This window comes from Malaya genurostris, chromosome 1, assembly GCF_030247185.1.
Source record: "Malaya genurostris strain Urasoe2022 chromosome 1, Malgen_1.1, whole genome shotgun sequence".
Taxonomy (NCBI): Eukaryota; Metazoa; Arthropoda; class Insecta; order Diptera; family Culicidae; genus Malaya; species Malaya genurostris.
Window position 1 is genome coordinate 83,050,548 of NC_080570.1, and position 266,214 is coordinate 83,316,761.

Below are 266,214 nucleotides of genomic sequence, written 5' to 3' on the forward strand. Positions count from 1 at the left end.
TCTTTAAAACGATCCACCCACTTACTCACAAACTGTTTCGAGTTTTTCATGTATTTCGCCGCGGCAGCTTGGGTCATTTAGGGAGCTTTCGGGTGCGAGCACAAAAAACTGCTTCGAAGCGCGTAGCGTACGCGGTACTCATTTTGGAAATCGAATTGTAAACAATAGTCAGCTGATTTATTCTCACATTCCATCAAAGACACTACTGCCCTATCAGTTAAAAAAAAATATCACACCATTCCACTTCACCGATCGTAATCGTGACCACGCTCTTATGTAACAGACTGTACAATTAGTGGCACTCTCTTCATTTTATCAGAGAACTGTTTCATTCTGAAGGTTATACTAGTTAATGAACAAAGAATCTCTTCTTTCCAGAAACGTAGCGAAACATTTTGAATAGAATATGGTTGATATGAGAAAGGCATCATTACACCACTTGGTGGTTTAAAATAAGTTTTTTTTCAATAGAAATAGCATTTCATCACAGCGGTAACTTGAAATACTGGTGTCAGCAAACGTTTATTTGTGCTGTTATATCAGCAGAATGAGAATGTGCGGTGATTCGCCTGTTCTAAACTCATTGAAAGATGAAAAAATACCGAATGAAGATTGATGTGTAGTAATATAGTTATTAAAAGCATAAAGTAATGTTTACACTTATGGTGTGATAACAAATGATTATATTGATAATAATAACAAAAATATTACTCCCATTTAACTTGAATTTCATATAGGTACAGCAGTACAAGGAGCACAGGTTTTCGTTTAATTGACTCAAAATCGAAATAGTGCATGAGATATGAATCAACCCGATTTAATTCAAAGTCTTTGTGAAAGCAAAATTTAATTTTTATATTGGAATATATTTTTTATATGTTGGTAAAAATGTCTAAGCGTCATATATTTTACGATTCGGATAAGTACGAAAATTTCAATTTCATTTTGAGAAAATCAACCTTTAGTTTCGGAACCAGAAGTTGGAGCTATCTCAGTCGGTGTTGAACAGTCGTTCGCACCGCACGCGTATAGCTCTTGGCTCCTGGAATTTTTTTTTTCTGGCTACCTAGAGTTTCATTGATTCAAGGCTTCAGTCTTTTTCAAGGCTACCTGAATCACTAACTAAGTGACTAAGTGATACAAAGAGTGATATTAGAGTGACTAAGTGATACAAAGAGTGATATTAGAGTGACTAAGAAATTAATCAGCCTTTTTTAAGGCTAGCTAGGAGTCTAATCGAAGACTAATTTAGCCTAGTTAATTTAATTTAAAATTTCATTAATTTCAAAAATGCCTGCGTCCAACCGGAAAGGCAACAAGCCTAAGGCTAAAAATAATTCAATACGGAATAAATCACAATCCGTTATTCAACATTTTTCTAATAACATTCACGATCTTATAGAATCTGAATGTAAAAATAAAAGACAACGGACGGATTTCCCTTCCGTTGATCCTATGCCGTCTAACAATATTTACGAGATTCTTCCTGAATCCGATTGTAGCGACATAGAAGAAAATTCTTCAAAAATTCCCAAAATGGACGCTTGTCGTTCTGGGAAGAAACATCAATCTATGCCACCAGTGACGGTGATGATTTCCGACTTCAAAGCATTCCGTACTGAGCTTTCTACTTTTCTCCCGGAAGTAAAAGTCTCATTTCAAATCGGACGAAGAGGAGAATGTCGAGTCTTGGTGGATGGATTGGAAGATTACGAAAGTCTTATTCGATATTTGTCCGAAAAACTTCATAAATTTTATTCATATGATATAAAATCAGACAGACCCTTCAAGGCTGTCTTGAAAGGATTATCAAATGATCAAAGTATTGATGAAATTAAAAATGAACTAAAAGAATTGCTTGGTTTTGCCCCTTCCCAAGTAATACTTATGAAAAAAAGAGCGAATGGTACTTCTAAACCACGCTCTGGAATTTCCCATGAACTTTACCTAATACACTTCAATCGAAGTGATGTAAACAATTTGAAAACTTTAGAAAAAGTACGTTTCATTTCCCACATTAAAATTCATTGGGAACATTATAAACGGCATAATCGTATTGCAAACTTAACGCAATGTCGTCGTTGCCAAGGCTTCGGTCATGGAACCAAAAATTGTCATATGGATATACGGTGTTTGAATTGTGGTAAATCGCATTCGAAAGACGCTTGTCCAATGAATGAAACCACTGATAAATTTTCATGTTCAAATTGCAATGGAAATCATAAATCCAATTATTTGAAATGTCCTGTCAGGGAAAAAATTTTAAACGCTCGTTCGCTTAGACAACAAGTCAAATCAACGACCTTAAATTTACAGAACATACCTGAAAATTCTTCTAAGGCACCTGCCAATTCGTCTTCTAACGAAAACAATTTATTGACAGGTAGATCGACCTCGTCATCATCTTCTTCTAATGTCAGTTATGCTGGTATATTAGGTAGAAATCTATCTCCTATTTCTTCTAATGTAAATAATCAAAACACAGGACCGCCTTGCAGTTCTTCTTCTAACGAAAACAATTTATTAATAGGTAGACCGGCCAAATCATCTTCTTCTAATGGCAGTCTACCTACAAATATTCCTTCAATGCCATTCGCTTCTTTAAATGAAGTCGATTTAGGCGATATAACTGAAAATAAAATGATCTACCTACAAGATCAACTTTTTCAAATGATCATCCAAATGAATTCGACTTCATCACTTTTTGAAGCATTTCAAATCGGATGGAAATTTGCAAATAATATTATAATGAATTTAAAATTTAACAGTGATGTTAAATAATTATTTGAATATTTTAAATTGGAATGCTCGATCTTTGAAATCGAGTGAAGATGAATTTTATAATTTTCTCAAAGTTCACAAAATTCATATTGCCATTGTGACAGAAACTTTTCTTAAACCAAATGTAAAATTGAAAAGTAATCCACATTATGTGGTTCATCGATTTGACAGGTTTACTGGAATTGGTGGTGGAGTTGCCATTTTTGTCCAACGGCAAATTAAACATCGAATTTTACCTTCTTTCAATACTAAAGTTATTGAAAGCTTGGGAATCGAAGTTGAAACCATTCATGGAATTTATTTCATCGCTGGAGCATATTTGCCATTCCAATGCACCGGCGAACAATTAAATTTCTTTAAAGGCGATTTGCAAAAACTTACAAGATATCGATCGAAATTTTTCGTAATAGGGGACTTAAATGCTAAGCATGTCCAGTGGAATTGTAGGCAAAATAACAGTAATGGTAAAATACTTCATAATCAACTCTCAGCTGGTTACTTTACAGTTCTTCATCCCAGTAATCCTACTTGTTTCTCTTCCGTGAAAAACCCGTCTACAATTGATCTGGTTCTAACAGATCAAAGTCACATTTGTAGTGAACCGATTACTCATGCTGATTTTGACTCAGATCATCTTCCTGTAACATTCAGACTTTCCAACGAAGCTATAATTAATCCAATTAGTTCTATTTTCAACTATCATAGAGCAAATTGGTTGGATTACAGATCTCACATTGAAAATCATGTGGATCATGAAACTATTTTAGAAAATTCTGCGGATATCGACACAGCAATTGATAATTTGAATCATTATATTATCGAAGCTAGAAATCTTTCAGTTCCCAAAGCTCAAACTAAATTAAATTCTCCTATCATCGATGACAATCTTCAACTGCTCATTCGGTTGAAGAATGTTCGTCGACGACAATATCAACGTTCTCGTGATCCTGCTATGAAAAACATAGTTAAGGATTTACAAAAAGAAATTAAACATAGATTTACTCTTTTGCGAAATGAAAATTTCGCTAAAGAAGTTGAACAAATTAAACCATATTCTAAACCTTTCTGGAAACTTTCTAAGGTTCTTAAGAAACCTCAGAAACCTATTCCTGCTCTCAAGGAAGGAAATCAAATACTTCTTACAAATGGCGAAAAAGCTCAAAAACTTGCTCAGCAGTTCGAGAGTGTCCACAATTTTAATTTGAACGTTGTGAGTCCTATTGAAAATGAAGTCTCACTGAAATATGATCATATTTCAACCCAAGTGTTATCACAAGATGACATTATTGAGACGAATTTTGATGAAATTAAATCAATTATTAGAAAACTTAAAAACATGAAGGCTCCTGGTAATGATGAAATTTTTAATATTCTTATTAAAAATCTTCCCGATGTTGCCTTGAGACTCCTGGTTAAAATTTTCAACAAGTGTTTTTCATTAGCTTACTTCCCAAAAAGATGGAAAAACGCTAAAGTAATTCCTATCCTAAAACCTGATAAAAACCCAGCAGAAACATCAAGTTATCGCCCAATTAGCTTACTTTCTTCTATCAGTAAACTTTTTGAAAAAATTATCTTGTTAAGAATGATGACTCATATAAATGAGAATTCAATTTTTTTACCAGAGCAGTTTGGATTTCGTCATGAACATTCAACTACTCATCAACTTGTCAGAGTAACGAACATGATAAAAGCAAATAAATCTTCTGGGTTATCCACTGGAGTTGCTCTTCTAGACATAGAAAAAGCATTCGACAGTGTTTGGCACAAAGGTTTAATAGCAAAAATGTCTGATTTCCAGTTTCCTATTTATTTGATCAAAATGATTCAAAATTATTTAACTGATCGTACTCTTCAGGTTAGCTATCAGAATTGTAAATCTGAATTGCTACCCGTACGAGCCGGTGTTCCGCAGGGTTCGAGTGTAGCTCCAATCTTGTATAATATTTTCACTTCTGATCTTCCAAATCTACCCGTTGGTTGTCAGAAATCGCTATTCTGTGACGACACAAGTCTGTTAGCCACAGGTAGAAATCTAAGAGTGATCTGCAGTCGCCTACAAAGAAGTTTAAATATTTTCAGTGATTATCTGTCAAAATGGAAAATTAAACCAAATGCAGCAAAAACGCAATTAATTATCTTTCCTCACAAGCCAAGAGCTTCTTTTCTTAAACCAAACAATAATCACATTCTCAAATTGAATGGCTTGGAATTGACATGGTCTGATCAAGCTAAATACTTAGGTTTAACGTATGACAAAAAACTCACTTTCAAGGATCACATTGAAGGAATCCAGGCAAAGTGTAATAAATATATTAAATGTTTATATCCTCTTATAAACAGAAATTCTAAGCTCTGTCTAAAAAACAAATTGTTAATTTATAAACAAATTTTCAGACCAGCCATGCTTTATGCGGTACCAATTTGGTCAAGCTGTTGTTCCACCAGGAAGAAAACGCTTCAAAGGATTCAGAATAAAATTCTGAAAATGATTCTGAAGCGTCCTCCCTGGTTTAGTACAAATGAGTTACACAGACTCACAAATATAGAACCATTAGATGTAATTTCACATAATATTATAAGCAAATTCCGACAAAAATCGATGCAATCTTCAATTGAATCGATTCGCTCTCTGTATTAGTTAGTAAGTTAGTATATAAGTTCCTTTTCCCCATTACACAATACAAGTAGGTTTAGAATTTTCCCTACACAAAAATCTCAGAATTGCGGAAGCAAATGATGTCTTCATGGTAATAACCAAATCATATATATATATAACAGGGCTGAAAAGTCACCACTTGTGGCTGAACACCCAATTTAAATCTTAATAATTTAATTTTAACTCATATTCCAATAAATAGTTATTTTAAAAAAAAAAAAAAAAAAAAAAAAAAGTTGGAGCTAAAGAAATTCAGATTCTTTGTATGGAACTATGCGAACTTATATTTAAATCTACAGTGATTGAAAAACTTCTTTATCAGAATAGCAAAAATGGCAAATGTGAACACCTTTGTATTCATTTATTTATTTTTTTTATTTTTGTATTCTATGAATAGCAATTCAAAACAGAAACTATAGTTGCAAGCAGTTTGTTTTGATCTAATTATAGATGGAATCAAACTGCTTACAACTATAGTTTCTGCGAGAATTGAACTCTATACATTTTATTTCTATTAGTGACCTTACAAAAGTATTTTGAATAATCATAATTGATGATTTCAATGAGAGTGATGATGATGATTATAATATTCATAATAATAATAATAATAATAATAATAATAATAATAATAATAATAATAATAATAATAATAATAATAATAATAATAATAATAATAATAATAATAATTATAATAATAATAAAACTATAGTTTCTTCGAGAACAGAGTTCTATACATTTTATTTTTTATAACTGACCACACAAAACTATTTTCAATAATCATAACTGATAATTTGAATAAAAATGATAATAATTATAGTAACCCGAACCCGGATGAAATTAAACAGCAACCTACGAGGCCATAGGAACTTTTATTTGAGCCTAAGTTTGTGGAAATCGATCAAATCATATCTGAGAAAACTGAGTGAGTCTCTTTTTAGAGTTTTCGACCACCGTCTCCGGTACTTCTGGAACCGAAAACCGGGAACCAGTATAGCCGAAGTCGTTTAGTAAGTTACTAATATAGCTTACAAATTGAATCAGTTTTGAACCAAATCTAGAACAATTTAACCCTTTTTTGCATCGTCGCTCTAAATGACGGTATGCAATTTTAAACACACTTTACCCTATGGAAACGTGATGAAAAGCAATAACAACCTATGGGACTATGAGAATTTTTATTTTATGAGTGATATTATTAGACACATACACATAGACATTGCTCAGCTCGATTAACTGTGCTCAATGATGTAGAGCACGTAGCCCTCCGGGCCAATTTTCGCTAGTCAATTTTTTAAGTGATTGCTGGACTTTTGAAAGACCTATTATTTTCTTCTTAGATTGTGAAAATCGAATAAAAATTTTCAGAAAAAATTGAGCGCACATTTTTTTATGAACTCTCACATATTTCCTTGTAATTCCGGAACCGGAAGTCGGATCCAAATAAAACTCAGGAAAAATTGTGAAATTGTGAAAATCGGCTCAGTAATCTCTGAGGAACGTGTATGACTATTTTTTCCTTTCTTTTGTGCATATCACCCTGTAATTCCGTAACCGAATGTCGAATAAAATTAATAGTCGGGATAAAATTTAATAGCAGTCTATGGGACCGTAAGACTTTCAATTTGAATTTGAGTTTGTGAAAATCGGTTCAGCCATCTCTGAGAAAATTGAGTGACATTATTTATCACGTACATACATACATACATACACACACACACACAAACATTTTGTGATCTAAGACTTAGTCGAATGGTATATGACACTCGGCCCTTCGGGCATCGGTAGTAAAGTCGGTTTTCACAGCGATTGCATAGCCTGTCTAAAGCTTGCTTTAGATAAAATTGGAACAAAGACAATTGCCTGTATTTCAGTTATTTATAATTGAATTCAAGATCTTTTTTATACAAATGTAGCGTTTTCTTCATACTTTAAAGAAAAAAATACGGATAAAATTATTCGTCACGGTTTCGAAGGAATTCTCGAATTTTTCCCGTAACACTGCTCATTAGGCGGCGCACATCTTCTTCGTCCATCGTTTTACCTATCTTATTCCACCAGGTCGTCATTTGGTTGATGTCTTTGACAACCTTTCCCTTTGCCTTGAGTATAATCTTCATGATTGCCCAGTATTTCTCAATAGGGCGGAACTGGGGGCAGTTGGGTGGGTTAAGGTTGTTCGGAACAAACTTCTCCGCATACCATTCTTGAACGACTTTGCGGTAATGACAGCTTGCCATTACGGGATGGTCGTGGGATCGAATGAACGGCAAAATTCATTTTTGGAGGCACTCTTTTTGGTATAATTCCGATGTCTTATTTGTAACGAAAACTTTCGTTTTTTGCCACAGCTGCAAATGCCCTGCCAAATCATAAATCATCATTCTTGCAAATTGGTCGGCAAAAACCAAATTTAAATTATGCTGGAACATCCCCCCGAGCCGTTGCCAAGTAAAATTTTTGACCTGGAATTTGCCCGAAGTCAGCCTTGACATAGGTTTCATCGTCCATCAGAAGACACCCGTCGAACTTGGTCAGCACCTGGTCATATAGTTTCCGAGCACGAATTTTGACCACACTATTCTGTTTTATAGTCCGATTTGGCGGTTTGCTAGCTAGATACGACTTAATTCCTTCCCACAGTCGAGTTCCCCTCACGGTACTATGGGCAGCATCGAATTTTCTGGCCAAATCACGGTCGGACAGATTAGGATTCCTCTTAATCGTCTTCAAAATCTTTCCACGCAGTTTCCGGTCGACAGTTCCATTCCGACGATTGGCTTGAGGCTTCCGAATCGTCGTCAGTGTTTCCTTATACCATTTGATAATGCGTCATACGGTATTTATGGGCAATTTCAGCTGTTTAGCTAGCCTAGATGCAGACCACAATGGATTTCCCAAATAATTGTGCACAATTTTTTCTCTTCTTTCGGCTTCCATGTTGATTGTTTACAAAGTACAGTCGATTTGCGGAATGTCAAAAATCGTACGTGAAGCAGACAAAATTCCCGACAGGTGGGCGCCAAGAACTTCCAAATCCGCCCACCAGGAGCGCCACAATATGAGCAAAAGTTTGTTCCTATTCTAAATAAAGCAATGACAAAAACGTATGACTTTCGGAAATCGGACTAGGATAAAATTGAGCAAATTATTATGGAGATATGAGTCCTTTTCTTTCAATTTGAGTTTATGAAAAATGGTTTTACCGTGTCTAAGAATACGTAAAGAATTTTCAAGTTTTTCACCACTATTTACAGTTCTTTCGGAACCTGTGTAGATGAATTCGGTTGTAATTGAACAGTCACTTATGGTCACTTAAATTGTATACAACATCGTCAATCTAGTAGATGGTGCTACAAGATGTCACTGCCTCTCAATGCATGAGCCGTGAGAGAATTTTTCTAGATTTCTTCGTTCCACCTCATACTTTGAGTATTCTACGATCGGAGCAGTTTGGATTTTACCAAGAAAGAATCGCAAGTTGACAATTACCGCAGAAGATCGAATCGATGATTCGACATGGTGAATCTCTGGTTCCAATATTTCATAACCCTTGTGTGGAGCATTTTCATAGACACAGCTTATACAAAGGTTATATGCACAAAGTTAGAATAAGTGGCAACCTATAACATTGATTCTTCGTAATTATCCACTGCCCGTATAGAATCGGATCGCGAAACGAAAATGAGCGACCGTTTATTGCTTTGGAGCGAATCCCCACAGCAGCGAGCTAAACCGTGATGCTCAGAAAGGTCATTGAGAGATATTCGCTTTCGCACTGGTATGCATTTTATGTTAAATGAACCATGCCTGTTTTTTTGCTGCTGAGATGATATCCGTCTCTCTTTGATGGCACTGATTGAATCGTGTAAAGAGTTGCTAGAGAGCGTTCTTTGATACGATAAAAGCAATCCATGGTAGTAGCCACATATGAGAAATGCGTCACAATTTAAAAATGTTGATTACAATTTCCAGTAAATCTTGCACTGAAAAGCAATTACCTGTATATCTGAAATGAGTATATTTGGTCATAGACTATCATGATCTGCAAACTAGAGATTTTTTTTTGTCCATTAAAAATTCGCAACTTATCAAGTCACTTATGAAAAAATACCTTTAAAATTGACATTTTTATACTAAGCACCTTGCATCTCCGGAATTTGAATCTGAATGAAACATGGTATCTAAAGACTCTCATTTGAATCTGACATGGTGGAAACCGGTTGACCCGTTTTCGAAAAAATTGAGTAACATTATTACCATTTATTACACCATTTAAAAATGTATCTGGACTAAAATTGCTTTATTTTGAAAGCGACTTATTGACATTATTTTCATATATTTGATGCATATCATCTTTTAATTCCGGAACCGAAAGTCAGATTCAATTGACAATCAGGAACTTTGTATGGGACCATAAGGCTTTTCATTCGTATCTACACACTTAGAAAAAGTTGTATTTTAATAGATGCACATAAAAGGAACGTCGCAATTCATTTACATTCACAATTCAAAGCATGTAAGTCATATCATTACCTTCACAGTTAATTTAGTTGAAGTTTACATCGATACAGACGCAAAATAATTTTTACAATTTTTTTTACCGGCATGCTTGAATTTACGTCAAGCGTAAATTTCATTTTTACTAAGAGTGTAGGTTTGTGAATATCGGTTTATCAATCTCCGAGAAAATTGAGTGACATAAATTGTCACACACGCATACACACACAGACATCTGCTGATTTAAACGAACTGATTCGAATGATATATGACACTTGCAAAAGCATGTGATGTGATTGCAAAAGCTTTCTTTATGAGAATGGCCAAAAAAAATTACTGAAAACTCAAACGAGCCCAAGGTTGTAGAAATATGCGAGCTACCAACGAGAAAATTCTTCTTCTACACTACTATCTCCGGAACCGGGCCGGGTTTTCCAGCAATACTATAATCATCCTATAGAGAAAAGGAAAAGATACCATCTTTATATGGATAAATAAAGGAAAATGGTGAATAATATAAAATTACATGCTATAACTACCATGCGAGTTTTGATCTGCATGTCGACCACCAGAATTCGATAGATTATTGGTAATACAAAAAGAATTTAGTAAAGTCAAATATTTACAATAAAATCATCCACAACCGGAATGTGGAATTATTGGATATGGAACAAACATGCATCGTGCATATATCGTTTGCACAGTCGGTAAAGAAGCACCAATGACTCGAAGCTCGAATACATGACGGCGCAAATTGCAATTAGCATATAGATTGTTTTTAGATGTTTTATCGTTATCGTCCTTATTTTGTTTTCGCTTTTTTTGAACATATTTTATTAAAAAAAAACCTCCTATCGACTGTTTTATAGGCTGAGCAACCAGCTGGTAGACAAGACGCAAATAAGAAACTGAAAACCCCAAAGCAAAGTGATTTTATTCTTTTTCTGGTTTGTGTCGCTCATTGAGATTCTGGTAGCGCAATATCGTGACATTCAGCGTATGAAAAAAACGGTAATTGACATCAGTTCCTGTGGCGACAGGTTAGGGTGGTCTAATTTTTTTTCCCAGCGTTGTATACTTTTTCAATGCATTTTATTTTATTCGTTTGAATCAAAAGAAAATTCAATCAAAATCTAAAAATACCCTTCTTAATCCACCTAGCGGTGTGATAATGCCTTTCTCTTCTTACTCAAAGAGTCTCATTAAATTTTTTCTTCAGATTATTTCTTACATCAATTTAAGGTCTAAATCTCTTTCATTCGAGTCTAATTTGAGTAATGCGTAATGAAAATTGTGATTCAACCCTTACGTCGCTTGTTCGGTAACAAACGCGGAACAAAAAGTGGAAGCTATAAAACATTCGAAATTGATCATTGAACCCTTGCTGAGAAAATAGAATGCAGATAGAAAAAGACGGTTGGGTAATGTCACCGAAATAACTGCATGGCGTGAATACAAATACTTGCATTTTCCACCTCTTCGAAAATCGACAATCGCACGTACTAGTTGTTTGATTGTGTGAATTTTGCAAATTTTCAATGTTGCTCGTGCAGAATTGTAACGGTGCAAATATAAAACTGAACACACGAGAGTAAAATATTATGTAGGGGACAAGACCAATTACGATGACATTAATAATGAAAAGTTCAAATTCATTCAAATTTGAAAAATTCACAACAAATCGTTTGTACCCATCTAGGATTTTAAAATCAAACCTAAGGCAGAAAAACGGTGGCAAAGGGGAGAGTGGAAATAGACTTGCGATGCGACGTGTAGTAATTCCTGACGGAGGGGTTGCCATAGAGATATGACTGCAATTGACCGCATAGCGCCCGGGCACAGCTCAACATGTTCGGTTCTTCTGTTCAGTTAGGCTATGTCGATTCCCCCGGATAGGAGTTAGCTACGGGTTCGAATTCCATCTCTGCGGTAAATTTTACGCGATTTTCATTTAATAAAATACTCGCATGTAATTTTTTAAATCTGTTTTCCTGTTTTCCAAGGATTTTTAGTTGCTGTTATAGTGACAACAACAAATCTGGCTAGATTCAGCCAATGTTTTTTGAAACAATCAATATCTATTTTTTTTTCTTTTGATAGACAACCCTTGTCCTGCACGATCCTGTGATTGATTCAAAAGTAGAGTAATTTTTGTGAAGGAACTTCCTTTTACGTTATCTCGTTTGAAGCTTTTCTAAATCGGCGGTCCTAACAGCTCGCAAAGTAGTGTTGTGTTTTTATCGAACGCAAAGCAATCAAATGCTGGCTTTATTTGCATTCGTTTGGTGCGAAGTTTGAACTACGAACGGTGCACTAAAATGTTTATTCTCACTTCCGATTATAGTTGTTTTGTAAACATTTATAGGCCTTGAAAGGGTTGATTTGTAGAATTTCACTTTCCGTTGTGTTTTGCTCCAAGGACCAGCAGCTGATGTAATTGCACTTGTTTGAAACTAAACTCACACTGCGAACAGTGCACAATACAAATCCATCCCGCAGTACAAGCAGAACTGGTAAATTAGATACAAAAAGAGATATTCGCGATCAAAAACTAGTAAAGTAGGTCGTAGTCACGACAAACCGTTGTAAAGTAAAACGACAAAACAAAATTGCATAGATTTTTTTAGGTTTCGTTTACTCGAAACTTATGAAAATATTAAAAAACGCATTTTATGAGATTCATGATAACTGATCGTGTTCGGCATAAAATTGTAGTCTATAGCTATGCATAGCTCAATTTTCACTGTTCCTCTTGTCTATGGAAGTGGTTCTCAAATACTCCCTGCAACTACGGCAGCCACGCATTCTGATTATCACAAACTGGATATTGTGAGTGAACATTTTAGAAGCCAGTTCTAATTCCATGTAAAAAGATCATGTTTGAACATTATTCAGTTCTTTTGTAAAATTCAGTTGTAATCAGCTAGGTGCAGCATTGTTATCATGCCCAAGGTTTTGGATTATACAATGTTTTGATTCTACCTCTGATGTCAATAATACCACCTTTGATAAATAAAACGCCATTATAAGGAAACGTTATTATGAGAAGATTTGTAGTGAAATTTATATAATATGAGCGTTTAAAAATTTATATATATATGTATGCTACATTATAACATTAAATTGAGTTGTCTACTTGATCTCACACAACTCGCACATGTAATCACTTTGAAATACGAATTTAGAGGCTCTGAATACCGAACGTTTTACAGTGAAGTCTTCTACAACACAGGGAACGTGAATTAGGAATCCGGCAAAAAGGTACCCCAGATCATTTGTTTTTTTTCGACTAATTGGGACAATGAACGATTATCTCGCTTCTGACCACAGATAGAACCGTAATGTCTTCAGTAATTTTTTTGTTCTTGGGTTTACGATCATTTGATGCAGAATTTGATGCAGAATTAGTCCAGTGATGCATTATGCAGATTTAGTTAGACGGTCTCTTTGGAAAAGTGTATTAAAGTTCCAAAATCTATTTGATGATTGATAAAATACTTCTAATAGTATCTAGCATTAGTGAGTATATGAAGTTCTAAGCATTTATAACTAGGAATGAGAATTGTTTTGAGGAGTGTCTTCGACACAGTTTGTGGACTACTTAGGAATATACAAATTAAACACATATTTTCATGGTGGCTCCTCTAAGCCACTAAAGTATTATTAAGAAATAGCTCTAGGTTCTGAACTCTGAGACATTCAATGTTCGATGTTCGAACTTCGTAACCAATGAATTTTTCCATACTGTTGGATATAAAGTTATGGGTATTTTCAGAACGAGTTTGGCGAGTAGATTATTTTCGCCATCCAGTTCCCCGATTTCTGCATGCACTGAAAATAATGGTCTAAAAACTTTGGAATGAACTTCACGACGTCGTATGATTACAAATATCGAAACTTTTTTTACCTTTCTCATATAGAAAGGTTATGCAATCACTTGAAAAACCGACTAGTGAAAATTGGCCCGGAGGGCCAAGTGTCATATACCATTCGACTCAGTTCATCGAGCTGAGCAATGTCTGTGTGTATGTGTGTCAAATAATCTCACTAGGTTTTCTCGGAGATGGCTGAACCGATTTCCACAAACATAGATTCAAATGAAAGGTCTTCCGGTCCCATACGGAATTCCTGAATTTCATCCGGATCCGACTTTTGGTTCCGGAATTATAGGGTAAAGTGTGTTCAATATTGTACACCGTCACATAAAATATTTTCGGATGCAACAAACATTTAAATCGTAATTTAGAGTGCGTGCTAGTAGAGTTTGTGTGTCATGTTAGTGTGTGGCTGTACGAATCGACTTTGATCCCATTTCGTTTTCTTAAGGATGACTTACGCAATCAAAGCACTGTTTTATTCTGTATGTTATGCACAAACAATCTCTCGGTTTGTTTCAAAAATCGAAGAGAAAAATTTTGAATAGAATACCACAATATTATATGTACATAAGAAAGGCATCATTACACCACTAGGTGGATTAAAACAGGTTTTTTAAAACTGAACGCAAAAATTGTTACATGATCGGATATTTAACGTATCTAGAAGGAAATAGATGATGTCATATATATTTCTCAAATCAAATTCTGAAATAAACTCCTTCTACGGCATCTACGATCAGCGAGATGGGAATGCCAAAGCCACTATTCAGATTGACCTGCTTCAGACAAACGTGGTACCGATGATCGCCAATTTATCTAATGCCTTCGAGGCGTGTGGTTTGACACCAATATTCTCGTGGTTAAAAAGAAGGAGCATTATTTGTGTGAAAATTGAAAAAATGTTGAAAAAAATCGTTTCTGGTTGCGGTCAACTACCACTCGGCAGGATGTCAAAGCATTTTTTTTAAAAGGCAACATAGGATTGAAGGAATAATTCCTCCATTGAAGCTTAACTTTGTATTTTAGCGTTGCCGTTTGAAATTTGCTAAATTTCAATGGATTCACTAAATTGTTGATTTTAATATTTTCATTTTTTGAGTTTCAAAAAACCTTTGCCTTAAAACAGCAACATTATAACATAACGTGATATTAATTGAGAATTTGATGGGTCGATATCATATTAGGATTTCAATCTGATGTTGCTATCATAATCAAATTTCAATTTGTACTCATTTTGATGTTAAACTTTACTCGGGAAGTCAGAGCTTCTTTTCGTTTTCGCTTGAGAAAACTGAAACTAACCCTAGCTAATTTCATAAAGCAAACAATTTTCACTAACCTGTGTTGCGTTCGCACTAAGCAACGGAAATTTCAGCAAATCTGATATAAAACCAGGTTCAAACAAACGGCTTGACAGCAGTTAGGATGGAAATTGGGTTAGGTTTGGCATCAAACGAAAACGAAATTAGATTCTATCAAGCCTTGCCCAAAACCAGAAGTTTTCCTTATTTGCAATGTTTTTAATGTTGCTATGATTATTTCCGTTGGTTTATAGATCCACAATAAATAGAATATATGTTTTTCAAAACCAAATCGAACGAGAAAAATTTGAGACCAAATTTTTTTTTCATAAATACGTTTATTTACTAGGCAATATACATAAGTTTTTCCACAATACATAGTAATTTAAACCTAATACATTTCGAATATCATATTAGTATGTTGGTATTCATTAGTTAATCTAAACACTGTTGTTATCAAGCTAGTTGCTATTAAAACTTACATTTATTTTGTATATGATCTTATAACTATTTCAGGTTTGTTTGTATCAGTTCATCACTTTTATTCAATATCATATAGTTGGCTATTGGTTGAACTCATGGAAGAGAAAACAGTTGAACATAAAATAAAATTTAAATTGGAACTCCAATGGACTTAATGAAATGATAAAGGAGTTTCAAGTAAGAAAGGTCACGACAAACAATAATGTCGCGAACTGGGACATTGGATAGTCTACCTTGAGTACGCAAGGAATTTATTAGTTGAGATCTGACATCATGATACTCTACGCATGTCCAAACTACATGATCAATATCGCGATAACCTTCGCCACCAGCGCTCCCATCCAGTCCCCTGAACCATGCCGTTGTCGATATTTTAGGAATAATCGAGTGCATCCACCGACCCAGATCATCTTTATCCCAAGAAGCAAGTATTCTTTGGTGGGACGCGCTATAGAATTCGTTGAAAGCAATCGGTTTGTCATAAATTTCACCCTCAATAGAACTTTGGCTAAACTATCGGCTCTTTCATTGCCTGGAATGGAGCAATGAGCCGGGACCCAAACTATTGTGATTTGATAATTATTATTCAATATGACGTTCAGGCAATGTTTTATTTTGCTCAAGAAAAACGGTTCATTTTTGCCAGCAGCATTTGAGCGAATGGCTTCAATTGCACTCTGACTATCTGTAAAGAGATCCTGTTATTGTTATTGTTATTGTTATTGTTGTTATTGCCGTATACAGTAAAGCGAAGTAAAATTTCGCATAATTATTTGGGTATAAAATTATGGTTCTAAATGCATCTTAGAGAGTTTCGATGTCGATTATTTCATTTCGGATTTCTATATTTCAGTAAAAGAAACTATCAAAAGGCTGTACGGGATTAATTTCTGGCATCCCAGAAGGACCATACTACTACGATACTATCGGGTGATCGGTATACGGTGCAGTTGAGGCCGTGTATTACGAGAAGAACGGCCGAAATACAAGTAAAGATAGGATACAGTTATTCTCCTACATGGCAAAGCTCGGCCTCGTTTCGCAAAAGTCGTCAAAGAAATATTTGGTAACGCTCATGTGAGACATGTTGTCGCACCAGCCAGATTCTTTTGACATTGCTCCCTCTGATTACTGGTTGTTCTGGCGGATGCAGCACGATCTGCCAGGTCATCGGTTTACTTCTTTCACAGAAATTGAAAATTGGTTTCAAACTTGGATCACCTCAAAAGACGAGATATTTGAAAATTACATGTGTGTAGTAGTAGCTAGCGATGAACGATACTTCAATTAATGTTTAATTTTTTTATTTTAAAATAAATGCATTTTGACCCCATAATAAACGGGCAGAATTAATTTGTACTCCCAAAATATAGAGAGATAATTCCAGCGCTTTGCGCTTTAACAGCAATTTGCGTTTCCAGTATTAGGCAGTTGAAGTCATCAGAGCCTGATGGGAGCGCTGTGTTTGAGTATATTCTCACGCAGTTAACCAAGAGTCTAGACTAGCGTTGTCACTAACATATTCAATTACGACGGGCGCTACTCTCACGCAATGCAAAACTAAAAATATTGATGTGAAACACTTCTTCATACTGGTACGTGTGTTTCGAAATATGCACCTGGGGCAATATCCTCGATGGCTTACCAGACGGAAATTGGAATGCACCCTGCGTTCATCGAATTTTTATTTATTGGATGCTGATGGATGCTAACATACACCAAGCGATCATCTTAATCATGTTAGACTATTAAAAAAAGTTTTTTTGACTGTAGAACTGTGAGAGCTCTCATTTCATGTCGTTCGTTCTTGAAATCGTCAAAATCTGGCAAAAGTGGATTTATTAGTGTTGAAAGTACTTGATTCATTGATAAAAATTGATTCTATTTTAGTCCCTTTCCCAAACTTTTCATACCTTAAAGTTTTTGAAAAATGAAGTCTTCTTATATGGCTTTGAAAACACTTGATAGATTTTTAGATCAATATTAGATTCGAATATAACATTATGACAGTTTATTTCGATATAATATGGTAAAGACTAGTATATTTATTTTTTTCCTATTTGCATCTTTCAATTGATGAATTGTTATAGTTCCTTGGAAAACTCTTATGGCCGGCGTAATTTTCATTTCGCAGACCCGAAGTGTTGAATTTCTCCATTATTCAATACTGTCGATGGTATTTTTCCCGAACGCGAAGCACCAGTTAAAAAATGCTGTCATTATTGTATCATTTACTAAAACTAGCAAATATGCAACAAAAAATTCAGTTGATATTTATGTTTTGTGTTTCGATCACAATTTAAACGTTTACCTACCAAATGAGATATTGAATACAATCTTACAGCCTTTTCTTTTCGTTTATTGAAACAATATAAGCAAACAATCAAACAGGGAAACAATTATTAATAAATCAATACTGAAGTAGTTTCGTAATGCTATTGAACTGTGAAATTTTAACAATATTCCCATGCAAGAATGGTAGAGCAAAACACTACGTCAAAATCATTGTCTCTCGTTCAAGTTGAACGGCGAATAAAATAAAATACACGCAATCTCCACTTGATGATGAGTGCAGCAACCTTCTCGACGGTATCAACAATCCGCCCACACGGAACCGCAAAACAACCTAATTTTAAGTACATTCCACCCAATTTGGGGGTTCTGTTCAATAACCTGATTTTGGGTAAAGAGGCTTTAGGTAGTTTCCGTAAGGCACGAGAAAAGAAAACTTAAAGATGAGTTATTTTTACTCTACAGTTGAGTCGAATTGGCTTAATTTCAGGTTGATACGGTTTACTTAATTTTAGCTTATTGAACGAAACTCTCGCTGCTAGGTGGTTTTGCTCTTTGTATTTTGACAACAATTGAAAGAGCGAATGGGAGAAAAGATTCAAAAGAACTCAAAAATAAGTAAAAAGAAGTAAAATAATAGTTAGTGTTTATTTTCCGTGCAGAGTACGAATCGGTTCAATACCAATTCAGTTTGGTTGAAGTAGCTCTACTTAAATACACACATTAAAGAGCGTTTTTTGATGGAAATTATTGCGGGAAATGCGACATATTCGCATTAAATTTATCTGAACGTATCGATTTTCGTCGCATTTTTTGCGTGCCAGTTCAACAAATGGTTTCAAACAGTGAGATATATAGAAGAGCTGAAGTAATTAAGGGGCTGTCCATAAAAGACGTCACGCCGCAAGGGGGAGAGGGGTGTTTCATAAAACGTGACCTTTTGTGACAGGGGGGAGGGGGGGAGGTTTTTGGAATGTGACGTCCAATATTTTCAATGAGCGCATTTTTGAAATACTTAATTATATTACTGCTCTGCCCTATTTCCTGAAAAAATCTCCACAATAAACGTTTACATTCTATAGGAAAATGTGTATTTGTTGATGTAAAAGCTTCTTCTTGTAAATTCGGAAATGAGTAATGCAGGAAATCATTTCTGTTGTGATCAGCAAATGTGAACGGAGGAGTGAGTAAATTAGCGAAATTAATAAATTTTTCCTAATATGAGTAAAAAAGAAAAAGATGCCTTCAAACGGTTTATTTTAAGTTATGCACTGACAATTTTTTCAGTAATTTGTAATTACAGCATTGATAATAGTATATCATAAGAATTTCTCTTATTTGATTCTGATGCAGTTTATTTAATTGTACTCCATTTGAAAAAGAGCCGGAGATCAACGATTTCAGACGTAGATCATGTCATGTCTTATCTTGATCATATGTGATTTTCCTCCACCAACATCAAAGCTTATCGAATCATCCAATGATTGAACTTACATAAATCAAGAATCATTTTAGCTCAAAATCACTACCCATTGTGTGACGGAAGATCAGTACCGATATTGATCGATGTGATTTAAAATTCACTGATCAACTGATCATGAAAAGATTCTCCGGCAGTGATCTCGTTTTGATGAGGTTTTGGTCTATATTTTCTCAGCCCTGTATGCTACACTAAGGAAATATGATTCTTTACCTAAAACAATAATATATCTGTGTACTCCTAGGAGGAATAAAACAGATGATTTAAATGTTTCATCAATTCCAACCAAATACTTTTGTTAATTTATATAATTGATATTAATAAAATAATTCCGATGATTTTGTAGTTTTAGGGATATTTTTTAATCTAATTACATTATGTAATAAATCGATTTTTCCCTCATATTTGTATGGTTTGTCATACATATTGAGAATGTATTGAATTCGTGACACGTGACATAGACGGGGTGGGGGGTCTTTGCTTCTGTGACAATTTGTGACAAAGGGGGGATGGGGAGTCAAAAATCGTCAAAAAAAGCGTGACGTCTTTTATGGACAGCCCCTAATAACACGCCAACCCTATTCATAGTCACAAACAAAAAAGATTTTAAATTCTGAATTGATACTCCCTAGCGTTTGAGTTTAGAGAATCGAACTCAGGTGAGTTGCATAGAATTAGTCGACACGTACACCCGACTTTCTTGCTGCATCTAGGGGTAGATGGAGTAAAACGCACCCCCAAGGAAATGTAGCTATATCTTTAGTATAGAGAATAACACGGAAGAGTTTCATGCATGACTATCTTCTTATTTAAAGAAAGCTTTATACTTTTCGTTGACGAAATATTTTCTAAATGGAAGATTGTTCACTATTATTCATTGAATTGATAACTTATGGATAATTTTTGTAAGCGAATCCTTGAGCATTTTGCCTCACACAATTCGGGTCGTTTTGCCCCCAACAATATGAGACGATAAATTTGACGATTTTTCTATAAAATTGCAAATACATCGTCTGTATTAGAACTAATTTTAGAAACCCGAATGATTGGCAAAAAAATTCACTGGTTACGTTTACCCCATCTTCCCCTATAGTGGCTGTTTGCTGATAAATCGCCGTTTGGAACTGAAACTTATGAACCAAATTCAGTTTGTTATTCAAAGCGTGTACACAGTCGGGGTGCATTATTTATATCCACATCAACTGAATCTTCAAATTAGCCACTAATATTTCTTTCAAAGACTTTGAAAATAATCTTGTATGGATTGATACAGAATCGTTTGCATGCAAAGCAGTGGATATTGTATATAAATTTATTCTTCGTATCCAAGGAAGGGGAGAATGCAAACAATAAGCTTAACCGATGGACTAAAAGTTATAACGAATGTTTCATCCAGAAAACTATGTGATACAAACTGCTGCATTGAGGATTGGATTTGAAGTAAAACATTTAAATAAATATCGATTATAACGTAATAAGATCTAGAATAACAACTTATTATAGTCGTTATAGTTTAGTTATAGTTACTATAACTTATTATAGTCGTTATAGTTATAGTCGGTGGAATGTGTGAGAAGTGGAAATATTGAGCAAATAGAATGCAGAAAACAAGCCTTGATCATAAATTTTAGACACAAACACAATTGCATAATTGCTGCTACTGGGTTAGCTGGTATTGCCTAAAAGTATAGAAAAACCTAAACCTAGGTCAAGTTTGTAATTCATCACTTTTTATCTCTGACCATTATTTTCATTCTGCACCATATCGTGACTTTTAGGTTTAATTCCGCGTACATACTTAGGAAGGGTACAAAAATATTTAGTTAATGTCAATGAAATCATTGATCATTTGAAGATAATTATATACATAAATTCGGAAAATTTCTTTGAACTGTCCGTTTAAAGTAGATTTGAACTTCGATTTAAGTTCTCTACATTAGGCTATTTGCAACGCTGTGATGGATATCTTTTCTAAAATGACACGCTGTCATATAATTTAAAACTGTCAAAAATAAAACTTGAGCTTGGTGATCTCAACGCGAAGATTTAAAACCTGTTCTACATTTTTCAGTGAATGTTTTTGTGTTGTGTCAACTCACTGCACAGTGGTCCGAAACGGGAAATTAGCGTGACAAAAATATTTTCACTATTAAATATGAGTTTTTTTGTAGTCGGTGTCTTCACAAAAGTTGTTTTTCATCAAATGGCGCTTCTGTTGATGAAAAATGTTGCTAGGGTGGTCCTCATTTAGATTGGAATCTGAAATCTAACTTTCTCAATTGAACTCAAAAATGATTTTATTGCACAATAAAGCTGTAGAAAATTTTATTTTGAGCAACTTTGCTGAAAAAACCACCTCTCTAGCTTTTCATTTAATCGAGTTACATCATTTTTTCCGAATAAGTATAGGGTGGCTACTGAAAATTCACTTTTTTTGTCTAACTTTTTTGTGAAACTTCTACGGAAAAGTTGTCTTCAGAAGAGTAATCATTGCGCACAATTTTGTTCAACCAAGCTTTTTCATATGAGCTACAAGTAAAAAGTTATGATTATTTTTTCATCCATAACTTGTCAACCTTCAAATATCAATATTCATTACATGCCAGAACGTTTCCTTTCCACTGTGATTTTGTGTTCTCGAAAGTAAAAGTGAAATGATTACTACTACGACAGTATAGTATATGTAAAGTAACAATGTGAGTAAAAATCTCAGAAATGACCACCGCCGTTTTTCACAAGGAAAAAACAGGAAGCATTAAGTGTTTTATTTCATAGTTCTAACATTCAACATTATTTCGTCAATATTCATAATGGTCGTAATAGTTTTTGTTAAATGTTCCTTTTTATTGTAATACATCCTGAAACTTGAATACATTTTCGAATTACATCAAACTGGGAAAATAGACTTTTCACAGAATTAAACAAACATTTCTCAAAGGAATATTTCATCTTTTCATCATTTGCCAAAGAAATTTAATTTAAAGCATTTCCTTTATGCGAATTTTGTTGCGTCCAAGTAGTCAGATGTTGCAAATATCATAATCAGTAAAAAAATTGAGCAGGCATAAGGTTTATAAAAAACTCCGAATTTTTATCCGATTATCACCAAGTTTTTAGGGAATAAAACAGAAACAAAGTTAGTTTTTGCATTCATTTAATTTATTTTGTCATTATATCCGAACTCGCGATCCTTGGCCTTTACCCCACCCACAAGGTTCTTCATGAATGGACCGTTTTTTGCCTGTTAACTTATGCTTTATTCTACATTCTTCTGTATTTAGTTATCTTAGTGATAATCAATATTATTACATATTTTACCCAGTAATCAAAAATTGAAACGAGCTAGTTAATTTAGCAAGCATAGATTCTCCTTCAACAGAAAAGCTTAACAAAAAGAAATTACTATACTATATTATATTACAATTACTATCCAGGGTTGATCTACAAAATTTCCAACCAGGGAAGATCCTCGAACAAATTAGAAATCGAACCTAATATCTCGACCAGTATCAGACAAAAATTCACCAGGCCCTTCCCGCCAGACCAGTGCATTGTAATCTCCATCAGCTCCGATGGAATAACGAGACTGCGAATGAGCAGAGCCAAGTCCAATTTTATCAACTGTAGATCTCAGCTAGAACTCAAGAAAACCATAGTTGGTCTCAAACAGTTACATCTCTCAATCCAGCCATATTTCAAACTTTTGTAGACAACTCGTTTATTTTATCTATATCAATTCTAAAATAATTATAATAAAAAAAACCCTTTGTGTCCCACTTAGTTGTGTTATGATACCTGCACTAACGAGTCTAAGACGAAACGTAAAGAAAAGTAACAATATCTGCCAACTAGATGAATGTGCACCTCGTTTCGCTATCGCTTGTGGAAAAATATTCATGAAATCGAAAATTTTCACTAATTGCACTGTAATATCAGAACCGCAAGTTGGATCTGGATCCACTTCTTGAGAACTTTTTAAATAATTTCTAGACCTTTCATTTGCTTCTTAGTTTGTGAAAATCGGTTAAGAAATTCCCGAGAAAATTGAGTGTGCATTGTAATTCCGTAATTGTAATTCCGGAACCAGAAGTCGGATCCAAAGTTTGTAAAAATCGGTTCAGCCATCTCTGAAAAACGTGTGTGGCCATTTTTTTTCCTAATTTTGGTGCATATCACCCTGTAATTCCGAAACTGGAAGTCGGATCGAGGCAAAATTTAATAGTTATAGATTGCTATAAATATATATTAATAGTTATAGATTGCTTTCATTTGAATATTCCATTATCATCCTACAGATAATAACTTTTAACATCTACAAAAAATAGTAATAAGTCAAAATACAATCTTCTTCATTTTACATACTTTTATGGAAATCAAATTATAATAATTAATTTGAAATCTGTCCATAAGACAGATTTTAAATGAGAAATATATAATTGTTTAAATTCAGTAAGAGTTCTAGCACGTTTAATCTGTCTGGACAGCGAATTGAAAAAATATAGCGAATTCTGTTCTAATAGAAAGTTTGGTGTTCTTTCTGGTATTATTTCTACATAAATCACTTCCTCTCTAAACTCGATCACACAAATATCGAGACATTTATTATTTTAAAAATAAACACCATTGATAAATTTTTTGTTTGGCAGAAAGCCAATGTAATGCACTCAGTAGAAACGTAGAGGAAGTGTATCTATTTAATTTAAGTATCAATCGCTTGACTTTATTTTGCAATCGCTGTTATTCATGATTTGTATACTATTAGCAAGAAACAGAATGGATGGACAGAAGTCAATGTGTGGTAATATGATTGATTTATACCGATCAATTTTACTACTGATGGTTAAGTAATTTTACAAACGACGCAATACTCCGTACTTTTTGTCAATTTTCCTGATGACGTTATTAATGTGAAATTTGAATGTTAGTTTTTAATCAATTATGACTCCAAAATATTTCATCTCTCTAACGCGAATTTCAACGTTAGCACCATGCCTAGAACTAACAGAAGAAAAACCATGTATTTCGTCTTTGCTACATTCACTTTTAATTGTTTGAATTTTAACCAACGTACTAGAGAATGTAGGTCATTGTTTAAGTGTGCAACAGCTTCATTCAAATCCTTAGACGTAATAAACAGAACCGTGTCATCAGCAAATAAATTGATATCACAAAACGTAAAATAAATATTCGATTCTTTCTTTCCATTTTGCTAATACCAGATTCAATGCGGTTTCGCAAGAGTATTCCGATTGTTCCGGCATTAGCAAATTATTACCATTCACAAAGTTCATCAATTGGTCCTTTACAACATGTTCCAATATTTTCTCCAGCGTGTGTAACATGTTGATGGAACGGTACTCTTCGCTTTACGCTGGCAGAAATCCCAAAAATAAATTAATTTTTTCCTGCACTGTATTAAATTTTTTGAATTCTCAGATAGGTGAAGGGTTACAGTTTAAAGTATAAAAATTTTTGAATAAGCAATAATCTTTCCATATCCTCTCAAAGATAGAGTATTGTAAATGTTCTTTTCATCCTTGCATACAAAATAAATGGCGCAATGATGATGTTTTGCGATTAGAGTTCTATATAGGTTGGAAAAGGCTGCCACTGTTCAATAGTATTTGATTTTATAGCTTTTTTTGCTCTACTTTTCAAAAACCACTATGCGATACTGCACATCTTTGCACCTTTCATTTGTTTGCGAGCTCGACAATAAAAATCACAAAGACAAGGGCTATACTGCGAATAAAATTTAAATGAACGGCTATATGATAAATAAAATCAGAATATTTGTAACATACATAACATAAAAGACCTATATTAAGGTCGTTATATAAATCTATATTATTATTATTATATCAGGCGTTGAAATAAATTAGTAGCGTTTTTTCTGCTAAGTTCCATGGTTTTTATTGAGAGTATCACTGCAGTACCGTTTTTCGAAGTATAGTTCATCGTTATGTACCACTTTCTGTCGTCTTTCTGGTAAGACAAAGCTCAAAGAACTTTCGAAACATGGAGTCTTGCATTGTCATGAAGCAAAAATACTATGCCATGAAGATCTTCATGTTGCGTCTGCTTTTCATGAAATGCTCTGTCCAAACGCAGCAAGTGTAATATGTATATGGAACCAACGATGGTGTCACCTAATTTGAGTAGCTCATAATAAATAGCGCCCAGTTGATCACACCACTTGCACATTTTCTGTTGTCCGGAACTTTCCATATAAAAAATTTCCAAATTTGAACCACGAAAACCACTTCATGCATGTTTGCTCAGCGTCATTTTTTTTTTCATTTTTCATTTTACATACTTTAATAAGATACCTTTGCATAATAAAAATTCACTATTATTAGTAAAGCGGTAGTATTCAACCAAATTTCATTTTGTACTTGTGTTTGTGTTCTTTCATAAAGTCGAAAAACTTAAAGTATGCAAAATGCAGAGCATTTTCCAAAAACTAATATTTTTGTGAAAAAAAATCAAACACTTTTTTGATTGTTACTCTCCCATCTTTACTCAAAGTGCAATAAACTCCATCAGTTGTAAGTTACAACATATCAGAAAATAAGAATATTAAGATAAGCCCTTCTGGAGAAAATTGATTGAGAAAAAGATATGAGGAAATTTTTTTTTCTTAAATATACATTCTTCACACGGCTTTAGTCATTATTTGAAACATTAGTGAGAGCTCCTAATCAATCGCGAAATGAATAAAAATTCTCAAGTTCATTTATTTAAAAAAAAAGTCGTCATTTTCCGGTCCGTAGCGAACGGTTCATCATGTCACTTTTAGGTTGATCGAATATTTTTTCACACATTATCAAGATGGAAATATATTCAGAGACCTCAAATTATTAATAAAAAATCATCCGGCTGACGTTTATCGACGTATTTATGGTTTTTGCCAACTTTTGTAAGGTGACATCATCACTGTGCGTTCCTGCAACTTTGGGAATTGGAACCACTAATGATTATTTCCAAACTTTCGGTACCCAGTTTGTATCGATTCATTTATCAAGTTTAGAAGATCATACCCGATAACATGAAAGCAATCTTGTATCACCTTTGCGTTGGCATTTTCGAAACGAATTCGAATTCATTTGTCGTACACACTCTAGTACGTCCTTCGTGTAGTGGCGTGGCCAAATCCAGCTAGAAAATCATCAGACCGCTGTGAGCTTTAAGCACTTTTGAGTTAGGCTCTTGGTAACCATATTCTGTTTCTCTTCACGGATTGGGGGTTTCCCAATCTTAAACTTACGCAGTCCAGCTCTAATTTTGGCATTATGCACGAAAGTCTTGCTCACATGCATATTTTTAACCTCATCTAGAAATGAGACGTTTAATTTATTAATTAATTAATTGTTAACGCCCCAACCAAGCGTTATTGATCAATAGTCAGACGTGCTTCGAACCGTTTCATGAACTAGTGTGACTAGTACCATAGTCTACAGGGTTACTGTTCCAAAGTCCTGTAATAGACGGTATGCATAAGATAATGCGTTATATTTTTTAAACACATGTAGTTGTATAATGCACAGTAGCGTCTCTTGAGCAGAAGTAGATGTAATCGTAAATGAATCCGTTATCGCCATTCGGATCAACCTATGAAAATGATTCAGTTTTATTATCACCACAAAAGGCATGTGCTAGAATTGGTCTAACAATAGTTATATAGATCCAATGAATGTACCTGGATTTGATTCCCCATGAATTTCTAAGATCTCGTCTGCATTAGCCGCAAGCTTGCATTACCCTAAAGTCAATGTTGGCAGATCGATTCAGTTTTCAATCAAGATTAACCATGAACTATTTACCTTGATCCTCAACAACACCATTGAAAAACCGACTAGTAAAAATTGGCCAAGTATCATATACCATTTGACTCAGTTCATCGAGCTGAACAATGTCTGTGTGTGTGTATGTGTCAAATAATCTCACTAGGTTTTCTCGGAGATGGCTGAACCGATTTCCACAAACATAGATTCAAATGAAAGGTCTCACGGTCCTATACAGAATTCCTGAAACTCATCCGGATCCGACTTCCGGCAAGTTTTGAAGGCTGCACACTAATTGTATATGTCAAACGATATTCGTTGTATCTTCCAACCTGACAATATTGCAGCTGGTCGTAATTTTTTTTAGTTAATTTTTCATCTGTTTCAATATAATAAGATCCAGGTTTGAAAAATAATAAAATAAGATTCGAGTCGGGTTTCACGTACAAATTTCCGAAACCCGTCCATGTTTATTTCATACCTGCTAAAAATAAAAAAAAAAGGAAACGCGCATGGAATACTATTTTCGATTGTAGTGTGCCATCTAGTGGCTAGTAGTCATTACAGTGTGAGCAATTTTTGGTACGTCATATAGCAGCAGGTTGTAGAGGCTAATTTTGGTTGAATCAATTCGACGTATGTTTCCATCATCTTCTCAAGGTTACATGTCACAATATCAATATTGTCAGCAAAGCCAAAAGGTTATACGGACTTTCAAAAGATCGTGCCACTTATGCCGATCCTCGCTCTTCAAATCACTCCTCCTAAAGCAATAATGAACAAGATACAAGAGAGTCCATCACCTTACCGTAGCCCGCTTCAAAATTCGAAGGGACTCGAGAGCGTCCCAGATACTATGACTTAGCACATCACTCTATCCATCGTTGCTTTAACCAATCGCGTCAGTTTATCCGAAAAACCGTATTTGTGCATGATCTGCCATAGCTGTTCTCGATCGATTGTGTCGTATGCCGCTTTGAAGTCAATGAATAGGTGATGCGTTGGTACATTGTATTCACGACACTTCTGGAGTACTTGTCTTATCTCGAATATGTGATCCGTAGTGGCGCGGGATCCAGTAAATCCCGCTTGGTACGCCCCAACGAATTCCTTAGCTATTGATGATAGACGACGGCAAAGGGTTTAGGAAAGTATCTTGTAGGCGGCGTTGAGCAATGTGATTGTGCGGTAATTGCAACAATTTAGCTATTCACCCTTTTTGTAGATGAGACATACCACTCCTTCCATACATTCCTGCAGTAGAATCTTCTCCTCCCAAATCTTCGAAATCATCCAGTGCAGCGCTCTAGCCAGTACCTCTCCTCCATGTTTGAGCAGCTCGCCTAGCAACTGGTCATTGCCCGCGGTTTTGTTGTTCCTCAGTTTGAGGATCCCCTCACTTATCTCCGACAGATCAGGTGCTGGGAATCTGTCGTCGGCTGAGCGTGCACCCAGATTGATTCCTGTGTCGTTGTATGTATCTTGTGCTTCGCCATTCAGATGCTCGTCATAGTACTGCTTTCATCTGTTGATCACCTCAAGTTTGTTCGTGAGAAGGTTACCACTGGTATCTCTGCACATTTCGGTCTGTGGCGTGTACCCTCTAGCGGTACAGCTGTTCCATCGCTTCGCGATCTTGGTCTTCCTGGTGGCGCTATTTCTTTCGGCAAACCGAACTCTGTCTGTTCTGCGGCTGTCTGTATCGTTCCTTGTTCGCTCTCGTTCGGTGTGGCAGCATCCTCGCCCTTGCTGCACGGTGGACCTTATATTCTTCAAGTAGTCTTCAAGAGTCGTCGTGCTAAGCTGCTGTTCCGTTGGTAGCACTAGCTTTAGTTGTTGCGCGTATTCCTCTGCAGTACGAATGCTGCGTAGCTGCTCGGTATTGAGTCCCGGCGTTCCTACGCGACGAGTGTTGTGCAACAAGGTAGTGGTCAGAACCAATGTGCACTGTGGTGAGTGTGGATATTGATTACGTCGAAGAAGAATCGCCCGTTGATGAGAACGTGGTCGAATTGATTTTCCGTATGTTGATCAGGTGATCTCCAGGTGACTTTGTGGATATCTTTGCGAGGGAAGAAGGTGTTTTGAACTACCATTCCTCGGGAGGTAATACATCGTTGGGCGTTGTCGTTTGTTGTCACGTGCAGGCTCTCCACCCCGATCACGGGCCTGTACAATGCCTCCCGGCCTACCTGTGCATTCATGGCACCGATGACAAGTTTTACATCCCGTCGTAGGTGGCTGTCGTATACTCGTTAGAGCTGCGCATAAAATGCTTCATTCTCGTCATTGGGTCTCTTTTCATGTGAGCAGTTCACGTTGATGATGCTATAATTGAAGAAATGGCCCCTTATCTTCACACCCAATCACATGCTGGCGCATCTTGCCCAACAGTACAAATCCCGTTCCTAGAACGCTGGTTGAGCCATAGCTTTGCTAGAAGGTAGCCGCTCGATGTCCACCATTGTACACCTTCTGGCCCATCCAACAAAGTTCCTGCAGTGCTACGACATCGAAGCCGCGGATTTGAAGCTCATCATGCAGCATTCGGTCGTATCTGGGAAGCCAAGCGATTTTCAGTTCCATGTGCCAAGCTTCATATCGTAGTCCTTTGTTCGTCGTATGGGTCTTTGCCGATTATTCCGAGTCGTATTTATATCCTGATTGTACGTAACATGTGTTTTCAGGGCGGCTTGTTAGAAACCTCCTACTGTCTCACCGGAGGGCCATCGTGTCAGCACTGTTTAGAGTCCCAGCCGACACCGCGTGGAGGTAGGGATAGGAGTTACTGAACAAGAGTCTCAGAGCCTGAATTACGCATTGTCCAGTCGCTTACCAACCCAATTGAATTTTTGCATATTAAAATATTATAGTACGTATATATCACAGCACATGTAAAAACCTGTTCTAATCCACATAATGATGCCATTCTCATATCAATTACTGTGGTATTCTTCAAAATAATTTACTTCGATTTTTGAAAGAGTAACCGACTTCGGATCCAGATGAAATTCAGAAGTTTTGTTAGGGATCATAGGTCCATTCATTTGAACTTTAGTTTATAAGTTTGGACACGCCATCACTGAGAAAAGTAAGTGGGTAGTAATTTTTTTTAATTTTTCACAAATCACCCTATAATTCCAGAACCAGAAGTCGGATCCAGATGAAACTCACCTGTTTCGTAAAGGAACATTAGACCACTCATTTGAATCTAAGTTTGGGGAATTCGGTCGCGCTATTTCTGTTAGTACACATACTTTCATTTTTTGCACATTTTAATCCATAAATCCAGAGTGCATCAGGGTATCTTACAAGTGAATAACTGGATGATGGAGTAGATGGCCAACCAATGGTCACGTGGGAGAAGCTTTGTGTTTCTCCCTGAAAGTCTGAAATGAGTACGACGCACCCCTCTAACAAAATAAAATCATCAGGCGGGTTTAAGCTAATATAGCGAAATGGCCGGATGCTCTTGCTGGGAGGCGCCGGGTCCTCAAAACCCATTTTGGCCTTTTTAACATCAGTTATATGAAAGCTATCCGATAATCAAATATGGATCTAAGTATACCCATATACATTGGTAATGCCTAGAACTGATGGTGGCTTCACACATATATACAAACATACATACATTTTAATCCAAAAATCCGGAACTGGCAGTCAGACCCAAACAAAATTCAGGAATATAGTATGAGACCCAAAGAGCTTTCAGTGGTTGTTAAAATTGATTTGGCCATTTCCGAAAAAAAATTGTGAACTTATTTCTATTTTTTTATGCACATTTTACCCAAAAAATCAGGAACCAGAAATCTGATCCAAATAATATTCAGGGATTTTTCAAGGAACCACAAGACCTTTCATTTGAATTTAAGTTTGTGATAATCGGTCCTGCCATCCCCGAGAAAAGTTAGTGAACAAAAATTGAGTCAAATAGTATATGATACTCGGTCTTCCGGGCCTCGGTTACTACGCTTTCTTCACACTTCCGAATATCAGTTAGTGGATCGATTTTGGGAATTGAGTAAGTATTCATCTTATTCACTACTAGAATTTGAAACGATGCACCTACACTAAAGTACGGATTAGTTACATCAAACATTCTCACAAACAATTAAATAGTACGAAATAAGTTTAATAACTAAGTTAATTATCATCGGTGTATTTTTGCGAGTTATAGCTTCGACTTTTTCGGCACAATTCTTCTGTTCGGCGTTCGCTTCATTCCAAAAGTGTGAGGTCTTCCACGTTGCTCTCCCGCTGGAGATTGCAGACACAGTCGATCCCCGACACTTTTCTCGATCCGATTTCGATTATATCGGTTCCCGGATTCCGTTTCAGAACTACCTACAACAGTGGAACACACTTTGTTTACTCAGAAATGGCCTAACCGACTTGAATACCTTTTCGCTCTGTAGGTTATACTAGTTTATGGGCAAACTTTTTAGTTTTGTAAGAATTAAAAAAAAATTATTTTGAAGAATACAACACATTTACGTATAAGAATATGATATATATGAGAAAGGCATCATTACACAACTAGGTGGATTAAAAAAGGTTTTTCTTAGAACTGAAGCAAAGATCCGATTATATCACAATCAAGGCTGGCAATGTACTTCATCATAAGTGAGCTCAGATCACTTGCTAATCGATTTCAGTAGCATCACTGAGCGAGTTAAGTAGCTAGGACTCCTTTAGTGTAGATAAAACATCGTAGTGCCAAGCAATCCCCACTTAGAAAAAAAAAGTTCAACGGTGGTCCTTCATTGGTCCAATACGTTGATTCATTGGTCCAATGAAAGTCCAATCAATCGTTCGACGGGATTTCAACACGGAACTTTCGTTTGCCGACTTTGAAACAGACCGTTGAACCGAATGCCATTTTTTCGTTCAACAAACCCGGCAAACAGAGGTCCATTGTTGTGCCATTTTTAATATGAGGAATTGGAGCCCCGTTGGACTAGTTTTTCTGCAGAATTTCTAAAGTTTTTTCCACTTATTTGTTTAAACTAACAATACATACCTGCACAATACTTCTACTTCACGTAGAATAACAACAAATTTTCTTTCTATGTAAAGGTAACACTTAATTTTCACACTATTTTTGCAAGAGAAAAAACAACAACAAACCGTTCCAGCAAATTGAACGAATATTTCGTGCAATATGTCGTTCAACAAGCGCTCAAAGACCAACAAAATTGAACGGCCTGCTTAGAGAGTCATCAGATGAGCGCTGAATGCAAGTCAAATATTAGAACCTACTAAGAGACAATTTGTGAGCTGTAATTTGATGGGTTTGTGAATCAACACATTGCGTCAAATTCATACAATAATGTCTCGTTTTTATTCCCATCCACCAGAGCTGCCATGGACAGTCGATGTTCGAAGTAATCTAAATTGAGCTTTTAAAACATGTTCTCGTATGCTGCACACCGTGCTCAGTTCAGCAACTGGCTGCTATTTGACTCTGTAGGGTGAACATAATCACAAGTGCAACTCAGTACAGTGATACCAAACTCAATATTCACATTTGAAAACTGAGAACCACCAATATTTTTTCAAAACTGTTTACAAGTTTGTGGTTATAGATAAACTATACAAACTATCGCATTATAGCTATACATATGTATCACTTTTTTGAAACCGACGCAGATTTTCATGAAATGTCACTGTTGTATAGGAACAACATTTCAGTTCTAAGAGACTTAAAAACAAAACTATCCCTCGTAAAAATATTTATTTATTTAGTTTCTCTCGGTGAACATTTCACAAATCATACGTTTGGTGTAATAAACGAATAGGAAAAAAGTTTGAAATACTGACTTCTGAAACATAACACGAACACTTCCCGACGGCAAAAATTCTTTCAAAAGATAAAGACGTCATGGAAAGTGGATGAAGTATGAATGAAGTAGACATGGTAACGTCGGAAAGGCCTCATAAAAATTCACACCGATAGTGCCATAATGGCGATCCACAAGTTAAATTAAATCAAATAACTGCATCAATGATAACTGATCCGTGGGTAAATGTGTATGCAATCGATATCGTAAACAATAGAATATTTAAAATTCAAATTTTTTTAATTTTTATTTTAGATTCACTGTTTTGCTGGTTTTCGAATATGTTTCGCTGGTTATTTATTTTACAACAACCTATATAAAATTTACGGCAAATTAATCTCAGTTCATATATATATATATATATATATATATATATATATATATATATATATATATATATATATATATATATATATATATATATATATATATATATATATATATATATATATATATATATATATATATATATATATATATATATATATATATATATATATATATATATATATATGTATATATATATATATATATATATATATATTCGTGTGTATTGAGTATTTCACACGCAATTAGCTACCAAATTTATAGTTTTAATAGTTTTAATAGTTGTACGTGAAGTACATAACAGATTGGTGATTCCGAAAAGACTATATGAAAATTTCCTAATGCTGAAGCTTTCTCTACTGATCTACTTTTTAGAAGTTATGTATTTTGCTGTATTTCTTAAAAAACAACTACTGAAATTTGAAATTGAGAACTATTCAATTTTTACAATATAATTTTTGAATGCCAAGTTAAAGAATATTGTTTCTCCCCGGTTTCCTTATCATGAACCTACAATATAATTGACGTTAATATCAACTTTTCGACAAACAGCATTTAGCCCTTAGAAATAAGTAGTACATGACGATCCTTTTTCTTATACTATACTTTCCGGGTATATTTCGATTCAATACAGATGGACATCAGGAACACTGGAATCACTTATGCTGTTGCATATTCGAAATACAAAGCGATGTTCAAGCTACTCTGATTAGTTTCAACCACCCAGGTGACACGATTGTCATCTGCATACAATTGGCTTGAAGCCGAAATTTTTGGTTCTTTGGTTCTAGTTCGCTGTCAAATGCTGTATTTAAGCAGTGTTCACATCATTTTTCATACGGTTACACCAACATCAGGAAACGAAGGTTGAAAATAGATGCGCTCACTTCAAGTTTTTGCAATGCTATAACAGTGGTATTGCAAAATTGTCGAACTATTTTTTCTGTGGTATTGCCTCTTAGTGCCGAAGAGAATATACTTCATTAAATTCCATCACAATTCTTTGATTAAAAGACGAGTAATACCCAAAATAACACACTAAATGGACAGACTACTATTCATATGCAATAAAAATTGATAATCTTCTCGAAGCAAGAAAGAAATTGATAATTTAGTTGCTTTTGAAATATTTAAGTCCTAAAAATTATTTCCTAATATTCATACCATTCTTTCTATATTTACTTAAACTTAATAAAAATACAAACGAAGCACAACAGGTACTTTATTGGAATGGCTGATACGTTGAGACATAATTTACTTCTATTTATACGATATAAGTGCAACTAAACACCTTTCTTACAACATATACTAGACAATAACATAATATAACCGAACCGAAAATGTAACGATTTTAGTATAAATCCGAGTTTCAATAACTATATCCTGTGCGCATCACATGGTATGAACGTTGCTTAACATATAAAACAAAATACGTTGGTTTCAGGAACTAGCTTCCATAGCAGAAAGGTGGTTTCAACTAGAGATGGGTCAAACAGATCATTTCAAAGAACCGGCCAGTGATGCAAAGTTCTATTAACAGAACTAGTTCTTTAGCGCCGTTCGTTCGTTCTTTTCATAGTTGGTTTAATTGTTCGAAGACTAAACGAGAACATAGTGTTGTTAGGTTAGGCGAGCAAAAAAAAGGCGGGTGGGTAATGTCAGAGACATAACTGGATGTCGTGAATACGAAAAAACTGGCACATTCTCCCTTTTCCGAATATCAGTTAGTTGATGGATTGTATGAATTGTCACCTTTTTTCACTAATAGAGTTTGAAGCGATGCACCTACATTAAAGTACAGATTAGTTACATTAAACAGCTACTATTCTACAACTACATATTTCAAACTTGAAACAATTCCTTTTTAATTTGCTAATATAGGAGGCTAGGTACGACAAATTTGTAGAATACTGGACTTTTTGGCTGCCTTTCTACCGATTTTCATTGTCATCGTGCTGACGGTGTCTCGTGCGTTCAGAATAGCTGCTTTAACTTAAATGACGCTATTTCGCACATCACATTTCATTTTATACCTGCTACTGGCAGCAGTATACGGACTGCCCCTTTGTCAAAATTCGTTTTTCTATTCGCAGAACGGGAAACAGTGAGACGACATAGAAGAGAGAGTTAGTAGAGCGGCAACCAGTAATACTGATTTGGTTGTCTAGCTGTTAACAACATCTTGTGGAATTTTTACGCAGAAACACGCACACAGGAGGAACAGTTAAGGGCAAGGCAAAGTCCCGCTCAAGTCGTGTTGGTCTGCAGTTTTCAAAATCCATCAAATTTTGGCAAAATCCATCGTTTGCTCTGGAAGAGGAACTACGTCGAGCGTATCGGTGTCGGTGCACCGGTCTATCTGGCGGCATTGATGGAGTACTTGGCTGCCGAAGTGTTGGAATTGGCCAGTAACGCTGCCCGTGACAAGAAAACGAAAATCATCCCTCGCCATCTGCAGCTGGCCATCCATAACGACGAGGAGTTAAAAACCCCGTCCTTTTCAGGACGACCACATCACTGCGATAAAGAAATATTTAAGATTGCTTTAAGTTTAGCCAGTATATTTGTATAAAGTATACTAGTATAAAGATGTTTCTAAATTAAAATATTCTTTTCCGTATTGCGAGACAGCGTTACTGTCGTAATTGAATGTGTTAGATATCACGATCAAAAAGCACCCCATACTAAAGAATTCGCGACAAAAATACATATTGATCTGTATACGTGGCAACTCTGTTTCGCACGGCATATTTGTATACTAGTATAAAGATGTATTCGACATCATTACTTCCACTTTCGCATTGCCGTTCGTAATTGAATGTGTTAGTGACAGTGCAAATTATTTAACTTCTCGTGTGTGTCTTGTATCGGCAACAGTTACTCGGAAAATGGTAGGAAAGCGACAAAATTCAACTAGTTCTTTATAATTATCTTTAGCACAAAAAAATGCTTTTTGAATGGGCCTTGCTTGCTGGACTTTTTGGCTGCCTTTCTACCGGTTTTCGGTGCCATCGTGCTGACGGTGTCTCGTGCGTTCAGAGTAGCTGCTTTAACTTAAATGACGCTAATTCTCACATCACATTTCATTTTATACCTGCTACTGGCAGCGGTGTATGGACAGCCACTTTGTTAGAAATCCATTCCTGTACGCAGAACGGGAAACAGTGAAACGATATAAAAGAGAGAGTTAGCAGAGTGGCAGCTAGTAATACTGAATTGGCTGTCTAGCTGTTAACAGCATCTTGTGGAATTCTGACGCAGAAACACGCATACAGGAGGAACAGTTAAGGGCAAGGCAAAGCTCAAACCGTGCTGGTCTGCAGTTCCCAGTTGGCGGCACAATCCATCGTTTGCCTCGGAAGGGGAACTACGCCGAGCGTGTCGGTGCTGGTGCATCGGTCTATCTGGCGACAGTGATGGAGTACTTGGCTGCGTGTTGTTGTGTTGTGTTGGAATTAGCCGGTAACGCTGCCCGTGACAACAAGAAAACGAAAATCATCCCTCGCCATCTGCAGCTGGCCATCCGTAACGACGAGCAGTTGAACAAAAACCCCGTCCTTTTTAGGACCACCTCGTCACTGTGATAAAGAAATATTTATGATTGCTTCAAGTTTAAGCAGTTCTGATACGCCTGGAAAGTAGAATGCGGAATTCAAGTGGAAACCTTTGTTCTAACAATTTGTTCATTTTTGTTTTCGGCCGCATACTAAAGTATTCACGACAAAAATACATTTTGATCTGTATACGTGGCAACTCTGTTTCGCACGGCATATTTGCATACTAGTATAAAGATGTGTTCAACATCATCTCTTCCACTTTCGCATTGCCGTTCGTAATTGAATGCGTTAGTAACGGTGCAAATTATTTTAAGTTCCATCTTGATGAATCTTTTGGTAGGAAATATTGAGGTCTGAGATGGTTCTTGTGTGTGTCTTGTTTCGGCAACAGTTGCTCAAAAAATGGAAGGAAAGCGACAAAATTCAACTAGTTCTTTAGGATGATCTTTAGCACTGAAAAGTGCTTTGAATGGGCCTTGCTGGACTTTTTGGCTGCCTTTCTACCGGTTTTCGGTGTCATCGTGCTGACGGTGTCTCGTGCGTTCAGAGTAGCTGCTTTAACTTAAATGACGCTATTTCTCACATCACATTTCATTTTATACCTGCTACTGACAGCGGTGTACGGACAACCCCTTTGCCAAAATTCCTTTTCTTGTTCGCAGAACGGGAAACAGTGAGACGACAGGTCCTCGATATTGCTCTCGTGTGTCTTGTTTGGAAACAGTTGCTCAGCAAATGGTAGGAAAAATGAACCACTCATTATTTATATGGATGCTTTTGTATAGATCAGACATCTCGCGTTCTGATTGGCTAGTGCTGTCATGGGTTAAATCAAACAGGTTTTTCAATGGTGTAATATTGAATAACTTCACTGTTGTTGCAATACACGTTCAAGTTGAAAATTTTCGATTCTATTGGTAGTTAAATTATATAAATCCTTCTACAGATCACTGAGCTATGAGCTTTCAAAATACGAGAAAGGCAAACGCGCCTTATGAATTATCCTCTTTGATACTCGTTTATACCAAACATTTCAGAAAAGTTTAATTGTGAACTATTTGAGATTATGTCACACAACTGAAAATTTTATCATGGAATTGTGATTATATTTCCGATGGCATGTCGCAAGAATTATGTTGATTCATTAGATAAAACAGGAGATATTCATGATCAAAAACTTATCACTCTCTCAGAGGGTAAATTTTGAAAAGGCGCCCCATAGTAAAGTAAGTCGTATTCACGACAAAAGGTCCCACGAATTAGAACTGAGCTTTTGTGATGCAGCTTTCTTATTACAAAGGTCGAAAAAGGTTAGGTGAGCATAAAAAAAGTCCCAAGACTTTGAACTGAGGAACTATCGTTCTCGAAAAAAGAACTACTGCTCATTCATTCTTTCAAAAGAACTAGTTCTTTTTAACCGTTTGCGAACGAATTGCCCATCTCTAGTTTCAACGAACAATACACCCAAACCTCCGTTTACGAACACTTTTTATACGTTACCTCTTTTTACGTAACTCTTTTTACGAACCAAATCCCAAATAACATAATCTTTTTTTACGAAGCAAAGCAAAGCCTTGTATTACATTCCTGTAGTGGAATTTGACCTTCTGTTTCAACAGACTTCGCAGCCGATTCAGTGTGTACAGAACCATTGCATGGCTGGTGCTACGATTCTACTGACACTACGATCCAAATCCCAAATAACGTAAACTTTTTTTACGAACCTACTTCGTAAAAAGAGGTTTTGGCATACATCGAAAGGGAGTTCCGACTCCATGGAAAATACTACAATATGGGTATTTTTGGAACGGGTTTAAAGAGTAGATTCCGGAAAATGATGTTTGAGGTATTTTGGAAATCCAAGATGGCGACTTCCGGTTGATTGATATTCCTCGCAAACCCTTACAATACGGGTATTTTCGGAACGAAATTGATGAGTAGATATCGGAAAATGATGTTTGAGGTGGTTCTGAAATCCAAGATGGCGGCTTCCGGTTGATTGATATTTCTGGAAAACCCTTACAATATGGGTATTTTCGGAACGGGGTTGATGAGTAGATGTCGGAAAACGATGTTTGAGGTGGTTCTAAAATACAAGATGGCGACTTCCAGTTTATCGATATTCCTTGAAAACCTTAACAATATGGGTATTTTTGGAAAGTATTTAATGAACAGATGCCACAAAACTCTGTTTGTTCCTCCGGTTTATCGACATGCCTTATAAACCCTTAAAACAAAGAAATTTCCGAAACATATTGAATACCAATAAACGATGTTTGAGCTCGTTTCAAAATTCAATGAGGTGACTTCCGGTATAGTGTTTTAAAGGAATACCAAGTTCAAAGAAAATGGCACTGTTTTGAAATTTAAAACCACGTAAAATATAATTTTCCGACATCTACTTTTCAATCTCTTCCCGAAAGTACCCATATTGTAAGGGGTTTCAAGGAATATCAACAAACCGGAAGTTGCCATCTTGAATTCAAGAACCACCTCAAACATCGTTTTCTGACATCTACTCATAAATCCCGTTCCGAAAATACCCATATTGTAAGGGGTTTCAAGGAATACCAACAAACTGGAAGTCGCCATCTCGGATTTAGGAACCACCTTAAACATTGTTTTCTGACATCTACTCATCAATCCCGTTCCGAAAATACCAATATCGTATGGGTTTTCAAGGAATATCAACAAACCGGAAGTCGCCATCTTGAATTTCAAAACTACCTCAAACATCGTTTTTCGACATCTACTCATCAATTCCGTTCCGAAGATATCCATATTGTTAGGGGTTTTAGGCAATCTCAATAAACCGGAAGCCGCCATCTTGGATTTTGAAACGAGCCCAAACATCATTTTCTTGCACTTACTCTTCACATCCGTTCCGAAAATAATCATATGATGCGCGGTTTTCATATTAATTACACAAAACTTTTTTTACGAAGTAAATTCCAAATAACGTAAACTTTTTTTACGAACCAAATCCCAAATAACGTAAACTTATTTTACAAACTATCTCTTTTTAACGAATCCCCGTTTAGTTCATAAATAGAGGTTTTATTCTGACTTTCAATAGAAAAACTAACGGTGGGTAACGTCAGAAACAATAGTTCAGGCTCGACGTGGATGACAATGATTTGTATTTAGTATTACCACATGCTTATGGAACTTGGAGATGCAGATTATTTGCAGCCTTGCAGTTAAAAACAAACGGGTGATACCTAAATTGGGGAAAAATCTAATGTGAATTTTATGAATGTCGGCTAGACGGAAACCACCATCTTGATTTTTTAAATAACTTGTAACATAAACTTTCAAATCTTTTTTGACTACCCAGAAAGTCACCATTTTAGACTTGAAAATAGCTCAAAATATTACTTTAAACCTTGTTAAGTTATATATATATATATATATATATATATATATATATATATATATATATATATATATATATATATATATATATATATATATATATATATATATATATATATGCGTGAAGGTTCGAACGATGCAGACGGAGGAGATACGATTAACGACCGAAACCGTCGGTCATACGAGAAAAATAAAACGAATGACATCATGATGGCATGCTGTGATTGGTTCGTGAAAACATTGGATTCAAACCAATTCTTCAATAGTATGATATTGACATACTGAAACGACGTTGTCATACATGTTTGAGTTGTATGTTGCCGAATCAATTGGTAGTTGAATTATATCAATTCATCACAAACGATCGAGTTATTATCGTTCAACATTATGACAAAAATAGGTTACGTGGCTATTTTTGAAACATTTTTCCAAAGTACACCCGGCTCTGTACAGTGAAGAGTCAGGCATTTTTAATGCCAAAAGTTGAATTTTAGGCTTGGGCCTAATTTTCTCCATTTCTACCTTTTTCATATACAAAGGCTATGCAATCGCTGTGAAAATCGACTTTACAACAGAGACCAGGAGGGCCGAGTGTCATATACAATTCGACTCAGTTCGTCGAGATAACAAAATGTCAGTGTGTACATGTATGTGTGTAGGTGACGAATAATATACTGCTATTAAATTTGATCCCGATCCGACTTCCGGTTTTGGAGTTACAGATCCGATTATTATTCAATTTCATGAGTATTTTTTCACAAGCCATGGCGACACGAGGTGCAATTTTTTATAAAACTTACTGCTAAACTAAGGATATATAAACCTACTTTTGTGACTACAAGTCCCCAATTTCCGCTTCCGAAAGCATCGGTAATAGTGAATAAAAGCTCAAAACTGGAACTCACTTCGATTTCTCAGTAACGGTTAAACTGATTTTTACAAATCATGATGCAAATTGAAGCTCTCATTGTCTTAAAAGCTGATTTTAACCATATCCGACTTCCGGTTCCGAAACTATACGAAACCTACGATGCAAAACTGGTACGCGTCGGTACGTGTGGTACGGGAGAAAGAAACACCACGGACTTTGATCCGTTCGCAGCGTGCTTTGTTCAATTTCGCATATGTATGATTGCCACATTTAAATCTTTATTTTACAGGTGAAAATATGTTGATCTGTAAATCTTTTATTCAATTTGTACCTACTTGTTAATATTATCACAAAATCATGATAACGTTGCTTTGATATAAAAGTACACTTATTGCCTTTCTTATATATGGAAACACATGAAAAATTGACTAAAGAAAATTGGCCCAGAGGGCTAAGTGTTCTATACCATTCGACACAGTTCACCAAGCTGAGCAATGGCTGTGTGTGTATGTATGTGTGTGAGTATGTGTTAAATAATGTCACTCATAAAAAAATATCATAGTCCCATAGGTTGGTATTGAATTTCATCATAGCTTTCATAGGGTAAAGTGTGATTGAGATTGAACACCGTCATTTAGACCGACGCACAGTGGTTCGAATCAATAAAAACGTGGACATAAATCAGTAGCTGCCAAACCGTTCTTTTAATGCATATAGTTGCTTTTAAGAAATTATTTACAAATATATACCGCGTAATTTGATTCTATCCCTAATTGTTCATGGCCTACTTTGACAAAACATATACCCATAACTTTTTTTTCTGAAGAGATAGTAATTTTTTTTCTTCTACAAAGTTTTAGAACTATTGAAAAAAATTTACTTTGTCAAATATACTAAAAGTCTAGGTCGCACCGTTTCGGATATACGAAGCGTTTTTATGACAACCCCCTTAAAATCAGTTTTTTATTCATAACTTGTTTCGAGTTATTTTTGTATGCATACTTTGTTTGGAATAATTGAAGAAAATAAAAAATCCCATATTTTTGTTGAAGGTAGTGCATATGTTTGTTGTTTCCTGGCAAAGTTATACAACATTTTACCTTTTTTTACCTATGATAAAACCTTACACCGAAGCGAAATATGCAACTTTATGCAGCTGATTTTTACAAAATTTATAGGAAAATATATGCCCAAAAATAAAAAAAAAAATCTAAGTGGAACTCGATGGAACTTTTTTTTCGGCCTTTTCAAAGTTTGTTTAGATATTGAATTATGACAACCCCCTTAAAACTAGTTTTCTAATCATAACTTGTGTCAAGTTATTTTTTTACATACTTTGTTTGGAATAATTGCAGAAAATATAAAATCCCATAATTTTGTAGAAGGTAATGCATAAGTTTATTCTTTTCTGGAACAGTTACACATCATTCTACCTATTTTTACCTAGGAAACCTTGTGCCGAAGCCAAATATGCAACTTATTGCAGCAAACTTTTACAATACTTATAGGAAAATATATTCCTAATCCAATTTATTATCCAATGAGAATAGCCTGAGTACTATTCGTGTGACTCGTTTTCACTATGGCCATGCTGAAACTATGAATGGTTAAGAAACGGAGGGCGTCACGCGTCTGCTATTTCTGTAACTCACTTTTACAGTGAGCGTAGAGATGGGCAATTCGATTCTCAGTTATTCCAGTGAATCGAATATTTAAAGTGAGCTGATAGCTCACAGCTCTTTTTAAAAGAACCGCAGCTCACCAGATCACCGCACTGGTAAGCAGGGATGCCAGGTTCACAGATTAATCTGTGTTTCACAGATTTTCAACCTTTTGCAAAGATTTAAAAAATGGCACAGATTTTCACAGATTTCTGAAAATGGTTACAGATTTACACAGATTCTGAAATCGATCACAGATTTTTGAAATTGTTTTATAACAAAGTTTCTTAAACATCGTTGCGATGACTAATGCTCGCAAATGTGCACGCTTCAATAACAAATTTTATACTTGAAGGCTGCAGCTACGCTGAAATGAGAGTTTCCTTCACAATTTCCTACTTTTTCTACAATATTAGCAAATTCGAAGGAAAATTTGCTAAGGGCGCTGCAACAGATTGAATGAGCCCTTATTTCATTATTTTCGCACATATCACCCTGTAATTCCGGAATCGGAAGTCGGGTTCGAATAAAATTCCGAAACTTTGTATGAGTCACAAGACCTTTCATTTAAATCTATGTTTATGAAAATCAGTTCATCGATTTCCGAGAAAAGTGTTTGTAAAAAATGTTTCATACATACACATACACACACATATATAAACACATACAGGCATTTTGCGTACTTGACGAACTGGTTCGATTGGTACATAATACTCGGCCTTCCGGGCCTTGGTTTTCACAGTGATTACATAATCTTCTATATGAGAAAGGTGAAAACGCACGTTTCGTGTCTTAGACGAATTTTTGTATCTTTTCGATAGGATACACTGGGACTGGTTGGACGTGTTTTGCTCTCGGAATATCTGTACTCTTTCTGGTTAGATGGTTAGAAGCTACTGATAATTGCTCAAGTTCAAAGATCAAATGGCAGTGACTTCTGGTTCCGGAGATATGATGGTATAAATGACGCAACCGACAAAATGCAGTATATTTACCTGGAGCTGTTAGCGGAATATATTCAATAATTGCACTATTTATTAACCATTTAATTCCTCTATTTTACTGTCACATTATTACACTTTCACAAAGTCACTATACTTTAATGAAGCATAACAAACGTAACAATACAGATACGCGTATTTCGGAATGTTATTTACATCCTTCTTCAGTGTATCGGTTTTATAAGTTTGTTTTTTACCGTTTAATTTTCTCAGAGATGGCTGAAATGATTTTAACAAGCTGAGGCTCGTTTGAAAGCTACTGTTAGCCCATTGATCAGGTTCAAAGATCAAATTGCTGTGACTTCTGGTTCCGAAGATATGATGGTATAAGTGACGTAACCGGTAATACAAGTTGTTTTTTTATCGCGCATTTCTCTTTGAGATGGGATTACCTCTAACTTCGCAAAGCGGTCCTTAAAAGTTCCCATGCAAAATTTCAGCTAAATCGTATATGGCTAAGGCTCAAGCTTTGAAAATTTTCGATTTTTAAAAATCACCATAAGGGGAAGTATATGAGATATCCGAAATCGAAATATTTTTTTTATATCAAAAGTCTTTGAATTGCATGAAGCCTCGAAATCTATTTGCATTTGATGTGCTTCACATATTTTTTAAACTCGGCCAACTTACCTTGATTCTGGGGTTTATTAACCGATGTTTTTTCCACATCTTATTGTTAATACCTTTTATGCGATATTCACCTACCAAGATACCATTTTTGTAGAAACGGAAAATTAAAATTATAGAATGATAGTACTCAAGGGAGAGCAAGGATGTGAATATATAGAACGGAAAGGTGAGACGTGACAGAGGGTCATTTAAGAAAGCAGAAATCTTCTAGTAACTTAACTTTTACCTTCTACCAGAGGAGTCGGGCTTAGGTATCTGAACAATGCGAATCGCCCGAGTCTCTGGTATGTCGGAAAATAGTGATAAAGGTCTTTTACCATTTACTATCCGAACCGGTAAAAGAAAAGTTACAATAAGTTGTCACTTTCTACTTGCGAAGGCATTCTCACACACAATAAGTTCTTCACTGCATGGATGTTTTTTCTTAATCTCTATACACAGCTAGTTGAACATCGGAATGGACGGTTTGTTCGAACTATTGCTCATGTGCCCAGAGTCACAGCGTAATGGCTGTTTAGTCTAGGTTGTAAGCGACGTTCGGTAGCGCTCCACTCACCGCTACCCGATGGAAACCCATCATGTTAACTTTGCACATTGCAAAGTCCATTTCCGGTTTTGCTCTCAATGTTTTTATCCGGTTTTCGCATTCAAAAATACTTAAACGGGTTATCCAAACTAAGTTGCACTTATCCGACTTTTGTATTCAGTCGTTCATATAATAGTGAACCCACTTCGTTTTCAAATGGATGGCCTAACCTATCAGAAAACTGTTTACTTCTCTATGTTATACTAGTTAATACACAAACAATCCCTTGGTTTCTTTCAAAAATCGAAGAGAAACATTTTGAATAGAATACCACAGTATTATATATGAGAAAGGCATCATTACATCACTAGGTGGAATAAAACAGGTTTTTTTTTATGGAATGGAACATGTACAAATGTTTTTATGTAATTTATATCATAAAATTTATACTCACAAAAACAGGAAACAATCCCTTGTTTTGAGAAGGTTGAATGATAATTACTGGAATAGTTATATGATAATAAAAATTAACCAATTGTAATATTTTTAACTCATGTTAAATGTCTTAAAAAATAAGCGTATATATGAAAAAACCTTGCTGAATCCACCTAGTGGTTCGATAATGCACTTCTCTTGCCATTTAAATAGTCTTATTAAAATATATGTATGATTCTATCCTCGGCCATTAGTATTGTGAGCTTATCTAATAACCTAATAGAAGCTTTCAAATGACTCTAAGTCATTCGAAAATGATTCTTTCATTTCCGATAAACTTTGTTGCCTTGAAAAACAGTGGGATTTGTCGGTTACGTCACATATAACATTACATCTCTCGAATCGGATATTCACCATAACCCTTCCAAATTTGATTGACATTGGTAGCTTTCAAAAAAAGTTTTTCGAAATTCGTTGAGTCATCGGCGAGAGAATTCAGCCGAACCTTGCGGCTAGTCGTTTACATTACGTATATCTTCTTCATGGTTTTCGAACTTCATCCACAATTCAATAGAAGCTTTCAAACGAGCCTAGGCTTGTTAAAATCGGTTCTGCCACCTTTGAGAAAATTGAGGGCGAGCAAAAAGCAACGCTTTTATCGCTTATGTCACTTATACCATTACACAATGGTTCAAAAGCCCAATTTCACCCTCATAATTGATAACTCATTAAAACTTGATTTTTGAGGTACAGTATTTTCAGCAAAGTTGCTTAGAATGATAAACGCCATCTTTTGTAAAATTTTATTTTTTGTGATTAATCCCCCTAAAAGTGAGATAAAAATATCAGTTTAGCTCTAGGCCAACATAGGGACTTAGTTACTTCGACAAAGTTGTGCAGAAAGTTATTTTAAACAAATTTGCAGAAGGTACTACTTCCATAACTGAGTGCAATCCATGATATATTGTATTTTCTGAAAAAGGTGTCCTTTGTAAGAAAACATATATATTTTCAATTTATATGCGTTTGTCATGTTCTACAAAACCTTTCATCATTAAAAACTACACAACTTTCTCAAACATACTATGATTTTGTAGAACATGAAAAACTCATATAAATTCACGTTTTCATAAAAATGGCAGATTTTCAAAATGTTTTTTACAGATATGCACAGATCATGATCGAAAATATGCAACACAGATAGTACACAAATTTTTCAAGTTGAAACACAGATTTTAAAATGACAACTCTTTAGAGTAGCTTTTAAATGAGCCTAGGCTTGTTAGAAAATTGATCTGTAAAAAAAGTATTTTGCCGGTTACGTCTCTTATACGATTATATTTCCGGAAACGAAAGTGACAGCCATTTGATCTTCAACCTTGATAAATAGTATTTAGTTTTCAAACGAGTCAAACCTCGTTTAAATCGGTTCAGCCATCTCTAAGAAAATTGAGCGGTGAAAAACAACGCGTTTTGTCGGCTACGTCACTCACTCATCATATCTTCGAAACCAGAAGTTACAGCCATTAGATCTTTGAACTTGATCAATGGCTCAATAGCAGCTTTAAAACGAGCATGAGCTTGTTAAAATCTATTGAGCCATCTCTGAGTAAATTTATTGGTAAAAATATATTCGAAAAGTGCAAACACATACACGCACATATACATACATTCGTCCGAGGAACCATTCGAAAATCGGTTTTCCAGCAAATGTAATACCTTTCTATACAGAAAGGCAAAACTAGTAAGGCCGTTTATTTTTAAATGCCGATTACGTATATGCACACTGTTGACTTGTATTGTGTGCCTATGTTTCAATTATTTTCATTTTTGGATTACTCCGGCTTCTTGCAATATCAGTAAATTTTTCCTTCTTCGTGGAGGATAAATCTTCGATCACTGACTGACTAGTACAACTAATAAAGACGAGCAACGAGAAATGTATCTTGAATGCAAATATATTTTGTTTTTAATTCCTGTGCAGATCTAATTCACGCGGAGTCTCGGTTTCGACAAATACCAATTTTTCGGAAAACATATTTTAATTGGTATACACAGTTTACAAACTATCTTTCTGTAATTCAAAGCAACTAGGTATACTACCTGAGCGGGCTCTTAATATGATAAAAGCTAAAACAATATTGCTATAACAAGTTTTGCAGTGATAGCCAAGTACAAAATGGGGTCGATGCAATTGAGTTTCATTAATAAATAATTTTTCATTGGAACATAAATTCGAATTACAAACATCGATTTATCCCTTTAAGCCAATATATTGAACGGAAATAGCAAATTGCGTTATTACTAATGATTCAATTTGATGAATAAAAGGAATTCTAATGTTTTATAGCGTTTTCATTTTCAACGGTGGTACATTGGAGTGATCACATTTAGTGCTACACTACACCAGCGGACGCTAAAAACAAAAAAAACGGCATTTTTGAACGCAAACCCTAATAAAGAAGTAAACACAGAAACAAACATATTCCTACAATAAGTTCGCATCTGCAATGAAATTTACATTGATTGTTAATGGAAACCAGGTCAACGAAAAAATAAATATTTAAAGTAAAAAGAGCAGAAGTATGCACAAGGAGGGCTGAAAATGATTTGCTGCACCATCTGGTTCTATCTGTGAATAACTCTACTCCAATTAAGGCTCAGATGTTTCTACTTTCGTTTTGGAGTCATATAGAAAATAAATACATAGAACAGGCTAAAATAAGTGAAGAACAGATTGTTTTGTTTGAAGCATATTAAATTTGAAATACCAGAAATCGGTCTTAGATGGTACATGTTGGACTACAAGAATTCTGCAGGTGATGTGGTTTCTAGTGCACGATAATTCCATTCATTTGGAAATCCTTAGAGAAACAGATGTTGTTCACTAAGTACGTGAAGGCTCTACAAGAACTTTTCAAATTCAATTATGACAGACACCAACATACCAATTCAAAAATATGTCTTCGGCTCTCGATGGGTTGAACACATCAAAATCCATCATTAAACTATTAATTATAAATTTATTTATAGATTTTTTTTTACTACCACATTGCACAATAGGTTAAATGTTTTTTTTGCAGAAAAAATACAGTTGACCACAAAGCATTTCTATTATGTAAAATGATTCGAAAAATTGATACCACGTAATAAGAAAGACCGAACGAAACGCTATCATGTTCATTTTACCACATTTTTTTCTCGTTGTACAAGATTGTATTCAAGTATAATTATGTATCAGAAAACCCGAAATGGAGTGTTTCTGAAGTGAAAAACTCTACAAAATTGATTGTGTATAGTTTTTATGATCGCATAATTTTTTTTATAATATTCTATTGAACTTTGATCTACAATCCAAAAGCGGTCTAGTACGACCTATTAATATTGGTCAATCTAACGTGGAAATCTGTTTCGACACACCTAGTGGTGCAATGAGAACTTTCTCATTAAATTCATATTCTCATATATAATATCGTGGTATTATCTGGAATATTGTTTTTTAGAATTTGGAAAGAAAAAATTGGAGCCTTTATACTACTACAAATCCTGAAGCAAGTACTTCGAAATTTTTCGTTCTTTCTGATATTTTCGGGGTTCTGAAAATGACTGTTTGAGGCTTTGGGGGTCTGAAAAGAGATATTCATTACATCAATTCAAAGATAATATCCTAATGTAGTCCATATTATTTATTTAATGTTTTTCACTGTTCACTGTATATCACTCAAATAAAAAAGGATCAGAAGGTGAAAATCGGAGTAAAAATTTCTCCACGATATAATTGATAGAAAAGTGTTAATTGATACAATATTGCTGCGATTTTCTTCATTTTCTTCAGTATTGAATTACGGACTCTTTTGCCTTTCTCTATCGAAAGGTAATAGAATTGCTGGAGAAACTTTTAATCAGAGCTCCCGAGACCCCTGGTGTTATATACCATTCAGCACAGCTCGACGAGATCGGAAAATGACTGGGTGTATGTGTGTGTGTGCCCTTTTTTAAAGATGTTTCTCTCCGTACAATTATCATGGAGATCACTGAGCCGATTTAAATGAACTTAGGCTCTGTTGGCTACTATTGGGTTATGAATTAAGTTCGAAGATCAAGGCTATCACTTTATTTTCCTGAGATACATTGGTATGAATGACGCAACTATGAGAAAGACATCATTACACCACTAGGTGGATTAAAACAGATTTTTTTATAAGCGATGGCGAAACGGAGGGTAAATTTAAATAAAATTTAGTGAATTCATCTAGTTTGCAGACCTTGTTAGTTGGTGGATATACAAATCTACTTTGGCACTTCTAGTGCCAGACTTCCGCTTCCGGACGCACCGGTAATAGTGAAAAAAGCCCCAAATACGGAACTCACTTCGATTTCTTAGCAACGGTTAAAACGATTTTCACAAACAACGATTCAAAATAAAGCTGTCAGTGTCTTCAAAAATACTTTGCAATTTCATCCAGATCTGACCTCCGGTTCTGAAATTATAGGGCGATGAGTATCAAAACACTCAAACTGTCATACATAATAATGCAAAATCGTATGTGTTTTATCCTACGTGTTATATGCAAGGATGGCTTTTATCATATCAAAGAACGTTCGCTGGCAACTCTTCACCGATTGAATCAGTGCCATCAAAGAGAGTTGGAAATCATCGCAACAACAAAAAACCCGGCATGGCTCATTTAACATAGAATCGACACCAGTGCGAGAGCGAATTTCTCTCGATGACATTTCTGAGAATCAAAGGTTAGCACGCTGCTGTGGGGATCGTCTCTGAAGCAACAAACGGTTGCTTATTCTCGTTTCGCGATCCGATTCAATACAGGCAGTTGATAATTGCGATAGAATCATTTTACTATTGCCGCTTATTCTAACTATGTGCATATAATCTTTGTATAAGTTGTGTCTATGAAAATGTCTGTGAATGCTCCACACAAGGGTTTTGAAATATTGCAACCTAGTATGAGAATCATCAAGCCGAATCATCGATTCGATTTTCTGCGATAATTGTCAACTTGCGATTCTCTCTTGGTAAATTCCACACAGCGGCGATCATTATCAGACTGCAATTTTTTTTATGGGCCGAGAAATACTCAGAGTATGAAGTGGAGCGAAGGAATGTAGAAAAATTCTCTCGCGGTTCATGCATTGAGAGACTCGAGTTCTTGTAGCATCTTCTACCGGATTATAAATGTTGTATACAATATAGATAGCAATATAGCAGCTTCTGTGAAATTTTCGGCAATCACCAACACTGGTTATATGTTAACCGTCTACAAAAAGCTAACTGTAATTATTAATTTCACGCGTTAGAATAACCTAAATTGTAAATATTTTTTGTTTAATATATGTGCTTCATTAAAAGGATAAATCCACTGAAGGCTCAAAAACGAGCTTTTTGATATGGGGGAGAGTGGAGGTTAAAAAAAGATACTTTTTTGTTCACCAGCGCAATGAAATGGCAAATACCTTATGATAATAAGAGAACCGGAATTTTCATTTTAAAATCGCGCTTGTCCAATCGGTAAACTTTTATTCTCTCAACGTTGGAAACACGTTTATACACATTCTGTCAAATTTTGACGCATATCGTACGATTAGTTTTTGAAAGAAGTTGAAAAATTTTCGTGCGGCGATTTTTATGATGGATGGAAATTTAGAACAACGTGCGTGCATCAAATTTTGTGTTGGAAATAGATTTAAGTGTTCCGAAACGTTGAAAATGTTAGAAAAGGCCTTTGGTGAATCGTGTCTAGGAAAAACACAGGCATACGAAAGATATAAACGCTTCAAAGGTGGTCGTACAAGCTTGGATCACGATGAGATCCCTGGCCGCCCAACAACATCTGTTACTGAAGAAAACATTGAATCGGCGAAGCAAATCGTGTTGTAACGTTCTGTAACGGTTAGAGAGATTGCTGTGTTGTTGGGCATCTCTCATGGATCAGCCGAACACATTTTAACTGATATTTTGGGTTTGTAACGCGTCGCTTCTCGGCTGGTGCCAAAAAAGCCGAATTTCATTCAAAAACAGCGTCGTGTTGATGTGGCCAAAGAGATTGATTTCCAACGCAGATAGTGACCCCACATTCATCGAATGCATCATAACTGGTGATGAGGTGTGGATCTATGAATATGAAGTCGAAACCGCACAACAATCGACCGAATGGCGCTTCGAAGTCGAGCCGTTGTTCTAAATTTTCATCCATTATAAAAATCGCCTCACGAAAATTTGTCAACTTCTTTGTATAGACGCCAAACAAAAACTAATCGTACGATATGCGTCAAAATTTGACAAAATGTGTATACACGTGTTGCCAACGTTGAGAGAATAAAAGTTTACCGATTGGACAAGTGCGGGAATTTTAAAATGAAAATTCCGGTTCTTTTTTGATCATAAGGTACAATCCTTTGCATGTTACAATCTTTTGCATGTTTGAGTTTTACAAAAACTTTGAATGGTTTTCAAAAAGTAGCGATACTCGTGAAATTATATGTGCCAAATTTGATAGCAATCCGTTCAGTAGTTTCGGAGTTATAGCGTTAGAAACATTACACCCCCTTTTTCAACGGCACTTGCTGCATTCACCCCCCATATAAGCATATCTAAATCTTAAAAAACTATCGATTTCTCGTTCACCCCGTTCATTAATTAATTAATTAATTAATTTATTAATTTTATATTAACACGACAGACGTAACTATAAAGTCTGTCATTAGAAAATAAGCTTTATATTTATTTCTAATAGAATCACGTTTCTTTTTGGTTTCATAACAGCTTTTCGACCCAAACGAAGTTATCATCGAGTATTCCGAGTATTATGGAAAAATCGAGTATTCGAGTACTAAGGAAAATTCATTGTGCGCATAATTGTGTACCACTGCTCACTAATACCTTATCTTGCGCACTATTAGGAACAAAACATGATTATTTTGTGTCTTTCATGCTCGTAAACAACATAATAATTGAAATCGTTAATTTGAGGTTATTGAAAAACAAGGTTTTATGTTTCCGTGACGTGTTTATGATCGTGATAAAAGTAATATTTTATTTATGAAATTTCGTAAAGCTTGGGTGCGCACTAATCGCCACCTCTCCCCTAATCTGTATGATTTTGAGTCATAGGAAGTTGGAATATTTGAATGAATTTTAGCGTCACCAAATGAAAGAATTTTATTAACTCCAATGACCGACGTTTTAAATCATCATGTTTCAGAGATATATCGTAATATGTCTTCTATCAGAAACTTTCGAGCGCTGTAGGAGCGTTTGGCGAATGAATTCCTAACTAACGTTTTCTTCATAAAGTAGACCTTGACATCCCGAACAACTTTCCTCAAAAAAAACACTTTCAAAATTTCAGGTTCTGAGCTAGATCATATTTTTGCACATTAGCTCCATATAGTACAGCGATTTGGCATTAATATTTGAAAAACTTGGAAAACTAGTTTGAAAATCCTATTCTCCATAAAATCAGATTTCCATGACTTATCTAGGTTTAATCAATTTTATCTGAAGCAAATGAATTGCTTAATGTTCGCTCCGAAATTAATCTTCATCGAATGATCCCGATGTTAAGTCTACACAAGTACTAAAAACTGTCTGTGGGCAGAAGTGAGATACTTGTTCATTGTCCCAATTAGTCGAAATAAGTAAGATATTTTTTTGGAATCGATCTGGGATTGCTTATTGTCAGATTCCTAATTCACCGCTCCAGCAAGCCCTTACTGTAAAAGCCTTCACTCTAAACCGCTCGCTCGTCTGAGCCTCGAAATTCGTATTTCAAAGTGAGTAGAGTGAGATCAAATAAATAACTCTATTTGATATTATGATTTTCACATGCTACAGCTTCTGGATACGAGAGTGACAAAGAGCACATTTTCATACCTATCAAATAGCCGCACTGCCATTCACGATGGCTACGGGACGGATGCGAGAAACGAGTGTACAACGGCTAAAACTACCTGTATACAGCTTTGTGAATTAACACTGCTTGTCATATGATCGAAAATTCTCCATCTACTTACAGCTTAACGTCACAGTTCGTAGCATTCACAGAGAGTTAGGAATCCAAATCACCTAGGTTCGAAACCCAAGTTTCTCTCTGTGGAGTTGTTATTGCTTTTGATGCTTTTTTATTCGATAAACTTAGGCTTATTTGAAAGCTAACAATGTTGAGCAAATTAGAAAGTATTAAGGTGAACATTTCCGGTTCAAGAGAAGTAATAATATATGTGACATAACTGATGAATCGCAGTGTTTTTAATGCACCAAATTTCTCGAAGATTAGAAAATCTATTTCGAAAGACTTAGACTAGTTTGAAAGCTACTATTATGTTATTTGCTAAGCTCTCAATAGTAACGGCCGAGGATATAATCTTATAAATGTTGTAATAAGACAACATAAATAGCGAAAGAAAGGCACTACTAGGTGGATTAAGAAGGGTTTAAAAAAAATCTATTTTTAAACTACTCTTTCATGGAAATGACCACGTTATTTAGTAGGTAAGAAAATTATGTCATATACACTCACATTTACCCACATAAATAAAATCAGTGGTCTCGACTAACTGACCCGAATTGCTCGATCCAGTGCACTTGAGTTTCTCTGTAATGTTGGGTTTCTCTGTAATCGTATATCCTTTTCATTAGAGAAAAATTTAATATATATATATATATATATATATATATATATATATATATATATATATATATATATATATATATATATATATATATATATATATATATATATATATATATATATATATATATATATATATATATATATATATATATATATATATATATATATATATATATATATATATATTGTATGATGCAACTTAGAAATTACTGATGGTATAGGTATTATGGATATCAATGAGATCTATTTTGAAAACGTGATTATACCATCGTAGCTAAAATTGTGCACAAACAGTTCCTTTTGTAAACCATTCTGGTCTGCGACTGCTACAATTCTAAGAAAGTATCATTTCGGGTTTTCACAATATTTGTATATTTTATCATCAATCTGTCTTTTTATACCTACGGATGTAAGTAGTTCTTCAAATGAAAATAGTGTTTTTAAAATAGTAGTGGAATGTGCTTGTTTTTTTGTTAAAACAATATTACAACAATATATTAATTGCATGTAAACATTGCTGTTCAGATGCCAACAAACAGTATGTTCTACTTCAATTTCATATAAAACTCATACTAAGGAATATATATTTTATGTGATAGAACTCTACGTATATTCTTGAAACCTCTGTGAGACAAAGACAACCCTATAAGAAAACTTTTACTCTCTGAACAAAAACGATCATGGAATGAGTTCATGACACAATTGAGAAACAAAAAGGAAGAGCATAAAAACGGAAAACTTTCCTGAGCATTTGGAACGGCACCTTCTACAAACCTGACGATAGAACTATAGAATACCAAAGCAAAGGCGGAGTGGCTAACGCGGTTTTTCGCGCTGCTGCCCATCATTTCTTATGCTTCTGCCGTGCCGTGCATGTGCCTGCAAGAATAGAGAGAGTGTTGTGAAACGTAATCATCTATCAAGTTTTGGATTCGTGATACTGAGAGTCTGCGCTATACGAAAACCAATCGCGTAGAATCACTTTTTGCCAACCTTATTCTATGTGTGCACATACAAACAGCAGTCAAGTTATTTCCTACTTTTCGTTATTTTTGTTTTTTTTTATATATACGACAAATGGTAGTAAATGTGCTGTCTATACTATTATTTATTTCATACTTTATGGAATGCACTGTCGTGGAGATCTAATACATTTTATTTATCGAATCCCTTCAAAAGGAACAAAAACTTCATTCGTACTTCCAACTTATCTTGTTGTGTTGCATTTTTTTTCGTACACTAACGTTCATAATACCATTTCGAATGAACCTTGACAGGGAACACCAGCTATGACTATGCCCTTTTTAAGAGCTTTTAGTACCGTTTACGATCAATTGTTGCTAATAATCGTACCCTTCAAGCTTATCTCCAATCTCTATTCTTAATTTGCTCATCATTAGTTGAATCTGGCAAGGTACATAGAAATGCACAATTTTTCATTTTAAATTAAGTAATGCATTTGGATTATTATGGTAAACAATTATTTCATTGAAAAATTATTATCATTGAAAATTGTTTGTTTTATTATCATTGAAAAATTATTATCATTGAAAAATTGTTTTTTTAACAATTATTATCATTTAAATATTTTTTTTTTCTTTGGTGCATGTATTTATTTTCTTAGTCTACATTATGCTTTAAATATTTGGATTATTATGGTAAACAATTATTTCATTGAAAAATTATTATCATTGAAAATTGTTTGTTTTATTATCATTGAAAAATTATTATCATTGAAAAATTGCTTTTTTTAACAATTATTATCATTGAAAATTTTTTTTCTTTGGTGTATGTATTTATTTTCTTAGTCTACATTATGCTCAACCTTCCAACAGTTAACTTATTTGCTACATTCATCGAGAGTGAGACAGTTTACGAGTAGCCAAACATTTAATTATCAAAACGGTTCGAAACATTTTAACATGGACAGCAACTGAAGTGTAGGGCAGAGTCGGCTGCCTTGGGTCATTAGTGTTTGATCGAAAAGTATTGAAGGAATTTATTAGATTTTGTTTATTGTAAGTAAAGTAAGTTTCAAACGAAATAAAAAATAACCTCGATGAATATTTTTGGTTTCAAGATGTTGTATTATTGAATGGAAATAATGTAAGTTTTTTTCTCCAGTTTCGGAGAGAATAATGATATTGCATATCAGAGATTATCATTTTATAGATACAATTCGAGTGTTGCAAAAATTTTTTTTTGAATAAAGATCAGAAAATGCACAATCGGGTGCCTTGGACCACATAGCAGTAGCGAGATATGAAGCATTCTTTATCGTAGGCCCCAAAATGTAAACCTTTTTATCATTTTACCTTTTTATTACCATTACAAATAGGCCAAGAATTCGGTCAAACTTTGGAAAATGAACTGAACAAATATCTGTGTGGGTATGCATGTGTGTCTGTATGCGTGTGCAAAATTAAGAGGCGTGAATCTCAGAGAAGTTAGTTCCGGGTAGGCGGTTCAATGCATAAGGCACTGGTCTTACAAACCATTTGTCGTATGTTCGAGCCCCGACCTGGAAGGATTCGTAATGTCAATAGAATCGTAGCACCAGCCATGCAATGGTTCTGTACACACTGAATCGGCTGCGAAGTCTGTTGAAACAGAAGGTCAAATTCCACTACAGGAATGTAATACCAAGGCTTTGCTTGATTCTCAGAGAAGGCCGATTTTGACCAAACTGGTTGCAAATGAAAGGTCTACGACATACGCTTACGTTTTTGGATGTGATGATTACTTTTTGAGTTATACAAACTTTTATTTCAAAACTTCAAGTTGTTTGATACTAGGTATCGCAATTGACCTTGAAAATAAAAATTGCAGCTTGTAAGAATCCATCAACTATTCAAGAAGATGTCGATTTTTTCACCATATCCCAATAGTTGGGATTTTGAACAAAGCACGAGTTGAATACTTCGGCATGAACTTTGGCTCTATTTGTTTTTAGTATAGTTCCTTTATGGGAACATGCTTGTTCGACTGTGATGTGTTGATCCTTATATTGGAAATTCTGCATTATCTTCGAAATCACAGGGATAACCCATACATTTTTATTACTAAAAATATTGTAACTGTCTTCAACTACAACCACTGAAAAACGAAATATTTATGTCACTAAAAAAATTGTCCTGATTATTTTTCTAAATATTTCGTCCTATGTATGGTATAGGTGACCAGTCTCTCTCTATTCACAAACAAGAAATGTTGAGTGAAAAATAGGCCAATGCTGTCGACTCTCTCTTATCCTAACGGTGGAAAATAAAGGCGATTTTTAAACTTTGTAAAGTAGTGTAGTGTTCTCTACTGTATATAACAAACGTCACTCAAGACACAGATATTTCAAAAATCATCCTTGTTCTCCCCTTTGCTTGTGTCTACCGGATCAGATTCAAGAATCATTTTCTCTGAACTGTCCGGCACAAGGGCGGTGGAAGCCCTATTGGAAGTATACTGAGCTCCACACCTGGAAAATGTTTGGGTGTTGGATTCCACACCTAGGAATATAATTTTTTTATTGCTTTTCTTCAACAACCAGCCAACTCCCCCCCAACAACTTACCCCTAACACATTTTCACTCCACAACCTGGATAAAATCTGTTCCACCGCCCCTCATCCGGCATCCTGATGGCATGTCCAGCCCTTTACAGTTATCCATCTTTTGCTGTACGTACGATAAATGGTTCTCCGAGCAGCGGTTGCAATTCGTGGTTCATACCATAAAACAGATCATGTTGCGCAACTGTGTAGCAACCCACGTCACTTCGGCTGCCTATGACGTGACTACAACGAACGAAGTTTTCGGTATCAATTTTATTTCAAAGAAGTATTCCCTGAAGTCAGACAAGCTGAAAATACCGAATCAAACAATGATACTGAAAAGTCTTCATCAACAATAAATATGAGACAGGGTAAGCACTCACTGATTCAAGGAAATTGTTTATTTTCAACTCTAGGTCCTTACGCCGTTTCAACGTTAAGTCTTCCATCTGCACTCCGCCTTAGGTTGCTGTCAGAGTGCAAGCGTCACGCGAAGCGTCTGAGCTTGTTACATGCAATCAAAGCAAACATGTCACGGTGAACATGTAGCGATAACGCTTCAAAAATCGTGTTCACTCTGACTTTCTTTATTGACAGCATTGCAGAATCAAAGCTCAAATATTCAGTTGCTAATCATGTCGCGGTAGCGCTCGCCATTGACCGTGACGGCGGCTCCTGCCTCATTTTCGAAGAAAAATGGCCCAATGATGCCGCCAGACCAAAATCCGCACCAAACCGTCACTCTCTGAGCATGCATCGGCTTCTCCATGATAACGTGCAGGTTTTCCGTTTCCCAGATACGACAATTTTGCTTATAAACATACCCGCCGAGATGAAAATGTGCCTCATCTGAGAAGATGATTTTTTGGCAAAAATAGGCGTCTTCTTCAAGCTGTAAAACTGCACTATTTTCACGCGTTCCTCAAGCGAATACACAACCTTTTTCGTTCAGCGGAAGGATAAAACAAAGTATCTGTCAAATCAGAAGTGACATTAAAGTTACCAATGTCGAAATAACCGCCTAGTTAAAAAAAAGTTAGATGGCGGACTGTATATATATATATGTATATATATATATAAAAGATACAAAAATTCGTCCAAGACATAAAATCTGCCTCTTTGCTTAGCTTATATATAACTTAGCTTAGATATACCTGATAATACAATCCCATCGAAAAAAATAGATCCGTATTTTTTTATTTCCTCATTTCCATTTTCTTGTTGGGTGGATCAAAAAATCGATTATTTTTGATTTTCTTCAATAAATACAGTTTTTTAAAAGTCATAATTTTAGAACCACTCAGCCGATTCCACTAAATTTTGGTTGTCAGTAAACGTCTATTGTTTTTAGGAAACATATGCGAATACTGCAAAGTTGAAGTTTTGTGTTTGACATAGTCAATTGTATAACTAACGGTTAACGGTTTTCATGGTTTGCGACCAATAGACACTGTGTCATTTCATTTTTTTGGATATGTTATGTGAAAATGTTCAAGCATTGGTCTACCTACCATGACAACCGTTATAGGGGTATAGAAATGACGTTCTAAAACACAAAACTCCCACTATGTAATATTCACATATTTTTCCCAAAAACGACATTTATTGACATTTATTTATTAGCGGAGTCAGTCAACTTGTTCAAAAGTCATAAATTAAAAAACTTCTTTTTTGAAGAAAATTGAAAAAACATGGAAGCTACGAAAACTTGAAATTTTCAAAAATAATTAATTAAAAAACAAAAAATCATACATCGCAATTTTTTGGATATGTTATATAGAACTGTTTCAGATTACAGAGAAAGTAGAAACCATGAAAATTGTTAAAATGTTATACAATGGACTTTTTCAAGTACAAAACTTCAACTTTACAACATGCGCATATTTTTTCTAAAAACTCTAAAAATTTATTGACAACATATCCAGAACTTAGCGGAATCGATCGAGTGGTTCAAAAGCTATAAATTTATCAATAACATTTGTTTCAAGGGGGGAGGAAGGTTGAAGGGATAAACAGGTTTCGGAAAATCCATTTTTTACGTTTTCTTGTAATTTAACATGGACTTGGGCATGGACTCGCATCGGACTGGATCGTGCGTATGATGGTTTTGAGTGTGCCTAAATTTCCCAGTTGACTTTTCGAGAAAAAAAATTTAAACGCGTTTTTCAGAAAACCAATTGTTCGAAGCCCCTGAACACGATCCTGTCAAATCTATTGATTCTTTTCAAACTTAAAACGTACTTACTTCTACTTCTTTTCTAATGCTCTGTTACCGTCTTAGTTTTCTATATATATATATATATATATATATATATATATATATATATATATATATATATATATATATATATATATATATATATATATATATATATATATATATATATATATATATATATATATATATATATATATATATATATATATATATATATATATATATATATATATATATATATATATATATATATATATATATATATATATATATATATATATATATATATATATATATATATATATATATATATATATATATATATATATATATATATATATATATATATATATATATATATATATATATATATATATATATATATATATATATATATATATATATATATATATATATATATACGGAAATTTAACTAAATATTCTTTAAAAAAAAAGTTTAAATTAATTTGATTATGCTGTTTCTCCGTAAAAAATACAAAAAAGTGTTTATATTATTATAACTCAAAAACAAAAAAAAACTGTTTTAATCCACCTAGTGGTGTAATGATGCCTTTCTCATATCAATCATACTATCATATATAATACTGTGGTATTCTTCAAAATAATTTTCTTCGATTCTTAAAAAAAATAATCGAAATCGGTTTGTTTGACCGTCGACTGATAAAAACTATTAATTTGAGAAGATTTGAGGTCGACTTAGAAAACCTATTTACGATTTTTCGCCCTTTTCAGTGATGGTATACAATTTTTAACACACTTTACCTTATATTTCTGGATCCATAAGTCGCCTTTCATTTGAATCTAAGTTTGTGAAAATCGGTTCAGCCATCTCCGAGAAAAGTTTGTGCAAAAAACCGTTACATACACACATACGCACACACACACACACACACACACACATACACACACAGACATTTTGCGTACTCGACGAACTGAGTCGAATGGTATATGAAACTCGGCCCTCCGGGCCTCGGTTAAAAAGTGGGATTATACATTGATTGCCTAACCTTTCTAAATGAGAAAGGCAAAACATCATCGATTTTTTAATAATTTATTTAAAACTGTTTCCGCTTCCAGACAAAATATAAAATGAGATCATGCCCATTGGTCGCAAACCATGAAAACTGTTAAAAAGTTATACAATTTACTTTTTCAAACACCAAACTTCAACTTTACATTATTCGCATAAATTTTTTAAAAAATCAGCTGAATTGGCTGTGTGTATGTGTATATATTTGAATATATATATATATATATATATATATATATATATATATATATATATATATATATATATATATATATATATATATATATATTCAGCGCTAGATAGATTAATGACTACTTTGATTTGTTCCAAATAAAAATTCATCTGAAGACGTGAAACCTCTAAACCACAAACAAGAAAAACAAAACAGCACTAAAGGCTGCGATGACAGTAAACACTGCGTTATACATAACATAAATGTTGTTTTCGAGCAAAATTATGTCGAAGCGGTACAGACATACCAAATTTCCAAAAGCTTTTTTCGAGTATTCATACTCATTGTCATCAACATGTTGCCATACGCACAATGGTACGCACGACCATGATCTTCCAGAATAGTCAGACTAGTCCTACTCGATAGTGTGCACACAAAACACCCTGGTACACAGTAGGATCAGTTGTCCTCTCTGTGTTATCTTACTCTAAGCTATAAATTAAAATCGCTGGTGAGAACAGTGAATATAGTATTGAATGCACAAACACGTGCTCATTGTAACAGGACATACACTCATACATACAATATATCACGCTCAAGTTCACACCCAACCAACGTTCCTCGCAATTCGCCCTCGCCAGAGAGAGGCACATGCATGCATTTCTATATCATTTATACTTCTTTTTCACCCTTTCGGTTTCTCTAGCCGCTTTAATGCTTCGATGAACCTTTAGTATCCGAGGTGTTTTTTTCTGACGGGCATAAGTAAATTTCAAAACAGCGGGATAACCCGATGGCCTTCTGACCGCCAAACACGTGATAGTTATACGTGAAATGATTGTATATTTACCAATGTAAAACTCAACATACACGATATGCGATTTGGGTCGTTTTCCGCGTGCACTGGTCGTAGAGATTTAGACTTTAATTTGCTTGTTGCGCTCATATAAAATTAGTTTCAAGGCGATTAGGGATCATCGTAAAATGATTTAGGTTAGTATAGTAGTCGGAAATAGCAAGCAATATAGTTAACGTGAGCATATGAATGTCAGATATTGATTGAACTATCAATATTAATCGTAATGACTTTGAACTGTGTGCAATTAATGAATTATTAAGGCACTCTATGCAACGGTCGAAAAATGGTATGTTTTCTTTATCTTACTGTACAGTCACAGATTTTTTTTTGGGTATCTGTAGAGAATATGAATCTCCGGTAGCTAGCTGTAAAATCTGTTTTATTCCACTTAGAGGTATAATGGTGCTTTTCCCATTACCTTTCCACGAGATATCGAGTTTCATATTGGCCATTTTGAATAACTGTTTCCAGGACCGGAACCGCTCATCATATAGCCAAAAACAATTGAAAATTTCTTGATTATTATCATCATATATTGTTTATTTAGAGCCCGCTTTAACCTAATTATGGCCATAAACCGGGTGAAAATTTCGTATTTTTTTGTGCGGTCAACTATATGACGGTTAGACATTTTTAATCCGGGTAAAATTCAACCACATTCAATAGGGATAATAAAATATTTATTTGAATCGAAGTTCGATCGGTTTGGTCATGATTAGGTTGTTCGGTTATAAGCTAATACGGCCTGCATACTACAAGAATTTATTGCCTAGTTTTAAGAAAGTTGTTCCATTTACAATACCCACCAACAAAATATTTACTAAAAAATATTCCATTCTGAATATTGATTATAGAGATAAAGTCTTTGTTCAAATTCCAGTTGTTTGGCGTACCTCTCATGCTTCATTTCGATCAAACAAATTATTCGAAAACAAACGAACCGAGTTAAATCCAACACTTTTGTTTCTTTCGTATATGTAATTACATATGAAAGCTAAACAAGGTATTATCTTTGAATCAGCTGCATAAAACACGTTTTGTGATTGGATTTCTAATCAATTTAGGTCACAGCATGTATGTAAATAACATTTAGGGGTTTTGTTGGTTTGTGCAAGAAGCACATATTTTATTTCTATTCCTTCGTGTTTCGGCCTTCAAAGCAGAGATGGCAGTTCAATATATGTCAACACTGTGAATGTTTCATATACATCGCGAAGCATGCAACTCCGATGCATATATCTTTTTAAACTTGAATCCATTGAAATTCTTTCTTTTTTTCTTTCGGGCACACATCTCGTAAAGTGGCTATGATTCGGCACTACCTCAGAACCGTGTTCAACCATACATACCGGTTACAGGTTACCGTGATTCTGATTGCTTCAAAACGGTTGAAAACTCGTGCTCATGTGTGCACGGTGCCGATGGACTCGCTCGTGTTTTTAAAACCGAGCTTCGGTGTTGTTTTTCGTTTTCTTTACCGTGTATACGAAATTGAACACCCCACACAGAGTGCTGAAATTCTGGACATTCATCACCCTGTACTTCTGGAACTAGAAGACAGATCAGGATTGAATTCAGTAGTTCCATGAAATCATAAAACCATTCATTTGAACCTAAGTTTGTAAAAAATGACTATAGCATTTTTTAGAAAAGTGAGTAAGTAAAATTTTTACACTAATCACCCCGTTCAGCCATCTCCGAGAAATAATGCACATATTTCCATTATTTTGCACACTGTACCCACTACGGAACCGGAGGTCAGATTAAAAAAAAAATCAGAAATTTTGTATGGGTCCAGAAGACTTTCCATTTGTACCTAAGTTTATGAGCCGGTCAATATCCGGAAAATTCAGGAACTTTGTATGAGATCACAAGACATTTAAATCTAAATTTGTGAAAATCGGTCCAGCCATCTTCAAGAAAATTGGGTGCACAAAAACATTACCCCGACACACAGACATTTTGCGTACTTAACGAACTGAGTCGAATGATATATGACACTGCACAGTGGCCCGAAACGGGAAATTAGCGAAACAAAAATATTTTCTCTATTGAATATTATGTTATTGTATTTGGTGTCTTTAAAAAAGTTGTTTATTATCAAATGGCGCATCGATTGATATAAAAAGTCATTGATTTAAATCTGGAATCTAACTAAATCTAATATCATCATCACTGCCATCAATTATTGTCTCATGCAATTTTGTTGATGCCGATAATTTGACAGAGACCTGTTCTACATTGTATACAACATCGTCAATCTGGTAGATGGTACTACAAGAACTCGCAGCCTCTCAATGCATGAACCGTAGGAGAATTACTTATACTCTAAGTATTTCACAATTCTCGCAGAAGAGCGAATAGAAGATTCGACTCGATGATCTCATATTAGGTTTCCATCTTTCAAAATCCGTGTGCGGAACGTTCATAGACATACACACTCAAAACCATTTCTTGAGTTCGGCATAATAAAATGCCGAAACTGATCAGCAACACGTAAATTTACTGATTGCTCAGTAATCAATACGCATGTTTCTGAACTTCGTTAAATGCATTCACTGATATTTCGGTAAAATGCTTCACTTTGCCGAAATTTGGCAGAATTGCTTGCTGAATTTGTCAGTAAACAACAGATATGCCGACATCAGCAGAGACGTTTGCCGAGATTTCGGAATATGCGCTAGCTGTTGCCGAGATTCAGCACGACAGCTGTCATTTATTGCCGCGTTACATTTTCCCTTCGCATTGTGCGATTATTTTCTGATGAAATTCCCGAGTGAAAAAATGGACAATCTTCGAAGAAGCGTGGAACCACTTGCAAGTAAAAATATTGAATAAATATAGTGACATGTTTCGCTTTATAAAAAGCTACTTTATCAGAGCACTCGCGATTATAAGGGAAAAACACCCAACACGGGGCTCAAAGCGTCCTCGAGACAAAACTTTGGGGAATATGCGAAAAATAACCCAATGCATGGAATAACTCAATAGATCAAAGTAAGTTTATTTTTTGAACAATACCGTGTATGCATAATTAAATATTGAACATTTTTGTAAGCCAAAAATCAATATATATTTTTATTTTCATATTTCCAGCTCGACTCAAGGTGGCCGCATCCGGAAACGCCGCTTTTTTATGCTACATGTTTTCAGGTAGAGGCTTATAGCACTACTGACGACAAATTTGTAAGCCTCCTTTAAGTGTTAATAAAATGAATTTTTGATCCTGAATGGCGTGTTTATAATGTTGAGAAATTACAAACAAAATTAATTGACTAGATTTTTAATTACTGATGATTCGGTAATTTATTTTTTCATTTTATTGGATTGCCGAATATTCAGTGAACGTTTCACTGAGCAAACAGTAAATCTTATGCTGACGATTTCGGCAATATATGCCGTTTGTCAAATTTGAGGGTGCCGAGACGCTCAGTAATTTTATTTTTGCCGAGATGATTGCTGATTACTCGGCTGTGCGAATCTCGGCATTTTTTTGCCGAGACTCAGCTAAGAAATTTAAGTGTGTATTATTAGACACAACTTCTACAAAGGTATATGCACATAGTCAGAAAAAGCGGTAACCTATATTTTTAAAAGAAAAAACTATCAAAAAAATTCTGTTCAATAGGGTTTTCCTTATTTTTTAATCATTTATATCTTTAAACAAAACTTATCAGAAATCTTCTCGGAAAACAAACCATTGTTGCCTTTCTCTAAAGAAAAGTATTACCCATACTGTTATATGCCAATCGAATCAGCTCGTCGATATAGAATGTGCCTGTGTGTATGTATGTCCGTGCACCTTTTAACGATATTTTTACAGCACAATTTTCTCAGAGATGGCTGAAACGATTTTAACAAGTTGCTGTTCTTCGATTAAAAGCTGCTGTTGGGCCATTGATCAAGTTAGAAAATCAAATGACTGTGATTTCTGGTTTCGGAGATATGATGGTATAGAGACGAAACCAACAAAACGCGTTGTTTTTTTACCGCGCAAATTCCTCAGGGATGGCTGAAGTTCGAAGATTAAAGGGTTATGACTTCTTGTTTCGGTGATATGATGGTATAAACGTAAGCGACAACCATTTTTGAGTCAGGGAATCAGAAAAGCCGAAATCAATTTGTTTGGTCGTCTAATACGAATGACTAATTGACTACCGATTTAGATAGTTTTGAGAATAGTTTAAAAATTATTTTAAGTATTTTACTTCGCCGCTTTAAGTGACGGTATAAATATTTTAACAATTATCAACCTGTAATTCAGCAACCGGATGTCGGATCCGGATGAAATTTTAGAATTCAATATGGAACCACAAGACCTTTCATTTGAGTTCAGTTTGTGAAAATCGGTCATTCCATCGCTGAGATAAGCGAGTGAGATCCATTTTGGAATATATGTCTACTATTTCCGATGCTTGCAGAATCGAAAACCGGGAACTAGGATAGCCGGAATCGGTTTGCTTTATTTGTCTACTGATAAATGCTACCGATTGGAATAGTCTCAAGGACACTTTAGAATATCTTTTTACGTTTTTCGTTTCGCCAGTCTAAGTGAGAGTATAAAATTTTTAACACACTTTACCCTATAATTCCGGGACCGGAAGTTGGATCAGATTGTAATTCAGGAACTTCATATAAGACAATTACCTTTCATTTGAATCTAAGTTTGTGAGAATCGATTATATCGTCTCTGAGAAAAGTTATTTATTCTCATTTTATTGCTCATATCATCCTGTATTTCCGGAACCGGAAGTCTAATTAAAATAAAATTCAGGAACTTTATGTTGAGCTATGATACTTTTCATTTGAATCTAAGTTTGTGAAAATCGGTTTAGCCATCTTCAAGACAAGTAATAATAATAATAATAATAATAATAATAATAATAATAATAATAATAATAATAATAATAATAATAATAATAATAATATATTTTTACCCTTTTTTATTTTGTAAAATGAAGAACACGTCCGAATTTTCTACGCACATTCACTGTTCAACTTCGGATATGAGTTAATTATTCGATTCTTCCATAAAGCATGATGAGGTTCAAATCAATCAACTTCTTAAAATTAATGAAATCAATCATAAGAATGTAAGAGGTAATGCAATAAGCTGGTTCTCTCGTGGGATATGCGGCGTTGCGAGTGTTGAAATTATGCTTAGTTTTGGTTATTGCTTCTGTTGTTATCGCAATGGAATTTGGTCATTGCTGGGGGTTTTGTTGTAATTGTTTGTACTGTATCCCGAAGATGGGAATCGCACCCGGGTTTATTTCATTAGGCAATATACATAAGTTTTTCTACGCCGTAGTCTCCACAGTAGGGTAAGATGTTCGGTTGCCGACGCCCCACCGTAACTTTTGAGAGAAAGCAGACAGCGTGATTTCGACAAATGTCACGTGTGTGTATTAGCAGCACGTTCTATTTGTGCCGAGTACCAAAGCAAACAGACTCTTTTACTTCTTGCTGCACTCAAAACAAATTTTAATTTCGTGAAAATTAACACAAAAGTTTTTTATGACTTCTTTTATAGTATCATAAATTGAAAAGCATCTATCGAAAAGGTGAGTGGATTGAATATTTATGAGGTGAAATCAATCTATTTCGTGATTTGATACCGGGTGCTATCAAAGTTTTCGCAACCAAAGTTTTTTTTCGACATTTTCCAAATGTCTACCGATTTCGGTTACTGGTACCCCATTTTTTTCGACAAATCGCGAAACATTGTCAATGACATGCAGAGGTGCCTAGTCTGCAAATTTGTCTGTAAATTATCAAATTTTATAGTTAACATGTAAAGCAAATGTCCGTGTGTGTGTCTGTATGTGTGTTGTCAACAAAGAGGTCGAGATCTCAGAGATGGCTGGACCGATTTTTATCAAACTAGTCGCAAATAAAAGGTCTCCCCGTCACCCTGAACGCTAATGAATAATTTTGAGATCGGATGGTTACTTTTTGAGTTAAACAAAGTTTTATTTCAATTTTTTGACAATATCTGTCACAACTGACCTTGAAAACTGAATATGTCAAAATTCATCCATTTTAACGGAGATATCGATATTTTTGTGTAAACGACTTTTCGCCTTATTCCAGTAGTAACAGAGCTTTGAGCGATGTATTACAAAGCAATGCTTGGGACCAACGTGAAATACGATTTTTTATACTGTTACATACATTTGTTTCTAAGTACCTAAAAGACTGTGTACAGCATGATATTTTGCCTCGGACCGATTTTAGCACGGTTCGTTTTTGGCAACATAATCGTTCGAATATGCCATATGTCAACAAGATGATGGCAGAATTTTCGAGTTGAAAGCAATTCCGTAATTATATTGATTTAAACTACTTACAGCAATAAATGCTGGAAGAACATAACTCCCACATACCATTCGACTCAGTTCGTCGAGATCAGCAAATGCGTGCGTGACACATAATTTCACTCAATTTTCTTGGAGATGGCTAAACCGTTTTCTACAAACTCAGATTCATAAGAAAAGTGGTATACTCCGAAACAAGGCTCCTGAATTACGTTTGGATCCGACTGATTACGGCTACACCGATTTTAGAATTCCGGTTCCAGTATCTCGAAATATGATCAATCGATTGTTTCATTGTCACTTGTTAGAATAACTTTGGATCAGGATTTGTCTGTAATCGTTTGTATTTTTGTTCAACCGTCACTAGCTCTTTCTCTCATCACTGTTGGAAACTAATCAGATTCGCTCGCTGATACTAACCCTTTCGCTTCCCCTCTCATTTTCTTCCACTATCTTTTCGATCACTAATTAGATCTACATGGCGATTCTAACCCCGTTGTTCGCCCACGCTTACTTTCCACCCCTCCACCTACCTTCATCATCCATTTACCTATATAATATAAACAAAAATAATATAAACAAAATTTTCTCAAAAAGGCCAAATAGAGCTACAAAAACGAAAATTCAAATTAAATGACTTATGGTCACATTTGGCGTATTAATTTATGGCCATACGAATCATTTTGGGTTATGCTAGTTCCTGAGTACCGGCTCTGGAAGTACCATAAATAATGTCGAAAAACTCTAAAGTGGAACTTACTTCGACATCTCATGGAATGTTCAATCGATTGTCACACGTTAAGATTGAAATTCGATACGATTTGCAGTTTCGACATTACAGGGTAATGGGTGATTAAAATCTCAATTTGCAGTTTCAAACGACGATAATTACAATAATGTCATGAGAACTACAACACCGAAGAATATCCATGCAAAAAACACATGCGGATTGATAAAAACGAGATATCATCTCACTGCTAGGAGGATTAATCACGTTTTTCATTGAATATTTGCAGTCTTTACTTATATTTTTTTCCATTTTCAGTGAAATTTCTTAGGGGGCCGGTAACCGAACACCTTTTTGGAAATAGTCAAAATTTATCACTTTACTAAATTGATAATAAAGTTTTGATGTGGAACACATCTTTATTTTCTATATAGGGGTGCAAATCCGAAACTCGAGGAAAAACACACTTAGAAATGTGGTCAGGTTTTAAACACGTACAGCTCAGTCTATTTTGTATCAATTATTAATATTATTTCATCATTTGATTGGAGATAGATCCAAGTTTAGATTTGAATGTATGAAATCACGTATTTTTAATTATATATGATTGAAATTTTGATTAGTAGCGAGCAGTGTCCAGCAAGGATGGCTTTTATCGTATCAAAGAACGTTCAATCTTCACTCTTCACACGATTCAATCAGTGCCATCAAAGAGAAATGGAAAACATCGCAACAACAAACACCCGGCATGGCTCATTTAACATAGAATAGACACCAGTGCGAGAGTGAATTTCTCTCGATGACATTTCTGAGAATCAAAGGTTAGCACGCCGCTGTGGAGATCCTCTCTGAAGCAACAAACGGTCGCTTATTCTCGTTTCGCGATCCGATTCTATACAGGCAGTTGATAATTGCGATAGAATCATTTCACTATTGCCGCTTATTCTAACTATGTGCATATAACCTTTGTATAAGTTGTGTCTATGAAAATGTATGTGAATGCTCCACACAAGGGTTTTGAAATATTGCAACCTAGTATGAGAAACATCAAGATGAACCATCGATTCGATTTTCTGCGATAATTGTCAACTTGCGATTCTCTCTTGGCAAATTCCACACAGCAACGATCATTATCAGACTGTATATTTTTTCATGGGCCGTGAAATACTCAGAGTATGAAGTGGAGCGAAGAAATGTAGAAAAAATCTCTCGCGGTTCATGTATTGAGAGACTCGAGTTCTTATAGCATCTTCTACCGGATTGAAAATGTTGTATACAATATAGATAGCAATATAGCAGCTTCTGTCAAATTTTCGGCAATCACCAACACTGGTGTCCAGTCTGCTAAAAATCTCCGGCATACCGAATTTTCCTGCCATAGACGACGGTTTTGAAGGAGTAAGCGATATATCAATAGGAAAGCATCGCTCTGATTGGTCAATCATTGAAAAAGAGAATCTGTTGAAAGCACCCGAATCTATAAATATAAGCGAAATTATAGCTAACGTTTCAGTCCTTCGCGTAGCATGCTAGCGGTAGGTTGTTGCTATACAGAAAGACAAAAAGTGCCATAAAACGATTTGAAGCTTTAATTGGTATGCTCTGATCTGCTGTCATGCAAGCTCGGATGAAATTCCATGTTATGTCGTGAGCAGTGCGGTAAAATTTCATTTTCAATCGAATGATATCAGATGAAAGTGAAATTTATGGCCACTGACCGTCAGCATATCGATACAAATTCATACGACTTTTACTGCCATTTTCATGTGAAGCTCCCAGAATTCATCGTCAGTTGAATCGTACCTAGTCATTTGAAGTTTTGCTTGCGCAATTTCAAGTGCCAAGTAGTCTAGCTGCTTCATTGTCTTCGCTCTTGGTAGTAAGTAAGTTCGAATGAATAGAGTTATACATGGACCAAAGTATTATAAATGAAAACTAAGGGAGGAAACCATTAATTTATGTGTATTCTTTAATTGATATTTAAGCTACCTGGTTTGTCTTTTATCTATTATCTTGATCCAATTCGAAAGTTTACATGAACCTCATTTGAAGGCCGCTCTCACACTATTGATTGAGATGTTTTGTTACTTCAAGAGATCAACTGACGGTGGTTAAACTGAGTTTTGTTTTGAAGAGGATCGATTGAAGAACTGAATGCTGCCGGTTCGGTACGTCACCGAACGTTGTGCGTGTCAAAGTGTGAAGTTTTATGCAGTAGAGACCGACAGTGTGTTTCACATTCGGTTTCAATTCAATTGAATGAAGCTTTACTGCACTGGTCGTGAGCCTCAGAAATTGACAACTACCTCAGTGTAAATTTTGAGTGCTTAAGATTAATTTCTAATTTATATAAGATGAACTCGATTGATAATGAGACAAAATTTATCGCTACAACCGAAATCGCAGAATGGTAGAGAAAATTAACGCTATATAAATAACTGCTTGCATACAAAACTTGAACAAAAGCTTGGCGAAGAGAAGCTTAAATATCGAAATCCGTATCGCAAGTATGTACAAAGATATAATTGCATACATTTGGGATATTTGTGTAATTTCGTCGGATATTAAACAAATACAAATCAAGACAAACAATGTTCGATGTTGGTTACTAATAAAGATCAATCTAGGCAGACTCTTTTGCAATTGCGGATTCAAAAGTGTGACGATTGATTGAACTGTTTGATTGTGGATCATTAGAAATATTGATTGCCTTGTTCCACATCAATGGCTCGAACAACCCCATGGGGCTGATCCTAGTAGTTTTTTCAATCGATTAAATCAACTTAGTTTCTTACTCAGTTGTTAGCTAGGGACGTTACATTTTCATTGATATATATATATATATATATATATATATATATATATATATATATATATATATATATATATATATATATATATATATATATATATATATATATATATATATATATATATATATATATATATATATGTCCGCATAATGTGCACTTAGTCAGAAGTTATAAGCTAAGGGTGCCGGTAACCGAACGCAATCCCCTACTTTAAACCTAATACATTCCGAATTTCTTATAAGTATGTCGGAATTCATAAGTTAATCTAAACACTGTTCTTATCGAACGATTTGCTATTATAAATTCCGTTAAACAAAAAAACATTTATTTTGTACATGATCTTATAACTATATCAGGTTTGTTTGTATCACTTTTATTCAATATAAGAAAGCTGGCTGTTGGTTGAACTCGTGGAAGAGGAGTCTAACATAAAATAAAAATTAAATTTGACTTGAATGGTCTTGATGAAATGACAAAGAAGATTCATGTGAGGAAGGTCACTACAAGCAAGAATGTCGCGAACTGGGAAATTGGATAGTCTACACCATACTTCCAATATTTTTACTCTATATATTAAAGCTATACCTATCTGATAACAAGAGGAGAGATTAAATAATTTTAATATTTCATTGAAATGTTCTAACTTCTAATTGGTCGGTTTTGAAAACTTCCATTACATGCCGTGAAAATTGGAAGTTCTTATAAGGTAATCAAGTAGAGCTTGAACGGTCAAAATGGACTTACTTAGAATATTATCGCTCCAAGAGTTATTAAGCGGGAGTCCGTAGTCGAAGACCGTAGTCGAAGACTAATTCTCAAGGAACACATGGAATACATCATCTAAAACCTGTTTTAATCCACCTAGTGGTGTAATGATGCCTTTCTCATATCAATCAAACTATCATATATAATACTGTGGTATTCTTCAAAATATTTTTCTTCGATTCTTAAAAAAATAATCGAAATAGATTTGTTTGAGCGTCAACTGATAAAAAATGTCAATTGGAAAAGATTTGAGGTCGATTTAGAAAACTTTTTACGGTTTGTCGCTCTTTCAGTGATGGTATAAAATTTTTAACACACTTTACCCTATATCTCCGGATTCGGAAGTCGGATCCTGATGAAATTCAAGAATTACGTATGGGACCACAGGACCTTTCATTTAAACATAAGTTTGTGAAAATCGGTTCAGCCATCTATGAGAAAAGTTAGAACACATATTTTCATTTTTTTGCACATTTTACCCCATAAAGTTAGTGCAATAAACGTTACATACACACACACACACACATACACACACAGACATTTTGCGTACTCGACGAACTGAGTCGAATGGTATATGAAACTCGGCCCTCCGGGCCTCGGTTCAAAAGTCGGTTTTCACAGTGATTGCATAACCTTTTTTATATGAGAAAGGCAAAAAAGCGAAAAAAAAATTTCTTCGATTCTTAAAAGAATAACCGAAATCGGTTTGTTCGACCGTCTACTGATAAAAACCATCAAATTGGAAAAGATTTGAGGTCAATTTAGAAATTTTTTTAAGGTTTTTCCCCATTTTCAGTGATGGTATACAATTTTTAACACACTTTACCCTATATTTCCGGATCCGTAAGTCGGATCCGCATGAAATTCAGGAATAACGCATGAGATCACAGGACCTTTCATTTGAACCTAAGTTTGTGAAAGTCGGTCGCGCCATCTATGAGAAAAGTTAACACACCTATTTTCTTTTTTTTGGACATTTTACCCCATAATTCCGGAACCGGAAGTCGGATCCAAATAATATTCAGGAATTTTGTATGGGGCCACAAGACCTTTCATTTGAATCTAAGTTTGTGAAAATCGGCTCAGCCATCTCCGAGAAAAGTTAGTGCAAAAAAACGTTACATACACAAATACGAACATACACACACACAGACATTTTGCGTACTCGACGAACTGAGTCGAATGGTATATGACACTCGGCCCTCCGGGCCTCGGTTCAAAAGTCGGTTTTTACAGTGATTGCATAACCTTTCTATATGAGAAAGGCAAAAAGCTTCTAAAATGCTTCAATTCGTATTTCGCGTAACGGAACACTTCACTGATATATACTTTTTCTAAGCGCTGTATTGCACTTTGATCCGATCTACTCTCGAGTACGCTGCGATGTTGTTTGAGCACCGAACTATCAAAACGGCTTCCAGCGTACTGAATCTATCCAACGCAACTTCGTTCGCTTTGCACTTCGTCGTCTTCCTTGGAACGACCCTCATAACCTTCTCAGCTACCAGAACAGTTGTAAGCTAATTAATCTTGACCTGCTATCCGTTCGTCGTGTTGTCTCAAAAGCAGTCTTTGTTTTCAGTTTTATATTATCACGAATTGATTGTCCAGATCTGTTACAAAAATTGAATTTTGACGTCCATCACCGCAGTCTTCTATACCAGTCATTTCTGAGCTTACTTCGTGCTAGAAGAAATTATTTATATAACGAACCTTTCCTGAGCATGTGTCACCTGTTCAATCGCTGTTCTGATGTTTTCGATTTCCACTTGTCGCGTACTACTGCAAAAAAAAACGTTTACTGAATACTCTCTCTAGCTAGTTCGAATTCCATCTAGAATCTTAGATACAGACAGTTCTAGTTTTTATTATATTTTTTTGCCTTTCTCATATAGAAAGGTTATGCAATCACTGTGAAAACCGACTTTTAAACCGAAGCCCGGAGGGCCGAGTGTCATATACCATTCGACTCAGTTCGTCGTGTACGCAAAATGTCTGTGTGTGTATGTGAATGTGTGTGTGTATGTGCGTATGTGTGTATGTAAAGTTTTTTTGCACTAACTTTTCTCGGAGATGGCTGAACCGATTTTCACAAACTTAGATTCAAATGAAAGGTCTTGTGGTCCCATACAAAATTCCTGAATATTATTTGGATCCGACTTCCGGTTCCTGAATTATAGGGTAAAATGTGCAAAAAATTGTCAAAATAAGTGCACTAACTTTTCTCAGAGATGGCTGAACCGATTTCCACAAACTTAGATTCTAATGAAAGGTCTTGTAGCCCCATAAAAAATCCTGAATATTATTTGGATCCGACTTCCGATTCCGGAGTTATGGGATAATATGTGCTAAAAAGTGAAAATATGTTTTATAACTTTTCTCATAGATGGCGCGACCGATTTTCACAAACTTAAGTTCAAATGGAAGGTCCTGTGGTCCCATACTTAATTCCTGAATTTCATCCGAATCCGACTTCCGGATCCGGAAATATAGGGTAAAGTGTGTTAAAACATTTTTACCATCACTGAAAAGGACGAAAAACCGTAAAAAGTTTTCTAAATCGACCTCAAATCTTCTCTAATCGATAGTTTTTATCAGTAGACGGTCAAACAAACTGATTTCGATTATTCTTTTAAGAATCGAAGAAAATTATTTTGAAGAATACCACAGTATTATATATGATAGTATGATTGATATGAGAAAGGCATCATTACACCACTAGGTGGATTAAAACAGGTTTTAATCTGTTGATACAAAAGAGAAGAAAATCGTTTCGAAGCACAATTTAACGAGCAATACGAGTATCTTTTGACAAATATCAAATGTTTCAACCGAAATCGTCTATTGAAATAGTTTTGAGCTCTATCACACGTAGTAAGACGTTGTTGCTATTCGAGCACTTGGTACTTCCGAGATCCATCAAATGCGGGTTTTAACTCAGTCCCCAAAACTGTTATGAAATATAAATACGAAATATAGGAATTCAGATTATAGCCTGTTCGCACGGTCCCGTCCCGGTCGTCCCGGTATAGTCCCGAATGGTCCCGTCCCGGTCGTCCCAGTGTAGTGCGAACAGGCTATTAGCCTTCCACTTTTGGCGCTCGAATCTGTTTTTGAAATGATTTAAGATTTGAAGTTGAAAAACATTGTAGAGATAGATCATACTTAACGCTCGTATCCGTACTGTAATTTACAGTATCGTACTGTATTTTCGACCCAAATACTTTACCCTCAAATATACTGTACTTTAATTTGTACTGTATTTTTACATTGAAATGTACTGTATTTTTCACAGTAAAATTCAATACAGAACTTTTAATTTTTAACGCATCGAATTTCGATTTGTGGTAGTTCAAAACGTAAGAAAGGACAGTGACAAAACGTAGTGAATGTGAATGTAAGTACATGCAAATAACATTTTTTTCATTATTCGCTCTTGTTCAAAGCGCGTCACGACATTCTAGTGACATTTTGATGATTAAAAACAAAGAAAAATGTCTGAACCAGGAGAAATCATACGCTTCTCAAAAAATGTTTGATGAATAATTCGAGCACTTTTTAGTTTATGTCGAACTTAAAAATGGCCTAAAAAGGTATTTATTTGCTTTTAACGATTTGTTTAGTCTTGTTAAGGTGTTGAGCCGTACTGAATTAGTTTTACATTTGATCAATATCTAACGAGGATAACAGATTTTAGAAATGATATCCGAATACAACCGTGAGATGAAAACTACAAACAAGCTACCGCAGAGACGGAACTCGAACCAGTAGCTAGCTCCTATCCAAGGAAAATAATTTTACCAATTAAGCTACCCTGTATGTAAAATACACGAAAGAACAGACGAATTGGGGACTGAAACAACTGGCGGAGGGATTGCTATAGAAAAATGACTACAAATGAACGCTATGGCCCCCGAGTACAGCTGAATATGCTCGGTTCTTTTGTTCAATTAGACTGTTTCTTCGTGTCTTTCATTCACATGCACGATAGTTTGGTTGGCAAAACGATTACCCCGGTTGGAGCTAACTACGTGTTCGAGTCTCGTCTATGCGGTGGCTTTTTCGTGGTTTTCATTACATAGTTGTATTCGCATGTCATTTTTTCAATCTGTTTTCCTCGTAATATGCACTATTTTTAGAAAAAAAGGATACTGTAAAATGTACTGCTTTTTCAAAGTTACGTCAAATGTACTGTTTTTCGTCAAAATAAATATACGAGCTTTAATCATACTGGAATGCAAAAGAAACTTCGTTTAACAATTCCCAATCATTTAAGGGGTTACACCATTGTAGAAAAAAAGAGAAGAACTTTTTTGGGGAATTATTTTGGGATCCAAAAAATGGAGTAATCCGAATTTTGTATAAAGCACTTTTTATTATATATATATATATATATATATATATATATATATATATATATATATATATATGTATATATATATATATATATATATATATATATATATATATATATATATATATATATATATATATATATATATATATATATATATATATATATATATTTAATTAACAGTTTTAAAAATTTAAAAATAAAATGGCGGCTTAGCGGCATTTCCGCGAAAGTGCTACATTTTGACGACTAGAAATTCAGCTCCCGTAATTTTCGATCTAGAACAAAAAACAAAGCATTTTCTAATTTCATATTACAGTGTGCATAGAGGTACGTAGAGGTTTTTTTTAAATTAATTGATTTTCGGTAAAATAGCAGCCCTTTAAAAATAAAACCGCATTTTTTCATCACAAAATTGTTCATAAAAAAATATTCACAATTTTCAAAAACTCCTACGTACCTCTGTGGAGATAACTATCGAGATTATTCTGTAAAATTTTTGAATCGATTGGTCAAGATTTACTTGACTTATGTTTCCGGCCAGCTCAAAAAACGTGGTTCTGAGATAAACGCGTTTAGAGTTTTCGGTGCTGTAAGATCGTATCTCATACTCGAAATCAGGACGTCTGGAAATTTTCCCCGCTTTTCATCTTTCAGAATATTATTTTAAATAAAATAACTGTGATAAACTGTGTCGGAAAATCGCTTTTTTACATTTTCTTGTAGTTTAACATTTAAAAAATATTGGACATGCGATCGATAATTCAGTGCAAGTTACCAAAAATATTGTTTTGCTCACTTTTCGAGAAAAAAATTTGAATGCATTTTTCTGAAAACCAATTTTTCGAAGTCCGTGAACACGATCCTGCAAAATCTACTTAACCGATTCTTTTCAAACTTGGAATATATTTTTATGGTATGAAATGTCTCTCCCAACGTTTTTGAATATTTTCCATTTCACATATATTTTTACTTAAATATGTCACAAACTGCTAAAAAATCAAAATAACTTGAGAACGACGGAGGGGGGAGAAATAAACCTTACTTGATGTAAATTGAAGAACATTTTTGATTACGTGATTCTCAAAAGAGGTTTTGGGGAATATTCTGTTACAGCCTTATTTTCCAATATTATTATATGGAAATTTAACTAAATATTCTTTAAATGATGCTTTATAATGCAGAAAAAGTTTTGATAAATTTGCTTAAGTTGTTTCTCCATAAAAAAATACAAAAAAAAAGTGTTATTTGATTCAAATTATCCCTTACTTCCCCCTTAAGCAATATACTAAAGGAAAGGATAAAATTTACATTGAAGGCATGTTCAATATATTGTCACAATTGTTGTTCAAAGATTGCATTGAATTTACGAGTAAGTGAATATTTTCGAACGAGTTGAACATGTGAATCTATTTATGGTAGTGCGTCGAATTCCGCATTTGTCGAGCACATTATTGTACATCTTAGTGCACGGCTGTAATATTCATATTAACTTGATTTTTAATTTCCGACTTCAATGTTGACATAAAAAGTAGTCTGGAGGATTAAAGCTACTAAACAACCTTAATATAGTTGAACGAAAGGGGTACATTAAATATTTTACATATAATACTGCAATACTTTGAAAAAATCTTGTGACTACATCTTATAAGCTACACATAAATGGAGCGTCGCAGCTTACGCAAATTTACGTGCAAGAATATGAAATATTGTGTGATTGGAAATTTCCATGACATGAAATTCGTTGAAAAAAAAGCTACAATGACGTCTTGAACTGAAAATCATTGGAACACAAAAAAACACCCGGTAATCGACTGAGCCACAGAAGCACACATCGGCTTGGCTGGTAAATGGTACATATAAATTCAGGATCAAATGTTAACCAAGTTTGCTTGTGTTGATAATAACGTACATTTTATTTGGTACGTATGTCATAGCATAGATCTATATGTTTATATATGCAGTGCAACCAGTTTATCAAAGTGGTTTAAACGATTGAGTTAAAGTCCATTGTCCAAGTACCACGCGCGCCACTGATTTTAGGAAATTTTCGATGGAAAATTTGAAGGATTTGTCAAAACCAAAGGCATACAGACCTTTCAGATAATTTTATCTATCTGCAGAGTGAAAATGGCTGGAAAATTTGGAGAATTTTACGAGTGTTATCAAAAATAGCTCTGAAAAATAAGTATTTTTGTGATCTTTCACAATTATTTGGAAAAATAATGCGATGATATGAAATTTTTTTTCAAAAAAAACTTATGCTGTCTACAAGGATTACATTCGGACACATTTTTGGAAAAGTTTTTCACGTTTTACATGGATACGTATTTCATAGAACGTACAACGTATTTCATATAACCAATTGCGTTGTATTTTTTACGATTTGAAATACAAATTATTTCGCAACGGTGCTAATTCAATTTATAAACGGAATAATATGAGTTTTGTAAAGTAAGAATAAGATTAATTACGCAACGAACTGAAGCAAATCCGCTTCAGTTTGAATGTGTGTGATAATTGTGAAAGATCACAAAACACTCATTTTTCAGAGCTATTTTTGATAACACTCGGAAAGTTCTCCAAAATTTCCAGCCATCTTTGCCCTGCAGATAGATAAAAGTTTTTCAAACGTCTGTATGTTTTTGGTTCAGCAAATTTTTAAAATTTCCATCGAATATTTCCTGAAACCACAAATTGTACTTGGACGATGGTCTTAAAACAATTTTTCAGCAATAATTTATTCTCAAACGAATGTTAAGCCTGACTTTTTGGATGAAATATCAAATAACTAAATATTTCCAGTTAAATTCTGTTTTCTGAAAAAAATTAATAGTTTTACGACAACCTTCCGTATCCATTGCCTTTCGCGGGTTAAATTAAAGGTTTATTTTTTGCGGGATTACTGAAAAAGGTACGTAAATCTTTATTTCGCAATAATTTCTGCAAGTGAAAGTCCATATAGGAAAGTGTGCGTTGCTAATCAAATGTGTTGGTGGTAGTAAACTGAAACTGAAATAATTTTTCTCGAGCAGATTTCAGAAAAACGAAAAAGTTTTAGACTAAGATTTTCTCTTTTCTTGAATAGCTAAATGAACTGATTTGTTTATTTTTCAACCATACGGAAGAATTATTGATTAAAATCAGGAAAGAAGCACAGGAAAAGAATGGGTTTCACGACAAGCACATTGTTCTATACTATTGTCGTTCCTGAATAGTGCTTCATTCCATTTTAGATGAATTTTAATTTATCCTGATCAGGTAAACTTTTTGTTACTGCAAGCAGAGTTGGTAGTTCAACCCAGGTAGGTTACGCACAAGATGAACGTTTCACTCAACATTCTATGATTGTTGTTGTTTTAGTTTACCATTCATTAACGATGAAACACACACAACGGACTTTGTCGTCGATGATCTGTTTTCTGTACCGCGAGAATTGCTAGAAGAAGTGAGTGCTGAATTAAATACTTTTTGTTTACTGAAAAAATGTTTTAATTTTAATGACAACACAGATCTTTTTATGCAAGGCTTCAGCAACGAAGTCTGTTGAAATAGAAAGGCCGAATTCCACAAAAGGAATGTAATGCCAAGACTTTGCTTTTCAGCAACGATTTGAAAAGTAAAGTTATTACATTCCCTTTATGGAATATGGTCTTTCAGTTTCAACAGACTCCGCAACCGATTCTTATCGTACAGATTGCATATTGTATAGGTAGTACTATGATCCTAGTGACACTAATGTCGTTTTTATTGTTAACACTCGTCGATTGTTTTGTTAGATTTGGGCCTTTCGTGCAGCCGAGCATTCAAAACAGGTGCACTGTGTTTCATTGATTTACACCGCATGAAAAATACACTTTTGGGGCAATTCGCGGGCAACTATTCTGCTTCCGTTTTCTTTTCCGAGCAGCACGAGTGCAAATCAATACCAACAGAAATGAACAAATAACAGCGCAAACAGAAAAACCGTTTCATTGATCAAATTTCACCGCAAACACTAGCGAGTGAAATCAATGGAAAACGACATAAGAATACTTCCAGGTCATAGCATGAACTGGCTTGTAGAATCAGTGCCCTATGCATTAAACCGCCAACCCAAGTAATTTGAACACGCTATAAATTAACCAGCTCAATATTTTAGGACAAAATATAACGTTATTAACTAAAGATTTCATGATTTTGTAGAAATGCATAACTCTGACAACGGAATGTATTAAAATTTATGAAAAATCCATTTATTAATAAACGCGAAAACTTTACAACGTTTTCAGATTATCTATCAAGGATCATTTGTTTCTTGCAGAAATAAACTATTTATTAGCCATAAACCTGAATATTTCAAACGCTACTTTCAAAATTTGAATTTTTTTAGATAGATTAGATAAATGAATTCAAGGAACCGTGTCTTGTTTTTTATCTGTCGTTGTAAATTATTATCATTGTCAATATTTACTTTATACATTAAGGCATAATCTTCCATACTGCCAACCAACCTCACATATTGGGTCTGAGAATTTTGTTGACCAGTAGTTAGAACCTCTACTTTAAAAAAATCCAGTGCAGAACCGAAAATCAATACCTACAGGTAATAACCAATGAAATACACATTTTTTTATATTCAATGTTTTTTTTCGTTTTGTGATAATTCTTTTGTTTTTGTGATAATTCTTTTGTAGTCAACACACCGCAAAATGCAATCCGGAGTCTAGTACTCAGTTTTATTCAATCCTTATGTTATCATGTACAGTAAAACGAAATATCATTAATTTTATCAGTTCTAAATCAAAATCTTGTGAGTTTGGATTTGCCATGCTGGGAATTATGTTAAAACAATCGACAGAGCACCAGCTCACAATCACAAGCTCTTAAAAAAGAAACAACACATACTCTAAGAAGTTGAAGGAAACAAAACATGAAAACTTTATGTTTCATGTATTAAATGCGTACTAGATTAGTAGCTCTACTGCGATCATTTACGAGCAAGCATGAAAAAATAATTAAATTGCAATTATTATTGAAAATCATTGAATTTCTGCATGTACAAAGGGGGGCTTGCTGCTCAAGAATATGGTTGGGCGGGATTTTTCATAAGAGGCGGATACGGGGAGAGAACGACAGCCATAAGATCTTGCAATTGTGAAAAATGAATAGGACCGATAACAGTTTATTCTTCGCAGACAGCTACCGGCAGTCAACATAGCGATACCGAATCAATTGTGCGCAAGTTTCAATTCGATGACTGCTTAGTGTAGGTAATACGAATGTTTAGTTTGCAGTACTCTCTCTCTGAGAGACTATTCGTACTCTCTCAATGGCTAGTGTGATATAATGCGCGTGCACACTCATTGATCGTTAGTGGCGTGAATTGAATGTGTTCGTTGCAGAATACATTACCCAAATAAAACGTGGCTTGGTTGAAGCGATACAACACTCATACGATGATAAAAGGAGAAGGATGAATATATATAGACGGGTACACTTGAAAATCTGCTTCAATATTACCGAAACGATGTCGGAAAGAGACAACAAGATTTTTGAAAACTTGTTTACTGGGCGGCAGGTAGGGCCTTAAATCAATCCCTCCTCCTTAGTGATGTTATGGTATACTGACGAACGCGACTCTGCCGACGTTCATTCGATTTCGTTATCTTGAAGCAGAAAAAAGGTAGTTTGGTTGCAGTCGAAGAAGATGGCAAGTTGAACGAAACTTATATCTATAACTCTCCTAAAAAAAATATTGTCTAAAAGATACACTACTAAAAAGAAGTTGGTTATCAATGGAAATATAGTGAATATAATTGCAGGTTCTACACTGGCGACCATTTGAATGCTTCACAATATCGATAGTATGTTTTGGATTTTATCATGTCAAGTCAATTTGCTGCACTGGATAACCTTAGCATTATAGTGGTTTTCATAATAGCATTATAGTTTGTATACAAATGTCAATCTACTCTCAATTTAAATATTTCACATGCCGTTTTCACTTCTGGTAAAATGAGTTTCACAAAGTTTTCGCATTCGTTGCATCGTCAATTTTCAATACTCATCACCCTATAATTCCGCAATCATTTTCCCCTACAGATTCAAAGTTTTTATGTTCTTTGTTCCATGAACTTTGAAAGAAATCGTGGAGTTCCACTTGTTATGGAGCTTTTGAGAACTATTTCCGGTACTTCTAGTACCGTAAACCGAGAACCGTTATAGCCAACAACATTTCGATTTGCCATCAACTAATCCTCCTAGTGGTGCAATTATGCCTTTCTCATTTAACTAATATTTTTATAAATAGACCGGTATAGCTGAAGTCTTAATCGCCAAAGACTAAAACGATTTGTACATTTGATTAGTTTTGTTCTCAATTTATAATATTTTATACGTATTTAAATCTGTAATATTTTTGGGCGTCTTTATTACGCACTGTTATAAGTATCACAAATGAGATATTACTTTTTTTCAAGATCGTAGACGCGTCTGCAGAAACTTCAAACCTTGCTTTACAATAACCTCAAACTAATGATTAGGGTAACAGAGGTATTTTGGCCTACTTTCGGTTTGATATTAATTTGGCCCATTTTGTAAAAATATCCACCAAATATTGTAACATCTTTGAAAAACTTTTCCGCAACAGGTAATTTAGTGGAATTAACTTCAAATTGATACAACATGGGTTACTTAACATCCATTAAATCCATAAAGTTTGTTAGGTTAGCCAAATTAAATGAAGGGGGCTTATAATTGTTTCTTAAAACAATTATAAGTCCAAAATTAAATAAATATAAGCTTAAACAAGATAGCAAGATATTTGTCACTAATTAACAGGGTCTGCGTGTTTAGTAGAGTATTTATAATAGAAAAAAAAATTAACCATTGAATTCTACTATAAGTATATCACGTCACTATACACATTCACATGTATAAAAGATGTCACATCACAGATACGTGTTTTGAATGCAACTTACAATAGTAAAAAATTCTATCTATTATTATTATTATTATTATTATTATTATTATTATTATTATTATTATTATTATTATTATTATTATTATTATTATTATTATTATTATTATTACTATTATTATTATAACTTTTATAATTATTATTATTATTATTATTATTATTATTATTTTTATTATTATTCATTCAGAAAAAAATACGGTTTTTGCATCACCATTTTCGCATTATATAACAAGGAAAAAAGATCTGGATAAAATCCTACATCAACTTATGAAAACGTTATACTTTTCATTAAAATCTGGGTTTACGAAGATCCGTCTGGTCGTTTCTGAGAAATTCGAGTGGTATCCGATTTGGAGGACACGACCATTTTTCTGGTATTGACTTGATTTTTCCGTATAAAAACACGCTCCTCAAAATGAATTCTTATACTTACCAGCCTGTAATTCAGGAACCGGGAGTAGTATCAGAATGAAACTAGGTAGGGTTATTTTGAGATATAAGACCTTCAATATGAATATAAGCTTGTGGAATCAGGTATCAGAATAAATTGGCTCATAACGGCACGTTCCTCATATTTTCGGGGATTTTTGCCTTGCCGTGACTTTTCATCATTTACCTGAATGATGGTGGGAAATAGAAGAGGATGGAAAATAAAGGAACGAGAGGAACACGGAATGAAACACGCACACAACATAAATGTGTACAGAAACCAGTCGCAACTTACGAGACGTAGAAACCGCTTGCGAGAGTAATTAGAGCTCTTTTCCACATTGGGTTAAAAGCCCAAGAATATCTCTGAGTTTCATTTGCTTGAACATAGGTTCTTCAATGTAAAAACAACCAAAAACCCGATACCGTAGTTGAGATACTGCAGGGCAGTTACATATTGGGTGATATGAAGTCCCGTAATCGGATTCACAGAGATCACATGAAAATGATTCAGCAAGATGAATGGTAGCCATGTGATAATTAAGTTTACAGTGTCCAGTCAAAGCTAGGGATGTCGTATTATCGATCGATTAATCTAGTAATCGATTAATAACCCAAATAATCGAGTAATATTTAATCGAGTAGCTTAAAACTAATATTCGATTATTGAGCTAATCGAATAATTTAAAAAATCCTATAGTAATAATCGAATGAATAATCGAGTAATCGATTAATAACCCAGATAATCGAATAAATTTCAATCGATTAGTTTCAAAATTATACTCGATTATTAAATAATCGAGTAATTCTAAAATTACGACATCCCTAGTCATAGCCCTCACCATAACACCACAATGGCGCTTCGAAAAATGTAAAAGATCCTTCGAAATTCCAGGGCATATATTTTCCAAGAATATTTTTGTTTGACGACAAGTCTCAGAACTTTGTTAGTGGTTTGCATGCTCAGACGAAGCCCTAGACAGAGTTTTTTGTTTTATCCAGCATTTGGAAATTGGTTGTGCTGGTTCAGGACCTACAAGGTCGTTTTCTGCTCCCACTCTGGCCAGTTCATCCGCCCATTCATTTCCAATTATTTTGGAATTATCAGGTACCCAGACTAGATTTACAGCATTGAAAATGCTACGTTCTTCAATCCCAGTACGGCAATCGATCTAGAGATGGGCAATTCGCTCCTGAGCTGTTCCAGTGAATCGAATCATTGAAGTGAGCTGACAGCTCACAGCTCTTTTCAAAAGAACCGCAGCTCATCAGCTCACTCATTTGCTACCCAGTTCACTGCATTATGACGAAGGGAACACGCTACGAGCTGATCGGATCTTCGGCTCTTTAAGAGATTCAATTTAGTCGACATCAATTAAAGATAAACTAATTCGCATTGCATTCATTGCATCATTGCAAATCAATGATTCGATTTCGATCATGCATATGAAAGAAAACCGGTGCATAAGAAAAACGGCGCACAAAATGAACCTTAAGTACAAATTAAAAGAGCTGATGAGCTGATACATCGAATCGATTCACTTTGGTGAGCTGATCGGTTCGGAGCTGTTCACCAAAATGAGCTGTTTTGCACGCCTCTAAATCGATCACAAGTTTTGAACGTGAGTCACCCGAGCTAAGCGCTTTAATTGCAGCCTGACCGACGACCTGACTGTCGCAGCAAAAATCTATTATTTTACCAGATATGCCTTGCCGGAGGGTACACTGTACTCCACACATGATTGCAAAGATCTCAGCCTGGAAAACGGTGCAGTATCTACCAAGTGAGTACGATTGCTCCAACCCCAATTCACGACAGTAAACACCCGCACCAGTTCGGCCCTCCATCAGTGAACCATCAGTGTAACACTACGTGCTCTTGCTGTAGTGTTTCCATAAATCCAGACAGTCACTCCTGTCTAGATGGAATTTTTATTTGAAAAGTTCTATACGGGAGTGTTAAATCGCTAGGGGCAAGAAAAACATCATCCCATGCAACCAATTGGGACCACAGACGTGTATGACCTATTTCTGAATTTATTGATTTATCCTTCCATAGACCGGTAGCTTGAAGTCTATATGCACAAGCGAGTGCTTCTTGCTTTAAATGCACATGAAGTGGTCTTAACAGATCGTCTGAAAAGTACGTATCGTTTCTATGAGAGGGCTCCACTAGAATTAAATCCATACCATTTCCAGTTAGTACCAACCTTCAAAAGATACGTGTATAAATTTGACAGCTGTCTTATTATTAGTTTGTGAGATATTGCATTTTGAGTGTAGCTACTTTTGTTGTTGTAAAAAAATGGAAAAAAAGGAATTTCGTGTGTTGATGAAACACTACTTTTTGATGACAAAAAGTGCCGCCGATACCAAAAAATGGCTTGATGAGTGTTATCCAGACTCTGCACCGGGCGACACAGCAATTCGTAAGTGGTTTGCAAAATTTCGTACTGGTCATATGAGCACCGAAGACGATGAACGCAGTGGACGTCCAAAAGAGGCTGTTACCGATGAAAACATGAAAAAAAATCCACAAAATGATTTTCAATGACCGTAAAGTGAAGTTGATCGAGATAGCTGACACCCTCAAGATATCAAAGGAACGTGTTGGACATATTATTCACGAATATTTGGATATGAGAAAGCTTTGTGCAAAATGGGTGCCGCGTGAGCTCACAATAGATCAAAAAGAACAACGAAAAACAATGCTGAAATTGAACGAATTGGGCTTCGAATTGCTCCCTCATCCACCGTATTCTCCAGATTTGGCCCCCAGTGACTTTTTCCTGTTCTCAGACCTCAAGAGAATGCTCGCTGGTAAAAAATTTAGAAGCAATGAAGAGGTAATCGCTGAAACTAAGGCCTATTTTGAGGTTAAGGACAAATCGTACTACAAAAATGGTATCGAAAAGTTGGAAGATCGCTATAATCGCTGTATCGCCTCTGATGGCAATTATGTTGAATAATAAAAACGAATTTTGGCAAAAAATGTGTGTTTCTATTAAACGATATGAACTTTTCAGCCAAACTGTTATATTGAGAAGAGCTTCCAGAGCAGCGGTCGGAGTCATTGTAAAAGCTGCAGTCATTGCCATGAGCGCCACTCTTTGCAAATGATTGAGCTTCCACTGAATTGTAACTACTTGCCTTCTCTGCCACCATACGAGGCATCCATATGCCAGTATTGGACTTATAATTGTAGTATGAATCCAATAGATATATTTCGGTTTCAAACCCCACGTTTTACCAAAAGTGCGTCTACATTGGCTAAAGGCCATGCATGCTCTTTTGATTCTAGACTCAATGTGAGCAGTCCAGTTAAGTTTGGAATCCAGGATTACTCCAACGTAATTGACCTGGTCGGTACACAATAGCACGCTCCAAAAAAACTGCAAAGGACGGGCCCCGGTTGGTGTTGTGAAAAGAACCATTGAGGTTTTGTTTGGATTCACCGACAATCCAACCTGTTGACACCATTGTTCCACAACCCTTAAAGTCTGTTGCATCAGATCAAATAGCGCTTCCATGCATCGTCCAGTGATTTGTATTAGATAATCATCTGCGAATCCGTACGTCGGAAACCCAAGTTCATAGAGTTTTTGCAGCAGACCATCAGCAACAAGGTTCCAGAGTAATGGTGACAAGACACCTCCTTGTGGACAGCCTCGAACACTCAACTTCCTCATCTCTGCCTGTCTTAATGATGAGCAGAGGATGCGATTACTAAGCGCTGCGCTTATCCAGCTTGAGATGCTTGATGATATTCCATGTCTGCTCATCGCTTGCACAATCGATTGGAAAGATACATTGTCAAAAGCACCTTCTAACATATATCTAGAAAAGCTCCCAAGCTGGATTGTTTCAGCGAAAAGGCTTTTTCGATATTGTATACAACATCGTGAAGTAGTGTGATCGTGGATTTTCCACGTTGATAAGCATGTTGTTTAGTATGAAGCGGTCGTTCAATTAGGCACTTATCTCTGATGTGATGGTCGACAATTCGTTCCAAGAATTTTAAGCAAAAAGAGCTTAAGCTAATGGGTCTAAAGCTCTTGGCTTCATCGTAATTCTGACGTCCGCCTTTTGGAATAAATTTGATGATTATTTCTCGCCATGCTTTCGGGATGTACCCAAGAGCAAGGCTGTTGAGTAGAATCTTTCTCAGGACATGTTTCGTAACATTAAAACCTTTATGCAATAGAATAGGATAGATGCCATCTCTTCCAGGTGATTTGTATGGTGCAAAACTGTCACTTTATCGATTCAAAAGTGATAAACGATCTTGCTATTGCCCACGAGTCAAGATTGTTTGTGCACGGTTCGTGAGAATTTAGAAAATCAGGATCAACAACCTTGCAACCTGGAAAGTGTGTCGCGAAGAGACAGTTAAGAACGTCCTCTTCGTTAGAAACCAGTTTTTTTCATGTTTTTTAGGCAGTTAGCCTGGAAGTATCTTGTTTAGCCTGCTCATTCTTATCTTGTATCTTGTTAGCCTGCTCGTTTCATTTCGACTAGAGATATTTGTGCAAAGATTTTTCCACCCAGTTCGTTCGGCAGATCTAAGGCATTTTATATACGAAGTTAATAATGAGTTATCATGAGTTAGTTATCAGACTGATCTTCACACATACCTGTTAAACGTTGTTTTCAGAAGCGTTCTGCAAAAGTTGTGCTTTCAAACGACGACGAATAGCAACAAGAACTCCACCACCGATGATTTTGTTACTACTGCTTACTGATTTGATTTTGTTCGTAGTTGCTACCGAATGCTTGTATGAACAATGTATTTTTGGTCAGCCAAGTTTCCTTTAATGCGATGATATCAAAACACTCGTCCGAACAAGCTAGTCGGTAATTCTCCAAGCATGAATTCATACCACCAGCGTTCTGAAAATAGATTTGAATTTGTAAAAGATTTCGAAGAGCAGGTAGTCTATGTAAGTTTAAGTTGGAAGCAGGGAGGCAGTCAATTTTTGAATTGTGCAAGTTGCTAGTATACTTGACGGCGGCGACGGCGACCTCTTCACCGCTCGCGAACACTGGACCGGGACGACTGACAAGCGCTGGCTGCGATAGCACGACTGAGGCGAGAGGATCAGAGGCTTTCATGATACCAACCGCAGTGCGTCCCAGTGTCAGGTGAGTAGAAGACATCAAACTGGAACCGGGGAACGAATCAGTGCATACAGAACTGGGAAATGATGAATATTTGCCATGGTGGAAAGTTTGGAAACTCCCTTCACCGCATCCGCCCACAGGACCGAGACGGCTGATGAACGCTGGCGGCGACGGCGCGACTGGGGCGGGGGTATCGGAGGCTTCCATTAATCAAACAACGGTGCGTCCCAGTGTATTACATACAGTTATTGTCGAGCAACATTTACTTGTGGCGATGCAGGCGTTGGAGACGAGTCCACTACAGGAGAAATCCGAAATTTTTTAGTAGATTTGTCCTCGGACTAGCGAAAGTAAATTCCTTGTGGCCACGTTGCAGGATTTGAAGCAACGGACTCCAGCGCTCGATCAAGACCGACTTTAAATGAGACAAAAGTCATGGTGCTAACGTCAGCATCATTGGCAACCAATTTAACAACAACCGGATCCTGAGCTAGTCCGAGATTGGCTCGTACCATGACAGAAATCTCGTTATTTGTGACGTCAGGTCGAATACGGAACAAATAAAGCCAAAACTTATCAGTCGATTGTTCACACACACACGCCTGAACGACGTTTTCGCCTATAAGTTTTGATCCCGATTGGCACTCGGAAGCTTTATGTTCGGTATCGAGTCCACGAGGTATCTTAGCCGGACAACGATGGTCCAGGGCCGGTTGAATGGATTGGGTGTTTGTGGAGTCGATTTAGATAACGCTTTTATCTCGCTCTGTAAGCCGTTTATTGCCTCCGTAAGTGATACCAATGGCGAGTTCTCGTCTGCAGCTTTCGTGATAGAACGGAGATGCGAGTTCTCGAACAAACTAGCGCAAGCATCACACATCCAGAAAAGATTCTTTTGGTGCGATGTAAAATACCCCAAAAGAGCGCGTGAGACTCCCGAGCAAGCCATGTGAAACGAGCACCCACAGTATCCACGGTAAACGACTGAATCAATACCGGTAATGACTTGAATGCATTTAGCACAATTTTTCTCCATGTTCATCCAGGGAAGTGCCTTTGATTAAGCTATACACCAAGCAGATGCCTAAGTATGCGAAGAACTCGATCAAGACGATAGCTTATTGTTTAAATCACAAAGCAGGCACGAATAAACTAAATCACTGGCCAATATGCAATTGATGGTCAAGAATAACACTTCACACAGATACAAACAGCATGTATTCAATCACCAGTTGAAATTATATGCGAAAACTGTTTAAATTGAAAAGTAACGGACTATTAAAAAAGGTGCTTAATCCACCTAGCAGTGAGATGATACCTTTTTTATCAATCCCCATGTGTTTTTTGCATGAATATTCTTCGGTGTTTCAGTTCTCATGACATTATTTTAATGACCGTCGTTTTAAGCGGCTATTTGAGATTTTAATCACTCATTACCCTGTAATGTCGAAGCTGAAAATCAGATCGAAGTTTACGGTTATTTACGTCATTTCCAGAGCCTGTATTCAGAAACCAGCATAACCAAACCCGATTCGTATGGCCATATGATGAATAAATTGCAATAGTTTTTAGTCCAACTTTAAACCTTTCGGGATTGTCATTTTCTATATCGGTTTAAATTTTAAAAATTCATCATCCTGTAATGCCAGAATCGGAAGTCAGAATTGGATAAAATTAATTAATTTTGTCTTTATCGATTTAATTATTTTTGAAAAAACGATTCGGTACTGGAACCGGAATACGAAAATCGGTGTAGCCGAAGTCAGATAAATCCACCTGAGTATCTGGATAGTTTACATTTGTTTCAAAATCTTTGAAGACATCTTTGAGAAATCGTAGTGCAAATTAAATCCGAATCGAAAACTGAATACCACTAAAACTGAAATAAGTTTATTTGGCTATCGACTATCCAAATATGCAAACCCGATAAACCTGTTTATTTTATGTGAAATAGACATTTTTAAATTAATCACTGGGACGCACCAGAAGTTGGAGCTGACTGAAAAGCAAGATGTTTATAGGATCTTAAAACTTTTCGTTTAAGTATAAGATGATTCTTAGATTTTGTTTGAATCTTAGATCGGTTCAGCTATCTACGAGAAAAATGAGTTACACAATTTTAATTTCGTTTTACATATCATCCTGTAGTTCCGAAAGCAGAAGTCGGATCCAAACATAATTCAGGAACCTTGTTTGGGAGCATACGACTTTTTATATGAATCTGAGTTTATAGAAAACGGTTGAGTCATCTCCGAGAAAATTGAGTGAAATTATTTGTCACACACGCATTTGCTGATCTCGACGAAATGAGTCGAATGGTAAATGGGTGTTATGTTCTTCCAGCATTTATTGCTGTAAGTAGTTTAAATCAATATAATTATGGAATTGCTTTCAACTGGGAAATGCTGCCATCATCTGGTTTACGTATGTCATATTCGAATGATTATGTTGCCAAAAACGAACAGTGCTAAAATCGGTCCAAGCCAAATGTCATGAAAAAGGATGCTGTACACAGTCTGTTTGGTACGTAGAAATAATTGTATGTAACAGTATAAAAAATCTTGTTTCACGTTGCTCCCAAGCATTGCTTTGTCATACTGCACTCAAAACTCCTACTGCTGGAATAGGGAGAAAAGTCGCTTACATAAAAATGTCGATATCTCCGTTAAAATTGAACAGATTTTAACAATCTATGGCTTGTTGGATAGCTTCTACCGTGCGGAATCTAATCTAAAATTTGGAAACGTATTCTGTTTTCAAGTTCAAAAAACTGAAGATTGTGACATCAAATTTCGTATAACTAAAAAAGTAAACAACCGATCTAAAACCATTCAATAGCGTTCAGGGTGACGGGGAGACCTTTCATTTGCGATTAGTTTGATCAAAATCGGTCCAGTCATCTCTGAGATCTCGACTTCTTTGTTGACAACACACATGCACACACACGGACATTTGCTCAGTTCGTCGAGCTGAATCGATTGGTATATGACATTCGGGCCTCCGGGCCTCGGAATTTTTTATTATAGTTTGAGCGAATTCTATACCTGTTTTATATATATATATATATATATATATATATATATATATATATATATATATATATATATATATATATATATATATATATATATATATATATATATATATATATATATATATATATATATATATATATATATATATATATATATATATATATATATATATATATAAGGTAAAACACAACAAACTTAGTTGAAGTCTATGAAACGCCAGAAAAAAACTGATTACGCTCATTCAACACTCAATGATAAAGGTTGGATAGAGGTTCCTCTTATGTGAAGAAACTGTAGAGTTTCCTTGGAAATAACTCTCGTGTGAGATTAATGGCGCATAAAACATACTCGCAGAAGGTCCACTTCCTAATGTGCACAGCAACTTTTTCTACTTGTTTTGTGGAGCGGTTTTCTTGATTGAACAGTATACGAAACTGTCATCTCTGTTAGAGAAACCAGAATTAGACATCGCTCATTACTAGTTGATGTTTCAACAACAATTTATCTAAACTATAATATTATTCACTAGAACCGATATCTAGGAATATGTCCAAGCAGTAGATATAATAATATGGAAAATCTGTTTGAATTCGGTTGAGCTTTATGTGTTCAAACCTGACCAATGTTTACGCGATCCTATTTGCGTATTTTAAATTCGCATCGCTGTATTGAAAACAAAAACGTCCAAAGCCAAAAGTCGTTTTCTCGTTCACTCGATTTCATCCGAAGTTGTAGTTTAATACACACAAACTATAAATCAAAATAATCTGAAGACCTGTCTCAAGTACCTCAACCTTCAAAACTGTATGACTATTTCAAAACATTGCAATTATGTTCTGAGGTAAAAAATGTATCGATTACAGCCATAAAATTTTCGGAAAACTGAGAAATTTCTGGTCGTAGAGTAAACTTGGCATCAAATTTTTGCTAAGATCTTTATAGCATGAATATAGGTAAAAGTCAGTAAACATTCAGTGGAGCTCATATTTATTAACACCAATAATGCATACTTGATCATGCTTATAAAAAGTTGGTACATATAATACAATTCATCAATTCATCCCTGAAAGTTTAAAATATGTGCTATGTCTTCCGGTGTATGACCACCGAAAGGTTAAAACTAGGGTTTAATAAACAGATAACCTTGTCAGCCCCCGAATGCACTTCTCGCGGGCCCACAGGAACAAACGAATGCAGCTGCCATCGATAAATACCCACGTCATCTGGACTATCCCCATGTAAGATCCCTACATCAGCTACTGCCGACCACCGACTGGAGACTGGATCCCCCAGAGTTGCGGCGATCAGCACACGACAAATTGAATCATATACAACATTATTATAAGTCAATGAATTATGCTAACCTTAAGTACTGTTAAGCAATGCCCTCGGCATCTTAGAACTAAGGTAATGTGCCTCATTAAATATATTACTAAACAAAAAACCTCCGAATGCAAGGTTCACTATTTTGACAATACGATTGAAGCAGTGTCATCAGGGAGCATGAACACTATTTTAAAAACTCTTTTTGAATATATTTTTCCACCGAAGGTAGGACAATGTTACAAAGTCTGATTTCAATAGTAGAGCTTTTATTAACGTTAAATATAATGAGCAATCTTTTTCAAAAATATACTAAAATTCGCTAAATTTCGTATTTATAGGACGATGGTGCTCGAGGCGAGACTGGTCATCACCACCCGAATCCCGAGTGGATGCTTCCAGGCGAGTCCTATATTCCTCAGTCTTCCTAGGTAGTCCCGGTAAGTAACAATTTTTTTAATAATTAGTTGATTGAACTAGACATTCGTTTTTATTATTCGGTTCTTCCGGAAAGTCTGGGAAACGGTATAATACAAACTCTTTCAGTTTCTTTAAGGACGATTTATAATGTTATACACTCATCATCGTGTAATTCTGGAATCTAACAAAATTCAGGAATTTTGTTTGGGACAAAAGCCGTGGGTCATCCAGAGGAATTTTTTCAACCAAGAATTGATCCATGTTCCATGTCGTAAGAATCTACTAAACGGGAGCTCACAAGTCAAGGTGTATTTCCGCGACAATGACTTGATGGCTGCAGGAGCTTAAATAATGCAGTCGTAATTGACTAATTGTTCAATATATTTGCCGCACAACCAGTCTTACGATGACTTTATATTCTTCATATTATAAGAATTCTAGTGTAACTAAAGCCACACGGGCAATATTCTGATTCAAGAAATGAGCAGAACGAGTCATGATTTGGGGAAAATAGTAAATTTTCATGTTATGATAATACACCATGATTAAAAGTTCTCGGATCATGATCCATTTGGACTGATTTTGTTCAAATTTAGCGTAACGCATTTGAAGTTGTTGGGTATAACTTCAGGCGTGTTTCTGCTACGATGGTAATCTTTGCAACATAAATTCAGGCGTTATGTTTTAAAATATGAAGATTTCAAATATGAATTAAATAGAATGGTGTGAGTGTGCGGCGTATTGTTTACGCGATTTCAACTAATGTCTCAAATAATGTACGTTTGAATAGCAAAACAGTGAAAAGCACAACGAATTTCTTTTAATCTGAAGCATCAACAATTTAAATATGTTTTTGAACAACCACGACTCCTAAAATAACGTGTTTACTTGCGTTCATTGCTCCTGATTTAATTTTTTTGTTTCAGAATTTGGAAAACATAAACGAACTGCATGAAAATACACGTGTGAATCAAACCTCTTAAAAAGATACTCTATGTTGAATTATTGCTAATACCGCGGATCGATTTTTCCTGTTTTGTTTTCAAAACATCGTTTGAAAAATCGTCTTATTTGAAATATTTAGGTGAATCAATGCAGCTTGTGTTCTTATATCTATGAAACAAATTAATCAAACTGGTTGAGCAAAAAAAATCTTATTTTTGTTAGATAGTGCTCCTAATTTACAGTCGAAATTATTTTTCGGTTAACGTTATCTCTCCGAATATTATTTTAACAACAACAGCCACATCGAATATGTAAGAATACATTCAGATATATTCATACAAAATGTAAAACTTAGGATGTCTGTCAGCCGGTGGGTAAACCAACACAATTATAAACTGAATATGCCTCAGGACCAAGTAAACATTTTCAGTAGTTCATGCATTTCAATGTCTGCTTTTTGTCTTATCATTAATCTATTAAACAATCCATCACATCACTTGAGGAAGAGGGTTCAAAGTGATATCCAGATAGAAACTTGGAGTTACGAGCTTTAAAAGAAATACATTCCTCAAGTAACGCATTTTCGGATCATGATTAATTTTCATGGGAGAAGACTTTTTGCTCATGGTTTCATGAGAAGTTAAAATGATTGGTTTCATGATTTTCTAATCATGACAGCAGTAACGGATTTCTTTCCGTGCATTACTAGTAAATTTATAGTGTTAGTTCATCACGCCGCAAACATTAGTGTTAAATCTGACATGATCAGAGGCGTCAACTTCCATGAAATATTGGGGGAACACAAAAAATTATGACTACAGATTATTAAACTTTACAATATGTAAAACATTTTTATAAAGCGAACGTAGAGGCTAGAGCAAATAAAAAGAAACCAAGTAAGCAAATTTAGTTTCTCTTTCAAATATTCCGAGATGGTGAAGTATAGCACATTTCACATTGGAGTAAATTAGTTTAAAAAAAGGTGGGTGGGTAATGTCAGAGACATAACTGGATGTTATGAATACGAAAAAACTGACACGCTCCCATCACTTTTCCGAATATGAGTTAGTTGATTGATTGTATGAATTGTGCAAGCTTTCCTCTTTTTCACTAATAGTGTTTGAAGCGATGCACCTACATTAAAGTACAGATTAATTACATTAAACAGCTACTATTCTACAACTATATATTCCAAACTTGAAACAATTCCTTTTTAATTTGCTAATATATGTGCTAGGTACAACAATTTTGTAGTTTATTTTTATTGAAGCTATGAAGTTCGAAGATATCTGATTCTTCTCGAAATTTCAGTACGAGACAATTGCAATGGTCTGATCTTCGCAGAACGGGAAACAGTGAGACGATGTAAAAGAGAGAGTTAGTAGAGCGGCAGCCAGTAATACTGAATTGACTGTCTAGCTGTTAACAGCATCTTGTGGAATTTTTACGCAGAAACACGCACACAGGAGAAACAGTTAAGGGCAAGGCAAAGTCCCACTCGAACCGTGCTGGTCTGCAGTTCCCAGTTGGCAAAATCCATCGTCTGCTCCGGAAGGGAAACTACGCAGAGCGTGTCGGTGCCGATGCACCGGTCTATCTGGCGGCAGTGATGGAGTACTTGGTTGCCGAAGTGTTGGAATTGGCCGGTAACGCTGCCCGTGACAACAAGAAAACGAAAATCATCCCTCGCCGTCTGCAGCTGGCCATCCGTAACGACGAGGAGTTGAAAACCCCGTCCTTTTCAGGACGACCACATCACTGTGATAAAGAAATATTTAGGATTGCTTTAAGTTTAGCCAGTTCTGATACGCCTGGAAAGTAGAATGCGCAAATCAAGTGGAAACATTTGTTCTAACCATTTGTTCATCTCTTTCATTTGTTCAATTTGTTCAACTCTGTTTCGCACGGCATATTTGTATACTAGTATAAAGATGTGTTCAAAATCATCACCTTCGCTTTCGCATTGCCGTTCGTAATTGAATGTGTTAGTGACGGTGCAAATTAATTTAACTTCCATCTTGATGAATCTTTTGGTAGGAAATATTGAGATCTGAGATGGTTCTCGTGTGTATCTTGTTTCGGCAATGGGCCTTGCTGGACTTTTTGGCTGCCTTTCTACCGATTTTCGGTGTCATTGTGCTGACGATGTCTCGTGCATTCAGATCGGGAAACAGTGAGACGACAGGTCCTCGATGTTGCTCTCGTGTGTCTTGTTGGGGGAACAGTTGCTCAGCAAATGGTAGGAAAAGTGAACCACTCAACTTTTATATGAATGCTCTTGTATAGATGCAGACATCTCACGTTCTGATTGGCTGGTGCTGTCATGGGTTCAATCAAACAGGTTTTTCAATAGTGTACTATTGAAAAACTTTAATGTTGTTGCAATACACGTTCAAGTTGAAAATTTTCGATTCTATTGGTAGTTAGATTATATAAATCCTTCTACAGATCACTGAGCTATGAGCTTTCAAAATACGAGAAAGGCAAACGCGCCTTATGAATTATCTTCTTTGATACTCGTTTATACCAAACATTTCAGAAAAGTTTAATTTTGAACTATTTGAGAATATGTCACACAACTGAAAATTTTATTATAAAATTGTGATCATATTTCCGATGGCATGTAGCGAGAATTATGTTGATTCATTAGATATAACATGAGATATTCACGATCAAAAACTTATCACTCTCTCAGAGGGTAAATTTTGAAAAGGTGCCCCATAGTAAAGTAAATCGTATTCACGACAAAATTCTAGTAACTTAGTTAAGAAATAAGAACGATTACGGAGACAAACAACGGGGATAAGTATTATATCATAAGATATTTCTAACAAATTTTCAAATATTTATTCCATACGCCAAAATATTGGAAGGGTATGGCCACTCCAATAAATCTTTTGGAGGGGCATTAAGCGCTTTGATCCCCCCCTCCCTCCTGGACATGATATTTCTTTTCTTTCTAGAACACTGACGATTCCAGATCGTTAATTGGCTCTGCAAAGCTATTTTGTGTTTTGTAAGGCTTGTCGAGATGGCTGTGAAATTCATTCAAGTATTCACGAATAAATGCAAGATTATGTAACTATAGCATCTTCATCCTACCTTTGAAGATTTGATTACACCCGCCGTTGAAAGTTTGGATGCAGGAAATTTTGGACGACACTGTTGCAAAACGTGATACGCTGAAATGTAAAAATTACCCGACAATTTTAGTATTACTGAAAATGAATGAGCTGATGAGTTAGATAGAGCTGGTGCCATGAATGAAAGAACCAGATTTATCTCTGACAACTAGTTGGATAAAGCACAAGATTTGTGCTGCATCCAAACATTCCAGTCATTGGCTAAGGTTAAAAACTTGCTCTGAGACGAAAGCATTTTTGCTAGATTTGAATCTGAATTTTGTTTTCCTTGTTCCCGGTTTTCGATTAACGACCGGAGATTGTAGCCATAGACTCAAAAATGGATCCCAGTCACTTTTCTCGAACCAACTTCGATTATACCGATTCCCGGATTCCGGTTTCGGAAGTACCTACAATAGTGGAGCTTACTTCGTTTCCTCAGAGATGCCCTAACCGACCAGAGTACTGTTTCTTTTTATTTATTTATTTATTTATTTATTTATTTTATTTAATCAACAGACAAATTTAAGTACTAATGATTGTTTCTAAAAATATTTAAAAATTTCTATCTGTAGCTTGTAATAGTTTATGGAAAAATCTTTTTGTTTTTCAAGAATAAAAAAAAATTGTTCTGAAGAATTCTACACATTTATATATGAGAATGTGAGAGATATGAGAAAGTCATCAATACACCACTAGGTGGATTAAAACAGGGTTTAGCCTCTATTTCCGGCAAATCTAAATGTTTAATTTTTAGCCCACTTTTGAAGATTTGTTTTGTGTTTTCCATCGTCAATTTATGAAGCGAATTAGAACTTTAATTGCTCATCATCCTATAATTCGGTAATCGGATTTCAGATTTATGCAAAATTCAATAGCGTTACATGAAATTGAAATTTCGAAAATTTCGGTTCAACAATTTCTGAAAAATCTAAATTAGCTCCAATTCCCACTTCTTCTGGAACTTCCGCTACTGTTGAATAAAGTTTATACGAGTTTCAAAGTGTGAAATTTCATCTGCTGATCTCTTTTTGTTGGGGTTTTACAACCATCCAAGCGTAAGTATTGATCTATTTGCTGCAGGGTATCTCTATTTTTAACGGACTTTCGGACACCGAATTATTGTATACTTTGAAAAGTGATATACCAGGACTTGATTGTTGAATGAAAATAATAGGCTTTTTTTAAATGTGATAAATTGAAATTGCTAACAAATATATAAATTGAAATAGTGTATCAGAAACAACCATCCAAATTATTTTCAAAGAAATCATTTTACTTTTAAAGTCATAACAAAATATAGGGTTTTAACAAACAAAAGTGTAAGTAGATATACTGTTCATTTCAGGTGTATAATTTATCATTTATTTCAACTATCAAGTTTTCAATTTTAAGGCACTATGAATATTATTATTAGTTTATTTTAAACTGATTTTGCAAGTTAAAATTACGATGAAATTGTTTGTCAAGAAATTGACAGGAAAGCACAAATAATATGTTTGTTATCTTTATCATAATATTCATTGAATCAATCTGATAAAAATCAAATATCTTGTTTTGTAATTCCAAACAACAACCCTTGTTATATTAAACAAATTTTTACTTTATCACTATTCAATAAAATAAATCGTTGCGTGGAACCAAAATTTTATTACTTTTACAATATTTTTCTCTGCTTTTGTGACACTGGACCTTACGGGTCTTGGTTGGAAAGTAAGATTGTATAGCATATCTATATAAAAACAACAGAGTACTAAGAATTTCAAACAATCTGTATATATTCCAAGTAGAAATCGCAATTAGTTTGACTTAGAATGTGTTATTATGTTGTTGCATTGATTAGAAACGTGTAGTATAAATCTTATTTCAAAACAAGTACCTTTAACTTGCTGATTTCTCATTTCTGCACTACCATTGCATTAAATTACATTAAAAATTGATAGTAAATGGTAAACGACCTTTGCCTTCACTTTCTGACATATCAAAGACTCGGATGATTCGTATGCCTAAGTTCGACTCCTCTGGTAGAAGGTAAAAGTTTAGATACGAGAAGCCTTCTGCTTACTTAAATGACCCTTGTCACGTCTCACGACCTGGAAGGATTCTTAGTGTCAGTAGGATCCATAGTACTAGCCATGTAATGATTCTGTACACTAAGAATCGGCTGCGAAGTCTGTTGAAATAAAAAGGCCAAATTCCAAGCCTTCCAGCTCAGGATTCAAACATAAGACAACTGGCTTGTAAGTCCAGCGCTCGATGCATTGAACCGCCAGCTCGGGCGTCGGCCAAAATATCTCAGTTACACTAATTGTTTATGTTGCCATTGGGAACCAATTAGTTTATGGTCGTAATATATTACAAATATTACAATTGCATAAACGTAAACACGAAAAGAAGTATAATCCCATGAGTATTCTATAAAAACATGATCTTTACTTTGTATTTGCAGTTTATTGCAATCTGTTCATCCAATCTTGAGAACCGCCATCGTACCACTATCTCAACTATCTGACCAGCGGTACTTTGATCGATTATCAATTGCACATAAAATATTATTTTTAATTATCTATCTAACTCTTCAATCATATGAATTTTTTAATGCCGGCCACAATAATTAACCCTTAGCCTTGAAATTTTTATTGAATTCTAAATGAAATTCAATATTAATCACTAATTTCGTAACATGAATCCCGTGGTTTATCTTCATTTGAAAATTCTCTACTGCAAAATATCAATAGACTGAAATAAATATAGGACGATTAATATTATTAATCGATTTTAAATTTGCGTCGTCCTAATAAGCAATAATAACACGAAATTATATTATGTAAAAAGCCAGTGAAAACATAACTTCATGCTGAAATTGGCTAATATGAACGAAAATTCATACTCTTATAGATATATATTTTATTTCATACTATATATTATGTTTAATCTACGAGATAGCAGTAGAGTTTTAATATTTACAATTTTATTATATATTTTAATATTATCTATTCGACATACAATTAGAGTAAATAAACTAAAGAAGAAAAATATCATATACAAAATTAGAGAATGATTCATACATTCTATGACGAAACATGAAGTAATTTCAGAGATACACTGAGGGATAAAGAAATTTGGGGTGGCACGTGTATTATAATTGCTCGCTACAACCAGAAAGGAGAATACAAGCTGTCGCTTGCAGACATAGCTGCCACTGATGTGGCATAAGGGTGGAATGCTAGCGCTCGTATTTGCTTAGCTGATTTAAACAGTTCCTGGTCATATAATGTACGATTTTATTGAATTCCGATCGGTTGAAGAAAAGAATTTTACCCACAGTTATTTCAGTGAAAGTATTGAAGCATTAAATTAGTTCATGTTGAATCGGAATATCTCTTGATACAATGAAACCTTTTTCACATATACTAATAAGATAACTAATTTGGTTTATATATTGAAATAACAAAGAAGCTGTTTATCAATACTATCGATAAAAGTTCGATGACGTGTTTATGATTTGCAATAAATGAAATGGTAATATTTTCCATCGTATTCAAATATTGGTATTATTTATTATCAACAAACAAAACATTCTACACAGAGGTAGCACAGATGATAGCTAAAATTTAAAAACTAAAGTCAAAAGTTTTTAATAATGCGAAGCATTATTCAACCAACATTTTGTAATTTTTTGTGAAAAACCTTTTTTAATTCACCTAGTAGTGTAATGATGCCTTTCTCCGTTTTTGGAACTTTTTTTTCACTATTACCGGTGCGTGTGGAAGCAGAAACCGGGCACTAGTAGTCCCAAAGTAGATTTATATATCCACCAACTAACAAGGTCTGTCAACAAGATGAATTTACCAGTAAATTTTATAAAAATGTGCACCTCGTTTCGCAGCGGTTTGTAGCTATCCTCCATTTATCCTCCAAAATTTTTTTATGCTGTTGTAAGGTTTTGGAGGATAGCTACAAATTGATAGAGGATAAGCTTCCGGTGCATTTAATCGTCAAATAATGCACGGGAATTGAAAATTTGTACAATTTTCTACAAAAACACGTATTTCTATTCGAATTTTTCGCATAAGATTTCGTCAAATCATAAATTTAAATTTTCTCATGGAAGAACCTTACAAAGGGAATTTCATTGTTGTAGGGCTTTGGAGGATAACTACAAGAAGTTAGAGGATAAGTTTTCAATGGTTTTATTAAAACAAATAACCATTAGAAGTCCTGAATAATATTAAACTCACGACTTCGTTTGAACATTAATAGAAGATTTTGAACAAAATTATTTATAATGTTAACTTATATCGAGACGTATATTAAAACGATTGCAAACGCAGAGTTATTAAAACATAGAGGATAAGAGTTTCATTGATTTAATCTGTATACTATTCATTGCAAATTGGTCCCTGCACATTATTAAACAATCTCTTACTATTAGTTTCCGACGATTATAATACTTTTGTGACAAAATTACATAATCAAGTTAAATCTGATAATAATCAAATTTTGCTTATTCGCAGTTACTAAAACATAGAGGATAAGAGTTATGATAATCTCATTTATGCACTATTTATCATTCATTGTTCCTAGGGCATTTTTGAACAAATCTGCATCATTGTTTTCTAATGATTCCACTACTTTTATGAAAAGCATGAGCAATCATAAATATTTTGGCACTTTGAAAATTATTCCTGATAAGAGTTGCTGACAGTTGGAGGATAAGAGTTTTAACGATTGAAACTATATACTGTTCATTATAAACTGTTCTAACGGTATTTCTAAGCAAATAAGATTTCCGATGGTTTCAATAATTTTGTGAGAAATATGAGAAATCATCAAAATATCGCAAATGTTCCAATTTTCCCTAATCAAAGTAATTAAATACCTGGAGGATAAGAGTTTTAATGATCTAATCTATATACTGTTTGTCACTAAATGTTTCTAGAGCATTCTTTAACAAATCTGCATCATTGATTTCTGATAGTTTCACTACTTTTGTGAAATATATGGAAAGTCAATAAAAATTTCGAAATTTTCAACTTTCCCCTGATCAGAATTACTAAAACTTGGAGGATAAGAGTTTTAATAATCTAATCTATACACTATTCGTCATTAAATGTTCCTAAAGCATTATTTAACAAATCAGCATCATTGATTTCTGATAGTTTCACTACTTTTGTGAAATATATGGAAAGTCAATAAAAATTTCGAAATTTTTTTTCTATCAGAAATCAATGATGCAGATTTGTTAAACAATGCTCTAGGAACATTTATTGACGAATAGTGTATAGATTAGATCATTAAAACTCTTATCCTCCAAGTTTTAGTAACTCTGATCAGAGGAAAGTTGAAAATTTCGAATTTTTTTATTGAATTTGCATATATTTCACAAAAGTAGTGAAACTATCAGAAATCAATGTTGCAAATTTGTTAAACAATGCTCTAGGAACATTTAATGACGAATAGTGTATAGATTAGATTATTAAAACTCTTATTCTCCAAGTTTTAGTAACTCTGATCAGGGGAAAGTTGAAAATTTCGAAATTTTTATTGACTTTGCATATATTTCACAAAAGTAGTGAAACTATCAGAAATCAATGATGCAGATTTGTTAAAGAATGCTCTAGGAACATTTAGTGACAAACAGTATATAGATTAGATCATTAAAACTCTTATCCTCCAGGTTTTAGTTGCTTTGATTATGGAAAATTGGAACATTGGCGATATTTTGATGATTTCTCATATTTCTCACAAAATTATTGAAACCATCGGAAATCAATGATACTGATTTGCTTAGAAATGCCATTAGATCAGTTTATAATAAACAGTGAATAGTTTCAATCGTTGAGACTCTTATCCTCTATGTTTTAATAACTCTGCGTTTGCGATCGTTTTAATATACGTCTCAATATAAGTTATCATTAAAAATAATTTTGTTCAAAATCTTCTATAAATGTTTAATAGAAGTCGAGAGTTTAATATTATCTAGGACTTCTAATGGTTATTTGTTTTAATAAAACCATTGAAAACTTATCCTCTAACTTCTTGTAGTTATCCTCCAAAGCCCTACAACGATTAAATACCCTTTGTAAGGTTCTTCCACGAGAAAATTTAAATTTATGATATGACGAAATCTTATGCGAAAAATTCGAATAGAAATACGTGTTTTTGTAGAAAATTGTACAAATTTTCAATTCCCGTGCATTATTTGACGATTAAATGCACAGGAAGCTTCTCCTCTGTCGACTTGTAGCTATCCTCTGAAACCTTACAACATCATAAAAAAAATTTTGGAGGATAAATGGAGGATAGCTACAAACCGCTTCGTTTCGTCTTCGCTTGTGAAAAAATTCTCACGAAATTGATTTTTTTTACTAATCTCACTGTAATACCGGAACGTGAAGTCGGATCTGGATCAACTTTTCGAGGACTTTTTGACAAATCTCAAAACCTTTCATTTTCATCTTAGTTTGTAAAAATTGGTTGAGAAATTTCCGAGAAAATTGAATGCGCATTTTCTCATAGATAAGACCTTTCGTTTGAATTTAAGTTTGTACAAATCGGTCACGCCATCTCTGAGTAAGGTAAGTGACATTTATTTTCATTTGTTTGGTGCATATTACCCTTTAATTCCGGAACCAGAAGTCGGATCGGGATAAAATTCAATCGCGATCTATGACTCCATAAGATCTGTCATTTGAATCTGAGTTTGTGAAAATCGGTTCAGCCACCTCTGAGAAAATCGAGTGACATTATTCGTCACATACACACATACATACATACATACACACTTGGTTGATGGATTGGAAGATTACGAACGTCTTTTTCGATATTTGTCCGAGAAACTTCATAAATTTTATTCATATGATATAAAATCAGACAGATCCTTCAAAGCTGTCTTGAAAGGCTTATCAAATGATCAAATGATCCAATTATTTGAAATGTCCTGTCAGGGAAAAAATTTAAAACGCTCGTTCGCTTAGAAAACAAGTCAAATCAACGACCTTAAATTTACAGAACATACCTCAAAATCAAAAAACCGTTACAAATGTCACGCCTAATTCTTCTAAGCCACTTATTTCTTCTAATTTAAAACAAAAAACAGGTACGCCTGCCAATTCGTCTTCTAACGAAAACAATTTATTGACAGGTAAATCGACCTCGTCATCATCTTCTTCTAATGTCAGTTATGCTAGTATAACAGATATAAATCTACCACTGAATTCTTCTAATGTAAATAATCAAAACACAGGACCGCCTTGCAGTTCATCTTCTAACGAAAACAATGTATTAAAAGGTCGATCGGCCATATCATCTTCTTCTAATGGCAGTCTACCTACAAATATTCCTTCAATGCCATTCGCTTCTTTAAATGAAGTTGATTTAGGCGATATAACTGAAAATAAAATGATCTACCTACAAGATCAACTTTTTCAAATGACAGGTTTACTGGAATGGGTTGCCATTTTCGTTAAACATCGAATTTTACCTTCTTTCAATACTAAAGTTATTGAAAACTTGGGAATTGAAGTTGAAAGCATTCATGGAATTTATTTCATCGCTGGAGCATATTTGCCATTCCAATGCACCGGCGAACAGTTAAATTTCTTTAAAGGCGATTTGCAAAAACTCACAATATATCGACCGATTTTTTTTTTGTAATAGGGGACTTAAATGCAAAGCATGTCCTGAGGAATTGTAAGCAAAATAATAGTAATGGTAAATACTTCATAACCAACTCTCAGCTGGTTACTTCACAGTTCTTCATCCCAGTAATCCGACTTGCTTCTCTTCCGTGAAAAATCCTTCTACAATTGATCTGGTTCTAACAGATCAAAGTCACATTTGTAGTGAACCGATTACACATGCTGACTTTGACTCAGATCATCTTCCAGTTACATTCAGACTTTCCAACGAAGCTATAATTAATCCAATTAGTTATATATTCAACTATCATAGATCTGATTGGTTGGATTACAGATGTCACATTGAAAATCATGTGGACCATGAAACTATTTTAGAACATTCTGCGGACATCGACACAGCAATTGATAATTTGAATCATTACATTATCGAAGCCAGAAATCTTTCAGTCCCCAAAGCTCAAACTAAATTAAATTCTCCTATCATCGATGACAATCTTCAACTGCTGATTCGGTTGAAGAATGTTCGTCGACGACAATATCAACGTTCTCGTGATCCTGCTATTAAAAACATAGTTAAGAATTTACAAAAAGAAATTAAACATATATTTACTCTTTTGCGAAATGAAAATTTCGCTAAAGAAGTTGAACAAATTAAACCATATTCTAAACCTTTCTGGAAACTTTTTAAGGTTCTTAAGAAACCTCAGAAACCAATTCCTGCTCACAAGGAAGGAAATGAAATACTTCTTACAAATGATGAAAAAGCTCAAAAACTTGCTCAGCAGTTCGAGAGTGTACACAATTTTAATTTGAACGTTGTGAGTCCTATTGAAAATGAAGTCTCACTGAAATATGAGCATATTTCAACCCAAGTGTTATCACAAGATGACATTATTGAGAAGAATTTTGATGAAATTAAATCAATTATTAAAAAGGAAACTTAAAAACATGAAGGATCCTGGTAATGATGGAATTTTTAATATTCTTATTAAAAATCTTCCCGATGTTGCCTTGAGACTCCTGGTTAAAATTTTCAACAAGTTGTTTTCATTAGCTTACTTCCCAAAAAGATGGAAAAAAGCTAAAGTAATTCCTATCCTCAAACCTGATAAAAACCCAGCAGAAACATCAAGTTATCAAGCAATTTGCTTATTTTCTCCTACCAGTACTTTTTGAAAAAAATATCTTGTTGAGAATGATGTCTCATATAAATGAGAATTCAATTTTTTACCAGAGCAGTTTGGATTTCGTCATGAACATTCAACTACTCATCAACTTGTAAGAGTTACCAACATGATAAAAGCAAATAAATCTGTCTGATTTATAGTTTCCTATTTATTTGATCAAAATGATTCAAAATTATTTAACTGATCGTACTCTTCAGGTTAGCTATCAGAATAGTAAATCTGAATTGCTACCCGTACGAGCCGGTGTTTCGCAGGGTTCGAGCGTAGCTCCAATCTTGTATAATATTTTCACTTCTGATCTTCCAAATCTACCCGTTGGTTGTCAGAAATCGCTATTCTGTGACGACACAAGTCTGTTAGCCACAGGTAGAAATCTAAGAGTGATCTGCAGTCGCCTACAAAGAAGTTTAAATATTTTCAGTGATTATCTGTCAAAATGGAAAGTTAAACTAAATGCAGCAAAAACTCAATTAATTATCTTTCCTCATAAGCCAAGAGCTTCTTTTCTTAAACCAAACAATAATCACATTCTCAAATTGAATGGCTTGGAATTGACATTGTCTGATCAAGCTAAATACTTAGGTTTAACGAATGACAAAAAACTCACTTTCAAGGATCACATTGAAGGAATCCAGGCAAAGTGTAATAAATATATTAAATGTTTATATCCTCTTATAAACAGAAATTCTAAGCTCTGTCTAAAAAAACAAATTGTTAATTTATGAACAAATTTTCAGACCAGCCATGCTTTATGCAGAACCAATTTGATCAAGTTATTGTTCCACCAGGAAGAAAACGCCTCAAAGGATTCAGAATAAAATTCTGAAAATGATTTTGAAGCGCTCTCCCTGATTTAGTACAAATGAGTTACACGCAAATATAGAACCATTAGATGTAATGTCACATAATATTATAAGCAAATTCCGACAAAAATCGATGAAATCTTCAATTGAATCGATTCGCTCTCTGTATTAGTTAGTAAGTTAGTATATAAGTTCCTTTTCCCCATTACACAATACAAGTAGGATTAGAATTTTCCCTACACAAAAATCTCAGAATTGCGGAAGCAAATGATGTCCTCATGGTAACAACCTAATCATATATATATATATATATATATATATATATATATATATATATATATATATATATATATATATATATATATATATATATATATATATATATATATATATATATATATATATATATATATATATATATATATATATATATATATATATATATATATATATATATATATATATATATATATATATATATATATATATATATATATATATATATATATATATATATATATATATATATATATATATATATATATATATATATATATATATATATATATATATATATATATATATATATATATATATATATATATATATATATATATATATATATATATATATATATATATATACATATAGTACGGCTGAAAAGTCACCACTTGTGGCTGAACACCCAATTTAAATCCTAATAATTTAATTTTAACTCATATTCCAATAAATAGTTATTTGAAAAAAATTAAAATAATAAAAATTTTAAAAAAATAAAACAACAATGTTGACAGCAGTACCTTAAGGTGAAATGTAGCGTTATAAAATGCGCGCAAAATTTTATCCGCTTCAGTTGAACGAACCGTCGCACAAAGCATACCAAGAAAAACCGACACAACTTTTTTCAATGATTGAGCGCAGTGGGTTTACCTCTCGTTATATTGGCTTGTAAAAAAGACTGGACGTAATGGATTTTTGAATCCTTCACACTTTGAATATATGCTAATTCAATCGTTATTGTTAGTGATTACTCTAACACTGGATCTATGAATCATTAGTCATTATAGATGACTAACATGAGGTTATATGTATATGTATTGACTAACTTGTTAACAATGTATTTGCCTGAGTTTAGTAGCAAACATGGATTCTTCTTCAACAGAACGATTGAGAACAAGAGAACACTCAAGTATTTTAGATATCTTTGCCAGTAGCTTATATAAAAGTTATATTTTCAAATATTCTACATGAACGATAATAGTTGACTAGTATTCATTTCATTCAGTAGCCTGTCAAGGTTGAAGTTTTAGTTTTGGTATAAAAATTGGTACAATCTGAAATAATAGCTATTATATAATAATACACAGTCAAGCATTATTGCTTCAGCAACATCATTGCATTGAGCTCAACAGAGTTGAACATTTTTAGCATTATAAATGCCAGTTACTTAGAAAATAGACGACTTCTTACAATGCTCATTTTATTGTATTCAACTCATTTTCATTTGAACACAAAACCCAATGCTGCATAAATTCATAAATAAATTCGCATAAATTATTTGATATGTAATTTTTGCTCACGATATAATGCCACCGAGGCCACCGTGCATTTCTCATACCATCTCAATACGGAACGTCAGCACGCAAGCAATAAAAAAATGCGGAAAATTTTTCTAAACTTTTCCAATTTCGGTTGTTTTGGCTAAAATTTCATAATTTTGAGTTGCATTTTCAGATTCATTGTGAATGTCTGCTACAAACACTACTTTTCAGCTCTAAAACCATCCCCGTGGAACGGAACAGTTACCGTTTATACATTTCAAAAACCAATTACGGCTCGGCAAAGCAAAATTTCAAAATTCTAAGAATGCTCAAAAACGCGATTCGCGCATTCCGCTACATTTCACCTTAAGGTACCGCTGTGGTGAAATGTTATTTCTACTGAAAAAATCAACTACCGAGGTTTTGAGAGCTGAGATCGGTAATCCAATTTAAGTTCAGATAAAATTCAAAAGCGTTCTATGAAACAAAATGATCTTTCGGATCTAACTTTGTGGATTTCAATTAAACCGTCTCCGTAAAAATCAATATCATATTCTAGTAACATACACTCACAAACAATTCCCAATACACGAAAATATATAAAATACAATTAATACACTCTTTAAAGCGTTGCCCTGCATCCGGAACACAATAACTAAATCTTTTCTCACCAAAAATAGATATTTTAAAGATTCCAATTTAATTTACATACGATGAGCTGTGCTTATGTTTAACACTATAATGCTACATGCATATTATCAGTCAAAATTAAGTACAATTTTCTTAAAATCTTTCGATTTGAGAGAAATGTTCCGTTAAGAAAAGTATGGGGGTGACAGGTAATAATCATTATCGATATGCCATCAAAGCTGTATCTTCATTTGTTAGATATTTATACATACTTTAACTAACGTGGGTCTGACATTCGTGCAACATCGGTCTGACAGTTGTGGGTTTTCCATTATTTCGTGTTCAATACATTAAAATATTGCTTCTTGTAAACCAAAACTTTGCATTACTTGCCTCAGTTGGCCTCAATCAACATTAATTACACAAGATTGTTGTTTGAATGATTCAATACTGCTTAATAAACTCCAGGCGATGTATTTCTTTCATTTAAAGCGAGGCGATGCACATTCCAACTTATTCTTCCTAATGATCATTCTTCCTCAATCCATCCTCAGTAATCTGGTATCTCGCAAATAACTGGCTTCACGGGTGAAACTTGAACAAGCTTGTTATTTTGTTGTTTTTCGTATTGATTTTTAGTCTATGGTGAAAAAATATAAAAATATTCCTTGTTGCATCTGCAACCTTCTATTATACAAAGGATTTATTGTAAATTGGTTTAATATCAGAGTTATGTGTAGTCTGGTCAGATGTACTATCTTAACACAATTCATATTACATGTTATCACCAGAACCTCTAACCAGCTCATTTGTACCTCATTGCCATGCGATAGAATTACTTATCATGCCAAACGGAATGCAAATTTTCTCCGACAATCAGTATGAGGGAAGCTGTTTTTAATTTTCCGTGTCAGTCCCTTCGAAGCATTAAACACACACGGTAGGAAAATTGTATCATCACCCAGTCACATTCCTGTCGATTGGATAGATTTTGGTCCCACATGGAAGGACATCAGATTCGCTCGCCGGCAGATAAATATATTTATTTAATCTGAATAAATATTGTAATATGTACATTGTAGGCATTAAGATTCGTTAAAAATAACCAAGGGTAGAAAAATCTGACAAAACTCTACGTTTGCGCAGAGTTAACTGCTGATTACCACCGAAGAAGGAAGTGCGAGAGGAATTTATTGTCAGTAAATAGCTGTCCTATAGCGGCTCCTAATTGAGCGAAGTGATTTAGTGCACCCTTTTCACCAACGGAAGCCTACGGGAGTATATGAGGTAATTGTGGTGGCAAGTTACCAAGAAAATCAAACGAATGATATGGCTTTTGAACAATGTACACAAATGTTTCTGATGAGGCAAGGGCGCGATGGCTGATATCAAAATCTATCTGAATATGATACATAATACGATAACATGAGATAAAAAATTGTATTCGTTACCTAAAATGTACATTCGGAGTTTCGTGAAATGCAATAAAAAATATTTAAGATCAATTTCTGTCATATTGACAAGAATATGTATTACTTCAGTATGACCAATTGTATTTTGAATTGTCATGCATAAAGCTGCATTGTGATCGTGAATTCATTCTGCTAAACTGAAAAAAAAAAACAACATAATCTACTCTGCCTGCACGCTCAGAGATCTGAACGACATATTCAAATCGCATCAGTCAATTACACCGAAGAACCGACATTAGCTTTGCGCCTAATTCGTATTACTGTTTTTGAAGTAGTCGATTTTAACAACAAAATTTCCAGAATAACAATTTAATTAGTTGAAATTCAGAATTAACTCCGCTGAAGAACACTCTTGTTTTTAGAGAATGTGTTTAGTTGGCGAATATCCTGGGCACAAACCATCAAAATTTCAATCCAACACGAAATTTTCATTGGCAATTAATTTTGTGATAAAAATCCGAAAAATTTGACTCTATCTATCTGGCACCATCACCAAGTTTATCAGGCAAAAACTCATGAGAACTGTCAAAGCAAAACAATCCATTAAAAATCCTAAAATGATAGTCTTGTTGAACTGGAAAGTGTATTTATTCAGAATTTGTGCGCATTTGATGCGATTGTGCGTAACAATGTATGTACGTGGAACAGTGAAATAAATTTCGAATGTTATACTCTAATTATATATGTCAAAAGAAGTTCGTTGTATCTTTCGACCTAGGTATATTGCAACTTGTTGTACATGTATTCGGTTTTTGCTTTCCCAGTGCTCAATATTTTGCAGTGAGATTTCGCTGAATCGAATGAATTTATAAAAAGAAGTTTGTTTCGTTTATGTCTTTTTTCGTAAATACAACACGGAAAGTCGCTGTCGTATTTATGCCTGCCAATATAGAAAAGACAACCGCGACTGCAAAATTCTTTTTGGTGGTAATGTTCATCGAGTGGCTAGTAGTCATTACAGTGTTAACGTTTTTTCGACTACAGTGCGCCATATAGCTGCAGATTACAGAAGCCAATTCAACCATTCATGTTGTTTGAAAACAACATAGGGTAAGGGCTCCCTATTTCATCTCATTTGTAAGGACGTCGCCTTCAAACCCCGATTTAGCCGCTAAAATCACTATAACTATTTCATATTACTGCTTCATTCGCCTTGCTCCTCGTTGAGAATTGATGCACATTTCTTGAAAATTTAACTAATATTCATAAAACAGCTAAAAACACTCATGATGTGTTCACTACTCTGCTCCTAATTCCATCTCAAAGGATATTTATCCATCCTATCGTTGATCCTTTATTCATCCTATAAATTAGCAATGGCGACAGCAATCAAAACAAAATATTCCACTATTACACTCTCAGGTTCAAAATGTCAAAATTCTTCTTAAAAACAGCCTAATGCAAAGTATGAGACAACACACGACATTTTTAGAACCAGTTTGAAATCATTTCAACGTTTTAAAATCGGTAGTTTCCGTAACCTTTCGCATTGAATTTAAAACTGTGAAGTTAATTTGATGAACTTTAAATAAAAACCAAAATGTAATTGTTACTATTTATTCATTAGCCTTTCTTAAAACAACGTGAAGAGCCAGAGATGCCATTTATACAGATTTATTTGTATTGTATACAGGCCCGTGCGCAGGAATCATCCATGGGGGGGGGTTTCAAGGGGAGAGGGGGGTGTCCAAAAATGTAAAACGAATTCTGACAGGGTCGTGCGCGGGGGGGGGGTTTCAAATTATGTCAGTTTATAAATTGATAAAAAATTGATAAAAAAATATGAATTGTCAAGTTATTTGCACTTTAATATAATAAGTACTCCATTGTTCATGAAACTAAATTTAAAAAAAATTCTTCATGGGGGGGGTTAAAACCCCCAAAACCCCCCCCTGCGCACGGGCCTGATTGTATATATTTTTGCGTTCGCATACTGATTTAAATCAAAGTGCAGATTTTATACTAAATCAACGGACAAATCACATGTTAAAGTGGAAATCTTTTATGTAGATAATTGATTATGAACACTGACAAACATTTATATGAATATTTTGAACCAATTTGAACTGATATATATATATATATATATATATATATATATATATATATATATATATATATATATATATATATATATATATATATATATATATATATATATATATATATATATATATATATATATATATATATATATATATATATATATATATATATATATATATATAGAAAACACGTGGCAATTTTTGACAGTTCGAAGTATAGAACAAGTTCCGCGTGAACTTTTTCGCTGCATAGAAGCTGAACAATGTATTCTAGAAGCAGCTTAGAAGTTCGTTCCGCTGCGAACTTTCAAGTGTGGATAATTACTTAAAAAATGGGCTGCTTAGAATGCTATTGATTAACTTTGAGAGCTGCTTAAGCCAAATCAGTCCCTTTTATCCGAACTTTTGGTTAGTTGGGTCTGTTAACATCATTTCATTAGTGAAAACGGACAGATCAGATATCGACTTTCTATGCAACGGAATACATATTTTCTATGAAAATATCTGGCATCTCTGTGCACAGCCGATGAAACACACACACCTCACAGCGTTATGTTGACGTATAGCGGAATGAAACCAGTACTACTAGATTTGCCACAATGGTTATTTCATTTGTATTTAACACGCTCTTTCTGGTAATATTCGAAGCAAAAACAGTTTTATTGAAGTATTAATATCAATAATATAATTAAACTAATGTCACGGATACCAAAAACATACTTTTTGATAATAATTTGAAGACGAAAAACAATTTATTTTTTGTAACGTTATGAGAAAACTTGGCAACTTTGTGAAACCAAATGAGATGAAAACAAAGCGCAATCAAGTGAACTAAGTGAAAAACTTTCATCTCATTTTGTTAAAGACTTTCATTGTTTGTCGGGTAGTTTTTGAAGTTTTAAATCGTTAATTAAACAAGTGGCAAGTGAACATTACTAATTATGAAGTCATCCAGCATTCAATGTTAGTGTAATTGTGCGAAAAAGTTATCATGTTTTGAGACGAATCGATTAGTAGATAATCAGAATCATGACGAACCGTAAATCTTGTGACGAAAATGTGTCCTATATAGAAAAGTGAGTTTATGTTAAATGAAAAAAACGAGAAACGAAGAACTTAAAACCATTTCTTTCAATTGGAAAGTATGACAATAGCTTTTATAATCATTTTAAAACATTTCACAGTTTGGTTCAGGTAGGTTGTAAAATATTATTCATGTTCAAAGTAATGAGGTGAAGGGATGAGATGGAAATAGGAGCTCAGATGAAATAGGGAGCCGTTACCCTATTATTTTCTTAATTCAATTACAGAATTAGTTTAATGGAAATGAAATGTGCCTAAGCTAAGAAATGACAGCAATGAATTCAACTAAAAAAAATAGCCATTTCAACTAATGAAATGAGAATTAAAAAAGGCGGGTGGGGAATGTCAGAGACATAACTGGATGTCGTGAATACGAAAACATGTTCCATAACACTTCCGAATATCAATTAGTTGATCAATTGTATGAATTATGCAAGCATTTCCCTTTTTCACATTTTTCGCAAAAACAAAGAAGGCTTCACTTGATTACGATCTCGATTACTGTGAATTTCACACAGCGAAAAATGCACAAATCAAATCAAACAGTTCTAGATTTGCACTAAACTGAGGATAATTACCTTCGATTTGCGAGCAAGAAATCCTAATAGTTCTTTAGAAAACTTTTAGAGCCATTAGAACGGCTGATTTTGTGTGATCCTCTTCACCGTTGAGCACTTTTTGTTGTTTTTTACCAATGCAAACAACTGGCAGCTGTGACGTAATCGCTCTTGTCGGAAGCGAAACTAGCTTTGCAAACGATACTAAATACATCTGCTCGCAGTGGCGATAGAATCCAAACTGATACAATTTTTGTTAAGAGGTTTTTTTTACGTGATTTCGTTTGTAGCTTTTTCACTAATGGGCGGTCTCAACGGCTATAAAAATAGCCGCATACAGATTATTTTATTTTGGATTTGCATTTCATTGAAAGAAACTATCAGGATGCTGTACGGGATTCATTCCTGCCTTTCAGAAGGACCAAATTGTGGAACTCACTACGATATTAAGCACTGTTCGAAAAAAATTTCTCGAACGATTCGTTGTACAGCAGCGGATATTTTGTCCTCTTCCTCAGAACGCGTTCTGATTGGCTGGTGGTGACATGGGTCAAATGAGACAGGTTTTTCAATAGTGTACTATTGAAATACTTCAATGCTTTTGCTATACACGTTTAAGTTGAAAAATGTCGATTTTATTGGTAGTTAGATTAAATAAATCCTTTCACAGATCACTGAGCTATGAGCTTTAAAAATGCGAGAAAGACAAATGCGCCTTATGAATTATCCTCTTTGATACTCGTTTATACCAAACATTTCAGAAAAGTTCAATTTTGAATTATTTGAGATTATGTCACAAAACTGAAAATTTTATCATAAAATTGTGATCATATTTCCGAAGGCACGTATCTAAAATTATGTTGATTCGTTAGATACAACAAGAAATATTCACGATCAAAAACTTATCACTCTCTCAGAGGGTAAATTTTGAAAAGGCACCCCATAGTAAAGTAAGTCGTATTCACGACAAAATTTAAATTAGCAAAAGTTAAATCTTTTTAGTTGTCTCAAAACCTAACTAACTAAAATCAGAAATTCAAATGCGAATTCTCACGAACCCATCCATTCTATTTTCTCATAGGCGGTTAAACCGAATAACATTCGAATGGAAATTTTTATGTAGAATTCCTGTTGTTTTATCTGGATCAAACTTCCGGTTGTGTTTTAATATATAATTATGTATATAGAAACGAATTCCTTGCAGTGACAAGTATTCGCATTTGTAATGAAAAGATTTACAAATGCGAACATTTTTACAAATTTGATTTTTTCTTATATCTCAAACTTTTATGAGTACAAATCAATTGTCATTTATAGTAACCAACGCATCCTTACTGATACCTATCTCCCATTTCCTATTTGTTAACCTTTCATCGTGATGAAACAAAAATGGGAAGAAAACCGATCCTAATTTATTTCCCCCGGTTTAAACCTTGTTGATAGTCCACCGAAATCGTCAAAATTGAAAAACTTTCATTTCGACAACTTATTGATATGAGATCTTAAAATTTTTGCAAGTTAGGATTTTCAGCGTTCTCTTGAAATTAACAATCACACTATCTTAGCTCAATCATTCATCTATCATCTATCGAACGGATATCACTACAATATACACTGAAAATCATTTTTACCTATTTTTTGAGGAGGAATCGCTCATTGTCGATCTATTCTATAAGCTACTCAAATTTATGTCGCTGTTTACCCAAAATTTGACTTGATCGTAAAAAATGGGCGTGCTTTGTTATGGAAAAACAATTTGGGTAAACTTACATTTCCATAAATTTTGAGATCATCACTCGTTACCTAAACTTGGGGGGATGCACGTTAGTTGATTTTGAGTAGGTTATGACCACAAATTAAAAAGTGGCTGGTAAGAGTGTAGTCAATTGAAAGTATTGATATAAAAATTGCCGGTCATTATACCTTAAATAGGTCGACACTTATACCAGAAATCTGACCCGAACTCGAGTACAGGTAAAATAACAAAAAAATTTTTCTGGGGATTCGGGACTTGCCTCGAAGGTTTAATTTTGGTCACAGATCCTGTTTTTACAAAAATTTTCACCTGAAGATGCACAGTATTACGTGAAAGTTTCGGCATTTCGGCTTTGATTTAAAATGTTTTCTTACTCACAAAATGATTATTGCAATATACACGGGGAACGCAAAAAACTTGCAGTAGGTAATCCCAGAAACATAACCGCGAAATTGACGTAGGACTGCATTCGAGATGTTTATAGATAGCAATTGATTTGATACCGTTTATGTGTCCAAATATAATCTTTGTAGCCATAATAAGGTTTATTTGAAAAAAAATTATATCATCGCATTATTTTCCCAGATAATTGTGAAACACCACAAAAACACTCGTTTTTCAGAGCTATTTTTGATAAGACTCGGAAAATCCTCCGAATTTTTCAACCATTTTCGCCCTGCAGATAGATAAAAGCTTTTCAAAGGTCTGTATGTTTTTGGTTTTGGCAATTTTTTCAAAATTTCAATCGAAAATTTACTAAAACACCCGCGCGCATGGTACCTGGACGATGACCTTTAAAGCTGTAGTATTGAAAAGGACCATTCGATTTCAAAAGATTGCGTTTGTATTTTATTCTCTCTGTGACGCCTAACGCGCATCGCAATTGAGATACCGGGCCTCGACGAATTATGCGAACATTCGTTATCGCGCTTCCTCTTGGCCTTTGCCGCGTCGTATTTAGCCTACATATAGCTTCCACCAATCTTTTACAAAGATAAAACTAAACGATTGGCTACATTTCTTCTTCAAAATAACGGCTTTACTTTTCGCCCTTATAAGGTTTTCAAAACTAAAGCGTTTGGAAAGTTGCTTCGTGAAAGATTTCCGATGTCAAACTATCATAATGTTATTTGGGATTAATTTCTAATCGCTAAATGTGCCATATTGTGGAATTCTATTCCATATTAAACACTGCTCGATGCATTTTTCTTGAACTCAAAGCAACTGAATGTTGGTTTTATGTGTATTCGTTTAATGCGCAGTCCGCACTGCGAAAGGTTTACTATACTGATAATTTCATACGATTTTTTCTGAACGGATTATTTTTACTTCTGATTTGCATATTTCAAAGATGAATAATTCTAATAGTTCTTTGGGAAATCGCGCAACGAAAAGTGCACAAAGCTAATCAAATTATTCAAGATTCGCACAAAACTGATGATTCATATCTTCGATTTGTAAAGAAGTAATCTTAATAATTCTTTAGATAACATTTAGAGCCATTAGAAGGCTGATTTTGTATAATTTTCTCCATTGTTGTCCACTTTTCGATTTATTTTTCTCCAATCATAACGACTATCAGTCCACAGTAGTCCACGGAAAAAAATTCATTTAGGAACTCTCCAAACTGGTGGAAAATACACGACGATCTGAGTTTTTTGGCAGATGCACGAATTCCCGGAACAAGGTTCCGACGGGAAAAGATGATAGGTCTAGTGCTTTAGTTTTTAAGCCAGGCTCCAATCCAATTTTAAAAAAATAAAAAGAAAATTTGATAACATCCTGTCCTTTTGGCACAAGCCGCACCAGACAGGCCCGTACCCAGGATTTCATTTCGGGAGGGGCCCAAAAATAAAAAATAATGTTACTGAAGATTGCTTATGTACCTAATTCTCGATCTGCCTTTTACGGGTGTTTTAAACGGACACTTTAAACTTTTCCACTGGAACTGATATTGTATTACATTTCATTACGTTTACTGTCTTGTTATTTCTGTAACACGGGAGATGCTAGGGCCCCTCTAGGTACGTGACTGGTACCAGATCCATTGGTTCTGTTACACCCAGTGAGATATAATTTTCCGTACGTCATCGTCCGTGATCAACGGGTTGAGACTAGAGAGGTAAACCAAAGTCTATTGGCGTTTTTTGTAACATTACGTACGGACAGATCGCTTAAATTGATATGATTTTTACCAAAATTGGTCGAAGCTTGTACAGTATTATTTTCTTCTGTACGGCAACGTTTTAAATTTTTCTGTGGTACTGATGAAATTAATATTGGTCCATGTATACCGAAATCACACAATAGGTCATATTGATATATTATATTGTTGAGATATATAGTTGAGATGAATAACGTAGTTTTTTGATTGCTCGGTCGATAAGTATCAACGAGAAAAGTATGTGGACTTAGCATTCGGAAATCCAAAAGTGTCTATGATTGGTTTTGCGATTTGATGGTTCGTGATTCAATTAATGTAAATTATCTGACAATCTTTTCGGAATGATTTTGATTTAATTTATATATCAACAGTTTGCCTAAAACAGCATCTATCTTTCGGATTAAAAATGATTTGTTGATGTTTTGCATATAATTTTATTTTGTTTTCATTCTATTCTGTTCACGAGCACTAATTATTAACGATTGCTTGCTTAGTTATCGAAAATTTTCTACAAAACAAATCAATATACCCATTGCAAATTGTTGTCATAAGCTTCCCTAACAAAGACTTCTCCAGTTACTTCATTTTGGTTAGGTAAAATATTTGTTTCTTACAGATTGTTATAGCTCTTTGCTCCTGTGAAATAATAGTGAAATGGATAATAGGTGGATGGGTGATGTCAGAGATCTAACTGGATTGATATGATCATGAATAACATTAGCTCACTGAAACTGAAACTGTGCCCTTATAAAATACGATATCAACTCCTGTGAATGACAAATACAAGATGAAATTGGAGCCAAATAAAAGACACAATAATAACAATAACAACAATAACAATAATAATAAGAATAATAATAATAATAATAATAATAATAATAATAATAATAATAATAATAATAATAATAATAATAATAATAATAATAATAATAATAATAATAATAATAATAATAATAATAATAATAATAATAATAATAATAATAATAATAATAATAATAATAATAATAATCATAATAATAGTAATAAAAATAATAATAAAAATAATAATAATAATAATAATAATAATAATAATAATAAAACCTTCGCCACAAGCACAATGATTAGTCTCGGAAAGACCAATTCGAAAGAGATGTGCATCTAACGTGTAGTGATTGGACAAGAGTCTGGACATCACACGAATGAAATCCCTACTCACATCCAGTCCCCTGAACCATGCCTTTATCGATATTTTAGGAATAATTGAGTGCATCAACCGACCCAGATCATCTCTATCCCAAGAAGCTTGCCAGCTGGCAAGTGTTCTTTGACGAGACGCGCTATGGAATTCGTTGAAGGCAATCGGTCTCTCGTAAATTTCACCCACTACGTCTGGTTAAAATATCGACGCTAATTGCCTGGAATGAAGCAATGAGCCGGGACCCAGATTATAGTGACTTGATAATTATTATTCAAAATGTCGTTCAGGTATTGTTTTATTTTGCCCAAGAAAAACGGTTCATTTCTGCCAGCAGCTTTTGAGCGAATGACTTCAATTGCACTCAGACTATCGGTAAAAAGAAAATAATGGTTTGGAGATAACCTGACGATTACACTCAAGCTATAATGAACTACCGCTAGCCATGCTATATAAACAGATGCAGGTTCTTGAAGCCTAAATGAGACCGAAACATTATTGTTGAGTATACCAAACCCAGTACCCTCTTCAATTCGTGATCCGTCCGTGTAAAACATTTTCTTAGAGTCAATATGCCTGAACTTACTTGTAAATATTTTTAGGATTTCCATCGGGCATAGGTGTTCCGGGATTCCCCGCACTTCGCGCTGCATAGATGTGTCGGAAAATAACGTTGAGTCAGGAACATTTAGGAGGTTGAGATTGAAGCTCAACTAGCCTTTCGAAGTTATTAATAACCAGGGGATTCAGTACCTCACATCTTATTAGCAGTCGTGATGAAAGCTCTCAAAAGCGATCTTTCAATGGAAGAACTCTTGCCAGAACTTCATCACTCATTGTATGTGTCGAATGCATGCAGCCTAAGGCAATTCGAAAACAACGGTACTGAATTCGCTCTAATTTGATAATATGGGAGTTTGCAGCGAAACGGAAACAAACGCATCCATATTCCATCACTGAAAGTATCGTTGTCTGATACAATTTTATTAGATCTTCCGGGTGAGCACCTCACCAAGACCCTGTTATTGTTCGAAGAAAATTTTTTCTTTGTTGGCATTTTATTGTCAGATACCTAATGTGTCCTCCCCAAGTGCATTTGGAATCAAACCACACCCCGAGGTAACAAAGGTGTCAAAACCTGCGCGATATTTCTTCCCATCATATGAAGCTGAAGCTGCGCGAGATCATGCTTTCTTGAAAAGACGACCAGCTCTGTTTTCTCTGTAGAGAATTCGATACCCAGATGAACAGCCCAAACGGACAAGCTATCTAAGGTATCTTGCAATGGTTTTGCAGATCAATAGCTTTGGGTCCAGTACCTGAAACCACGCCATCATCTGCCAATTGTCTTAGTTTACATGGGGTTACTAGATAGCTGACAATGTCATTCACGTAAAAATTATAGAGGAGCGGACTGAGTCTTGCGGGAGACCCATTTAGCTAATTCTGGATGTCGCCAAATCGCCATGTTGAAAATTCAGGCATTTCACTGACAAAAAGGTGTGCGAATAATTATTTATAACCGTTGGAAGTCCATGTTGGTAGAGCTTGTCTGAAAGAACATCAATGGAAACTGAATCAAATGCTCCTTTAATGTCTAAATATACAGATGCCATTTGTTGTTTTTGAGCGAAGGCAATTTTTATGACAGACGAAAGTAATGCAAGACAATCATTCGTCCCTTTATTTCTACGGAAGCCAAACTGAGTATCTGATAACAAACCGTTCGTCTCGAGCCAAGTGTGGAGACGTCGAAGAATAATTTTTCCGAACAATTTTCTGATGCAGAACAACATGGCAATGGGTCTATATGAGTTGTGATTGGAAGCTGGTTTCCCCGGCTTTTGAATGGCGATAACTTTCACTTGCCTCCAGTCAAGTTGAACAATATTTTCTCAAGAAACTTGTTGAACAATTCCAACAAACTTCTTTTTGCGAGATCGGGCAGATTCTTCACCAAGTTTAATGTAATTCTGTCCAACCCAGGAGCGTTATTGTTACAAGACAAGAGTGCTATAGAAAATTCCATCGTTGAAAAGGGGCTATCAATGGAACCATTATTTGAGGTAGACTCTCTTCTGCTTAGACATAAGCGAAATTGTCATTTCTGTATTAAATACTACAAGGATCAGCCCCATGAGGTTGTTCGAGCCATTGACGTGGAACAAATTTCTAATGATCTACAATCAAACAGTTCTATCAATCGTCACACTTTTAAATTCGCAAATGCATGAGAGTCTGCTTAGATTGAACTTTATTAGGAACCAAAACCGAACACGCGAACCCAGAATATAGATTTTATTTGTCGTGATTTGTATTTGTTTTGTAGCCGACAAAATTAAACCAATAGCCCAAATGTATGCAATTATATGTTTGTACACGATACGGATATCGATATTTATTTAAGCTTGCGATACGGATATCGATATTTAAGCTTCTCTTCGCCAAACTTGCGTTCAAGTTTTGTATGCAAGCAGTTATTTTTATAGTGTTTCTCTACCATTACAACCATTCTGCGATTTCGGTTGAAGCTAGTTTCTTATTATCAATCGAGTTCATCTTATATAAATTGGAAATTAATCTTATGCACTCCAAATTTACCCTGGGGTAGTTGTCAATTTCTCAGGCGAAACGACATAAAATGGAATTTCATCCGAACTTGCATGACACAAGATCAGAGTACACCAATTAAAGCTTCAAATCGTTTTATGGCACTTTTTGTCTTACTACCTACCCCTAGCATGCTACTCATTGGACTGAAATGTTAGCTATAATTTTGCTTATATTTATAGATTCGCGTGCTTCCAGCAGCTGCGCTTTAGCATCGATTGACCAATCAAAGCAATGCTTTCCCTTTGATATATCGCTTACTCCTTCAAAACCGTCGACTATGGCAGGGAAATCCAGTATGCCGGAGATTTTTTGCAGACAAAATAGGACACTGCTAGCTATTAATCAACATTTCAATGATACACAATTAAAAATACATGGCTATGAACATTCAAATCAATACGTAAAAATATTTCCAATCAAATGGTGACATAATATTAATATTTGAGTTTCTAGTTTGCTCGCCTATATAGAAAACAAAAATGTGTTCCACATCAAATATTTGTCAACGATTTGAAAAACACAACAAATATGGTGTTGTTATTAATTATTTTTGGTTCATTTGTTATCTATGATATAAAAAAATATATAATAACACCGGCATATTGACAAAGATTGCCGAAAGATTGCTGAAAATTCACACCACTACCTTTTTCTTCATATTTTTTTTATTTTTAGTTGGTTTGACGTAAAGTCGCCATAACTAAGTTCAGGTTTTGCAATGATTGAGTGGAAACATATATTGAAGAAGCCAAATGAATGAAAAACTCACAGAAAAGATGATTTTTTTGAAAAAGATACGCTCAAAGACAAGACACAAACCTGTGTTATTATGCATTCCGTGCATACGCGTTACCATTTCCCCACCCTAAGCAGTGTGATAGATACGGCTCTAGCACAAGACTGGGTTTGGTTAGCGTATATCGAACATGGTCTAAATTCAAGGCCGCCTCACGACCGGTACCTTATATCCAAACATCTTCTCTGTTCATTAGACAGCAAACACTGGTCTTCTTGCTGTACACCTATTCTTCCGATCAAGCACTGGGTAGAAGAGTTTTTTATAATCACATGTTGCCTTCTGTATTGTGCCAATCCTGTCCCTGAGCGTATCTTTCTCCAAAAATCATCTTTTCTGTGAGGTTCTCACTTATTTGGCTTTATACTTTATACTCAAAGTTTGTACTCGTCCAGCAGGTAATCGGAACTGATATGTGCTTGACTACCTCAAAACCGTCGTCCGGGTGCGAAAAAGGCAAGCAAGTGTGACGAATTTCCCTCATTATTTCCAAAAGTTTTAGAAAACTTGGTTCCGATAGTTTGTAGAAAAAATATGTTGTTGGGTTAAGTACATCAAGAGATATTCGTGATATAGTTCTGTCCATTCTTGTACAGGGTAATTTTTGAAAAGGTGCCCCATAGTAAGGGGCGGTCCATAAAAAATGTCACGCTTTTTTTGACGATTTTCGACTCCCCATCTCCCCTTTGTCACAAATTGTCACAGAAGCAAAGACTCCCCCCCCCCTATGTCACATGTCACGAATTCAAAATAAATAAAATTCATCTCAATACATTCTCAATATGTATGACAAACCATACAAATATGAGGGAAAAATCGTTTTATTACATGCTGTCATTAGATTAAAAAATATCCCTAAAACTACAAAATCATCGGAATTATTTTATTAATATCAATTATATAAATTAAATCATCTGTTTTATTCCTCCTAGGGGTACACAGATATATTATTGTTTTAGGTAAAGAATAATATTTCCTTAGTGTAGCATACAGGGCTGAGAAAATAAAAATCAAAACGAGATCACTGCCGGAGAATCTTTTCATGATCAGTTGATCAGTGAATTTTAAATCACATCGATCAATATCGGTACTGATCTTCCGTCACACAATGGGTAATGATTTTGAGCTAAAATGATTCTTGATGTATGTTAGTTCAATCATTGGATGATTCGATAAGCTTTGATGTTGGTGGAGGAAAATCACATATGATCAAGATAAGACATGACATGATCTACGTGTGAAATCGTTGATCTCCCGCCCTTTTTCAAATGGAGTACAATTGAATAAACTGCATCAGAATCAGATAAGAGAAATTCTTATGATATACTATTATCAATGCTAAAAAATCAAATTACTGAAAAAATTGTCAGTGCATAACTTAAGTTAAACCGTTTGTAGGCATCTTTTTCCTTTTTACTCATATTAGGCAAAATTTATTAATTTCGCTCATTTACTCGCTCCTCCGTGCACTTTTGCTGATCACAACAGAAATGATTTCCTGCATCACTCATTTCCGAATTTACAAGAAGAAGCTTTTACATCAACAAATACACGTTTTCCTATAGAATGTAAACGTTTATTGTGAACATTTTTTCAGGAAATAGGGCAAAGCAGTAATATAATTAGGTATTTCAAAAATGCGCTCATTGAAAATATTGGACGTCAGAGATGGCATTTCACCAGAGTTATACACGCTAGAGTCAGATTTTTGCCACACCAAGGATGAAAAAAACGAAGCACCGCACAAAGAGGAAAGCGCACTTCTTCTCAGTGTCGAATAGACAGCATTTGAGTGTGTGCTTGTGGTTAAAGCAGCTGGCGCGAGTGAAACACATTCTCTTCGCATGAATCGCTCACACGCGCTCTCGTCTAAATACACCCAAGTGACCACTGGCGCGTGATTGTGAGCGAACACTTCTGTGAACTTCAATTAATAGAGAGTAGATCTGGCCTTGCTATGAAAAATTTGCAAGGAAAACCGAAAATTTTACGATAAATTGTTTTATTTTGCTGATTTTGCGTGTCCACGCTTCATCTACGAAAACCATACAGCAGAGTGCTCACCGGCGTGTACACCTCTGTGAAAGTATCTGCATCCTCCTCAGAGAATTTATTAGCTAATGCTCTAGCACTTGATGCGATTCAGTGGAAGAGGTAAGAGGAAATAAACAAACGCACTCATGATGCGTGCACACTTACACAACAGCGGTGTATAAATGTGAAAGAGAAGAGCTCTCGTTGAAGTTGTCAGTGCGAGGGGAGAAATTTTGCTTGCTCTTCGTCACACAGAGGAGATAGACATCTCTGTTGGACGTCACATTCCAAAAACCTCCTCCCCTCCCCCCTGTCACAAATGGTCACGTTCTTTTGTGGACAGCCCTTAAAGTAAGTCGTATTCACGACAAAACAATGGGCTCTGTCGGTTACGTCACGGAATCGGAAATCACAGCCATTTGATCTCTAAACTTCTTTTTAATGTATTATTTATGGTAATATGAGTTAAAATTAAATTATTACAATTTAAATTGGATTCTTTGAACATGATACACAATTCAATAGTAGTTTAAACCTAAGTGTACACAATTAAATAGTAGCTTAAGCTAAATCGGCACAGCCTGCTCTGAGGAAATTGAGCGATAAAAAAACAAAGCGTTGACACCAGAAGTGTCAACCATTTGATCTTCGAACAGGAGTAACAATTCAAGATTAGCTTTCAAACGAGCCTGAATTTGTTATAATCCACTAAGCAAACTCTGAAAACATTGAGCGGTGAAAATCAAGTTTTGTTCCATTACAATGTCATATAATATTATAAGCAAATTTCGACAAAAATCGATGCAATCTTTAATTGAATCGATTCACTCTCTGTAAGTTAGTATATAAGTTCCTTTCCCCATTACACAATACAAGTAGGTTTACAATTTTCCCTACACAAAAATCACAGAATTGCGGAAGCACATGATGCCTTAATGGTAATAATCAAATCATGTATATAATAGGGCGAGAAATTCACCACTTGTGGCTGAACATCCAATTTAAATCTTAATAGTTAATTTAATTTAAGTTTAACTCATATTTTAATATATATTTATTATACAAAATTCAAAAAAGCGTTTTGTCGGTAACGTCTCTTATACTCTTATATATCCGGAACCAGGAGTGACCAGTTGATCTTTATACTTGGTCCACAACTCAACAGTAACTTTTAAATGAACTTAGGCGTATTAATATCAGCTCGGTCATCTCTGGAAAATTGAGCGATGAAAAAACATCGCGCTTACGTCACTTATGCCACTACATCTCCTGAATCGAAAGTGACAGCCATTCGAGCTTCAAACATGATCCACAATTTAACGTACCTAAGCTTGTTGAAATTGGTCGAAGCATCTCAATTATTAGCGGTAAAAACAACGCGTTTTGTCGGTTACATCATTTATACCATTATATTACGAAACAAGAAATAATATTTTTTTTTATCTTTGAACTTGATCGACAATTCAATATAATTTCCAATAAAATTGAGCAGTAAAAAATCTTTAAAATAGCGACACACAGATATTTTCAGATCTCGTCAAGATGAGTCGAATGGTATATAACGCCATGGGTCTCTAGGCTTAGTTCGAAAATCGGCTTTCCAGCAATTCAATTACCTTTTTATAAAGAAAGGCAAAAGTAGTATCTGTAACTGTTACTGTTTCATGACATTAATGACGAAACAGAAAATTCAATTACAGTGAAATTAAAAGGATTATTTAAGAGCAATAAAATATATAGTTTTATCTCCTTGGAACGATGCGTACAAATATTACCAAGCAGTAGGTGGCATTATATCGAATATCTAATTAAAATGGATCGAGATGTAAATGTTTAAAACCTGATCACTGTGTGTACAGATTTATTTTTCGTAGTTTGAATTTGCACCTGTACAAAACAAAGGGATTATGTAAGTGCAAAAAATATGACGGAGTCATTATTTATAGATTTTGTTCATCATTTCACATTCAGGGTGGCAAGTGACCGGGAAAATCGGGAAAACCGGGAAAAAATCGGGAATTTGATTTCACCGGGAAAAACCGGGAAAAAGTCGGGAATTTCAGTGAAAAGCCGGGAAAAATATTACTAGCTCACCTATGAGTAACAGTTGTTAGCATAATTTTTTTTTTCAACAGTCGAAGAGTAAGAGACAATACCCAATTTTGCGTTTGAGCGAAATGTTCAGTACAAGTGTTGAAATAACTTATTGTCCATTGGAAATTGGGCCAACACCCCATGTCTCGTCCAACGATATTTAGAGGCTTGCAGGTAGTTTTAAATCAAACAGGAAGCATCAGAGTTTTTTTAAGTTGTTATCAATAACAGCATAATGAAAGCTCATTTTGAAAAATAAGGATAATTTGGATGCTTCTGTTGGATTTTTAATAAATTTTTAAATAAGTATTCAAAAAACCTGCAAAATTTATGGCAAAATCTCAAGGTAACATAGGGAAAATTTTTAAGTTTTTAAGTTTGTTAATAATTGCCCTTGTTTCTACATAATTTGTCTCAGTAAGGTTATCTTGAGACAATACTTGTGTTATGCTTATATTTCTGTGAGATGTCAAAAGGACTCGCAAAATTGGAAGAGTTGAAACTGGTTTCTGAGAACCAGTATAGAATATTAGAAAGATTTAGGAAATTAATTGATTTGTTCAGTGAATCTATGTTTAACTTTGTTTTAAAGGTCCTCAACTATTCCATAGTAGGATCACAAGAACGTTGGTATTGATGTAGGTGAAGGGGAATTAAATTTAGTTTGAGCTTTTGGAACTTCAATAAAGTAATGATTTAAATTATTTACGGCTATATCTATATTTCCCAAAACAATTTCAGGGTTTACATTCAATAGTATTCTAGTCGATTAGTTCTAAACTGGTAGAATATATGACTAATTGAACTAATCATTGCCTAATTTGAAACCCTGAATGTTATTGATTGATCTGCTAGAATCAGATCAATTGTAGGAAGATTTCTCATCGAAGATAAATTAGTTAAGCTATTGGAAATAAAACTGGTTTAAAACCAGCGGAGAGTTCATCATGAAGAACTCGTACTTTCTGATTACTCTACGAGCGTTTAGAATCGTATTAGGATTATATCGATATATTGTGCATTTTAACAGTTATCATTTGATTCATTTGCCCATCAACGCATTAAAATCGTAAATATTGTTTATTGACTAACATATATATTAGAACAAAAATGGTGTTTTAAAAGAGCTAGTCAACGATTTTGCGATATCTTAGATATACATACATCTAATTATTGTAAATTCAATTCTATTACATGAAAAATTAAAAGTTTTGGTTTGACATGACTTTGTTAATAATTGGTTTTATGGTTTTCATCACAATCACAGCATGATAATTCATCTGAGGGTATCGTTCATTGAACAGATATGCTTGCAAGCGACATAATATAAACAGTATATGTCCATATAATAATTTATTGTACCATGGCCGAAGCCCTGGCAATGACGATATTATGTTAGATTCGCTGTGCCATCATGAGTGTTGGTGATTGCCGATAATTTGGCAGAAAGCGGCTGGATATTTCTCTACATTGTATACAACATTTTCAATCTGGTAGAAGATGCTACAAGAACTCGCTGTCTCTCAATGCGTGAACCGTGAGAGAAGTTTTCTACTTTTCTTCGCTCCACTTTATACTCTGAGTATTTCACAGCCCTTAACGAAATACATATATACAGTCCGGCAATGATCGGCACTGTGCGAAATTTACCAAGAGAGAATCGCAAGATGATAATTATCGCAGATAATTCGACTTGATGATTCTCATACTAGGTTACAATATACAATATTTCAAAACCCTGGTCTGGAGCATTCACAGCTATTTTCATAGGTACAGCTTATACAAAAATTATATGTACATAGTTAGAATAATTATAAGAATTTTTTATTTTCCCGCCGAACTGAGATTTGCACTTTTACTTCCGGAAGGAGCGAAGAAAGCTCTGTGCAAAATGATTTGAAGTTGCAAGCATTGTTGTTGTTGTTTTTTACGAGTGACAAACGTCCGTTTTTTGGATTGTTTTTCCTTATTGAGTTATTTTCAATCATATGTATACCAAAATAATAATAAAAACAGTCATATGCACTCGGAAGAAATCGGTAACACGTAACCAAAACCCCTGAATGACTTGAAAAAGCTTTATACTTTTCTTATATGCACATGTTATAATCAATATTTTTTATTTATACATCGAAATGTCTGGAAAGTAATTGAATCCTAAATTAGCGAGCCTATTACAATCATCCTTTTTGTCCATGGGATATCTGTTTAAAGTTTAAATTAAGAAATATTTACAAAAAAAAACTAAAACGGGGCGATTTGAGCCTTTTCCAAAAACCGGGAATTTTTATCTAAAATTACCGGGAAAACCGGGAAATTGAAATCGGCAATTCACTTGCCACCCTGCACATTGTTTTTAAACCTATTTTTCAACTGTTACAACTATAATTGCAATGCAACTGTGGTTTCCTTAATGTTTAATTTCAGGTGACGCCAGTAACACGAGTATCGGTAGTGGGGAAGGTACGGGGGAAGAGGACGATGATTCAAATGGCAAAAAGAATCAGAAGAAGCGTGGTATATTTCCAAAAGTAGCAACAAATATTCTTAGAGCCTGGCTGTTTCAGCATCTAACGGTGAGTTACTTGATTTTGATATAATTTAATGTTATAATATATTATTTACTAGACATTACAGTATAACCACAGAAAACTGATATCCAAGTAGAGATTTCAATTTGTGTAAGAAATTTAACGGATGTTTTAAAAAGTAATCACCAAGTAGCAGGCGCGTAGCCAGAGAAAATTTTCGGGGGGGGGGGGGTTTTAGAACATGGTGATAAATCAACACATGTACAATTTATATCACAATGTTTCCCATGGGTTATAATTTTTTGTTTCGGGGGGGGGGGGTTTGAACCCCTAAAACCCCCCCCCCCCTGTGTACGCGCCTGCCAAGTAGCAATGCTCCTGTAGAGGCGCTTCGTGCAGCCCAGTGATCTCTTATGGGCTCTTGCGTTCGAGCTTTCATACAATGTTAACTCATGCGTGCGAAGTCGTGCGCAACGGTGGTTTTTAACGGATTTTTACTTGTATGCTATTCACAGCTTTTTTGAAAAAGTTTGTACTAGCTTGGATACCTGTTCTCTGTGGTATAACTTTGTTTTGTAGCTTTAAAATAGCAATCACTCTTATTAGTAAACGTTTGCTATATAGAAACACTAGCTGAATTACTCGGCATTGCTCGCAAATATGTTGTAAAGGCCGCAAAAAGATTCTAAAATTGTCTGCCTATTGAAATACTCTGAATATAGTGAAACACAACTTAGACGGTAACCCGATTAAACAATACACCTTACATGTTCTGATTGCATTTCCGTTTCAACCTTCCGAGCGAACGGACGTGTTTTGGATTTACTGCGAAAGCATTGAAAACTAGAGCCGTGTGTGATAAAGTGATCGGTCGATCGAAACGATATTGTGTAATAGACAATAGTGCTTTTTCCTTTGAGAGTTTTTTTGCACATTATACACTGGAGCAGTGCATTATTGTGAGCGGTCGATCGAAACGGTACCGTTAGTCGGTTATTGTTTCGCCGATCAAGGCCAAGTGTGCGAATTATAAACAAGCGGCCATTGTGTGAGGATTATAAATAAGTGTACCTTTTCCTCTCGGAGGCTTTTTGCACACCATCAGAGCGGCGATACGCCGATTGACGAAGCCCAGCTTGGTGTTCCCCGTTAGATTTTAAGTTAAGTACTGTTACTTCGATTATTTTTATTTCTTTATTCGACCATTCTATTTTTATTATTTTTATTCCCCACGAATAATTTGTTTTTGCACGGAAGTAGTTCCGCTAGGTCTAATTTAAATCCTGACTCCCCGTTCCCGATGATTAAATGGAGACTTCCCTTGACTGTAATAAGTCTCGCATAAAGAGCTATGAGCCTCGAAGTGCTAGCGGGCGTTCTTCCATTGAAAACCCGGTTCTGGGATCTCTCATATCGTTTGCTCATTCGATGCGACGTTTTGAATCCTCTGGTGATTGAAAACTTCGAAAGGTTAGTTGAGCTTAATTCTCAAACCCGATTTATGTCCTTGTATTTTGATTACATGGCTCAGAACATTAATCCTTCTTCGTTTACTCGAAGGTTGGCAAACTTCATGGACGAATGACGAACTGGAACGATGGCTACACTCCATTATTCCTAATGTATCGACGATACCTTGGTTCGAGGGGATGAACGTGAGTCGTGATTTCATTCGTGTTATGTCACGGCTCATATCAAATCACTATACATTCAACGCACATCTCCGGCGTATTGGGATCGTGGAGAGCGGGCTCTGCACCTGTGGCGACGGTTATCGAGCATGTCGTGTGGTCGTGCGTAGAGTATCGTGACGCCAGGTCGACTGGAATCCCTCAGGGTCCGAGGTAGACTGAGGTTCCGGTTCGGGATGTGTTGGCAAGTCAGGATTGTTCATGTATGCTTCTCATATATCATTACCTCAAACACATTAATATATAAGTGTAATCTGTTACATCTTGCTTAGAAAGTTTCTCCTATTTATCGACGTTGTTTCAACTGTGGCTAAGAATAATTTTCACCTGCAGGTTCGACCCCAACTTCCGCCGATTATCCCGATTCCTCATCTGTCCACCATCTTCATCGGAACTAAAAAGATCTTTTTGCTGTCACTAACCTTTTCGCTTAACCCTCCCCGTCTCTTCACCATCTCGATGTCAACTAATTAGATCTCTGTCGTTCTTAGTCATTTCGTTCCCATATCCCCTCTTTACTTCGTTTTCGCCAATATTTACTTCTCTGTATATTTTTTTTCTTATTCTCTTTCGTAACATCACCATCATCGCCCACGGAAGCCCGCTCTAGTCTATCAACATCAACCGTCGGGTATTCGTAGCCTGGGGGTGTTTCCCGAGGACCCACACGGACCGAAAGAGATATCGACTTCCGGCATATCGATATTCGTTACAAACCATCACTATTTGGGTACTTTTCTAGCGGGTTTGATGAGTAGGTGTCAGAAAACGATGTTTGAAGTCGCTTTAATATCCAAGATAGCGACTTGCGGTTCATCGATATTCGTTAAAAACCATCACAATTTAAGTATTTTTCAAACGGGTTTGATGAGTAGAAGTCGGAACACGATGTTTTAGGTCTCTTCATTATCCAAGATGTCGACTTCCGGTTCACCGATATTCTTTACAAATCATCACAATTTGAGTATTTTTTAATGGGTTCTATGGGTAAAGGTCGGAAAACGATGTTTGATGTTGCTTCAATATCCAAGTTACAAAGTTACAAACTATGACACTTTGGGTATTTTCCGAACGGGTTTGATGAGTGGATGTCAGAAAATGATATTTGAAGACGCTTCAATATCCAAGATAGCGACATCCGGTTCATCGATATTCGTTACAAACCATCACAATTTAGGTATTATTCGAAATTTTTTCATGAGTGGATGTAACAAAACGATGTTTGATGTCGCTGCAATATTCCGGAATACCGATATTCGTTACAAATCGTCACAATATGGGTAATTTTCGAACGATGTCCTGGATACGATCCCTTTACGGGACAATTTTGAATGAAATTCCTAAGTTGGTATCTGAGGCTTTAGATGTTAGCTATGAATGCCGTGTGTATGGCAACTTTCGCGTTATTTGCTATCCGGGCAGTCCTTTAAGAATGTCGCGCTTATCACACAGCTAAATGTAATTCACAAAAAATTATAAAACTTCACAATTTTTGAAAAATTTTCAAACAGGACTTGAATGGAGAAGAAAAAATATAATCGAAAATCACAATATTTATGCATAGGTTTGCCAACCAGCAAAAATTCACAATGTTTGAAAAAATGTAAAACAGCAATGAAAAAGGCATGTCACAAGAGGTCAAAAATTACTAAATTCATGTACTTTTAACGTGTATAGTGTATTTAAAGAATTGAAAATAAGGTACATGGCAGGAACTCGGAGTTAAACGACCTTATTTATGAGTGCCATATTAATTCATTTCATTATTACTCGTAATAAAGTCAGTTCAAGAGCCTCGTTTTTCATTTCGTCTTAGAAAAGTGTAAATGCCCCTACAGCACAAAATTATAATTCTTTGTATTACTAAGATTGAGCTATTTGTGCAATCCTAATTTTTAGGCCAAATTGTAGGATCTGAAAGGATTTATTCGTAGGAGTGAGCTACTCGATTTGTTTACTTTTGTAAGATTCACCTTTCTTCCCTCTCTGAACAGCCTAGATAGCCGTGTAGTGTCGGTAGCGGTTTCCCAACTGGCTAAGAATATCGCTACGGTCCACCTGTACCGGTGGTATAAGTCCACCAAACAGGTAAGCCGTGTGGCATCCGGCGGAATTATTTTTTACCAAGAATTGATCCACTGGTTTCCTGTTCCATGTCGTAAAAGGCCACAAAAATAGGAACTCCTAAGTCAAGGTGTATTTCCGTGCCGATGGCTGAATGGCTGCAGGAGGTTAAACAATGCAGTCGTGAACGGAATATCTTGGGGTTTTCCCTTACTGTGTTAAGCGAAGCTCTGGCACAGTGGACGACTTCTTTCTTCGCAACTCGTGGGATTTAAATGATTAAAACATTTAAAAAATCCTTACATGGTTCGCTATAGGCGGAATATATTTGGTTTCTTGTAGTTGTTGTACGGTTAGTGCTGGAAATGAAATGTTCGTTACTCTAATTGATAATGGTCTGAATGGCACAAATCAATCTTCAGCATAAACGTACAGCAACTATGAATCTATCCAGACTTCTGCAAGAAGGTAAAGCTTCCATAGCTTTGGTTCAAGAACCATATTTCCAAAAGGGAAGCTTCTACGTTGGAAAATTGTTAAACCCAGTCTTTGTTACCTTCAACAAGACCGGTATGACTAATCCACGTGAAATGCCTCGAGCATGCATACTTGCAAATAGTGCTCTCGATGTTTCTCTCATATTGGAGCTCACAACTCGGGATATTTGTGCTGTCACAGTTGGTATGACTATTGATGGCACAGACAGAAAATATGTCTGTGACGGTTCTCTGTTGAATTGCTCAACATATTTGCCGCATAACTAACCTTCGCCAAGCGATGACTTCAAAAAGGTTGTATCATACTGTTGCAAAAGTGATTTACCGCTTGCAATCGGCAGTGACATAAATGCTCACCATATCATTTTGGGGCTGCACAGATATAAATTCGAGGGGCTCTGATATGATGGAATTTGTGAGCAGTACAAACCTGCAGTCAATGCAAGAAACCGTCCAACTTTTGCGAGATTTGGAAGAGAGGAGGTTTTGGACGTAACTCTCTGCTCTGATAGAATTGCACATGAGTTGGTGAATTGGCTCGTCTCCGATGAGCTCGAACCTTCGTTGTCTGATCATAAGTACATTTTCTTTGATCATTCAAACGTTAAATTTGGCTAGCAGATTAAATAAGTTACTTTCGAAGTCTAAGGACTTTAATGTCAGTTTCTTAAGAACTTCAGATGGTGAACACTTGTCTGATGAATGTGATGTACTTCACTATCTTTTTAACACTCACTTTCCAGGATGTATGGATCCATCACCGACAGCTCTTCCCGAGACTTTTTCAGATAGTTACGATTCTTGGGCCCTTGCTCGAAGCGTTGTGACGATTGAATCGGTCAAATGGGCAGTTGAGAGTTTGGTTCCGTACAAGTCTCCTGGAAAGGATGGAGTTTTCCCAGTGGTACTGCAGAAAGGGTATGAACATTTCAAACATGTTTTGAAGAAAATACTTACTTTTAGTCTTGCGTCCTCAAGGTGGTGTACTATCCACACTTTTATGGAACCTAGTCGCTGATGGTTTGTTAAGGAAACTTAATAACCTTGGATTTCCGACTTATGGTTTTGCCGACGATTATCATATATTGCTGACCGGTATAAGCATTAACACTCTCTTTGATTTAATGCAACAAGCCCTGCGATCTGTTGAACAATGGTGTTTTCAGGTTGGATTATCTGTAAATCCGGGCAAAACATCAATGGTGCTTTTCACTCATCGTAGGATAATCACTTTGGTTCAGAGGTCACTGTGGTCGATCAAGTTAAATACGTCGGGGTTATTCTTGACTCAAAACTGAATTGGTCTGCTCACATTGACTTAAAAGAGCTTGCATGGCTTTCGGCCAATGCAGACGAGCTTTTGGAAAATCATGGGGACTCAAACCCAGATATATTCATTGGATCTACACAACTATTGTTAGACCAATTTTAGCATATGGATGTCTTGTATGGTGGCAGAAAGGAGAAGTCGCGACAGTTCAGTCAAAGCTAAACCATCTCCAAAGGATGGTCCTAATGGCGATGACAGGAGCATTCACGACAACTCCTACTGCTGCTCTAGAGGCGCTACTGTGCATTAAACCACTTCATGTGTTCCTAAAACAAGAAGCATTATCTTGTGCATACCGTCTTAAGGTTACAGGGCTTTGGAACAGTAACCCATTAGATTATGCTACCAGCCTTACTCGCTTGTGGTCTCAAATGGTTACGTGGGATGAGTATTTACTCGCTCCTAGTGACCTAACTCTCACATGCAGTTTTCCTTTCAAAACATTCAATGTGAGCTATCCTCTTCGTGAGGAATGGTTGTCTGGTTGTCTGGAACGACAACTTGATGAACACATAGTTTGTTATACGGACGGTTCTCTGTTGAATGTTCGTGCTGGTGCTGGTGTCTACTGTCGTGAAATGAGGCTGGAGCAGTCTCATTCACTTGGTAGATACTGTACTGTGTTCCAAGCAGAAATCTACGCGATTCTGTGTGGAGTACAATCGGCACTTCAGCAGAGGATCTGTGGTAAACGAATTTATTTTTGTTCCGACAGTCAGGCAGTCTTAAAACCACTCAGCTCGAATGACTCACGGTCGAATCTAGTGATCGCATGTCGAACTCAAATTGAAGACCTCAGCATTTCAAATGCTGTTTACTTCTTATGGGTACCCGGCCATTCTGGTATAACTGGAAATGAATGGGCTGATGAGTTGGCTACAGCTGGTGCAACGAATGATTTCGTTGGTCCTGAACCAGCTTTACCACTTTCAACTAGTTGGATAAAGCACAAGATTCGTTCGCGGGCTGCATCCAAACATGCCAGCTACTGGCGCAGCTTGCAAACTTGCGCTCAGACAAAAGCATTTCTACCAGATTTAAATCTGAAATTGTCAAAGTGTCTACTGCATTTCTCCAAGCATCATTGCAGTATTCTGGTCAGAGCTCTGACTGGACATTGCAAACTCAATTATCACATGGCTACTATTCAACGTGCTGAGTATTATTCGTGTGATTTGTGTGAATGCGATTATGGTACTTCATATCATCTGATATGTAACTGTCCCGCATTGACGCAGCTACGTATCCGGGTTTTTGGTTCTCCATACATGGGTGAGTCTGTATATGCGGAGCTAAAATCGAAGGATATTCTCTCGTTTCTCACCCAATGTGGTAAGGAGCTATAGTCGGAAGGGTTCATCGTTCTTCCTGGAGTGAATGAATCCCTTCTGTATTCACCTTAAATAGGGTTTAGCAGATTGTTTGGCATCCTTTTAGGGGGTACCGAATTTACTTCTGCTCGTACATACTGCGAATCGTTCTGCATTCTTCCGGGAGTGCAGAATGGTGTCGCTCTTGTTAGATCTCTAAATCCTCTCGGGGGTTGGAGGTTTTATTAACAACAGACTGTTCGGGACCTCGCAGAGGTTCAGAATTTACTTCTGCTTCCACTAAATGTGATCCCCAGCAGATTGTTCAGCATCCCATAGGGGTGCAGAATTTACTTCTGCTTTTATGTGCTTTTGTGTCGTCAATTTTTCCCATCCTCCTAGTCCAACCCTTACCATTTTCTTTCAATCCTTCCCTCTTATACATCGGGAAAATGATGCTAAACCAAATTGATGGCAAGGCACAAATCTCCAAATATCAAGGGGAACGTGCCATTTGAGCCAATTTGTTCTGATTCCTGATTCCTGATACTCGTAATAAAGTCAGTTCAAGAGCCTCGTTTTTCATTTCGTCTTAGAAAAGTGTAAATGCCCCTACAGCACAAAATTATAATTCTTTGTATTACTAAGATTGAGCTATTTGTGCAATCCTAATTTTTAGGCCAAATTGTAGGATCTGAAAGGATTTATTCGTAGGAGTGAGCTACTCGATTTGTTTACTTTTGTAAGATTCACCTTTCTTTGAATAACAACTCACATATCGTGTCAAGAGTATAGAGTTTTCTATACCCTTGTGGCAAATCACAGACACCAAGAGTTTTTGCTTAGAAATTAAAAACCGCTGGGATATTTTGTTATGAATACAAGCATCATTTGTTATTCCGCTACAGTACAATTCAAACGTTATATCAGGTGACCGTTACTGGCAAGGAAAAGGAGCTGTTTGTAACACTTGTTAAAACGCTATGTTAACCTCACGGAACTTTCGGAACTGTCTATTCGTGTCAATAAAGAAAGCCTTAAACTAATCTACACTACAGGCGAAGTCCCGTTAACGTTGACGGAAGTTGACTGATCGTCTGAATTGTACTTAAAACTGTTTGTTGTTAGGTGTGAAAAAAGGGGTATGGAAAATGTCAGAGACATAACTGGATGTCGTGAATACGAAAACAACTGACTGTTCCTTAACACTTCCTAACATCAATTGTATGAATTATGCAAGCATTCCCCTTTTTCACTACTAGAATTCGAAACGATGCACCTAAACTAAAGTACAGATTAGTTACATTAAACATTCTGAAACACAAATATTATGGAATATCCAGTATAGTTCTTTATAATGGTGGCTCTGAAAAGAACCTTTTCTGAAAGCGTTGTGATGGAGAGTGATGAGTTGAATTCGAATTCCGATGGATGCCGCTGACTTCCGTCATCTAATTCTAGGCTGAACTGTTGTCCGTGGGTGTGATACTGATATGGTTGGTGTAGGTGTAGCGTTCACAACAGATTATAATCTTCCAATGAAGAAAACATTAATTCGCTGGGTTGATCAATGATACAATAGGCCTGTGCTATTAAAAGTATGATATATATCTACGGCTTTCTACATTGATGTTCCTAGAAAATACGAGATTAATACATGTGCCTTCAAGGGTAGTAGCTTGTGAAAGAGCAGATTTCATATCCAACTTCATATAGTTGCTCATGAAATCTATGAATTTCATATTATCTTATTTTATATTATTATTTCACCGTCTGCTCCCGAAGGGAAACTACGCCGAGCATGTCGGTGCCGGTTTATCTGGCGGCAGTGATGGAGTACTTGGCTGCCGAAGTGTTTTAGTTGACCGGTAACGCTGCCCGTGACAACAAGAAAACGAAAATCATCCCTCGCCATCTGCAGCTGGCCATCCGTTACGACGATGAGTTGAACAAACTGCTCTCCTGAGTTACCATCGCACAGGGCGCTGTACTGCAAATCATCCAGGCAGTATTGTTCCCGAAGAAAACCGAGAAGAAGGCGTAAATTGCGATTTCCGAAACATTGTTGTGTTACCTCTTACAAAACCCGCTCTTTTCAGGACGACCACATCACTGTGATAAAGAAATATTTAAGATTGCTTTGAGTTTAGCTCGTTATTGATACGCCTGGAAAGTAGAATGCGCAAATCAAGTGGAAACTTTTGTTCCAACAATCTGTTCATTTTTCACAAACAAAGATTCAAACGAAAGGTCTTATAGTACTATAGCTTGCTATTGAATTTCATTTGAATGTGACTGCCGATTCCAGAGTTATATGGTAATATGTGAAAATTTGAGAAAAAGTTTCGCAAACTAAGATTCAAATGAGAGGTCTTATATTATCTTATAATAATATATTTGTAGAACATTTTATCTGGATCCGACTTCCGATTCCGGAACTAAAGCGTGATAAGTAAAAAATTACCAATTTTATTAGTATTTTTCCAAGAATTGATGCTTGAACCGATTTTCACAAATCTTGATTTAAATCAAAGTTCATAATAATAATAATAATAATAATAAAAATAATAATAATAATAATAATAATAATAATAATAATAATAATAATAATAATAATAATAATAATAATAATAATAATAATAATAATAATAAAAATAATAATAATAATAATAATAATAATCCTACTACATGTTTTATGCTGCTGATTCATGCTGTTTAGCTTGACTTACATATGCAGAAGTAACAGAAACGCAGATTCGTTTCGTTTGTTAGATTTCGTTTAATTGGTTTAATCGAAATAGAGCATGAGATAGTAAGTATAGGTTTAACTACGCTCAAAACTGTTCCAATTTGTAGGTCATATTTGTTGGTAGCAAACGAACCAACTTCGGCTATTCCGTTCATCTGAATCCGGTTTCGGAAGAATTTGAAATTGTGATTAAAAACTGCAAAAAGGATCTCACTCACTTTTCTTGGAGATGGCTAAATCGATTTTCAAAAACTTATAGGTTCAGAAGGAAAGTCTTACAGTTTCATACGGAATTCCTTAATTTGTTGTGGAAACTACTTTCAGTTCCGGAACTACAGGGTAAACAGGACTTATAGAGTTTGTGAGATTAGGTTCGAACAAATTTTCCTATTGAGAATTTCACGGTTATATTTATGATGTAATGAGTAATATGAGGAAGGCATTATTACATCACTAGGTGGATTAAAATAGATTTTTGGAGAATCAGTCGTACGTTACAACTATTCGTGAATTTGAAAATATTTGATTTAAAACCCAAAAAGGCCGGTGTCTTACTTAATACTGTGCAGCTGTGAGTGAAAATCCATATTCGGTTTCTACCTTCCTTGTTTGGTTCCAGTGTAACCGGAGATCAAAATGAGTCAGGTTCCTTTGCGCAACCCTGTAGTGCATTTTGCTTACTACCAATAATATAAACACCGAGCCAAAATATATTAGAGTGTACATAATATTTCCGTTATTCGACTTATCAATACAAACATAATCCTGAAAACAATTAAGATCATTTTTTAGCCATTCATCGGTAACAACAATGATAATTGAAAACATTCTTGGGTTCGTATACGTACAGATTATTAATAATAATTTTGGATTTTCGTACATTTACTTCATTTCATACAGAGGTAATTGGCTTCGGTGTGCAAATATGCTATAGTTGCCAAATTAAATATACATATATATATATATATATATATATATATATATATATATATATATATATATATATATATATATATATATATATATATATATATATATATATATATATATATATATATATATATATATATATATATATATATATATATATATATATATATATATATATATATATATATATATATATATATATATATATATATATATATATATATATATATATGTGTGTGTGTGTGTGTGTGCGTGTGCGTGTGTGTGTATACATATATGTGTATATAATGAATTAAACAATCGGCTTTTAATTTCGATTTTTTTTTTGTTTTTTTTTGTCCCTACGTCTACCTTCCTTCAAGTTTTCGGCAGAGTAGCTACGTTTCTGTTAACTACCGTACAGCAGCAATGGGATTAAACCTGGTATACGCAGTTGAGATGCTGTCAGATTAGGTCGGCATCGTGTCCGCACTCATATAACGAATGTGCTTTGAGCGCGAGCACGCTTTTGTATACATATGGATTGCTTTTAACCGAAGCAACCGAAGGAAACTCGAAGAGTTGAAGTATGTCTCAGATAAACCGGTATATCGGATCAGATCAAAGATCACTTTTCGAAATATATTTTCGTACATACACCAAACCGCAGGAGACCAATCCTAAATTTAATCTCACGAGCCGCAACAATTCGCTTCAATGTTTATATATAAAATACTTTGGTTCTCGCTTTCTTCTTATTATTTTATTCTCAGGATGCAGAAGGTAGAACGCAATACATTGGCTCGCTTTCAATGAGAATACCTGTTCACGTTGCATTATTTTTCGTCGTTGCACTTGTCCAGATAGTATGCTTTTCACATATTTTGTCTAGATTATAAACAGTAAAGACTGGTTTCAACTATTGCTTTAGAAAGGATACGGAATTAACGAAAAACAAAACGGCTTGTCATCGGAAACCTCATGCATGTGTATGTGTAAGTATATCTGTGTTTAATTGTGTATGTGTGTGCGTATGTATGTACGCATGTTTGTGTCCCTTTCCACATTTTTTTTCCTCTCAAATTTCTGAGGAATGGCTGAATCGATTTTTTCTGAGGAATGGCTGAATCGAGCTTAGGTTTTTTGAGTGTTGTTATTGGGTCAAGTACGAAAATCAAATTGACAATACTGCCGTTTCCGAAGATATAATGATAGAAATGACGAGATCGACAAACCGCAGTTTTTTCTATACGTTCAATTTTTTCGAAATTGTATTACGCATATTATACTTCATTAGACTCATGTGAGCAAAATATTTTCACAGTCCGTTTCCTGCAGTACACACATACAAAAAATCCCAGTATATGAAAACCAGTGATGCCACGTTTGCATATTTATGTCTGAGTTTACATATTTCTGATTACGCCGCATGGACCCACAAGTTTTTAGGGATTTCACTAATTATCAAATGTTACATAGTTATTTCTGATATTTACATCTTTCGAGTATTTGACTTTCATTTTTGATAGCTAAAAAGCTATTTTGTCGTGAATACGACTTACTTTACTATGGAGTGCATTTCAAAATTTACCCTCTGAGAGAGTGATAAGTTTTTGATCGTGAATATCTCTTGTTGTATCTAACGAATCAACATAATTTTTGCTACATGCCATCGGAAATATGATCACAATTTTATGATAAAATAAACTTTTCTGAAATGTTTGGTATAAACGAGTATCAAAGAGGATAATTCATGAGGCGCGTTTGCCTTTCTCGTATTTTGAAAGCTCATAGCTCAGTGATCGGTGAAAGGATTTATATATTCTATCTACCAAAAGAATCGAAATTTTTCAACTTAAACGTGTAAAGAAAAAGCATGGTAGCAGTATTTCAATAGTACACTATTGAAAAACCTGTCTCATGTCAACACCAGCCAATCAGAACGCGTTCTGAGGAAGAGAACAAAATATCTGCTGCTGTACAACAAATCGTTCGAGAAAATGTTCCGAACAGTGTTTAATATCGTAGTGAGTTCCTTTGTGAAACGCAAGAATGAATCCCGTACAGCATCCGGATAGTTTCTTTCAATGAAATGCAAATCCGAAATGAAATATCGAAATTAAAATTCTATATGCTGCTATTTGTATAGCCGTTAGGACCGCCCATTAGTCAAAAAGCTACAAACGAAATCTGGTAAAAACAAGCCTCTCAACAAAAATTGGATCAGTTTGGATTCTATCGCCACTGCGAGTAGATGTATTTTGTGTCATTTGCAAAGCTAGTTTCGCTTCCGACAAGAGCGATTACGTCACAGCTGCCAGTCATTTGCATTGGTGAAAAAGCAACGGTGGAGAGCATTACACAAAATCAGACGTTCTAATGGCTCTAAAAGTTTTCTAAAGAACTATTAGGATTTGTTGTTCGCAAATCGAAAGGAAATATCCTCAGTTTAGTGCAAATCTAGAACAGTTTGGTTAGATTTTTGCACTTTTCGCTGTGTGAAATTTAAAGTAATCGAGATCAAGTGAAGCCTTCTTTGTTTTTGCGAAAAATGTGGAATAGGGGAATGCTTGCAGTTGATCAACTAATTGATATTCGGAAGTGTTAGGGGAAATGTCAGTTGCTTTCGTGTTCACGACATCCAGTTATGTCTCTGACATTACCCATCCGCTTTTTTTCACTGGCATTGAAGCATATTGATTGCAAAAACTTTTTAAAACCGACTTAAAAATTTAACATTCATCCCTGAAGTGAACGACATGTGGCATTTGAACGAATATTGACGCGCGAACAAAAAGTTCTTGTCTATTTTTTGGCGCTGGAGTTTTAAAGTTCATAGCATTCGTAATATGAACCGATTTCAACAATGTTAGGCCTGTTTGAACACTGCTGGATCCATGTTTTAGTTCGAAGACGGACATTTACGCTTCAAAAAATGTAATCGCAATCGAAAAACTGCACATTTTTTTATTTTTATAATCTTATCTAAGATGGTAACTCTTTTTTTAGCAATCTTAGGCTGGTTTGTGTCAATGATTAATTTCGAAAATAAAAAATCTGACCCTTTTGATTTGGAGATATAATGATATAGGTGACGTAACCGCACTTTTTACCTGTATATAAAAAACCGACATTTTATCAAACTCCAAAGTCCCTAGTGTTATATACTACTCGACCGAGTTCGGAAAATGTTTGTGTGTATCTATGGTATGGTATGTGTGTATGTACAGCTTTCGAAGGTTTTTCTTACCGTTCGATTTTTCCAGAGATAACTGAACCGATTTCTGCAAGCTTAGGTTCGTTTGAAAGCTACTATTTAGTCATTGATTAACACGTTGACTGCCAACTACGAGATAACTCGTATATTCCGTTCTTTGCTAGGACGCCGACTACGAGTTATCTCGTACTGTGTTTACTTGCCATTGTCGCGTAGCTACGCTTAAACTCGTAGCATATCAGTGCTAATATGGATAGATGGCTTCTGGGAAGAGAACAAAAAATCAATGTTCTATGCTTTTTGATGATTACTATGTAATATAATTATAGTCTTTAATAATATAAAATGATTAAATGCAATTGGCTTTTTAGACCGGAATTCTGAGAATGGTCGTGGCAGTCAACGTGTTAAGTTCGAAGATCAAATTGCTATAACTTTTGGTTCCGAATGATATATTGGTAGAACTGACATAAGTGACAAAATGCGTCTTCTGGTTTCGGTGATATGATGGATATGATATGAACTAACAAACGACTAACTTCACGACCAACCTCAACAATTCATAGATCTGGTCTTAAAGGACCATTACAAGATACTCTCGACAACTTGTCATCATGGGCTCTTCAGACGGGTATCGAGGAAGAGCCCATGATGACAAGGAGTAAACTGAGCTGGTTGTATTTTCAAGGAAGCGAGAACCAGTACAATTACAGCTTCAACTAAGGGGTGAAACCATAGCTAAGGTCTTCACATTTAAATATCTCGGAGTCTGGTTCGTCACCAAAGGCACCTGGGGATGTCACATTAGGTATATGAAACAAAAACGCCAGCAGAGAATCAACTTTCTTCGTACAGTAACCGGATCATGGTGGGGTGCCCACCCAGGAGACTTGATCAGACTGTACCAAACAACGAAATTGTCAGTGATGGAATACGAATGCTTCTGCTTCCGGTCCGTGGCGAACACTCATTTCATCAAGCTGGAAAGAATTCAGTATCGTTGTTTGCGTATTGCCTTAGGTTGCATGCAATCGACTCATACGATGAGCCTCGAAGTGCTGGCGGGCGTTCTTCCATTGAAAAACCGGTTCTGGGATCTCTCATATCGTTTGCTCATTCGATGCGAAATTTTTAATCCTCTGGTGATTGAAAACTTCGAAAGGTTAGTTGAGCTGAACTCTCAACCCCGTTTTATGTCCTTGTATTTTGATTACATGGCTCAGAATATTAATGCTTCTTCGTTTGCTTCCAACCGTGCTCATTTCATGGATACTTTTGATTCTGCTGTATTTTTCGACACATCCACGAAGGAAGAGATTCGTGGAATTCCGGATCACGTACGCCCTCAAGTGGTACCTAATATCTTTACTAACACATTTAGAACAGTCAACTGTGAAAAGATGTTTTATACTGACGGGTCAAACATCAACAGGTCCACAGGCTTCGGCATCTCCAATCAGAACATCACCGTACAAACTCAGTGATCCGGCTTCAGTTTACGTCGCAGAATTAGCTGCTATTCAGTACACCCTCGAGATCATTGAATCTTTGCCCAAAGACAATGACTTCATTGTCACGGACAGTCTGAGCTCAATGGAAGCTCTCCGGGCAATGAAGTCAGGAAAGTAATCATTATATTTCCTGTGGAAAATACGGGAACACTTGAGAACTTTTTCTGAACGGTCTTATTCAATATCGTTGGTCCGGGTACTCTTCCCCCTCCCCCCTCGTCACGGGTTGGCGGTTCAACGCATAGAACGGTAGTCTTACAAGCCAGTTGTCGCATGTTCGAGCCCCGACCTGGAAGGATTCTTAGTGTAAGTAGGATCCATAGTACTAGCCATGCAATGATTCTGTACACTAAGAATAGGCTGCGAAGTCTGTTGAAACTGAAAGGCCAAATTCCACTGAAGGAATGTAATACCAAGACTTTGCTTTGCTAGTCTGGGTACCTCCTCATTGGCTAAGGTTGGCGCATTATAAGGTGATATTTATGAAAGATCAATCTGCTTCAATGAATTTTTCAGTATCTCTCGTCAGAAAACTCCCGGAAGATGGCAAACTTCATGGAGCAATGACGAACTGGGACGATGGCTACACTCCAATATCCCTAAGGTAACGACCTTGGTTCAAGGGGATGAACGTGAGTCGTGATTTCATTCTTGTTATGTCACGTCTCATGCTAAATCACTATACATTCAACGCACATCTCCGGTGTATAGGGATCGTAGAGAGCGGGCTCTGTACTTGTGGCGACGGTTATCAGGACATCGAACATGTCGTATGGTCGTGCGTAGAGTATCGCGACGCCAGGTCGAAGCTATAATGATGTTTTATCCGCCATTTCTTTGACATACTGATTATCTCAAAACAGTAACTTTATGGACATTTCAAGAGGCATAATGCATCATTGTTGTGGGATAAAATGTCTTTTGTTGTGTGTCATACCACTGATTTGTTGTGAGACATATTTTACGGCTGCTGGGGCATTATGTCTGAGGCGAGCGAAAAAAAACTAAGAATGTGGCCGTTTTGGAAAATGTGTTTATATCAATCAATTCTCATCTTTTCTATAGGAGTCATTGAAAATTATGTTCCTCATCCGTATTGCAATGAAATACTTACATTCTTGAGGAAAATATATCAATACACTTGGAAATATCTCAATGTTTTCTTAATGGGGGGCATATTATAACACTTTACCCTATATGTTCGAGATATACAGATTCGTAAACTCTTGTTACTACTATGAATCAAATGCATCAAATTTTCGGTCCAATAGTAATTTCATGAGTAGAGTCCTCATGTTATTTTGAGTATTACTCGACCTTCAATCACAAATTTTAAAGAAAATTAATGGAATATCTTTGCTTCCGTTCAATAAAGCAATACCGCAGAAAAAAACTTGTTATTAGTGGTGTAGTGCTTTTCTCATAGGAATCATATTATCGAAATGAAATATATTGCCTATCAACTCATAATGCCTGCAAAAAAGAAGAATTATATGAGTAGTGAAAACCATTTCGTTTATTTTGATTTGGAACACATCTTTATTTTCTATATAGGGGTGCAAATTAGAAATTCAAGGGTAAATACAAGTAGAAATGTGGTCAGCTTTTGAACACTCACAGCTACGTTAGTTTAGTTTTATTCAGTAATATTATTTCATCAATTGATTGGAAATATTTCTACGTATTGATTTGACTGTTCATAGCCATGTTTTTGCCTTTCTCATATAGAAAGGCTATGCAATCACTTGAAAAACCGACTAGTAAAAATTGGCCCGGAGGGCCAAGCGTCATATACCATTCGACTCAGTGTGTGTGTGTATGTGTCAAATAATCTCACTAACTTTTCTCGGAGATGGCTGAACCGATTTTGACAAACTTAGATTCAAATGAAAGGTATGGGACCATGAGGGTCCCATACGGAATTCCTGTATTTCATCTGAATCCGGTTCAGGAGTTCTAGAGTAAAGTGTGTTTAATATTGCACACCGTCACTCAAACTGGCGGAACAAAACCGTAAAAAATGTTGTTACCTGGGCTCAAAAATGAACGTTTAGGCTGAAATGAAAGGTTTTATGATTCTACCAAAAATTACTGCATATTTTCGGATACAACAAACATTTACATCGTCATTTAAAGTGCGATGGTAAAATTGTATAAAATCTTCAAAATTTGAATAAAAACTAGTTAAGTTTGTACGTCATGCTAGTTGGTGGCCGTACGAGCCGACTTCGATTATACCAGTTCTCGCGTTCCGGTGCCGGAAGTGCACATAATAATGATCCCACTTCGTTTTCTTAAGAATGACCTACGCGAGCAAAGTATTGTTTCATTTTGTATGTTACACACTAAGATTCCATTCCGGTGTTCGGTAATTTTTTTTACGAAAACTTTCGGTAATCAATAGAAATTACCAATATTTCATAACATGAACGTCATTTTACAAAAATTATGCAAATTTTTACCGGACGATCAGTGTTACACATGTTTTCATTACAGAATACTGTAAATAGATATACAACTCACACGGTAAATCAGAATAGTTCCCGAATACGGTAAAACCCTACCGTACATATGGTAAAACAATCTTCCAATAACCTAACTTCTGTAAATACTGATTGTCATGAAAACGAACTGTCAAACAGTTCATAAAATGTTCAGTAAGTGTCTTTTTAATAACCAAACGAAAAAAATCTTGAAGAGTTCATCGAATGGATTGAGGTACAGGTGCCAAAGTTTTTGAAACATTAGAACCACTAAAAGCTTTTTGTTTACTAATAGGCAGAAAAGAATTTTGTATCACTTGTCCACTTGCAGCCTATCACTTGTCCACTTGCAGCCTACACTACTCGAACTGGCTTCCGGCTCACTGGCGCCCCGTCGACTCGACTTCGCAAACAGGACGTATTCTGCCGTATCTAGCTCATTTGTACAGCCAAGACAAGCAGAAGAACACGTGGCCGAAAATGTGAAGCTGAGACAGCCGAAGCCTGTGAGGAACTGCATGATGCCTGCTTCTCCTGAAACCATACGGCACGCGCTGATCACGCGAAGACACATCAGTCCATGCACGCTCTTTAGAAATTGTGTGGCGTATTGAACGTGCTTGCCGAAACAGAGCTCGTCGTCAAGCATCACACCCAATTACTTCAAGCACCAGGAGAGGGCCAAGGATGGATCCCTGTGTTACTCGGCCGTGATAGAAGTACTGTGTAAGCCTTCTTCGGCCTTGTAGAGCAATATTCGGTTCTGATTAGATTTCCAGAATCTTGTGCAGTCATTCCGGCACTCTTAGTCGAAGAAGGGATTCAGTAATGTCCGCCCAACAAGCACTATTGAATGTGTTTTTGACGTCAAGCGTTACTACCGCGCAGTAGCGAAATCCACGTCCCTAGAGTTGAATAGCGTCCTTCGCGGTGGCTACCACCGTTATATGGCATCCTCCATAGACCTTCCTTTGTGGAACCCGTATTGTTCGTTGGACAGTCCACCCGACTCCTCTATGAGCGGGCCTAGCTGTTTCCGGGTGATTCTCTCCAGAAGATTCCCTGTAGTGTCGATAAGGCAGATTGGTATATATGCCGACGGACCCCCAGGAGGTTTCTCACATCACCTATTCATTGACTTCAAAGCGGCACACGACACAATTGATCAAGAACAACTATGGCAGATCATGCCCGAATACGGTTTCCAGGATAATCTGACGCGATTGATAAAATCAACTGTGCTACGTCCGAGTATCTGGGACGCTCTCGATTCCCTTCGAATCTCGGAGAGGGCTACGGCAAGGTGATGGACTCTCTTGTATCTTGTTCAATATTGCCTTGGAAGGTGTGATTCGAAAAGCGAGGATCGACACGAGTGGCACGATCTTCCGAAAGTCCGAACAACTTTTTGGCTTCGCTGACGTAACCTTGAAAAGATGTTGGAAACCTACATCGGACTGAAAGCTGATGCTAGGCGTATCGGACTGGCCATAAATGCGTCAAAAACAAAATATATGAGAGGAAGAGGCTCTAGAAAAGAAACACTACGCATTTTGATAGACGGTGCCGATAACGAGGTGGTTGACGAGTTTGTGTATTTGGGCTCAGTGGTGACCGACGATAATGACACCAGCAGAGAAATACAGAGACGTATTACGCAAATTACGAAATTGACCATCTACAAAACGCTCATTAGACCGGTTGTTCTCTATGGCCACGAGACCTTGACTATGCTGGAAGAGGACCATCGCGCCCTCAGTGTTTTTGAAAGAAATGCTGAGAACCATCTATGGCGGAGTGCAGATGGAAGACGGACCGTGGAGACGGCGTATGAATCACGAATTGCAACAGCTGCTAGAAGAATCACCCATCATACGGACAGCTAACACCGGACGTCTACGATGGGCTGGGCATGTCATAAGGTTGTCGGATGAAAGCCCAGTGAAAATGGTTCTTGAATCTGATCCGACTGGTACAAGAAGAGGAGCGCAACGAGCAAGGTGGATCGATCAAGTGGAGGGTGATCTCAAAAGCGTCTGTACCTTGAGTGGCTGGCGACGAGCAGCCATGGACCGAGTTATGTTGAGACGTATTCATGATACAGCAAATGACGCCCCAGGCCTATAGCTGTTAGGTAAGTGAGTTTCTAAAACAACGAAAAAAGTTCCGCTTTTGAGTTTTCGACCACTATTTCTGGCACTTCCGGAACCGGGCAATGGGACCCGGTATAGCTGAAATCGGTTCGTTTGGTCAGCAAGTAGCATAGTCTATGAAGTGAAACAAGTTTGAGTCAAGTTTAGAAGAACTTTGACGTTTTTTGCATTATCGCTCTACCACACTACTTTGTATTTCCGGAACCGGAAGCCGGATCTGGATCAAATTCTACAACTTATGAATAAATAAAATTTTTATTTGAATCTGAGTTTACGAAGATCGTTCTAGTCGATTCTGAGAAATTGAAGTGATTTCTGGTAATAACACTCCTGAAAAGGAAAATTTATCTGATAAGTACGTGATATGTATGTAATTCTGGAAGCGAAAGTCGTATCCAGATGAAATTTTGAGTTTTATGACCTCTCGGCCTGGTTTGGCAGTTCAATGTATAGGGCGCTGGTCTTACAAGCCAGTTGCCGTATGTTAGAGCTCCGTCCTTGAAGGATTCTTAGTGTCAGTAGGGTAGCACAAACCATGCAATGAATCTGAACGATAAGAATCGGCGAAGTCTGCTGATACAGAAAGGTTAAATTTCACAGAAGGAATGTAATGTCAAGACATTACTCTTTAAGACCTCCAATTTTAGCCTAAGCTTACGAAATTTATATCAGCGGTCTCTAAGAAAATCGAATGCACTTTTTAGATCATATTTCGCATTTTATCCAGTAACTGCGGAACCGGAAGTTGGATCCAAATAAAATTCAATATGGGACTACAAGGCTTTTAATTGAAATCTAAGTTGAAGAAAATCGGTTGGGCGATTTCTGAGAGAAACGAGTGCACTTTTTATTCATTTTTATTTTGCACATTTTAGCCCGTTACTCCCGAACCGGAAGTTTAATCCGGGTAAAATTCAATTTCAGTTTATGGGACACCAAAAGACCTTTCGTTAGAATCTAAGTTTTGTGAAAATCGATCCAGCCTCCTCTGAGAAATCGGGTGCACAACTTTATTAAATACACACATACATTTTGCACACTCGACGAACTGAGCCGAATGGTATATGACACTAAGCCCTCAGGGCCTCCGTTCAGAGGTCGGTTCCCGCTGTGATTGCATAGGCCTCCCATATGAGACACTTTTTTTTTGAAAAGTGGAGCTGAGATGCTATTTCTCCTTCTCCATCAGGCATAAACCCTTCTCATCCTTTGTACCAACAGATTACATTTATCCAAATGATACATATTACACGTTATCGTAAACTAATCTAACATACTATCTTCAGAATATATCTATAATTTAACTCTCGCTTCCTTGAAAATACAACCATCTCAGTTTTCTCCGCAGAGAACTCGATACCCATTTGAAGAGCCCATGTCGACAAGTTGTCAAGGGTATCTTGTAATGGTCTTTGGAGATCGGCAGCTTTGGGTCCTATAATAGACACAACGCTGTCGTCGACAAGTTGTCTTAGCATGCAAGATGTGTTGATACATTCATCAATGTTGTTTACGTAAAAATTGTATAAAAGAAAGCTTAAGTATGAGCCCAGAGGAAGACCCATGTAACTGAATCGTATTGTCGACAAATCACCATGCGCGAAATACATGTATTTCTCGGACAATAGATAATACAAAAAGTTATTCAAAATTATTGAAAGACCATGCTGATGCAACTTCTCAGATATGATGTTAATGGAAACTGAGTCAAAAGCCCCCTTGATGTCTAAGAAAACTGATGCCATTTGTTCTTTATGATCAAATGTTATTTGAATTTCTGTTGAGATCAACGCAAGACAGTTGTTTGTTCCTTTGCCCCTGCGGAAACCAAATTGTATATCTGAAAATAAGCCGTTAGTCTCAACCCAATTGTCTAGACGAAACAGAATCATTTTTTCGAACAATTCCCGTATACAGGAAAACATAGCAACCGGCCGATACGAATTGTGATCGGAGGCTGGTTTCAATAGTTTTCGAATGGCGATAACTCTTACTTGTCTCCAGTCATGTGAGAAAATATTATCCTAAAGAGGCCTATTGAGTAAATTCAATAAGCGCCTTGTGGCAGTCAGACAAATTTTTCAACAAGTTGAATATGATTTTGTCTATCTCCGGAGCTATATTGTTACACGATAAAAGCGCAAGTGAGAACTCTACCATTGAAAAAGGTGTTTCGTTTCTGTTTGATGAGGTGACGCGCATGATCGTCTGTTCCGGAACTGAGTCAGGACATACTTTTTTGGCGAAATCGAATATCCAGTGGATCGAAAATTCCTCGCTTTCGTTCGTGGTGTTTTTGTTGCGCATTCGTCGGGCTGTGTACCAAATAGTGCTCATTGATGTTCCTCTCGATAATCCGTCCACGAATCGACGCCAATAACCGCTTTTCTTCGCTTTAATCAAGCTTTTCATTTTAGCATCTAAAATTAACAGGTGTTCCGTTTTTCTAAACTCTGTAAATGATGAAGCTCCCTCCGCGTTTAACTCTGAGCACTCTTTGTCCCACCACGGGTTAATAGGACGGATGTTAGTTTTCGCACCGGGTACACGTTTCGTCTCAGCTTGAGTCGCGGTGTCGAGAATCTCTTCCTCCGGAGGAAGTTATTGTGTTGTTTCTAGTTTCTCAGATATCGAATTTGTGTAGCATTTTCAATCAATATTTCTTGTGAGGTAATACGAAACATTGATTGTCTCCAATAATCTTAATCCGTAGGCGATTGAAATCACGATAGGTGGATGATCGCTACCGTGAGGATCAGGGATCACCTTCCACGTGCAGTCCAACCGTAGCGATGTCGAGCAAAGGGATAAATCCAGCGCACTTGGTCTTGCTGGTGGTGCTGGAATCCGTGTCATTTCTCCCTTATTCATGGAAATCATGGATCATAGCTTATCTGTTATCGTCGTGAAGACAACCTCGGCCCGTATCGTGTGAGTTAAAGTCTCCTAAAACCAACGTCAGTGCGGGAAGGGCCTCAATGATATCACTGAGCCGCTGATGCCCAACCGAGGTTCTTGGGGGAATGTAGATAGAATCAATGCAAAGGTCCCTGCCTTTGATTGTAACATGACATGCGACAATACCTGGTATCGAGGGGAGGTTAATGCGATAGAAACATTGGCACTTTTTGATCTCCAAAAAAACTCCTCCATAGTGATCATTTCGATCCAGACGAATAATGTTTATATTGTGGAAGTTTAAGGATATTTCAGAAGTTAGCCAAGTTTCCCACGACGCAGACGCGTCACATTTCAGATTATTTACTAGAAATTTGAAAGAATCTATTTTTGGATGATACTTCTACAATTCCACTGTATAACAGCGATTGTATCCGTGATCATGGTGGGTGACTTAGCCATCGAAGGATACGATCGCTGAAAAAAGGTTCATTTTGCAGTCATCTGCTTCAGAAATGTTTTAACTGTAGGAATAAAAGCCATTATCAGGCTTTTAGGAGGTTCAGAAATATTGAAAGTAGACATGATCCAGTCCACAATATCAGAGAATTTAACAAACCCAGTATCTGGTGAATTTTCTGACTAATCTTTAGGGACTTTCGGAGGTTTTGAAATCCCAAGAAGTGATAGAAATTCTTTCTCGAAATTTAATTTTCCAAGGCCTGGAGCTTTTTTCTCTATCACTTCCACTTGTGATTTTTTGTGACCCATCACAGAACACCTTCGAACCTTTACTAAAGAACTTTTGAGAGGATTTATTTCTTTCTGCTTATGAGCTAAGAAAGGCAGCCGGAGATGTACCTTCGATGGGATCATCAGTATCGCTCTCGTCAGTTGACAAACAAGCGTAAAGGTTTACTGTAGGCGTGGCACTCTCCAACATTTCAGCAAAAGAACGTTTTGAATGTTGCTTAAGTAAACGCCTCATCTTATCCTTGCGCAATTTGTAAGCGGGGCATACCGAGAGATCATATGGTCCCTCCTTACAGTAGAGACACTTTTCAATGTCTCCACCGCAGGAGTTATCCGCATGACTGCTTCAACATTTGATACAACCGGATTTTTTGCAACAATGGGAAGCTGTATGTCCTAATTGTTTGCAGTTGGTGCAGCTCATGAACCGCGGCACAAAAAGGCAAATAGGTAAACGAGGACTCCTTCGATACAAGTCTGATGGGATATAGGACTTAGTCCCATCCTCAGCGGTCGATACTGAGCGCAATTGTTTGCAGTCCAGTATCTTAACATTCTTGAGTAGTCGCTTGCCTGCCCGATGCTCAAGAACGTCCTTGCATGTCAGACTCGGATCGGTGATCACGTCGTCTATCTCGACTTCGCAAACTGGAATGTATACGCGATACTCCCGCGTGAAGAGCTCCTTCCTGTTCAATAAAGTGCAAAAAACCCCTTGAGGAAAAAGCATTTTTTACAGTCTCTTACTGCACTGTACAATGAAACCTTACACGTTTTTTCACTATACACTGTCTAATGTATTTGTAAATAGTATAGCAGCTGGCAAGTGCTTCACACAGTGCTTCTTTGCACAGCTCACAATCGACCTGGAGGACAGATTAATTCGAATTATCACTCGACCGCACTGATGCAGACAATAGCATACGGAATGAACTTGAAAACGGAATAAAAAAATTCACCGTACTATTGGTGAAACGCGAATTTACGTCCTATCGGCCCGATAGTTACAGTGGAACTGACCTGTCTGAGTACAATTGAAGCCATTCGCTCATACGCTGCTGGCAAAAATTAACCGTTTTTCTTGGACAAAATAAAACAGTGCCTGAACGACATATTGAATAATAATTATAAAATCACAATAGTTTGGGCCCAGGCTCATTGCTCCATTCCAGGCAATGAAAGAACCGATACGTGGTGCTACTGAGGGTGAAATTTATGAGAGACCGATTGCTTTCAACGAATTCTACAGCGCGTGTCGCCAAAGAACACTTGCCAGCTGGCAAGCTTCTTGGGATAAAGATGATCTGGGTCGGTGGATGCAATCAATTATTCCAAAAATATCGACAAAGGCAAGGTTCAGGGGACTGGATGTGAGTAGGGATTTCATTCGTGTGATGTCTAGACTCATGTCCAATCACTACACGTTAGATGCACATCTCTTTCGAATTGAACTTTCCGAGACTAACCATTGTGCTTGTGGCGAAGGTTATCGTGATATTGATCATGTCGTTTGGACATGCGTGGATTATCATGATGTCAGATCTCAACAAATAAATTCCTTGCGTACAGAAGGTAGACTATCCAATGTCCCAGTTCACGACATTCTTGCTTGTTGTGACTTTCCTTACATGCAACTTCTTAATCATTTCACTAAGACCATTGGAGTTCCAATTTGATGTTGGACTCCTTCCTCTTCCATGAGTACATTTTCACTGGGCTGTCGTCCGACATCCTTATGACATGCCCAGCCCATCGTAGACGTCTGATTTTAGCTGTCCGTACGATGGGTGGTTCTCCTAGCAGCTGTTGCAATTCGTGATTCATACGCCGTCTCCACGTTCCGTCTTCCATTTGCACTCCGCCATAGATGGTCCTCAGTACCTTTCTTTCGAAAACACTGTGGGCTCGTTGGTCCTCTTCCAACATAGTCCAGGTCTCGTGGCCATAAAGGACAACTGGTCTAATGAGCGTTTTGTAGATGGTCAATTTCGTGCGATGACGTACTTTTCTCGATTTCTCGAAGGGTTTTTTCTGAGTCCAAAGTACGCACGATTCCCTGCATAATACGTCTCTGAATTTCTCTGCTGGTGTCATTATCGTCGGTCACCAGTGAGCCCAAATACACGAATTCGTCAACTACCTCGATATCTTCTCATGGTTACGTGTCACAACATCTTCTCATGGTTACGTGTCACAATACCAATATCGTCAGCGAAGCCAACAAGTTGTTCGGACTTTCGGAAGATCGTGCCACTCGTGTCGATTCTCGCTCTTCGAATCACACCTTCCAAGGCAATATTGAACAAGATACAAGAGAGTCCATCACCTTGCCGTAGCCCTCTCTGAGATTCGAAAGGACTCGAGAGCGTCCCAGATACTTGGACGTAGCACATCACTCTATCGATCGTTGCTTTGACTAATTGCGTCAGTTTATCCGGGAAACCGTATTCGTGCATTATCTGAAGATGGCTCAACTTGTATTGGAGTCGACTGTTTTCATACACAGGGGAGTGGTATATGCGCAAACCATCGCGTCGGCGTACCACTTTCATCGGTAATTGCCAACGTGGTAATGGAACGCCTTGAACAGCAGTGCATAACCTCCCTGGAGGAGAAACAATCACTAGAAGAAATGAACGATTTTCAATTAAAGTTTACCTTTTATACTCGTCCAGTAGATAATCGGAACTGATATGTGCTTGAGTACCTCGCAACCATCGTCCGGGTGCGAAAAAGGCAAACAAGTATGATGGATTTTCCTCATTATTTCCAAAAGTTTTAGAAAACTTCGTTTTCCGTTGTTCACGCTGTTGAAAATTTAATCATAAAGTCCTGATCATATTTCCGATAGCTTGTAGAAACAATTATGTTGTTGGGTAAAGTTCTGCCCATTCTCGTAACGGGTAAATTTTGAAAAGGCGCCCCATAGTAAAGTAGATCGTATTCACGACAAAAGACGCAGGAACTGGACTGTCCAACACAACAAGTAGGGCACGTCTTCGACTTTGCCAACACTCGTATACTGGAGCGAATCGAGAATCAGGAGAGCGAAGTAACAGCAGAAATGTTCCACATAAAAATACTCGGTGAAGAAAAACAATGATTTTACAGAGAGAATGTGGGACTTTCTGCACCACATACGGTGGACTGGTTTCTAATTTTCGTCAGTATTGGAGAAGCAAACCGCATGAACCGTTTAAAGTGAATGATCGTCCTACCTTCGGCAATTATGGAGTGAGTGACAGAATGAATGAGTAGTGTGATTGTTTATGAAATGTATATTTGAGAAGTATTCTATTAAATTTGTAAAATGTATGTAAATACTTATGATGAATATGTGTTGTAGGCGTCCGACGATGGCTGAAGTAAGACGAAACGTTATGCTGTAAAAAATTCAAAAATGGTTTTCTCACCGAAAAGAATCAACAAATCAGTGAAATTTAGCAAAGTTGAGGTGATTATATATGAAATTTGAAAAATATAGTTCCACCTGACTGGAGGGAAGTGAAAGTTATCGCCATTCAAAAGCCGGGGAAACCAACTTCCAATCACAACTCATATAGACCCATCGCAATGTTGTCCTTTATCGGAAAATTGTTCGAAAAAATTATTCTTCGACTTCTCGACACCAACATGGACCTCCAGCAGTTATAAATTATTATTTGCGCAACCTATTGTCAGAGAAGCGCATGCATTTTGCACATGGCGATTTGGCAACATTCAGAATTAGCTACATGGGTCTCCCACAAGGCTCATGCCTCAGTCCGCTCCTCTATAATTTTTACATGAATGACATTGACAGCTGACTTCCATGTACACTGAGACGATTAGCAGATGATGGCGTGGTTTCAGTTACTTAACCCAAAGTTGTGGATCTGCAGAAACAAGATATTTTAGATAACTTGTCCGTTTGGGCTGTTCATATGGGTATCGAATTCATGTGAAGTATGGGTAAACTCCATGTGATGGAAAGAATGATCGCGCAGGTTTTGACTTTTAAATACCTCGGGGTGTGGTTTGATTTCAAATGCACGTGGGTAGGACACATTAGGTATCTGCCAACAAAGAGTAAATTTCCGTCGAACAAAAACAGCATCTTGGTGGGGTGCTCATCCGGAAGATCTAATAAAATTGTATCAGACAACTTTCGTGCCGCTGCAAACTCTCATATTATCAAATAAGAGCAAATTCATTATCGTTGTTTGCGAATTGCCTTAGGCTGCATGCATTCGACACATACAAAGTGTTTTGAAGCTCTGTCGGGAGTTCTTCCATTCAAAAATCGCTTTTGGGAGTTTCCATCGCGCCTGCTAATAAGGTGTGAGGTACTGAATTCCCTGGTTATTAATAACTTCGAAAGGTTAGTCGAGCTTCACTCTCAAACAAGATTCATGACAGTATATTTCAACCATATGTCACAGGAAATCAACCCTTCAGTATACATATATTCCTATCCGTACCAGCCGGATAAAATTGAACAAGAGCTTTTAAAAAAATGAAAGCTCAATTTTTAATCAATACCTGTTAAAATCAGCTCAACAACTATGCGCTCTATACTGTATACTCGTCTACGAAAAAAACGATAAACGATAAAAGTGATTGAAACTGAAAACAAAGGGATTATTCGATATGATCTTTCTCATAATTCTTGTGAAAAAATAAAGAAAACTTGTCGAGTAAGAAAATGTCTTAACAAGAAATTATATTGACTATACCTATAGCAATAACGAGTTATATATTCTCGATTTTTACAAACAACAATATTTATATTTGATGAGTGAGAGTTGTACTGTCTTAGCAGCCGAGTGAAAAATTTTACTTTCTTCTGAAATACTCGAAGTTTCATCGCACGTTACGAAATACATGCTTTCACACTGATGCCTTCGTCGGAATTAAATTGAAATAAACTATATTTTCGCACCGGTTTAAAGTTTGTATGGGATCTTAAGAGTAAGATTTGGAGCATGGACTGTCACTTAAAAAGAATCTTCATATTAAGTTAAGTAACTATCGTGCAGACATCAAACAACTCAGATCAACCGTTATAGCAGATTGGAAGTAAGTCACATTATATTATAATCATTAGCAGTAGTGGAGCTAGATAACATAATCTACTCCAATTACTTCTTTTTGGGAACCTACAAATACCAGTTAAAACTAAGTAGTACAAGTAGAAAGCAGTATTGTAAAAATCAGTAAATTTAGGATAATTCCAAGAATTTTTTAGGTTATATAGTGACAACAACAAATCTTGTTTGATTCATCCAATAGTTTCTTTAAACAATCAACATTTGTTCAAATCAATCAAGATATAGTTTACAGCAAGAAGATTCAAGCTTGAATCTATGATTTCGCGCTCCAAAACGACAACCTAGTTTTGAACCGAGGCCTGAAGGGCCGAATACCATATACCATTCGACACAGCTCGACGAACTGAGCAAATGTCTGTATGTATGTATGTATGTGACAAATAATGTCACTCGATTTTCTCAGAGATGGCAGAACGAATTTTCACAAATTCCGATTCAAATGAAAGGTGTTACGGTCCCATAGATCGCTATTGAACTTTATCCCTATCCGGGTTCCGGTTCCGGTATTACAGGGTGATATGCACCAAAAATATGAAACAAATGTCACTCACTTTTCTCAGAGATGACGTGACCGATTTTCACAAATTTAGATTCAAAAGAAAGGTCTTATGATCTCATAGATCGCTATTGAATTTTATCCGACTTCCGTTTCCGGAATTACAAAGCAAAATTTGCAAATATATGAGAAATAGCACACTCAATTTTTTCGGAAATTTCTTAACCGATTTTTACAAACTAAGATGCAAATGAAAGGTCTTGAAATTATTTAAAAAGTCCCTAAAAAATTGATTCACATCCGACTTCCGGTTTCGGTATTAGAGTGCGATTAGTAAAAAGTTTAAATTTCATGAGTTTTTTTACAATCGATGGTGAAACGGAGTGCAAATTTTTATAAAATTTAGTGGTAACCTTGTTAGTTGGTGGATGTATAAATCTATTTTGGGACTTCTAGTGCCAGATTTCCGCTTCCGAACCGACCGGTAAAAGTGAATAATGCTCCAAAAACGGAACTCACTTTGATTTTTCAACAACGGTTCAACCGATTTTCACAAATCATAATTCAAATTAAAGCTCTCATTGTTTTCAAAGATTCTGTGCAATTTCATCCAGATCCGACATCCGGTTCCGAAATTATAGGGCAATGAATATCAAAACTTTCAAACTGTCACACAAAATGATCCAAAATCAGTACGCATCTATAAGTGCTGGTACGTAAGAAGAAGAAAACGCGCCCGCCTAGCACATAGCGTGCTTAGTTCAATTTTGTATAGCGTGGAGGATTGCCACATTTAAATCTATATTAACTTGATATAACTATTTTCAAATTGAAAATGTGATGGTAGTTTATACCCAAGAAAGTTTCTGATTTTATTCAAGTTTTAAAAAATCTTCACAGATTTTTCTAGTGATGTTTTTGGAAACATAAGTAATATGAGAAAAGGATCATTACACCACTAGGTGTATTGAAAAAGGTTTTTGTTTGAAATAATCGATATTTTTCTGCGTGTACAAAGTTGGTTCATTCGAAACATTTTCTAACTATGTTTCTTGATATAAAATTAAACACCTCTTACCGTCGATAGACCGCCCCCTCCTTCCCTTCTAAACGTGTCTGGTTTATACACATACATTGTACCGGTTTTATTAGCGAACAAAACGTGTCGTAAGCTCTCTACTCTGAAGCATTCCAAACATTCCGTATATCTGTATATTGGTTCAGCACGATACGCTTTCTGTGATTATTTGTTCAATTCATGCGGTTGAAATTTTGCGCGCTTCATTGGCACTGAATTTCACTTATGCTCTCTCATACCAAACAGTTTAAATAAGTTCAATTTGGAGTTACTTGTGATTATCTGATACTGCTGAAAATTTTATCATAAATGGTTGAACATATAGTATTTCTAATGATATACAAAAAAAACTATGTTGCTGCGCTGAATACAGCAATAGATATTTATGATTTTGTACTGCCCATTCTTGTATGGAGTGAATTTTGAAAAGGCGTAAAATAAGACGTATTCACGACCAAAGTAAAACTAAATGCAATTATTTCATTATAAATGTTTTCAAAAAGCCACACATATTTTCTTGCTTTCTCATTTTTTTTAATTCAGCTTATAAATTGAATTGGCATATGGAGCTGTTCCTTGCCGCAGTCTTACATTCAAAAAAACCGCATGTAACTCACGAGCCGCAGATTTCCGATCTCGAGAAATCGGAGTGAGTTTAATTTCAATGTCTTTCAACCACCACTTCCACATCAGTTACTAGTTTTAATCGTACTCACATCAGTTAGAGACATATAACAATATTGAACCTCGTTTTCCCATATTTGCAATAATTACGGGAAGGGAAATCGCACCCCCAGGAAACGTTTCTATATCTAAACTAACGAAAATAGAATGTGAAAAATTCATTCATAACTTCAATCATTATTCTGTATTCATTATTCTCACTGCATATATTGAAAAACATATAAAAGATTCCATGTTTCAAATCGCTACAGTAATTTGAAATACGTTGCAAAACGGCCGATCGTGAAAAAACAGGAAAAAAGACATTTTAAATTACGCGAAGTCACGGGTATCTGGACATAGAGGTAGAATGATCTTCAATAAGGCTTAATAATTCATAAACGCTTCAATAATTCATAAAGCTTCTCTTTTCGTAAAAGGAATTCGTTCCAGATGGGAAATAATTCTCTACTATTAATTAATTTGATAACATGTACATAATTTTTGCAAACGAATTTTGAAAATTAATTGCGAATACATCATCTGTATCTGTCCAGCGTATTAAATTCATCCAACGCAACTTCGTTCGCTTTGCACTTCGTCGTCTTCCTTGGAACTTCGTACTTCGTCATCTTCCTCATAACCTTCCCAGCTACCAGAACCGTTGTAAGCTAATTGATCTTGGCCTGCTATCCGTTCGCTGTGATGTCTAAAAGGCAGTCTTTGTTTCTGATTTAATATTATCACGAATTGATTGTCCTGATCTGTTACAAAAATTGAATTTCGATATCCATCAACGCAGTCTTCGACTCCAGCCATTTCTGAAGTTACCCCGTGCTAGTACAAATTATGCTTATAACGAACCATTCCTCAGTATGTGTCGCCTTTTCAATCGCTGTTCTGATATTTTCGATTTCCACTTGTCGCGTACTACTGCCAAAAACGTTTCCTAAATAATCTCGCTAGCTAGCTATAATTCTATCGACGATCTCAGAGACAGGCACAGTTATAGTTTTTATTTTACTTTTTTTAAATTTGTTGAGTTGAAATAAACAATAACGATAGTTGTATTTTTAAGCAAAAAATGTACGAGAGGGTTTTATGCCTGTTGGAAAAAGAGGTTTCAAGAATCCCAGCTCCAGCGGGCTTTTCCCGGCTCCAGACGAATAAACAAATAAACAAACAAACAAATAAAAACAGAATTTGTAAAAAAACTGTTTTAGTCCACCTAGTGGTCTAATGATGCCTTTCTCATATCAATCATACTTCTCATCGATTTTTGAAAGAAACCAAGGGATTATTTGTGCCTTAACTAGTATAACCTACAGAATGAAACTGTGCTTTGATCGCTTAGGTCATCATGAAGAAAATTAAGTGGGCTCACTAATATATGTACTTCCAGCACCGGAACCCGACCCGATGGTAATAACAGAATTATAACAACTGGAGTAATTTATTTAAGAAATATTTTGTAACAAATTTTGAAATATTTCTGGCTGGTAAGCTGTTAAAATAACAAAAATCATAACAAAAAAGACTCAACTGGGAACAGAATCGTAACAGATTTTGGAACGTTTGTGTCACATTTATTATTGAATTTGATATAACTACTGAAGTCCGAAAGCAGAAATTCATAACAATAGTTGTAAAAATTGGATAGCAAATTTAACACAGAAAAACTATATCACAGCTAACTTTTAGTATCGTTTTAATTCAAAATTGTTTAAAGATTTTTTTATTAAATGAATAATTTATTTAGTGATCTGCTTTCTTCTTTTAGTTTTTTTAAAATTCTGACTATTATATTTCGACATAAAGCAACGGAAGAACTCATTTTTTCAATTAATTAACTTCATCATGAGTCTTGCAAATGAAAATAAAACATCATAACTGATTTTGATGTTTTATTGTTATCATATCATAATCATAACTTTCAACTGTTTTCATTTGCTAAATATCTAAAAATAACACAAATTGTAAAACATATCAACTGTTGATATACTTGTGTTATGATTTTGTTAGGTGCATCTGATCGGGAAGAACCGGTATAATCGAAGTAGGTTCGTACGGTCACCAACTAACATGACGTACAAACTCTACTAGATTTTATTGAAATTTTGAGGAATTTATACGATTTTGTCATCGTACTTTAAACCAGAGGTGGAAATAAGCTCATTTTGCGCATAAAAATGTGAATAAAGATTTCCGATTGTGAATAAAAAAAACCGAACACCGTGAATTAAAAAATTGAGTAACAAAACTAAAATTGCGATTATGTTTTAAATTATGGAAAATGAAATTGAAGACCCTTTTTAAATTCTAATACCGTTTTCGTTTATTGATCAGAGCAGCCCGAGAGCTGACCCAGAGTCGCCAAAACAACTTTTTATGTGTTTGTTTTAGCAACCTGGGGTCGCTCTAGATCGGACTCCAATCGCGTAGTTTCACTCTGAAAATTTTCTCGGGTCGCACCACACATCCATGCGAGTTTGTTTATTTTTTCTTTTTTTGTATGAGTTGATGTTTAGGGCGCGTACGACGTGTTCGTTTTACTCGGAGTCAGAGTCGCCCGCGTGTAGGTTCTAAAACGAAAACGGTATAAGTAAAACAAAATTCATCTTCTCCAAAATCATTCATTTCAAAATTCATTATAATATCCACAATAAATATGTGATATAAACAGATAATACTGACTATTTTTATTTACTGTGAATAAAAAAAATTGCTTATTTCCACCTCTGCTTTAAACGACGGATTATATTTGTGTTGAATCCGAAAATATGCAGTAATTTTTGATAAGACCATAAGACCTTTCATTTGACCCTAAGATTGGGAACATCGGTTCTGCAATCTCTGAGAAAAGAGAGTACGATCCATTTTTGAGCATATGACTACTCTCTCCCGTCGTTAGTCGAAAAACCAGGATAGCCAGAATTGGTTTGTTTAGTTGTCTATCGATAATGGCTACCGATTTGTGTAGTTTTGAGTCCATTTCATAATTTTTTTTTCTGCATCGCATGGAATTTTGCATGAGACTGTGAGACCTTTCATTTGAATTTGAATTTGTGGAAATCGGCCAAACCATCGTTGAGAAAAGTTAGTGAGACCCATTTCGGAATATATGACCACGATTTCCGGTGCTTCCAGATCCGAATAACGGGAACCAGGTTAGCCGGAATTGGTTTGTTTAGTTGTCTATTGATAATGGCTATCGATTTGTGTAGTTTTGAGTCCAGTTTAGAAAAAAAATTGCGTATTTTGTTTCGCCGGCTTAAGTGACGGTGTACAAGATTTAACACTCTTTACCCTATATCGTCAGCTCACACATCGTATTATGCTGCACATGAAAAAAAGTTTGACAAGTACTTACTCTAAGACAGGGTAGAATATAAAGTTGCTACGTAATCGAATAATTAAATTATTACTGCTAATTGTTCATATGCGTCCGGCGCATTTTTTTCCCACATTTGTTTTGTATGTTAAGATAGTATTAATCGCATTTCCGTTCCATTCCAAATAACGAATCTTATATTCATTTTTATTACAGCATCCTTACCCATCAGAAGATCAGAAAAAGCAACTAGCACAAGATACAGGACTGACGATATTACAAGTTAATAATTGGTGAGTGAGATAAATGAAACTTGTTTTTATGCGTTTGAACAGTTCTGAACAATAATCCAATACCATGCACTAAGTAGTTTTTTGTTAATACTAGAACATTTTAACTATACTTAGGCCGAAAACAGCGGATCGATTCAGCGTGCGTTTAACCCTCTAACTCTCAGGGTTTCCACAGGACCGCGTTTCATGAAAGTCATTTTCAACATAAACTGAAAATATCAAACTATCTCAACTCATTTACATGTCATTGGGCAACTCAATACTAGCATTTCGTTAGATCACCTAACACAATCTGTCGTTTCGTCCGATTCACCCATCAATTGAGTAAAAAACTACTTGTCTGTGAACTGCGGTTTGCGAGTTAAAGGGTTGACAGATCAAAATAAAACGTGACATGATTTGAGTTGAATAAAACCTAAAAAGAAACGGCGAGTGTTAATTTAACCAGATTGTGGTTACTAAAAATTAAAAACTTGTAATAAGTTTATTTTTGTAACAATCTAACGCATTTATGAAGTGAAAGATTTTTAAAAGTTCCAACATAGAACATAATACTCACATTACCATAAACACACAAGAAAATTCTCCAAGTCTCAAATCTATTAAAAAGAAAGCTAGCACTGTCGAAATAGAAAGTTTCATTTAAAAGAGAAAATACAGGTTGGTTTATATATGATTGCAAATTTTTGATGAGGGTGGATGCACTATATAAAATTGTTATTCTAGTTTAAGAGCTTAAATTGTTTGTAAACGAGAAAATTATACATGGATAATAATTGGTTCTAGTTTGGTCCATTTCAATTTTTTTTATATTTTGAAATTTTTAAAGAATATTATCAACTTGAAATCGTCATGCATGATTTCAAAGTTACTTAAAAGATCAATTTTAGGTATCATCAACTACATGATTGAAACCTACGGACATATGAAATTATTTAATATCATAATACATATAATATTATATACAGATTGGCATCTTCGGTAACGAACAAACTTGACGTCTCCATAACCGCAGCCTCGTTGGCTACTTGTTTCTGAATCAACAGTCACTAAAATGTAATTCATTTGTTTGTTTGATTTTTTTCTGACGAAAGCTTTTGGTAATCAATAGAAATAACCGATACTTCGGTACATGAATTTAATTTTACAAAAATTATGCAAATTTTTACCGCGAACGATTAGTTTTATGCAAGTTTTTATTACAGAACTCTGTAAATAGATATACAATTTATCAGGTAAATCTGAATAGTCATCGGTGAACAAGTTTCTAGGACATTAGAACTACTTAAAGCTTTTTGTTTACTTATAGATAGACAATAATTCCATATATTTTAACCAGGCGCGTACACGGGGGGGGGGGGGGGGGGGGGGGTTTAGGGGTTCAAACCCCCCCCCCCCCACCGAAACAAAAAATTATAACTCATGGGAAACATTGTGATATAAATTGTACATGTGTTGATTTATCACCATGTTCTAACCACCCCCCCCCCCCCCCCCCAATTTTCTCTGGCTACGCGCCTGATTTTAACCATTCATTAGATCCATTTGGTTTGGACATAAAACCTCCTTATCTTGTGTACCAAAAGATTACAGATTATCCAAATGATACATTTCATGTTATTAACTATTATTACTACATAACTAAATTCTTAAAACTGAAGATAAATTTTTAAAGAGATAGTGTTCGAGACAACAATTTCCTGATAGTATCACGGGTTAGATTTTGTTTTTTTCAAATAAAATTTTTATTAGGCTTATTTGCTTTAGCTTAACGTGGCCGATTGTCTTGTTGTTAGGGAGAGAGAAAGGGATGCCGTATTACGGGGCGGCATACTCCCCTAGAGTTAGTAAGGAGGCATAAGGAGGGTGGGACCTACACAGTATTGAATTGAAATTTGAATACATCATTGGTTTGCGGCATACATCTTTTAGACACATTTTGCGTTGGATGAATCTTCATGTTTTTCAGCTTGTAGCAATGAAGAGATTATTCTAGATTGGGATGCTTTGTTGGTGTGCTCTGACGTTGATGTGACGTTTTTGGGTAGCTTCCAGCAACTCAGTCATTTCAAGGCAGGTGCATGCTCCGAAGCATCGTTTACACAGGCCATACTTCCAGCAACGTATAGAAGAGTGCGGTAGAGCTGTAGACGAGAAAGAGATAGGGAGAGCACTAAATTTGAGCATTGATAGTTTTCAAGAAGTTATAGATGAGAGTCATATAAGGAAGATTTCGAGTTGCCAAAGGGTGGTATACCTCGGGCCCGAAGGGAACCTATGAGTTGGGACCTGGCATCACAATACTCGACACATGTCCAAACAACATGCTCGATGTCATGATAACCCTCACCGCAAACGCAGACACCACTCTCAGCGAGCCCCACACGACGGAGATGCGCGCTGAACATATAATGATTAGACATGAGCAGGCGCGTAGCCAGAGAAAATTTTCGGGGGGGGTTTTAGAACATGGTGATAAATCAACACATGTACAATTTATATCACAATGTTTCCCATGGGTTATAATTTTTTGTTTCGGGGGGGGTTTGAACCCCTAAACCCCCCCCCCCCTGTATACGCGCCTGGACATGAGCCTTGACATTACACGAATAAAGTTTCGGCTCACGTCTAACCCCCGGAACCAAACTTTCGTCGATACCTGTGGGATTATTGAGTGTAACCATCGTCCCAGAGTTCTACTATTCCATGTATTCTGCCAGCTGGCTAGAGTTTTCTGACGACAGCAACTGAAAAATTCATTGAAGCAGATTTGTCTTTCATAGATATCACCTTCTAGTGCGCCCACCTTGGCTAACGAGTCCGCCCTCTCATTGCCCCGTATGGAACAATGTGAGGGGACCCAAGCCAAGGTAATCTGGTATGATTTTGCAGATAAAGCACTCAGTTGTTCCTGTATTTTCCCCAGGAAATACGGTGAGTACTTTCCAGGCTTCACTGAACGGAGAGCCTCAATGGAACTGAGACTGTCCGATACAATGAAGTAGTGATCTGTGGGCAGAGTGTCAATGATCTCAAGGGTATACTGAATTGCAGCTAGTTCTGCGACGTAAACTGAAACTGGATCACTGAGTTTATAGGAAGCGGTGAAATTTACATCGAATATACCGAAGCCAGTGGACCCGTCTAGATATGATCCGTCAAGGTAAAACATCTTATTACAGTCGACTTCTTTAAATTTGTTATTAAAAATTTTTGGGATCTCTTGAGGGCGTACAGGATCCGAGATTCCACGAATTTCTTCTTTCATGGATGTGTCGAAAAACACAGTAGAAATAGAAGTATCCACAAAATGAACACGATTGGGAACAAACGAAGAAGCATTTATATTCTGAGCCATGTAGTCAAAATACAAGGACATAAAACGTTTATGAATTAAGCTCGACGAGCTTTTCAAAGTTTTCTATCACCATCGGATTCAAAATGTCGCACCGGATTAGCAGTCGATATGAGAGATCCCAGAATCTGTTTTTCAACGGTAAGCACTTCAAGACTCATCGTATGGGTTGATTGCATGCAACCCAAGGCAATACGTAAACAACGATACTGAATTCTTTCCAGTTTAATGAAATGAATATTCGCAGCGGAGCGGAAACAGAAACATCCATATTCCATTACTGACAATATCGTCGTTTTGTACAACCTGATCAGGTCTCCTGGGTGAGAGCCCCACCAAGTTCCGGTTATTGTACGAAGAAAATTGATTCTCTGTAGGCATTTTCGTTTCAAATACCTAATGTGACATCCCCAGGTACCTTTGAAATCGAACCAGACCCTGAGATATTTAAATGTGAAGACCTGAGCTACGGTTTCACCCCCTAGTTGAAGCTGTAATTGCGCTGGTTCTCGCTTCCGTGAAAATACAACCAGCTCAGTTTTCTCCGTAGAGAAATCGATACCCATTTGAAAAGCCCATGTCGACAAGTTGTCGAGGGTATCTTGCAATGGTCCTTGGAGATCGGCAGCTTTGGGTCCTATAATAGACACAACACTGTCGTCGGCAAGTTGTCTTAGCGTGCAAGATGTGTTGATACATTCATCAATGTTATTTACGTAAAAGTTGTATAAAAGGGGGCTTAAGCATGAGCCCTGAGAAAGACCCATATAACTGAATCGCTTTGTCGTCAAATCACCATGCTCAAAATGCATGTGTTTCTCGGACAATAGATTATATAAAAAGTTGTTCAAAACTGGTGAAAAACCATGCTGATGCAACTTCTCAGATAGAACGTTAATGGAAACTGAATCGAATGCCCCCTTGAAGTCGAGGAAAACTGATGCCATTTGTTCTTTACGAGCAAATGCCATTTGAATTTCTGTTGAGAGCAACGCTAGACAATCGTTCGTTCCTTTGCCCCTGCGGAACCCAAATTGTGTACCTGAAAGCAATCCATTTGTTTCGACCCAATTGTCTAGACGGAAGAGAATCATTTTCTCCAACAATTTCCGAATACAGGAAAGCATAGAAATCGGCCGATACGAATTGTGATCGGAGGCTGGTGTTCCAGGTTTTTGAATAGTAATAACTCTCACTTCTCTCCATTCGTGTGGGACAATATTACCCTCGAGGAACTTGTTGAATAAATTCTACAAGCGCCTTTTGGCAGAGTCGGGCAGATATTTCAATAAGTTGAATTTAATTCTGTCTAACCCCGGGGCTCTATTGTTACACGACAAGAGCGCAAGTGAGAAGTCTACCATCGAAAACGGTGTTTCGTTTGTATTCAATGTCGCGACGCGGGATATCTTCTGTTCCGGAACAGAATCAGGACATACTTTCTTAGCAAAATCAAATATCCAGCGGTTAGAATATTCCTCGCTTTCGTTCGCGTGATTTCGATTGCGCATGCGACGGGCCGTATTCCAAAGAGTGCTCATTGCTGTTTCTCTCGTTAATCCGTCAACAAACCTTCGCCAGTAACCGCGTTTCTTAGCATTTTTCTGTTGAAATTTTAACGCCGCGTATTTCCGATAATTATCTGGGGTTCCGTTCCTTCTAAACGAGATGAAGGCTGAAGCTTTTTTTGTTTTCAGCTCTGAGCACTCTTTGTCCCACCATGGGTTGGGAGAAAGCATACTAGTTTGCGCGCTGGGTACTCGTTTCGTCTGAGCTTGAATTGCGGTGTCAAGAATCAAACCAGCCAAAAATGTATACTCTTCCTCCGGAGGAAGCTCCTGTGATGTTTCTAGTTTCTCAGATATCGAGCTCGCATAACGTTTCCAATCAATGTTTCGTGTGAAATCGTACGAAACATTGATTGTTTCCGATGGTCTTACACGGTTAGTGATAGAAACTATGATCGGCAAGTGATCGCTACCGTGAGGATCACAGATTACCTTCCACTTGCAATCTAACTGTAGCGAAGTCGAGCAAAGGGATAAATCCAGCGCACTTGGTTGTGCTGGCGGTCTAGGGTTCCGTGTCATTTCTCCCGTGTTTAGAATTGTCAAATTGAAGTTGTCACAAAGATCTTGGATTAACGAAGAACGGTTATCATCATATAAGCAGCCCCATCCTGTGCCATGCGAGTTAAAGTCCCCTAAAACCAACCGCGGTGAAGGAAGAAGTTCTATGATGTCTGCAAGCCGACGATGCCCTTTCGAGACTCTGGGAGGAATGTAGATAGAAACTATACATAGATGTGATGTTTCTAGTTTCTCAGATATCGAGCTCGCATAACGTTTCCAATCAATGTTTCGTGTGAAATCGTACGAAACATTGATTGTTTCCGATGGTCTTACACGGTTGGTGATAGAAACCATGATCGGCAAGTGATCGCTACCGTGAGGATCACAGATTACCTTCCACTTGCAATCTAACTGAAGCGAAGTCGAGCAAAGGGATAAATCCAGCGCACTTGGTTGTGCTGGCGGTCTAGGGTTCCGTGTCATTTCTCCCGTGTTTAGAATTGTCAAATTGAAGTTGTCACAAAGATCTTGGATTAACGAAGAACGGTTATCATCATATAAGTAGCCCCATCCTGTACCATGCGAGTTAAAGTCCCCTAAAACCAACCGCGGTGAAGGAAGAAGTTCTATGATGTCTGCAAGCCGACGATGCCCTATCGAGACTCTGGGAGGAATGTAGATAGAAACTATACATAGATCTTTGCCTTTAATATTAATTTGGCAAGCAACAACTTCAATTCCCGTTTTCAACAAGTGTTTTTTATTAGCTTACTTCCCAAAAAGATGGAAAAACGCTAAAGTAATTCCTATCCTGAAACCTGATAAAAATCCAGCAGAAACATCAAGTTATCGACCAATTAGCTTACTTTCTTCTATCAGTAAACTTTTTGAAAAAATCATCTTGTTGAGAATGATGTCTCATATAAATGAGAATTCAATTTTTTTACCAGAACAGTTTGGATTTCGTCATGAACATTCAACTACTCATCAACTTGTCAGAGTAACGAACATGATAAAAGCAAATAAATCTTCTGGGTTATCCACTGGAGTTGCTCTTCTAGACATAGAAAAAGCATTCGAAAGTGTTTGGCACAAAGGTTTAATAGCAAAAATGTCTGATTTCCAGTTTCCTATTTATTTGATCAAAATGATTCAAAATTATTTAACTGATCGTACTCTTCAGGTTAGCTATCAGAATTGTAAATCTGAATTGCTACCCGTACGAGCCGGTGTCCCGCAGGGTTCGAGCGTAGCTCCAATCTTGTATAATATTTTCACTTCTGATCTTCCAAATCTACCCGTTGGTTGTCAGAAATCGCTATTCTGTGACGACACAAGTCTGCTAGCAACAGGTAGAAATCTAAGAGTGATCTGCAGTCGCCTACAAAGAAGTTTAAATATTTTCAGTGATTATCTGTCATAATGGAAAATTAAACCAAATGCAGCAAAAACGCAATTAATTATATTCTTCATAAGCCAAGAGCTTCTTTTCTTAAACCAAACAATAATCACATTCTCAAATTGAATGGCTTGGAATTGATATGGTCTGATCAAGCTAAATACTTAGGTTTAACGTATGACAAAAAACTCACTTTCAAGGATCACATTGAAGGAATCCAGGCAAAGTGTAATAAATATATTAAATGTTTATATCCTCTTATAAACAGAAATTCTAAGCTTTGTCTAAAAAACAAATTGTTAATTTATAAACAAATGTACAGACCAGCCACGCTTTATGCAGTATCAATTTGGTCGAGTTGTTGTTCCACCAGGAAGAAAACGCTTCAAAGGATTCAGAATATAATTCTGAAAATGATTTTGAAGCGTCCTCCCTGGCTTAGTACAAATGAGTTACACAGACTCACAAATACAGAACCATTAGATGTAATGTCACATAATATTATAAGCAAATTCCGACAAAAATCGATGCAATCTTCAATTGAATCGATTCGCTCTCTGTATTAGTTAGTAAGTTAGTATATAAGTTCCTTTTTTCCATTACTCAATACAAGTAGGTTTAGAATTTTCCCTACACAAAAATCTCAGAATTGCGGAAGCAAATAATGTCTTCATGGTAATAACCAAATCATATATATAATAGGGCTGAAAAGTCACCACTTGTGGCTGAGCACCCAATTTAAATCCTAATAATTTAATTTTAACTCATATTCCAACAAATAGTTATTTAAAAAAAAAACTTCAATTCCCGGTGTCGAGGGGAGGTTAATACGATAAAATGAATAGCACTTTTTGATCCCTAAAAGTACCCCTCCATAAGAGTCTTCTCGGTTCAGGCGGATTATGTTAAAATTATGGAAGTCGAGGTTGATGTTAGAAGTAAGCCAAGTTTCACTCAAGGAGAATACATCGCAATTATGAGTATGTATTAAGTGTTTGAAAGAATCAAGTTTTGGGATGATACTTCTGCAATTCCACTAAAGCACAATGATCATATCTTCGATTCTCAGTGGTAAATTATCCATCAAAAGATACGATCGCTGCAAGGAGGGGCCATTGTTCAGTCAATTGTTTTAAAAATGTCCTTACTGTTGGCAGTAGAGCAGTTAGGAAGCTTTTTAGAGGATCAGTAATATTGAAGGCTGTTAATATCCAGTCCACGATATCAGAAAATTTCAATAATGCAGCGTTTGTTGGATTTTCTGGTTGTGCTTTGGGGTCATTCGGGTTTTTTGATGCCCCAGGAAGTGCTGGGTACTCCTTATCATCCCTAAGTTTTTTGAACCCAGGAGGTGTTTGCTTCGGTTTTGAGTCAGCACTTTTTGTTTCCGTTCGGTTCTTTTGTGACGAAGAGGACAGTCTGAGGCCTTTACGAGGAAGCTTGGGAGAAGCCAGATTTTGTCTTTTCCTGCTTCCTTCAACCTGTGTGTAGGAAGGTCCTTTGCCTGGGTCGTCATAGGTATCCTCTTCAACTGGCAAAATTGCAAACGGGTTCTCAGGGGTCAATGGAGTGGTTCATTTTAAGATTTCCGCATAAGAACGTTTGGAACGTTCTTTCACGGATCGCTTCAATTTCTCCGCACGCTGTATGTACGTAGGGCACACCGAAAGATTATGAGAATTCTCCCCGCAGTAGCAACACTTTTCCACTGCTCTTCTGCAGAGATCGTCCTCATGGGCCTCTCCGCACTTGCCGCATCGCAGTTTGTTGTAACAATAGGTTGCCGTATGACCTAGCTGTTTGCAGCTTGTACAATACATTACCCGCGGTACATACAGGCGAACAGGTAGACGAACTCCACTCACTACCAAATAATTTGGAAGTGCAGATCCGGCAAAAGTCACGCGAAATGAGTCCGATTGGTAAAATTTATCATCTATCGATTTGGAGTGCAATTGCTTGCACTCCAAAATTTTCACTGGTTGAAGGTCGGGGTTTTTGAAACGGACTACCCCGTCCTTCATCAGATCTTCGATAGTCAGACTTTCGTCACGGACCACACCGTCGATCTCCACCCCATGAGACGGGACGTACACGCGGTACTCCTTCGTGAACAACTCGCTGGTAGCAATCTCGTTTGCTTGCTTCAGGTCGGACACAACAACGCGTAACTTGTTTGGCGAAACCTTATCTATTGTTTTTATTGCCGAGTAATGTTTTGTCAGGTCCCGAGCAATATTTAAAACTCTGAGAGACTTTAATTCGGGCCGGAAGTATACCACCCACGGACCCCCCGAGCCATCATCTTGGTAAACTTTTTGGCGAGCAGGCAATATCTTAGAGGGAGATGGAGGCATCGGAGAGGGAGATGGCATCGGAGGGGGAGATTGTATCGGAGGGGGAGATGGTATAGGAGGGGTAGATGGCATCTCGGAAGCAAACTCAGCCTCTAAATGTTCTTCGTTCATTCGTTCAGCTTCGCCCTCCTCCGAGACACCCTCACTGTCATCAATATTCATATTTAAAGTGCGGGAGTAAAGAAGTCTCCCGCACTTGAAATGAGAATGAAAGAAATAAAATGAAAATAAAATATATGAATAGTAAAAGTTGAAGGAAAAAGTTTGAGAAAATACTTAACAGTATGTCACGGTAAGCTGTTAGGCGAGTTGCTCCTTCACTCTTTCGTTGTGCCTCAGCGTGACCTTGACTCAGGATTTGGCTGCTGCGATGCGGGTAGCAAACAATAGAAATAACTGCTGCCCGAGAATAGCACAATAGCGTCTACTGTCGATACCGATACGAAACCGGTGCACAGACAGAACTCACTTGCGGTGATGCTACTTTTTATCACTTTTATTTAATGCCTATACTACAGCCTCTGCTGTGATAGGCACCTTCGTCTTACCGATGTCGATTGTTAAAAAAACGCGTGTGTTCACTTCGAACATTCGGTTACGAATGTCACGGGTTAGATGAAACTGACTTGAACAGCTATTAAACAGTCGACACATACTGACAAACGACTCATTTTGGCCATAGTTTGTTCTAGCGGAAGGAATACGTAAGAAAGGATGAGCTCGGACGACGACGAATATCAAAATCAATCAAACATAACAGCTCCGAGCTTGATCACATCATGAATTCGTGATGGGAGAAGATCAGCAATGAAAACTAAATGCAATACATTTCTGCGAACGGACAGTAGATCAAGATCAAGAGTGGTCTGCGATTTCCTATGTATCATTTGAATAGGACCCCTCGGTGAGCTCGGTTCACTGTCAGTTTCAGTTTTTTAAAGCAAAACAACAAGCGTCGGATAGCTAGATGCGTCGTAACTATGACAATGATTGTTTATGTTTGAAGTTACAGTACGAATGATATTGGGCAATTTCGCTATATATCCAGTGATTCTTAAAAGAAGAAAGTAAAATCTTCCTAGAACTATTGCTTAGAATTTATTTAGTTCGTTAATGCCTCATTCCACGAAGTAAATCTATAAATATTATCAGCGTTCGAGTGTTTGAGAAGAATAGGCCCTTATTACCGGTATCACTACACGGTGAAAACCAAGTGAAGTGATTGTGACCCTTATTATGGGTATCACTTCATGGTGAAAATCGAGTGAAGTGAATTTAGGTCCTTAGCACGAAAAATAATTATTTGGATGAACTTGATGTCATTATGAACATCACGCCACCAACATTTCGTTGAAAAAATGAGTTTTTTCCACTACAGTGATCACTTCACTATGCGTGATACTGGTAATAGGTAAAATCAAGTGAAGTGACATGTAAGTGAAGTGAATGTGAAAGTGGAAGTGAGAACGGTAATAAGTGCCATAATTTCACTAGAAATCATATAATTCTGCTATAGCATCATTTAATTCTGCTATAAGTATCACGGCACTATACACATTCACTATGTATCTCACAAGACTTTAAATCATATATAATAAACGTCACATCACATTATATGTCACATCACATACGTATTTCTTATATTTTTTATATTCATCTTTAATGTATCAGGTTTTTTTTTGAGATTTATTGAAAGAATGCTGCCATGTTGTTTCTTTTATATGAAACGGAAGTAGGTAGATTCCTAAGAGCAAATTCAGTAGCTAAAAGTTCTATATGGAAGATCTATAAGAGCAAATTCAGCAGTTAAAAGTTCTATATGGAAGATCCATAATAGAACAGAAACTGGAACAAACGTGTCCCCAGCAAGCCGTTCTAGTTTTATTTATTAGACCAGTTCTTCTGTCAAATTTAAAACTGGTTTACGATGCCGTTCTATTTTTTGTATATTTGAAACACTAATAAAACACTGCTGGGGCTGCCAGTTTTTTTTGTTATAAAATCCAGATTAAAATTTTGTAACTGACATAAATTATGCATCTAGAACTAGAACACTCCTGAACATGCCCTAATAGAGCAGAAACTGGAACAAACGTATCCCCAGCAAGCCGTTCTAGTTTTATTTATTCGACCAGTTCTTCTGTCAAATTTAAAACTGGTCGACGATGCCATTCTACTTTTTTTATATATGAAACACTGATAAAACGCTGCTGGGGCTGCCAGTTTATTTTGTTATGATTTCTAGATTTAAATTTTAAAACTGACATAAATTATGCATCTAAAACTAGAACACTCCTGAATATGCCCTAAGGACGGGTAGAAATACCATGAAAAAAACCTGTTTTAATCCATCTAGGGGTGTAATGACGCCTATCCTTATATCAATCATACTGTGGTATTCTTCAAAATAAATTTCTTCGATTCTTGAAAGAATAACCGAAATCGGTTTGTTTGACCTTTCTATATGAGAAAGGCAAAAATAGGATAGGAGAGGACTCTATCAATCTGTTGGAAGATTGGCAACATCAACAAAAACCTGTTTTAATCCATCTAGTAGTGTAATGATGCCTTTCTCATTTTTATTTTCTCCTGTAAATTACAGCAAAAATACCCCGAAATATTACAATTTAAAAACGTTTAGAAAATAGTTTTGAAGATTTCTGTTGCATTTGAGTTTAAGTTAATAAAAATCTATTCAATCATGTATGAAAAAGTGAAATGAGCTACATTTTATTACATTTGATTACTATTGTTGGTACTTCCGCAACCAAAACCTGGATATTGGTAAATTGACATTCGGTTCATTCAACCATATGACCTACAAATTTATTTACGATTCTCTATGGAGATTTGAATTTTGGAAAAAATTGTGCCGATAGTCGGACTTCAATCAAATTCAGCAGATCTTTTATGGGATTATAAATAGTTGGTTTATTGGGTTACAGATTCTCATGGTCGGCAAACTAGAGAAATTAACTAGCAAATATAAAGAGGTTCAGGAACTTTGTATGGGGCCATGAAACATTTAATTTGAATCTAAATTTGTTAAACTATCTTTGAGAAAACTGAGTGACATTAATTTCACATTTTTGGTGCATATCATACTGTAATTTCGGAAGCGGAAGTCGCATCCAAATGAAATTCAGGAACTTTGTATGGGGCCATGAGATCTCCAGTTTGAATTTAAGTTTATGAAACTCGTTTTAACCACCTTTGAGAAAATTGAGTGACATTAGTTTCACACTTTTGGTGCATATCATCCTGTTATTCCGGAAACGAAAGTCGGATAAATATGATATTCAGGAACTTTGTATGGAGCCATGAGATTTTCATTTTGAATCTAAGTTTGTGAAACTCGGTTCAAGCGGAAGCGGAAGTCGGATCCAAACGATACTCAGAAACTTTGTATAGGGCCATGAGACCTTTAATTTGAATCTAAGTTGGTGGAAATCGGTTCAGCCATCTCCAAGAAAAGTGAGTGACAATATTTGTCTCTCTCTCTCTCTCTCTCTCTCTCTCTCACACACACACACACACACACACACACACACACACACACACACACACACACACACACACACACACACACACACACACACACACACACACACACACACACACACACACACACACACACACACACACACACACACACCGTAACCGGGTGTAACCGGGTGTAACCGGGTTTTCATATAAAAACTGCCCCCAAACAGAAAAAAATTATATACGCTGTTTGAAAGGGTTTATATTGAAGATGATTTTCCCAAAATTTTAACCCTTCAGCTGCCATATTGGTTAGAGTGGTTTTTCTGATTTTCATTTTATTTAAATTTTTCAAAAACCTCTTCAGCCAAATAATTGAAATGGAATATTTCAGGAATTATGGGAAACCTTTCTGTTTTTTTCAGAATTTTTCAAAATGTATTTCATGTGAAAAAAATGCTCAATATTTTCGAATTTTTTTATAATCGCAATTTTCATACCACTCTAGATTTTACATCAATAATAAATCATTTATGAATACATTACGCTGTATTTTTTTCAGATTTTTAACAAATGTGGACGGGTATAGCAGACTCAAAAAAAAATAAATCTTTCGGAAAAACCATGCGTCTCCAACAGATTGTCATCATCCGACGGATACGCATGGTATTTAGTTCTAAAATCATATATCTCGTGCCCTTAGAACGAAATACCATGCGTTTACATTTACAACTTGAGCTCAGGGCTTGAGTATTGATGTAATTAATAATGATAAAAGAATTTTATATCTTATATTATTCACACACGCCCGCACGCCTGGCCGATTTACCAAGCCATGATGTAGGGAATGCATTAGTGAACTTTTGTGTCAGAGGACGGTTGTAATTCGTTTCTAACTTCAACATCTTGCTTGATAGTCTGGATGTTTCGAGGTTTGCTATTAGCAGTCCTAAGAAATAATATTAATTAGATACAAATCAAGTAGAAGCGCTTACAACAAGTCTCGAAGACCTAAAAAGAACGTATTAATTCACATCATCAATTTTCTATATAAACAACATGTTCTCTTAAACTTAATATTTTCAGTTTTTTGCTATTTACTGAAAGGGACCCCTTTATTGAAAAGTTTTGGAAAATCGTATTGTTTCATCGAAATATGTATTACCAAAGACATCATATTAACAAGATATCCAGCTCTTACATTTCCCGAACAAATCATTGACAACATCCTTTTTTGCGAGCATGTCGCCCCCAGACGAGCCCGCATCGAATCTTATACATAGAAGTAGGGGAGAAAAATGTCAAATTCGTGCGCGTCAAAATAGCAGGGTTGCGCACCCATGCAATTGACATGATATGTTGAATGTGATGCCGTGCGATGGCGTTGCTGAACTGAAGATTGACTTCGCTCCAAGCTGACAGGGTCTGGTATTACCTAAGAATAAATGTGAAACTGCGCTATGTATGAAAATTGAATTTCAAACGCTTTCGCAAATATAGTTCATCGAATTTACTTGCACTTAGTGGTCTTTTTCTGGTGTTTCGTGAAGTACTTTTCTCACGTATCAGCTCAAGCCCGTTTATTATGTATCTAGAAGTCGTCTCCATACAGCTCAGATTATGACCACTCTTTGCCTCCATTTGATCGATCCACCTTGCTCGCTATGCTTCTCTTTTTCTTGAGCCTTCCGAATCACATTCAAGAACCATTTTCAAATGTTTGCCGTCTGTTATCCTGATGACATGCCCTGCCGATCGTAGCTGTCCAATCTCAGCTGTACGTCTGATAGGTGGATCTCCAAGCAGCTGTTGAATACCGTTGTTTTATACGCCGATGATCAATTTCTTATGGTGACGTATTACTTCTCTTGTATCCTTATCCGCTATCATAAATTAATCAATACACGAGTTCATGAACCACCACGATATCGTCGCCACGCACCACTATTAGAGTGGGAAGGTGTTATATTTAAAAGCCTTTCCCACTCATACATTTTGTTTCGACGGATTTACTGTCAGTCCGATCCTAGTTTGATTAATCCGTCTTTATGAGCTTAAGCCGTTTAACTTTAGCTGTCTTGTTGTACAATTTCAAACAACTTCATATCATACTTCATATATACTATTCATACCATGTGATACAGAACGTCGACGAACATTTAACCTTGAAACTGGTAGTGTTTTAGATTTCGCTTGGTTTCGAATTTTCCTTGATTTTGCGCTTGGTATCTAGGAATACTTTTTCCTGCAAAAGAACTACAATTTAATTGTCCTTTAGCATTTTTACTAAATATAGTTATTATTTGATTTGAATACAATAAACGTAAAATAAATGTAAAATGACTTTTCAGTATCTAAATATTTGTCAATTCATAAGTTCTGATTCCAGTTCCTCTCACTGGTCCTTCCTTATGAAAATTTTTTCTTAAGCCCTAAGCTCAAGTTGTAGATGGAAACGCATGGTATTTAGTCTAAGGACATGTGATATATGGTTATAGAACTAAATACCATGCGTCTCCATCGGATGATGACAATTTGATGGGGACGCATGGTTTTCCGAATGATTTATTTTTTTAAAGTCTGATTTTATTCCCGTCCACATTTTTTAAAAGTCTGAAAAAAATACAGCGTAATTTACTCAGAAATGATTTATTTTTAATGTAAAATATAGAGTGGTACAAAAATTGTAAGTGCGATTAAAAAATTCGAAAATTTTGAACATTTCTTTTCACATGAAATACATTTTGAAAAATTCTGAAAAAAATCAGAAAAGTTTCCCATAACTCCTAAAATATTCCTGATTTTTTTCCAATTTTTTTTTCTAAAGATGTATTGGAAAATTTAAATAAAATCAAAATCAGAAGAGCCACCCTAACTCCACCAATATGGCAGTTAAAGGGTTGAAATTTTGGATAAATCATCTCCAATATAAACTTTGGGGTCTAAAAAAACTTCTACTTTAACTATGCTGCGTTCATTTGTTCATTTCTGATTGGTCTGCGCTGAGATACAGTGGATACCGCAAATCATACAAAACATTTGAATTTATTTTGTTAAACGATAATTCTGGAAAAACCTGTTTTAATCCAACTAGTGGTGTAATGATGCCTTTCTCATATCAATCCTACTATATAATACTGTGGTATTCTTAAAAATAATTTTCTTCGATTCTTGAAAGAATAACCGAAATCGGTTTGTTTGACCGTCTACTGATAAAAACTATCAGTTGGAAAAAATTTCAGGTCGATTAAGAATTTTTTTTAAGGTTTTTCCCCATTTTCAGTGATGGTATGCAATTTTTAAACCACTTTACCATATATTTCCGGATCCGGAAGTCGGATCCGCATGAAATTCAGGAATTAGGCATGGGACCACAGGACCTTTCATTTGAATCTAAGTTTGTGAAAATCGGTTCAGCCATCTCCGAGAAAAGTTAGTGCAAAAAAACGTTACATACACACATACGCGCATACACACAGACATTTTGCGTACTCGACGAACTGAGTCGAATGGTATATGACACTCGGCCCTTCGGGCCTCGGTTCAAAAGTCGGTTTTCACAGTGATTGTATAACTTTTCTAAATGAGAAAGGCAAAACTCGCAAAAATGATGATTTTCTTCATCGTTTAGAAACGTCGTCTGAAACGTGTTGAAAATTACCAAAACCGGTTCGAAAAACCGAACTGCAACATTAATATAGTGTTCAGCGTAATCTCGTTTACCCGAATGATGAGTGAAGCTAGGTCTACCACAGGTTTTAGAGTACATGCGACAATAAAAGTTGCATAGCATCCGTTAGAGAATTTCAACGCTGATATGGTACGTTGGAGAATCAACTGTATAATTGCATCAGTTGAATCATTTTGTTGGGATAATTCCCGTCACTGAGAGCATAACCATAAGCATAAACTCCCGGATAAACCTGGATGGACTAGATAAGCAAGCTGTTCAGATTAACGCACTTAACATGGAAGTTTCCAGAACAGACTCGGCAACCAATTTTGGTGTCTCGCGAACCGGACGAACCAAAACAAACATTGTCAACACATTCATTTCTTGTGGTAGTCGCAGCCGAGCTTGTGAGTGTTATCGTATTCAATGAGCATTGCACGAATAGCGGCTATGTGTTGTACGAAACGAATAACTTTCACTGTTAAAAATCATACTATGCGTACCGTCGAAAATAGATAAAATGTCACCAACACGAAATGCACGTTTGCTCACTTAGCGTGATTTGATTTTATAGGATTGTAGAAGTTCATAACTATTTTTGTAAACTCCATATTTCACAGGAATGAAGTCGGGCAGCCATCTTATAATGTAAGCAACAGAATCAAGTAACACGGGAAACAGTAGGATGCTCTGCGCATCCTACGGCTCCGATGTCTCGCTTTCGACTGACTCATCACTGAAATGGTGGGAAACCATTTCGTCAGTGCAGTGCTTCCAGAGTTATTGACAGCTAATGATGCGAGGGGAAAGATGCTGATATTATCAAGTCAAGCATACACCCCTCACTATTTATAACTGATTATTTAACAAACGAGAAGTAATTTACTATTGACTCGGTATATACTGAAACAAAAATATTGTTTGTTTAAGAATGGATTGGTTTGTTGAAGAGGTCGTGTGCATACTGTAATCTATAATTTACAAGTGAAACGGTGGCATGCAAATAGATTCAGTTCAAAGTTGTGTTATAAAGATAAACATAGATACTTCGTTTTCATTTAATGTTGCAAAAACACAACCAACTATCCTCCAGCAAGAGCACATAGCTACCTTTTATTAAACTAACTCATAAACATATAACTTAATTCACATGGTCTGATCAAGAAAAAAACGTTAGTCTAATGTTTGATAAAATTCTTACTTCAATCGAATTCAGACTACCAGGAATAAAACGTTTCAAAAAATGCAAAATAAAATTGTTAAAGTCGTTTTGAAGCGGGCTCCCAGTTTTAATATAAATGAGTTGCACAGACTTATGTATACAGAATCAGTGGATCGAATATCATATAGTATCATAAGTAAAATTTATCCAGAATATATGCAATGTTTTATTGGATCGATTCACTGTTTAATAAGTTTATCCTGGCATTACATTCCTTTTTTGTGGAGTTTGACCTTTCTGTTTCAACAGACTTGGAAGCCGATTCTTGGCATACAGAATAATTGCATGCCTAGTACCACAATCCTACTGACACTAATACCGTTTTCGTTTTTGAACCTAGACGCGGGCGACTCTGACTCTGACCTAAACAACAACTCATGAAAAAAAGAAAAAATAAACAAACTCGCATGGATGCGTGGTGCGACCCGAGAAAGTTTTCAGAGCGAATCTACGCGATTTCAGTCCGATCTAGAGCAACCTCAGGTTGCTAAAACAAATATATCAAACGCTGTTTGGGCGACTCTGGGTCAGCTTTCGGGCTGCTCTGATCAATAAACGAAAACGGTATAAGGATCCTTTCAGGTCGGGACTCGAACATATTACAACTGGATTGTAAGCCCCGCGCCCTATGCATTAAACCACCAACCCGCGTTTGTACGTTTGTACGTACACTAATTCCCGACCAAAAGACAAGTGGGTTTACAATTTTCCCTACGAACAAAAATCACAGTATCTCGAAAGCAAATGACTTCCTAATGGGTGTAACTAAATCCAGTAGATAATAGAATTGAAAAGTCGCCAGTAATATAAGAATCTCTGGAAAGGGAATCAATTATTACGAAAGAATCTAACTGAAAAAGATTTTTTTTTTGTTTCAATTATAGAGGTTTTAACCTTAACGTCATTCGCCTCTTCGGGTCAGAAAAGCTTTCTGACCCTATGTGCGGGATTGGGGATCGAGCCCAGGTGGGCTGCGTGAAAGGCATCGACAAGCCCATCACGCTATACCCGTGCCCTGAAGATGAATTGTTTCACTTTCAATGTCTTGTGCTCAGCCGTAAGACAAAAAAAAAAGTTTCTTAAAAATGATAAATTCAATATCCAAATGTTTAGTGCTTAGTTTGTTTATCGAAAAACGATCTGTTTTTCGAGAATTCAATTGAGAACATGCAGCAGGCATCTGTTGAAAATCTGTTGTTCAACTAAATGTGTTATCAGTTTGTTATTTATTGATAGTAAGTATCTTTTATATTCCAAGTATGCTTATATTTATCAAGGCATTGTGCGGAGGAAATCTACAGATCTTCGAACACTGACGGATGTTTGGTAGAATGGGATGTTTGGTAAAGTGATGGGATGAACAATTTTCTCATGTAAACCTAGAATACCAACCATATACATTGCAACTGATGCCTTATTTATCCAGCCGTCTATGACAGATACACGCATGCCACCAAAAAGAACTGTTGGCAATTATTCTTTAGACATTCATATGAACGAACTAACAAACGATTGGATGCATGACAACTAAATTGTACACAATATGTCTTAGCGAAAAGTAATTATTATATGGGGGAGAGCATGCAAATGAATATCGAGACGAAAAAGAATGGTGTAAAATTTTAATATTATATGTAACACTGTCGACTGTCGGGCACTGGCATATGGTTTTGTTGTTATAGCCTTGCTATTTACCTGCTTGTCTCACATTTATTGCATGTTCAAATTTTTAGTTTGCGCCTCGATATGCTTATTTTGTTGTTCAATTTTCGCCCATCGTGCGCATTATCCACGTTAAAATCGTGTTTTGTAGCGCACATTCAGCAAGAACACATTCACATGAGTGAACGGAAGAAACTAAAGCGAGAATAATATATGAAGATCTACTAGTAATGCACAATCATATGATATGAGCAACAGCTACTCGGTAGCGATGACGTATGAACCCGTCGATTGCACTTTGAAGTGATGTTCAGATGCTGAATATGCATGCATACAACATGCACACATATTAGCATTTATATACTTCACTCAAGATTTGGGTGGAGCTAAAGACACAAACAAACGTCATGGGGAAAATCCACTGAAAAAGTATCAGAAAAATTTATATTTTTCACACTTATAGTTAACATGATTTCAATTGATTTCAGTATAATTATCATTAAAAACCAGTATTATATGTCTACTTGTTTCTTATGCGAATTAGTATGAAATTGATAGTCTGATATAAGCATATACAGAATGAATGAATCTATTTTACTTCCAGTCGTTGGTGAGAATAAAATTTTGTTTTCGGTGCTTTCAATTAAATTTGGAAAAAATAGAGACAGTTCATGCTTATATTCGAAACTATATCGAAGACTTTTGCGTAAGAATCATCGACCTGTCTACAGAAAAATGAAGCATTTCACACAGCAATTGATTGGTAAATTTTCATTCATACATCTTTCCCCATTGAGTTGGAGCTCGAGGAAGTGCTGGAATACACTTCAACAGATTTCGAATAAGTCAATCGTAGTTAAAGATTACGTACTACACGCAGAGAAAACTTTTTTCAAAATAACAAAACTTGGGTTTTCATTTTTGTTGAAATAATGACAAAAGAAAATCTGGTTTGATATTGCAAATATTGCTACTTGAAACTACAAAACACGATAGTTTTTTTTCTCCAGGGATTAGTTTGTTTCAATAAATAGTTTGATAAAAATAACAAATATTTTACTTGTAGGTTCCTGTCAATTTCTTGACAAACAATTTCACAGTAAATTCAATTTGAAAAAATCTATTTCTTTCTTGAAATAAAGAAACAGCAGGATTATGATAACATGGATATTTCGATAACGCCAATTCAACTTTGGTTGACATGTAATAAATAGTTAGTTTATTTCAACAACAAAAAACGTGATTAATCCACCTAGCAGTGAGATACTTGTTTTTATCAATCCGCATGTGTTGTTTGCATGAATATTCTTCGGTTTTTCAGTTTTCATGACGTTATTTTAATGACCGTCGTTTTAAATGACAATTTGAGATTTTAATCACTCTTTACTTTGAAATGTCGAAACTGCAAATCGGATCAAATTTGAATTTAAAAGTGTGACAATCGATTGAAAGTTCCATGATATGTCGAAGTAAGTTCCACTAGCAATAGTGAGATCAACTTTGAAGCTTTTCGGGATTGTCATCTTCCATATCGGTTTGAATTTTAAAAATTCATCATCCTGTAATTCCAGAATCGGAAGTCAGAATTGGATAAAATTCACTAATTTTGTATGGGACTATAAGTTTATTTAATATTTAGTTTTTGTTTCTGAAATTCGATTTGTTTTTTTTGAGAAAACTGTTGAATTTTGAGAAACGATTCGATACTAAAACCGGAATTCGAAAATCGGTGTAGCCGAAGTCAGATAAATTCACATGAGTAGCTGTATAGTTTACATTTGTTTCAAAATGTTTGAAAATCAGTGTAAACATCTTTGAGAAATTGTAGTACGAATTAAATTTTTTGTGCCTTCCAAATCGAAAACTGAATATCACTAAAACTGAAATGATTTTATTTGGTTATCGACTATCCAAATCGATAAAGCTGATTAATTTATGTGAAATAGACTTTTTTATACTAATCACCCTGTATCTCTGAAACCGGTAGTTGGATCTGATTGAAAAAAAAAGATGTTTTATAGAATATTAAAACTTTTCATTTGAATCTTAGATGACTCTTAGATTTCATTTGAATCTTAGATCGGTTCAGCCATCTACGAGAAAAATGAGTTACACAATTTTAATTTCGTTTCACATATAATCCTGTAGTTCCGGAACCAGAAGTTGGAACCAAACATAATTCAGGAACCTTGTTTGGAAGCATACGACTTTTCATATGGATCTGAGCTTATAGAAAACGGTTGAGTCATCTCCGAAAAAATTGAGTGAAATTATTGAAATTATTATTACACACGCATTAGCTAATCTCGACGAACTGATTCGAATGGTATATGGGTGTTATGTTCTTCCAACATTTATTGCTCTAAGTAGTTTGAAGCAATATAATTATGGAATTGCTTTCAACTCGAAAATGATGCCATCATCTGATTTATATATGTCATATTCGAACGATTATGTAGCCAAAAACGAACCGTGCTAAAATCGGTCCGAGGTAAAATGTCATGAAAGAGGATGCTGTACACAGTCTTTTTGGCACTTAGAAACAATTGTATGTAACAGTATAAAAATCGTGTTTTACGTTGTTCCCAAGCATTTATTTGCCATACAGCGCTCAAAACTTCTACTGCCTGGAATATAGGGAAAAGTTGCTTACACAAAAATTGCGATATCTCCGTTAAAAATGGACGGATTTTAACAATCTATGGCTTGTTGGATAGCTATTACCGTGCGGAATCATATTCTATTTTTAAGGTCAAATGTGACAGATACTGTCAAAAAACTGAAAATTTTGGGCATAAAACTTTGTGTAACTTAAAAAGTATACATCCGATCTCAAAACCATTTAATAACGTTCTGGGTGGCGGGCAGACCTCTCATTTGTGACTAGTTTGATCAAAATCGGTCCAGCCATCTCTGAGCTCTCGACCTCTTTGTTGACAACACACATACAGACACACACACACACATACACACACGGACATTTGCTCAGTTCGCCGAGCTGAATCGATTGGTATATGACATTCGGCCCTCCGGGCCTCGGAAAATTTTTCTAAAGTTTGAGCGAATTCTATACCTATTTTATATATATATATATATATATATATATATATATATATATATATATATATATATATATATATATATATATATATATAAAAAAAAGGTAAAATCATGGGGAACAAATAAATTTTTTCGAACCAATTTTTATATTTAAAGGAGAAATTGGTTCAAAACACCCGAATAAAAAATATTGTTGAAAAACAATAATATTTGTTGTTACAAAACCTTCCACAATTTTGTTTTCACCTTTGAGAAATATTTTATGGTATTGTTATATACTATGCAATTAATTGTGAACATGCTTTTTACAATAGCATATTGGTTGAAACACCACGTGTAAAATAAATTCAATTGTGAATAGTAGAAACAATATATTAAATCGTCGAAAATGAAAAAAAATCTTGTCAAGATACAATAAAATGTATTATAAGCCATAGATCTAATTGTGAATTAATTGTTCATGCTGTAAAATCAATCAAAATTTATTTTTGCCTTTCTCATATAGAAAGGCTATGCAATCACTGTGAAAATCGACTTTTTAACCGAGGCCCGGAGGGCCGAATGTCATATACCATTCGACTCAGCTCGACGAACTGAGCAAATGTCTGTGTGTGCATATGTGTCCGTGTGTGTGTATGTGTTTGTGTATGTAACAAAAATATGCACTCACTTTCCTCAGAGATGGCTAAACCGATTTTCACAAATAAATAATCAAATGAAAGGTCTCATAGTCCCATAGCCTGCTATTGAATTTCATTTCGATCCGACTTTCGGTTCCGGGGATATAGGATGATATGTACCAAAAAAGTGAAAAAAATATCCACTTACTTTTTTCAGAGATGGCTGAACCAATTTTCACAAAATAAGATTCAAATAAAAGGTTTTCTGGTTCCATAGCTTGCAATTGAATTTCATTTGAATGTGACTTCCGGTTCCAGCGTTATATGGTAATATGTGAAAATTTGAGAAAAAGTTTACACTCAATTATCTCTGGAACAACTCAACCGATTTTTGCAACCTAAGATTCAAATGAAAGGTCTTATAATATCCTACAAATTTAGAGAACATTTTATCTGGATCCGACTTCCGGTTCCGGAACTAAAGCGGCATAAGTCGAAAATTACCAATTTTATTAATATTTTTTCACAAACGATGGTTAAAAATAGGTACAAATACCATAAAACTGACTGATAAATTCTTCTAGTTTGCAGATCTTGTTAGTTTGTGGGCATGAAAACTTAATTCGGCACTACTGGTCCCCTCTTTTCCTGTTCCGAGAGCACCGAAAGTGGAGAAGAAAAACTCCTAAAACTAAAATCACTTCGATTTCTCTGCGATGCTTGAACCGATTTTCACAAATCTTGATTTGAATTAAAGTTCGTACTGTCTTTAAACCTACTGTGAAATTTCATCCGGATCCGACTTCCGGAACCGGAAGGTCCGTGTAGGTTCCGCAGTTGCAGGGCGATGAGTATCAAAGTTTTCAAATCGCCATATAGAGTGACAATATGAACAATACCGAAAGAAGAAGAAAACACAAAACGAACACGGCGTGCTTTGTTCTATTTCGTGCACGTTGTGTAGTGATGTCAATAATAATAATAATAATAATAATAATAATAATAATAATAATAATAATAATAATAACTATAATAATAATAATTATAATAATAATTATAATAATAATAATAATAATAATAATAATAATAATTATAAAAATAATAAAAACTGTTCCAATTTGTAGGTCATATTTGTTGGTAGCAAACGAACCAACTTCGGCTATTCCGTTCATCTGAATCCGGTTTCGAAAGAATTGGAAATAGTGATTAAAAACTGCAAAAAGGATCTCACTCACTTTTCTTGGAGATGGCCAAACCGATTTTCACAAACTTATAGGTTCAAAAGAAAAGCCTTACAGTTTCATACGGAATTCCTCATTTTTGTGGATACTACTTTCGGTTCCGGAACTACAGGGTAAACAGGATTAATAAAGTTTGTGAGATTAGGTCCGAACAAATTTTCGTATTTCTATTCAATAAACAGTTGTTTTTGCAAATTTCACGGTTATATTTCAGATGTAATGAGTAATATGAGAAAGGCATCATTATACCACTAGGTGGATTAAAATAAGTTTTTAATTATTTCAAGCGAATTCTGCAACTATTTATTATAAAAAAGGTAAACAAACATAATAGAAATGTATGTCGAACCGTACCAAAAATTTTTAATAGTTATAATTTTCGTGCTACTGTCAGGAAATGATGGCGACGACCGACGTATTACATGTAAAAAAAACAAATGAAGCCAAATATTTTTAATTTATAACGTAAAGTATTCATATTTTTGTATTTTAAGGAGTACCTTTTGGAAAGTGTCAAACATATTTGTTAAATTGTTGTATCTGAAATATCCCACTTGTACGCGGTGGGCAGATTTCCCCCCAGACTGCTGGCTATGTCTGGCTGGCCAGCCATTTTTGCCGCCATTCTGCCAGAATTGCGATAAGAGTCCGGCAACAATTCAACAACCGTTTCTGGCAAAGAATTTCGCCCAGGAAGAACCACTTTGAAATAGTTCTACATTTTTAGCCCATTGGTTTTATTTTTTTTTAATAACAAGTACATAGAAGGGCAATAAGGTATTACCATTCATATATACTTACTCGTTTTTTTTTGTATGTGCTTGCGGGATTGGCGAATAGTAAATTAAGTCGAACAAAAAAAGAAGGAAGAGCAAAATAAGAAAAACACGTACGGCGAGAGAATGACGCAATTTCGCCTGGGTAATTTTGACAGCAGCCGGAATCCAGTCAGGCTTCTGCCGGTTGCTAGAATACCACACAAGCGGGATATAGCAATGTATAAGTGATAAATTAAAAATATGCGGATACAACAAAACAAAATTTCTTAGAATCTGTTCGATGTTTGAATTTGGAAAATCGAAAATCATAACAATATTAAAACAAATCATTTTATGAGATTTGTATAACTGATCGGATTCGTCAACTCATGAAGTTGTAGTGTATTGTTTATGGATTCTTACTATTTGTAAAGTCTATGTGAACTATATCTATATCTGAGTATTAAATAGATTTTAAAGAAGTACATTGATGTATAGATGATCGGTTGACCACAACAAGTATCACATTCAGCGTTCACATGAGCATTTTGGTACAAATTGAATGACTGAAATGCCCGTTTTTTAACAATGGAGAGGAACGAAGTGCGTAGGACACGAGGCAGGTAATCACCAGGTCACAAACGCGTGACCAAGAGGTGTAAGGGCCTGGTCGCTAACGGCAGGGAGAAGGATTGCGACAGAGGTCTCAACCCCAAATGGGATATTCGGTCCTCGGATCCTAGTAAAGAGACCGAGCACGAGCCTGGTGAGAATGGTCAACAGGATAAGGAGAATCCTGGCAAGAACCGACCATACATGGAGCGCCCCTGGCTCAAGGTGACCGGGAATAAAAAGAAGAAAGTCCCCATATAACGCGAGAGAAGGGCTAGGGACAAATGAGAAGCCTTGCTGGTCAGAATAGACAAGGAGAAATACGCCGACGTCCTCAAGGCAATACGAAGCGAGGCAAAGCTTGCCGACCTTGGAAAGAAGGTTTGCTCTATTCTACGTACTAGAGCTGGCGAGATGGTGCTAGTGCTAAAAAAGGAGCACAATCGGTCGGATCAGAACTCGGAGCGCTAGCTCAGCAAGTTCTAGGCGACGAAATCGAAGTGAGAGCTTTGCAAAACAAGGTTACACTTCAGTGTGTTTACACTGGCTGGACGGGATCGCGAACGCCGAAGAGCTTATCACGATCATTAAGGAGTAAGGAGGGATGGACGTCCCACAGGAATCCATTCGTATGAGAAAAGAACCCCAAGGCACTCAGATAGCCACGTTCAAGCTATCAGTCATGGATGCTAATAAAGTCCTAAAAGTGAGTAAACTGAAAGTTGGTTGGTCGTTTTGCCCAGTAGCTGCATACCAGCCGCCGGTGGTGGATATGTGCTTCAGGTGTTTTGTGTAACCTATGCAAGCGTTGCAGTGGCGAAGGCCACAAGGCGTTTAGTTGCAACAAAACACCACGGTGTGTGATCTGCGCTGGTAAAAAGAAGGCTCTGAATCACGCCATGGGCGGCCCCGTCCGCCCCTTCGGCGGAGAAAATAAGACGGCCTAAACGTAGCGCAGCTAAACCTCAACCACTCTGCAGCGGCGTTGCAATTGCTGTATCAGTCGGTTGTAGAATGGAGCACAGACGTCGTTATCCTCGCCGATAATAGGACCTGGGTTGCGGACAGATCCGGGTCAGCGGCCATCTGGACCACGGGTTATTATCCAATTCAGGAAGTGGTGACAATGCAAGCCGAGGGAGTAGCCATTGCGAAGATAAATTGCGTATACTATTGCAGCATCTACGCCCCACGGTGGCCAATAGACCAGTTCACCCAACTGGTCCTGGGGGGTAAAAAACCAGTCGTGATAGCAGGAGATTTCAACGTATGCGAAACGGCGTGGGGTAGCCGCTACACTAACCAAAGAGAGCAGACTCTGCTTGAGGCCCTCGCCAAACTAGCTGTGGTACTGGGGAACGACGGTGCCAGAAGTACCTTTCAACGGAACGGAGTTGAGCCGTTTATCGACGTGACTTTCTGCAGTCCCGGCCTGGCCGGAGACTTAAACTGGAGAGTGGTAGATGGCTATACCCATAGCGACCACCTAGCCATATGCTATACGATAGCTAGCCTAGCGAGGTACAGCAGTAGGGGATATGCCCCCGGAACCCGAGCGTGGAATGTGGCCGACTTCGACCGTGAAACGTTCAGTGCAGCTCTCGCACTAGAGAGCGAACTTAGATGGGGAAGAGTTGGTAGCCGTCCTGACATAGTCCGGCGAAGCTGAAGGAGATCATAAAAGTCCTCTTCCCTCACCACGACACGTCTTCGTGGCCACCAGCACCGCTATAAACCAACGATGTTAGCAGAGTGACAAATGAAGAGTTGTTGTCAGCGGCGAGATCGCTCGACACTAAAAAAGCCCTTGGGCCAGATGGTACCCGAACGCGGCTCTAAATGTTGGTATAACCTCCAAAACGGACATGTCCAGGGAGGTCATGCAGAAATGTCTGGACGAGCGCACGTTCCCATACATTTCGAAAAGGCAGAGACTGTTACTGAAACCTGAGAAACCTCCTGGGGTTCCGTTGGCATATAGACAAATCTGCCTGATCGACACTACAGGGAAGCTCCTGGAGAGAATCGTCCAGAAAAGGCTGGCCCCGTTCATAAGGGAGACGGGTGGACTGTCTAACGAACAGAACGGGTTTCGCAAAGGCAGGTCTACGGCAAATGCCATATACTCGGTGGTAGCCACCGCGGAGGTCGCTATTCAACCTAAGCGGCGTGGAATTCGCTACTTCGCGGTAGTAACGCTTGACATCAAAAACGCATTCAATATTGCTTGTTGGGCGGATATCACTGACTCCCTCCTTCGACTGGGAGTTACAGAAGGGCTGTACAAGATTTTGGAAAACTACATTCAGAACCGGGTATTGCTCTACGAGACCGAGGAAGGCTTACGCAGCACTTCTATCGCGGTCGGAGTACCACCGAGATCCATCCTGGGCCAGGAGCGTGAAATATAATGTACGATGGAGTACTGAGGTTGAGGCTCCCCACAGGCGTCAAGAAAGTCGAGTTCGCGGACGACATCACGCTGGCAGTCTACGGAGAATCCATCGAAGAGGTTGAACTGAGCGCATCACACTCGATCAGCATAGTGGAAGCCTGGTTGCGTAGCAGGAAACTGCAACTAGCGTATCATAAAACAGATATGATGGTGGTGAAGAACAAAAAATCAGAGCAAGAGGCGTCGGCACATGCTGATAATTGAATGATCCCCTTCAAGAGATTACTGAAGCAATTGGGTGTGATGCTTGACGACAAGCTCAGTTTCGGCAAACACGTGGAATATGTCTGTAAACGTGCTTCAATGGCGACTTGGGGCGCTCTCGCATATGATGGCCAATAGCTCGTTAGTGCGTTCTAGCAAACGCAGGAGTGGCAGTTTCGATCCTCAGGTACGGCAGCCTGGTATGGGCGTCGGCACTTCAGGTGGAACGCAACGCAAAATTGCTAGAGAGCACGCACAGACTGAGCGAGGAGAACTGGAACGCAGTGTCGACCGCGACCTCCCAGATCGCGGGTATCTTGGAAGCGGAATTGGAGCGCAGAACAACAGGCAGCCGCAACCGCCGACCGCTAAAGAGGGATCAGCGAACAAACGTCGGTTCGGGAGTTTTTTCCGTTGTCGGAGAACTCTCCGTCGGTGTAATCTAAATCCTTCGCCGGGGATTAGACGAGTAGGTTGCAACGTAGCTCCGGTATGGATAGTCGGGGCGCCAGTGAACCGGAAGCCATCCTCCATCCGTAATCATTGGAGCGACCCAGTCATCCTGCCGATCGATCCGTTCACGGGTATCAGAAGCGACGGTAACTGGAGAACTTCCCTCGCCGGGGAACTCTCTGTCGGTGTAGGTTAGATCCTTCGCCGGAGACTAGCCGAGTAGAAGCCACAGCATCAAAGTTGATTCGTCGGGGCGCCAGTAAACCGGAAGCCACGCTCCAACCGGACAGGATTGACCTAGACACTAATTCGAGTGTCTCGTGTGGCAAAACACGAGATTCGGTGTCGGGAGAAACTCTTTCGTCGGGGAGCTCTCCGTCGGCGTAGTCTAGATCCTTCGACGGGTATTAGATGAGTAGACTGCGACGTAACTCCGGTATGGATCGTCGGGGCGCCAGTGAACCGGAAGTCATCCTCCAACCGAAATCACTGGACCGACTCAGGAATTCTGCCGTTCGAACCGTTCACGGATTTCAGGAGCGTCGGTCCCTGGGAAATTCCATTGCTGTGGAAATTTTCCGTCTGTGTAGGCTAGATCTATCGTCGGGAAATAACCGAGTAGCTCGTGACGTAGACCAGTCGAGGCGCCAGCGAACTGGAAGCTAAGCTTCAACCAAAATCGCCGGACCGACCTCGACATCCTCTTGGTCGATCCCCTGTAGCGAAACGAGTGGCTCAAAATCGAGAGATAAATGGCCCAAAAGTAGGAGAGAACGACGCAGGCGTGCATGACGATGCATAAGTCCGGGAAGGGTGCTTTGAGCACCGACAGCCTTCCACCCCGAAGTAAAATCTAACGGTAGTTCCGGGGAGGTAGGGTTGGAGATCCAAGGTGTTTTAGTGGGTAGTTCCAATTACACAGTGGTAGTCCTGTGGAGAGTCCCACACTATAGGCGTAAATGCATTTCACCTTGTGAAAACACACACACACACACATACACATTACTCTTGAAGTACATCTTTCAAGCAGAGATAACAGATCTCACTTTAACTAAAGGTTTTCGTATATGAAATGACTAATGGATTTGAGATGAATGAGGGTACCGTTAACCAATTTCTATCTCTTCTATTGGTCGATCGTTAGTCCTGAACTGAAACGGTGGCCTTTATTACCGTTCTTGCATGCACTCACACTTACATTTCACTCAAACATCATCTCACCCATCAGGTCCCAAACGACACATCCTCATAATATAAATGAACATCGTTTGACAGCTATTAGTGGTTTATTCATTGGTTATGTCATTATTATTTTATTCCATTCTACAATATTCTATTTCATTCCACAGTATTCCATGGTACACAAACCACCAATAAACGTCAAAGATGAACTTGATTTACCGTTCATTTATTGTCATCGTGTGAAACCCAATTGGGATACGTTCACTCTACTTAATTTCCACTGCACACTGGTAATAAAGGCCGGTAGTATGAAAATAAAACATAAAAAAAGTTCGGGTGTGTATTATCAGAGACATAACTGGATGTCGTGAATACGAATAAAATTGACACGATTTCTGTATACTTTCGAATTCGAATTGATTTCATTTCGGATTTGCCAGTTTCATTGAACGAAACTATCCAGATGGTGTACAGGATTTATTTCTGCCTTCTAGAAGGATCAAAATGTGGAATTCTTTATGATATTTAGCACAGTTCGGAACATTTTTCTCGAACGATTTTCGCACAGCGAAAAGTGCTTGAAGCAAATCAAATTATTTTAGATTTTCACTAAACTGATGATTTTTACCTTCGATTTGCAAAGAAGTAATCTTAATAGTTCTTTAGATAACATTTAGAGCCATTAGAACGGATGATTTTATATAATGTGGTCCACTTTTCGTTTTTTTTGTTTTCTTTCTCTTCAATGCAAATGACCAGCAGCTCTGTTGTATGGTTCAATCGTTCTTTCTTGAATTGAAACTAGCCTTGCGTACAAATCGCAACACATCCAACCACAGTGCCAAATGATGCGAGACTGGTTAAATTCTTCTTCTCGCTTTGACGACCGGAAGGCAAATCGGTAGTAACATGTCATTAGGGCATATCGCACGATAGGCCCTTGCGAATATTACAAAATATAATGCTAATTGCTCGGTTCTACAACTTTCATTTACACAATAATCGATATAATCTCATAGATAGAAGTCCAATCTACGAAATTGTGCCCAATATGCTTGAATTTCATGTTTAAAACTTGAGTAATGAGCATTATTTTCCGTAGCTTTCAAAAGGGCATATCGCTTGACATCCCCTAATCACATTAGTACATTAGTACCGAAATGAGAACTACGACTTGAGCGTTTGAAGTTTTTAACCACGCAGAAGGTGTGCTCTCCGATGCCGCTGTTTGAATGCGTCTTCTCGCCCTGACGTCTGCTTCCATCCAACGCACAAGAAGAAATGATCGATTTTCGACCACGGTTACCCTTTTATAACGTTCAGTTGAAGATATGCGCCTGACTACCTCAAAATCGTTGTCCTTGCACGAAAAACCCAAGCGAAAGTAAAGAGTTGTTCTCAAATTTTGAGAAAACTTAAATTTTGAGTTGTTTGTGGTTATCTTACACTGTTCAAAATATTATCCTAAATTCCTGATCATATTTCTGATGAAATAGTGAAAGAATTATGTTGCTGCCATTAATACAAGTCGAGATATTCACGATTAGGTTCTGCTCATTCTTCCATATGGCTGTAACGCATATCTTTATCAAATTGTAACGCTAATTGATTGTATGTGATCATGTTTGCAATACCGTCAAGCCCACCAACCAATGAGAGGGCCATAGTAAAGTAAGATGTATTCTTGCCAAAATAAGAACAGTTTGGATGCGAATTATATTAGTTGTTAATGTAACTTTCTTGTTTTCAGGATATTTCCATACCAACATTTTTTTTGTTATTCTCATGTTTGTATAGGACCCCGTAATATTACGATTTCCTCGGACACAATTTTTTTTCCATCCCAGTTTTCTTCAACTCCATCTACTAAGTAGTGCAAGCAGGAAACAATATTGTAAGAATCACTAAATTCTGAGTAATTCCATGATTTTTTTGGACGATATAGTAACAGTAACAGTTGTTTTCTTGAAACAACCAACATTTGTTCTAAGCAATCAAGCTCTAGTTCACAGTACTCAGATTCAGACTTAAATCTATGATTTCTCGACTTAATTCGGGATTATTATTCAGTGTGTACATAAACTGCTTCCCAAGTAACTCTGCCCCGGAACAGTATATGTGAATAGAGGTTCGCATTAACATAAGCTTCCGTTTTATTCGAAACAACTTTTATCTATGGTTCTTGATATAAATGTGAACCATTTATTGATAATTATGGGAATGTAAAATGGTAAAGTAACAAAACAACAATGTTTTATTGTAGATTTACAGGAAAGTTTCACATATTTCATTGGAAATATTTCAATTATTCTGAAAATAAAAAAATTTGAGCAATCTATCCGATGTTTACAACTGTTTATTTATATACACCTGAGCGAAAATTCAGGATCAGGATTTATGAGCTAGAATTGAATTCAAGGACTACATTCGGAGGCTGAAACATGTTTAGAATTTAGTTGCAAAATTCAGTGATGCGATGAAAGTGATTACTGATAATCTATTGCTTCTGTTACCATCCGAAAATCAAATGAGAGCGCGACCTGAGCGTTTGAGGCTTCATCCCCAGCAGAAGGTCTGCTGTTGCTGCTGTTATTGGAAAGTCCACACCACGACGTCCAGTTTCATTTAAAGCACAAGAAGAAATGGTTGATTTTCGATCATGGTTTACCATTTATACTCGTACAGTCGAAAGTGTGGACTGATATGTGTCTACGGTATTGGAAACGTTATCACATTTTTGGAAATGTTATCATAAATTGCTGATAATATATCTGTTGGCATGGAGAAAAAATTTTGTTGTTGCGTTTAGTACAACTCGAGATATTACCCTCGGCATCTTAGAGCTAAAGCAGGGTGCCTTCAAAATTAGATTATTAAATAAAAAAAATTCGAGATATTCACAAATAAGTATTCCATTCTTTCGCTGGGTGAATTTTGAAAAGCGCCCCATATTAAAGTAAGTTGTACAGGGTCCGCCATGTAACTTTTTTTTAAACATGCAATAAAACACGATTTCAAAATTGTTTTTTCATATTAAAGTACAATCCTTCCGGTTAATTGTGGAATATAATTTCATTCAAATGGCTGCCTCGGCTGGCCTTGCAGTACGCCATGCGGTCGGTCCAGTTTTTTAGTAAATTTTCGATTATATGCAGCTTTATTTCAGCTATGGTTGCACGAATGTTGTCCTTCAAGGCTTGAATTGTCTCTGGCTTGTCCACATAACACTTATCTTTGACAGCCCCCAAATATAATAGTCTAACGGCGTTAAATCACAGCTCCAGGGCGGCCAAAGGACATCCGAATTTCGACTGATAATTCGATCTTCGAAGACTGTGCGCAGAAGATCGATCGTAGCATTGGCTGTGTGGCACGGAGCGCCGTCTTGTTGGAACCGAATAGTGTCCAAGTCTTCCTCTTCAAGTAACAGGATGAACCAATCGCTAATCATGGCGCGGTAGCGCTCGCCACTGACCGTGGCGGCGGCTTCTGTCTCACTTTCGAAGAAAAATGGCCCAATGATGCCGCCAGACCAAAATCCGTACCAAACCGTCACTCTCTGAGGATGCATCGGCTTCTCCATGATAACGTGCGGGTTTTCCGCCCCCCCAGATGAGACAATTTTGCTTATTCACATACCCGCCGAGATGAAAATGTGCCTCATTCGAGAAGATGATTTTTTGGCACACATTTCGCAACATTACCATGATTTTCAAAGAAAGACTGCACTATTTTCACGTGTTCCTCAAGCGTATACACAACCATTTCCGTTCAGCGGAAGGATAAAACTGAAGGATGGCGATGTTAGATGGCGGACCTGTATTCACGTCAAAACGTATGTGTTAAATTTTTGTATCTGAAACATATAAAAATGAGATACGTAATAAATGATCGGGTTCGTCTTAATTAATCTATTCCTGTTATCTAAATTAATAATTCTTGTTGTCTATGGGAACTACCATGTATCTAAGTATAAGTTTTTAAAGAATCACACATATGTATAGGTAATCAGTCGACCACAATAAATATCACACTCAAAACGAACAATTATGCTATAGGCCAGAAAATCAATTAGCATTTTGGTTATAAATTGAAAAACTGAATTTAACTCATAAATAAAATAACATGCACAAATGTGTTTTATTCATAGTAGTCAATTAAAAATACTCGTGGCCTCCACTGCACTCAATCATTGAAAATATTCCGTATTTCTATGTCTCGGTTTTGCACGATATGCTTTGTGCGATGATTCTTTCAGTGCATATGGTTTTTTGTGCCTTGTTTTTTATTTGAATTTCACATTAATGCTTGTTCATAATAAACAGTTTAGAAAAGCTCAATTTTGCGCTACTTGTGGATATCTCATACTAATGAACAAGTTATCAAGTTGTATAAGTTTTATTATATTATTTTACTAATGAACATTTTATCATTAAGTGGTGACGTGAATATGAATAATTTTCGTTTATTTAATACAAATGTAATAAACAATACAATATCTAACACCACTTGCATATCCTGATATTCAACTGTCAACATTTTTGATTTCATGTAAAATTGATGTCAGCGGATAAAAGATTTGTCTAATGCAAAATTGGAATGAGAGAATTTCTAAAATTCTTCAAACTAGAAGACATATTTGAAATAAACTTATAATTTGGATGTTCGTTTTTCTTTTCTCTATAGAGAGGATATAGAATTGCTAGGAAACCGACTTTTGAACGGTACTTCGGAGACCCATACTGTTATATACCATTCGACTCAGCTCAATAGTTTGAAAGCTACTAAGGTTATTAGATAGGCTCACGATAATAATGGCCGATAAAATAATCTTATAAATATTTTAACACCTCCAAAGTTATGAAATACGCAGTACGATTGAATACACGTCAAAGAGCTTTACGTTTAACGTTCAAAGGTAGCATTGGATGTTTGTTTTTAGCACAGTTTGTTTAACACTTGGCTTTCGGTACCTAATTCAACTAAAATGAGTCGGATACATTTTGAACAATGTATCACATGAATATAACCCTCCTTCTGCATTCAGATAAAATCCTGAGGAAGATATTGACTCGTCATGGAAGAGAAATACTCCTACTATCGTCCCGACGGTATTGTGTTCATGCTATTGCGATATATAATTCAATTTGATTCAATTCGATTCTTTTCATTCAATTAACCCGATTGAATTCAGAACACTTTCACAGCACTGAGAATGATTTATTTACGTATCTTCGGGTGATTTATTAATTGTATAATAAAAGCATTAGCGATAATGGATGTCTATCATCTACTTGTTCACTAAAATTAATTTCACTTGAATAAAGAATTTACTTTCTGGGCATTATATGTTATTTTCAGCTATACATGAATATAGAAAAATTTCATTTCTTCAGCTGTTGAAGTGAAGATTTCCATACAGTATTCATAGTTTCTACAACAAATTCAAAATTGCATATTGTTGATGCTTCTTCGAGATACCAATATGTATTTCTCCATGTTATCCGCAATCGACAGCTGTTCATTAGTATATTCTAAAGTATTCCAACTTAAATCTATAGTTAGCCATTCTTCGATAAATCCATCAAACTGCATTTACAAAATGAATCCTAGTCGGTATATATGATTACCCTTTCACAGTAATGCCACTACATAGTCATGCTTGCGTTGTCACATAATGATTAATAGTTGTTGAACAAATTGTATAGAAAAACGGGGGAGAATCGTATAGCAATCTCCGCGCGTTTCATTCAACTCCCTGGTATGGATGCTAGTTCCAGTAGTCAACGCTTTATGTTATGGTGGCGTTGTTTTAAACCATACGCTAAACTGAGTTCATATCCCATTGAAATTTTTTTGTACTCAATATGCATGTATTATTACAAAGTTTGTATTTTTTGTTTTCTATACAACCTATAATTTGACTTTTCATCGAATAGAAAATGTAATCTTGTTTATATTTTTAAGAAACAATTTATTTATGTTGGTGCTAAAACAGTAAAATAAAACAAAATAAAGAAACGATCGAACGCAATTCCATGAAAAAATAAACAATTTTCAAATTCACATAATAAATACAAACTAAAAGATGGTGGTTGACGCACCAAATCAAAAATACTTAAAACTTATTCTAGTTTCAGTACATAGATTGTCTGCGCAAGAGAAAGTTGACAATTAGATCCTTTCATAATAATTGATTCTATTTTGATCCTTTTTCAAGCATTTTGTATTAGTTTTTGAAAACTATTCTTTAAATGGAACGGTGCGGTTTGAAGGTTTCTTAAAAATCCAATTCAAAAACATTTTCTTTGAAAATAGAATTAGAACAAAAAATAAAGTTCGGGTATAAATTAGCAACACCCAAGTCTATAGTAATTATTCGTTTATTTCGCAATTTCTCTCAAAAACGGGGTTTAAATATAGTTAAACACATCTCACTCTGTTGTTTTGGAACCGAAAGTGAGATCCGAACAAAAGTCAAAAGCAGTTTACCTTTATTTGGGAGAAGATGATAGCACTGTTTTTGAATTTTCGACCACTGTTTCCGCAACCGGGAGCTGGGAACCGGTATAGCTGAAAACAGTTCCTTTGGCCAGTAACTAGTATAACCTATAAATTGAAACAATTTGTAATCAAATTTAGAAGAATTTTTGCGTTTTGTTTTTCTCATAAAGAAAGGCAATGCAATCATTGTAATAACCGACTTTTTAACCGAGGCCCGGAGGGCCGAACGTCATATACCATTCGACTTACCTTGACATACATACACACAGACGTGTATGTGTGTATGTATGCAACAAAAATATGTCCTCACTTTTCTCGGAGATGACTGAACCGATTTTCACAACTATATTCAAATGAATGGTCTTAGAATAGCTTGCTATTAAATTTCATCCCGATCCGACTTTCGGTTCCGGAGATACAATGGCACAAACATGAAACATGAAATGAGAGGTCTTATGGTTACATAGTCTGCTATTGAATTTCATTTGGATGCGACTTCCGGTTCCGGTATCCTGCAATGGTCCTTGGAGATCTGCAACTTTGGGTCATATAATAGACACAACGCTGTCATCGGAGAGTTGTTTTAGCGTGCAGGATGTGTTGATACATTCATCAATGTTGTTTACGCAAAAATTGTATAAAACTGGGCTTAAGCATGAGCCCTGAGGAAGACCCATGTAACGGAATCGTATTGTCGACCAATCACCATGCGCGAAATACATGTATTTCTCTGACAATATATTATACAAAAAGTTATTTAAAATTGCTGAAAGACCATGCTGATGCAACATCTCAACTGGATGTTTATGGAAACTGAGTCAAAAATTAAAGCGATGACATGTACATTTTTTCTACTCCAAAATATTGAAATCATTACCAGAAACAATGTATTGATGAACAAAATTTTATATCCGTTCAAAGAATCTCAAGAAATTTGGCACAAATACAGAGAATTTCTATTATTAGGAAAATTTTGCAAACAAAATTTTTAAATTATGTGACATATATTTTTTATTATTTAAGTTGGAAAACTAATATGAACACAATTTACAAAAAAGAAATAAACTTGGATTTCACTGACAATCTTAAAAATTCTGGTAAATGTACCTAAACTCTTAAAATAATTTTTATGCACAACCCAAACGCAATTGATAACTACTACAATTCTGATTTTGTTTCAGGTTTGCCGTAGAATCTCAAAAAATAGGTAGAAGATCGGATATTTTAAAATTTCCGAGTTATATTGCATTGCACAGTGGTCCGGATCCACAATTTAAGGGAACGAAAACATTTGTGGCTTAAACTTATACTTTAGAGCTATGATGTCATGGTATTAGGATGGCTCTTTCTATTAAGGTGATCCAAAAAATATTTAGCGAATGTGTCGAGATAGAGGACGGCAAAATTGTTGATAAACTTATATAGAGCAGCTTTGCTGAAAACACCATTGTGATATCTTCAACGGTTTTAGTGTTACAGCTATTTTTAAAGAGCAACCTAGGGTGTTCCTAAAAATCAAATTTTTATTGCATACTGCATTTTTATTTTCCACTTTTCCTATTAGGTATTTTTGAACATTGTTAAACTCAATTTTTTGATGACTGTCGCATTCAGGTAGCGTTTTCTGAACCGAAGTTATGAGCAAAACTAGTTCAAAATGGGCTATTTTTAAAATTGTTTTTTGATGACACTAGCCACTGACACTCGTTTCAGCCAATTTAAAGAAATATGGAAATGAAAAAAATTTGTTGATTTCGGAAATTTCATGTAAACCGGTGATTTTTCAAAATGACCGCACCTACCGCTTGACGCAATTAAAGATGATCCCAAAATATTGGCAGTGCAGGGTTTCATTCAGTAAAAAAGCATTCAAACGAAGAGGATGTTTTTCGAGACGAAGACAACTGTAAGCTCCTGATAGATAACCTGTTGGTGCCAATATTCGGGGCTATTCCAGTTTCAGAAGTACCTGGAATAGTGGAACTCACTTCACTGAGAAAAATGGCCTAACCGATCTGAGAACTGTTTCATTCTGTAGGTTACACTAGTTCAAGCACTAGCTTTCATGTTTTTCAAAAATCAAACAAAATTGTTTGAAGAATACCATTCCTTTTTTATATGAGAATATAAGAGATATAAGAAAGGCATCATTACATCACTAGGTGGATATAAACAGGTTTTACTTAATTTCGTGAGATTTTTTGTGCTAAATTCGTAATCCTACATTTTCTGAATTGTAAAACAAGTATATGATAGTTTTTCGAGTGGAATTTACTAATAGAAAATTCAAATAATTTTCGCATTCTGTACATTCCGAAATAATTCTAAGTTTGTGAAATATAAATTTTAATATTCTATCGATTATAATTGATGTTTAGGATAGCGAAAAATTTAAGATATAAGATTTTGTTCTTAATTGCTTGTAAAACAAAAATCAAGCAATGTATTATTTTTAAATTGTAGTTGTTTTTTTGCCAAAGGTTAGAATATAAAATTCTTATATTTTTAAATCTATTCGTCATTGTATGAAGCCATTGAAATTATTTAAAATATTTTTATTATCACAAAACTTATTTCATTAGAAAAATTCAAATTCTACATCTCTATGGAATAGATGAAATCAACACGGATGGCAATTTTGAAATTTTAAAATTTCCTATCTTCTACCGAGTTTTTTTTAGATTCTACGGAAAACCTAAAACAAAATCAGAGTTTTAGTATGTAGTTATCAATTGCGTTTGGGTTGTGCATAAAAATTGTTTGAATCTTTTGTGCAATACAAATATAGTTTCAGTTTTTTTGTAAATTTTGTTCATAATAAATTTTCTGTATTTGTACCAAATTTCTTGAGATTCTTTGAACGGATATATAATTTTGTTCACCAATACATTGTTTCTGGTAATGATTTCCATATTTTGTAGTAGAAAAATGTACATGTCATCGCTTTAATTTTTGAGTTATATACAAATATGTGAAAAAAAGAAATATTCATGTATATTTATAAATTCATCGATTTTTAAGGCTTTCTTTTGATAGTGCAAGAATGGTAGTTGGGCAAAAATTTTAGCTGGTATCACTAGCAATCGAATGATGTGTAAAAATATATAGGCCATCGCATTGAATTTCGAGATATTTACGATTATTGTAAAAAGTCTCACTTTTTCTGAGGTCATCTATCTACATTTTTCATTATAACTTTGGGTAGACAACCCTATTTTTCGGTTTTTTCAGTGCATTTTATTTCTGAAAGTGAACAAATTTCGAAAATCGGTTTACTAACGACGAAGTTAAGGGAAGTGAATTTGAAGTGTTCAATATTTTCCATGCGACGTTTATGCCAAAAGAAAGAAAATAGGAAAGCAGATAGGGCATATAGGGCGCGTGAAAAAAAAAAACCTGAAACGGGAAAAATCAAATTTGCATTGGTTTTCTTTTACCAATCGTCTGCTACAAAGTTTTTAAATCAATCTACGAGCTTCACAAAATTCGAGGGTGTAAAATTTATTGAGATTCGTTGAAAAACAGCTGAGCTTTGACAGCTCAAAGTTACCGTTCCAACAATTTTTCAGGCTTAGTATTTGGAGTGTTAAGGGTATATCAGAAGTAAGCCAAGTTTCGCCCAATGCAAATGCGTCACATTTCAGATTATTTACTAAAAATTTGAAAAGATCTATTTTTGGGATGATACTTCTACAATTCCACTGTATAACAGTGATTATATCCGTGACCTTGGTGGGTGACTTAACCATCGAAGGATACGATCGCTGAAAAAAGGGGTCATTTTGCAGTCATCTGCTTCAAAAATGTCTTAACTGTAGGAAAAAAAGCCATTGTCAGGCTTTTAAGAGGTTCAGAAATATTGAAAGTAGACATGATTCAGTCCACAATATCAGAGAATTTAACAAACCCACTGTCTGGTAAAATTTCTGAATGATCTTTGGGCCTTTCGGGGGTTTTAATGTCCCAGGAAGTGATGGAAATTCTTGCTCGGAATTTAATTTTCCAAGGCCTGGAGCTTTTTTCTCTAGTTTGTTCATCACTTCCACTTGTTGTAATTTTTTGTGACCCATCACAGAACACCTTCGAACCTTTACTAGGGAGCTTTTGAGAGGATTTATTTCTTCTCTTTCTACTAAGCTAAGCTGATGAGCTAAGAGGGGCAGCCGGAGATGTACCTTCGATGGGATCATCAGTATCGCTCTCGTCAGTTGACAAACAAGCGTAAAGGTTCACTGGAGGCGTAGCATTCTTCAACATTTCGGCAAAAGAACGCTTGGAATGTTGCTTAAGTGAACGCCTCATCTTATCCCTGCGCAATTTGTACGCGGGGCATACTGAGAGGTCATGCGATCCCTCCTTACAGTAGAGACACTTTTCAATGTCACCACCGCAGGAGTTATCCGCATGACTTCCTCCACACTTGATACAACGGGATTTATTACAACAATGGGATGCTGTATGTCCTAATCGTTTGAAATTGGTGCAGTTCATGATCCGCGGCACAAAAGGCAATCAGGTAAACGAACTCGGTCCAGAAAGACGTAATTAGGTAAAGCCGAGCCAGCAAGAGTCACCCGAACGAGTCTGATGGGATATAGCACTTAGTCCCCTCCTCAGCAATCGATAATGAGCGCAATTGCTTGCAATCCAGTATCTTAACATTCTTGAGTAGGGGGTTTTTAAAACCGCCTGTCCCATTCTCAACAACGTCCACGCAAGTCAGATTCGGTTGGGTGATCACGCCGTCTATCTCGACTTCGCGAGCTGGAATGTACACGCGATACTCCTGCGTGAAAAAACTCAAATTGAACGATCTCGTTAGCCTGTTTTGCACTGGCCAACAAGACCCAAAGCTTGTCTGGGCGTACTTTTTCAATCTTTTGTATTGTAGAATATCGCAAGATCAGGTCTTTCGATAATCTAAGGATTTTCAATTTTTTCCGTTCAATTTGGTCTGGATATAAACCGCATACGATCCAGCCGGAAGTGCAAGCCCATCGGGATAATATTATATGCGTTATTTAGTACCATCAGATGACTCAGGCCAGGCAATTTTGAACCTCTTGTCATGGCACGGAAATGTGTCCGTGCGGATAAAGATAGGAGATCAAAGGTAGTAGTAGTGACCAACAGGGAAAAAGAAAAAAAATTTACCTTTAGATCCTAAACGTCTAACGGCCCTCAAGGCCCGGGCCTAGGATATCGGTGAATATTCCTTTCAATTAAATGCAGAAAACCTCCTTGAGGAAAAATCACTTTTTTGCAGTCTAACGCTGCACTGTACAATGAAACCTCACACGTTTTTTCACTACACACTGTCTAATGTATTTGTAAACAATATAGCAGCAGCGCCCAATGGGCGCTGGCTAATGGTACCACACACAGTGTTTCATTACACAGCTCACCATCGACCTTGAGGACGGATTAATTCGAATTATCACTCGACCGCACTGATTCAGACAATAGAACATGGAATAACCAATTTTCACTCGAACATGGCTGAAAAGAATGACCGTTTTTTTGCGTATCCAAGGTAGGCTATTCAATGTCGCAGTTCGAGACATTCTTGCTTGTCGTGACTTCTTTATCATTTCATTAAGTAAGGAGTTTCACTATAATAATTGACCCTTCTAAGATTAAGTTCTGACTCCAACAGCGTCCATTAGTTCGAAAAATAGCTAAATTTGAAAAGAAATGATGTACTGATAGAAACAAACTCGAAAGACTTTATGAAATTTTCAACATAATGTATAAAAACAACATCTTTTTTTTTAATTAACAGTAGTCAATCTTTTGGTTCAAATAATAATCTTGAGTAGATTTAATGAAAAATGACGAAATTATCATCAACATCATATTTAGAAAATAATAGGAATATGTTTATTAATTTATTTATTTATTTGGGAGCAGGGAAAGCCCGTTGGAGCTGAAATTTACAATCTCTTACTCCAGCAGGCATAAAACCTCCTCATCTATATCAACAGATTACAAAAATCCATATATATATATATATATATATATATATATATATATATATATATATATATATATATATATATATATATATATATATATATATATATATATATATATATATATATATATATATATATATATATCTATATATATATATATATATATATATATATATATATATATATATATATATATATATATATATATATATATATATATATATATATATATATATATATATATATATATATATATATATATATATATATATATATATATATATATATATATATATATATATATATATATATATATATATATATATATATATATATATATATATATATATATATATATATATATATATATTGCTTAATACTAGACAAAATTATGCCCCTCCCGACTTACTGAAGGAGCACTGAACCAAAGATAAACTCAAGATGGAGTGGTCTGCGATTTCCTATGTATCATTTGAATAGGACCTCGGTGAGCTCGGTTCACTGTCAGTTTCAGTTTTTTGAAGCAATACAACAAACGTCGGATCGCTAGATGCGTCGTAACTATGACAATTATTGTTTATGTTTGAAGTTACAGTACGAATGATATTGGGCAATTATGCTTCATATCCAGTGATTCTTAACATAAAGAATCCTAATTCCTAGAACTATTGCGTAGAATTTATTTAGTTCGTTAATGCCTCATTCCATGAAGCATTAAAGGCAATCGAAACAAGAAATCATTGTGATGAATGTAAACATATATTTGATTCCTTCGTAATTTGTTTCATTTCCATGTCATTTTGTCGGAACTAGTCGGCGCTTATTTGTCGAAGGGTCAATAAATTTACATTATTACTGAGCCACGATTACTGACCCAATATTTTTCAATGTATCATATGGGACATTGTAATCTTGAGTTTATCTTTGATTGTAATTTTGAGTTTATCTTTGACTGAACTATACTTGTGGATTGAGTACTAAATTAACCCTAAAGCTAAATCTAGAATTTAAGTATTGGAGTTGGGAGAACTGTTTGAGATTGTGTTTAAAAATCTGTTTTACTCCACCTAGTGGTGTAATGAATCTAAGTTTGTGAAAATCGGTTCAGCCATCACTGAGAAAAGTTAGTGCAAAAAACGTTACAAACACACATACGCACATACACACACACATACACAGACATTCTGCGTACTCGACGAACTGAGTCGAATGGTACATGACACTCGGCCCTCCGGGCCTCGGTTCAAAAGTCGGTTTTCACAATGATTCCATAATCTTTCTATATGAGAAAGGCAAAACAAAATTTTCTTCTATTCTTAAAAGAATAACCGAAATCGGTTTTTTGACCGTCTACTGATAAAAACCATTAAATTGGAAAAGATTTGAGGTCGATTTAGAAAAATTTTTAGGGTTTTCCCCATTTTCAGTGATGGTATACAATTTTTAACCCACTTTACCCTATATTTCCGGATCCGGAAGTTGGATCCGCACGAAATTCAGGAATAACGCATGGGACTACAGGACCTTTCATTTGAACCTAAGTTTGTGAAAATCGGTCGCGCCATCTATGAGAAAAGTTAGAACACATATTTTCTTTTTTTTTTGCACATTTTACTCCATAACTCCCGAACCGGGAGTCGGATTCAAATAATATCCAGGAATTTTTTATGGGACCACAAGACCTTTCATTTGAATCTAAGTTTGTGAAAATCGGTAAAGCCACATCCGAGAAAAGTTAGTGCAAAAAACCGTTACATACACACACATACACACACAGACATTTTGCGTACTCGACGAACTGAGTCGAATGGTATATGACACTCGGCCCTCCGGGCATCGGTTCAACAGTCGGTTTTCACAGTGATTGCATAACCTTTCTATATGAGAAAGGCAAAACAATGTTTTATAGTATAGCGAGATAGCCATAACTAGTGCGAGCGCTTCGAATTCTCAGGAATTGATGAGATCGAAGATTTCGAGAATGGATATTTAAATTTAGTTTGCCTAACAATTCGGGGCAATCGATTTGAGATTGCAACTGATCTGTTTTATTAAATTCAAGTCGTTGTGACTATATGAAAATTATATTAGGATAAAAATTATATGTCAAAGCGATGCTACAACGAAGAAAAACTTATGTAAACTGCCTTAAGAGAGAAAAGTATTTATGGAAAATATATAACATACCTAAATATAATATAATATAATATAATATAATATAATATAATATAATATAATATAATATAATATAATATAATATAATATAATATAATATAATATAATATATACTAATAATTATATTATACTATGATAAATTTTGCCCTATATGTTGGGCTTTAACTTATAAGCAATATCGCACCCTCTCATTCGGCTATTATTGCAGAAGGCGATACCACCCAGTCGTAGCCGTTCTATTGACCAAATGTCATCATGGACACACGAGGAGGCATTAGAAAGGATTTTGTGAGGACTTAGTTATATCACTTCGTAAAAAAGTGTCAAATTGAAGTTTTGTGATAGATTTTTGTCCGACCTTTACTACGTTTTTCCTCGATAACCAAATAAACTTATTTCAGTTTTAGCAGTATTCAGTTTTCGATTCGGAAGGTACCCACAAATTTATTTCGCACTACGATTTCTCAAAGATGTCTACACTGATTTTCCAACAGTTTGAATCAAATGTGAACTATACAGTTCCTGAGGTGGATTTAATTGACTTTGGCTACACCGATTTTAGAATTCCTCAATCGTTTTCTCAAAAAAAGCCAAATCGTATTTCAAAAACAAAAATTAAAGGATTTATGACCCCACACAAAATCAATGAATTTTATCCGATTCTTGAATTACAGGGTGATGAGTTTTCAAAATTCAAACCGATATAGAAGCGATGTTGCTCGAATATCAAAAATACAACGAACGCCAATGATCATCGTTCACTTCCCTTCGCCTTTGTTCGATAATCGTTATTCGGACTTGTCCGTATATTCGGGTGCGAACGAAGCCGACGCTGCTTCGTTGCTCGCTCGAAGATCTATTCCTTACAGTTGTTATTCGCAATGAACATACCCCCGAATGACTTAACGCGAATATGGAACGAATATTCATACAGCGATTATCGTCAAAACCTAATTCGCGATGGTCGTTCGTGCTTTCTTTGAAACAAGCAAATTAAGACGTTTACCCCTGCATTATTACCATAGTCTTATGTGTATGTGATGAACCATATCCCAGCACTCTCCCATTGCTGCTACCTCACGAGATATGATGAATTTATTAGATGAATCGTTGATTTCCATTTGCGAAGAATGGAAATCAACGATCATCGCAGTGACGCTATTCGAACCAATTCGAAGAGTATCAGTCGGTGTTGAACAGTCGTTCGCACCGCACGCATATAGCTCTTGGTTCCTGGAAATTTTTTCTGGCTACCTAGAGTTTCATTGATTCAAGACTTCAGTCTTTTTCAAGGCTACCTTAATCACTAACAGTCTTTTTAAAGACTAACAATTAGTCAGTCTCAAGGTGATTGTAGCGACATAGAAGAAAATTCTTTAAAAATTCCCAAAATGGACGCTTGTCGTTCTGGGAAGAAACAACAATCTATGCCACCAGTGACGGTGATGATTTCCGACTTCAAAGCATTCCGTACTGAGCTTTCTACTTTTCTCCCGGAAGTAAAAGTCTCATTTCAAATCGGACGAGTCTTGGTTGATGGATTGGAAGATTACGAACGTCTTATTCGATATTTGTCCGAGAAACTTCATAAATTTTAGTCATATGATATAAAATCAGACACCCTTCAAGGCTGTCTTGAAAGGCTTATCAAATGATCAAAGTATTGATGAAATTAAAAATGAACTAAAAGAATTGCTTGGTTTTGCCCCTTCCCAAGTAATACTTATGAAAAAAAGAGCGAATGGTACTTCTAAACCACGCTCTGGAATTTCCCATGAACTTTACCTAATATACTTCAATCGAAGTGATGTAAACAATTTGAAAGCTTTAGAAAAAGTACGTTTCATTTCCCACATTAAAATTCATTGGGAACATTATAAACGGCATAATCGTATTGCAAACTTAACGCAATGTCGTCGTTGCCAAGGCTTCGGTCATGGAACCGAAAATTGTCATATGGATATAAGGTGTTTGAATTGTGGTAAATCGCATTCGAAAGACGTTTGTCCAATGAATGAAACCACTGATAAATTTTCATGTTCAAATTGCAATGGAAATCAGAAATCCAATTATTTGAAATGTCCTGTCAGGGAAAAAATTTTAAACGCTCGTTCGCTTAGACAACAAGTCAAATCAACGACCTTAAATTTACAGAACATACCTGAAAATCAAAAAACCGTTACAAATGCCACGCCTAATTCTTCTAAGGCACTTATTTCTTTGAATTTAAAACAAAAAATAGGTACGCCTGCCAATTCGTCTTCTAACGAAAACAATTTATTCACAGGTAGATCGACCTCGTCATCATCTTCTTCTAATGTCAGTTATGCTTGTATATTAGGTAGAAACCTACCACCTATTTCTTCTAATGTAAATAATCAAAACACAGGACCGCCTTGCAGTTCATCTTCTAACGAAAACAATTTTTTAATAGGTTGACCGGCCAAATCATCTTCTTCTAATGGCAGTCTACCTACAAATATTCCTTCAACGCCGAGAGAAGATGAATTTTATAATTTTCTCAAAGTTCACAAAATCCATATTGCCATTGTGACAGAAACTTTTCTTAAACCAAATGTTAAATTGAAAAGTAATCCACATTATGTGGTCCATCGATTTGACAGGTTTACTGGAATGGGTGGTGGAGTTGCTATTTTTGTCCAAAGGCAAATTAAACATCGAATTTTACCTTCTTTCAATACTAAAGTTATTGAAAGCTTGGGAATCGAAGTTGAAACCATTCATGGAATTTATTTCATCGCTGGAGCATATTTGCCATTCCAATGCACCGGCGAACAATTAAATTTCTTTGAAGGCGATTTGCAAAAACTCACAAGATATCGACCGAAATTTTTCGTAATAGGAGACTTAAATGCTAAGCATGTCCAGTGGAATTGTAGGCAAAATAACAGTAATGGTAAAATACTTCATAATCAACTCTCAGCTGGTTACTTCACAGTTCTTCATTCCAGTAATCCGACTTGCTTGTCTTCGGTGAAAAATCCCTCTACAATTGATCTGGTTCTAACGGATCAAAGTCACATTTGTAGTGAACTGATTACACATGCTGACTTTGACTCAGATCATCTTCCTGTAACATTCAGACTTACCAACGAAGCTATAATTAATCCTATTAGTTCTATATTCAACTATCATAGAGCTAATTGGTTGGATTACAGATCTCACATTGAAAATCATGTGGATCATGAAACTATTTTAGAAAATTCTGCGGACACCGACACAGCAATTGATAATGTGAATCATTATATTATTGAAGCTAGAAATCTTTCAGTTCCCAAAGCTCAAACTAAATTAAATTCTCCTATCATCGATGACAATCTTCAACTGCTCATTCGGTTGAAGAATGTTTGTCGACGACAATACAAACGTTCTCGTGATCCTGCTTTGAAAAACATAGTTAAGGATTTACAAAAAGAAATTAAACATAGATTTACTCTTTTGCGAAATAAAAATTTCGCTAAAGAAGTTGAACAAATTAAACTTTATTCTAAACCTTTCTGGAAACTTTCTAAGGTTCTTAAGAAACCTCAGAAACCAATTCCTGCTCTCAAAGAAGGAAATCAAATACTTCTTACAAATGGCGAAAAAGCTCAAAAACTTGCTCAGCAGTTCGAGAGTGTCCACAATTTTAATTTGAACGTTGTGAGTCCTATTGAAAATGAAGTCTCACTGAAATATGAACATATTTCAACCCAAGTGTTATCACACGATGACATTATTGAGACGAATTTTGACGAAATTAAATCAATTATTAGGAAACTCAAAAACATGAAGGCTCCTGGTAATGATGGAATTTTTAATATTCTTATTAAAAATCTTCCCGATGTTGCCTTGAGACTCCTGGTTAAAATTTTCAACAGCTTACTTCCCAAAAAGATGGAAAAACGCTAAAGTAATTCCTATCCTGAAACCTGATAAAAATCCAGCAGAAACATCAAGTTATCGACCAATTACCTTACTTTCTTCTATCAGTAAAATTTTTGAAAAAATTATCTTGTTGAGAATGATGTCTCATATAAATGAGAATTCAATTTTTTTACCAGAACAGTTTGGATTTCGTCATGAACATTGAACTACTCATCAACTTGTCAGAGTAACAAACATGATAAAAGCAAATAAATCTTCTGGGTTATCCACTGGAGTTGCTCTTCTAGACATAGAAAAAGCATTCGACAGTGTTTGGCACAAAGGTTTAATAGCAAAAATGTCTGATTTCCAGTTTCCTATTTATTTGATCAAAATAATTCAAAATTATTTAACTGATCGTACTCTTCAGGTTAGCTATCAGAAATGTAAATCTGAATTGCTACCCGTACGAGCCGGTGTTCCGCAGGGTTCGAGCGTAGCTCCAATCTTGTATAATATTTTCACTTCTGATCTTCCAAATCTACCCGTTGGTTGTCAGAAATCGCTATTCTGTGACGACACAAGTCTGTTAGCCACGGGTAGAAATCTAAGAGTGATCTGCAGTCGCCTACAAAGAAGTTTAAATATTTTCAGTGATTATCTGTCAAAATGGAAAATTAAACTAAACGCAATTAATTATCTTTCCTCATAAGCCAAGAGCTTCTTTTCTTAAACCAAACAATAATCACATTCTCAAATTGAATGGCTTGGAATTGACATGGTCTGATACTTAGGTTTAACGTATGACAAAAAACTCACTTTCAAGGATCACATTGAAGGAATCCAGGCGAAGTGTAATAAATATATTAAATGTTTATATCCAGTTATAAACAGAAATTCTAAGCTCTGTCTAAAAAACCAATTGTCAATTTATAAACAAATTTTCAGACCAGCCATGCTTTATGCAGTACCAATTTGGTCAAGTTGTTGTTCCACCAGGAAGAAAACGCTTCAAAGGATTCAGAATAAAATTCTGAAAATGATTTTGAAGCGTCCTCCCTGGTTTAGTACAAATGAGTTACACAGACTCAAAAATATAGAACCATTAGATGTAATGTCTTATAATATTATAAGCAAATTCCGACAAAAATCGATGCAATCTTCAATTGAATCGATTCGCTCTCTGTATTAATTAGTAAGTTAGTATATAAGTTCCTTTTTTCCATTACACAATACAAGTAGGTTTAGAATTTTCCCTACACAAAAATCTCAGAATTGCGGAAGCAAATAATGTCTTCATGGTAATAACCAAATCATATATATAATAGGGCTGAAAAGTCACCACTTGTGGCTGAACACCCAATTTAAATCTTAATAATTTAATTTTAACTCATATTCTAATAAATAGTTATTTAAAAAAAATTCGAAGAGTAAAGTAAATGAACGAATGACAAACGAATGTATAAAACGAACATGCACGAAGCGAAGAATGTATTAGTATATTCGGGTTCTCTACGATTATTGCTTATTTATTTTCACCGTTCTCTCTTTCGTGCAGTGAATAGTTCAACGTTGTTCGCCCGTCTCGTAAGTAATTGAAGCATATTCGCGGCGAAGATCGATGAATGAATTAGTTACACGAAGAATATTTGCAACATTGTATAGAAGATGACAATCCAAAAAAGCTTCAAAGTTGAACTCCAAACTATTGCAATTTATTTGTCATATTAATTTATGGCCATACGAATAGTTTTCGGTTATGCTGGTTCCTGAACATCGGTTCTGGTAGTACCGTAAATAACCGTAAACTCTAAAGTGGAAATTATTTCGACATCTCATGGAATGTTTAATGTCTTGAGAACTAAAACACCGAAGAATATTCATGCAAAAACACATGCGGATGATAAAAAAGGTATCATCTCACTGCTAGGTGGATTAAGCACGTTTTTGAAAGTGTTGTTGCTATTCTGTCTAAATCAGATTGTATTGATTGCTTTCTGCAGTATATTTATTTCATCATCCTGTTGAAGTTTGCATCGATTCTATGACCGTTTTCTAAATTTTCGCTGGTTTTGTTCGCCGATCTCAAGTGGTTTGGCGGCCGTTAGCACTAATCGCTGTAATCATGCATCAATTTTCAGTTGAGCTGATTCTGTCATCCTTCGAATCTCCAACGCAATCCTCGTAGTTTTTTGCGATTTGTTAACTCAAAGATAAAATGTTCTTCTGCTCCAACCAACGTATTTCTTGACAATGAAGTTGCTACTTCTGTTCCTTAGTCATGTGAGTTGTTCGCGAAATTTTACACTGTTTTTTCGAGTAATTCTACATGGCCTAGCGAAGCGAACGATGCAGCTGCAAATGTGCCATCTGATTTATTTGATTTGCACATTTTTACCGTTACACCTCACATGATTGAACAAGCGGCAAGAAAACTGAAGCGTTTTATTTTCGCCTGGTCCGGATGGAATATCCGCCGTTGTATTGTGTCGCTGCATATCCTCCATAGCTGGACCACTAAGTGTTATTTTCAACCGATCGTTCGAGCAAAGCAGATTCCCTTGCATATGGAAACAGTCATATATGTGTCCTGTTTTCAAAAAATGGTGATCGATGAAATGTAGCAAATTATCGAGGAATAACTAGCCTCTCAGCTTCATCGAAATTATTCGAGATAATTGTGGATGGTGCTATTTTAGATCGTGCAAAGAACTACATTTCATTTGATCAATACAGATTTAAATGTATATCTAGTATGTAGGCAAAAGCACAAATGGATGTTATCTACACCGATCTAAAAGCAGCGTTTGACAAGATTGATCATCGAATACTGTTGTGTAAATTATTTCGACTTGGTTTATCATCGCAACTCGTGTCTTGGCTGAACTCATATCTTTCCGATAGACAACTGCGTGTAATGCGTGTATTTTTCAACGATGTTGCATTACTCTTAGGATCTGGTTGTAAATATTTTTTTTTACATCACACTCCCCCACGCCAAAAAGCTTCAGTTTGGAGCCCCTGGTAGTGGACGCAACTAATCTCAGCGGAAAATAAGAAACAAATATACACTGGAAATAATAATACTAGAAATACAAATTTAATTTTGATACAAAATCCACTGAGATTCTATTTATTCAAGCTTTGATGTGCAATTTATCATTAACATAAAGTGGAGTCCCAGTGGAGAAGATTTCCTTTTAAGGGATCAACAATTTAATTACTACACTATGTTGGAAAGGAAACAAATATATTAGGAAATTAGTTATAAACATGAAATACTGTTGACGATAAACACATTATAAAACAAAAAATTACATTAGCTAAATATCTCGTTCAGTCTGTGCTTAAAATGGTACTTTAGTCTAGCCGCAAATGTGACACAATTGTTTATTCCTTGTACTTATTCTGGAGTCCGTATCAAATATCGTGGAGCCTGTAAACTTGCCACCATATCCGGACAGATGCCAATTGTTGGGAATCGATACTTTACAGCACCGAAGAAAAATTCAACAGGCATTGACCATTGCGAAGTCAATAAACGGGGAGATTGGTGCTCCAGAATTGAGCAGCAAAATTAGTTTTCGAGTACCAAGCAGATCATTGCGAAATACGACTCTACTTCAAAACGGATTTCACAGGACTATATTTGAAAGTAGCTATAACTGCGACACACGAGCTTCTGTTGAGCTTTTTGAGTTTGATGAGCCTCCCCGTCGCTTCGCAAAAAGAATGAAACTAACCATATTTTAACGACAATTTTTATGTGTTAGTTTATTTTACTTGACTTAAGACGCATTGTAATTACTTTTTGTTTTGTGTTTGTTGTTAAAAAGATAGTGATTTTTGCGCCTGTCTGAGAATGGCATGAAATGTATTCAACTCATATAGGCTTTTTCCACTCTTTCGGTTCATTAAGACATATGTCAGATGAACCTAATAAGAAATAAATAAATAAATAATCACCATTTAACGACCAATCGACGTTCAATCAAAGAATTGTGATAAAATCGGCTACAATATCTTTGCTTCGGCTCTAAGAAGCAATACCGCAGATAAAATAGTTAAATGAATCTGCAATTAAGCTTACCTTGAATGACAATCTATCAAACATATACAGCAGATTTTACTCTAAATATTGGATTTCGTATATTAGATGCCTGCTGGAGCCGTTACCCTAATTGGTATTCAATATACTCAAGAGAACACGGTGTGCAGCAGACAGAAAATCACATCCACACAGTGCAAAAGGGACTTTCCAGTGATCAACTGGGAGTAATTTCCTCTTTTGTCATCGACTCGCAAGTCAAATTACCGTTGATTGAACAAAAAATGTGACAGCATATATTTATGGATTCCGTTTTGTACGATAGTTCGTACTGTGTAGAACGCTCGAGAGGATGACATCATTATTGCAAGTAGTGATTGGCTCGTGAAAACATAAGTCAATTCAAACCAATTTTGCAATTGCATACTAAAGAAATACTTAAACGACGTTGTTTAATATGCTTAAGCCAAATGTTTCCAAATCGATTTGTAGTTGAAATGTATAAATCCATCAACAAATGTGTGCATTTTTTAATCGACACTCGGCCCCGTATAATGAAGATTTAAAGCAAAATTATGAACATTGCTTGAACCCAGAACATGACAGCGAAGAGGAAAGCAAGGACTAAAAAATAAAAGATAATCATGCCACCGAGGTGGTTTTATGACGTTAGTGACTGTTTCACTGAAGCAATTAAATACAGTGGACGTATAGAGTTGGCGGGCGAATTGTATGTTTAATTGTAACATCTCATAATTTTAAAGATTATTCCATTCTTTACTATATTAGATATGAAAATGTACTTCAATTACTTTATTGCATCATTCGAAAATGTGAAGAGTGCTACGAATGTCGCCCGTTAGTTTGATTGGCGAATGATGATGTAATTCTGATTTCTCATAGAAAATGACTACTATTGCTGAATTCAAAATTTATAAAATTCAAATGATAATCTACTTCAATGCATCAGATGACAGTAGCAATCACAATAATAAGTACTAATAGTACAATCAATGGCTCCACAGAGCGCTCCTGCGCTACACAGCTCGAAAAAATCTTGTGATTTTACATCCCATAAGATGCATATAAATGGAGCGTCATGTTTCACACAAATTTATATTCCAAAACATGTAAAATTGTGTGATTTGAATATTACATAGATTCAAATCGAATGAAATAAAAAACAAAAGATCGATAGCAACAGCGCGACTTGAACCGAGAAACATTAAGTCACAAAGCACGCCATTTAATCGACCGAGCCACAGAAGCACATAACTGGTTAATGAATAATTGATACACATAAATCCATACAGTGGCACTTGGCAGCCGAATGCAAATTACACTCGGAACCTGTATGAATGGAATATTGCATCGTTTGACAAGTTAAGTAGTTATGAATTGTATCATTTGTAGAATTATGTGACTTGTAAAATTCATATTTTTTTCTGTGTAGCTCTAAAACGGCAAGTACCATGAACCTTGTAGGAGCCGTGGCTGGTTCAGGTTAAATATAGAGCAAATTACAAATCAAACACTTCTTCCATCTCACCCCAACTCCCTGGTCATCCATTATCCGACCCTGCTGAGTTCTAAAAATTTTGACTTTAAATACTCAGTTTTCGTTCATTACATTATTCATGACACTCCCCCTCATACGAACTGAATTTCACACCATACTAAAACTCGGTGAGTTGGACTACTTCGCATCGTTTCCAGGTTATTGGAAAATGGAAATTTGTCAAGCGTATCGTATGAACTCGACACAAAAGATACATAAAGATAAATTGATCCCCCTTTTTATGCTGCTGCAGCTACTATAGGAAAAGCAATGACAAATGCTACGCGAAAGATATATTTTCCTTCTGAAACTGGTTTGTATTATACAAACAACATTCTGTGAATGCACATAAACAGATAATATTTAAATTTAGATAGAGCATTAAATTATTTTGCATGCATAAGCTCAATAATGCGATTAGTGTGGTATTAAGGTTTAACTTCTACGCTTTTAACCTGGTTTCAATGATTACTGCACAAGATGATACAATATTACTATCAATAATCTAGCGTTATTTCAATGGAAAATTCAATGATTTTGTTTTGTTATACACAGGCAAATTTCCGATTATACACATGAGCAAATTGAGTGTAGATTTACGAAAAAGAATAAATTTTCATGCTATGATAAAACACCATGATTAAAAGTTCTCGGACCATTTGAGCTATTTTCGCCGAAATTCAAGCGTAACGCATCTCACACCGCCTGATGGGTATAAACCCGGGGGTGCTTTTGCTACGATGATGATCTTTGCAGCATAAACTCAGGCGTTTTGTTTAAAAATATATAGATTTTAATCATGAATAAAATCAAATAATGTAGTATCTTTTTACGCGATTCCTGCAGTTTTTTGTATTTTCTAGTAATTATTCAAATACCGAGGAACGACGCTTAAAATTACGTGTTATTTAAGTAGTTCATTGCTCCGACCTAACTTTCGTATTCAAGAATACACTCAAACGAACTGCGTGAATAAAACGTGTGAGTCGACCTCATGAGAACAAACTTATTGTCGGAATCTTGTAGTCTACTTTCGAAATTAATCGCGGATTGGTATCTTTTTGCAATAGTAGAATAAAATAATCGAATTGCTGAAAAGCCGAATTTAGAACGGAGCCTCGGAGACCCATGGTACTATACCATTCGACGCAGCTCAACGTTTGTGTGTGTATGTGCGTGCATGGTATCAACGAAAAGGAAAACTCACGACAAGTGTGTGCCTTTCAGACGGTTTTGATAGAGTAGGCGACATTTAAATTCTACTGGGTTGAAGGTTGATATATTTGTTCATAAAGTTCATGCGCAGTTGACAAAGCAGGAAGTAAAGCAAGTGCATCATAAACACCTCATTGCGTTTGGTTCAGGTTCAGAGCTCAGTTTCAAGTGAAGGAGGAATATTCTTTTGGTTCTGTTTAGTACATTCGAGGTAAATGACATAAATATTGTTGTTGTTGTGGTTTTATTAGCAGTTCAACCTTCCGGTCATTCACTGCACTTAAATTAAAAGAGTGTATATATACATGTAATTTCACCATAATATCAATAGGATACAAATCGTTTCTTTTTGCCTTTCTCATATAGAAAGGTTATGCAATCACTGTGAAAACCGACTTTTTAACCGAGGCCCGGAGGGCCGAATGTCATTCATAATTCGACTCAGCTCGATGAACTGAGAAAAGGTCTGTTTGTGTGTGTGTGTGTATGTGTGTGTGTGCATGTAACAAAAATGTGCACTCGATTTTCTTGGAGATAGCTGGACCGATTTTCACAAACTTAGATTCAAATGAAAGCTCTCTTGGTTCCATAGAATGCTATTGAATTTTACCCGGATCGGGCTCCGGTTCGGGAGTAACGGGGTGAAATGCGCAAAAAAATTAAGAAAAAGTTCACTCGATTTTCTTAAAGACTACTCTACCGATTTTCTTCAACTAAGAATTAAATCGAAGGCCTAGTAGCCTCGTACGTTGCTATTAAATTCCATCTGGATCCGACCTCCGGTTCTGGAGTTATGGGGTAAAAATGCAATGTGCAAAATGAACTAAAAACGTGCAATCGATTTTCTCAGAGAACGTTCATCCAAATTTTACAAATTTAGATTCAAATGAAAGGTCTCATGGTGCCATTCGAAACTCCTGAATTTCATCCGAACCCGTAAAAATATGAAAACTAGTCATGTGCACTTTAGCACAAAACGGTACACATGAGGTACCAAACCTCTAAATGACTACAATCTGTTGGCGGCCAGTATGTCGTCAATTTGTTTTGTTCTTTCGGTACGTCAGGATAGACATGGCACTTCGGTGCCAATAAGTGATTTGTAAGTAGCAAATACTTTACGTCTGCTCAGCGGTTTATGTTGAACCATTAGGTGGCGTTAGCAGTTCAACATAAACTGCTGGCGATTAATTTGATTTAACAGTTCATATTCAGTGAAATATGCCATTTAACACACCCAGAATTCACCCTTACATTGTATTCGACTAATTGTTGTATTCTATCTTCCGTTATATTCGACTTTTTTGGTCCTTTGGACTTTATGGTGTATTCGACCTTATGGTTATTCGACTATTTGCTACTATCGACATTTCGTTATATTCGACGTTTTGTTATTTCGACTTTTTGTCGTATTTGACCATTTCGCATTCGGCCTTTCGTTCTTTCAACCTTTTGGTGTTTCGACCTTTTGTCATTCCACATTTTAGTAAATATTCGAAGATATAGGAAAATATGGACTATAAAAATGGAAAAAAATATGCACTCATTTTTTATATGGAACACATCTTTGCATTCTATATAGGGGTGCAAATTAGAAATTCAAGTGTAAATACAAATAGAAATACGGTCAGGTTTCTAACACTTACAGCTCAGTCAGTTTAGTTTCAATCAGTAATATTATTTCATCAATTGATTGGAAATATTACTACGCATTGATATGAATGATCATAGCCATGTATTTTCAATTATATATCATTAAAATGTTGATTAATAGCTAGCAGTGTCCTATTTCGTCTGCTGAAAATCTCCGGCATACCGGATTTTCCTGCCATAGACGATGCTTTTGAAGGAGTAAGCGATAAATCAATGGGAAAGCATCGCTCTGATTGGTCAATCGATGTAAAAGTGAAGCAGTTGTAAGCACGCGAATCTATAAATATAAGCGAAATTATAGCTAACGTTTCAGTCCTACGTGTAGCATGCCAGAGGTATGTTATTGCTAGACAGCAAGACAAAAAGTGCTATAAAACGATTTGGAGCTTTACTTGGTATGCTCTGATCTTGTGTGATGCGAGTTCGGATGAAATTCCATGTTATGTCGTTTTCGCCTCAGAAATTTGCAACTACCCCAAGGTCAATTTTGAGTGCTTAAGATTAATTCCTAATTTATATTTAATAAGATGAACTTGATTAATAATGAGAAAAAGCTTATCGCTCCAACCGAAATGGCAGAATGGTAGAGAAACTTAACGCTATAAAAAATCTGCTAGCATACAAAACTTGAACACCAGCTTGGCGAAGAGAAGCTTAATATCGGAATCCGTATCGCAAGTGTGTACAAAAATATAACTGCATACATTTGGGATGTTGAGGTAATCACGTCGGCTACAAAATAAATACAAATCAAGACAAATAGAGTCTATATTTTGAATTCGCGTGTTTGGTGTTGGTTCCTAATAAAGATCAATCTAAGCAGACTCTAGTGCAGTTGCGGATTCAAAAGTGTGACGATTGATTGAACTGTTTGATTGAAAATGTCGATCAATAGAAATTTTGGTTGCATTGTTCCACATCAATGGCTCGAACAACCCCATGGGGCTGATCATTGTAGTTTTTTTTTTTTCAGAAATGGCTCAACCGATTTTCACTTGCTATTGGATTTCATTTGTACCTGACTTCCGGTTCCGGAGTTACATGGTAATATGTAAAAAAAAAGTGTGCACTCAATTTTCTCTGAAACGGCGCAACCGATTTATACAAACTAAGATGCAAATAAAAGGTCTTATAGTATCCTAGAAATTTATGAAACATTTTATACGGATAAGACTTTCAGTTCCGGAACTAAAGCGTGATAAGTGGAAAATTACCAATTTCATTAGTATTTTTTCACCAACGATGGTCAAAAACAAGTACAAATCCCATAAAACTGTTTGATAAATTCATCTAGTTTGTAGAGCTTGTTAGCTTGTGAGATAATAACATAATTCGGCACTACTGGTCCCCCCCTTTTCCTGTTCCGGAAGCACCGAAAGTGGTGAAGAAAAACTCCAAAAACAGAATTTTCTTCGATTTCTCTGGGATGCTTGAGCCGATTTTCACAACTCGTGATTTGAAATAACGCTCATATTATCTTCAAAGCTACTTTGAAATTTCATCTGGATCCGACTTCCGGTTCCGCAGTTGCAGGGAGATGAGCGTCAAAATTTTCATATTGTCATATAGAATGACAATATGTACAACACCGTACGTGGTGGTACGGTGAAAAACGAAAACACAAAACGAACGATGCATGCTTTGTTCTATTTCGTACACGCTATAAAGAAAACGAAACGGTTACGGATGTCTGCTACTAGTGTGTGATGTTGGTAAAAGACGGTGCTACGGTTGATAAAAATTTTAGCTATTTTATGATAAGTGAGACCGAAAGAATAAACGAATGTAAAGCCGGGGTAAAATAAATGATTAATTAAAAAACTGTAGTTTATTTGAAAAAAGCCGATGGTGTGATAATATCGTTCCGGTGTAGTAATGTCAATTACTACACCGGAATGATATTATCGTTTAATTTTCGTTTGTTAAATTCATCTAATTGATTTAATCGAAATAGAGAATGAGATAGTCTAGGTTTAACTAGATTCCAAACTGTTCCCATTGCTTCTTATAGCCGAATCAAAGATATTGTATATAAATTTACCACAATTCGTTGATTTACTAAGGATATGACCATTGGTACAATAGCCCTATTTTTCAAATCTTTCTAGTGATTGTGTTTACCACAACATCCCCGCCCCCTTCCCCTACACCACCGAGCAAGTTTTCTGCTATTTTGTGTTAATTGTTATGATATTTTCTTCCCAGGTTCATCAATGCACGACGAAGAATTGTACAACCAATGATAGATCAATCTAATCGAGCAGGTAAGTTTAAACAATAAATTATTCGATCGCACTATCCAACCTCAAAATAAATATTTCACTTTGCATAAATAAGTACACACCTAAAAAATTGTGTTAAAGATTTAGCAGGGTATGCATGTAAAATCTGCACCCAAAGAAAATTCATATCGTTACATTCGCTTGAAAGGGCTTGGAGTGGAGACAATTTTCTCACGATATCGACCCTTTACCTTTTATTAACGGAGCAAGGGTTGTTCTATTGATTAATATTTTTTTAATTATTTTGAAGAAGAAAAAAAATGTCGGATATTTAAGGTACTATCGGGAAGACTCTCAATTTTTTCATTTTTATTTTGAAGATGTATTTCTTGCATTAAAAAATACTTGAAAATTTTTTGTACACACTATTCCCACTTCCGATTTTGGCACTCTCTGGATATTTTAGTAATAAACAATTAATTTTGGACGCGTCAATTCCTTTGGTTTCAGTTATTTTAAAATACGGACAGCCACAATATTTAACTTTTTTCTAAAATACGGTAGCTTGATAATGTCACAAGCATAACTGGAGGACGTAAATACGAATACAACTGCCATGTTTTAATCACACTTCCGAATATCGATAATCGTTCGTATTAGTTGATTGTGTGAATGTTTTTTTTTATAAAATTTTTCATTCGGCTCATTTGCTTTAGCTTAACGTGGCCGGTTGTCTTGTTGTTATAGGAGAAGAAGGGATGCCGTATTAAGGGAGCGGCATACTCCCCTAGAGTTAGTAAAGAAATGTGAGGAGGGTGAGACTTAAATAATATTGATTTTGAATTAAAATACATCATTCGTTTGTGGCACAATGTTTATAGAGTTTTCTGGATCTTCACGTTCTTCAGATTGTAACGAGAGAGATTATCCTTGGCTGGGATGCTTTGTTGGTGTGCTCTGACGTTGATGTGGCGTTTTTGGGTAGTTTTCAGCAACTCAGTCAGCTCTGCGACGTAAACCGGATCACTGAGTCTATAGGAAGCGGTGAAATTTACATTGAATATACCAAAGTCAGTGGACCATTTTATTACAGTCAATTTCTTTAAATTTATTATTTAAAATTGTTGGGATCTCTTGAGGGCGTACAGGATCCGGGATTCTACGAATTTCTTCTTTCATGGATGCGTCGAAAAACACAGTAGAATTTGAATTATCCACAAAATGAACACGGTTGGGAACAAACGAAGAAGGATTTATATTCTGAGCCATACAGTCAAAATACAAGGACATGAAACGGGTCTGTGAATTAAGCTCGACAAGCTTTTCAAAGTTTTCAATCACCATCGGATTCAAGATGTCGCATCGGATAAGCAATCGATATGAGAGATCCCAGAATCTGTTTGTCAACGGTAAGATGCCCGCCAGCACTTCAAGACTCGTCGTATGAGTTGATTGCATGCAACCCAAGGCAATACGCAAACAACGATACTGAATTCTTTCCAGTTTAATGAAAACAATATTCGCAGCGGAGCGGAAACAGGAACATCCCTATTCCATTACTGGAAACATCGTCTTTTTCTACAACCTGATCAGGTCTCCTGGCTGAGAGCCTTACCAAATTCCGGTTATTGTACGAAGGAAATTGATTCTCTATAGGCATTTTCGTTTCAGACACCTAATGTGACATCCCCAAGTACCTTTGGAGTCGAACCAGACCTCGAGATATTTAAATGTGAAGGCCTGAGCTATGGTTTCATCCTTAGTTGAAGCTGTAGTTGTGCTGGTTCTCGCTTCCGTGAAAATACAACCAACTCAGTTTTCTCCGTAGAGAACTCGATACCCATTTGTAGAGCCCATACTGACAAGTTGTAGATGATATCTTGTAGTGGTCCTTGGTGATCGGCAGCTTTGGGTCCTATAATAGACACAACGCTGTCGTCGGTAAGTTGTCTTAGCGTGCAGGATGTGTTGATGCATTCATCAATGTTGTTCACGTAAAAATTGTATAAAAGGGGGCTTAAGCATGAGCCCTGAGGAAGACCCATGTAGCTGAATCGTTTTGTCGACAAATCACCATGCGCAAAATTCATGTGTTTCTTGAACAATAGATTATATAAAAAGTTGTTCAAAACTGGTGAAAGACCTTGCTGATGCAACTTCTCAGATAGAACGTTAATGGAAACTGAATCGAATGTCCCCTTGATGTCGAAAAAAACGGATTCCATTTGTTCTTTACGAGCAAATGCCATTTAAATTTCTGTTGAGAGCAACGCTAGACAATCGTTCGTTGCTTTGCCCCTGAGGAACCCTAATTGTCTACCTGAAAGCAATCCATTTGTCTCGACCCAATTGTCTAAACGGAAGAGAATCATTTTCTCCAACAATTTCCGAATACAGGAAAGCATAGCAATCGGCCAATACGAATATTAATCGGAAGCTGGTTTACCAGGTTTTTGAATGGTGATAACTATCACTTCTCTCCATTCGTGTGGAACAAAATTACCCTCCAGGAACTTTTTGAATAAATTCAACAAGCGCCTTTTGGCAGCGTCAGGCAGATTTTTCAACAAGTTGAATTTAATTCTCTCTAACCTCGGGACTCTATTGTTACACGACAAAAGCGCAAGTCAGAAGTCTACAATAGAAAATGGTGTTTCGTTTGTATTCGAAATATTTTAGCGAAATCGAATATCCAGCGGTTAGAATCGCTTTCGTTGGCGTGATTCCGATTCCGAAATCACAAAATTGCCGCTTAAAGCGACGGTCATTAAAATAATGGCATGAAAACTGGAACACCGAAGAGTATTCATGCAAAACACACATGCGGATTGATGAAAATAAAGGTATCATCTCACTGCTAGGTGGATTAAGCACGTTTTTTCTAACAGGATTCTAAACGCTCGTGGAGTGATCAGAAAAATAATCAGAAAGTACTAGTTCTTCATGATGAACTCTCCGCTGAAAACCAGTGATGAAAATTCAGTTTTATTTCCATCAGCTTAGCTGAGTAAACTGGCTTTGATTCAGACTATCTACCAATAACATTGAGGGTTTCAAATTAAGCAATGATTAGTTCAATTAGTTATATATTCTTCCATCTTAGAACGAATTGGCTAGGATACAGATCTCATATCAAAAGCAATGTGAACCCTGAAATTGTTTTGGGAATTATCGATACCATACATACATAATTTAAATCATTACATAATTGAATTTAGAAGTCTATCAGTTCCAAAAGTTCAAACTAAATTCAATTATCTTACATCTACATCAATATCAACATTCTTGTGATCCTACTATGGAATAGTTGAGGACCTTTAAAAGAAAATTAAACATAGATTCACTGAGCAAAACAATCCCTATTCTAAATCATTATAAGGTTCTATACTGGTCATCAGAAACCAGTTTCAGTACTCGAAGAAGGAACTCAAATACTCCCTTAAAACGGTGGATAAAACCGAAGTCGACAACTTTTCCAATTTAGTGAGTACTATTGACATCTCATAGAAATATCATCATAGCACAAGTATCGTCTCAAGATGACATTACTGAGACAAATTAAATTATTACAGGGTCCGGCACTCGAACTGTAACCAATTAAAAAGGCCATAAATTCAGTTTTCAAAATTACTTTTACTTAATTCAAAGTCCAAAATGTGTAAAAATAATACAAAATTCAGAATCAATTCACTTTTGCTCGATATGACCACCTTTTGCCTTGACTTGATGACTTGAGAGAGCGAAGGAGTTGCTTCGTTAGGCCGAAAGCGGTCAATTTCCGAACATTGTATTTTCTGACGAGAAAATTTTTCCAATTGAGCAATTCGTAAACTCTCAAAACGATAGGGTTTACTTGACCGACCGTTCATACGAGAATTTGAGTCATCGATTGGCCACCAGGAGGCAGCACCCGCAACAGATAATTGTTTGGGCCGCTGTAACCGCAGATGGGCGCTCTCCAATCGTTTTCATCGAGCAAGATAAATGCGACATATTATCGGGAAAGTATTCTGGAGGTTGCTTTGAAGCCGTGGGCAGACAAACATTTCGGTGGCAGACCATGGACGTTTCAGCAGGACTCGGCACCGTCTCACAAAGCTCGAGTGAACCAAGAATAGCTGAAAAACAACGTTCCGAACTTCATCACGTCCACACAATGGCTCTCGAATTCACCAGATGCGAATCCAATGGATTATTCTCTTTGGGCCATTTTGGAGAGCAAAGTCCGAACTAAAAGATACACCAGTCTCGAGGCGCTGAAAAAAGTTATTGTCCGCGAGTGGGCCAAAATACCTGCAAGTCACATTCGGCCAAACGAAGCAACTCCTTCGCTCTCTCAAGTCATCAAGTCAAGGCAAAAGGTGGTCATATCGAGCAAAAGTGAATTGATTCTGAATTTTGTATTATTTTTACACATTTTGTACTTTGAATTAAGTAAAAGTAATTTTCCAAACTGAATTTATGACCTTTTTAATTGGTTACACTTCGAGTGCCGGACCCTGTATGAAATAGAGGAAATCATTGGTAAATTTAAAAATTTATATACTGTGGCATTCTTAAAAATAATTTTCTTCGAAATCGGTTTGTTTGATCGTCTACTAATGAAAACTATTAATCGGAGTAGCTTTGAGGCCGGTTTAAATTTTTTTTTACGTTTTTTCGTCCTTTTCAGAGATGGTATAAAACTTTTAACACACTTTACCCTATATTTCGAAGTCGGATCCGGATGAAATTCAGGAATTCCGTTTGTGAACCTTCCATAAAAAAAAAACAAAATATGTAAAAATTTGTCATACCATCACTGAGAAAAGTGAATGAGATCCGTTTGAGAAAATTTGACCACTATTTCCTGTGCCTCCGTAATCGGAATCTGGGATCCAGCATAGCCGAAATCAGTTTGTTTGGCCGTCTACCGAAAATGAATAACAAACGGAGCAGTTTTTGCGTCAGTTTAGATTTTTTTTTCTCATTTTGTTATAAAAGTTTTTACACACTTTATCCTGTAATTCCGGAACCGAAAGTCGGATCCAAATTAAATTCAGGAGTTTTGTATGGGACCATAAGACCATTCATTTGACCTGCGGAGAGTTTATCATGAAGAACTAGTACTTTCTGATTATTTTTCTGATTACTCCACGAGCGTTTAGAATCCTGTTAGAAAAAAAAAACAGATCAATATATTGTGCGTTTTACAGCTATCATTTGAATTTTTTGCTCATCAACGCATTAAAATCGTAAACATACTTCATTTCAAAAATGGGATAACATGACGGATGTACCTATTGTTTATTGGCTAACAGATACGTTAGAAAAAATGGTGTTTTAGAAAAGCAAGTAATGGCAGCCGAACGGTTTTGCTAAATCTTAGTTAGCGTTCATCTACTTATTTCAAATCGAATATTATTACAAGAGAATTTAAATTTGTTAATAATTGGTTTTACAATTTTACAATCAGAGCATAACAATTCATCTGAGGCTATCGTTCATTGAACAGCCGTGCTTGCAAGCAAATTACTACAATCTAAACAACGTATGTCCATATGACAATTTGTTGTACCATGGCCGAATCCCTGGCAATGACGATATTGTGTTTGATCCGCTGTGCCATCATACCGTTTATAATTTTCCGGCCGATCTGAGATTTCCACTTTCATTTTCGGAAGAAACGACGAAAACATTGTACAAAATGCTTTGAAATTGCCGATATAGATTGTTGTTATTTTTTCAGAGTGGCAAGTGTCCGTTTTTAGGATTGTTGTTCCTTATTGATTTATTTTCAATCATATGTGTACAAAAAAAATAAAAACAGTCATGTGCACTAGGAAGAAAACGGTTACGTGTAACCGAAACCCCAAGATGGCTAGAAAAAATCTTAATGCTTTTCTTAATGCACATGTAATGATGAATATTTCCTGTTTATACATCGAGCTGCCTGAAAAGTACTTCAATCCTCATTTAGCGGGCCTATTATAATTATCTTTTTTAAACATAGGATATCTATTTAAAGTTTGAATTTAATGAATATTAGGCAACTAAACTGGAGCGATTTGAGCCTATTCCAAAATCCGGGAACTTTTATCTCGAAAAACCGGGAAAAAAACGGAAATTTGAAATCGGCAATTCACTTGCCACCTTGAAATATTCGAATATTCTTCTTTTAATATTATTTTTTCGGTTGATTTTCCAATTCGTGAAAAAGTATAGAACTTTTTATCAGTGTATATTTTTTGAGTGATTTCCTATAATTTCTTCTTGAACAAAATTTTTGTACCATCTCCGAGTTTTATCGATTTGAAGAAAGTGCATGCAAAAATACCTCCTCTATAAAAATCAGTCATGAGTCAATTGGTCTCTCCAGCCCTGCAAAACAAATGTTTTGTCATACGAAAATCGTATGCAAAGTTTCATCCGAATCGTAGCATGTGAAGTCTAATGACTTGCTAATAATTCCTGGAATTGTGTTTTTGATTTGAATGCATCATAAAATTTGCCTTGTGATTTTGAATACTCATTGGGCTTGAGAACTAGAGAAAACAACATTTTAAACTTTTATGCTGTCACTAAATGTAACTTTTATGTTATATTTTACCATACCTTCCTCTATACTATTACTTACTCTGACTCTTTCAGTCGTAGACCACGCGGGTCTCTGCTATATACAGGAGGCGTCTCCATTCAACTCGATGCATAGTTGTTCGCATCCAGCCTCGATAGCTGCGAAGGGTCCGCAGGTCGTCCTCAACTTGATCGATCCATCTTGCCCGCTGCGTGCCTCTTCTTCTCATACCAGTCGGATCATTATCAAGGATCATTTTAACCGGGTTGTTCTCCGACATTCTAACAACATGCCCGGCCCACTGTAACTGCCCACCCTTGGCCGTTTGGACGAGGGTTGATCCTCCCAGCCGTTCATTCGCCTTCTTCACGTACCGCGTTCCATCCGCACTCCGCCAAAGATGGTTCACAACACCTTCCGTTCAAAAACACCCATTGCACGTTGATCCTTCACAAACATTGTCCAGGACTGCCCATAGAGGATAACTGTTTTTTTTTTGTCGTGAATACTACTTACTTTACTATGGGGTGCCTTTTCAAAATGAGCCATATGGAAGAATGGGTAGAACTTAATCGTGAATATCTCGACTTGTATCAATGGTAGCAACATAATTCTTTCACCATTTCATCAAAAATATGATCAGGAATTTAGGATAATATTTCGAACAGTGTGAGATAACCACAAACAACTCAAAAATTAAGTTTTCTCAAAATTTAAAAACAATGCGGAAAACTCTTTACTTTCGCTTGGGTTTTTCGCGCAAGGACAACGATTTTGAGGTAGTCAGGCACATATCTTCAACTAAATGCGTATAAAAGGGGAACCGTGGTGAAAATCGATCATTTCTTTTCGTGCGTTGGATGGAAGCAGACGTCGTGGGAGTTAACCATCAACCAGCAGCGACGGAGAGTGCACCTTCTGCGTGGTTAAAACCTCAAACGCTCAGGTCGCAACTCTTATTCGCCTGCTGGCCATCAAAGCGACAAGACTGCCATCGCGAGAGTTAAACCTTCAACCAGCAGCGACGGATAGAGCACCTTCTGTGTGGTTAAAATCTCAAACGCTGAGGTCGCAACTCTCATTTGCTTTTCGGTAGTCGTAACGAGAAGTTAAAGTTTCAGATTTTAGTTTCGCAATATAGGTTTAGAATTTAGAGCCTGTGTTCTGAAACTAGATTCTGGAACTGTATTCCGGAACTGATTTGAGTTTCGAAATTGCACTTCTAGAATTGAAATTGGATTCTGAGCCTGTTATTGGTTCTAAATTTAGTTGTTGAACTCAGGGTCCAGTTCTTTATTCCAGACTTCTTCTATTCGGTTCTTTTTAGAACCATAATAATACTCCTAAAGAACAATGCGAAATTTTACTTTACTGTACTCTATACAACCCATTCTGGTAGTCATGGTGAAAAATCGTCTTCAAGTTTCAGAGCTTAGTTCCAGAATATGGGTTTAGAATTCAGAGTCTGCGTGCTGAACTAACTCAACTCGTCACTCTCCATCACGAACGATTTCATAAAAAGTTCTTTTCAGAGCCACCATTATTTTATTATAAAGAACTTTTATTATAAAGAGCTTGCGTTCTCTATACTGCTTATTTCATAATATTGAATTGCGTTTCAGAATGTTTAATGTAACTAATCTGTAATTTAGTCTAGGCGCATCGTTTAAAATTCTAGTAATGAAAGAGGGGAAAGTTGCACAATTCAAACAATCGATCAACTACCAATTCGAATTCGGAAGCATAAATAAAGCGTGTCATATTCGTATTCACGACATCCAGTTATGTCTCTGACATTACACACCAGTACTTTTTTACAAAGTGAAATGCATTTACGCACAGAGTGTGGGACTCTCCACAGGACTACCACTGTATAATTGGAACTACCCACTAAATCAACTTGGATCTCCAACTACCCGGAACTACCGTTAGGAATTACTTCAAGGTGGAAGGCTATCGGTGCTCAATGCACCCTTCCCGGCCATTGACGTCTGCATCGTTCTCTCCTACTTCTGGACCACTTAACTCTCGACTTTGAGTCACTCGTTTCGCTCCAGGGCATGGACTAGGAGGATGTCGGCCCGGCGATTCCGGTTGGAGCATGGCTTCCGGTTCGCTGGCGCCTCGACTAGCCTGGGCTGGTCTACGTCATGAACTACTCGGTTAATCCCCGACGATGGATCTAACCTACACTGACTGGAAAGTTTCCCTGGGACCGACGCTCCCGAAAGCCGAGAACGGTTCGAACGGCAGGATGCCTGAGTCGGTCCAGAGATTCCGGTTGGAGGATGACTTCCGGTTCACAGACGCCTCGACGTTTTCATACCAGAGCTACGTCGAAATTTTCTCATTTAATCCCCGTCAAAGGATCTAAACTACACCGACGAAAGCGTTTCTCCCGACACCGAATCTCGTATATCGCCACACGGGAACTCAATTGAGTGCCGAAGTCGGTCCTGTGATTCCGGTTGAAACATGGCTTCCGGTTCACTGGCATCCCGACGACTCGGCTTCAATGCTGTGGCTTCTACCCGGCTAGTCTCTGGCGAATTATCTAACCTACACCGACGGAGAGTTCCCCGGTGAAGGAAGTTCTCCCGTCATTGACTATTCATGTTATGCCACCAGGATACTTGAAGGTGTGCAGAGGTCGATCTGGTGATTCCGGATGGAGCATAGCTTCCAGTTCACTGGCGCCCCGATGACTCGACTTCGGTGCTGTGGCTTTTACTCGGCTAGTCCCCGACGAAGGATCTAGCCTTCACTAGCGAAGAATTCCCCGACGATGGAAGTTCTCCTGTAACCGTTGCTACTCCCGAATCGACACTTGTTCGCTGATCCCTCTTTAGCGGCCGGCTGTCACGGCTGCCTGTTGTTCTGCGTTCTAATACCGCTGCAAGATGCCCGCAATCTGGGAGGTCGCGGTCGACACTGCGTTCCAATTTTCCTCACTGTGGCGCATTGTTTGAACTAGGTTCTGTGGTGTTGTTTCTCTGCTACATACATCAAGTAGACCATTCCTTTGTGTTCCAAAGCGAGAACAGGCAAACAGGACGTGTTTTGCCGTCTCAAGCTAATTTGGGCAAGCAGGAAATGCCGCGTGGCCGGACCTGTGTAGATACCACCTAAAACAACTGTGACCTGTGAGGACCTGTTAGACCGAAGTTAACTTCGCCGTGGGGTCTGTCGATTCATCCGAAGACTCTTGGAATGAGCCGATGTGTCCATCTGCCCTTGGTTGAACTGTCCCATTTCCTTTGCCACTTGAGCAGTCCAATATGGATCATGCACGACACCATGAAGGCTGCGTCTCCAGATACCACACGTTACGCACTAAAAACACATCAGCCTGTGCGTGCTCTCCAGTAATTGTGCATTGCGTTCCACACGGAGTGCCGACGCCCATGCCGGGCTGTCGTACCTGAGGATCGAAACTGCTACTCCTGCCAGTAACCTGCGTTTGCTGGAACGCACCAGCGAGATGTTGGCCATAATTCACGAGAGCGCCGCAATCACCATTGAAGCACGTTTACAGACATATTCAACGTGCTTGCAAAACTGAGCTTGTCGTCAAGCATCACACCCAATTGCTTCAGTGATCTCTTGGAGGGGATCCTCTGTGGACTGCTAGCGTGATAAAATCCGCGAATCCGATTATCTTGACGCCCGGGGGGAGCCTCAACCTCAGTGCGCCATCGTACATTATATTCCACATGAACGGGCCCAGGATAGATCCCAGTGTTACTCCGGCCGTGATAAAAGTGCGTTAGACTTCCTCGGTCTCGTAGAGCAATACCCGGTTCTGAAAGTAGCTTTCCAGAATCTTGTTCAGCCCTTCTGGTACTCCCAGTCGAAGGAGGGAGTCAGCGATATCCTCCCAACAAGCACTATTGAACTCATTTTTGACGTCAAGCGTTACTATTGCGCAGTAACGGATTCCAAGCCATTTGGGTTGAATAACGACCTTCGCATGTTATGGCATCTGTCGTAGGTCTGCCTTTGCGGAACCCGTATTGTTCGTTAGACAGTCCACCTGCCTCCTCTATGAACGGGGCTAGCCTGTTCAGGATGATTCTCTCCAGGAGCTTCCCTGTGGTGTAGATCAGGCAGATTGGTCTATGTACCGACAGGTCCCCAGGAAGTTTCCCAGGTTTCGGTAACAGTATCAATCTCTGCCATTTCCAAATATACGGGAATGTGCGCTCGTCCAGACATCTCTGCATGACATCCCTGAACATGTCCAGTTTTGAGATTGTAACCACCTTTAGAGCCATGGTCGGGATACCATCTGGCCCGGGGCTTTCTTAGAGTCGTGCGATCTCACCGCTGACCATTTCGATTTCATCACCGCCAATCAGAACTCGTAATGGGTGACTGACATTATCTTCTCTCGAACCCCTGCCTTTCGTGTATTTTGTCTTTGACACATTGATGTCTAGTCCGTTCAGGTTGGCCTCAGCTTTTAGTCCGTTGTGCGTATCTTCGATCTTCTCAAAGTTGCGTGCTATAATGTCAATATCACCAATGAAACCAAGTAGCTGGACGGACTTTCTGAAAATCGTGCCACTCGTGTCTATCTTCTTATCACACCCTCCAATGCAATGTAGAATAGCAGATACAAAAGGCCTTCACCTTGCCGTAACCCTCTGCGAGTTTCGAACGGACTCGAGTTCATCCCCGATACTCGAACGACGCACATCAATCGATTCATCGTAGCCTTGACCAATCGCATCATTTTGTCTGGGGATCCGTAGTCGTGCATGAATTTTTATAGCTGATCTCGATCGATTTTGTCATAGGCTGATTTGAAATCGATGAATAATGTCGTTTTCGCTTGATGCCAAACCTAACCCAGCCTTCACCCTAATTGCTGTCAAACCGTTTGTTTGAAGCTAGTTTCGAACCTAGTTTTCACGTTGTTGAACTGAAAGTCGAGTTTGTTTCGAGCCTGGTTTTTATATTAGGTTTGCTCAAATCCCTGTTGATAAGCGTGAAACCAACACAGTTTCGTGAAAAGTGTTTGTTTGATGAAACTTCCCTGGGTCAGATTCAGTTTTCTCAAGCGAAAACGATAGAAGTGATGTGTGGGCACATTGTATTCACGGAACTTTTGCAACACCTAGTGGATGGCGAACACTTGGTCTGTGGTAGCACGTGTAACAGCTCTAATTTTATCATAGATCAAGATCAGGCCAAAATCATATAATAAAGATCTTCCAAAACCATATTTCACTATACCTTAGCTAGTACAAATAGTATATTAGTAAAGCTATTGCGGTGATCATGGCTGCCTATTTCAATATATTGCATCAGTCAGTAAAAACTGTACCACTGAGCGAGGAAAGCATGTTCAGACAAGTTAATTGATTATGTACACAAGCGACGCGATCGCGCGGCAATCGCATATATCTGTAGCAATGAAAACATGTATAATGATTATATGTGGTAGTTAGTCAACCCAAGAATGCCTAGTATGGATTATTTAAGGCACCTTTACGTAAATACGCCGGAAAAGAACGTTTCGCATTTAAGAGTTAGCAGTGAATTCCAGATATATGTAAAGCTGGAATATATACAATTTTCGGTTAGGTAGCAATATTTTGAGTATAAAAAGGGCGATTTTTGAATTTTTCGGGGCTTCTTAGTACAACTGTTGGTCCCGAAACACCGGAGCTCGTCGTTGCTGTTCCACTTTGTATCCCCAGGTCGAGCTACTTCCTTGTTTGTAACGCAGGCGGAGAATCAGATTAACCATACGACCAGACTTAGTATCGGTTTGTACCGCAGGACGGTACTAACTGGACGAAGGACTCTACCCCAAAGTCTATAGCGTGTAGCATATGTTAAGCAGGCGCTGCAAACTATAGATTCCATCAAGACTTAGAGGTGGGTTGTACCGCAGGACATCTCTAACTAGAACCTTGCTCGAACGTCGCTCAACCGATGGGATATATATGGTGTTGGTAGATGATAGGTCAGGCACGGAAATTAAGTGCTTTAGATAGGTCAGGCACAGAGTTATGTGCTGTAGGGAAGTCATTGTGTTATAGTATAAATCTATTAAGAAGGAAGTGAATATAAGTGTATCGTATAAGTTCGGAAAAAAATCTTTTATTCAAACTCTAGATGACATTTTGTGCCGATATCAAACATGACCCTCTCGCCGCTCGGTTAAGTGCTTGCACACGTTCGTCCATAAATCCTGCCTGATATTGTCCCATGAATTCATTTGCAATCGATGAAAGACGACGGCATAAGAGTTGAGAGAGTACCTTGTAGGCGGCGTTCAGCAAAGTGATAGCGCGGTAATTGCAGTAATCCAGTTTGTCACCCTTTTTGTAGATGGGACACACGATTCCTTCCATCCATTCCTCTAGTAAAATCTCATTCTCCCAGTTCTTGGTAACGGCCCCGTGCATTGCTTTCACTAGCCACTGGCTTTCAATTACCACCGTGTTTTAGTAGCTCGATTGGTAGTTGGTCAATGCCAGCGGCCTTATTATTTTTCAACCGGATTACCTCCTCCTCGACTTCTTGGAGGTCCGCGACCGGCAGTCTATCGTCCTCCGCTTGCTTTTGTATTCGGCCACATCGCCATTGAGGAGCTCGTCAAAATACTGCCGCCACCTCTCGATCACCTCACAGTCTTTCGTGAGAAGATTCCCTTTGATGTCCTTGCACATATCGGCCTATGGCACATGGCCTCTGCGCGAAAGGTTCATCTTCTCGTAGAACTTGCTTGTGTCATTAGCACGGAACAGCTGTTCCATCGCTTCGAGACCTCGGTCTTCGTGTTGACGCTTTTTCTTGCGGGATATCGAGTTTAATCTGTTCCGAGTCTGTCTGTATTGCTCCTCGTTTGCTCTCGTCATTCTTCTAGGCCACTAACTGTTCACATTCGTCGTCGAACCAGTCCTTCCTTACGTTCGGAGCCGCCGTACCTAATGTTGCTGATGCAGTGCTACCGATGGCAGAACGGATGTCTCTCCAGCCATCTTCAAGAGTAGCTGCGCCAAGCTGCTTTTCCGTTGGTTGTGCACTGCCAACTGTTGCGCGTAATCTTAAGCTGCTACAGCATCCCGGAACCGCTCAATTTTAAATCGCGACGCTCCGTTTCGACGTTTAGTACCCACCGTCGAAAGTTTTCAGCGCCTGCATACAGCAACCAAGTAGGGGTCCGAATCTATATTCGCACTGCGGTAGGTGCAAACATTGTTGAAGTCTGAGAAAATTTTTCCGTCGATCAAAACGTGGTCGATCTGGTTTTCGGTCTGTTGTTCAAGGGATCCACAGGTAGCTTTGTAGATATCCTTACGGGGGAAGAAAGTGCTTCTGACTACCATTCCTCGGGAGGCAAAAAAGTTAACACATCGTTGGCTGTTGTTGTTCGATGCGGCATGCAGGCTGTTCGGCCCGATTACCGGTCGGTACATTGCATCCCTTTCTACCTCAGCATTCATGTCACCGATGACAATTTGTTCCAGCTGCACATAGAATGCTTCTTTCTCATCATCGGGTCTCCCTACGTGTGGACACAGCTCGTTAATGATGTTGTAATTGAAAAAAGACCCTCAATTATCAATTTACACATCCTAGCGTTGATCGGCTACCACCCAATCACTCGTTGACGCGTCTTGTCCAGCACTACGAAGCGAGTTTCCAGCTCGTTCGTCGTGCCACAGCTTTGGAAGAAGGTAGCTGCTCGATGTCCGCTTTTCCATGCCTTCTGTCTCATCCAATAGAGCTCCTGCAGCTCTACGACGTCAAAGTTGCAAGGATTTAATTCATCGTATATTACCCTGTCGCAGCCTGCGAAACCTAGCGACTTGCAGTTCCATGTTCCAAGTTTTCAGTCGTAGTCCTTATTTCGTCGCGTGGGTCTATGCCGCTTGTTCCTGGTCGTATTCTCTCCTGTATTATTTGCATTATGTATTTCACGGATGGCTTATTAGGCCTACGCCAACCCCCTGTCTCGCCGGAGGATCATCGTTCTTGTTTGTTTACGGTAGTAACCCTATAAACAGAGATCAGCGGAGGCATTGTTTTTATTTCAATTGAACGGTCGAAAAATCAGTGGGTATTGATACCAAATAGTGAGTTTTTTCTCCTTGTAATATCAATTTGATGCTTCCCGCTGAGAAAGCAATGTTACTGGCAATAACATTTTCGATAGTAAGTATATATGAAGGGGAGTAACTTACTGCCCTTCATATGTACTTTCTATTGAAAAAATAAAACCAATGCACTACAAATGTAGAATTATATTTCGTTCCACCAGAATGGTTTTATACTTCGGAGATCAATTAAATCTCATTTGTTGGCCTTCACACCTCAGTGCATAACTAGTACGGAAGCTAAAACACAAATGTGTTTTATATACCGATCACAAAGCTGCTATTGACAAACAGATCATAAAATACTTCGTTGCAAATTATCTACCTTGGATTATCGTCTCAACATATTGTTTGAACTCATATCCTCCGATAGGATATTACGCGTGAAAATAGACCACAGCAGATCATCCAAGTTTTCAAATAAATCAGGTGGAATTTAGGACCCTTGCTGTTCGTATTATTTTTCAACGATGTGACGTTGCTTTTGGAAGCTGGATGTAAATCAGTTTACAGGTTGTTCGTCGATTGGTGCAGGAAAAACAAATTCATCATAAATGTAGCCAAGTGCCAAGTTATCACATTCCATCGGATTTTAGCTCCGGTCATATTTGACTATAACATTGATGGTACAATTATCTCAAGAGTAGATCAATTGTCACACACTTGGAGTAGAGCTGAATGCTAAACTGACTTTCGATTTTCATCGGTCACAAATCGTTTCGAAAGCTACACGTCAATTGTGTTTCATCGCTAACTCGTTCAAGCAACGTAGAAAAACTTAACATTTGTTGACACTTGCTTAGTTGATCAACGGAGACATTTTCGAATACGCAACAGATCACTGCGTAGCAGAAGCTGCTTCGGATATAACGAGCCAATTACTGCATGCATAAGAACATTCACTGCAGTATGAGAGTTGTTTGAATTTGTATGATTTGACGATAGTTAATTTGTAATAAGTGGTTTGTACTAATTTTTGTCGTGAATACGACTTACTTTACTTACCCTTACCCTTTTCAAAATTAGCCATATGGAAGAATGGGCAGAACTTAATCGTGAATATCTCGACTTGTATTGATGGCAGTAACATAATTCTTTTACTATTTCATCAAAAATATGATCAGGAATTTAGGATAATATTTTGAACAGTGTGAGATAACCACAAACAACTCAAAAATTAAGTTTTCTGAAATTTTTAAAACAACGCGAAAACTTTTTACTTTTGCTTAGGTTTTTCGCGCAAGGACGACGATTTTGAGGTAGTCAGGCACATATCTTCAAAAGCAAAGCAAAGTCTTGGCATTACATTCCTGTGGTGGAATTTGGCCTTTCTGTTTCAACAGACTTCGCAGCCGATTCTTAGTGTACAGAATCATTGCATGGCTAGTACTATGGATCCTACTGACACTAAGAATATCTTCAACTGAACGTTATAAAAGGGGAACCGTGGTCGAAAATCGATCATTTCTTCTTGTGCGTTGGATGAAAGCAGACGTCGGGGTGAGAAGACGCATTCAAACAGCGGCATCGGAGAGCGCACCTTCTGCGTGGTTAAAAACCTCAAACGCCCAGGTAGTAGTTCTCATTTGCCTTCCGGTCGTCAAGGCGAGAAGACGCATCATTTGGCACTGCGAGCGGATGTGTCGGTTTGTACGCAAAGCTAGTTTCAATTCAAGCAAGAACGAATGAATCAGCTACTGGTGCTTTGCATTGGAGATAAAGAAAACAAGAAACGAACAGTAACATTATATAAAATCAGCCGTTCTAATGGCTTAATGGATCTAAATGTTATCTAAAGAACTGTTCAAATTACTTCCTTGCAAATCGAAGGTAGAAATCATCAGTTTAGTGAAAATCCAAAATAATTTGATTTGCTTCGTGCACTTTTTGCTGTGCGAAAATCGTTCGAGATAAATGTTCCGAACTGTGCTAAATATCGTAGAGAATTCCACAATTTGGTCCATCTAAAAGGCAGAAATGAATCCTGCATAGTACAGTTTCTTTCAATGAAATATGCAAATCCGAAATGAGATAATCGACGTCAAAATTCGTTGAAAATTTTAGTAGTGAAAAGAGGGAAAGTTTCGCAATTCACACAATCGATCAACTATCAATTCGAATTCGAAAGTGTAGAGAAATCGTGTCAGTTTTATTCGTATTCACGACATCCAGTTATTTCTTTGACATTACACACCCGTACTTTTTAAACTTTGTTTAGTTGTCATGTAGTTTTTTTTTATTGTTTTTAAAAGATAGCGGTTTTACGCCTATCTGACATAAATTTGTTTCAGAATAGATGGGCTTTTTCCCATTCTTTTAGTCCATGTAGTCCGACGGACTTGATATAATCAATAACTAAATAAAATATTTGAAAGAATCATGAAACATTATACAAATGCTTGAAGCTGCTTTCTTACTGAACTTGAACAAAACTGATATACTTACTCCTATTTTCGCAACAAGTGTGATACTTTACTAGCAAACAAACCCTAACATTCTAAAAACCACTCGCACACAAATACCAGAATTGCTAGAATTGTTTTTTTTTGTTTCGATTATAAAGGTTTAGGCCTTAAGGTCATTTGCCTCTTCGAACCAGAAAAACTTTGGAATCCTATGTGCGGAGTTGAGAATCGAACCCAGGAGGGCTGCATGATAGGCATCAACTAACCCATCACGCTAGACCCGTCCCACGATTTTTTTTGTTATATTTATTCCGATGCTCGATCTATGATTTTTCTCTACGTTAAATGTTCGGGAGGGCCTAGGTGTTACGTAATACAAAACAACATTTCACGTAATTTCTCTGGAAAGGATATCCAATCTTAGCACATATGATTGGATAGTTTTATTTTTTTGGGATCAAGTCAATCTCTTAATTATACAGTCGCATTTTATTACGCGCGTATATATTAGGATTCAAACTTGTTAAGATTTAACTGAAGATTTTCTTTCTTTTTTGACTAGTTTATTCTCCGATTTCAGTATACACCCACCCAGGACCTTCGGCTGGTTATCCGGACGCAATGAGCTATATGATGGACGGGCAGGCTCAGATGATGCATAGAGCACCCGGAGATCCGACTTTTCATCAGGGTTATCATTATCCAGCTGCTGAATATTATCCTCATCATTTGTAATTAGCGCACACTTTTAAGGTAAATATCAATTAAATTGATATCTAATTTTAATTAACATACTATCTGTGATTTTTAGCGTTTCATTTAGTTAATTGTGTTGTGAAAGCTATCTGACATACATCACACATATTTCAAATGGAAGTACAGAGCGGCAGCCGCTTCTCAGTGACCATAATTACTCTATGTAAACAATCGAAACAATGTGGCCATCTAGCGGAACCAAAAAGTAAGGAAAATGGCATAAAAAATTGAATGTTCAAGAGAGAGCGCAGTCCGATATCAATTCACTTTAATGTTTGGACATACTGAGATACGGATGAAACACTGAATCGTCACCTACAATGTCAAATCAACAACATACATGTCTCATTCAACATTCTCTGAACTTTCGAAAGAATTTATTATGGTTCTTTTCTATTTAATCGGGTAATGAATATGAAGATATTTATTAAAATTATCATCTTGCTATTGAAGTGTCTTCATCGTCATTTTATTTGAAAATGTGAACCAAGCACTAATAGATATTAGTAAATATTTATTTGTTATATTTATAAACATATATCACACATAAGTTCACAAGGCTTTCCAGAACTCACTTTAGTATATAAATCACTTGTAAAAAATGAGGCCACACTATGTTAAAAGAAAACATTTTTAACATACAATTATGTTAATTAAAGATAACGTTTTCAAAACCATTAGTGGCAATGTTCCAATCAGAGTTATGAGAGTAGTCCGACAAAAAAGTGATAATACGTAGGAACACCGATTAGGAAGGATTCTTAGAGTTAATAGAATTGATGCATTGGGCGGTAAAATTTTGTGGAAATATCAGCATTCCGCTAATTCCATCTGTATAAAACATATGTTAAATTATTTTGATATGCAAACATTTTTAATAAAAATGAGCATCAATACGATAATTGAAAATGTTTGAACAACAGAACGCGAGCCTAAAAATGTTTGATCAACAATATATTCACTTCCCTTGCTAACCTTATAATGAAAATGCTTTTTCACAATTTTAATCCTCCTGATCAGTGTTATAAGAATTCTTTTCCATATTCCCATATTAGACGCAAATGACACAATACAGTTACTTTCAGTTGCGACACCAATGTATGCACTCGAGTAAATATTAGGTTTTCATCATCGCAGCTCACCTACATCTTTTGGCATTTCAGTAGGACCTTCTATATCCTCGTAAGACAACTTTGATAGACATTAAGCAACAATACAGTCCTACTAAACTGCTAACGATGAACCTGAGTTCATTTGTATCGTTACGATTAAGTTTTGCAAGATGACGACACGAAAGAACTGCCGATGAAGCAAGTTCATCTTTTAACAGTGGTTTGTTTACATATCTATTAACACGTATTCAAATTAGATTAAACACATAAACAAACCACTGATAGCTGTCAAAATTAGTTCATTTTGTTTATTTTTGTGACGTTCTTGCTAAACCTAATAAAAAACCTAATCAAGTTCCACATGATCATGACATAACCTCACAAAATATGTCGTTTTACAGCTACCAGGAATTTGTTGAGTATGTAAACAAACCACTAATAGCTATCAAAAATTTTCTTTATTCATCACGAGGGATCAGGGTCATTTCGCCGAGAGCCATTTTGCCAAAAGCCGTTTCGCAGAATGCCATATCGCCGAAAGACTCATTTCGTCGAATGTCATCTCCCCGAAAACCATTCCGACATCGCTACTGCTCGTTCGGACCTAACTGAAGCAAAGAAACTTAGCTTTGAGTAGAACGGGCAAACGATGCGGTTACAGGTTTGTATGCGAGAGGCCGCCACTTCCGACGGCGGGTTGGCAGTCAACTCAGCTGGGGTCGTCTCGGCGGCTATGTGGCGCCGAACCATCTTGGTTCCAGTTATGTGGCTGTGCCACATCAATTTTGCAGGACACATATAAACAAATAGATATTTTTGACGAATAATCAGAATTTGTAATTTTCTAATAAATTATGTTATGGATTCGAAATTACCCTTTCGATAACTGGTCTTTCCGGTGAAATAACCCTTTCGGCGAAATAACTTTTTCGGCGGAATGACTCATTCGGCGATATGGCGTTTGGCGAAACGACCCGCTCCCATCACGAGTACATTTGTGACGTCGTCTTGTAAAACCTAATTAGATCAAAGCTTACCGCTATTTCTTAACAATTTTCAGGACTGGTTACAAGCTTGTAAGGTGACTTCCCGCATAAATCGGAACCATGTCTGTGTGTCTACAGAAATGGTATTTGGAGGATAAATTATTGCTCCGTGTTATTTTCAGTTATTGTTTATTATACGATAAATTCACTTATTGGGAAATCTTATTGACTATTTCTCTTATGACGAGACCCGATCTACAATATGTCGAATACGCTGTTAAGTTACGCCCCAATACATAAAAAGCAATTTCTTGATGAAGCGTTGAAATGGTACGTTTATAATTCATTTTAGTATTGCTATTACCAAAATTTCTATACCACAGTATATACACGTATGTATATGCTTTGATTAACAAATACTACCCAATCCATTTGTAGTATTGTACTCTTACGTTTCTGTAGCAAAATACTTTAATACTGCTGTTTAAGGTAACCATGGACAGAAGCCAAAGAAAAATTTATTAAAAAAGTATTGGTGAAACAGTACTTTTTCATATAGTAATAGTATTTGTGAGTAGAGAGGAATGAAATAATAATATTTGTGTGCTGAAAGGAATACAGGTGCAGAAAAAAATGTAAACATTGAAACTATTCGAATCACCTAGCAGAACGGAGTGGACTTATCTCATCTTCATGCTCATTCTGGAGTTAACAAATTGCAATCATGCGACCAAAAGAATTGTGCCAAAGAAGATAGTTTACTGTTTGCCCTCGCTTCGTTCTTGTGATTTTTCTCACATTTTAAAGTAAAAAGGAAGCTGCTACATTGATGGATTAAGTATAGTAACACGAAATCAGAACAAACTCTGTTGCAATGGCTTTTTATATTACTTTTAATTTTTTAATATGAAGCTCCCATATTCAAAAAATACAAACCAACAAATTCTACATTTTCCGTTTTGTCGACAACATCATCGTTTTCGGATAGGAAAGCAACCTCACCCAGAGAACAGTCAAGTGGCACTTGACGAGAGGACTTAATGACAAATCGGCTATTTGCTCTGAAAAGATTTATCATGCAAATTTGAAGATATAATTTCATATATTGACGAAAATATTTTAGAACTTTACCTATTGATACCAAATTATTGGATCCAGTACAGTTTCTAAATTCCATGGTATTGTTTTGAACCGGCATATCTGGCAGTTCTTCCACTGTTTGAACTGATGAGTCCCGCACATACTAACTACCCAAAACACACTCTATCAACGTATTCTATCTATTTTCTATTGATTTTCGAGAATGAGCGCTGTTTTCCTCTTCTTAGATGAACGAGGCATTTTGAAAAGATTGCAATATGTACTTGAACTGTTTGTTTATTTTTTGCATTCCATAGCGACGGTAAATAAGACAACAGGGTTGCGGATAACTTGGAGGGGAAGCAATGTTTGAAATGGAAATAAGGGTAATGTTATAGCCAGTGGTGGTAAATTGCGAACCGAACGCCGATGCTTCTGCAAATTTACTCAAAAATGTTCACCGAGCGTAAGCATGCGATAGGTTCGAAAACTATTCCCTCGGTTAATGCGAAGGTGTTCTGTGCTCGGTGTTCGACGAAGCAATCTGTTTCGAACCGTTCGGTTGGCGGACCATCGGCGAGGGCCAAGTAAACTGCGTTCGATACGATGGTTTGTTGATTTCAAGTCTCGCATCCTGGTTTTGAAATTATCAATGCACACGTGATCAGCACAAAAAAATTCTTTTGCTCGATTGATAAAACGATCAAAAGCAATTAAAATGGCATTATTTTGAACATTATCAGTGTGCTTAGGGTTGCTCGATATGGAAAATAGTAAGTTTTTGATCTTTTGCAAATTTTATGGTTTTTGGTTATAGAATCAATAACAATAAGAATTGAATAATTTGGAACAGCTAGGTGGTTCAAAAATTTGTAAACTTTTTGACTATAATTTGGACGTTTTCAACAAACGTAGAGTGGCTCAATATGAAATATGATTTTTTTTTACTCTTGCAAATTAGATGTTTAATAAACTGGTGAGTCAATAGCAGAGAAAATTGAGTAATTATAGGTATTTTCAACAAGCGTAGGTAAATTTGATGTTCTATTGATTGTTGAATCAATATCAGTTCAACTTGGATAATTTTAGACATTTTCAGAGAGCTGGCGCAATTTAAAAATTCGGATTTTTTTTACTAATTCGATGATTTATTAAACAGTTTAAAAATCTTTGGATATTCTCTGCCACCGTAGGGTTTTTCTATTCGAAAAATTGTAAAATTTTTTACTAATACCAGTTCGATGATTTGTTGGTTGTTGTATCAATAGCAGGTCGAATTGAATAATTTTGGGCATTTTCGGTGAGTGTAGGATGGCGCAATATGAAAACTTGTAAATATTTTGACTTTTGCTGATAAAATGTTTCATTTAATAGTGAATTAATAACAATTACAAATTGCTCATTTTTTTAAATATTTAGGGACCATACGATGGTTCTACCTGTATAATTATGAAGTTTTTAACTAATGTCAATTCGATGCTCTATTGATTGATGAATCAATAGCAGTTCAAATAAGATGATATTGAACATTTTCAGCGATCGTAGGGGGGTTTAATATAAAAAGTTGAAAATATTTTGATTTTTGCTATTTTAATGTTCAATTGATGAGCGAATCAGTAGTAGGTAGAATTGGATGAGTTTGGACGTTTTTTCGCGAGTGAGCCACGTTTGTTAATTTTGGATATTCTCAGCGAGCGCTAGATGGCTTAATATAGAAAATTGTATTTTTTAAATTATTTACAATTCCATGCCAGTGGTAAAGCGGGAACCGAACACCAATGCTGTGTACATATTTGTTTAAAAATATTTTCCTGGCAAAAATATGCAAAAGCTGCAACCTACAGCATCAAAACTAAATTCTATTTCAGTTGATGAGCAAAGCAGTAGCGCGTTAAAAATTACAGTCAAAATCACAGGCCCTTCGACGATTGTCATGTTCAAATCCGATGTTTCACCACCTCTACTATTTATATATTAATCAATAAAGCGTCCGAATTGGCAAAATAGTTCACAATTTCTCATATAAAGCTGCGTTACCACCGAACAAAATGCTTGAAATTCTAATATTACAGTTGCTATCAATTAAACATTGAATTAGAAAAAGGTAAAATATTTCCACATTTTTATATTAAGCCACTCTACGCCCACTGAAAATGTCCAAAATTATCCTATTCGAATTTAGCTCATTCACCAATCAATAAACCATCGGATCTGCAAATTCAAATACTAACATTTTTCAAATGGGACCACACTACGCTCGCTGAAAATTGGAAATCCTATTGGAACTGCTATGGATTCACCAATTAATAAAACGTTGAATCGACATTAGTCAAAAATTTTAAAATTTTCCAATTAGCACCACCCTACCGTCGTCGAAAATGTCCAAAATGATCGAATTTTAATTGCTCTTGATTCACTATTAAATGGAAAATGAAATCAGCAAAAGTCAAAATATATACAAATTTTCATATTGCGCCACCCTACGCTCGCTGAAAATGTAAAAAATTATCCAATTCGAACTACTATTGATTTACCAATCAATATAGCATCGAAATTAGATTAGTCAAAAAAAATTATATATTCCATATACAGGTACCCTACGCTCGTTGGAAATGCCCAAAATTACTCCATTTTAATTGCTGTTGACTCACCAATTTTTTCAATATCGAATTTGCAAATGTTAAAACATGTTCAATTTATCATATTGAGCCACTCTACGCTCTCTTGGAATGTACAAAATTACCATACACTGCTAAGCTACCCAAACACTGAAACGTCCAGCCGCAGCTGACAAAGTTCGGTTCATCCGAAGCAACAGCCTATAGTACTCGAATCGGATGTTCATGAACATACTAGTAACGATAGGCTCACAAACTAAAGCATCGGTTCTTTCACCATCAGCATCGCTTCTTGGTTCGGCGATGCTTGCTCGAACGATGGTATCGGCAAATTTATACTCGCGATGGTGGTTCGCTTTTTGGTTCGGAACGAACACGTTTTGCGTGTTCGGAATCGATGCTTTACCACCACTGGTTATAGATTAAAAAAATTGAAATTTTAGATGGTGACGTACGAAAATTTTGATCCGTAATTTTAACTATATCAATGGGCGACTAATTGAAAATAATCCCATTTTTAGTGCATTGCAAGGTTTTTTTCTCTAATTATGAATGGCATCACTGCCAATATAAAAGGGTGGTATTACCAATACTAAAGCAGGCCGGCAAATTAATTATCGGAAAATAGCGGAAGGTGGAGTGGGAGGGTAGGTGGTTTCTTGGTTGCCATTTGTGGCTCGCTTACATGGTCACCTTAAAGAGCTTGCTGATTTGAAATTTAAATAAAATACATACCAAATCATGAAATGGACAATTTTTTTTTATTTGGTGCTTGCCAGCTTCACTACATAAACCAATAACTTCACGTATCCCTACAAAAAATTATCGAGTGGCATCATATCACAAGAACGCGGAGGCCAATTCACCGGTCCATTTCTCGAAATAATGTTGTCGTTGAAATGTTCGATTGTTACGACCACAGTATGACAACTGGCACCATCCTGTTGAATTTACATTTAGTCCACATCCATATCTTGAAGATTTGGCAACAAAAATTCATTGATCAAGGTTCTGTATCGATTTCCATTCACGGTAACGCGTCGTCCTTCCTCATTTTTAAACAAATAATAGGGTAACTGAGGTATTTTGGCCCACTTTAGGATTGATTTTATTTTGGCCCACTTTGTACAAATATCCACCAAATGTTGTGATATCTTTGAAAAACCCTTCCGCAATAGGTAATTTAATATGATAGGCATCAAATTGATGCAACATGGGTTACTTAACATGGATAAAATCCGATAAAATCGATAAAGTTTGTTAGGTGGGCCAAAATATATGAAGTGGCCAAAATACCTCTGTTACCCTAATGATTCCACCAGCCTATAAACCGCACCAAACAGTACATTTATCTGGATGCATCGGTAATTCTTGAACGACGTGTGAATTATCTTTGCTCCAAATGCGACAAATAGTTATTTATGGTGGTCTCAGAAGAACGATTATGTGCACCATAAACAATTTCAATTGAACACAGATTTTGGAAATAAAATTCCACGATTTGGAAGCATTTCTCTGGAGTTAATCTATTCATGAAGATTTGCCAAACAATACTGAGAAGAGACATCAATTCACACCGTAAAAACAACTTTCAGACTATAAAGTAGTCCCCAAGGGGCAAATGACTCTAAACTCTAGAAAATCTCATACTAATAAACTCATTTCATTCCAAATTATCTCTAGCGAAATGTATCTTCAGTTCAGCAACGCCACTTTCGAATTCGCTTATTTATTCAAGTAGAGTTGTGTTATTCAAGTGGTCTAGACAACAACTACAGTTCTTTATATTTGATATAAACAAATGCAATTTTTCTTACCACTGAATATCAAACAATAACCATATACTACTTTGGAAAAAGTCATCCAACACCGACCAAGCAGCAGAGATGTCGATCTTCTCTGTGTGACGAAGAGTAAACAAAATTTCTCCCCTCGCACTGACAACTTCAACGAGAGCTCTTCTCTTTCACATATATAAATCACTGTTGTATAAAGTGTGCACGCATCATGAGTGCGTTTGTTTATTTCATTTTACCTCCTCCACTGAATCGCACCAGAGTGCTAGAGCAGAGCCAATAAATTCTCTGCGGTGGATGCAGATACTTTCACAGAGGTGTACACGCCGGTGAGCACTCTGGTGTATGGTTTTCGTAGAAGAAGCGTGAACACGCAAAATCAGCAAAATAAAACAATTTATTGTAAAATTTTCGGTTTTCCTTTCTCATTTTTCATAGCAAGGCCAGATCTACTCTCTATTAATTGAAGTTCACAGAAGTGTTCGCTCACCATCACGCGCCAGTGGTCACTTGGGTGTATTTAGACGAGAGCCCGTGAGAGCGATTCATGCGAAGAGAATGTGTTTCACTCGCGCCAGCTGCTTTATGCCCCGTTTACACTTCTGCTGGCTGCCAGCATGCTGGTGTTAGTGTACTGCCCTCTTAGGAAAAAAAACGTTCAACGGTGGTCCTTCGTTGATCTAATACTTTGGATAATTGGACCACAGTTGAACGTTTTTTCCTAAGAGGGCAGTACACTGACACCAGCATGCTGGCAGCCAGCAGAAGTGTAAACGGGGCATTAACCACAAGCACACACTCAATTGCTGTCTATTCGACCCTGAGAAGAAGTGCGCTTTCCTCTTTGTGTGATGCTTCGTTTTTTGCATCCTCGGTGTGGACAAGAATCTGACGCCAGCGTGTATCACTCTGGTGAAATGCCATCTCTGCCAAGCAGAACTACTACTGAATAAAATAACTGGTGTGTAGCGACGATCAAAATCGTCGGTCGTGTTAAGGAATCAAGAGGATGACATCATTATGGCATGTTTTGATTGGCTTGTAAAAACCGGTCAATCAAAATCGATTTTTAATGGTGTACTATTGAAATATTAAAACTATATTATATTAAATGTTTTCCGAAATGATTTGTAGAATAGTTTACGAGGCTAGTTTTGTATATTTTTACTGGCACCCGGCCCCGTAAAGTGACGAGTTAAGCCTTTTTAATTCCAAAACCGTGCTTATCACTGAATCAACAACAGTGTGCTCATCACAACATAAAAGATTTTTATATTATTCGAACCGTGCCAGCCAGCCAGCATGTTGAATTACGCGGGTTGGTTCAACATAAGCATATATAAATTTAATCATACACTGTCTCACTTTCACACTCTAAAAGACGGATCGAGCAATGAGTTCTTTCTTAACAACTTCTTTCTGAGAGCTCGTTCTACCTGATTGACAGTCACATTATAAATGTCTACATTAATTACAATCCGGCTAGAGGTATGCTGACCAAGGTAGGTATTTTTGTTCGTTTTCAGTAAATTTCAAAAGTTTCTGCTAGGATTCTAGGAACAGCTGATCTTTTACTAGTTCCATATATCCGAAAACTTGAAGATTTAAATTTTGAAATCCAGGTGTATAAAATTATTGACGTGAATACGTCTTACTTTACTATATTACAGGCCGTCATATATCTAATCAGGAATTTGCGATAAAATTTTTAGTTGTATGACAACCACAAATTATTCAAGAATTAAGTTTTCTGAAATGTATGGCATCAACGAGTATCAAAGAAGAAAACTTATTGAGGGTGTAAACATTCCTCGTACACTCCCCGACGGTTGAAGTATTCAGCAACATTTCACTTTTGCGTTACTTACTGGGAGTGGGTAGGTATAAAAGATTAACAATTGGTATATGTCGTTTATTCTAGCCTGCGCAGTTGACTAAGCATGAAGTAAGGAAAGTGCAGCTAAAGCATTTCATTTCGGATGGTTCAGGTCTAGACCTCAGTTTCAGAACACATTTCCAGGATCAAAAGTTCAGTTCCTGAATATAACTAGAATTCCAGTCGTCTGAGCTGGATGGGAACGTTGTGTTTGAGAATACCACTGCACAGTTAAGTTGTCCGGAATTTTAATTAGAATTCATAGTGAGTTGTGAAGCTCTACACTACATGCCGCATAAAGCTACACTGCATGCCATACAGCATACGCAGTAATCGACTATACAACCTTACTTTGAGGTATCGATATTTTCTTTCAAGAATCGGGTATTTTTAGTGTCGATATCGTATCAGAGCGATACTGTTAGTATCAATACTTTTGGTCTCGATAATTACGGACGTATATTTTTGTTTCAATTATAGAGGCTTTAACCTTAAGGTCATTCACCTCTTCGGGTCAGAAAAGCTTTCTAACCCTATGTGCGGGTTTGGGAATCGAACACAGGTGGGCGCGCGCATGTATGATATGATGTGAACTAGCCGTCGTTGAGATTCTTTCTCGTCAATTTCGCTTCATCCCACAGGTGCGCTGAAAGAGAGGGCAATGAGAGAAAACCATAAACAAAACACGCACATATATGTCATACTTCCAGAGGATTCAATCATTTTAATTTTTCCCACTCATTGAACTCTCTTTCAGTGCGTCTAATAGCGATGAAATATTAGCAATTGGCATTGACTTTTAGTGTAGTATTCGTGTATCGACATAAAGGTTATGACATGAAAATTGTTGAGAAAATAAGTGAAATGTAAAATCAACACAAAATGGCGTATGGAAATTCTTTGACGTGGACCAAAAGTCGAGAAAGACGAAGTGCAATCTATGCGGCAAGGAATATGCGTATACTGGTAACACAACAAATTTATGCACAGCAAAACAAGAATTATAACAATCTCCATGTGATTATCAATTGATTTAAAAAAAAAATTTAGACGTACTGCACATCAAATGCAATAATTTTCTGTTTTCAATAAATATTACAGATAAATCACACGTTATTACATCGAAACAACGTATTAAATACACTACATCATCTTCACTGAATACTGTATATGATTTTGATATGAAATTATGCATCTTTTCGTGTAATATTACAACCTTTACAACGACACCGAGATGGTTGTGATATTATATCGAATCGCAGCAAATCAGTACTGGGTACTAATAGTAATATTAGTGTGCAGCAATTTTGATGTAATATCACAAATGTGTTGGCTGTAATCTTACACGAAAAGATGCATAATTTCCTATCAGAATCGTCTAAGTATTCAGTCAAGCTTATGTAATCTACTCAATACGTTGTTTCGATGTAATAACGTGTGATTTATCTGTAATAATTTCTTGAAAACAGAAGATTATTGCATTTGATGTTCAGTATGTCTATTTTTTCACATCGATTGATAATCACATTGAGATTGTTACAATTCTTCCAGTGACGAAGATATTCTTAATGGTGGCCATTGTCACTGTTGCCACTGGAGGGTGGCTAAATTTCAACATGACTGACTTCAAGCATCACAGTTGCGGCCGCTCGGGATCATCGCTAGAAAAAAAAACGCATGGAAAACGTTAATTTTAACTTTTGGTTGAAATCTAACACTCGAGTGGTTAGTTTGATGTTGTCATAAATAAGCCTGCTCGAAAGCATGGTTATTTTTGACAGATCGATGGTTATTTTCCGACATTGAAAAAAATCTTGCAAAGAAAATTCTAATATCAATTCTTTGGCTAAAATTATTTCCAGTGCAAAATAAACCCAAATTACTTTCCATCCGTAAAATTTTGAAATGGGCCGCAGTTTTAGTAAAATTTAACTACTCGACACAAATAAAAACTTTAGTGTCAGATTTCAACCAAAAGTTAAAATTATCCGCAAAATGGTTCACAACCTAAATGCCTCTTTACTTTTTTTTTTCCTAATTTCCCACTAATAAAATTTATTAAATACAAGACTTAAATAAATTACTCGACCACCGCCGAGCTGGTTAAAAAAGGTAAGAAAATGAAGCTTAATTTAACCTATATTAAAATAAAAATTCAAAGCGTCATCACAGTAACACCATCTCGTGACGGAAAAGGCTATTAGTTCAGTCATGTTCAATATTTTGCGTTTAGCGCACACCCAGAAGTGAAACCTCGGTTGATTTTTCATTAGGGCGTCATTTGAAGTAATGTATGTTGATGATCTCAAACTCTATCGCATCATCACAAGTCTTTTAGATTGTTCTGCTCTACAAATGGACATTAAGAGGGTTTTAGACTGGTGTGATACAAACGGCATGACAGTGAACATCAAGAAATGTAATTCAATAAGCTTCTCACGAGCACATTCACCGATTTTATTCGATTACTCCATAATGGCGACTACAATTAAGCGAGTTTCATCTGTTAAAGACTTAGGCATTATTCTCGATCGCAAGCTCCGTTTCATCGAACAGTTTGCCTTTGTTACTGCGAAAGCCTTTGCAGTTTTGGGACTCATTAAACGCAACGCTTTCAACGATGTGTATTGTCCAAAAACAATTTACATCGGCTTAGTACGAAGTATTTTGGAATATAGAGTTACAATTTGGGCTCCGCATCATAATGTTCACATCGACCGGCTCGAAAGGGTCCAAAAATGTTTCGTCCGATTTGCTCTTCGACGACTAGCTTGGCAGAATCATCTTCAATTGCCACGTTACGAGATTCGCTGTGCTCTCATGAACCTACCTACTCTGCAAAATAGACGAGTACATCTTCAAAGGCTTTTCGTTTTTGATCTACTGACTGATAACATCGATTTCTCCGTGCTACTCGAAAGAATTCACTTTAACGTTCCAGGAAGATCATTGCGAAGAACGGATTTTCTGAGACGCTCATTTCATCGCACACAGTATGGTCAGAATAATCCAATGGATGTGTGTTGCCATCGTTTCAACAGCGTGTATCATCTATATGATTCTAATATTAGACATATTTAAATCAAAAATATTATGTTAACATTAGTGTTTAGTTATACAGTAAAAGTCTGTGCGAAAGGTTAACTTTAATCGAAGACAATAAAGAAACCAAATAAGCAAGTGACAGTTTCTCTTTAATCACTATCTCTTTCGATTATTGTGATGTGATTAAAAAGATTTTCTTTGATTTCACTACTCTGTTTGAAAGTCGAAAGTTTCGGGTATCATTTTATGCAAAGAGTTGAGTGATAAACGTGGAAACCGCTTGGTAATTAATAAAAGAACAAGTAAACAAATAGAAAATGTCACTTGCTTATACGCCCTAATGAAAACTCAACCGAGAAATGTCAAAAATAATTGTGCATGATACTTATATACAGGTGTGAACATTTTCATATTTAAAGGTGTTTTTTTCTGACGAAAGTAAATATCGTCTATAAATAATGTAGAATTGGTAGAATTACGCTATCGTCTTCACTTTCAAGAGTTATGAAGTATTATTCAACTTGGCTCATGAATGTTATGAATAGTGCTGAAAAGACGAAACCTTTGGCTTTGAAGGCAATGTTTGGCAGAAAACTTCTGATATATAGAACAAAATTAAAATGAAATGAACGGTGTATTGCAAGTTACTTTGATTGCAACATTGCGTTCATGGCATTGAATTTAAATTAGCTGCACATTATCTTTTCTCTCAGTGAAAGTTAGAATGTAAAAGAAAATTGTCATTTTTATAAATTGTCTATGATTTAAAAGTTCATATACTAAGCGATCTGCCCTTTGCAGTGAACAGTTTTGCGAATAGTTGAAAACTTTACTAAAAATTTGAAATTTCGATATTTATTTTCTAAAAAGTAATAGAATTTCATTCAACAGACGAACCATTCCAAAATTCGACAAATAGAAAGTATGTTTAGCACTGAAAAATGTTTATAATATGATAAGTGCAATACAGTAAGCAAAAGAACAAGTTATACTTATTACTTTTACTTCAATTGATAGCTCTCGTTGAGGTGAATTACGGTTTATTCATATACTAAATTGTTTTGTTTAAAAGCATTTTTTTATTTATTAAACAACTTGATATTGTAGATTTCTATCACCGTAACCGTAATTTTTCAAATCAAGAAATTGTAGTACACACACACATATATATATATATATATATATATAACCTGTATATATATATATATATATATATATATATATATATATATATATATATATATATATATATATATATATACAGGTTGGTTTCTTAAATATATGTTAATAGAGGGAGACATGATTTTTCTACTAAACGTTACTGAACTACATTTCTTAACGTTTCGTTGGAGCAAGCTTTCATTGCACCAAATGTTGAATACGTTAATTTCATATTGGAATACTTCAGCATTTACAGCATTTTTTATTTCCAAAACAAGCTTCATGTCGTCTGGATATACAAGTACTTTTAGTTATTTGAGTAAGAAGGAAATGTTGTTAAGGTACAAGAAAAAAGAAGTGTGCCTAAATGTGACCCTTGGGGGACACCTGAAGTGACATTTGTTGATTTGCAGTATGTGTTTTGATAGCGTACAATTTGTTTACGTTTTGATATTTATTTATTTATTTCGTCAAGCAAATGTAGACTACATATAAATGGTTTACAATGTTTACTTAGATACTACGCATCATTTCTACGACTAAGCTGTAATTTCATTTCATTTTTGGACATACAAAGGTCAAGATGTTCGCAATATTGATTGTAGTGGCGCATTATACGATTGATTGGGCTATATTTTGCATAATTTGTTCTAGTGTTTTTTTCTAAAAATAATTTCCTGGTTCGTAATTGACAGCTAGGTGTATAAAAATTTATTTGCGATAATAAAGAAGGTGATTGAATGCGTTGAGAAATAATGTCGCTGATAAAATACAGCATTGCAAGGTCGCGGCGTTCTTTAAGTGTTTGAATATTGATGAGCATGCAGCGTGTTTCATATGATGGTAGAGGAAATGCTGTCCAGTTTAATTTATGAAGTGCATATAAAAGAAATTGTTTTTGAATAGATTCGATGCGTTCTTCGTGAATAATATAATATGGATTCCATACTAGGCTGCAATATTTCAAAATAGGTCTGACATATGTACTGTATAATAATTTAATTGTGTATGGGTCCTGAAAGTTATGACTGAAGCGTTTAATAAAGCCCAGCATGCTATTTGCTTTATTGATTATGGTATTGTAGTGTTCCACAAAAGTGAGTTTGGAGTCTAAGATTACGCCTAAATCTCGTACAATTTTACATTTTTCTACAAGTTGGTTCCCCAGATGTATGTTTATAGATATAGTTTCATTTTGCCTGCTGAAAGTTATTGAGTTACATTTTTTTACATTGAGTTGGAGTAGACTTTTGCAGCACCAAATGTGGAATAGATTGATTTCGTTCTGGAATATCACAGTGTCGTTGATATTTTTTATTTCAATGAAGAGTTTCATGTCGTCTGCATATATAAACACTTTCAGATTTTTTAGTATGAAGGAAATGTCGTTTATATGTAAAATTAAAAGGAGAGGCCCTAAGTGAGCAGAGATGTCTATCTCCTCTGTGTGACGAAGAGCAAGCAAAATTTCTCCCCTCGCACTGACAACTTCAACGAGAGCTCTTCTCTTTCACATTTATACACCACTGTTGTGTAAAGTGTGCACGCATCATGAGTGCGTTTGTTTATTTCATTTTACCTCTTCCACTGAATCGCATCAAAGTGCTAGAGCATTAGCTAATACATTCTCTGAGGTGGATGCAGATACTTTCACAGAGGTGTACACGCCGGTGAGCACTCTGGTGTATGGTTTTCGTAGAAGAAGCGTGAACACGCAAAATCAGCAAAATAAAACAATTTATCGTAAAATTTTCGGTTTTTCTTGCAAATTTTTCATAGCAAGGCCAGATCTACTCTCTATTAAATGAAGTTCACAGAAGTGTTCGCTCACCATCACGCGCCAGTGGTCACTTGGGTGTATTTAGACGAGAGCGCGTGTGAGCGATTCATGCGAAGAGAATGTGTTTCACTCGCGCCAGCTGCTTTAACCACAAGCACACACTCAAATGCTGTCTATTCGACACTGAGAAGAAGTGCGCTTTCCTCTTTGTGCGGTGCTTCGTTTTTTGCATCCTCGGTGTGGCAAAAATCTTACTCTAGCGTGTATCACTCTGGTGAAATGCCATCACCGACTAACAGACATGACAGTATGAGTAAATTCTTACAAAAAATAATTTTTCGTGATGCACTAGCTCCACCTATATTGTACTGCGCGAACTATTTACTATCTGTACACCCCTTGTGTTATGTAAAAGTTTTTTTACTAGTTGGTTTCCCCTCGTTTGTCAACACCGATCAGCTGCTTGCAGGGATGCCTGATTTCATCAAAATATTTGAAAATGAATCGTCACAATAAATTATTGGATTACGTTGATAATATATTTAACTTTTTCGCGATGTTGGAAGGTAACCATTTATTTGACTCAACGTTGTTCATCTAGACTATTTTTAATTGTGTTGGTAGTTTTCACCCGAAATTAAGTGGCCGCTGACCAGAAGCAAGTAAATAATGTAACAAAACGGGTTCGATTATGTCTTGCGTTGGAGGATGAGATGTAGGCACAATTATGTAAATAGTTTTGGCAATATGTATTAAATCTGTATCCTGCATGAAATTCGCATGAACGTATACAAATCAATACATTACAGGTAATTCTGTATGAATGGCCACTCTGTTGGTAAATGAAAAAAATAAACACAGTCTAGATGACAGACAGGATGTTTTTGATAGGGTAACGTGGCGCCATCATGACACATGTGAGTACTGTCCCAAATAAAGGAATATTCGAAATGACCGTTAAAATGATTGAAGAATCTAATTTGAGTGTCCTGTCTGTTAGTCTGTGATGCCATCTCTGTAAACCCTGAGGTACGCCAGAAGTTACATTAATTGGTTCAGACAGTATGTTTTGGAAGCGGACTACCTGTACACGATTCGTTAAGTATGATTTGAGCCATTCCAGAAGGCTATGCTCTATGCCAAATTTTTGTTGTTTGTGTAGAAGTAATGGTATGTCAATACGGTCGAAAGCTTTGCTAAAGTCTGTGTAAAGAGTTTCTACGTAGTTGCCAGCGTCCATTGCATTCAGAGTGAATGTCATAAATTCTAAGAGATTTGTTGTAGTTGAGCGGCCTTGAAAAAGCCATGTTGTTTGTTTGTTATTACATTTTTAAGTTGATGAAAGTTTTTCGTTTACAATTTTTTCAAATAATTTTGGAATGCATGAGATAATGGCTATTCCCCGGTAGTTCCGAATGTTAGATTTTGCACCAGATTTAAATATTAGTACAAGAAAGGAGGATTTCCACACTTTAGGAAAAGTACATTTAGTAAGTGATAAGTTAAAAAGTAGTTGTAGTGGTAGTGTAATTTCTTCAGCAAGATTTTTTAAAAATATTGGTGGTATACTGTCAGGTCCAGGTCCTTTTGAGGCGTCTAAGTTTTTCAGTGCTGTCGAAATGTCATGTTCTGATAGATAGTTTACAGAGATGGAGTTAGAAAATGCAGGTATGAAAGAGAAGTATTCACGGTCACGGTCAGTTTCTGAATAAGATGTATATACTTCTTGAAAAAAATTGATTGCAGATTTCTGTACTATTTTTCCCTACATGTTCGTCGAGGTGCATTTGAGATGGAAAATTGTTGCTTTTTAGTTAAGTTTTTGTGTAGTAAAAAAGTTCTTAGGACAAGTCTTTATTTCGTTTTCAATTTTGCGGTTATATTCATCATGTGCTGCGTTAATGACTATTTTGAGTTGATTGCATAGGTTTAAGTAATTTTGAAGATGAGCGTCACGTCCCGGGTTGGCGGTTCAATGCATAGGACGCTGGTCTTACAAGCCAGTTGTCGTATGTTCGAGCCCCGACCTGGAAGGATTCTCAGTGTCAGTAGGATCCATAGTACTAGCCATGCAATGATTCTGTACACTAAGAATCGGCTGCGAAATCTGTTGAAACAGAAAGGCCAACTTCCACAAAAGGAATGTAATGCCAAGACTTTGCTTTGTCACTTTTTTCTTGTTTGCAGGTTTTGTGTGCTTTTTGTTTCCTATTTTTCAAATGTTTTAGTTGTGAATTGAACCATACAGGTAATTTGCTGAAATGATTTTTTCTTCTTCTTTTCATAGGCAAAGTTTCGGCTAATATTTTGTTTATAATGTGATATAATTTTTTTTTACTTCGACGTCGACATTTCCTTCTGTACTCAGTATGTTCTGCCAATTGATAATACTTAGTCTACGCTTGACTTCTTCAAAGTCAATTTTATTGTATTCCGGCACTTCCTCATATTCCAAGTCGTAGGAAAGGGATACATTGTGTGTAAATAATAAATATTCAATTGCGGTGTGAAATGCTTCATTTTTCCATAATGGCAGGTTTGATGCATTCACACAAAAGTCTTGTGTGCAATTTGTGAAAAGAAGGTCTAAAAATATGCGTTTTGTTGATTTTTTACGGAGTATACTTGATGTAGACCAAAATTAGAAATTTTGTCGAAAAAGTAGTGCAATGTTTCGTTTTCTCCTACGACTGGAAGTAAGATTGATTCATTTTCTATGTCAGAAATGAAGTCCGCATTACGTTGATTGAAGTCGCCAAAAGTATGAAGCTTTACTTCAGGTTCCATATTCGAAATGACTGTGTCTAAAGATTGAAAGAATAATTCAAAGGAGAATTTGTTCGCATTTTCGGGTGGGAAGTAGACAGAGCAGTAAATATGTTCTAAATGCTAAAAACTTATACGAACGAACCTCACCAGACCACTATCATTCGTCTCATTTAAACTAACAGTTCCCCCTTCCTTTGAATAACAAATTAATTCTCCGGACTTCTGGCCATACGATATTTCGACCGTTAGGTCGGTTATCGCGTATCACGTTGGTGTTTCGGAACTGATCAGCTGTGCAACAACTCCGATTAATGGCTCACTACTAACGGCTATTTATCGTCCACTATTTGGAACCGAACTAACTCCTAACTCTTCCCAACTATGGGTTTTTAAGCTAATAATATTTACTTTCGGGTGAAGCCCGAAGATTTTAGTACAAGCCGAGCTTGTGATTTTAAGTAGAAAGTTCATCCGAAATTCTACCAAAAGCCGAGAATACTCTCACTATGCCAGAGGCAGTGACCAGTGCCCGTGAAAAGATATTTTTGTTTTTACTCGTCGCGTTTACGTTGACGTAAAGGCTTGCCTGAAAGGTGACGAGTTTTTCCTTCACGACTGGGTTGCTGTTCTTGCAATGTTGTTTTTCATTCACGGCTCCCTGTATGTCGCTCCCGCTACCTGTAGTCAACCAGCAAAGAACAAAATTCCAGACAACATTAGTTTGAGTTTCTACTATCAAAACGTCGGTGGAATCAATTGCTCTTTGGAAGATTGTCGTCTCGCTTGTTCCGACGGTTCCTATGACATATACGTGTTTACAGTGACTTGGTTAAACAGTAATACACTCTCCAAGCAAATTTTCGGTAACTCATTCTCTGTATACAGACAAGATCATACTGAGCAGAACAGCCATAAAAAACCGGTGGTGGTGTTTTCATCGCTTGTCGCTCACACTTCAAATCCCATCAGTTATCTCTTTCGAATTGTGCCGGAGTTGAACAGCTTTGGGTTGCACTCAGGTTTACATCCTACACGCTATATATTTGCGTTATTTATCTCCCACCTGATCGCATCAATGATTGATCATTGTTCGTACAACATCTGAGGTCTCTCTCGCAAGTCGAAAATCAAATGGCTCTTCACGACAAAATGATCATTATGAGTGACTGTAATTTCCCCGGCATTAAATGGTCTCGCTCCTCTTCTGATTAAGTCTTTGAATCAATTTTTACGACTACTGAAATGGAAATTTTGAAGCAATGAATAGGTATTTATTAGCTTGGAACTCCTTATTATCGAACTGCGATTGTAACTCTGCTGTTTCTCTCTGGACGCAGATCATTTCCGTTGCTTTCGAGCAAATTGTACCCAAGGAATTACAACAAAAATCTAGTTATCCACGCTGGTCAAACCAAACTCTGAAACGTTGTAAACGAACCAAACGAACTGCTTTAAAAAAGTACAGTAAACATCCATCTTCCCTACTAAGATCTTATTACCTGTTTCATAACAATCGTTACAAACGATTAAATAAAGCGCTCCACTGTGCCTATCACCGTCGCATCCACAACAATCTTAGAACTCATCCTAAAACGTTTTTGAACCACGAAAATTATCCTGAAAAGAAACGGGTCTGCCTAATCATATGTCTCTTGACAATCTACAAGCATCAACCACGCCCGATATATGTAATCTTTTTTTAAGCTGCGAATAATGTCCTACTACGCTCCCCTATTGGATCATATCCTGTTGTCTTAATGGATACAATGAAAACTGCGTGTACTACGCTGAAAAAATCAACAAGTTCTGGGCCTGTTGGCATTTCGTCTATAGTTCTCAAAAAGTGTTCGGAAAGTTTATTAGCCCCTTTGGCGATTGTTCTGGAATTTTTCCCGAACCATGGAAGAAATCATTCATCTTCCCCGTATTTAAAAAAGGCAATGAATGTGAAATATCGAATTACAGAGGAATTGCCGCTTTATGTGATGTATCTAAGCTCTTTGAATTATTCGTTTTGGATTTCATCATACACAATTGCTCTAATTATATATCTTCAACTCAGCACGGTGTCATGCCAAAACCATCTACATCGACGAATCTTGTGTGTTATACTTCCTATGTCACTCAGTCGTTACAGGCGCGATAGCAGGTTGACGCAATATATACTGACTTCTCCGCTGCTTTTAATAAAATAAATCACCAAATAGATATTGCTAAACTAGGAAGACTTGGATTTAGCGGTCCTTTTTTTAACTGGCTGCAGTCTTATTTGATTAACCGTACTATGATAGTTAAAATCGGTGACTGCACAGACGCACCCTTTCTCACTAACTCGGGAGTACCTCAAGGTAGTCACCTCGGACCCTTTTTATTTTTGCTGTATCTGAATGATTTGAACCTTGCGCTGCAATGTAAAAAACTATTCTTCGCCGACGATTTTAAATTGTATCATCCTATTGAAGGCCTGGAAGATGACAGCTTCCTGCAGAAACAGTTAGATATCTTCTCCAGTTGATGCTACCTCAATAGAATGGTCTTGAACACTTCAAAATGTTCCGTGATTTCTTTCTCACGTAAACGCACAGTAGTTGAATTCGACTATACCATTTCCCAGACTATTCTCGAACGAGAATCAACTGTCAAGGAATTCTGTTGGATTCAAAACTTAATTTTAAGAATCACGTAGAATATACGATCTCTAAGGCTTCCAAGATGCTAGGATTCATATTTCGCATTACAAAGAACATTAATAACATATATTGTCTTAAAGCACTATATTGTGCACTGGTTCGCTTACTTACCTTACCTAACAGCTATAGGTCTGGGGTGTCCTTTGCTGTATCAAGCATACGTCTCCACATAACACGGTCCATGGCCGCTCGTCGCCAGCCACTCAAGGCACGGATCAGTACCTCAGTACCCTTCTTTCGAACGTCCTCAGTACCTTTCTTTCGAAAACACTTAGGGCGCGTTGGTCCTCTGCCAGCATAGTCCAGGTCTCGTGGCCATAAAGAACAACCGGTCTAATGAGCGTTTTGTAGATGGTCAATTTCGTGCGGTGGCGTACTTTTCTCGATCGGAGGGCTTTTCTGAGTCCAAAGTACGCACGATTCCCTGCCAAAATACGTCTATGAATTTCTCTGCTGGTGTCATTATCGGCGGTCACCAGTTAGCCCAAATACACGAGCTCGTCAACCACCTCGATATCGTCACCGTCTATCAATATTCGTGGTGGGAGGCGTAGTGTTTCTTCTCTAGAGCCTTTTCCTCTCATGTATTTTCTTTTCGACGCATTTATGGCCAGTCCGATACGCCTAGCTTCAGCTTTCAGTCCGATGTAGGTTTCCGTCATCTTCTCAAGGTTCCGTGTCACAATATCAATATCGTCAGCGAAGCCAAAAAGTTGTACGGACTTTCGGAAGATCGTGCCACTCGTGTCGATCCTCGCTCTTCGAATCACACCTTCCAGGGCAATATGGAACAAGATACACGAAAGTCCATCACCTTTACGTAGCCCTCTCCGAGATTCGAAGGGTCTCGAGAGCGTCCCAGATACTCGGACGTAGCACATCACTCTATCCATCGTTGCTTTGACCAATCGCGTCAGTTTATCCGGGAAACCGTATTCGTGCATTATTTGCCATAGCTGTTCTCGATCGATTGTGTCGTATGCCGCTTTGAAGTCAATGAATAGGTGATGCGTGGGTACGTTGTATTCACGACACTTGGAGTACTTGTCTTATCGCGAATATGTGATCCGCAGCGGCGCGGGTTCCAGTAAATCCCGCTTGGTACGACGCTGCGAATTCCTTAGCTATTGGTGATAGACGACGGCAAAGGATTTGGAAGGGTACCTTGTAGGCGGCGTTGAGCAATGTGATTGCGCGGTAATTGCAACAGTCTAGCTTATCGCCCTTTTTGTAGACGGGACATACCACTCCATCCATCCATTCCTGCGGTAGAATCACCTCCTCCCAAATCCTAGAAATCATCCAGTGCAGCGCTCTAGCCAGTGCCTCTCCTCCATGCTTGAGCAGCTCGCCTGGCAACTGGTCATTGCCCGCTTCTTTGTTGTTCCTCAGCTTGCCGATCTCCTCACTTATCTCCGACAGATCAGGGGCTGGGAATCTGTCGTCGGCTGAGCGTGCATCCAGATTGATTCCTGTACCGTTCTCTGTATCTTGTGCTTCGCCATTCAGATGCTCGTCATAGTATTGCTTCCACCTGTCGATCACCTCACGTTCGTTCGTGAGAAGGATACCACTGGTATCTCTGCACATTTCGGTCTGTGGCGTGTAGCCTCTACGTGAGCGGTTCACCTTTTCATAGAACTTCCGTGAGTCATTTGCGAGATACAGCTGTTCCATCACTTCGCGATCTTGGTCTTCCCAGTGCTGAAAAAATTCGTTATCACAATGGTGACTCGAGCTTACATTGAGACAACACATATATCATCGTCCACCCAACGACGATTGTCGCTAATTGAATCATAACAAGTATCATGACTGCCGAACCCTTTCAGTATCATTGGAAATTGATTTTATGAAAATGTAAACAAAAGTTATCCTCCTATCACCCGGCGATGAGCCAGTGATAGACGACAATATTTGTCTCATTCGACATTCAGTTGAGTATCAACGGTATCATATACATTCCTGAGAATCATCGTCAACCGGGTCGATTGAGCCCTTCCAATTATATGCTGTTGCCAGCGCCCTGGGGAACAACTCTTTGTTTAATTTTATAAGTAAAATGTTTTCCAACGTATCTTTCCCAAGGCCAGTGCGTTGATTAGAGAGAACCAAAGCAAGGGCACTGAAAGACCGTTCAACAGAGACTTGGTTCGATCGACGACACGACCAGGCACTCCGAAGAAAAATCAGCATTAAAACCGTTCGCTAACGATTCACCGCCAGTTACCACAAATCTAGTCGATACGTTCCCATGTATCGACTATGTATTGCTGAATTTTATCTTTTTCCTCAGCCGTGAATATTTTAGAACCTCGATAGTTGAACCTTGGATCCAGGTATAATGCCATCTGGACCGCCTTCAATTGGCGCAAAACGTTCAATCTATTGTTCAACGACCGAAGTAAATGGGGACTGAAAGAGTTTTCGCGAACTTTCTGTACCTCACTCGTTACCATCAGCCATGCCATATAGAAGTCAGATAACGACACGTGCTTCTCTTGCATTTGCTTCGTGCAGATGTACAACGGCTTAAACGTATCATAGTAATGCTCAATGAACGACCATTGATTGGAAAGGTCTAGTTCGGGAAAATTATCGGCCAACTGGTTAAAAAACCTTTTTTGGTGTACGAACGATTCCATCATTTTGAATATACCACCCCATCGTGTCCTACTCCAGACGGGTGGGTATGAAGCATCGTAGCTTTCAAACTCTGACCGGTACTTCACCAGCTTACATTTTCTAGCAACAGCAGTGATGGCTCGGATAGACTCATCGGATTTATCAACAACATCCAGTATTGCAAGCTGTAATGTATGCACGGCACATCTCACAAGAGTAATCCTTTCGGACAGTTCATTGGCCAGTTCAGCAGTAACGTTTCGTTCACACTGTTGATCATCCTCTATCACATCCGACTCATCCAGTTCATCTATGTTCGTACCATCAGCCTGCTGCTCTGTAGGCATTACGTACGTATCATCGTTTAATTTCCTAACCGTTGCCACCATATTAGCCCCATTGTCGCATGTCACGGAAAATATGTTCTCAAGAGATAGCCCATAGTCGGCCAAAGTATCCATAACTTTTGATTTCAAGAACGCCGCCGTTTGACTTTCTTTGATTTCGATCATACCAAGGGTACGAATGACCACCTGCTCGTCTTGGGCATACTGTACATTGATGCCTAAGATATGGCGATTGTGTCGGGCAGCAGAATCTATTTTCAAGCAGACGAGCTTACCTTTCATCTCATCTATCAACATTTCTTTTAGACGATAGGCAGTCTTCGAGAGATGACATTTCATTGTGACACGGTTCAAAGTGCACCCAAGAGTCGTTGTAATCGGTTTCAGTAAGTCTTTGAAGCCTCCCCACTCGAAGCAGGAAATAGGAAGATGATGGAAGGTCGTCAGCTTAACTGCTGACGCAATTAGTAACTGCCGGTCAATAGCTATTAAACGCTTAGGAATTACTCTTTCCTTCTTCTCCATTGGATAGGCAATTGTAAGGAGATTGTTTGCACATGCACGTTCCGTATGTACGGTACGAAAGTGACGGATGAAGTTGCCAGGGGCAAATCTACTCTGGACATA

At 36.4% G+C, this 266,214-nt stretch overlaps 1 protein-coding gene across 2 annotated transcripts; it reads left to right on the forward strand.

Moving 5' to 3' along the window:
* Window positions 1-82,663: 82,663 nt before the first annotated feature.
* Window positions 82,664-242,690, forward strand: LOC131440643 (homeobox protein homothorax-like). Of its 2 annotated transcripts, none has more exons than XM_058612104.1 (7): window positions 82,664-82,697; window positions 94,062-94,160; window positions 130,227-130,375; window positions 164,770-164,846; window positions 223,855-223,913; window positions 241,509-241,699; window positions 241,758-242,690. In XM_058612104.1, exons 1-6 carry the CDS (start codon window positions 82,679-82,681, stop codon window positions 241,679-241,681), a joined length of 576 nt encoding a protein of 191 aa, XP_058468087.1. In that variant the 5' UTR covers window positions 82,664-82,678; the 3' UTR covers window positions 241,682-241,699; window positions 241,758-242,690. The 2 variants fall into 2 exon arrangements, with proteins under 2 accessions (XP_058468087.1, XP_058468088.1); XM_058612105.1 differs by having other exon boundaries at window positions 241,527-241,699.
* Window positions 242,691-266,214: the final 23,524 nt, after the last annotated feature.

Bases quoted from the DNA above. Each gene is read 5' to 3' on its own strand.
- LOC131440643 (XM_058612104.1), top strand. The intron at 94,161-130,226 runs GTAAGTAACAAT...GTTTAATTTCAG, and splicing joins AGTCTTCCTAGGTAGTCCCG to GTGACGCCAGTAACACGAGT. The intron at 164,847-223,854 runs GTGAGTGAGATA...TTTTCTTCCCAG, and splicing joins ATATTACAAGTTAATAATTG to GTTCATCAATGCACGACGAA.